This window comes from Pezoporus wallicus, unplaced genomic scaffold (assembly GCF_028554395.1).
Source record: "Pezoporus wallicus isolate ANWC-B61680 ecotype Strahan unplaced genomic scaffold, APGP_CSIRO_Pwel_v1 contig_12129, whole genome shotgun sequence".
In the NCBI taxonomy this organism is placed as follows: domain Eukaryota; kingdom Metazoa; phylum Chordata; class Aves; order Psittaciformes; family Psittacidae; genus Pezoporus; species Pezoporus wallicus.
In genome coordinates, this window is record NW_026642642.1 from 14,971 (window position 1) to 247,899 (window position 232,929).

A 232,929-nucleotide genomic window follows, 5' to 3' on the forward strand; every position below is an offset into this window, starting at 1 on the left:
GGCATGGTGGCAGGCTGAACAGGACAGTTGCAGATTCTCTGATTCAAATGGCAATTAAAATTAAGGCACCTTCAGTAAAATTAATGCCTTCAGTTGGCAGAGCACTGTCACTTCCAGGTGTCACCAGTCTTTAGGAAAAGCCAAGATTGAAACACTGGAAAGAAGATGCCCCAAGTTGCAGCCCCAAATTTGTCTGGTTGTTCAGTGGGAGCTGCTGCCCCTCACTGCCCTCTTCATCTATCCATTCCTGGACCTTTAAAATTTCACAGGGATCATGCTGTTTGAGCATTTTTGAGTGTTAAAATGAACATCCTGGTTCATGTGTAACTGAGGGGATTGGAAGCTGCTTTCCCTGCAAGTTTTGGTGCATGTATACGGTGTTCTTCAGGTAGTGCATCGATTATCTGCTGTGATCTGCACCAGAGGTAGCTGCGTTTCAAGATAATATTGAAATATTTACCACACACCAGACACAATGCAGCATTATGAAAAAGATCCTGTGATCCTCTGTTTTGTAAATGTTACCTTTTATTAGCAAGCACATAGACCAGAAATGCCAGTAAAAGCCATTTCAGTAGTCTGTTATCTTTACAGCCAAATCTGAGAGCTGTTTCCCAATATCAGAATATCAATCAACTTAGTCTACATCCAGCACTCAATTCCTGCCAAATGTCATAGGGTAAATTAAAAGCTTTTTTTTCCTTATCTTTAGAGATTAGCCCCAAAAACAAGGTCTGAGATGTTTTTGTTTTTTTTTTTTGTGAGTTGCATAACAGGAAAATAGTTTAACAGATCTGAACCCTTTGATTTAAAATAAAGCCCACAGGGATTTGCTACATGTCAAGTTTCAGCTTGAGCCATTCTCCAGCTGCAGAAACACAGACCTCAGAAAAGGCACAAGAACAAGAAAAGAAAAAAACACCTTTTACTTAAGACTCCAAATATAGCTAGAGTATTGCTCTTTGAGTAGGGAAACTACAGAGAATAGGCAGGAATAAAACAGCTGGCAAGCTGCAGTGAGTGGAGTATCACCCATTCATTACTTTCCTATCCAACAGCAGGTGAACCAAGACCAGTGGCTGGGGTCTGGGTGCCCAGGGAAAAATTAACTCTTTCTCTGCAGAGAGGGAAAACTGGGTATCCCTCTGGATCTGGCAGCATTTCCCTCTTTCTGAGTTTGCAGAGTTCTCTGTTTAGAAAGCCATATAGTTCCAGTGTATGGAGGTTACTCTAGCGGACTCACTGCATTGTATTTTTGCTCTTTAATTCAGTAGAATTCTCCATTAGAAAAAAAATACACCGCTGACAGAGTATGGTGCCTGTGCTTCCAGAGCATGCTGTCAGCTGCAGAATTTAGATCACGTCTGCTACAACAGGATTTGAGGCTTTGCTAGTAGTTAAGTATTTGTGGACCTGGCATTCCCTTTTGTGGATTTATAGGAACGGATCTGGAAAGATCATTCATATTTAAGAGGTTTAGGACAGCGCAGGAAGTGGTGTTGCGTATGTTTTTTTCTTCTTTCTATTGCAGTGTTTTTAATCATTAAACTATTTTCATATTTATGACAATAGAGGAAGAACTAGAAAAAAATAAGAGAAAAAATAAGAAAGATTATTTTGGGGAATGCCACTTCAGCAGGGAAAAAACGTAAGGAAGTTGATTTCAAGACACAAGCATAATTTAGAAGAGGGTAATTCTACCTTGCAGAAGTTTCTCAGTAGTGGCGTGCTAATTATTCCACGCTATCTGAAATGGAAAGGAGAGGAGGGAGAGACAGACACAGAAGTATCAACTGTATATGGGAGTTAAGAGTTACACAAATAATCTCTTTTGATCTGATAAACACTTGCGTCTAATTAGACCTCATAACTGCAGGGAATTCGTAACATCCATGATAATCCCTACTTTCACAGTTACTGCTGTTAGTAAGATATCTCATGCTAGCTACAAGATACTTGATTGCCATGCTTGCTAATAGCACATTACTATGATCTTAAAACGCATTATGACATCATCTGCCCTTGATGAGATAATTTCTGTATCATGGTAGCATTTTTAAGCTGTGGGCAAGATAGGGACTTGCTGTACCAGGTGTTGTGTGATGCAGTAGGTGAAAATCATGTCCTCAGAAGGCTTTCATTTTTAAATTGGGATGGGCAGAGCTATGAGGCCTGGCAAAGGGAGGGGAGCAGTCACAAAGGGATTGTGTGGCTACAGCAGAGATTAGCTCATGCATAGTTCAGGAGCTTTTTTCTGCAACAAGACTGCAAAGGAAGATGGGAAAGGAAAGGCACCAGAACAGCTCAGGGACCCCTGAGCAGATCTTTTGCTGATGAAAAGCTCTGAGGCTTTGGGGATGTGGTGTTCTACCCTAAGACACATGGGAGATAAATAGTAAAGGACTTTTTAGAGTAAAATACTAATGTCCCCTGAAGTTAACTGAAATCCAGTGTTGTGCCCAGGTAGGGCAAGCTTTGTTGATGTGCAGCCAAAACACAGAGGTTGGTGTGCCAGAGCCCTTAGAGCCCGCCACTGCTACACCTGAACAGAGTATAAAGAAGCAAACCAGAGCTTTTGATGAATTTAGTAGAATTTCAGCAGCACTGAAGCCAGTTCAGGGACAAGAAGAGGAGATTCTTTCCGTGCCTGCCTCAGTGTTGGCACTCGCAGCTCCCTGCACTGACAATTCCCATTCACACTGCTAAGTGGAACTGTTCCCAGTCCTTTGAGACTGGCTCTGTTAACACTTTTAGCACACAGTCTGCCTGTTTGTTTGCAGGAACATCGTGGTTTGTCCTTTCAAGTCGTTCCTTTTGGTATCTCAGAGGAGCTGTATGTATATTTTTGACACATTTCCTTGACTGATACACTTCCGTGAAGCAAACATAAGGGCACTAAAACATGCTGTGGTGGACAGGGCAGAAATCAAATCTCTCCTGTCTGAGTTTTGGCAAGGTTGGTTATGTCTTTGAAACACCTAGCTAGGAGTACTCTGTATGTAGACTTTTGAGTTATTCTAAACATTAATACAGTAATAATCACATTGTATCATAGAACCATGGAATGGTTTGGGTTGGAAGGGACCTTACAGCTCATCCAGTTCCATCTCCTTGCCACAGGCGGGGACACCTTCCACTAGAGCAGGTTGCTCCAAGCCCTGTCCAACCTGGCCTTGAACACTGCCAGGGACGGGGCAACCACAGCTTCTCTGGGCACTGTGTTCCACCCCATATGAATCCCTATCCCCATAAGAAGCTCAGCTGATGCACAGCAACAGTCACCCATATACCCCCATGGTAGCAAAAGCCGTAAGCCTTCAGGGCAGACCTTACCATCACGTTCCAGTATTTAAAGGGTGGCTACAAAGACGCAGACTCCCATTTCACAAGGAGTCAGGTGGAAAGAACAACGGATAATGGGCACACATTACTCCTGGGGAGATTCCAACGGGACACAAGGAAAAGTTTTCACAATGAGAACAATCAACAATTGGAATAACCTCTGCAGGGAAGTGGAGGATTCCCCAGCAGTGGACTCTTAATGTTTGCTGTACAAGGTGCTGGGACATCAAAGCTCATGCTTTGCCTTGAAAGGTTGGACCAGATGATCCTCAAGGTGCCTTCCAACCTGGTATTCCCATGGCAGGGGTTTGTAATTAGATGCTCTTTAAGGTCTCTTCCAACCTGTTCTGTAATTCTATGACAAACCAGAGCCTGTCCCAGGGTGGTGGAGTGTGAATGGTGGGAACGGCTCCTGCAAACACACAGGCAGGTTGTGACTTATGCAATAAGTTCTGTCAGCAAACAAAAGAGAGAAAATCAGGAAAAAAAGAAAAACAGGAAAAGAATAATAATAAGAAAAAGAAGCAAAGTACCGAAACCCCCAACCAAGTACAGCTGCTCCTTTCCTGAGGTACGGACACTGCCGCCCTAGCTCCAGGCAGCGGGAGGGGACCCTGTCTGCCTGCCCGGGGCTTCCCACCGGCACACGATGCCCCCCGGTGCCCGGTCCGGCCCGGTCCGCCGCTGGCGAAGGGGCTCCCGTTCCCGCTCCCCCCGTCGCAGGCCGGGGGTCCCGGCCGGTTGCCGTGGTGACGGCTCTGGCGGCAGCGGCGCCCCCTATGGGCCGCCTCGGGGTGGCAATGGCGGGTGCCCCGCCCCTCCCCTCAGCGGCGCGGACCCGCCCCGCTGTGGGTGCCGCCGCCGCGCCCGGCCCGTGGAGCGGGAGGCATGAGGAGCGGAGCCGGGGGCGGCTGCAGGGGCCGCGGCTGAGGCGCGGCGGGTGCCGCCATGTCGCTGCTCTGCGTGCGAGGTGAGTGCGGGCGGCGGCTGCCGGGCGGAGCGCGGGGGGTGCCCGGTGCCCCGGGAGAGCCTGACACCGGCCCCGTGCCCCGCGGGAGGCGGGCAGCACATGAGGTGCCGTGGTCACGGACGGCGGCTGTGGGAGCGGGGACAGGCTCGGGGTCGGGAGCGATGCCAGGGAGCAGCGGTCCCGCCCGCTGCCGAGCCCCGGGAGGAGCCGTGTTTGACTTTGGAGGTGGTTTGGACGCGAGGTGAGGCGCTGCCGCGGAGTGAAACCGCGCTCGCAGGAGCAGGTTGCTGTCACGGGCTGTAGCAGTTGTCACTGTATACTCACCCATCACATGCCTTACTGTTTCACGTACTCTGCTGGTTAGATTCTCATCCTGCTAGCGAGCTTTGTTCCCTTGCAGAACAGGTTACTGAAAGGCAGCACTTTCTGGATTACAGCGCTAGCGGCTGCTCCCTCCTCTGCGGTTTTCAGTTTCTCGCTCTTTTGTGCCAAAGAAAAGAGTAAAATCCCTGGGGAAAGCCACCTGCCCGGACTGACGGTGCTGGGACGTGCCTCCCGTCAGCGTTCTGTGCTGAACACCGCGGTCACAGGCTGTCCCAGGGAGCCAGCCGTGCCCTGCGGCTTTAAAGTGTAGTGTTAATGTTCTCAACGCCTTTCCCAGGTACGATGAAATAACTGGCACCCGTGTGCTGCTGACAGTTCAGCTCTGCTTTCGCTTGCATCAGGTGGTTTGGTAGCACCTCTTCACTCAGCTGCTTGTCACCTCTTTGAATCAAAACCCCTTATTTTGCTGGTGGTGTTAATGGAGCATCCTTCAGTGTGCATTATTCTGGGGAGAGCGCTTTTAAATTAACTTTCAGCCCTTTTGTTAATCATACATCGTGTCTAAGGAGTTAGAGGTGTGCAAGTGTGAAGTTTATCTTAAAAACGCTTTTGATGCAATTCTGTGTACCCTTCGAAGCACAGTTAGCATGTCTGGTCCAGTTTGTTTTGAAGGCTTTGCCAGAATGTCTTCACTGAAGGTAATTCTGACTGGCTCAGAGATTCTTCTCAGTTACAGGTGTTTCTTCACTTTTTTGGTGGCTCACCCTCAAAGGGTTCTCAGGGTGTCCTTTAAAGAAATGTGGTGTTTAGAATCATAGAACGGTTTGGGTTGGAAGGGACCTTAAAGCTCATCCAGTTCCAACGCCATGCCATGGGCAGGGACACCTCACACTAGACAGGCTGCTTAAGGCCCCATCCAATTTGGCCATGTGAAGCTGACAGTGTTAAAGATGTGTACACCATCTACTAAGAGTAGTGAAAGAATGTGAGCTGGATGATTGAGTTATTGGAACTGTCCTGCCTTTTCAGGATATTAATTCTTGGTCTGTAGAGTCTTTGGGACAAAAGCATTTCAGCAGCCTGGAGCGATGTGCTCTCCTGTTTGGCTTTTTCTTTGGTTATGTGTAAAGAGCTAAAAAAAGAAAGTTGAGGTGGCTGGTGACCATGTGTGATGGAGAATTATTGTGAAAATTGCGTCTTTCATTTCCATCTGCTGTGCTAAGATAGTAGAAAATACCAACAGTAATTTAGATAGATGACACTGAGCAACTTTATTGTAGGGATGCAGAATGCAGTCAGTTTACTGAACTTGAAGAAATGTGTTTTCTGAAATAGTTGTGACTGCAAGAACAAGCTGATGAGATCTCACAAGTGTGAACTATGGAACATGAAATGGAAGTGTGTTGAGGTAGAGCAGTCTGAAGAACAAAGCAGTTACCAGAAGAATTGATACAAGAAGAAGGCTTAATTGTCACTTCTTTGGAAAAAAAATCCCCATCAGACTGAAAGCCATATCTTTTGTATTTTCCCTTCCCACCAAAATGAACTAACCTTTCTGAGAAAGCAGTGCAGCTACTAAAAAAACAGCTGGAAAAGCTGCTTTTTAATATGAATATGTTAAAAGTGGTGCACACTTAAGACTGCATAGTAGCATGGGGTCAGATGCTGTAGACCTGGGATTAAAAAAAGAAAGACAATTAAAAAATCTTGTGAAATAAATGTAGGTGATTGGGGCACTGTTAATAGCCTCTGAATTGCAGTTCAACAGATAAAGGGAAATGTGGAAAAACCCGTAAGTAGCAGTGTAACAAGAAGCCTGGCAGACAGAAAGATAAATTCACTGATTTATTTCCCCCCCTCCCACTTGAATTACGCACATTAATAGTATTTTAATGAATGGCTAATCTAAAACAGCACACACCAAATGTGTCTGTGTGCTGCCTTTGTGCCTGAAAGAGCTGCTAACGTACATGGCTTCTTGATTCATGGTTTGCAGTACATTTCTTTAACATTTTCTTCTTAGAAAACAGGTTGGTTTGGTTTTGTTTTGGGCTTTGGTTGTTTTTTTTTTCAGAATTATTGAGCTGTATTTGCCATAGAAGTACCAGACAGAAAATCTAAGCTCAGAGGAACTGTGAGTTTGGGCTCACCTGCATGTCTTCAGAGGATGTCTAATCCAAACTAGTCATTTAGGATCCTGCAATAGCAATGGAGAGAAATGTGTCACTTGCCGCAACTTCAGAACTTATCTTGGGATAAGAAGGACTTCACTGGAGAGCTGCAGTCTCTCCCCAGTCACTGTAGGGGAAATCTAGATGAACCAGGACCAGATGCCCAAGGTTGTTGTGTATGCTCCATCCACGGCAGTGTTCAAGGCCAGGTCAGAGAGAGTCTTGGGTAACATGGTTTAGTATGTGGTGTCCCTGCCCATGGCAGGGGGGTTGGAACTAGATGATCTTAAGGTCCTTTCCAACCCTAACTATTCTATGATTTTATGATTCCATGTGTGAAGTGAGCCAGTGATAACAGGCTGTTACAGGAGTAAATTAAAGGACTCTTTTGGAGTAGAAAAATAGGGGAGGGTGTAAGTGAAGTGAAGGAGAAAACAAATCCTGAATATTACATGACTGAGGCTTTTAGGGGAGACTTCTCCGTATTTTGATTCTACTGCTAGAGTGCAAAAGAGATTGCATATACTCTTGTGTAGAGCAGCTGTGTCTGGATTATGTCTGGTAATCTTTTCTTGGCATAGCTTGCTTTATTAGTTTGCGTTTAGTGTTGTATTTGTGAAAATAGTACATATTAAATAAAATTGTTCCCGCTGAAGCAGTCTAGTCTTTCATACCAGTCTTGCATTGTTAAATTTCCTTGGCCTTCTCTTGGAAGTCTTGATTTTACCTCAGATTTCAACTTAATGAAATTTATTCTTCTCAGCACAACTTGCAAGGGTTGTAGCAAAGGAGGATCCTGCTGAAGTTGTATCACCCTGTCATGGGTGCTCTGTCATCGGTTCCTTTGCTCTGTTTCTGTTTTCCTGAGATATCAGACCCTTTCAGTTGCCCACTTTTATTACATCTTACTTTGTCCACAGCTCTTGCTCTCTCAAGATAGCGATGGTTCCCTTCTATTTTACCTCCTCTGTGCTTTATAACAGTTTATGCTGTCTCTTCAGTGCTGTTGTATTCCTAACTTCTTGTCTTCCTGACTTCATTTGTTATACAATTCCCTTGTATTCCTAACTTCAAGTCTAACTTGTCTTCCTAACCTTATCCATCTGATAACTGTACTAATAAAAACCATGTTTCTTTGACTGATACCTTGCCTGTCATCTTCACTGTGTCAATGTCTGAAATCCTTTGCTGTTGCAAGGATATTGGCAGTAGGGAGCTTCCCTCATCCCTGTACATGGTACCCGGTTTAATTCCCTGAGGGCATAGTCCTTTTGTTTAATGTGCTTTTGTCTTGGGGGCTGATCCGCAGTATCTGTGTGAGATTTGGCTGCCTGAGGTATGTGGGAGACTGAGTTAGGTGACCTCTTCTGGTCTTGCACTCTAAAACTTTAAATTAATGTCTGCTGTATGAAATTACACTGTCTGGATGTCTCAGATGTTATATTTTTTTACCTACTGTTTATTTTGCTGCTGCTCTGAAGAGTTAGAAAAGCTTGTTTATGCAGTTATCATTTTATCAGAACAGTTGGAGTGTTGGAATACTACCCAGTGAACTTAGCTGTGCGTCCCTGTATTGCCAGCAAAATTCATGTTCTAGTGCCTGCCACCAGATTCAACTCTGTTGACATCCAAATGAAGGGAGTGAACAGGGAAAACGGAAATGGATGTTAATAGTAACAGAAATATGGGGTCGTCTTGTGGGGTACTTAGAAATACCCATTACTTAGAAGCTTGGTAGTCAAAACATCAGGGATTTTTTTTTTTGTGTTTAAAGGTTTTCTTTTCCTCCCCTGATGCAATAATCTCAGGCTTACTCTGGTATTCTCTGTAAGGGTGAATGCAGTGCCTCCAGCTCTTTCTGTCTCAAGGGTGAAAGTCTCTAGCTGGAGCTCCCTACATTGCACAGAACTGGAAAAGAAACCTTGCTTGTCTTTATGTAGATCAAAATGGAAAAGAACAGAATTAGACATTAAAAGCAGTAGCAGAAGCACAGGTTATAAAGGTGGGATATTAATAAAAATATAATGCTTCATGAATAATTTGCATTCATGTAAATGTTATGAACTCCTTTTCTCTAGCTATAATTAGTCAGGAAGCTACTGGTCTATGTAGTGTTGGAACAAAATAAAATGCATTAGAAATCTGGATAGTAACATGAAGATAAAAGTCTTTGCTACTAAAGGACCTTCTTTTCACTGAGACTTAAATTTGGGGTTTGTAAAGTTGTAATCGATGGCTTAATTGAAGAGAAAACCTTTAAACTTTCAAGTTGCTTCTGTTGTTAAGTAGGAATGTTTAAAACCTACAAACCACGTTTGGCTTGTGATGCATTCATTTCCCTGTTTCAGACCATTGCTCCTTCAGTTTTGGATGCTGTTGCTGCAAAAGCTTCAACAAACAGTGTGGAGTCTTCGTTTTAAATATTTGGGAACTAGGAGGTACTTGACCCTCCCTTGTAATTTTCAGTGGGATGAAGGAAAAGTGCAGGAGTTCCTGAACTTTAATAGCATCTGCTTTTTTTAACTCGCTTGGTGACCTCTCAGTTGACTCCTTTGCTTGGGGATCTGCCAGGTCAAACTTTAATTAAAGTCATTAAAATACTGTTTTAATATGCAACAAAGTGCTGGATTTAATCTAAATGCTGAAAGAGCCTGTTTTTGTACTGTAACAGCCTGAGAGGTAGTTGCAATTTACATAATGGCGTATAAAGTCCAAGCAAGCGAGACTGCTTTTTTTAAATCCAGGACCTTATTTCAAATATTTGACTTGGAGGCATGTGAAATACGTATGACTGGTGGCAAACGATCCTTGTGCAAGTTTCCTTTGAAATTTCCTCCTGCCTTTTTTTTTCTTGCCTTTTTTTTTTTAATGCCTTGTAATCAAATGTTACTCAATATTTTGAGAAATACTTGAATCAATTGGTGAAAGCTGTTCTTGATGCGTTTCCAGGAGAGCTTAAACCAGAGTAGTGTGCCTTGTAACTCTTGCTTCCTCTCCGGCTTTTTCAGATAGTTCACTGTGTGGTATTGCGAACAGATTGGGAACTACCATAGGGTTTTCGTCTGCCTTTTTGGCAGGTTAAAGCTTGTACCTGGCATTCCTGGGTGTGAAAGTGTGTGAAAGCAACTTGCTGTTCTTGTCTCTTGTTACATAGGACTCCTGTATTTTGAAAGGTTTCTCTTTAGCACCTGAGTTTGCTCTTCTTTGCAGTCTTTATTTTCTGACCATATTTATAAAGCTTCTATAGAAATGAAAATTGCTTTTAGTATTCTTGTGCTGATCTCATCATCATTAAGCAGAGAACCGAAACCTGCTTTATTCCTATTGCCAGCTCCTGCTTATCTTTACATGCATTAGCCATCTTTGCCAAGGACTTTGCTGAAATAATATTTTGCTTGTCTACTGTGACCTGTAAAATTTGGCAGATGCTTTCTATGGTATGGATTCCTATCGTGTAGGTATATCCTGGGTGTTTGGATCAGTTCTATCTGCATTTAGCAGGATTTCGGGTGTTTTTTCTTTTCTCTTAGGCCCTCTTTATACCTGACTAAGCTAGTGTGCATAATGCTGCTTTTATTATTTGCCTCCTCATTGGCTGCTGTGTCCTGCTTGATTTTTTTATAAAGGGCAAATGCCCATTCTAGGAGCAAAAATGTCAAAAAAAGGAAGGCATTTGCTATGGGATCCCCCAGTAATCATGGCTGGTATCTCAAGTGGCTAACCATTGCCCTGTTTCACTGCCTTTCCACCATATTATGTCATTTACATGTTAATGAGGCTGTCCTGCACTAGCGAGTCATACGTCTCAAAAAATTCTGCATGTTGAATCTGTGCAGTATAGATCAGCCTTTCCAAATGGGTATTGAATAGTAGGCATTGCTTTGTCTGAACTTTAACTCGTTAGACACTTCAGGCACTTGCCTGGTGTTCTCTGTCGTCTGTAGGTACATCTCCTCCTGTTCTTCTTGAAGCCTGTTTTCTATTCTCTCAGGATGCATTGAAAACAAATGTCACTGGGCTACAGACTTTGCCATCTGAGTAGCAATTATCTAGCCCTTCTGATTTTTACTATTTCCATCTTGGATGTACTGTCATTTCACTTACCAATGGGCTTGGAAGTATTTGGTCTCACAGGTACTTGCCTCCCCATGGGCACAGGGCATGGATGCCTGTTGCTTCTTCACCATTAGCAGTAAAGTCAATTAATGGGATGGGAGGGCAATATCCTTATTGGTGTGTTTTTTTTTTTCTTTAACATAAGTTTTTGTTATATTTAATGCTCTTCCTTCTTCCTGCATCTAATTTCCTACACCCAACCTGTGTTGACACTATTTCTTTCTTGTTTATTTTACCATGGGTTACAGCTATTTGGGGTGGAATGGACTAAATCTGTACTTCTTGGTTGAGGAGTAGTTGCTTTTTGCCCCCCTAGAAAACTCTGAATAAATGGTTCCTGCATCTAATATCACAGTTTCAGTTTAAATTTATTCTTCTCAATCAATTTTTGAATAAATACCCTCAGCTTTATGAAATTCACCCCTCTGAAACGTCCCTGTTTTGTTACTGGGGATTGTCTTTGGGCACACCATGTTCTATTTGATTTGATCACAGTGACTGCAGGGAACTTTTACATAATTGTTTTATAGAAGTAAATTGTAGTGTGGATCCAAAATAGTTGTTCTCCTGTTAACAGTTTTTGAGTTGGAATGCTTTTTACAAGTTTTAGAGGAACTGAAGAAGTACTTATAGGCATATGAACTCTGCAGCATTTCTCTGTTTAACTGTGTTTATGTGACTAATGCTGTCTTCTGTGAAGAGTTCACAGATTACAGTTAAATACAGAACTGAAAGGGAGTCGGCTACCTGCATCCAACATGGAAGCAGAGACCTTCAGCTTATGGAACTCCTGTGTTGAGAGAGAATTAAATCAAGGTTTTGCCTCACTCGTGTTGTTTGCAGAATTCACTTTTGCTGGCCAGACTTAAATTTGTCAATGTTTTAACATTGCTGGGCTGGGTGAGTGGGTTAGAAACTATGTTAAAGGGATAAAAACACTGGTTTTGTTTTGTTCCCTTTTTGCATTCCTTTCTCCTCTCAGCTGAACGTCCCATATGAATGGAAAGTGAATTGGACTGGATTGGCATGTTTGATGACAGATAAGAGGAGGTGTCTTTGTTTGAGATAATCTCTAGCCTAAAACTGTTGGAGTGTTTTAAAAGAAGTTTGGCTTCCAGCCTTGACCGTGTCCCTTTAAGGAATACTGGTTTTAACCGTATTACTTAAAGCTCCTGTGACTTAACTCTCTTAATGCTTTACAGCTAAATGCTCTGCTAAACAAGCTCCAGCATTTCCACCACAGAGACATAATTATTAGGTTTAAGGTAACTGCAGATTTACACTTTCGATTATTGACACGCTCAATGTTTATTTTCTTAGCTCAGGACAATGTAGTAATACTCAGTTTAAGAAACATCATTTAAAAAAAAGAATAAAAAAAATAAAATTAGTTACATGACTTCTTGGGTCACCCGTCTCTCCAGATGAAGTCTGCTGCATATACCTAACCTGCTGTTGTCTTTATTGGCCTCTTCCGAGGACAGGAGTTTGGAGCTGAGTATGGTGGCCCATTAAAACTTTCATTCTTGTGAGCTTTTATGGCAGCAGAGCGGTACAGGCCCTGTGGCAGGAATGCAGCTTGTTTGAATAAGGCAGTGTGAATTGATGAAGGGACAGCATCACCTGAAACCTGCTCTGGAGGATGATACAGGGCTGTTGTCCAAGTCCTGGGCTGGGAGATGTTTTTTTTGGCTTGGGAACAGACAAGAGTTGTTGCTTGAACTCCTTCTGTGATAGCAGATCTCTCCCTTCATCAGTTTTTGAGCCACTGGATGCCTGATCGAGGACATACAGCCTTATAAACTTCTAGCATAGGGAGCTGTATGCTTTATTCTGCTCTGTACTGATTGTTGGCATCCTGAGTATCACAAGATTACTTACTGTAAGGCTTTTTTTTTTTAATTTTCAGCAAATCCTTGACCAGATTGTTCAACAACTGCTGTGCAAATTGAGTTCTGTCAGAGTGCTGTGGATTTTTTAAATTGCTCTAAAATATGTTTTAAGGATATTTCAAAACTGTTCCATATAGAATCATAGAATAGTTAGGGTTGTAAAGGACCTTAAGATCATTTAGTTCCAACCCTCCTGCCATGGGCAGGGGCACCTCACACTAAACCATGCCACCCAAGGCTCTGTCCAACCTGGCCTTGAACACTGCCAGGGATGGAGCATTCACAACTTCCTTGGGGAAGTTATATATAAGAATATAGTCAGGAAGTGATGGAAAGGCTAGGCATGATGAAACTCTGGGTCGAATCTCACTCTAGCCATGTTGTAAACTGAAAATACCTGCTTAGCAAACATAGCAGTTTCCAAGGAATCAATCCATTCATATCTATTCGTATATATTCATATATGAATATGTAGTTATTTCAGTTTCTAAAAAGAAACCCTTTAGAGACATTTCCCTTTCCTGGGGGTTGTATAAACCTCAGAACACGTGTTCAGGAAACGTCCAGGGACTTCATACTTCCACTACCTGTGATGATTCATATTTAGTTGTCACAAAGTCTTCTTTTGTGACAACCACAGTCCTTTGAAAATGAAGTCCCTGTGGAGTGTTGTGACTGCCATTATACGCTGGAGATCTACAATCTGTAGATTCTGGAAATCTTCAATAACTGCTTTTTCTTGTGGGGCCAGGAAAACCAGGCACAAATTGAGATAATGCCAGGGTAGCTTATCACCTTGTGGGTGAGGAAGGAATCTGACTGCTGGGTAAACTAATACACACATTTTGTACACCTTGCCAATTTCAGGAGTTATTCTTCATCATGAGAATTCTTCAAAGGCAAGCAGACAGTGTTCTTCCTAAGATTATTCGGCGTCTGTGGAAGGCACGCTTCATGTGGCTCCTCTTTCAGAGTCTGAAGGGCCATAAGCTACTAGAAAGCTGAGACTGGCTTCAGTTTCTGACTTTGGAGCTCTGATGCTGCTGAAATCATAATGCATTTCATGATTAATGAGGTCTTGCTTGAACAAAATAAATACTTGATATTTTATAGATCAAACATCCCTCAACCTTGCACTACTGATCCGAACCTAAACTTGTAGCATGTATCTTGAATTTGGCACACAATGTGCGTATGGATTGGTGGGGAGGGAGAAATGGATGTGAAACAGTAATTTTATTTCAGCCTTTTCCACCTGCTATAACTTGCTGAGTGTGGAAAATTTTACTAGATTTTGATACATCAAATTGAGTAAGTGGAGTCTATGTATGCTCCATTTTAGTAGGAGATTTTTTTTTAGGAGATTAACTGCTTATAAACGCTATAGTTATAAGGGCAGACTGGATTGTTGTAATAATCTAATACGTAGGACATACTAGATGTAGGACATAGTATTTTTTTAGTATAACTAGATAGAGTCTTCTAGAAAAATATCAGATTCCAAATTAAAATCGATGAAGGATTTTCTGTAGTTTTGGCAGCTTTATGTCATCATCATATGGGACAAATTTATGCTTTTTAGACTGAACTGGTGTTCTAGCTTCATCATCGTAACAGCAGAAGTTGGTTTGCGTTTCCTTAGGTTGGAGAATATAGTATGAAATTTGTGCTACTTGCTCTGCAAGTACTTAAGGATTTGGAAGGATGGAGTTTGGTAGTGTCTGTTACTTGAGTAGAGAGGTACGTGGCTGTTGCATTCTGACTAATCCAACTAGAATGACAAGTGTTTACATATTTTCCCAGGGCTGGAAAGAGATCAAGACATGCCATGCCTTATCGGACTGCAGTGTTAAATCAGTGTTTTGTTAATGCCTTGCCTGGGTTGGAGGAGCATGGTTTAACAGAGCTCTACCAACAAACCTTTTACTTCTGTTGTAAACTTGAGTTTGAAGTTACTGGTTTGACGCTTTTGTCAAAGATACAAAAGTGTGTTCAGGCTTTATTGGAGCAGAGCTGCAGGTGGTAGAAGTCTGAATACAGATGAATTAACCCCATGTATATGCATTGTAGTCTTTTAATCATAGAGCATCAGGAAAGAGCTGGTGTGATGAAATAGGGATTACATGGTCCTGAAATGACAAGTGACACAGTTACATAAAATAAACAGGGAAAAGCAATTTAATTAGTAGTGTTGAATCTGTTTCCAGGAGGGTGCAAACACGTTAATGTTATAAAGCAGAGTGGGGAGTTTGTGACTTAAAGTGGTATGAACGGGGCTGTTGAGGTAGGACTAGGAATGAGCCCTCAGGGTTAGCAGGAGCCATGAGGAGTAGGGGTTATGAAGGGAACAGAGACGTTGGAGGGGATGTCCTGTTCTGGAAAGAGAGGAATAAAGGTGGCTGGGAAAATTCCACTCTGTTGGTAATGCAGAATTGTAAAGCAGCATTAGTGTGGATAAAGGAGAACCAGCTGGGCTGAAATTGCATTGGGAAGAGCTGATCAGAGGTTTTTCTGTGGTAGCATGAGAGATCTGCAGCACGTAGTCCCAGATTTAAATGTGGGTAGAAATCTTGTAATATGGTTATAGGGAAGCACCTCTGGGTATTGTCACTGTGAGAGACTAACTTCCCACACCAGAGAATGAATGCTCTTGATAATGGCTGGGTACAGAGGACTGTTTTATCTGGCAGTTACGTCATAAGATAGTGACTGGAGCCATAAAACTGATGGAGTTAACTGTAGACTTAAAAAAAAACCCCTGCAAAACTGTAAAATGCTAAACTGTAGCTTTAAAAATCACAGAAGATGCTTCAGGGAAGCTGGGCTTAGAAGTGAACTTGGTTTCAGTGATCACAACCTAAAGTAATAAGTTAAACAGATAAACATGTAGACCAGCAGCTGTTGAGCCACTAACGAGACTGAAGAGGCTTTCTGGTGAAGTGAGGAACTTGGATACGGGGGAAGGCATGAAATACAGTGAAGCTACAGGGGTAAATATTAGCATCTCAAATAACAGAAGAGACTCCACCTAGGAAATAACCCCAGAGCTGATGATACACCTGATCATTGCGTCAGAATCTGGTGAGCAAACACAGAACCTCTGACAGGTGTGGGCAAAAATCAGTTTGTAAAGGAAGATGTATCTTGAGGACCAGGAAGTTCAGGGCTAAAGCTGTGGATTTCACCTCGGCAGACAAGGTGACATGTTGCAAAGGGTATTAAAACAAATAACAGAAGGTGCTTTGGTCACATGGAAAGGAGAGACAGCCTGTCTCGCCAATGAAGGAACTGGTACTGCTGTGCCAGGGACAGGGAGTTGGGTAAAGATGGTCAGGATGTGATTCCTGAACTGTAGGAAATGTCTCTTAAGAGGATGACACTGAAAATAATGCATAGATATATATGGGATAGGAGCAAAACTTTTAACACCTTGAATTTGAGTCTGGTAATCTGTAGCCCAGAGTGCTAAAACATGCAGCACTTGGAATCTGAACTCTCTTAGCAGAAGTTTAACTCCTGCTATAAGCAAGCAGTGGCATTGCCTAACTGGAGAACAAGAAAGGTAGTGTCTGTGGGTTGGTGGGAAGATAAGGAGATAGGTGATGATAATGGATGAGTATAGATCTTCCAAAGCAGGCAAGATGGTGATACTATGCAAGATTTAAAATTTTAAAGAGGGAATAATAAAAACTTTATAGATTGGTGAAAGCAGTGTGGAAGGCCACAGGATATAAAATACTGCGTGGGTTTGCAAGAGGACGGCTGTACTGGGACGACGGCTGTACTGGGACGACCTCTTGTTTCTAGTTGAAAGTGTACATCTGTTTGGACTTTCATAGGATCTTACAAATCACCATACCAGACATTTCTTTCTGAAGAAAGTAAGAATTGACAAAACCCATGTAAAGTGTACAGAGAACTGGTGGGAGAAGCAGATAGATGCCTTCCACTTACGGCATGGTAAGAAAAGGAGGAACGTGTGTGTCAAAGTTCGTTTTATGACAAGTCATAATGGCACAACCAGTTTGGAAGTAGATAAATATATGAAGGATTCAATGACCCTGCGGACAGCAATAATGAAAATATGTTTATATTATGTGGAACAGCTATTGTCCTTAAATGTAAATGATAAGAATTTCTGAAAAATGCAAAGCTGAGTGAAAGGAGAGGTGTTGGAGATGCCTGATGAATCAGCACCATGGTGCTGATAAACAGAAACTAATGGGATATGTGACTTCTGTCCATTAAGACCATCAGGAAATTAAACATGGGTGAGGACAGTGTTGACGTAAGGTACAGAAGGTAGAAGTGTGCCATTAATTGAAGTGCAAACTGGAAGTCAGGAGTGATTCTGAATGTCCTAAGTGGTACAGGTGATGAGAGAGCCAACATTAGAGGTGGTGACCCCAAAAGGCCCTTCCAGTCCTATGATCCTCACAGCACTAACTTTGTTAGGATGTGAATTACTGCTATGACAACTATTTGCTATAGATAACTGAATGCTAAGGTAAAGTTTTGATGTATCATCTTGCTTAGTTATAAATTTTAATGATAAAAAACTCCAAACTACATGTAAGGGAACTTGCTCATACTCAGTTGTTACCTAAGGCTGTTTATTTTAGTTAATGGTTTTGATTCTAATGGAATAGCTTGGTGGAATTTTTATGGAGACCCAAATGCAAGCATGGGTTTCAGGAGAATAGTCTTGTGAATAATGCCTGTCGTGAGTAAGACCCGGTTGTGGTTCAGTTCTCTCTATACATGTTGTGTTAAAACAAAAGTATTGGCAGTTGAGTGCTGATATGTTTGGGAGACTCAGCTCTTTCACGTGCTGTATAACTGCCATGGGGAGCAGCCATTTGGGTGCTTCTCCCAGGTGGAGTTAAACTCGTGTACTTGCTTGGGTGGTGGTCTCCAGGCTGGATTTTATAAAACACATTCTGTCTTTACAAACTTAACTTAAAAAATCCAAACACACCCAAACCATCATTTTCAGCTTTCTTCTTGGGGGATATAGTAAGTGATTAATGTCCCACAACCATAAGCAAAGAAAACCCAAAACAACATAAACAATGCAAAAATGCTGCTGCCAATCTAACTACGGTTTCCTATTTCTAATCAATCTGTGTGTGTCCTCCCGGGACCAGTGTTGTGTGAGCAGTCTGTGAATGCTGAGTAAACTCAGGCTGCCAAAGAATTATCCTGCAGTGTTCTGTTAGATCTTCTGTTCCTGTCTGGGACTTCCATTCAGTTCCTCTGTAACTTGTATCCTGAACAGTTCTTTTATTCATTCTTAATGCTCATAGTCAGCTTATTTCTATCTTCTAGATATTAATCTTTTCTCTGGTTTGTGAACTCAAGCAATTAAATATTTAAGTAACACAATATTTCCTTAAAACTGGTTTTCAAACTAGACCAATCCTGCTTCTTTATTTGGTACAGGAAAACACAGGTGCTGTTTTTTTTTCTTCTGGAAGCTTATCATTTGCAGTAGTATGGCAGGATGATTTTGCTTTTAAAAAAGAGTTACTGAATCCACCACAAATGTGCTGTTGCTTTGATTGAGTTTCTCTTTTGGTGAATATGCTAGACTTCTGAAGTTGAACAATGATATTTGCTAATATCTGTTTTTACCTCGATGCTTTTCAGGGCAAGCTGCTTGACAAGCAGCCCCTGTTTCAGTTGGCTGATTGCTTGCAATCCTGTAACTTAAATCAAAACTACCAGAAAATATCCCAGGGCTATGATTAGGTGGCAGTCACCTCTGCTGTTATTAGTCAGCATCTCTTGTTCCAAGGTGCATCTTGTTTGAACTAAATTTGAACAGGGAGTGTAGAAACCTGAGTCATTCAGGATTCTGTACAGATGACTTCAGTGTTCTTGTTGACTTGAGAAGAGAAGCACATGCCAGCCAAACGGAAAGCACACAAGTTGTTCTGTCTGCAATTCCTGTTTTTTATTCCTCGTTTGGTGCCAAGGAATAAACGTGTCTTCTAGCAACTGTTACCTCGCCATGACCAGGCTGTGTGATTTGACCTAGTAACTCTGGCAAGATTCAAATAACTTAACTGACGTTTTACCTGTATGTACAATGCAGCTGCATATGCTTTGTATCTTGGAGGAAATTGTTCTGTAAAGACATGGGAGGTGTATCTTGTTTTCAAAATAAAAACCAAAACAGCCTAAACAAACAAATTTTTCTACTGATCTGGTTTCTGAATGAGGTTTAGGTTTTCTTAATTTATTTTTATTTTCTCCTCTTTGGCTTTTGTTTGTTATGTTCAGTTTTAGTTGTTTTTGTTTTGTGGGGTTTTCTTTTTCACACTGAAGCTTCTCCTATAAACTAGCTGAACCATTGGTTTGTCAGGATAGGCCGGTTAGCTACTCAGACTGGCTCCCAGCAGACTTAATACATTATCAGTCTGTCTCTTTTCCTGCCTTCTGGTGCAAGGATGTGGCTTTCATTATGCATATTTCCTTAGTCTTTGAAAGCTGGGGACATATGTAAGTTGAAGTCTGGTTTGTGTAAAATTAAGTAGCGTGGGTTTTGTTCCCTTACTCAATTAAGGCATTTCCACTCACTTAAAATAATGTATTCCTGAACCTTATGGAGCTTGAAAGAAGGATAATTTATGCCACTGAAAATTTGAAGCCTCCTTTATTCTCTGGCCAACATTATTTATATCTAAAATTATTCTATATTATTCTATATCTAAAAATTCTGAAAGATTTGATGGATGTATATTTTTTTTTCCTATTCAGAAGTAAAGCTGCTGTCTCTCCTGATCATAAAACAGAAGTTTAGGAGAAATCTGTAGCCTTCAGGGAACTCCTTAAAGCAAAGTGAGCAAAGCATAGTCTATCAGAATTCGTTTTCTCAGAGAATCACAAACTCAGTAACTCACTCCAGTCCTCACAATACACTCCAATAATTCACTCCAGAAAACACCCGAAGTGCTCTTTTAGTAATAAAATGAAGGCTGCAACAGCGTATTTGAGGGAAGAGGCAGCTTGGATTACTGCTTAATTCACCTCTTGGTGGGGGAACCAGGTCGCCTGACAGTGCTGTCCATGTTGCCAGCGTCAGGATTAACCTCTCATAATCTCTGTGATTTGAGTAAGAGATTTTGTTCCTGTCCTCACTGCTCAGTTCAAAGCACCTGCTGAGCAAGAACTTCAGTGTGTCTTCAGCAGTGTGTCTGTGTTGGTCAGCCAAGGTGTTAGAAGATTTCTCCTGTCAGTGTTTTTTAGGAACTGGTGTTGGTGTTTGAATGGTAAATGTAAGTAGATGGAGCTGTCCTATAGAATCAGGGAAGTTGCCTACATTCTTGGTTTCTTTTTGTTTAAAAGCTGTCCTGTTACACAAATACTATCAGATCAGGTTCTCTGTCACCATACTCTGCTTCCCCATCCCACTTGGAAAGCAAACTTTGGACAAAGGCATCGTCTCTTGGTGTGTAATCACAAAACAATACCTCTGTGTGTGTACTTGTTTTCCCACTTCTCAAGGAAAATGTAACTGATGCAGACCAGTCAGTTGGAGGTGATGCTCACCTGCCTGTGCCTAGGTGACTCTGTTTGCTCTGTCAAACAGGTAGCAAAGCATCTTGCCTCTCCTTATGAGTGACAGTCCCTTTCTTCTCAGTGGAGAATCAGATAAGTTTGCTTGTGTTGTCTTCCTACTTTAAAACAGGTGTCAGCAAACATGTACAGCAAAGAAGCTAAACTGTGAAACCAGCTATCTGAAGTGTGTGCTTCTCCTTGCTGTTGAAGAAATATCAGAGTGGAATGCACCTTAGGTTGGCTGTTGGCAACCTTAAGTTGTGGTTATATTGGGAGTAGAGGGGATTTGATGGTAAAACAGGCTGTGTGAAACTCTGCTTCCAAAAACACCACCTCTGGGTCCTAAGCTTAGAAGCTGGGGGCATATTAATGTAGGGAGTAGATACTGCTGTCTTGCTGTTTCCTAGGAACTGTCTAGGTGTTTGTATGGACAAGATACCAGGCTAAAGGGGGCTTGCACTGCAGCCTTTCCCATCGTGTTAAGACTTCTTTTAGTGCAGACTCCTGCGGAAGGTATGCAAAGGGCCCCTTGGTCAGCAAGGCAGGAGACATCTGGTTTGGGACCCAGGTGTGGAACTGTCACTGATACCGAAGTGGCTTTTGGGGAATTACAGCATCCAGTTTGAGCAGTGGGACTGTCAGCCTTACTTAAATAAATGACATTTGGGAACAGTGGATTACAAATCTGACTGACAAATCTGTCATGCTGCTGGTGAGGGAGGGGCAGTAACTGCAAAGCAAACATCTGTGAGATGGCAGAAATGTCTCTGTGAGGAGTATCATTTGTGAACACTCTTGTGTGACTTGGTTGCAGTTCTTGGTGGAGAAATAGGGCAGCAGAACTGACACTTCCAGGCCCTTCCTTGGTGAAGAAAACCATCTGAAGATAGCCTGAGTGCTCCACAAACTGTGTCTCAGAGCATGGGCCTTCAGTTTTGACTTGCAAAGAGATGTTGAGGTGGCAGGTAGGAGTGAAGTTGTGTTTTGGGTAGGTGTTAACATGTCAGCGGGGAGGTTATGAAGAAGCAAGAGCACAATACGTATCTGAGTATGCTGGTCTTGCCTCACTAGAATTAACTTGTCAGTTTGCACTGAGATCATGATTATTGTCAGGTAAGTTGGAAGGTGAGTTAGGAAGTAAAGGGCTTTTTGGAGAGCAGCACACAGACTTGGTGTATCTTTGAAGCACCTTGTATTCCAGCTCAGGCTGTGGGGCTCTTGAGAACTGGAGCTTTCTGTGCAGCCTTTAAGGATGACAACAAGGTGCATTGCTAGAGGAAATACTTTTGTCTGGGCACTGGAAGGCTGTCATTCCAGGAACTCCAGCAAGAAGATGGCTTATGGTTTTCAACTTGTTCTAGTTACCTGAAAGGTGACTTGAGCTTAATGGATTGATCTGCTTTGTGTTGGCTGGCAAAGTGTCCTGTGACTGACTGCCAGCCAGCTGAACTGTGGGACCATGCAGGCAGGAGAAATGGACAAAGATAGCCCTGTAGCCTGAAAGAGCATCTGCAGTAATGGGAATTCCTGAAAGAGTGTCCTGGTGTTGGAAATTCCAGTGCAACATGTTCTACTTTTCAAACTGCTGTCTCCTCTCTCCTGTGCAGTGTTTAGCCACACGAACTGCCTGGAAGTGGAAGCTTCTGCAGTTATTCCATTCCCAAGTATATTTAATGTGAAAGCTGGAAAATATTTTATGGGCTGTTGGCACTCTGGATTAACTGGGAGTACTAATCGGTTTCAGGAGGTTATAAAGTTCAAGGCTTGTATGTTCCTACTTTCCTTACTGCTTCCCAGCATCTGTTTCTAGCTTTTTTTGGCGGTACAGTTAATGAATATGCCTTCCCCCCCACTTTCTTCCTTTTCCTCTCTCTCCAGACAGAAGAAACAATATTGTCAGGCTTATTTCAGCTGCTGTTTACCTGAAATCAGTTGAATGCTTCCTACTGTAACGCAGAGGAAGCTTTTCCTGGGATCAGCTGTAAGTGAACTTCTTGCAGCTTCCTTACTGCAAAGCAGAAGTTTCACTAAATGCTGATGCTTAATGTAATAATAATTTGAGCTGTGGTTTACAAAATAACTTGTCAATGTTTTAAGCGTTTTATTGGTAGAAAGCTCCTGAGGCTTTTAACATGCTGGAATCCTTTTGCAGTACCTAATGGTCATGGTATATTGATTGTATTTTTCCTGTGTAGATCCTGTTCTGTGCTAGCTTTTTAGTAGGATCACCGTATCCATTACAAGTTCAGAGATGAGGGAAGTTCTGGGTTTTGGAAGAGCAATCTGGTGTCTATCCTAATGTCAGGGAAGGGACCAGCTGCAGACCTCTTTAGTTTTCCTCTTGCATTTTGTTCCCTGTCACAGTTGCTTTCTACAAGTTACATATATATAGTTTCAGTTCCATTTTTCCGGTCCTATATTCTCCTAGTAAGATGCTTTGTTTTCAGTTTGTGTTTCTTTGAGATACAGGTTCACAGCAGCATTTCCCATGGCATATCTTCTGCAGTACTGTTTTTGTACTTTTTAAAAATTGTTATATCATTTTCTTCATCTGTGAATTTCTGTTGCTGAAATAGTTCAACCAGTATTTCAGGTAGGTGAGTTCTTGAGCTAAGCAACAAACAAGAATGCATACAGAACTCCTCAGTTCAGGAGCTTGAAAACCTGTGTAGTGTTAAGTCAGTGTGTCAAATCAAATCTGGTAACAGATTAATGTGTAAGCAAGGCCCAGATGTCTCTCTAACTGTCTGAATCTGATTTGTCATTGAACGTGTTTAGAAGATTACTTACATTAACTGCCTACTACATTAAGCCATTGCAGAAAGTAAATTGAATAGGCACCCTTTCTGTTGCATGAAGTACCTTTCAGAGAATTAGGATATTTGAAGAGAAGGCTTCTCTTGATGATGAGGACTGGGTTTTACTGAAAAAGAGCAACCCCCAAAGTGTTTGCCAAAGTGTCTCCAAAGTTGGTCCCCTGTTCCAGATACAGTGTGAGAATATAGTTTTGACTGCAGTGTTTGCAGCTGTCAGTAGAAGGGTGTCCTACCAAGGTTTTTAATTTCCTCTGTTTATCTAGTACCTCTGGTAAGGGTGGAAAAAGTGGAACATTATGAATCTTTGATGCAAGCTTAGATGTGCTGTGCACACTTACCATGTTTTATGCAAAATCTGACCTGATTTTACCACGTTTTATGCAAAATTGGAGCTGAGGAGGTGTAAAATTACCTAGTTAACCAAGGTGACCAGACTTGATGATTGAGCAAAATAGTCAGATGTACCTTTAATTAGACAATTTAATGAGATACTGGTTCAGCACAGTATATTAACTGTGGATTTGCTCAGTTTTATGCAGACTGGCCATCATGTTGTTGTTCCACCTTCATGTGAAGAAAACAGTGGGGAATACTCCAGATACTCTGCCACTATGCTAGTTGCTCTGATGCCCATGGGCTATGGTAGTAATACAGCTTTATACAAGACGCTGATGTATAAAAGCTAGGCTTTTCTGGGTAGATTTCAGCACTTTGCTCACCAAAGTTTGGCCCATACACGTGGTGGGATGCTGAGCCTGGGGCTGTGAAAATCCTGGCAAGAAACAAAGGCTGGGGTGAAGCTCAGCAAGCAGAACCAGGCGCCAGCTGCAGTGATCCATTGAGACTGGAAATGTCTGTCAGCCACAAGTTATGGGGTGTATGGGCTATGGAGGAAAACGAGGGGAGTACTATCTACCCTGGGGTTGCAACACTTCTGTGCATGCAAGCCCTGAGTCTTAACTGATCTGCGAATTTACAGATAAAGAGTGGAGCTTCTAGTGAGGTTTGGCTGCATGGATGGTTATTGGGATGTCTACATATGTACTGCTTTCCTGTATTTTCTATATGAAGTGGTACTGAAGTTAAATGGCGTTAGTATTAGAGTGTGTTTCCTCTTAGCACAGCAATTTGGAAAACCCTTCCAAGCAGCCACACATGTCTCAGCTGCTATCAGTCACTGTCCAGTGCACAGAAATGCTGGAGTGACTGGTAGAAAGCTGTTTGTTGGAAATAGTATTGTAAATTAAATAAACTTAGTAGCTTTGTATGTCTCTGGACAGGGTAATGAATTTGCAGATCATCTGAGCAGGAAGATGCTAATTCATGTGAATTAGGAGGGATTCTTAATTCATTCTCAAGACATCTGGCAGAATGGAAATCCCTTGGGTAGATCAATTCTCTACCACAGGCAACAGAATAGAATCTCCCTCTTGCCCAACCCCTTTCATCTGAGGCATCCAAGAATGATGGATAGATGCTTTTTAAATGTGGTTGGTTGCTGAAGCTAGCATGCCTCCCCTTTGTTTGATGTGGTTCCCAAGGCTTTCTCAGGTGAGTCAAGTTGTCCTGTGGGCATTTAGAGTGGTCACGTTGAAGAAAGCTCTTTGCTACATCAGTGGGAACTGTAATGTAAAAATGGTGGTTTTTTTTTTCTATTTTTTTGTTGTTTTATTTCTTTTGTCTTTTCATTTTGATGAACTATTAAAAATTAATAAACTCTTATTAAGTCCATTTGATTTATTCTGGGCTACTTATTAAAGCAGATCAATCTCTTGGATCAGCTGAGGTGAATTTAGCGGTGCTAATGGCTTGCTGCTGAAGCTATCTGGATTCCTCCTCAGCTGTCTCAGTCAAACGGGTGATGGATTTTTGAAGGGCTGTTTCAGGTACCAAGTCAGAATAATTATGCCCTTAAAGCCTTAGTTCATCAGGTACTGATGGAAATCCGTGCTATGTTCCTGCTCTCTGGACAAAGTGTTAGCCATTTTGCAGTGGCTCTTTCTTCTGGCAGCAGAGGAGTTCTGTGGTCAGCCCAGCCCTCCCTTCACATCAAGCAACAACAAAACGTTATCCTCTGTTTACTGTGAATGCAATCTCAGCTTTTATGTCTGTAGGTACCCGCTGTGTTTCCATCACGTCATTCACTGGGGCATAAAGTGCTCTTTTCCCTGCTTGGAGTGGAACAGCGTTCATATGTAAATCAGTGGTTTGTTTTCCCTGGCGGAAAAACAAAGTATGAAGTACTAAATGTGACTTCAGTCTCTTGTGTCTCAGTGGCCCCTAGGGCTCAATGAATCTCTGGGCTGCATTAAGGACCCCAGCTCAGCAGTGCTCTGCTACCAAGGAGGAGATGGAGCCGGAGCAGACCCTGCATTGGGCTCTCAGTAGTTCCAGCAGAGGCTGTTGAGGTGCTGCTGAGTGGGGCTGGTGGATCCCTGAGCTTCCTGTGCAATTACCCTTAATTATGCCTTCTCTGAGCTAGTTCAGGGATATCTTTACCTTCTGAATGTATGAGTCTGCAGTGGAGACTTCCTTTTTGTACCTGCCTGAGACTGGGTATACCAAGGTGGCTGTAACATGTCAGCTCTTCATAACAGGCTTGGAAAACCATTAAACTGCTGTTTCATCCAGTTCTTTCTTAGAGTTTTGAAGTCACGAGAAGAGTTTCATGGCACAGTCAGTACTGCTGTTCTGCTATGGCACATGCAATTGCATTTAGTAGTGTACCTCATGCTGGTGGGCTTTTACAGGGATCACGTGAAACAAAACAGTGACCTGAGTTAAAATCAGGGTTCAAGTCACTGCATGGCTTCTGTTTCCTCCAGCCTGGAGATGGTGGGAAAGACAGGGGTTCCTCACCCTCGGGTGGGAGGTGAGGATGTGCGGGGGCTGTGCATATCAAATGTATTGATTTCTCGGGAGGGAGAGGTCCCTGTGTGTCCGGGCTGGATCCCCAGGGACACACCAGTCCTTGTTAGATGTGTCAGTCTTGTGCCACATGCCAGCCTGTCATGGGTTTTATAAACAGGTTTCAGAGGTGGTGACTTTGGCTCTGCAGTGAATACATGCGCTATAGCTGTTGGTGCAAGGTTCAGACAGCAAAATGACTGCCAAGACTCAGCTACAGAATGGACCTGAAGGGCTGGAGCACTGCTTAGCCAGTGCTTCCCTACCAGAAGTGATTCCCCTCTCTTCTGTGTGTGTGCTGCAAGGCACAAAGGCCATGAATTTAGTGTGCTGGCTTAGTCTTGGGCAGTATGAGCCGCTTGCTGTGGTCTCTTGTTTATGTTGCTTAAGCAACCTTTGCACCTAGTGCTGCCTATCACTGTGCACAAAAGTCTGAGCACCTGGGAAAGATGGAAAAAGCACGGAGTGAAATGGAAATACGTACTGATTGTGCTGTTCAGCTGGGGTCAGTTACTGTAGAAGTTGGAAGTGCTCTCGAAAACACATTAACAGAGCATTTATTTCACAGGGAAGAGGAAGCTCTTCAAATTGCTGATTGTGAAAGTGCACCTGAATGCTTTCAGCATTGCATTTCTTTAACAGCACTAATTAAACTGCTTTCTTTCATTCTTCCGATTTCTCCCACAGCCCCTCCATGGCACTTACATGTATAAGGACGTAGTTGTTTTGGTAGTGTCACGAGTGACCAGCTCGTAAGTCATGTGCTGGATTTAGTTAAGATGTAATCTTTTGGCCATCTGCTCAGACATTCCCTGTGTCTGCATCCTTCTGATTTGTAGGCAAATGTTAAAGGTAATCTTGAATCTGCAGATACTGAGAACACCCAGGTTCCCTTAACAATACGAGTGTGCTCCTGCTTAGGAGGTTTGGGCAGTGTGTTGTCTGAACCTCAGTAATCTGGCATGCTTGATTTTAATTTTCTTGCTGGTGTGTGGAGTACCTAATCAGGAAAAGATTTGTCCCTCAGATTGAAAAGTAAGTGGATAGCAAGAAGTTCTCTGTAGAACTGAGTTTAAGAATGCTCTGATACACATTGTGCTGTTGTTTTTCCACACTTCCACAATGATTCTGGACCTTTTTTGCAATCTCTGGCTTATGTTTTCTTTTCCTGGTCTTCAGGAGTCTGTCTGACTCTCCAGCCTTTTGTAACTGACAGCTATAGAGCATCTGGAAATCCTTTTTCTTTCAAGTTGCAGGCAACACTTCAACTTAATTTCTCCTTGGCTCTTTATTTAAAGTAACACCAAAATGATGAGAGATTCACAGAGGAAAAAAATATCTCTGGATGAATTGAATGTTTACGTCACTTTTCATTGCTTTTATATCTGTCTGTCTAATTTGCATCTTGTTATTTCAGCATAACCCATCTGCCTTCTAATAGCTCCTTGAACTGAGGTGTAATAGCTGCGTCTCTGATATGCCTGAGTCTTTTTCAGTGATTGAATGAGTCTTTGTGTGCACAGTGAGAGCAGGTGCATCTCTGTGCATCTGTACTATCTATTGCTCGTACAGGGCGGCGCAAAGCCTAGGTCTCACTTTCCTTTCTAATTTTCCATCATATTCATTCTCACCCTTGTGTCCTTCCCATAGGGTGGTGTAAGAGGTTTATGGTTCAGGGTAGTTCAGTGTTTGCCTCTGAATGGATTGACTTTCTGTGATGCCCAGTTTGGAGAGAGGATCCATTTGAAACTGAATGGAATTTAACACTTCCAGATAGCTTAAAAATGCAGCTTGCCCAGAAGTGCCTATGGGATAAATGGGAGTGAGTCAGGAAATCTCTCATCTAGACCTTTGACTGACTTTTGTCTTCAGGATTTTACTTCGTGGCAATGCAGAGGCAGATGTATCTTGCTTGGTGTTGCTGAGTGTTACAGAACTTCTTCCTTTTGTGATACAGGTTTTATTTTATAAGATGTACTTTTCACATGGCTTGATTTCAGCCTCCCACCCTGGAGTAGCAATGAGTTTTCAGCCTTTGTTGCAGCACTGTAATTAACTGTTAATAGGTCTGGCTTCTTCGCGACTTCATTAGTCCTTTGTGTTCTTTCTTAAGCATTTAGCATAGAGGAGGTCTAAGTAGACGGAAGGAGCAGGTGTGGGTACAAAAGTTTCCCTAGGGAAACTACCCTTACTGTGGTCCTTCAGCAGTGGCATGTTGCATGCCGTGCTGCGTGTTACACCCTACCTGTGAATTCCCTGTGCTGGGAAACAGGGTCTTGGCAGTGTCTGACAGCTCCTTCCAGCTCTGAACTCCTGTTAAGTAGGGAACCCTTGTGATTCGCATGGCCAGTCCTGATCCTGCGATATCATGGGAGCTGCACCTTTGCAGTGATTTTTACACACACCCATAGGAAGTGTTTCCGGTGGGCTAACAAAATTAAAACATGTCCAAGTCTCTTTTCTTGGGAGCGTTTTTGGACACACTGTTTAAACATGCAGATAGAGCAAAGGAGTACCGGTGAGATGAGACTCCCAGGTTTGTGATCCAGCACTTACTTATATGCTTCTGCTGCTAAAGGTGTAACTTACTACATGCAGATTGTCCAGAGGCATGGGGTTCATTCTTCATAGTTACTGGAGATAGAACACGTTGTTACCTGAGTCTGTAGCAGGCTTGTGATCGTCATTCATCCTTGATGCTGTCTCAGATGGCATCCCTGTTTCTGTGTGTCGTGGAATGGCCCTTGCTGAAGCCCCTTGCAGGCACCCTTTTCAGCATGCCAAGGCATTGCCGAGTTTGCTGCCTTTCATCAAATGAACCTCAATACTTAGGGGTCCAGACTACAGACAGCATCTGTCTCTTAGTTTGCATATCATTTGTTGCAGAGACATCATCTCCTCTCTGTGTCTAGGAGCCATTGGCCTACTCTGGCTGGGTTTTTTTTGACAAATAATGCTGAGTTTCCACACTGGGATTGCCTCTGCTTCCCTACTAACTTGATATGAACAGGGAGAGGGACTTGCTGAAGCTTACTGGACATCCACTTCCCTCAAGCACATGCACTGGTTTCTTTGTCTTCTGCCTCTTGCAAAGGAGGGGAGAGGGGAGGATCAGGTATAAGCTGGTGTCTGCCTACTTGAGGACAGTATTTCATGAAATGACTGTTTTTGTATGGAATCCACAGGCACCTAGAAAGTGGGTAAATTGCCTGTTCTCAGTGGCTAAACAGGCTGGTTGATTTGGAGATTAAAAAGGAATCTGCATCTTCAGTCAGCAGGAACACTTGCCCCCACCATTGTCTGTTTTGCTTGCACCATTAGGTTTGGTCTCAGGAATGCTTCAGGCCCTGAACCTGAGAGAAAATGAACCTGTTTATTATGCACCTAAAGGCATGTCGGCCTTAGCAGTGTATATTCTTCTGACTTCTGCTGAGATGCTCCTGCTTCATCCTGTACATGGTACAGTGTTTCCTCCATGGAAACATCCACCAGCACTGAAAATGCTTGCAAAGAAAATGTCTCAAATAGCAAGGGTGTTCAGCAGCATCACACTCCATGGCAGCTCTGTGCATTATTTTATTTTATTTTTTAATGTGTCTTTCCAGGGCATTTGTCTTGGAAGTTAGACCCTGTGAGCCTTTAGTAAATTTTGTGTGCTCTGTTTTCTGGAGGAAACCTCACTACACCAGGTTTTAAATACTTTTGCTCTCTGGTGTATTGTGCTTCCTAGCTTGTTAAATGTTTTCTTCTTAGTGTTGGTTTTCCCCTGGGAAAACTAGCTTTAGCCTAGAGATGCCTTCTCACACTTTGTAAATACCAGTGAGGCTATGGGCTTGCAAAAGAGAAAGGTAAACAAAAGCTCCACTAGACATGGACCTTCTTCATCTGATGAGATAGGAACCAGTGCTGTTTTAGCCATCGTTTTTGATAAATACTGTCCTGGAATTAAATCAACAGAGGAAAAGTGACATTTGAGTTTAGACTGCTACTTGTTTGGCATAATGGGTTAATTTGATTTACAGACAGCCTTCTACAGAGCTGCTATTTAGGCAGTTGTGGTTTGAATTCTGCTCTGCGTTGTTAGGAGAGAATCTTTGTTTATAAAGAAATGTTAATTTCTTCTAGAGTGTAACTTTGTAAGTGAGGTGGCATGAAAGGACGCCTTGCTAAGCATCAGTAACTTCTGTTTGCAAAGGACTGCTTTTGAAATTGCTGTGTGTTTGCAATACGACATTGCTTCCCAAACAGTAATTCTGTGATCATTCCTTAAATGCATTGAGTTAGAGAGGTTACATGGGGTGCAGACGACGTTTTTCTCTGTTAAACTGTTAAAATGAGTGTGGATTTCCAGCTACCAGGACTCAGCTGGGGTGTTGTCCAATTAATGTGATACCCTGTGACACTTTGACTCTGACTGTAGCAGGGCAAATCACTAATAGCCTCTTTTCTTTTTTTCTCTTTACAGTAAAGAAAGCTAAGCTCCAAGGACCACCAGGTAAGCCATGCTCTACTGCTTGTTCACAACTATGGGGATACCTGTTCCCTCTCTCCTACTCATGTTGCTCACTCCAGTTTCATCTACCTCCTCTTGGCTCCTCCATGTTCTTAGGAGGGACAGAATCTACCCTCAGAGTCCAGGCAGCCTGAGTTAATAGAAGGCTTAAGGCTGTGACCTGGTGTCACAGTGCTAAGGACCTACCTGCTCACCTGACCTGTGATGGGTGAGCAAAGATATTCCTTTACTGTCGCCAATTCCCACCCCACCATGTCCTTTTCCTCTCATCCTTCCTCTGTTAAAGGATGTTAAAGAAACCCTGTTAAAACCAGGATATTAGAATGTCTGCCAAGCAGAACTGGTGCATGCCTGTGTGGATTCAGTACTGCCTCGGTCCTGATCGGGATTGCTGAAGGTGTCTCAGAATTGATTCATTCTGTTATGTGCCAGTCCATAATGGCCCTGCTTGGGATTGAAGTCCCATCTGCTAGGTTTTGTGTCTGTGTAATAAAATAAAAACAAACAGCTGGTGACACCCAAAATTTACAGTCTAGGCAGCTATTTCACTGTGGTTCAGTAGCTAGCAAGGAATCCCTTAGGCAGACACGTTTATTGAATGAAATTTGATGTGCAGTTTACAAAAGAATGAGCAGTTTGCCTTTGGAATAACACCTACTCAGATGTTTATATCTGAAGCAATTACACAGCTGTATTCATGACTTATTTGTTCAGCTTTATTATCTTGATCTAGCTGTCCTCAGTTTATAGTGGAAAGTTTTCCAGATCTCTTTGTCTATGCAACATGTCAGGTCAAGATCTGCGTGTGCACCAACCTTGAATTTCCATGCAAGGAAAGCAGAGTGCCAAGACTGGAAGGAAGATAGGTGCACCTTATCCTTTCTGTAATCAAGAAGCCTGCTCATGGCTGTGTCTTGCAGTCTAGGTTCAAATCAATTGAAGCGTGTGATTTCACTGACAAATCCAGTGTCCCGTGAAGATGCAAGTGATGTATCTAGATATGAGGGAATCTACTTTCAATGACTTCCACTTCTTCCTGAGCTTCTGGATGATGTGGTTTCTCATTCCTTGATTTCCATTAGGGTATTTGAAACTATATGCTGGGACATGCACATTTTGACAGTATGGAAATGGACTGTGATCTGTCCTATGCTGGGAACAAATATAGCAGGACAGTGAAGTATTAAAATATGTACAGCGCTTTCCAGCTACGTAGCACATGTCTTGTTCCAGGCTTGATTAAACTGATAAATAGGTCTGGGGTGGTAACACCTCTTAAAAAGGAATTTGTTCATTCTTGGATACTGATATTCAAACTTTGTACATGTCTGTGCTTGGCTGCTTTTGATTTTATTAGCAAAAGATAGCAGCCATTAGGAAAAAATTCTTCCAGGCTTTTTCTTCAGTTTTAAAATAAAAAGCAAAACATCTAAACAAAGCTTGCTGAAATGTGAGTGTAATCTGGTTCTCATCTATATTGCTTAAACCAGCTGACCTATCAGTTTTAGCACATTTGTCATAAATCACTGAATTTTCTTTCTACTGTGGACTGGTCTGTGAAGTTCTTTGTAGGCTCATGGGTGGAAAACCAGTTTGGAATTAGGAGAGCAGCTGGGTCAGAAGGGAAGAGATGGTACATACAATCAGTCCAACTGCTTCTTGCTTGTATGTTTTGCAAGTTTGTTTTTCAGTCTGCATGATGGGCCTTGTTCCTTCAGACTCTTTTCCTGCTGTCTACATTTCAGTTACAGCATCTTTACACACAAAGTGTCTGTGTTCTTCAGGATTTTAGTCTTTGTCCCTGACTTGCTGGAAGTGCTTAACTGAGTGTTTGTTTGTGTGTGAATTTCTAAGAAACTGTGATTGAAAATTTGATGGTAGGTAAAAATCATCCTAACATGAAGTAAAAAACATTCTGGGTCCCCAACTCAGTGTCCATGCATATGGACTTTTCATTTTGGGTTCCCTCAGGTGCAATGTATGGACTGAAAACCTTGCAATGTTGCACTTATGTGAGGAGATAACTTTTTGTTTCCCATTCCCCAGATAAATTCAATACCTATGTGACCCTGAAAGTGCAAAATGTGAAGAGCACGACAGTAGCCGTGCGGGGTGATCAACCCTGCTGGGAACAGGACTTCATGTTGTAAGTATGGTTTCCGCAGTGATGAGGGGTACTTGTGGTTGAGTCTTTCCACAGCACTGATGTTTATATGGAACTGCTGTTGCATTGTATAAGTTGGAGTACTTAAGTAGGTAAAATGCACAGCCTGGTGACAGCCTAAATGCCTTTATATTATACACACTGACCTATGTATCTGATTTGCTTTGGGCCTCATAGTCCTGCCATGTAGCCGGGATTTCCCAGTATCTTTAGAATGGCCTTTGGTTTTCTTTTGAAGGTGGATGAATGACTCATGTATTGCATCTGCTTCTGTTTCTATAACTTTGTAAGACAAAGCGAACTAGATCTAAATCTTGAGCCCCCAGTGATTTTCTCTGAACTTGGCATGGACACTGCTGTTGTGGGGGAATGATGATGTGGTATTCATCTTGTGGACTCTAACATGAGGTGTTTACACGGTATCTGTAGCAAGAGACCCACATGGGATTGTGTGAGTGTGTTTCCAAATTCAGCAGCAGTTGGTGGAAACTTTTGCCCCTGGTTGAGGAGTTCACCTGCATCAGTGCAGTACTGCCATCATAGCTGTACTCCCATTTCCTTTGTTTTCATGGTGCTCTGTTTTTGGAGCAACGCGTGAGGTGTGTGCTCCTGCACAGAGCTTGGAGCCTATCCTTTGTCCGGTGAAATGTGTGCTGCTGAATGGCACCATCTTCTCAGCTCTTCAGTTCCTGGTCAGACAGAGGCTGTGGCTATCACTGATATAAACCATGCAGGACTGGAGTAAGGCTGGGGCAGGGAATTGTATCTCTCTGCCAAATCATATGCCTATGCTCATCCTATGGACAGGAGCAAAAACATGGCCAGCCACAGAGGAGGTTGCTCACCAGGGATTTAAGAATGGCACTTTGTGTTCGATGATGGCTTTCACAGTTGCTCCTCCTCCTTCCCCTCAACCAGGTGCTGGAACTGCTGTCTGATACGAGCTGGGAGCTTAGCATGCTGTAAGGTCACTGTGCTGCTCTGTAATTAGTTGCTAGGGGATATGAAAGCAGAATATTAGCTGAACTACCTTGCCATTATCATCTCTGCTTTAGCCAGGCAACAGCACAGTTCTGATGCATCTTTATAATAAATATGTTGCATGTGGCAGGGAACATGTTTTTCATGATTCTGTGTTTGTTAAGGTGTCCCGGGCAAAATTACACTGATATTCCAATACTACTATTCGCTGCTTTGATCTTTTTCTTTGTGGAGTTGGAAGAGGCTTTTGAGAACAGTGGTTTATCCCTGAGGGAAGAATGCTTTTGCTGTTTGTGTTTGTGTTTATCTCTATGAGGCATATTAGAGATATATTTTCTACAGAGATATATAGAGATATATTTCTATATTTTCTATTTTCTATAGAGATATATAGAGATATATTTTCTACAACCAAGAAAATGCTTTCTGTCTGTGTTTGTTGTTTTTCCTTCCTTGTGAGACATAACACCGCAGAATTTGGGGCTCTTTGGTTGTTTCAGATTTGCGTATTACCAGACCAGTAAAGCACTTTAATGTATTCTTTGGGGACATTTTCTAATTTTGAAGTAGCTTTAAGAAGACTGCACATTTGCAGCAAACAGTTCTTGAAAGTGCAAACTGATGTTTAGAACATGATGGTTAAATCGGTGTTGAAATTCTTAGAAATGTCATTCATTTCAATTCTGTGTGCGTGTGGAAAGGGAGGGACACCAAATTCGTCAGTTCTTTTGTTCTTCGAAGCTATTCTGAGTCTAGCCAGAAGGTGGAGAAAGGGAGACACGAAGGCAATCAAAGCCACTATATTGAAAACCATTTTATTTTTCATTCTTACGTGGTGGCTGTCCTGTGGAGTTTTATACAGAAGCCTGTCGGGTGTCTTAAGAGCAGTATCTTGCTCTGTCAGTTGAAGTAAAAATCATGTTTTTACTGTGTGTCTGAAAATTGAGAATTTCTTCCATCTCCTTCCTTTCTGGCCTCACAGTAGTCCAGCCAGCAGAAAATCAGTCATTTCCGTTGTTACTGCAAGTCAGTGCAATCAGTTACTGTGTCTTCCAAGAGCCAAGTGGTGGGATGGCAGATCAGCGATGGTGCAGGTACATAGTTGTTAGTTTGGCCTTTATGAGTAGCCATATCCAAACAGAGGAAGCTGGAGACTCTATTTCAACATGCTGGCAGTAAACTTATAGTAAGGCTGTGTAATAGCTTTTGAACTATTTAGACTATGAGTCATACAAGTACTGGACACTCCTGACCTCAATTCCAGTGTCTTAAACAAGAACAGAAGCACTCGGGTTTAAAATAGACACTAATGTGCTTTGCTGTAGCTATAGGGTTTGTCTTGAACCTTGTAAATACAATATTCTCTTTTAAAGTTGTAGGAAGTCTCCAGGGCAAAGCTCAAATAGATGCTGGGATTTCCAGCAGTGCTTTTTTTGGCCATGATTGCAGTCTGTAGAAATTAGCCACTAATATGCTTTTAAATTCCCATGATAAACTTAATGTGGGTACATCTGGACAGATAGACTGCAGCCCTGTGTCCAAGATACTACTTTTGGGGATTAGTGGTGCACTGAAGAGAAGTCCTGAGCTCAAGAGGTAGGAACAATAGTCTTTCTTCATGATAAGACAGTTTGTATTAACAGAGAGCTCAGGATTCTTCTCTACTTTGTTGTTTTCACCAGCGTTCAGGCTCTGTGCGTGTGTGTGTTATGTTGTTCTTAAGTGGGCATGGAAGAGGGAGGCACAAATGCTATGAAGCATTGGGAAGAAGTAATTTGAGGTGCATCCTTTCCTTACTGAGAGGAGAGATACTCGTGAAAACCCTCAGATAAGTATTTCCAAGAACTTGGCACTTGGTGGTTGAGTGGCTGCATTGCCACTGGCTTCCAGAGATTCACATGGCTCAAAGCCTTGTGGTGTCCTGTGAAGGAAGAAGCTAGTGCTGGAGCAGAAGCAGTGCAACACAGCCTGGAGCAATAGGCAGTGCTGCTGCTGAAGCTACACTGGGCTTGGGACTGTTACTTTTGGCGTGTGGCAACTCCACCCGCAGGTAAGGATTGGCATGTTTGGACCTACCCGAGCATGGTGGTGTGGCTGTGCTGCCAAGGGAAAAAAGGACACCTGCTTGGTTAGGACTGGGGTGCCTGATGGCAAAGAACAGCTTGCCTCTAAGTTTTGGCGTAAGATACGCTTCCTTCTCCTGTGTACATAGCTACAGATACAATTCATAGTTCAGGGGTTTAGTTTGCAGTCTTTGTGTAGTTAAACTGTGAGAAATCAGTCATTAGAAAATAGTGTTCTGTGTGGGTATGAGCCACCTTGACCACATGCTTCCAGAAGCTCCCTGTAGCTTGACAAAGCTGTGTGGAAATTGTTCCCTGGTATAATCGTGATGCTAATGCAGAACCTACAGGAGAATTTGACTCTATTCTGCTTTTTTCTCACCTGTGCTGCCTTTTCTTTTGTTGCAGTGAGATCAGTCGGTTGGACCTGGGCCTAATCGTTGAAGTATGGAACAAAGGACTGATCTGGGACACCCTGGTTGGGACTGTATGGATTGCTCTGAAGGCCATTCATCAATCTGATGAGGTTAAGCTGACACAGAGCTTTATTTTGACAGCTGCAGTGTTGATAGTAAATGGGTTACAAACCTGGCTGAGACTTTACTCCTCAGCAGAACTTCCACTTGAGAAGTCAGGAAGGCTGAGTGAGGGGAAAGGGCTGTTGGCATCACATTGTGCTTGTTCTTGAAAGAAGTTGCCAATAGTGACACCAAAACTGGGCTTAAGTAGGGGTCTTTGGTTTCACTTCATGCATATGGACTCAGAAAGCAGGGCTTAATCTGTTTAAGGAATACACATGATTGGCAAATGTCTGAAATCTCAAGGACTGTTTAGTTTGATGCTCAAATTTGTATGAGTTCCAGTTAAAGACAGAGGGTGTCCTGATAATACAAGACAGCTTTTTAGGTAGGCCAAGAGCATATGTACAACATCATCTTAAAGATTCTGGTTGTGGTGTTAGAGGGTCTAATGGTGTTAATATGAATTGAAAAAAAGTAGGAGGTGGTATGTGCCAATGTGTGTAACTACCCTAACTTGCAGCTAGGCAGGACATGTTTGTTTTTTCACTTCAAATTTCAGGATATTTACTTGAAAGATTATTGAATTTGAGCAGGGAGAGAGAGCTTATGTGTTCCATAGAAAGAAAAGAGTGGGATGCCCAGCAGTGTGGCTGTAAGGTCTGGTTGATGCTGAGTTCTTCTGGCTGTCCAGGTACTCCTTGATGCCTTGCCTTTGAGGTCTTACTTTTGCAGTGCCACTCGGAAGGCAGTAGTTCTGCTAGGAGGTGTTTGCAGCTTGTTTTGATAAAGGCCTTTTGGGATATGGAAGAGGAGCTGCTGGTGTGTGCTGAATTGATGTCATTTCATGTTAAAATTGATTACCAGGCCTTGAGAATACTGTAAGGCTTTTTCTGGAGTCTTTTAGCAAATGTGTGAGAGTTGCTGCATAGGGACATGGCAGACTTGTAAATTCACCTGTGGCTCCTGATTCACAGGAAGGTCCTGGGGAGTGGTCTACCCTGGAGGCAGAAGTTGTGATGAAACATGATGAAATCTGTGGAACCAAAAACCCGACTCCTCATAAAATTTTGCTGGACACAAGATTTGAATTGCCTTTTGGTGAGTACATTTCAGTAATTTACCGATGGTGCTGGCAGTGGAGAGAAAGTGTTTGAGAGCAACTTGAGTTTTGTAATCCATTTGTCCTCATTCTCACTTCTATCCATCAATTCAGCACAATCAAATTGCTGGTGTTCATTTCTTGACGGGCTTCTTTCTAACAAGATCAGAATAAATAGGAAAGGTTTAAAGGTCTCCAAGTACTGGAATATTTGGACTAGCAGCAATTTAAGAAACTATTAATACTATTTCAGAATTGTGCTGTCACACATTCTGTTCCTGAGCAGGGAACATTAACTTCTTTGTATCTAGACAAATTTGGCTCTAGAAGAGGTCAGGTGTGTTGTTGCAGCTGGTCTGTGGTGGGTGCACTTAAACCCTATTAGAAGCATGCAGTTCAGTTAGTGAAACATTAATGCTTAGTGCTCCTGAATATTATCATTAGCAGAAGATATAAATAACTTGGTGCTACAAAAAGTGCCTTTCTGGCAGTTGCTTGTGGTTGAAAAGTACAGAATGTGGAAAAGCAGCTAATTGGAGCAACCCATCTCAAGTAAAGTTTTGTGTGATTTTCTCTATTTTTTTCCTTTTTCTCTTTTTCCTTTCCTTTCCTTTCCTTTCCTTTCCTTTCCTTTCCTTTCCTTTCCTTTCCTTTCCTTTCCTTTCCTTTCCTTTCCTTTCCTTTCCTTTCCTTTCCTTTCCTTTCCTTTCCTTTCCTTTCCTTTCCTTTCCTTTCCTTTCCTTTCCTTTCCTTTCCTTTCCTTTCCTCTTTCCTTTCCTTTCCTCTTTCCTTTCCTTTCCTCTTTCCTTTCCTTTCCTCTTTCCTTTCCTTTCCTCTTTCCTTTCCTTTCCTCTTTCCTTTCCCTTCCCTTCCCTTCCCTTCCCTTCCCTTCCCTTCCCTTCCCTTCCCTTCCCTTCCCTTCCCTTCCCTTCCCTTCCCTTCCCTTCCCTTCCCTTCCCTTCCCTTATTTTTTTCTTTTTTCTTCTTTTTTCTTTTCTTTCCTTTTCCTTTTCTCTTTTCTTTTTCTCTTTTTCTTTTTCCATTAAAAAAAAATCCATCAAAATCCATCAAACAAATGAACAAACCCCAGAAGTGAGCCATTGGCCAGATTGAATCCAAGGCTTACATAGTTTCTCTTTACAGCTCTTAGGTGACTCCTGGGACCAAGAACAGAGATGGTGTGTTTGGGGATCATGTTATTTTTCTCCTGAACTGAGCGCTGATGTCTTTCAAAGGTGTTTGCAAGGCTCATCTCTCCCCCTCTGCCTGTTGCTTATTCTTTGCTGCCAATCCCCTGGCAGTGTGCACAGTTTCTGTCATGCTCCAAGCATGGGTGCAGCATTTGTGCACCCACTGGCATTTGACCAGCAACTGTCAGGATTGGCCATCTGTTGTGGGAAAAAGTTAGGTCATCTGTTGATCTTATACCCCCATTCTGGATGCCAGGGAGGATGCAGGTTTTGGCTCTGCAGCGCTGCAGTCAATATAAATTGTATCTTGTGCTCCGAGTGCACTAATTGGAGTGTGCAGTCCACTTAATGGTGTAATTCAGGGTGAGTGCATCATTTTATAGATGTAATAGGCACTACTCTTAGCTACAGTCCAGCGCGTGAAGGGGAAAAGGTATCTGACATCTCGGCTGTCTTGACAACTAAGCTGTCTAACGTCGTTCAGGAGCCATCCGTCTTCCTTGTGAAAATGTTCTGGTGATTCACTGCTGCTGTCACCCTGTCAGTGGGACATTTATCACTGAAATTGCTTGTAATGTAAGAGGAGGAGCAACTCGCTTATTTCCTTGTGAGCTGAAACACTGGTTCTTTGGGTGAGTGTTCAGGCTTCCGGGAGAGAGAGAGCACAGCACATGTAGCTAAAAGGCAAAGCTTGTAGCTGCTTCCTTCTCATCTAAGTTTATTCTGACATACTTGCTTGCAAAGTCTCTCTGCTTAAAAGGAAATGGAAGTTCTCATCTCTCCCTGTATTCAGAGAGTATCCAAAAGAAAATTTGCTTTCTTCTCCAGTTCATGTTTTGGAGTGCATTATGTTTGTGATTGGCCTTTTGTTTTTTAAATGCAGGAAAACAAGACTCCTGTAAAACATTGTGTTAGAGCATCTGGGTTTAAAAAATAAAAAAAATATTTAATGTAATAGTCTTTTCTCCATACTACTGTACTCAAAACACAGGACTATTTGTTTGTTTGTTTTGGTGTTTTTTAACTACTGTTGTAAAATGTATGATATTCTGTAGAGCACAGAATGCTGAGAAATAGGCTTTAATGCAGAAAACTGAAAACATTAAGTAAATAACCAGCTTTTTGTGGCTCTTCTGTTTTTAACACAACTGATCGTTTAAAGCACATCTATTACTTTATTCCTTTGCTTATTATGCTGAATACTAAAATAACAAGAACTCCACTCTGCTGTATTGAAGGTCTTTATTTTAGAGTGTGAAAAGTTGTCTGTCCAGTGTCCAATAACATCCAGGAAAAAATGGGTGCATCAGTTATCTCTTTCAAGGCTTCTGCTGTTCTTCATTTGAAGACTGCTGTAATTTTTCTTGGATCTTCTCAATTTTCTATCATGCCATGGCAAGGTCAGAAGCAGGTTAAAAACTGGTAGGCAGTACGAGTGCGGGATATTCCTCCAGAAGATAGCATCTATCCATACCACTTCTTCAGCAGTGCTTCCCTTCACACCATGACTGAATGTCTCCTGCCATCACTTCTAGGGTAGAGAAGGACCCTGCAAGATGGGTTAGGCTCTGCCTCCCTGCCCTTGCAGTACTGCGAGACTTGGAGGGATGCTTGGAGGTAGCTCAGCTCACAGCACTGCCTCTGCAGCTGTCCTGATGGATTTGTAGGTCAGTTTCCCTGTAAGGGGAAAATAGCAGTATGGACTCCTAGTGCCCCACGTGTTAAGACTGTGTGGTCGTATGAGCTGGAACTGCTGGTTTAAACCTACATGGAGAGCTAAATGGATCACTGATCTGCTGTGGAAGTTCTCCAGTCAGCAGCTCTGTTGCTGTAGAGGTTATGTTTTAATAACAGCATGTTTGGAGTGCACTTGGGAACATTGCGTATCACATTTTGTTTCCCGGGTGAAGATCTCCTGGCTATTGTAGATACATGAGAAGCAGAGCAATACGTGTGTACATGTAGAGCTTGTGCTGCTTTTCAAGTCTAGTAAAATACAGCTGTCTGGGATGGCAGCTTTAAACAAAGAACAGTGTTCTTGTGTTTGGCTGTTCCTCTGTGCTTTTCCTATCGCTTCTGGCTGCTCAGTTTCATTTAGGTTAGTTGAAGCACAAGGATGCAGTACTCCAGGTTATTCAGTCTGTGTATTTAAAATATCTCACTGTATTTAGGTGGAGCTTGAGAACTTTTTAAGGGATTGTGAAAGATTATAAATGAATTTGAAAACCAGAAAAGCTGAAGTCCTTGGTGTAAAATATGATCAATATGCAAAGAGGTTTAGAAACAGGTTTGTTGTTTGTACTGTATTTATCCCGGATTAATTTGCTGCTTCTGCTTCCACCAGGATTCTTTCTCCCTGGTACTTTTGAGACTGGCAACAGCTGATGCTGAAATAAGTGCAGAACGTGCTTATGTGGTAGTGGTAGTACATGATGAAGGCAATGCAGATATATTCCCCCCCCGAAGTTGTTTTCAGGTGTTTACCCGGCTTGGAGTTGGGACGCAGTCACTTCCTAACAGAGTCTGGTGAGAGCTGTAGTCTTTGCTCCTGGTGTTATAAAATAACCTGTCCTTAGGTCATCCAGGAGTTAAATCTTGCTAATATCCAGATTTCTACCAGGACAAAGAACATCTGTGGTGGCCTTGATATATGCTCCATGTGTCCTGTTGCATGTTCCAGATGCAGCTCTTGCATTGTGTTCAGTGGTGTTGTTAGCATGACATTAGCTTGTGCTGTACAGGAGAGAGATTTGTGGATCTTCTACAGTGAGCATCTGTGTGAGATGCACTATGTTGCTGGGGACCAGACTGTCATCTAGTGTTCTCTGCCAGCCCTGTGTTCTTAAGTGTTTAATCTTGCAGAAACAGGATGACTGATAAAATCCTCTTCTATAAAAGTGCAGCAAAGCGTGAGCATTTGAAATGTGAAGTGTTAGTGAGAGTTGATATTAACCCCTAGGGTGCAAAGCATTTTTATGCATGGTAGTCTTTTAAAAATGTCAATAAACCAACTGCCTTCTTGATGGGAGGAAGTGGTTGTTAGTGAAGACAGGCTGGAGCAGCTTTCTCCACTGATCATAATCTGTTTCTTTTCAGGAACAAGACAGACATACCAAAGAAAGGAGACAACTATTCTTCTTGGTATTAGACAGTTTGGCAGTAGGAAAAGGACAGTCTTGTTATTATTTTCCTGATGTAGTGAATGTGTGCTGGCACAGACTTTCCAAGATGCTGCTTTTCAACTGTAAAATTGTGCTGTTCAAAAGCAATTTTACTCTGCCCCCCTTTTTCTAGAAGTGCAGTGCCTGTGTGCAAGTTCCTCACAGGATAGAGAACTCAAATATGCTTTTGGCTCCTGAACTACAGCAGTTTGGGTCTGTGCCAGGCTGTTTTTATAGATCATTGGAGTGAAAATGCTTTTAGTGTTCTCGCCACTCCCAGGCTAGGAGCATGCTGATCTGCATCTAGCCATGAGGTGGAGTAAATGTGCTTTGTTGTTTTATTATCCTGGGAGCTGTACGGAAAGGGGAATGCTCAGCACTGTGAAGTTATTTCAGTGAGAACCTCTGAAGATTCCTGTACCTCTGGAAAGGGAGAAATTGGGTCTGGGAAGAGAGGAAAGCAGGTGAAGGCTTGTAAGAAAGTGGGGAGAGAGGGGGTATCACTTTTACTTCCAGCACTTGTTTTCACTCTTGCCAACCTGGAGTATGCCCCAGCCCAGGGCTTGCTGCCTGAGAAAAAACTCAGGTGACACAAGGTGATGTGCAAGGAGTAGAGCATGGACCACCAAGCCTGAGGTGAAGAAAAGATTTAGGGCTGAAACTCCTGGTTACTGCCAAGCTAGAGATCTCTAAGTGGGAATGTTTAGGTACCTAAGGGGTCTAACTGAATGAAGTGGTCTGCACAGATGAGGCAAATTCTTCTCTAATTCCATCCTCAGTCTGCTAAGTCTCTGTACTGCTCTGTCCCCTTTCTCTGGTTCTGTTGTGCATCCAGTTGTCAGGGCCATGGGTGCACTGATGAGTCTTAATTGCTCTGAGCAGTCTTACCTGGGACCACTCCACCCTCTGCTCATGGGCCTAGGAGCCCAGCTTAGCTCTGAGCCTTCAGTCCTGAGTGATGCTATGGGAGTTACTGATCCCCCACCTCAGCCATTGCCAAGTCTGTGCCTGCTTATGGAATTCACAGAGCCAGGCCAAGATGTTGACTGACTTCCTGGCTTGACCTCAGACCTGCCTGCGGATGTGGGCTCCTGGTTGAACCTGGCCATAATCTCTGTGCTCACCTTCCTCAGGTGCTGTAGATGGGACCCTGACTGGCAAGTCCTCTGCCCTGCCAACCGTGGGGTACCCTTTGCCTCTCCTCCTTTAGGGAGAATCCAGACCTTACTGCTCCCTAGCACCAGAGGCCTATAGAAGACACTGGGTTCAGCTTCCAGCTGAAGATGGCAGTAGGGACAAGGATAATAAAGCTTGCAACACTTCCATGTTGGTATCAAATTAAGCTAGTGAACCTATCTGCTCATCTCTGCTCATCTCCTCTCTGTTCCTTTTCAGCAGTGTTTCACTGACGTATGGCCTTGCTCCTCTGTTTACTAAGCATTATGTCGGCAGAGTCCTGAGCTGGCATCAGATGGCCTCTGTTTGGAGTAGTTCAGCTATTTATCTCACAAGCAAAAGTTAATGTAGCAGAGTAACTTGCACTTGTAATCAAAGCTGAGCAGTGACGTAGGAGCTGGCCGCTGGACATGGCATTACAAGCAATCAGTCTGTGATCTCTGCCACAGGGATTTTCATTCTCTGCATTCCAAAGAACTGGCTTCAACAATACAGCTGACTGAGATGACACAAAAATGGATGATGAAACTGAAAAATAGTTATAAACTGTTTCCTCAAAAAATAGAGAATTCTGTCTCATTGGGTGTTTCTTCTGAGCAGGTAACTTGACTCAAGTTCCTAGGCCAGTTGCTGTTTTAAGGTTTTAAACTTTCATGTTTAAGATTTGCTTTGCAATAACTGTACTGGCATTTGTATTGATGAAAAGGGTTTCTCTAAGATCAAGAAGATGTCCTTAAGGCAGCCAGTATCTAGACAGTAGTAGATTTTTATTTTACAGATTTTTATCTCTGACTTGCATAAGAAGCTATTTCAGTGGAATAGCAACAATCCTGCACTGAATATGTGATAACTCCATCTATGAAATGGGTGTCTTGGAGGATGGAGCTGTTGTTCCTATCTTGTATCCAAGGAAGATGGTGCTGCTTGGTGCCTGGGCATGCTAAACTGTGGCCTGTGGGGACAACACCAAAGCCTACCCTGAGACAGCTGCATTTCCTTTAGTGTTCATGGTGATCCATTGCTTCATCCCACCTAGATCTATTTGATTTCAGGCTCCAGAGTTGAGTTGTTTTGACTCTGACCTTTAGTTCTCAGTTCGTGAGGTTTTCTTTCATCTTTTAGAGAAGTGATGTCTTTCAGAGATAAAATTCCATATGCTTTGCTTTAATGTTTGGCTTGCTTCAGGTGCTTGTTGGGAGTTTTTTCTTCTAAATCTCATCAAGTTGTATGCTGATAGTCCTTCAGTTAATTGATGTCTTCTTTCTAGTTAGTTCTGTCCAGATTTCCTTTGAATCCCATCCCTAACTTGTGCAGAGTTTATCTGATAAATATGTCCAGCTGTGATCCATAGCCCTGCTGATCAACAGCATGTATATTTTTCTATAACTCCTGTAATTGTGGAAGACTCTCTTATGTTTCTATTGTTTCTTAATAGCATGTAACAACAAAGCAATATACTGTGCATCGGAAAGAGCACCTAGCTCTGCGATATTATGGCTAAAATAAATTATTTTAGTCTCCCTTCAAGGAAGGAGAAATAGGTTGTCTTTTTTCCTACTTAATGCAGGTTTTCTAGAGCCAGGTTCTAATTTTCCAGCTCCCTAAAACTTTCTCAGGTGTGGCCTGTCTTATCCTCTTTGTCTGGGTGAGACTAGCTGCATAAAAAATATAGTGGTGTTTGTGTTACAGAAGTATAGCCATTAATTCATAATCCAAGGAAATCCCTGCTTTTGAAATCTTGAATTCCACTAAATCTGGCACATTCCTTCTTGTTGTGGAAAGCAGTTTATGTTCTAGCATTCTGGCCACTATTATCTCCAGATATTTTGGGGTCATTGGCTTCATAAGATGATGGTTTATGGGGCTGAGAGAGGACATGTGTAGGACAGGTATACTATTTAAGTATAAGAAGACATCGTAGGTCCCAATGGTCTCGTTCTTACTTCTCTCAGGAGCAAGAATGGATGTAACTTATAGAGCCACCTTTTCATCAGAAGACCATTACAGCCTGCTTCTCCCATTCTTGCCAATGCATAGCTTACCATATGATTACAGTTGTGTTCATGGGATATGGTTCATTGCAGGAAAACAAAGTTGTTAAATGTAAACTTCTTAGCTCCTAATGAGGCACCTATGAGTGTAAAGAGTTAAAAGAGCTGGGAAAACTTGCTAAACTGGTATTATCCTCATTTGTCAGCTTGCAGGGTTGGTGGTGTCTAGCTGGAGCACTCCCTCCACTTCCTTCCTGTTTGTGCTAAGAAGTTCCTGCATTGGTGTATTTTTGTGCCATAAATAGCCAAATTTCAGAAGTCATTACAGTCAGGAGGATGTTGAGTGGCTAAAAAACCAAAAATGCCCAACAAACATAAAAAATCCCAAATTTGTTTTCATCTTTCCAATGATTTTATACCATCCCATTCCTAAATAATTTACCTAATTGTCTTGGATTGAGAGCCTGGCTGATGTGTTTTCTTTCAGTGGGCTATTTCCCTTGATGCTGTGCACCTCTTGCTCTGTTCCTTGAGCAGTTTGTACCTAACTTAACTTGTGTTAAGCTTTCCAAAGCAGTTCATCTGCACTTCCAAGGGTGCACTTTGAGAGATGAAACCTCTTCTTGGCAGAAGTTTGTGCTTTCTTCAAACCATTTAGGACACTCTATTACCTTAAAGTGTGAAACAGAAAATAATTACCAAAATAAAGGTGATAATGTTTTCCACTTGCTGTCAGTCATCAACTTGGCAAATCTTCTGGAAGGTAAAAGGGTGGTTGTGAGTTCATTTCACAATGAATTGCAGTGTGGTGTAAAAATGGGAATGTGCTTTCATGTGAATATGACTGCCTGTAATACTGATCATTGCCTCAAAAGATTTGACTTATTGCCTGCAAAGGAATACAAGAGACCATTTCTTTTTTGGTATTTAATCTGTGTTACAGCAAGTATGTGTGCACCATGTGCTGTTCAGAAGGAGCCGTGTTCTATTGAGGTTATAAAAACCTCCAGAAGAGGCTCTTGATGTTGCTATGTGTTATCAAGCAGATAGCAAGCGTATCAATGTGTGAAATAGCTTTTAATAAACTAATAGATGAATTGAGTATGAGTCAGTCTGACTTACTCCTTCCTACCTTTGTGCAGTGTGCACCTTTAAATAAGAAAGCAGTGTAAGTTCTTGAGCTGTTACTGTCTACAATGGTGGGTTGCTTTTTTTTCATCTGTGTGCTAACACAAGACAGTCCTATAACTTCAAACAGTGTGTGGGATTTTTTTGGGGTGTGATCTTGGAATACCCTCTCTGTTTTAATGCAACTGGTGCTAAATGTAAATTTACCTGGTTAATAATATGTGTGACTTACTTTTTTGGTATAGATATCCCTGAAGAAGAGGCCAGATACTGGACCAGAAAATTAGAACAAATAAATTCACTGGGAGAGGATGAGGTAACTATCTAAATTGAAGATGAATGTAGCCCTGAATGCCTTATAACTTGCTTTTATTCTTTGTATTGGATCCCTGTGATTAAGGTAACTACTAAATGTTCATTATTTACAAGTCTTCCGTGAACTTTTTGTAGTTCTGTTTTCTCAAGTGTACTGTTAGTATTAGGAGAGGAACACTTTTTTTGCATGCTGGAAGTGCTTGAGTATTGAGAACAGTTTTTTAGAATGTGTGTACACTCAAAGGAAAGGTAATACTGTATTTTCCTCTCAGAATAGGGTGAAGCTGTTTTTGACAAGCTGTGGTAGGTTCTCATCATTTGTGAAATCAAGTCAAAAAGGACATTTTTGCAGTTGGCCTTTTCTAGGAAGAAAACAAAGCAAGTTACTGAATCTTTCTTGGAACAAAGGACTGTTGAAGCTGTTAGCTTGTGTCCTAATCCAGTTGTTAATGGCTCAGTTTATATGTAACTTGTAGTATGATTCCTGCTGGCTATGGCTTTGCTTTCTTTCCTAGTGTGTACTTGGCTAAACAGCTATAAACTAGAGGTTGATATTTTTTTTAAGTCAGTCTGTTACATGATTTAAAGATTTCTTTACAGTTCCTACTGTTTTCAAAATAATATTTGATATACCACCCCCTGCCACAGGCAGGGACACCTTCCACTAGAGCAGGTTGCTTCAAGCCCCGTCCAACCTGGCCTTGAGCACTGCCAGGTATGGGGCAGCCACAGCTTCTCTGAGCAGCCTGTGCTAGGGCGTCACCACTCTCACAGGGAAGAACTCGTCCTAGTATCTAATGTCAATCTCCCCTCTGTCACTTTGAAGCCATTCCCCTTTGTCCTGTCCCTACATGCCTTTCTAAAAAGCCTCTCTCAATCAGGATTTCTCATAGGCACCCTTTAGCTACTGGAAGCTGCTCTAAGGTCTCCCTAGAGCCTCCTCTTCTCCAAGCTAACAGTGACTTAGGAGGTTTTTGTTCTGGGATCCTTCATCTATTTGTTCCTGCTCCTCAAGTGAGTCATTCAGTTTACTGTGCAGATGAAGAAAAATAGGGTGGGTTTTCTTTTTGACTGAGGACACACCAGTATTTGGATGGATAAATACGTACCTGCTTGAGGGCAACCTCTCCTGCCTTCCTTAGAAATTTGAGTGCCACTTCGTGTTGATGCAGAGCTCAGTCTGTGATGTGTCCTGTTGGTGATGCTGCTGTGGTGCCTCTCTGCTACTGCGAACTGAAGCAGCAGCCTGTGCCAGGTACTTCAGTGAAGCACAGGTGCCCTCTAGTGCATCCCTGAACTGGTACTGCTGGAAAACACCTGAGTTTTGTCAGACGCCCCTTTCCCTGGAATGCCATCCATCTGCATGCTAAGTGTGTGCTTTTATTAAATCCTAGTAATAAAACTTGACCCTGTATTCGTGACCCAGTGATACCACATTTATTATGGACCTCCCCTGTCACCAGTGAGAAATGAAAGAATGTCAGAGCACCCATGCAGGGCCTGACCTAAGATTCATCTTGTCCCATGTCTGACAGCGACCCAGAATGGGGATGTCAGCTTCATTGCATATTCCCCTGATTTGCAACGATTTATAACTCAGGAACTTCCATAACAAGAGGGAGTATCTGTAGCAACACTCAGTAGATTTTTCTTCTGTGGATGTCAGCTGCCTTTTGAATGCATGCAGGTCAGTTGTGTTGTAGCAAACACCACAGGAATTCAGCACCTTAATTGTGCACTGCCTGAAGAAATATCTTAATTTGCTCTGACCAAACAAGCCCAATGTTGTGAGACCAGCTGCAGGCAGGTTTATTTGGAGAAATTGAATGATTGATCCTCATTCATTTACTCTGTGCCACTCGGCCTTAGAGACCTTGCCTTCTTGCATGGCTTTTGGGCTGCAGAGTCTTAGTCTGCATGATGGTATTTAGTACAGGACAACTTTGTGCCGTTATCTTACTTTCTTTTAAAAGTTCAGCTATCTTGGTTTGAATCAGTGGACAAACAGAAGCAGGTTCTTTTGGAGCTGATAGGTAGTATAAAAAAGCTTTCCAAGCTCTGTTGCTCAGTCAGAGATCAGTGTGATCAGACTAAAGCCGTTTATTACAAAGCATCTATCCTTTTTATACTGTTGTCTGCATCTGCTTACAATAGCTTGCTGTATTATAATTGGATACATATTCTTGTAACACACAGCAACTACAGCTACATCTACAGTAGCTTGCTGCGTTATATTTGGATACATATACAATAGCTTGCTGTAGTATAATTAGATACATATACAATAGCTTAGTGTATTATGCTTTGATACATATTCTTGCAACACACAGCAACTAGTATACAATTAATCAAATAAGCGAATGGGAACTTAACCTTTAAACTTCTTAGCAGTTCACTGTTTTGTATCTTAGCACATTCCAGTTTCTTCTTATCGTGCTTGCACCCTTACTCTTGCTTCCTTACCCATGTTCTCCTTCATCCTCGGTTCATGTCGAGCTCCACGTAGCCATTTGCTGACTTGGGAATGTGGCCATTCTTTGCTAAAAATCCAGCCACAGTTTGAGTCAATGGACAAACAGAAGCAGGTTTTTTTGGAGCTGATAGGTATTATAAAAAAGCTTTCCAAGCTCTATGCCTACAAACACTTTAATATTAATTCTTCTTTTTGGGACTGCTGATGGCCATTGGGCTGATGCCTGAAAAAGAGTGAACTACTGCTCCATTTGGATCTCTTGAGTATAATAATTTGGAACCTGTTGCTGTACTGCTGAAATTGCTCATCAACAGACTTCTTCTCACCACTTTGACAAACAGTCAGTGCTGTGAGATCCAGCAGTTCTTGTTTTCGTAGTCCTGATTAACTCGGTGAGTTGGCAGTTTGTTGATGATAAGATTAACCACCTTTCAGGATCGCTTGTGCATTTTAAATATCACAGATTGGAAGATAGCCATGACTGAAGTCTGCAGATTGTCACCTTCCATGTAATGAACTGGTCATTAATCTTTACCAAGTCCAGGCAGGGGCTGTCTGGTGGCTCTCTTTGGACAGATTGCAGCACTTTTGACACTTCCTTTGTTATCAGACCTTTTTTTCATAGTGAAGACTGTTCTCATTATTTTGATCAGTTGTTCCGAATTTCTTACATCTCTATGTAATATGAGACAGAGGAGAAAAACAAAACAAACCCACTGGCATTCCTCTAGGGAACGCTTTGATGCTGTAACAAACAGCTTTGTAAAAAGTCAAAGCTAGTTAATTGAAATATGTCTGTATTCTCTAATTAGTATTAAGTGAGATGAAAAACTCTTCACTTTGGATGTACAGTGCATCACAGGAGAGTTTGTAAGTGTTGGCTGGGCAAACATTGTGTTACTGCCCTGCTGGGCATGCTAATTACCTAAACACTTCAATCTCCTACTGCAGCCTTGCTGTGAGGCAAGGTGAGTTTTGAACTGTTGAAGCCGTGCTCAAGTGTCTAAACATAAACAGGCTTACAAAGTGCTGAGCTTCCCATCGCAGTGACGGTGTAGTGTGGAGAACTGTATCTTTTAGCTGTCTGATTTGAGGTTTTAACAATTGAGAATAGGACCTGTGCTTGTAGTAGAACAGATCTTACTTTTACCAGATGTGCACATTTAACAGCTGGTTTTGGCATTAAGAAAAAAAAAAGGGATGCTTCTGGAAGTATGTTTCAATATGGATATTAAGGAGAATGTTTAATGCTTTACTGCCAGGGATGTTTCCTCTGATGTGTGGCATGCTGTACTCTGAAAGCTGTTTCTTGAAGTTATCATTTACGAGTTATTTGTTTTCTTACCTCTCTGTGTTCCCCTTTTTTTATCTTTTTTCTCCTTTAGTATTCCTTTCAGGAGGAAGTCAAGAAGAAACCGTTGCCCAGTGCTGCCTCCCAGTGTTGTAAGTTAGACTGCATTTCTTCTGAACAGTGTTTTCTCTTTCAGTGTATTTTATTTCCTTCTCTGGTTAGTTATCAAGCGATGGTATCAAAACAGCTGAACAATATTTTCTTGTTAAAAACACGCAGATCTATGTGAAGCCAGTAACTTTTGTCAGCCATGAAAAACTGTGCCACTCAAAATGTTGGTTAAAAGTTTCTGATGCTAGAAAGTGAAATCTGGCCTTGAGTCTTCAATCTGTGTCAAAATGTGTTTAAAATCACCTAGATTGTTGGAATTTTGAAATACTGGTACAAGTAAGAAAACACCAATTTTTATTTTTTTTAAGTCTAATTTAAGTTAGGCTGTGTTCTCTTTGTACATCATGTGTTGAATATTATTTTCATGACATTTTAAGAGGAGGAAAATAGATGGTGGCATACTGCCTGTAGCCCTTTAAAATGCACCAGAGGCTTGTGTACTTGATGGCGGATTTCTTTGATATTACTTCTCAATGCTGTGATGATGGATGAAAAATATTTTTACTAATTTCTGCTTATCTCATCTTGCATTTTTTTTTTATGCTTCTGAAAACATGGATGGAAAAATAACCTAGGATATACTGTATCTGATGGTCTGCAAAATTAGATTCCTGAAACACTGCTTTTAGCGTACAGTAGATGAAAGCTCAGTGATGTCTGTTGTGAATGTCTTATCTTCTTTTAGCATAACATTAATAAAATTCAAGTCTCATAATTTAAACAAATCCTTTATCCTCTACTTCAGATCCTATGAGATGTGCATACTCCACTTTGCAGGCTGTTTATCCATTAGACTGATTATAGGATCTCCACAAAACAATTAACATTAGGAAATGTTAATTACTGCTTACCTTTTTTTGAGTAGAATTTATTTTTCTGTATACTGTTATTATGTTATCCAGAAACACTTCAACAAAACATGGACATGAACCAGTTGCCTAGAATCAGCAATGTGTTGTGTAGCTGGACAGTTATGTGCAAAGTTATGTGAAAGTACTCTGACAGTGGTACCCTAGCTAATACCAAATGTGTCCTCCCTTTTTTAAAAAGGTGTATACATAAAGAACAAAGCACTTTTTTGTTTGCTTGTGCTTAAGTAGTCAGAGGGGTACAATGGGTTTGTAAAGCCTTGTTAGAGAAACTAGTATTTTGCTAAATTGTACTAGTGTAGTATGGAGAGCATCTACTGGCAAAAGCAGAATGGTCTGATATGAAGTGTCTGAGAAATAAATGTATAATTTGCTGAAATGAGTGCATGCCTTGGGCTTTGCTTTGGTTCAGGAGAGGCTGGTTTGATTGACTGTTCAAGATACTGAGATGTATGAGTAAAATAGGAGGAATGTTTCTGTGTCAGGAAGGTATCTGCATCTGTGTCCACAGCTTTCCATGCTCAAGCTCTTGTAGCTGGTTTCTTCTTTGGAGCACAAGATCAGCTCTTTCCCATAGACATAGTGAAGAGTGGAACTGCAGCTGCCCTTTTTTTGTTGCCTGTTAACAGCCTATATCTTGCTAGAAGGTGACCTTTTAAAATAATTAATTGAAGGCCCCTGGTTTGAACAATTAGTATCATGTAAGAATTAATTTAATCATCATGGGATTAAAAAACTCATTAGAATTGATGTTTAACATTCCATAGCAGTATGTGGTCAATGTATTTAAGAATTTTCCAGTAATTCAATAAAGTTTGTGGCACTGCATGTACTTTTGCTTGTCTACTGCCTGCAAGTATCCAACATCTATAAACATCTAATTATTTACATAGGCAAATATAAAATAGACATTTAATGCAGAAGTATTTCTGAAAAATGAACTCTGCCTATATCAATCTGTGCAGAAGATTGCCTGAATGTAGCATAGTCCTTTGGAATTCAAGAACTCTACCCAGAAGATGCACTGATTGCATCTCTGTTGAAAGCTGATCTGACCTTTGCATATGATACAGGAGCTCAAACCCCTTTTGAATAGGGGTAGGGGTGGGTGTGCTTCCCTAACCTAAAATACAATAAGTAAGTGTTCATGCTTACCATGTGGGCAAATGATACATATATTTTCAGATATAATAAATATATTCTTGATGGTATTTGTAACACTCATCCAGTTTTCCATTATGATGAGATGTGATCACTGGGAGCACAGGACACTATCAGCTGGATAACAGATTAAGTATCTAGAAGGAGTAAAAGACCTCATCAGTGTCAGTAGTTTTTGCCCTACGAGAATATCTTCCCTAATCCTGAAAAAGACAAAATTACCTTAAAACCTGATGTGTTATAGAGCAGAAGTGCAGCAAAATGTTTCATACAGTGTACATGCCACTGCTGTCCTGCTTAGCCCTCTTGCATCCCTTAGAAGACTCTTCTGCCTTCTTCACTCTACTAGAAGAAATCCTACTCCAGCAGGCAAAGTCAGGTTCATTAAATAGGGCAATACATGTCCCTTATATGTTAAAATTAGATTATACTTCTGCCCTGTTCTGTTTCTCTATTTTCCACACATCTGTTCCCTTTCCCAAACCCCCTTTTTCGCATGGTTGTTTCCCCATTTCCTGCATAGATGCAATTTGTGCTGTTATCTCTGCCGAGTAGAGAGAGGAAGAAGGACAGAGCGGGATGTGATAGAAGAGAGCTGGGCCATGTCTGAAAGCCAGCATCTGATCTGTGAGGGTGGGTTTTCATCTCTGGTCTTGTGTAGGCTGCTGCCTTGGCATTGTGCCACAGGAAATCTCAGCCCAGATGAGGTGTTCTAATTTTTCATGGAGATTATGGAGCTTTCAACCCACTTTCACAGTCTCAGATGCTGCTTTGTTCATAGATGAGTCTGACCCATGATTTCTGAGGTAATGCAGGATTTGGGCTTCCTACCTACTCTTAAATGAAGCAGGTGGCTCTGTTTTTATACATGAAGTCTCTTCTAAGCCCTACTCATTTTAGCATTTCCTGTCTCTTCCTTCATCATATTTAGCCATTTCATTTTTACCTCCCCAGCATGTGTACTTCTCCTGCCCCAAAAAGATCACATGCTTCCAATTTCGGTGATCCCAAGCAACAAGCCAAGCACAATAGTGCCCATGAATCCAGTTTTGTTTTTATTTCTAGTAAATGTAATTCTTAATTTCCTGATACCTCATTGTTGGGTAACTGCAGCATCCTTATATGGCCTTTTAGTCACAAAATGAAATTGAATGTAAATAAAAAAAAAGAAAGCAAGCTCAATACCCTGGAACTCAGGAGAGGAGACTTTCTCCCCTCCAGGGATTGGCATGGTAAAGTACCATGGGACAAAGCCCTGCAGGGAAGAGGAGACTGAGAAAGCTGGTTAATATTAAAGGATCATCTCCTCCAAGCTCAGGAGCGATTGTCCCAACATCAGGGAAGTCAGGCAAAAACTCCTGGAGGCCTGTGTGGGTGAACAAGGGGCTCCTGAACAAACTCCAACACCAAAAGGAAGCCTACAGAGAGTGGAAGCAAGGACAGGTATCCTGGCAGGAGCACAGAGAAATTGTCGGAGCTGCCAAGGATGAGGTTAGGAAAGCTGAAGCCCCAACAGGTTTAAATCTGGCCATGGAGATCAAGGACAGCAAGAAAAGCGTCTATGGGTATGTCGGTGATAAAAGGAAGACTGGGGAAAATGTGGGCCCTCTCCCAGTGGAAAGGGGAGACCTGATTATCCAGGACATGGAGAAGGCCGAGGTACTCAGTGACCTGTTTGCCTCAGTCTGCACTGGCAAGAGCTCCAGCCAGACTGCCCCAGTCACAGAAAGCAAAGGCAGGGACAAGGAGAATGAGGAACCCCCTGCTGTAGGAAAAGATCAAGTTTGAGACCTTCTAAAGGAGCTGGAGATTCACAAGTCCATGGGACTTGATGAGATGCACCCATGGGCCTGAGGGAACTGGTGGGTGAAGTGGCCAGGCTGCTCTCCATCATGTCTGAGAAGTGTGGCAGCCCAGTGAGGTTTCACTGGCTGGAAAGGGGGAAGGAAACAAGACCTGGGGAACTAGAGGTTAGTTGGTCTCACCTCAGTTCCCAAAAAGGTCATGGAGCAGATCCTCCTGGAATCTGTGCAAAGGCACATGGACAATAAGGGGGTGATTGGTGATGGCCACCATTCCTTCACTAAGGGCAAATTGTGGCTGACAAGTTTGGTGGCCTTCTGTGATGGGGTGGCAGTGTTGGTGGATAAGGCAAGAGTGACTGGCGTCATCTGTCTGGACTTGTGCAAAGTATCTGACACTGTCCTGTACAACATCCTTCTCTCTAAACTCAGAAGACATGGATTTGATGCATGTACCACTCGGTGTAAAGGAATTGGCTGGATGGTCAAAGTTGCAGTCAACAGCTTGATGTCCAGGTAGGGACCAGTGACAAGTGGCGTTCCTCAGAGGTCAGTGTTGTGAATGGAACTGTTCAACATCTTTGTTGTCGACATGGACAGTGGGATTGATGCACCCTCAGCAGGTCTGCTGATTTGCTGATGACACCAAGCTGTGTGGCGTAGTTGGCACACTGGGGGAAAGGGGTACCATCCAGAGGGACCTTGACACACTTGAGAGGTGGGCCATTGCCAACCTCATGAAGTTCAAGAAGGCCAAGTGCAAGGTCCTGCACCTGGGTCATGCAATCCCAAAAACAAATGCAGGCTGGGCAGAGAATGGATTGGGAGCAGCCCTTAGAAGGACTTTGGAGTGTTGGTTGATAAAAATCTGTACGTGAGCCAGCAGTGTGCTTTCGCAGCCAAGAAAGCCAGCTGCATCCTAGACCGCACCAAAAGGAGCGTGACCGGCAAGTCAAAGGAGGGTATTCTGTCCCTCAGCTCCGGGTTCCCCAACACAGGAGGGCCGTGGAGCTGTTGGAGCAAGTCTAGAGGAGGGTCACAAAGATTTTCCAAGGGCTGGAGCACCTCTCCTATGGAGATAGTCTGAGGGAGCTGGGCTTGTTCAGCCTGGAGAAGAGAAGGCTCCAGGGAGGCCTTAAAGCAGCTTCCAGTGCCTAAAGGGGCTACAAGAAATGTGGAGAGAGACTTTCTACAAGGACATGTAGAGACAGGGCAAGGGGGAATGGCTTTAACCTGATAGAGGGGAGATTTAGATTAGATATTAGGGGGCAGTTCTTCTCTGTGAGGGTGCTGAGGCGCTGGCACAGGGTACCCAGAGAAGCTGTGTCTGCCCCATCCCTGGCAGTGTTCAAGGCCAGGTTGGACGGGGCTTGGAGCAACCTGCTCTAGTGGAAGGTGTCCCTGCCCTTGGCAGGGGTTGGAACTGGGTGAGCTTTAAGGTCTGTTCTGACCCAACCATTCTTTGATTCTGTGACACAATTTTGTTGTCTGGAAATTCACTTTAAATTAAGCAGATAAAAAACCCCCAAAACAAAAAAAACGTGATTACTTTGGCATTTACTGAGTCAGTAAGTTCAAAGACATTTATTGTGGTAGATAGAGACTTATTTTCCTTGTATGCTGAAGATCATTTCTAGCATAAAAGAACATAAAAGTCCATTGTAATCCATAAGTGAGTCACACTGTCAGTATTTAAGATGCATCTCTGACTTGGAGGAGATAGCATGCAAAGTCGATTACTACTGTAAATAGTACCCTGTACCTTTCGTCATGCAGTTTAAAGTCTGGAAGATAACAGGTTTGCTCAGTATGATTATCAGGAAAGATAACCTGAGTGCTACTGAATCAGTCAGTTGTGTTTATTCTCTTTGACTGATAATCTTTCTGAGAATGCTTTGCCCTCTCTTCTCTGCATAGGTTTTTATTTGCACTTTGTTGAGTCTTTGGTGTTGCTCTTTTCACAGTAAGAGCCTGATGGACCACAGTTCTGTCTTTCATGTCCTTCGCTCTGTAAAATTCCTGTCTATTACTGCTGTCAGGGATGTTTTATTATTCTTTTTATTGTGGGTTTTGTTGGGTTTCTTTTCTTCCAGAAGAAAAATTTGTTGATTGGCTCTGGCTTGTGAGTTCATGCAACAAAGAAAGAACTTTAATGGTACAGTGCTATACCAGCAGAAAGAACCAAAGCTAGCCTGTGCTTGGTCTGCTAGCAGATCAGAGAGGAAGAAGCAAGACATTTCCTCTAGGCGAACATGAAGGAACCCTAAGTGCTATCTGGAACGCGTGTGTGTGCACATGCATGCAGGAGAAAGATGCTACAGCTTTGCTGTAGATACATAAGCAGTCTTTTAACTACTTAAAAACTGGCAGAATGTTTAATACGTGTTACAGGAATGGGTGTAACTCGGTACCAGATCAGTCTGTGGCTTTGACCCTTCTTTCTCACTAGTATTTGAACAGCTCTCTTTCTACAAAAATATGTAAGGCAAAATTCAGTTAATATCTACGTGTGCATTGCTGTTTCAAAAGCGCCAAAGGCTGGCTTTGAGAGGTTTCATTCCTGATGACCATTAGTTCTCTTTAGGAGATAGGAGATCAAATGCAACTGATGCATCAGAGTGCTTGTGTGTTGCTCTTCATAGGCTGACTCTAATGCTGAGATTACAGTGTTTTCCATGGCACTGATGAGGAACTTTGTTAAAAAGCCAGATGACTCCCTCCACTGCCCCCAGCTCCCCATCAAGCACTGAAAACATCCACAGTGATTTTGTGCTTAGGATGCTGCACTGTGTGTGTGGGCATAGCATCTTTATGCTGCTGTTAGTGTGTGCTTGGGTTGGGGCTATCAAACCCTGCTGCTCAGATTCCCTCATCACAGATGATATGGCTGTGGGATAGGGCAGCAGCACTGAGATCTGGATAGGTTGTGGGTCCAAGACAGCTGGGTAGAGGTCTTGCTTATAGAGCTTGGTTGTCAGGATATGCCTTGCAACATGAATGAAGTCATAGCCAACCAGGGTTACACGTGCACTCCTTTGAGCGTGCCATCTTGTGCTGTTGTTTATTTCTGTGAATTATTCTAGACAAAAATAATGTTGCCTGCCACCCACCAGTGTTGAACTGAACAAACTGACCCATGGCAGCAAGTGTGCTGAAATTAACGTCCTATTAAGAGATTTACTTTTCCCTCTCTGGTAACAATATATACAAAAATGATCTGCTATACTAGATCAATGCTAGGTAGCATCAAAATGCTTTTAAGCAAGCCACAACTTGACCTTCTTAATTGTTCATAGAGATGTATGATGTTTAATGGTGCAGTGGTGGGCAGCCTATCGGCTGTGATTGCTGGGCGGTGATAATTGCTCTCTTTGTTCTGAGGTGTATTGTATACTTCTAGCTGTTCTGTTTTGATGGTTACCAGCCTGCTTCTGCACTTAGAAACAAGAGAAGTAGCAGCTACCTACAGCATCTCTAGACCAGGCCATCGAGGAAGAGATCAGTGATTGTTTTACCCTTCTCAAGGGCAGGTGACACCAAGAATCCTGCTGCAGTTATTGGAAAGCTGTGATCCCATAAAACTACTCGCCACAATGCAAACAGTAACCTTACAACAGTCCTCAAAAAACCCCACAGTGTAATTCAAAACAGGACACATGAATGACCTCTTTTTAAAAAATTAGGAAACTAAGCTGGGCAGAAGGGAAGCTACTCTTGTCTGTACAAGTGAAAGCATTGTATAAGCTGTTCCGTGGTAGTTTGCTGATGGGCTGGGAAAGCAAGCTCCTTGGCCTTTCTGCTTCTGGTTAACTGGCAGCTCCTGTTCTTCTTTGTTTTGGATAAATTCCATCTGAGAGACTTGCTTTCTTGTGACTTTGCAGCACTGACTGCCTGGGCTGGCTGAAGACGCGATAGGTTTGCTCAGAGGAACACAGTGTCAGGGTCTTCCTTTAAAATGTCTGCCTGCGTTTCTAGGCTAAAGCTGCTACTGCAGGACTGGGTGTCTGAGGGAAAGTACTCAGCAAATAGAAGTTAAAAATAAAAGTATTAGAAGATTAAACAGTAACAAGGTTTGACTTGCTTCTGAACTCTACAGACTCTACAGAAAGCAATCTGTGGTTTTGCTGCTGATCCTCTAAATGTCCTTTGTTAATTGTTTCTGGGAGTATGTGCTGTATTCTGAAAGGTGTTGACAAGGAAATAAAGCTTTGGCTTTTAAATAAGCCCCAGACCTAAAGCTCTTTTTTACTGAAATGCTGAACACTGCTAATAGTGACCTGTGTCTCTATAAGCGGTGATCAAAAAAACTAAATGGCTCAGTTAATCACTCTAGCTTTCATAATTTGTTTAGTCCTCTTTGTGAATGCTTGTTTTCTTTTTTCCTGGTTAGGATTTTTTTTAAGGACCCTGAACCTTTATTATTCATCCTTTAATGTCATAGCAGTAACAGAAAATTAATTTTAATTTTTTGCCACAATGGAATATAACCTTTAAAAAAGTTAAAGATTTTAAACCAATAGAAAAAGTGTTGCTCAGCTTTGTGCACAAGACATAAATATGTGTTCTTGAGCAATGAGGCTTACACTTAAAGTCCAAGATTGAAAATCAGAATGGAAAAAGGCACCAAAACTTTCAGCTGCTGTAGAACACTATATTCCTCTTTGCTATTGCACTTACATGTAATGTGAGGTGATCCACAGTAGTGCAAAATTGTGTCTCATGAGGAGTGTATAAACCTTCAGTTGGTTCTTGTGTTTACATCTGTTAGCCAAATAGTCTATGTGACTCTAGCCCAGAAATTTGTAAGATGAGACAGCTGTGTTAGGTACTAGTGCAGTGATAGAAATGTTCCCATTTTCTCATTGTAGATAAAATCAAGTGGCACTTTGCCTGATCCTTTTTAATTAATGACTTGCACGAGCTTGTGATAACTTAGTGGATACTCCTGATGGTTTGATAGTGATCCAAGCCCTGCTTAAATTCTCAGCTCTCAATCTGAATTTGTTCAGCCATAGTAAAGGTGGCCAGAAGGGTCATTTCATTTAGTGAAATAAAAGTACTCTGGTATTGTACTCTAGTGCCTGTTCTTATTTCTGTCAGGTCCTTTTAGCTCATTTCCCTCTTGTGCTTTCTTGCCTACTGAAGAGGTCTTAGCCCTCTTCTGTGGTGTTCCAAGACTCAACTGGAAATGGTGTTTCTTGTTATGAAACACTCTTGGTATACTGCTTACTAAAATCTTGGCTTCATTCTAAAAAGCTATTCTACATTTGTTTTGTATTTTAGAAGCTTATTCCACTGAAATACCACATGTTTAATTTTGGGAAATATACTTCCAGTATACTGGAAGAATGTACATTTTTATGGAATCTGAGATCTGTGAGCTCTGTGTTGAGGGTCTTAGTGAGAAGAAAAGGAGGTTTATTAAACCTAGAAGAAAGAACTGACCAGGATCTTCCCAGCTCTGTTTGTATTCTATAAACAGTAATTTATCAGCACCAAATGCAGTCTGATTTCCTGATCTCAGTTTACTTTTATAAACTTGTTTAGATGCCCTTGTCTTTCCTCAGCATGGGATATAACAGGAGGATTAAATAATTTACCAGCATGACTTTAAGCAGCGGACAGCAGTAAATGATAATGTTCTGATGGGGAAGTATCTTATCAGTAGATCCAGCCACTCTCAGAGACATGTAAACAGAACAAAATGGCACGCAGGCAGTCTAATTTGGCTGCATTAAAAACTTGGAATATTCTGCTTTTCTACAGTGTCCCTGCTGATCAAGGCTTGACAGTGTGAAGTGGGGAGGAGGAGTTCCTCCTTGAATAGTTGCATAATTGAGACACAGAGCGAGCATATGTTATGTTCAGCTAACTGTGGGAACTTAGATGTGCTTTATAAAATGTGTTAACGACAAGAATGTTGTAGCTTCCAAGGCACCAGGCTGCTGGCATCGCTTAGTCCTTAATTGGAGGTTTATATGAAACCTCATTTTTTGAGTACTGAAACTTACGAATACAAGATAATGTGATAACCAAGACACACGCTGTTGGGTATTTAAGAGCACACGGAGTAACTAGTCTGACTTGTCTGTATCATCTATTCCGGTGTTAGTGTATGTTGTGGTTTTGTGTTTTTAGAATTACCACTTTCCATGTTCGATCTGTCTGGACTTCTTGGTGTTCTCAAGTTCTTACAGGTTTAAATTTGTTCCTAAAGGTGATCCGGAAAGGATGTTTTCTTAACAAATTGGGGTCATGCACGTTATTTTTATGGAACAGAAAAGCAACTTGAAAAGGCTAAAAAAAAGTTCTGTTTTCATTAACCTTCAAAATATCAAGACTGGCAGCCCAGGTCTTCTGTGATGATGCTGAAGGACCGAGAGATATTCTGTTAGCTCCTAAATCTTAAATGAAGCAGCATATGTGTTGACTCTTTAATAAATCCATCTTTTATCCAAAATGTTAGATGCTGAAGTGAAGTGGGTGTTAGTAAAAACAAACAAAAGCAGAGTTTTGAGATTCTGGCTGAAAATCCCTTTGTGTAACTGCATGTCTTTCTGTTTGCTTCTGCAGCATTACCTTCCTAGTTACTCTCTAGTTGTAGCCAAGACCCAGCTTCTCAATGTAAGGAAACTTGCAGGGTAAGGAGCTGGTGTCTAAAGGCAGCTGTTCTTGTCTCCACCCATAGACTGTCATTTGTTTTTGTCACTTTGACGACTCTTGTCTATTGGAGGTGGTAATGTTTCTACCAGAAGGAAGGACCTTGTATCTGCGAGGCTTGATTTAACTTTTGGTGGCATTCTCCTTGTTGCAGTTTGAAACTGTGAGTAATGTTGTGCCAACCGTTGGACCATTTTCTGTCAAGGAAACAAGGGCAAAGAGAGTTTGAGGTGGTTTCAGGGGTCAGGCTCCCTGTTTTCCCTTAAAGAAACACTCATTCCCTCTGTGTGGATTAGAGTGGTTTGTGCAGAGGCTGTCAGTCTTGGGAGTTCTGTCTTTGGGAAAAGGTACAGGACAGGTACGCTCCATTTCCTCCATAGTTTTTCTGGTCTGCATATTGATTTTGGAAATTTACAGAATCTTCTGATATTTCTTATTCAGTTGCTTTGGGATGTTACATGTGCATTCATTTGTGACTAATTACAAGGGTTTAACTACCAGGTAATCTGAGTGCAACAGCGTTGTGCCACTGCAGAATTACTCTGGGTCATTAATAGTAATCCGGACTGCAAATGCCTGAATGGTGGATTACTTTGCTTCTCATTGTTTACCTTAGGTAGGAACCTTTTGATGGAAGGAGGTGCTGAGGTTGCTATCCCCTTTGGTGCTTGCTTGAGGTTTTCAAGAATGACATACACATAAGCTGTTGTTTGACTTACACATTAATAGGAAATGGTCTTCTTTTTAACATGCCCTATTTAATAGGGCAAATTAAAGCTCATTGCAGAGTTCTGTCAACTACATCCTCTTTTTCCTCAGGCCTTTCTCCATGTCTCTCTCTGATGCTCTTGCTCTTCCTGCCTTTTGTTTCAATACCCTTTCTCACTTTCTTCTGCTGTCTTCCCTTCTCATCTCTCTTTGCCACATGTGTTTTGCCTTGTTTGCTTTGCCAGGTTGGTGGTGTGTTCCTCTTTCTCATCTCCTTTTCCCCTGAAGAACACTCAGGCCTCTGTCAAAGCTGACCACTAGGTAATCCATGGATTCTTATTGTAAAAACCAAGCCTGAGATGAGAGCCTGGAGTACAGGGACACTGAAGTACTGACCTATATTGGGGACCTGCATTGCTCTTTGTGAACCTTTTATGTCTGAGAAGAAAGGAGCAACCTGGTTGTGGCTGTGATGTGCCATTATTTCCCACATAGGGAGAGCAGGTTAAAACCTGATTTCCTTTTTTTTTTTTATGATTTTGTTTTTCCTTGGAGTAGTCCACATCTGTGCCTATTTCTATTTTTCCTGCCCACCTTTTCATCCTCAATAGAGTTGAAACAGCAGGAGAGCCTTTCTGCAGTACATGTACATAGGGACTAAACCCTTGGGAAGCCAAGTTACTCACCAGGACCACTTATTGCTTATTTAAGTACTACTCTGGTGGTGATTTTTTACGACAAAGATTTTTTTTCTTTTTTTTTTTTTTCCCCAAAACTCTTTTTTGCAATTTTAGCTAAAAGCAAGAAGTCCATTCTAACTTTGTGACTTTTGTTAACAAGGGCAGGGAAAGCGATTTGTTGAATCTTCTGAGCTCCTTGCCTGTAGCTAGAGATGATAGCCAGGACAGAAAGCTCTTCCCTGTTCTCTGCCAGCATGTGAAGGATTTGTTTATTGCTTGCTTTGCGTACGCATCAACACTCCTGGATGTAAACTTCACTTTTTGAAGTGTTTTTACAGACCATTTTCTAGATATGCTGGTTCTGAAGATTTTCTTGGAGTCGCAAGTTGTGTGCATGCCTCCGAAGTGCTTTGAGTTTTGTATGTAGTAGTTTGTTGCCTTCATCATACTGAGAACATGGTTGTTGATAAATAATAACTTGGCTATCTTATCAACTTGTAGTTTAGCTAAATTTGTTGTTACCTTTAATTCTAACAGTGAGGTTTGCTTACAGGTAGTTTTTCATGCTGCATTACTGGTGTGGTGCTTTTGGGTTAACTTTGTTCTGGAAAGGAGGCAGAAATGGAAACGTGAAGCAACTTTGGACATGACTTGCAAAGTTTAGCCTAGAATTGGATACTGCTCTGAAGTTAACTGATCTAGGAAATAACAGTGCTTTAACTGCTCTTGCTTAGTGTGTTGATAAGTGTTTTGTCTACCTGTGTGAATACATACATGATTGCTTTAGAATTCCTAGAGTTTATAGTGATTTAAATATTCAGAATATCTTATAAACAAACTGGACAGTTACGAGTAAGCTCCAAATAAATTTAATGTTGTATTTATAAAGCAAAAAACATCATATGTTTTCAAACTTGCAACCTGTAAGGCATTTTAAATACATGGAAATTATGCTTGTGGTTTGTTTTTTCTAAGCTTTTTTTCCCCATTCCTATTCTTTGCTGCCATTTGTGTTACATGCAGGCAACTGGAGTTATTTCGGATGGGGAGAGCAGCTGAGTACGTAACAGTTTGATTTCTTGCAAGTTTTCTGATCCTATAGTGATGCAGCATGCTCTGGTGTAAGGAAAGTGCAAATATTCATGCATATAGAAAATCTGTTCCATTATATTTTCTTTCGCTGAATCTTCGTATTTGTGTATGGATAGTTGTTCATTTTTTCACTGTTCAGCTTTGTTTTGGCCATGTTTTAAATGAGTTGTTTGTGCCTTCTACTGGAATTTGAGGATAAGATGGCAGAATTGGACTTTTTTTCCTTTAATCAACAAAGTTGATTCTAACTTTATGCTTATATATATCTTCTGTGTTGGCCTTCATATTCATGTAAGCCCCAATCAGTGTCTGGAGTAACCGAAAACTGTAAGTGAATCAGTAGTAATTGTTTTACCAAGATGCAAGGATATGGAGGAAGTGATCACAGGAATTCCAAATACTACAACTGAGAGTAAATCTGAAAGCAGAATTTTGGTTTCAGAATCTGAAAGTAGAATCTGAAAGCCTGTTCTAGATCAGTGACACAGTACCATGGCAAAACTGATAGGGGTTTGCTTTAGCTGGTTCTTACCAGCTTTGGAAAAGTACAACTCAGATACCACAGCAGTCGGTGATCTGCAGAGCTAATGCCTGCTTCTAAAGACTGGTGTGACAATTTTTGCAGGGACCACAAAATTTTTGTTAATTTTCTCAGAAGAAGGTGCACAAAACATCTTCACTTTGTTGGAAGTCCTACAGGTTCCAACAGGCAAGGCTTCTGCTCAAGATACAGTGCATGGGTTCTACTGTCTATGGACCCGCAAAGATTGACCAGTCAATCTTAAAAACAAAGGTATCTGTTTCCTGTGTCAAAACCAAGAGTGAGGTTTCACACAGGGTTTGACATGGGGAATATGCTGAGGGGAGCATGGAAAGAGTGATCACTGTAACTACTGCCAGCAGGTAGGAGATTCTGCTTGGTGCTTTTCTATTTTTGACACAATGGAATTTGGAAAGGACACAATGGGATTTGGAGAGGACACTCTTACTGCGGTCAGGTAACTTAAGTTTAATGTTCAGGTGATGCTACAGTGCATTTCATACATGGACCTGCTCTGCATTCTTGAAGTCTTCCAACAGTGACTTCCCAATTTCTCCTCCCACAACGTGTTTTGTTCTCCTTGTTCCCCTGTCTTTGGTCAAACTACTTGTTCTTTGGGCATCGACGCTGTTGACCCATCTTCTCATGCTGTCATTGTTGGTTGTCTCAATTGTTTGGGTGTGATAACTGAGAACTCACTGAAGTTTTGTGTAGTACTAAAACAAAGATCAGTGTCATAAATAGCTTTCTTCTATTCTCTAATTTTATGTGTTTGAGGGGGAATTTGGGTGCTTAGGTGTTGGTCAGTAGGGATTTAGGAAGGTTGTGCAGAAGTTATTTCTCCTGTATACCTGTGGTGTTGGTGTATGGTGTTTTTGTTTTAAATGGTACTTGTATTCATGGAGATCCCTCCCTTCCTCCCTGCCTCTACTTCATCTGTCTTGTGCTGTCCTCTTTGAAATCATGTTAGTATACTGATAAGGAGGCCTGTGCCTGTGCTGATGATGTTTACTAGTGAACTCCATTAGCTTGACAGTGTAATAAAAAACATACTTCTAATGGTAAACTTAAAACAGTGACTGAGAAGGAAGCAGCAGAAACAGCATGTTGGTAGATGGAAGATTTTAGTGCTTCTTGCAAGAGGAGTGCTGAGCCTTACTAGTTGGGAAGAGGGGGAATTAAAAGAAGGACAGCTTTCCTTTAGTTGTCCTCCTGATGAATGAAAACCTCGTGGTTTAATTTAAGGAAAGGCTTAAAGAAGTAGGGTATATGTTTATACTTCAGGCCATCAGTCCAGCTGTTGACTTTCAGCAGCAGAAAGTATTTTCAAGTGGAGAAAAAGGGTTATGAAAGCTCTTAAACTGAAGACTGGATATTGCTAACTTGCTGTCTAAAAATTATGCAAATTTCTAATGTATTTTTAACTGATGAGGGCAATAGGATGGACTAATGAAGTGTAAAGGTGCATTTAAATAATTCCTGTGAATTTTTATGGTAGATACAGAAGATCTTTAATATAAATTTTGATTACAAGATTTCAGAAAGTGCACATGATTGTCGGAAGTGACCAGTGGTTGGGTAGACAATGGAGTTTTTGGGTGTGAGACTTAAGGAGAAAAGTCATTGGCAACTATTGTGAAAAGCAGTTTAAATGGATGCGGAGTGGGGAAGGTGTGTTGCAAAGGCTCTGGTGTGGAGCTGCCAGGGATCTCTTCTGGACTTACAGTGGAAATCATCGCTTCAGTTAGTACACTTTCTTCTACTATTACACAAATAGACAAGAGCTGTGAAAAGCTCGGTGGCTTATTTTAGAGAAGTAGCGGGGATTTTGAGATACAGAACCTTACGTGAACCTCCTTCTTCCTGAGTGTGCTGCACTTAGTGCTTTTGTCCAAGGTTTTGCTTGCTTTTGTGGAGGATAAAGCTTAGGGACTGGACCTCAGCTCCCATGGCTGATGAGGCATCACGTCTAGAAAAGCAGGAGGCAATTTTAGCAGATTGCAGCCTTGAGAAGAGCTCCTGCTGTGCATTGGGACCTTAAAACAACAAAACCACTTCTGAAAGTGTATTCATCCAGCCATCTGTGATAATTTGCTTTCCTTCCTGTCCTGAAACTTGATATAAAGGAAGTTGCCAGAGGTTAAATATGACCAGTAGAGCTAGTGTGACAGGACTGTGCAAAGTCGTTTTGAGGTTAGTATATTAAAAGCTCCATGTGTTCTGGCCTGCAGCAGTGGTGTAATCAATTCTGGAGGCAGGACTGGGGAGGAATAACATGGTTTCCAGGAGGCAGTTTGCTTCAGAGAAGCTATGTCCTGTCTTGATTTTCCCCACTCGTTGTAAAATCCTACTGTGTGATGTGACTGTCCAGTGGGTTTTCTTCTTCGCATCCTATATGCATGAATATTCAATTATTAAATACAAACAGCATGCTTCTTTCCTGCCCCTTCAGCCTTACCCCCCACTCTCTACACAGTGCATCCAGTGACAAAGAAACCGTTTTCATCCCTTGAGAGCTCTTTGGTATATATGAAATTTCTCAGACTGGGATAAACCAGTTATTGACTTTTTATGTTTATTGTTATGTATGTTCTTATTAATTAACTGATATTCAGGGGCTGAGGATAAGCTGCAATTTTCCTTATGGAAGACTTGGTGTGTCATCTGTTTGAAGAAGATATTGCTTGAATTTGTCACACTACAATGTGTGTTGTGAGGGTTATTTTGCTGAAACATGGTCTGTAATAATGCCTGACCCCTCCTTTTGAAGGGATGCTGCATCCCAAAGCTGCTTCTGCAAGTTCTTGTCAGTCTCTAGCTTAAATAAAGTATAAGTGTCAAGTATGTTAATGAATGGGATCATCGCCATGTGCAGGAATTTCACAGTATACTTTCTTGCAAAGGTAATGTGTGCTGTAAGCCACATATGGGCCAGGTTTTGGTGCCTTTAATCAGGCTGAGCTATGTCTTGATTTGTGAATGCTTCTGTTGAAGTGAGATTGCTCATAAAGTAGGTGAAATTCAGTACGAATCAGAGTTTCTAGAGTTGGGCTTTGTTTATGAGTCAGTTGAGGATTTCTGCCTGGTGTTAACGTCTATGGATGTTGTAGGTGCATATATCAGAGAAACAGTGTGCTCCTGCCTCATCGATATTTGTGGTAACTGGAGCCTTGCATCCTTCAAACATGTCATCAGGGGTACGTTTTGTGTTGGGACCTCTAAGAGACTTCCTCATGCTAAAAACCAATAAGGGCTGGAGAAATTCTTTATAAAGAATGCCACCTGCTATAAACATACATTCTGTAAATGTTTGATTAACATTTAAGCTAATCTGCTACATAAGGTCCTTTCCAACCCTAACCATTCTGTGATTCTATGATTCTATTTTTACATGTTGCTTAGAGATTCTGTGCTTCACATGGGAAATCTTCATTTGATAGTGCAGAGGCTAACAAATCCAGATAGTGCTTCTGAAACAGTCTAATTAGGGAATTTGAAGTCTATTGAGCCTATCAACTGGGCATAGTTGCTGACCCAGAGGAGCTGTTTCCTGCTTCCTCATAATCATAATTGTATAAGTCTTTGCACACCCTGACAGTGAGTTTAGCCCAGTGTTAGTGAGTTAGTGCATTCACTGGTTTTCTGACCCAGATAACTGTACTACAGATTTTTACTTGTTATTGCAGTGTTGTGGTGAGATAAATAGTTTCTCTCTAAATCTGTTATGGTGTCTTCTGCCAGATCTAGAACCTAATTTAGGGCTAATTTAAGCTCCTGCAAGTTCTTATAATGACTGTGCAGCCGCAGCTGGAGTACTTTAAATCATACCAGAGTTATTTAGGCTTTACCTTAAATGCGAGTTGCATCTGATGAGAAGAAGAAATCAGACAAGCTCCAAAATGAGGCATTAGAAGGCACTTTGAAACAGTATTTCTGTCCAAATAAAAGCAATTATTGTGGCTTGGACAGTAATCACTGAAGTGTTCAGCAGTGACATTGCTCAGGTGAGTAATAGCTCATTGTCCTTCTGAAGACGGCTTGTGCCTTGTGATCTACAAATAGATCGGTCCTGGGTCCACAGGCTGGAAATTTCGTGGTCCTTTGGCACCTCAAATCATTTTTGTGTAGCACATCTTGAGTGTTTCTTCTATGTGCTGAACTGTATTTAAATTGAGGGACATTGTACTTTTAATACAGCTGAATAAAGCAGTATATGATTGCTATTCATTTATATTCAATTGACTAGAGACTGACAAGAACTCCGCAGCATTTAAACTACTAAAAAGCAGGAGGCTTAACTCCATTTTCAGTATGGACAATTAAATTGAATTGATTGTGATTAAGGGGGTAGAGCCAGGCTTTTTCAAGTGGTTTGTGTTTCGCAGACGTTTTCTGCTGGAGTTGTTTTCTACTCTCCATCTGCTTCAGAGCACTGATAGAATCTTAGTTGGGAAGGAACTGAGGATATTGCTAAGAACAAATTCTACCTTGGATTAAAAAAATCAAAATTAAATTGGAGGTTTGGGAAGTGCCAGTAGAAGAGAGGTGTTTCCTGGTGCTGCATTCCATCTGCTTGGAATTTCTGCAGTTAAATTCAGGTTTCTTTAAGGATCTGGCATGGAACCAGCACTTTCCCTTCATTGTGCAGCCTGTGGTGGATTGCTGTGTAGGACACACACCATTGAGTAACTTACCAGAGGGGGCTTTAATTTGATTGTCCTTTTTACACAGGCTTTTGGTGGCAGAGAGAGTGAATAATGGCTGATCCTTATTTCCCTTTGTTTCAAGCATGTTAATGGTGCACTCCGCTGCCTTACGGTGTGTGTATTTCACTTTAAGCTTGCACAGATAACCTTGCATCCTGCACAGCCAAACACCAATGTTGCATTTTTGATACCTTTCCTCACTGTAACTCTGCATTCTCTTTCCCTGAAGGGTTAGCAAGCAGAAGTGTTTCTGCAGGGAGAGGGACTCACTGGAAAGGAGCTTTTTTCCTTTGTGAAGGTTGTCATTAGTCTTTCACTACTAACTTAAGCTAATGTACCTCTGCGTGTGTTAAATGTAGCAATTTTCCTATGTAAGAAGTAGCATAATCAGTTACAAGCAGAGCTACTTTCCCAGCTCTGATTTTCCTACTGAGTGCTTTTCATTAGTTTCTCTTAACTTAAACTAATAGTTAAAGAAAAACCCAAAAACTTGAAAAAAGGAGGCACTAAACAAAAAATAAATCCAGAAGCCCAAAGTACTGGATAAGGATGTTAAGAAGAGCTACTATTACAGATTAAAGTTTGAAAAGTTCTAGGAAAATGCTCCTTTCTGTAAAGGAATATTGTGGGTTGATTTTTTTTTTCTACCCAACATATAAATGTTGATTTTGGCAGCAGCAAAGAACCTAACATTTTGGGTGTTGGGGAACGACTAAAGAGAGATAACCTCCTATAATAGGAAGTGTGAAGAAAGTGTATGGAGGTGATCACTGGAATTCCTTGGCACATACTTGAGAGAACTGGGGGTTATAACCAGCTACCAGATGGAGACATATCCATAGCAGAAACAGGGGGTTTTGTCATTCTTTAAACTAAAAAAAGCCCACTAAAAACTATGTGGGCTTCAGTGTCCCAAGCACATTAACTTGAGGGAGCCATGCCCTTAACTGCTTTTGTTTCTTAGCCTTTGAAGATGCTGACAGTGCTGTGGATGATCGAGATAGTGACTACCGCAGTGAGACAAGTAACAGCATTCCTCCTCCGTACCACACGACTGTGCAGCCCAATGCCTCTGTGCACCAGTTCACTGTGCCATCACGCCTGCAGCAGCAAGGGGTCTTGCGGGAAACCTGTGCTGACTCCTTACAGAACTACGATCTGGATTATCAGGAGCACGTGGCCATCAGGTAGGCGCTGTCTTCTGGGTGGCTCTTCTTTTCCCATTGATTTTTGCCATAGCAGAGCCTGAAGGTGCGAGGCTAGCAGAGGAGGGCGGCTCAAGGGCTCTGAAAGGAAGGTGTTGCGTGTTTTGTTAACACTGTGAACTAGGAAAAACCCTTTATGCAATGTGTTACTCCAGAACTGACAGTTTAAACAAGTCAGTTTTAAAGATGTGCTCAGATGAGCTCATTTAGTCTTGGTCATACCTCCAACTCACTTGTGGAAGGCCGGAGCACTGGGTAGTCGGTTGCTCTGGTACCGCAGCATGGGTGTGCCTCCCAAGCCACTTAAACGCAGTATAGCAGTTATCCTATTAGGAGTTTCTAAACATGGGGCAGATTTATCTTCTGTTCTAGATTAGCTCCTATTCTTCCGTTAGCGCTGACAAAGCAGCATATTCAAGAAGAAAGTCTGTAACCAATTATTTTATTATTTTTTTATTTCCTTACCTAGTTACCATCTAGAACTGTTGAATAGTAGGGGTTTTTTTCTCTTTTGGTTTCCTTTGAGCTGTATGAAAGATAGTTTACTTGCTTTAAATTAGCTTTTTGACCATACATCAGCAGTTTTGCAACTGCTTACATCATCTTTAAGTATTAAGCGTTACAGCACTAACTTCCCAAGATCAGTGGCTGTGAGCTAGAGCTGGTTGTGCTGGGAACTGTGGAAACTTTACAAAACCATTGTTCCAAATAGTTAGGTAAGTGTAAGGGGAAAGCAGAAGACCTTAAAAGGTCCTGGTTGGCTTGGTAATAATGGGTGTGTAGAACCTGCCATGCTGCTGCTTCTGCCTTTGATGTGGGAGGAAGGGGCAGTTGCTTGAACACTGTGACAGTTAGAGATACATGACTAATTTGTTTTACCATATCCCCCTTGGTAAGAATGATCTAGTTTCCTGAAGCTTGAATCTGCATTCAGTTGTCCTCATGGGTGTATGACTGAGGTTAAGTTTTATTCTTTTTTGCCTTATGGTCTTTAATGGTAAAAGCTGAAGTTCAGTGGTAACACTTAATGTTGTTACCGTTATTGAGATTTCAAGAAGCAGAGCAAATGTGCCAGCAAAATGCGTTTACTGCAGTGTAACATGTCATTCTTAGTGCTCTTTTCCTAGTCCACTAAATATCTTATGTGGGCACATTATTCCCTTTCCCATGCTATTCTGTTCTGCTGGTGTGCAGTGGTAAAGTTGCTGAAGATCTTACTGAGAGCGTGGGAAGTTGAACTGAAGCTTTTTGTTCATGGAAGAGCCAAGCCTAACAGCGGTATTGGGGAAGCTAATGAAGGCTGGGTGTTTTGACAGTTATGTGTCTTCTTGGTGTTGACAATACAAATAGTCTTTCATGACTCACCTTGCTTAGAGGCAGGGGGTGAACCTTTAAGTAATGGATAAATGTGTTTGTAGGACCTTCCAAAGAGGCACGTATGGTTTGAATTGTTAGAGAATACTAAGATGCAACGTTTGGATTTGTTGTTGGTTTTTTTTTTCTGATTTTTCTGATTTCCTGGAAGTATTGCTGTGAAAGGATCTAGCCTGATAAAATTTACTTAAAAACTATGAGCTCTGTAGTCTGCTCTGGTCTAAAATTACTTTCATTCCAGGAAGGCAAGTCCTAGATAGTGATTCTCTGAGCATTCCTGTTCCCATGTGCTTTTTCCACATGCCCAGCAAGATTTTCTGCCACATATTTAATCTTAAAACTTAGAAAATGCAAATAAGCCTTCCAGAGAAGCTACGTGGGATTCTCTTTCTTATCAGAAATGTATTTCTAATGAGAGCTGGCTGAAAAGAAGCATGTGGGAGGATCTTAAATATTTTCAAAACACTTAAGTACTGCACAACCAAATTGTGTTTGCCTTTCTCTCCTAGCAGCTCTAAGTGCTGTGGACCAGGCAGGACCTCACGAAATCAGTGTTCCTGGCAGGCTGCAGTTGGTAATTGCTGAGGAAATGACAGCTCGTAGGAGGCTGTCCTGGGCAAGCCCAGAGGCAACAGACAAGGTTCTGCTAGAACTGGACAAAAAGTTGACTTATGCCGAAATGCTTCAATTGAAATTGGATGTACTAAACATGGGTGTTTTTTTTTTTTTGTTAAAACATTTGAGTTTGGCTGGAAAAGTTCTGATTGTTATTAGCTGCTACATGTGATTGTGTTCTTTTGGTAGAAATACGTATATTTTATTCCCCCCTCTCCTAAGGATAACAACCATTATTCATTAACAACCCTGGGAGTATGTTTTGCTGCCAACAGCCAGTTTGGCTTCAGAATAGCTGACATTTTCCCCTTGGATTTTTTGTTTTAAAGCACTAACTTTTCTTTGCAATGTTCATTTTGTGTAACCATGTGTCCTCCATGTCTCCCTGCTCTTGCTCTATTTACTTCCAAGGCGATATGATAGCATAGATTCCACTGTGAGTGGCCGAACTGACCTAGAGTCCACATCTGAGTCTAGTCAAATGACAAGCCGCCAGTGCTCGATAGGAAGCAGGCGCTCTCTAGATCGGTCTGATAGGTGGGTTAACCTCTTTGCAGCCTGTGTGCCTGTCTCCTTGCTGTTGCTGCTGTGAAGTGGTCTTGTGATACATTTCAGCTGATACTCAACTTGCTGTTTGCCTTGGCTCTGTTTCAGATCTGTGGTAGTTTAATGCCAGGCTGATGTTGTCATCTTTTTCTCCTCTCTGGTGTTGGACTTCTTGTCATCACTTCATTTCTAGTAAATAGCAGGGGAAACACGGTGGGGGAGGTGCTCAATTAGGGAGAAAAGTAATTTCTTTTATGCCTAAATTAGTCAATTGTTGATTCAGCATTTACAGTTAATGGCTCTTCAGGCATTCATGTAGCTCCCATTGCTTGCAGCAGAGATTTGGAAGGGCTCAATTCAGTAACTATAGCGGCCCTGGGAGTCTTTTAAATTTCATTAGCTTTTCAAGAAAATTATTTCAATTACCAGCCTAAAGTTGCAAGCAAGAAGTGTAGTAAGCATTCTAAACTGTGTACAACAGGGCTCGTTTAAAGTAATGAGTATCTTTCCAGTTAGTGTAAATTGTCTAATAGTGGTGGAAATGAAGTACTAAAGCAGCAGTACTGAAAATGCAGTGAGCTATTTCTCTTTCAGGGCTATCCCATCAGTATCTTGAATTGGGGTGCCCCAGGTACCTTTCAAGGTGAAGACAATTGTATTAGCAGCATCCATACAATGCCCACATGCCGTTTGCCCTTTCCCTTTTCTTGCCCCACTCATGGGGTCAGGTGTGTCCTCATGCTCCTTAGTTCTCAGCAATGAATGATGTGAGACAAAGCTGCAGTGCATCTTTCAGATGAGCACTTGGATTTTTTTTACATTCACTTCCTACCTGTTTATTTTTATGTAGCTGGCAGGAGCTCTTCTCATGAAATGTGTCTAGAGAGGAAGCTTTCTGGCTATTAGCCTTCATGTGGTTGAACAATTGGGATAATCCTTTTGATCAGCATCTGGGAACTAATCCCAGAATCCCCAGGGTCATTTACTTTGGTTTCTATGAAGCTTCAGATCATTTGATAGCAAAACATTAGCTGCTTTAATTAAGTCTCCCACAATGGACAAGTGTAGATTGCTGAATGTGCTTAGATACGTTCTATGTGGGAAGTATAGATCCTGAAAAGCATCTGAGGCTTATAATGGGCTAATATCCATAGCCAATGTTTTGTTCTGCTTTCTGATCAGTAGCAGCTCTGAGGATCTTCATTTTGTGTTGGTAGGAGCCCCCTGAGGGCATTAGCTACAGCAAGAGCCCTCCCAGCAGAGAATCATAGAATCAGTGAGGTTGGAAAAGACCTTTAAGATCATCAAGCCCAGCCTTTATCTCAGGCCTTCCAAGTCCACCACTAAACCATGTCACTAAGGGCCTCATGCACATGTTTTTTTAACACTTGAAGTGCGGAGTAGCTGGAACTCCTCATGTTGCTGCTGTGCACAGTTTGCATTTTGTCCCCCATCCCCACTTCCCTGGAGTCCAATGGCTCCTGAATCTCTGCTCCTTAGCCACCCTTAGGAGAAACAAAGTGCCTGTGTGCTTTATGAATACTGATAAAGCAAATTCTGCAGCCTAGAGTGACCAAAATGCATGCATAGCATAGTGGAGCGTTGTGCGTGGGCTCTAGATCTCAAAGTAGTCCTGTTACTGTAATAAGTGACTTTTTTCAGCATGCCTAAAAAAGCAACAGCAGAGTACTGATACAGCCAAGGCTGTGTGCCCTCACTTGATCACAAAAAGCTCTTCTGCTTCAAACAGGCATTTCTAAATTTTGTGCAGCTGTAACTGGTGGATACTAAGAGCATAACCTATGCTGCTTTTTTTTTGACTGTTTGATTGAAATGTAATGGTGGTAGATAGGCAGGTTTTCAGTTTTGTTATCTCTGGATGTTTCCGATTTTAGTTTTTCTTTATTTAATGCATGGTTTCTCATTACTATTTTTTTTTCTGTCCTTTCTAGATAGTTTTTTTTAAAATGTTACTTTCCCTTTCCTTTTTTTTTTCTTTTCTTCCCTTTTCTGCCTCTCTTCCTTTCCCTCCTACCCTCTTTATTTCTCATCTTAGACAAGAATCCCTAGCTAGAAAAGAAAGAGTCAGGATCATTCCATTTGACTGCGAAGATGGAGAAGAAGAACAGGAGAGTAACTATGAAGAACTAGGAAAACTGCTAATAGAGGAATTCTTAGAAAAGAGTCATAAAAATAGAAGTTGGCAGGAAACAAAAATAAAAAAGATGCCAACTCTCTCAAAACGAGAAAATTTCAACCACTGTGAAAGATCAAGGTGCTGCCAAAATGTGTGTGTGGAGTCAGGATCTGTAGATGTCCCTAGGTATCCTCAGGAATATGACACAATAGATAGGAGAAGGAAAAAGAAGCTGCGATACCATTCTGAAGAAAGTGAACAAATAAACCTGCGAAGTAATGAAGGTCTGCAGTTTCCTGGGGAGAAAACAGTTTATTTCAATGGTGTGGCAACTAGTTCTGAACCTAGTGATGATTTCCCAGTATATGATAGAACTGGGAAATATACCAGTAGCTCTGACAGTAAGGAGCAGTTGCCTGCTTATCCCACCCTGCGTCCATACAAAAATGGCTTAATGGTTAAAAGTGGCAGGCTGCTGAACAAGCAGGGAGTGAACCGTGAGGGCTCACTTCACCTCAGTAACAGTGATGACGTGCAAGTCATAGGCATGCCAGATAACACTTTTGTGCCTGTGGATGTCCTTGAGGAATTTGACAGCAGTGCTTCTGATGAGTTCCCGTACTCGCCTGTTTCAGATGATGAAATGGAAGAACTGGCTTCGCTTTCACAAACATGGTCTGATTCTGATATCAGCCATTTGAGAAACTTCACTGTTAATTACACTGCAGATCTGGGCTCCCAGTTGAAAGCTAGCTGTGATAAAAAACACAAGGCTAAAGGAAGCAAGCATGGTCATCCTATGCAAGACTTAACACTCTCTCCTGTTGAAGAGCCCAATGAGGAGTACATAGACACTATGGATGAACTACAGTGTCTGGTAGAATCAGTTTCAGAATACTTGGCTGAAAAGGAGGAAGAAATCAACAAATTTGGTACGTTGACAGAGACCAGGAAAAATGTTGAGAACATGTCGGTGAAGCAGGATAATGCCGATAATTCAGTAGAGGGTAGGAAGTCTGAGCAGACCAAGCATCCTTCTGCAGGGGAGAGTACCAAGGTCAAATCTGAATCTCTCCCAGACCTGTCAGGTGTGAAAAATACAGTGAATTCCCTATTCAGCTCTTTCACTGAAAAGGTGGGGTCAAGCACAAAGCAGCTTACAGCCTCTGTTGAAAAGCTTGTTTCTGCCACTCCAGAGAAAACAGAAACCAGAAACTCATCAGAAAGTGGAATCTCAAATGTTTTTCCTGGTAAGTGCAAAAGCGAGAGTTCGTCTTCTGGAGTGACAGCAGATAATAAAGCTGACACCAAGTTCTCCATTCACTCTTTGCTACCATCCCAGGTGAGTGGTGATAAAAAACCCCAGAATATAAACCCCAACAAGTCAGAAACCACTGAGGTGGACAGTAAGGCTTCCACGCCACGTGATCTCCAGCAACCACAAGGAACAACCACTGGCAGCCAGCAGAACAAACATTCGGTTGTGAATTCTGTTCTAGGTATGTTCAATCCTTTAAAGATCTTCTCTGAGAAGGAAGTGCCAAAACAAGAAGTCATAAAAGAGGAGCACACCAAAGAGGACAGCCATGCTGTGAAAGTTGATGAGGCAAACAGAACTGAGAAACCATCTGAAGAGATGGCAGCCAAGACCAGCAGCATCATTCCAGAGACACGGACAAATGAGACTAGAAGCGAGGCAGAGGTGAACACAAATAGCACTTCTGTATCTTCTATCTTTGGCAGGCTCACAAACTCAGTCAGTTCCTTCAGTCTGAAAGCCAATTTTGATGGTCTTTTGGCTCCCAAGCAGCAGGATATGACACAGAAGCAGTCAGATTTGCATTACGTTACAAACCAGCCAGATGCCACTGTAAAAGAGGGTGCACCCACTGCCAGGGAGCAGCCACCTGAAAATTGCTTAGGGGATCAGCATGCTACAGGTCATGGACCAGGAAACAAGCAAAACAGAGATAATGTGGAACCTCATTCACAGCCTCAAGATCAGAGTGCAGCAGCTGAAAGCTTTTTCAGTCCGCTCAAAAAGTCTTTCAGTCAGTTGTTGCTTCCTTCTGCTGAACAAGGGCAGAAACAAAGTACATCTGGGCATTTTAAAGGCCATAAGTCTGAGGAGGATGTAAGACAAAATAGTTCATCGAATGAACGCTCATTTCCTTTCTCTGGGAAACTTTCTTTTCTCAGTGGGTTGGGTTTTTCGGAAAAGCAGGAACATAGGAATGATAAAGGAGGCTTTATTCCTTCAGTATTTAAATTTTCTTCTGCAGAAAATCTAGCACCTTCACAGGACCAAAGAACTAATCAGAATCCTAGCAGCATTGCTTTGCATGAAGACAGAAACAGTAATTCAGAAAATGCCATTTCATTAAAATCTAGCTCTGTTCCAGATTTATCAGACCATAAGGAGAAACTTGTACAAACAAAAAACGTGACTAAAGGAAACCTATCTAATGCCCAAATAAATATTAAAAACCACCAGGAGAGTGCCTCTGCTACCTTCAAGGCTTCAGGAGAGCAGCAAACAACTAGAAATACTCAGGAAGAACATAGAAATATAAAAGGAGGATTGATGAGGGACGAACTAAATGAACCAGACTTAAATGACAGCTCAGTTGAACCCACCTTTCCAGCCAGAGGACCAAAAGCTGCAAGTGCAGATGACACGCAGAAGAAGCGCACGCCAGGTTTTCTTTCTGGGTTTCTTCACATTCCTTCCAGTGAAAACACAGACAGTAATCGAGACTTGGCTGCTAACAGTGAGAGTGATGGCCAGAAAAGCACTTCTCCTGGATTATTTTCTGGTTTATTTAAATTTTCTTCAAATGAAAACTTGTCTGAATGTAAGCAAGAGAAGGTAAAAACAAACCCTCTAGGCTTCATGAAGCTTTTTGATAGAGGTGAAGATCCTAGCTCAGAGACAAAACACAGCAACTCAGGAATGACTTCTGACACTCACTGCAGCACTGGAGAAAAGCAGGAATCTTCCAGCTTCTTGAAAAATCTCCTGCCCAAACCAAAGGAGAAACTGGATAATGTGAAAACGATGGAATCTTCCAAAATGACTGACCACCAGTCCAGTGCAAGAGTGGATAAAACACCTGAGCCCCACGTTCCCCACTGCAGGCATCCTCTGCTCCCTGATGCTCTAAATCTTCAAGACAAGGCACAGGACTTATCTGGAAAGCCTGTAAATGGTAGGCATATCCCTTGTCAGGATGAAATATCTAGAGTTTTCCCAACTCTTTTAAACAAAGGATCAAACGAATTTCTCAATTTGACTAACAAAAGCTATAACTGTACGGAGCAGTACTCAGCTTATCAAGAAACAAGAAGCCATTCTAGCTTTGAATGGGAATATGAAGTGGGGGAGCTGGCTGGCACTCATGAAATAGCAGTACCAGTTTACTATGTGTTAAACCAGAACTCTGTTCTGCCCCCTCAGTTCTTGGACTGGCCTGAAAATGATGCGGTAGTGAATCTCTGTAAGAAGGATGGGAATGCAAATGTGATGGATTGGCAGACTAATGCCAATTTTGATGGACAAAGTTTAGATTTAAGTGTGATGTCCTATGAGTCATTTGACCAGTTAATGTTTCGAGATGTTTGTTCAGGAGAAAATGATACATGGACTGCTGATTCTGTCAATGATAGTTACCATAACTTTTCACCATTTGAAAGAGATGGCAGTTACTCATTAGAAGAGTTGCCCATGGATTTAAGCTACTCCTCTGGCTGTGATGGAACTATGTGGACTCTAATTGACCAAGAGACTTTAAGTATGGATGAGAGCTTTACGTACTCATCCTATAGCCAGGAGTATCAGGAGTGGCTGATGATGCTTGAGCAGGGTGTATGGTGGCCATCAGAAGATGGTGACTGTGGATATTACATGTACAGCGATAACCAGTATGTGTATTCACTACTCACTGATCCCACTGGACAATATGTCTATGTATGTGCTCCCGAAGCATATTCCTATCCGGACTACTGGGGTTATAATTTTCAGATGGATTCCATTCCAAGTGCTGTGCTAGAAGACAACACGATTGCTGTTTGTGGTTTTAAAGTCCCTCTTGGCAGTGAAGATGAGCTGTTTTGGTTTGCTGAAGAGGAGTCTTTTGGTGATTATACAACAAATAAGCCCCTGGACCTGTCAGTAGCTTTGCAGAGGAGTGATCAGCTAATGAACATGAATTTGGAGACCTTTTCACAAATGTTTGAAGAGTCCATTTGTTATCAGAGAGAGCAGCCCTTAGATTTCTCAGGTTATAAACTTCAAAAACTCAAAGTAGATTTTAGACCTGAAAAGGAAACCCTGAATTATTCAGAGGAATCTCCGCTAACCCTTGATCTCCGAACACATTCCAGAGCAGCTTTAAATAAATCACTGAGTAAGGAAGTTCACACTAAGGAAGCAGATAAGGCTGTCCCTTTGACAGCTACAGGGAGTGGGTCATCAGGATTCTTTGGTTTCCATCTGTTTCAGTCTACTCCTAAAACTGAAGAAACTGTGGCATCTAATGAAAGTGTAATAGAAGCAAAAAAGACTGAGGAAGATAAGAAAACACCAGTGAACAAAGTTAGCTCTTTATTTTCTGCTTTGGGTGGACTAATTGGAAAGTCTTCAGGTCCTGACCCTGAGACATCAGGAGATTCTGCCTTGAAAACAAAAGACACACAGTCAGTATCATCTGAAAATAAAACTGATGCTTTATCACTTGCACCAAATAGGAAATTAGAGGAGGCACAAGCAGGGCTAAAGTTTCCTGTTATGCCAGAACCGAGAAGAAATACTTCATCAGAACTTAATTTGGAGGCTGCTAGAAATGAAAAGCCAGACTTAAATCAGAATGAAAACCTCCGTGTTAAAAAAAAGGGATTAACTAAATCTCCTTCTCTGCTGAGCCAAACTGTTCCAGATGGCAGGCCCATACGAGAAGAGAGGCCTGTTAAAGCAACACCATCTTCCAGGCATCTTGAAGGGCATGCAAGTATTAATGAATCGAGTCGGTCGCAGCAAAATCAGAGCCAGCCAGCCACTGAGCCTGAGGAGACGTTATTTAAGAGCGCTCTGAAGTTGTTCAGCCTTGGAGAAGATTCTCCTGCAGGCTCCACTGCCAACAAACCGCAAGCTTCTGGATTTTTTGACTTCTTTAAAACACAAGTAAGCAAAGCCCCACAGCCGTCACCAGATCTGGGAAGAAGTCAAAGTGATAAACCGGAAAAGATGGTACAGCCAGAACAGAAGGAAACCTCCAGCTTCTCATCGTTATTTGGATCCCTTGGAGATCTCTTCAAAGCGGAGCCTGTGCCTGCTCAACCAACCTCAAGTACTCTTCCAAAAACCGGTAGCAGAACTGAGTCGAGACAGCAGAAGGAGAAGTCTGGGGGTCTTCAGAGTGCCAGCATGCCATGTCTGTCCTCCGCCCAGAAGGAAGGGGTGGGAACAGAGGGCACGGATGGGCAGGTTTCTCCTAGCCCTGGGGTGCAAATGGAACAACGAAGCAGGAAAGCTGAGGAGGAGTCTCCTGAGAGTAAAAAAGTGCTTCCTGGGAACATTTCACAGAAGGCAGTGGGTGTACACCCCAAAATTGGCCAGCTGAGTCAGTCAGCTGTGCAGCAAAGCAGCGTACCCACGGTGACACCAAAGCAGCAAGGAGGAGATCGTTCAGGAGGCCCAGTTACTCAGCCAAAACCAAAGCCAGATGAAGCACGTAAAGAGTCAGGCTTCAGTTTGCCATTCAGCTTTTCTGATATCACTGCTTCGAAATCACAGCCAGCACAGCCAGCCAGTAGGAGCATATTCTCCTTCTTCACGGGATCAGATGAGGCAAAGCCTTCACCACCTGCTCCTGCTAGTGGGAAGCAGCAGGAAACAGAGGGGCTGTTTCATCTGCCCTCCTTCTTCTCCAGCGGTCCAACTGCTGAGAGGAGCATACCTCAAAGAAGTACTAGCTTTAGCTTCTTCAATTTGACATCCTTTTTGGATGAGAAACCACAAGCTGCTCCAAGACAGGAGAATAATAGAAAAACAGCTAAGCCAGTGAACTCCAAGCCGTATGTGAAGCAAAATATTGCCACCGACTCTAGTGTCAAAATTAGCAGTTCTGCCAGGCAACAGGAAGCAAACAATAAAGAAGAAGTTGGTATTATTGCAGCAGTGACTGGCAAACAAACGCTCCCAGAAACGATCCAAGAAAATAAGCCAGAAATGCTGGCAGTGGAAACAGTAGAAAGTGTTGCTGAGGTAGCTGAAGGGAGTGACTTAGAGAAGCTTCCACAGACTGATGACACTGCAGTAGGCAATGTAGCTGCCTCTGGTCCTTGCCTTCAGACTCCCAGTGTGCAGGAGGGCTCTCCGGGCCAACAGGCTATTTCTTTAGAAGAAAATACTGCGGGCAGCACAGGGAAAATGGAGAGTGTTGCATTTCCTGTTGATAAAGAAGAGCCTTATTCTTCAAAAGAAGAAACTTCTGAAAAGGAGGATTATAGCACGGCCTCAGGGAACAAAATAGATTCCCAGAGTCTAAATGACTTAAATAGCATGGGTGACATTAAAAATGAAGTGATCTCTAAAGAAGTATGCGCACAGAATGAGTTGTCAGAACGTAAATTACCTGATCAAACTCTTGGTGAAGGGTTACAACAAGCACGAGAGCCACCGTCTCCTTCTAAAATGGCAGAGGCTTCTAATTTGCAAAACAAACCTAAGGAATCTGAGAGTGATAAATCAGTCCTGGATTCTTCAGTTGAAATGTTTTCAAGTTTTATGACAAAAATGAAACCACCCAAAACATTATCTGGTTTCTTTTCCCAGCCTCAAGCTACCGCACCTCCCACTGCACAGAAGAAAAGCTCCTCTTTCTTTGGTTTCTCATCCCTCCCAAGTGGCCCAGCACCAGCTTTCACAAATGATCTCTTTGGCATCTTCAAAGGTCCAAAAGAATCTCCAAAAGAGATGCCTCCAAAATCCACCCCTAAGCCTCAGAGCAGTAGTGTGAAAGATGTCACTGCGTCTGTTCTAGCAAAAGACTCTAGAGAAACAGAAAACACAGCTGCAGCCAGAGAGTCTAAAAGAGGTGTCACGAGCTCTCTGAAGGAGGATGTATTACCTGTTCCAACAGAAGAGAGCTCCACAAAAGAGTCTCCTGTGAAAACAGAAACTGAGGAAAACAGGAACTCTGAAACCTGTAAAGAGGAACCTTTGATGATCACTCCAGAAACAGCAGTGTCTACTGAAAATCAGTCCCTTGAGGTTATGGAGTTGGACAATGATGCACAGCCTTCTGAGGTGGTAGATACTAAGCCATGCCAGTCTGATTTCAGTAATGCCATCGATACAGTGCAGGCTGAGGCCACCGACCAAAGTGATGGAGATACATGGCAGCTTGATGTGGGATCTTCACATATAACCAAGGAACAGGCTGCTCCTACAAACAGCGTAGCTACTGACGTCCTTCAGGCTGGCTCTACTGAGGAGCTTGCAGTGGAAATGGAAGCCCCAGCTAATAGGGAAGACACAAACCTTTCCCAATTGGATGAGAGTGCTACACTTGAGTCTGAACCTGTTATTACAGGGGATCAGGCCAATGCGGGCATTGATCAGCAGGACATGATCAGTAGTAATAGTAGAGAACTCCCAGCTCCAGCTGATGAGCCCAGTGTTCATGTGCTCCAGCTGAATGAAGAGAAGACAAGTGAGGTAGAACAGCAAGCTGCTGAACATTCAGCAGCTGACGAGGTGCCTGCAAAAGGCACTGCTTCCAAATGTGACTTGAAAAAACCTAATAGTGTTCCTCCAGATGCGAACAGTAGTAAACCAGTGTTTGAAATACCAAGCATGCCCAGTTTGCCAAAATTCAGTTTTATGTCATCTGCTGATAGTGGAAAGCCATTTGGGTCATTCTTCTCTCAGCAGCCACCTTCAGTTAATAAAGCAGGGGCAGATCAGGGCCTCATGTCCAGCTTTAAGAAACTTTCTTCTACTCTCTTTGAAGGAGGTAGTGAAGAAAAGGTGGGTAAACCAGAGAGTGCCCAAGGAGCAGTATTTGGGAAAAAGCTAGATTTCTCCTTTCCCTGGCAAAAAGACAACAGGGAGACCTCTGCCAAAAGGGAACCACATACACCACCGCAGGCTTTGTCAAAACCAGATGACAAGGTGTTAGGAACAGTCAGTTCAGATGAAAACTCAGAATCTGCAGTCTCAGATCAACTGACTGATGCAAATACAGAAATAAACTTGTCTTCAAATCAGCCTGATGCTGTAGACAATGAACTTTCTGAAGAACCATCTGGTGCAAGCGCTGTTGATGATACATCCAACAAAGAGCTGAGGGAGAAGATTGATAAAGAGTCAGAAGACCATCAGAATGTGATTTCAGGTGAACTGCAGAAAGAAGATCAGGCAGAAGAGCATGCTCCAGCTGGGCCTGAACTGAAAGAAACTGAGCTTGATTCTGCTCCTGAGGGAGCAGTGCTTCATCCTAGCACACAGGCTGCAGATCTGAATAGTGTGGAACAACTGAATCAGAAAAGGCTAGTTACAAATGAAGCATAATAAATGGTTGCAAGTTTTTGACCATTTATAATGCAATACTGCTGCAGTAGATACCTTGGTGCCTGATGTTTGTAGCCAGTTCCTTCTGCTATTTGTTGTCGTTTGTAGCATTATTGATATTTGTCACTGAGGATGTGGCAAACTGCAGTCAGTAGTTACATATAGGCCTTTAGACCATTTTCTCACCTCTTTCCACTCTTTTTTTTCTGTAAATGTAATTGAATTTCCCATGTTCTCACACTGTGTGTGAGAATGCTTTTCTCATGCTGAATGAGATGCTTCTAGTGCTAATTTCATTGGCCTTTCAGAAGTTACATTCCATGCGTGTTAATTCTGCTCAATACAATCACTTTGCTTTCTTGTTTAGTGATAATTATATTGTATTTGCTAAGAAATAAGTAACAGTATGTAGAGTGTATTGGACGGAATAAGGGTTGTTTTTTTTTTTTTTTTTCAAAATGCAAGGTAAAGGCTTTTAATTTTAGAGAGAAATTTGGTTTACTGGTGATATATTACACAGCTAATTAGGTTCATTTCACATTATTGAAGATCTTAAAACATTTCCAGAGATATCAGTGAAGGTATTCTAATGCTTTCTCTTCCTAAAATCTGTGCAAAGGTTTTTTTCATGCAGCTAGGAAAGTCACTAAAGGAAATTACTAGTGTTCCATCAGTCTGTATTTGGTCTTTTGCATGCGTTAAGTTACAATTGCCCTCAAAAATCAAAGCAGTGACTTGCTAAACATATCTTTGCATGGTACAGGAAGTGAAGCATATGCCTGTGGTCATACAACTGCAACACTGCACTTCCAAAACTTCCTATCTAGCTTGAAATTCTCCTGAGCGTGCAAGTGAGAGAAACATTAGTGCTACTTAATTCTTTGCTGTAATTTTCCTGACTGCATGAGAAATTTTGATCCACTGTATTTTGTCTGAGGATTCTGGGAATTCAGTCCTGGAAGTGGTGTCCTGAAATACAGAGATCATGCCCCCGTGGTGAATTCTTCAAAAAGCTTTATTGGAGCCACACTTGTAGCTTCCTACATTGCTCTACTTTTGTAAAAGGTTTTAAGTTGATAGTCTTGACAACCTTGATTTTGACTGCAATCTATTTTATCATAAACATATATATATATATGAAGTTAACTTTAAGTTAACTGTACTTCTCATTAATAGTCTGCTTAAAATGGTTAGGGTAAAGAATTTAGCTGCAGTGAATCTCCAGAAGACAGAAACACTTCCACTCTGAATTGCTATGTTTCCATTCTTATTCCTGTCTGGTTATTAGAATATCTTCACTGGCAGTTTCTAGCTGATGAAGGGTAAAGTAGTAGTTAGTTAGTGAAAACAAGACCACAGGCATATGTGGTCTATATACTGGTAGGCTGTGTATGAAGTATTTCTACTGCCTGTCAGATTTGTGAGGTTCAGAAGTCTAGATCTACTTCAGGGAGCATAATAGATAAATCTGACTTTATAACACATCTTTTCAGTAATGTTTAGTGTTCCACTCCATTTTTTAGATGTGCAGGTTGCTTTGTGTTTCCCCAAGCCACTGTTTTTTTTTCTGATGGACTTTATTATTCTCTCATAGTCCTGCTGGCAGTAGTAGATATGGCTCCTCTTGTAACGTCAGCCAGGGAAGCTCTCACCTCAGTGAGCTGGACCATTCCCATGAAAGTGCCCATGCCTCTGAGCAAGAAGATGATCACCAGGAAAGAGTCTCGAATCATTCCTACCACAGTTCAGGCAGCTACCAGAAGGATGGTCAGGCGTGGCGCAGGGAGCAAGAGGAACCCCATGGCAAAGGAGAGGAGGAGAAGACCTATGAGACAGAGGAGAAACGTGCAGACCGTTCTGTAGCTCTGGAACTTGAGAAGCCCAATGATGCAGGAACCCATGTGAGGTAAGTGAAACTATGTTAATAAGTTCTTTTCAACTAATTCAAAGAGGATGCCTCTCTCTGCTGTTTCCTGGGGAAGTTACTTTTTAGCCTTCTCCAAAAGCTAACTTGATGTTGCCGATCTGTGAAGCATCTTTATGTGCAGTTATTTATGACACATTGGGTAAGCTTAAACCACGTTTGCTCTGTATGTAAAGAGGAAAGCCTTCTAGTGCCTTGAAGCTCATGTGCTGTATTTTCCATTTCTGGTTTCATGAACGTAGTCTGCCCAAATACCTGCTTCCATTGCTCATTTGTGATCAAGCTTATGTGTGAGCAACCAAGAACTGCTTGTAGTCATGGTTAGAGCTGCACTAATTCCTTTCTTATGTAATAGGCTACCACAATTAGTGTTTATGTAGGCGCAGGTTGTAGAATTACATTACGAATAGACACGTTCCTTTGACTCAGTGTGGCAGCTTGCCTTGTCCTTGCGCTTGGGCTTTCCAGGTTGTCAACAATATTGAAAACAGGCTTCAAAAGTTGTAATGAGTAAAAAGAAGTTGTAACGTGAGTTGTAATTCAAAAAGTTCAAAAGTTGTGCGTTATAATGAGCTGTTTTTTTACAGGAATTTTGAATTTTGCTACTTAACTTTGGGAGTGACGTTTTTTTCCTTGAGGTAATCAAGTCATTGCAGCCCCTAGAGTAAAGATGGGTATACTTATATAGGTATGATATTTTTATCTGTTTCAGTGAGATCCACAGAAAGATGTCTTTCTGTCTCTACCCTTTGGAGGGTACATCTGATGTCACTGTACTTATATGAGAGAATTAACTGCAACAGTTCATGTGTAGGCATCCCTTACACTTAAAATGAAAAAAGGGAAACAAAACTAGCAAAAGTGTTGAACTGTTTCAACTCTATCTCACTTTCCTCTTCTCCTTACAGAGCAGCAGGAGTCTGGTCCCAGAACTGTTGGCCTATATTTGTTCACAAGGAGGGTTATTCACATAGTCTGTTTCAGGCTAATTTAGGCATCTAACTTGGGTACTCCTGCATTATTGGCTCCCTTTCTCTCCACTTTCTGGCAATGCTTTACTGCCTCCATGGAGTATGCATGGAACTGAGCTCTGAATGTTGAACCTTAGAGTTGCATCTGAGCTAGTTGTGCAGCATGGATGCATGATGCCCTCAGCTATGTTTTGTTTTTATACTGTTAGGAGGGCTGGGTGCTTTGCAGACAGAAAGATCTTTGTTTCAGTGATTTACATCTCAGTAACATATAAAAGGAGCGCAACCAAAAGCCCAATGTGTGATGAGGTTATGGAGTATAAAATGTGCTGTGGGGCAGTGAGATGGAGCGCTGTTGCCAAATACACATGCCCCCTTGAAACGCTATAGGAAAGGGGTGGAGAGAGAAAGGGCCAGTGAATGAGGATAACCACAGCTGAGCCCTATGGCCAGTGTTTCCACTGAGAAGGGCTTGTAAATTTGTAGCAGTAGGGATGATCAGCAAGAGGCAGTGGTTAGAAGGGATCTGCGACAGGCATAGGGATGTAAAGTCTTCCCTCTGCCTCTTTGGTGTGTGCAGTTATGATACCAGTGTGTTGAGCTAGCTTGATCAGGTATCTTGGACTGCTTTCCTGATGTTCTGACCAAAGTCATCTTACTTCTGGAGCTGGATTGTAGCCTATTTTATATCTTTCAGCTCATCAGTTTCCACAATGGTTCCTGTGTATAAGGAAACCTCTGCTTTAGATTCTTAATTCCCAGAACACGTGCAGGCCTGTGTTGCCTGGAGGCTGTTGGTTACTTCATGTTCCAGAGCTGAAACTGTGACTGCACTGTGTAACATTAAATCTTCGCTACAGATGAGTGTATTTCATACAGTGATTTTCTGTTTCTTGCCTTTAAGCTACCACGGTGACAATGAGCCACCACCATTTCCTCCAGCAAGAGCCCATTGGATTAGAGCTATTAGCAAAGTTCGACTGCGGCTTCAAGAGGTAGGATGGAGTATTGCTTTGTTCCTTCTCTGTGCTACCTGAGTTTTAGATCTGTGGCTAAAGGTTTCATTTCTTCTTCCTTGTAAGACACGTCTCACAGTTTTGATGTTTTGCAGAGAAAAATTTAATCAAGTGTATTGTATAGGACTGCAGCCTGTTGTGATGGTCTTAGAGTTGTCTAATTCTACCAAACAATTTGATGAACATCATTGTGTGGAACTGGAGATGAGTATCAGGAAAAATGTAGTAGCAGAGGAATTAGCTCTGAATTTGTAAATAGTAATAATAATGTCTGGGACTAAATGGTTTGTGTTAAATCGTTAAAAATTAAGACTTTCTCTCAAGGCAACTTGAGGATAGCTTGTTAGCTTACTTGGAGTTATCTGTATTATTTTTCATGTGAAAATGTTCCTTGGGAAACTTTACATCAAATATTTTTATATATACTAATTGAAAGTGGGTGTATAATAAGTCTTGGTATTTCCATCTCATGAAAGTATGATTTAAAAATAAAAAATCCTGATTTGGGAAGTCAAAAGGAAAAGGTTGTGACATTTTCTTCAGCAGTATAAACACTCTTGTTTTAGAAAACAGCGATTAAGACCTAAAAAGTTGTTGTTTTTCTTAAAAGAATCTTCTGCTTTCATCCATCTGTATGCCCACAGAAAGATAACATATGGTGTTCATATTCTATAGATGATAAACTATTGCCTACAACCCAAAATGCAGTTAATGTATTTTATTTAGAAATACTACCTTCAGCTATAGCTCCCCTGTTTTGTTTTCTATAAGGAATTACTTGACAGCATCTTGCTACCAATAGCTGGACTTCTCTTTTACGGATTTGTTGCAAGGTGTTAGGAAAACAAGTTTTATTCTTTTTTCCTTGCATCTGGGGAGGTATCTGAAGTGCCACAGCAGAAATGGTTTATCTGGTTTGTAAATTCTTTCCCGTCTAAGAATTACTGTGTTACTTCACTTCTAAGCAGAAGGCATTTGGTTCAAAACTGTCATACTGACATGGAAAGTGAAATTTAAGTACACCCTTAGTATCTAAGAACTTCTGTTGTGGTTTTGTAGCGCATACAAGCAAAACAGTTTAGTTCTGTGCCTTATGGGAAACAAGGCAAAGCATAATAAGAGGAACAAAAGATTCAATGATGCGTCTCCCTGTGCATATCTGTCCTTTTCTTCTTGAGAGACTACGACGTCCATGAGGTGGTTCAGCATCATTCTTTGTGTTTCTTCAGAATTGGAAGGAACACATGCTTTGAGATGTCTGTTACAGAGACACTGGTTTACTTTTGATATCATAATATCATGACTTGCTTTGCCTTGACCATGCCTGTTACCTTAAAACAAAATCCGTGCGATACAGAGCTTTCCAGCAGCCTACTCCAGGGTTTAGCTGTCTTTACTGTCCAAAGGCTTCCTAACCTCTTCTCTAGATCTTTCTTTTGCCGTATAAACCCATTTCTCATGCTTAGGCCAAGTATTAAAGGAGCAGAATGGATTCCCTCCCTCTGTAAAATAGTGAAGGGCTATTGCAAGGAGAGGATGAAGCCCCACTTACTCTTCTCAAGTTCACTAAATGGCACTTTTTCTTTTAATCAGCCTGTCTTCTTGCTGCCCGCCCTCACCTTTCCTTTCTTCGTGTCCAAAGTTGACTGTAGAAGTTCAGCATGCTCTCAGCTGAGAGCTTGCTCATGTGTACTACAGAACAATGAAAACTTTGTTCTCCAGGATGTGATCCTGATAACCCAAGATACCAGTATCCCGCTGTGATGGTGTGTTTTTATTGCAGACTAGCACTGATGCATAGTTTGCCTCTTATCCTTTCCAGGACTGAGCTTCCTTCTGAAGAAGGGCTTTGTCGGTTTTTCCCTAGCCTATATTTGGATTGGATTACAGCTGAATATGGCTTTGCACTTTTCCTTATAGAATTGTGTGGTTTTTCACTCCTTAAGCACATTGCTGTCTGTCTCTTCCTAATCTGTTATGCCTACAAATCCTTCACGTTGTGTGTGAAAAGTTGCTTGGTACCCAAGCTGCCAGGCTGTGTGCTACCAGAGCTGCCTGAGGGACCCCTGCTTTATATATGCTTTGAATTTGGCTACCCCAAGTATGACTTTTTCCCAGCGTGTTTGGATCTGTTTTACCAGGTTACCTAGACCTCAGGATATAAAACTTTTGCTGTTCTTCTCCTACACCTAAGGCTAATTTACCTTGTCACAGAAGGAAGTTAAATGGATTTGACACAGTTCTCCTCTTGAAGAAGAGAACATGCTCGCTGTTATTTCTCTCCTTTTTATGTTCTTGAAGATAATAATAATTTATTATTTGTTCCAGTCTGGAATTCCCAGGGGTGTGTGGGAAGAAGTCACGTTAGTGCTTTCATAGTTGTCCAAGTCTTCTTTTTCCTATTTTTAACCGTAAAAGCTTGTTTTGCCCTTTTCAAATCTTCAAGTGCATTGCCTGTTTTTCAAGTTTTTAGTGCTTTGTGATTGCTAGTGTGCAGCCTAGTACCTGAGGATGAAGTTTCTCACGGCCAGCTGAATTAGAAATAACTACCGTATTGGTTTGCTTTCAGATTTGGTTTTTGGTTATTTTTTTTTAGTGCTTCCTGTTTTTTATAACTTGCTGAACTTTCATATTTCTTTCTTTTCTTCTTTTTTTACAAAGAGCAGTAATAATTCTACCAGCTGCCTGAATGCAGTTGTCCCTGCTAGTGAAGACCTGAAGCAATTAAGGCATCAGATGTTACAGCCTCTTTAATGCCACCTGATGATAGCTTTGTCTTTATGAGAAGCAGCCATGAGGGGTTTTTGTCATACTGTGTGTTCATGGCTAGGTGGGGATTTTTTTGTGCATTGGCCTTTTGATTTCTTCCCTGTGCAGTTATGCTTGTCTTTAAAGCTTCCACAAGGAGAGACTTCACACCCTCTGAAGAAAGGGACAGGTCCTTTCCATCCTCTTAGCTGGGTCAGCTTGTGATTTTTTTGTCTCTTAATGCTATTTCATTAACTTAACAGCTTACTGAACTCCCTGTTCCTTCAAGCCTGTTTCTCATGAGTTCTAGCTATGGATTTCTGAGTTTTTATCAGTTCGTGTTTTTCTAGTTTGTCTTAATTCCTTTCCTCGTATGGTATCAGGAAGACTGTTTTCTCAGATGCATTTGCATCCCTTTTTCTCTTCACTTTAGCTCAAATCCAGAAGAACATCTCTGCTTGTTGCTTTCTCACCTTGTGCATCATCATTTGGTTCCCAGGTCTTGTTTGAATGTCAGTGGTATGGATAGAGACTATCTAGATAAATATCAGGATATTAAAGGTCTCTGTGATAGTAGTCGAAACGTCCAATTCTGTCGGCAGTTAGAAAAGGTCGTGTCTCATTTCTGTGATCACCCTATTAACATCTTCCCATCTTCTATCATTACTTAAAAGCTTTCAAGAGGACTATCCTTCTCGTTTGTTCCAGTGCTTAGAGCAGCTGCTTATGTCCTTGTTCTTCAAAGCGCTGCTCTCAGCTTTTTTCCATGTTCCCCTTCCTCAATGTGCAATATAATTTCATTAATACGTGTGGAGCTCCAGCTCATGGATCCGAACTACTGGATTCCTGTCACGTAGACTACTAAAATGGTTCTTATGACTCTTAATTGTTAATGATCTGTCTGAAATTTGAAAGAAAGAAAAGGAGGAAAAAAAAATACACCCAAGAAATTTCCATATCTGATGGGATTATAAATCCCCTTGGCAATACAGCCTCCTACCTGGGAAGAGATTAATATTCACGTGAATAATATACATGCATCCTACAGCACCATGAGTCAGAGAAATGTCGTATTTTAATTAAGACTTGACGGTTATAAAAAGGCACAGAAATTTGTAACTATGCATGTTAAAAGAAAAGAAAAAAAAAAGCTTTTTGGTGGCATGCACTCCCCCCCCCTTCAGTTCTGCTGTTTTGTTTTTTTTCTCTTGTGTTTGTGAAGAAGAAACTTAATTATGCCAGAATCAAACTAGGGTTCTCAGCCCTGGAGGAATGACTCAATAATTCTCACCTTCACACTTAGAACTTTGACTACAAAGGGGGATTAATTGATAGCTCATCTGCTGCAGTCCTTCTGTGAGAGCTTCTTTTCCAGAAGAACAAACACACATCTATTGCATCTGCAACTTCTTTAACCAAAATAGCCTTCAGCTGGGGACTTGGCTCTGTGATTTTTAAAGTTACACGAATCTGAACGTAAGTTTTGTAAAACAGAAGGATTGGCAGAGCGGAGAAGAGCAAAAATTCAATCAAATTATCCAGTTGTCTCTCCTACCAATTATTTTCAATATATTTAAGTATTACGAGAGGGTGTGGGGTCTTGGATTATATCCATTTACATTGAATTTGTTTACAGGAGAAGAAACCTTATGCATAGTTTTCCTCTTTTGTGTCAGGAATTTAAATACATCAATTTACTCATTTTCTTTTCAAAACCAAAGTCAGTGGGCAGTGTTTCCTACTTGTTTTTTCTTCTTCTAGATGCGATTTTATAGTAATTATTTTAATTTTTGTCTTTGCCTGTTAAATAATAGCCTGTTCTTTTTGGCTGCTATGTAACTAGATCATATACTGATGCAGTTCATGACATTGTTTTTCTGGAATATGATAAGCACCAGCAGTGGAAGGACTAAGTGTCTGTTCTCCTTTAGCCTTACAGGTACCTAGTCATACCCTTAGTTTTATTTTCCTGTGCCCCATAGCTTCACAGTCAACACTTCTGATCAAGCACCTGCAAACACCTAAAAACCACCAGGGCCTCACTTTTAAAAGCCCTGGTCCAGGGAGGTTGTGTACTGGTATTTTGGAGTCTGAAGCCCAGTTTTATTTATTTTGGGAAAGCAAGCTGTTGGTGTAAACCACCGCTATTTCCATCTTACACAGCTGTAGGATGCTCTCAAGAGCCCTTTGGACTTCCACAGTTAGTGGGGAGACCAGCAAGACACCAGCTGGTTCCAGTTTTGATTGTTAGTTTGGTTTTAACTCACCTGCCTCACCCTACTCCTAACATGTGAATCCAGGTCCTCTGATTTTAAACCTATGTACTGTACATGAGCCCAGATGGCTAGTGGAGGACACGCCTGCTTTAAGCCAGTCACAAAAGGATTGGAAACTACCCTTTTCCATCTCTCATGAACTGTACAGTCCATGCAATAGTTTACTTTTGGCATTTTATTTCTCTTAAGCTTTGTTGCCTAGGTGTCTTTTTATCAGTCCCGTGAAGATGAGTAAGCTCTGCGTTTTCAAAGCCTCCCACGCAGTGGCAATGAAACAAACTGAAGCACTGTGACTCTAACAGAGAGTTGCTAGAAATTTCTCTTCATACAGGAAAACTGCATCTCCAGTCAAATATCTTATTTCTTTTTCACCTATTTTCTTTATGAAGGTTATCTTAAACCTCCACCAAAATACCATCATTGCTAATCGAATTTCGCAGGGATCGGGGTTGTTGGGGACTTGCAGAGCACCCTTGTGGACATGAAATCACTGTTCCTGCATGTGAGATCTGTGTAGGTAAGGCATGACCCAAAGGTCACTGCTAGCTGTAGGTAGAGACTGTTGTCAGGTGGCTGTGCTCACAAGGGCACTCAAAAATGCTTTCTGCACACCTTATCTATAAAACGCGTAAGTGACTTTCAGATCCCTTCTGGACTGCATAATGGTAATTATTTAGAAAGCATTTGTATTTAAAAATGCAAAAGTACTGGAGCTGTTCTACTACCTCTGCATGCTGTAAAGTCTTATTTCACTGTGTTGCATCTGAGTTTGCAGGCTGGCAAGACTTGTGGGACTCCCCAAAACCCATTTTGTCTTTCCCCAGGCAGTTGTTAGTGCATGACTCCCTGATGCTTGAGCAACTTGTGTCTGTTGCCCCCTCTGGTTCCCTCTCTGCAAGGAAAAGTTCAGCCTACATGCTTTACTCAGAGGAGGAGAAGCTTCTTTTATCCTCAGGTCTCTTAAATACAATACCTATTCGCATCTATTTGGAATAAAATGCATGTTTATTACTCCTTACTGGGATTCTTTGATACCTACTATCATTTTTTAACCTGCTTTACAGCGAAAGTTCACAATTATGTTACAGCAGAGACATGTTTGTATGCACAGAGGAAAATAATAATGTGCCTTCATTAGCTGCTGTTGTTATCAGAAAGCTACTTAAAAATCACGTTATCTCCAAAATTCAGTAGGCTTGACCTTTTTAGAGTAGTTACGCTAAAATTAAGAGAAATACTCTCTTGTAGGGTAATGTGCTGGTCAGAAACACTTTCCATAATTGACCCCAGCAGCTATGAGCCTGTTAAATCATTAACAGGATTTTCTGCAAGCTTCTCTGAACATAGCACTCAACTGGTAGTTCTGACACTCAACTTCCATTCACCTCTGCTAAAAAGCAGTTTTGGTGTTGATGGTCTGTATTCCACGGACGCAGGACGTCTGTCACCTCCTGCGACAACAGGTTCCTCCATATCTTCCTGTTGTTCATTGGAAAAATAAAACCAAACAAAATTGAGGAGTTTTCTAGCATTAACAGGAGTCTGCAGGGTGGATACCTAACTTTCCTATAAATGCTGTTTTTACTTTTTCACTGCAAACTTCCTGTGGGCTTGCAAGACCAGGGGTAGCCTCCATAAGAAGGCAAAGAATCCTGACACGTTTTTTCTTTCCCTGTAGTTTTATTTAGGGCTATACCTTTGCTTCTCTAGTTTTGTACTGTAAACTCTAGACACCTGTAAGTCAAAATTCATACGAAGCCTTTGAATGGGAATCCACGTGCAATTTACTCTTCTTCCAAGGTTTATTCCATTGATTTGCTTATAAAGAGAGGAAACGTTTATGCAACATCTGAAACACAGTTTACAAACACAAGGTGATCCACTATTGGGTGGATCTTGTACTTTGTGCCAGCACTGCACATTAAGTTCAAGTAGATCTGTTTGGCTGAACTGTGCTTTTCTTCTCTGACTTGTAAAGGTCAAAATGATACTACTGGAAGGCGTGTGGGTAGTCTGCCATTATATGTATTTTTTTTTACTTGAAACGTTTTGTGTGTGAGTGTTTGACTTCTGGAGTGAAGCTGGATGGAAAGTGCCTGCTGGTTTTGCAAAGTGTGGAGGTTTTTTGGGGTGGGTGGGGGGTTAGACTTTGGGATTTTGACTTTTTGAGAGTGACTGGGATATGACAGATGGGAGAGCCCACTGTGGAAGAGCCGGTATTTTAAGCTATACTACGTCTAGAATGAGGGGGGAATAGGACTCTGGTTCCGCATCTAAACTGGGCAATACTGAGATTTTAACCTAGGTTTCCCACAGCTTGTGAATTTCTTCTAGGAAATCACTTTTCCCTGTGCTCCCTCACCTGTTCGGACATCTTAGACAAGAGAAATACTCCTGTTCAAATTCATCATTGTCCTATAAATCAGATTTTTAATTCTTGACAAATTGGTGTTTTCTAAAGGAAAATGTGACTCGGTCACCTTCCTTCCTCCCCATGGAAGGTGGCACCTCTGCTCGTCAGAGAGCAAGATGTGGGTAGCAGCATTGGGCTGGCAGTGGGGATAGATGACCTATGTCTTACACGACTGCCAGGTTCCCAATCAGACTGCATACCCAGAATTGCTGCCTTTTTGTCTCTGGCATCATTTGTCTTAGGCAGTCTGGTTGCAGCAATGTCTGTTGTTGTTATCTCCAGAATTGAATTACATGTTGCAGGCTGAAGGAATTATCTGTGTGCCCAGAGCACCTCTGAACCAGGGTGAACTGCAGTAAGCCCTTTTCCGCTGCCTGGTGCTGCCCAGCTTGCATTCACATGTGTACCAAGACTCATCCAAATACTTCGTTGCACAAGTGCTTTTCTTTTCCGAAGCCCTGCTGCTGCAGTTGCCTAAAGCTTTCAGGAAAAATGGAAACCAGACCTGTTTGGAGAGTGGACCAAGTCCTCTATATGGTATATTTCAAAGACTGTATGGTAATACTAAAAATGTTGGAGATGAAGTGATCATTGCTGCCTTAGCATAACTCCCCTCTTTGTTTTGGGGGTGTAATGGCAGAAAGAATTACAGAAGTGTGCTCTACTGATAGAGACTTTTATCTGCTGTGGAGTGGGGCACAGAAACCTGTGGTGTCCTGACCATGGCATGCATGATGCTCATCAATAGAAATGGAGAGAGATTCATCTGGCATTGGAGTAAGTCAGTTCTTCCTGCTCTGAATAGGGGTGCAATGGGAAAGGTGGGTGGGGGGACTCCTACCTGCCACATACGCAGCCATTAAAAATAGCATTGGCTGTTGGGAGAGCCAGACTTCACACTCTTATTTTTAAGGCTCTGTGTGGGAGGAGGGGATATTTCCCAGTGTTGTGTATTACTGAAGCAATCTGTGCAAGAAATGCTGCACCGGAGAGATAGCAGTGGGCTTTGGCTTACAAAGCACAAGTCTTGGGGGAGAGATGAACTAACTAGCACAGGCTGAGAGCATCATAAATGAAATGTTAACCCTTCATGAAGTGTTAGAAAACCCTTTGAATAGCATCATAACTTCATAGAAGAAGGCAGTGGGTCAGAAAAAGGGGTTTAGTGCATGACAGTTTTGTCTTTTAGTGTTGTTTTTCCTTGTTTCTTGTTTGTCAGGCAGCATAGTTACACAACTTGTTTAGATGCATGCTTCTGAGCTAATTTCTGGAGTTGTGTAAGGTTTGTTTAACTGGAGTCTTCTCGTATCATGCATCTGTCTTTAAAAGGATTGCTTTTCCTCCCCCATTGTAAAGGTGGCATTTGGAAGTCAGAGTCCTGTTATTAATGCTTAATGTAATGCCTGAAGCTAGCAGGACTCCAGTTCTGGCTGGTGCTACATAGGTTATAGAATAGAGAAGCACTTGAATTATATTTTCAATCATTTTAATGTATTTAATTTATAGAATTAAAGCCAATTGAAGGTCTTCTGGTACAGCAAGTGAATGCTGCTCATGAGAATGTAATTCTTGGCAGGTGATACAAGAACTTTCTTTGCATCCAAACTCCTTTCTTGGCATTTGGAACAGGACTTTTAAGCCATGTCATGGCCACCAACAAGCTGTCTGCTTGTATTCACAGTCTGAACAATTTTGTGACATTGTGGAGGACTGACCTGGGCCAAGCTGTGTGTTCATTTCCATTGCTTTGATGGTTAATCACTGGAACTTTCAGGAGGGCTTTTTGGTGGTCTGGTCTCATTAGAAACCAGTGTGTGGTAAAAGTGGGACAGGTTCTTCCCCTTCTTGGCTTTTGAATCTGTAAAATGCCTGCAGCCTTTCCTGGTGACCTCTGAGCGGGGTTTGTAACATACATCCTCTGCTGAAAGGCTCTTGAGAACATCAAGGTACGGCATACCTGTTCTGCAGGGAGAATTTCCTGAACATATTGGCACCTTCATCCTTTCTGTGATATAAAACTAAAGATAATTTAGGCATAAAGCTGGAATGAAATCCCAAATGTAGCTTGGGATTGTCACCTGTTCTCAAGCATGCAGGTACCAGATGCTAGAATGGCTGTCGTAAGTCTGAGTGCTAATTTACTGGGGTGCTGTAGGCAGCAAGTCTCTTGCCATACAGGGTGGCTTGTGCCTTCCGGCTTGCAGGATGATGTGGTACCAGGTGATCAGTGGTGCTACTCTCTGGCCTATGGGACTGTCCTGCTAAAAACAAGAGGATCCTGTTTAAGCCACTCGTATGCGCTGGATGAGGAAGAGAGAAGGAAGGGCTGTACGGGCTGCCTTTAGGCTCATTTAGTCTGCCCTCACTAGCATGGGTGTAGAAACAATTGGGAAAGAAAGTTGCTGCCTGGAAAACGGGGTATTAGTGCAGACAGTAATTGCATGCTGCTTTATATTCAGTGCTACGCTGTGACATACCAGGTGGGCAGTAGGTCTCGTCTGCCTGTATTTCCATCATATGTCTAATATGCCATGTAGGAAGCCAGCAAATTTTTTGAAGAAGATGGGGACTATTGCAAAAATTACAGATTAAGTTAGAGAAGTGGGAGAGGGGACACTGGAGAAGCCCTGGCAAGGGAGATGCTGAAGGTGTGAGATGAGACCAAGTAAGTATGGCTCAGCTTAGCAGACGGGAAGCTGAGAGTGGATGTTGCTGCCATGTACTAATAGAGCATGGGAGTAAACATTGGCAAGCTTACAGCTATTTAAGATAAAGGTTAATGTTAGCACAAGAACAGAAGGTTATAAGCTGGTTATGAACAAACCCAGGCTAAAAATCAGAAAGTGATTTTCTAATTGTTAGTGAACAGCTTCCAAATGGGTTTCTTTGCCCTTTCTGTTTCTAATTAATCTAAACTCTTGTCTGTTTATGAAAGCTATTGTATGACAGTCACCTGTGGGAGCAAAGAATGGGACTTCATCATCCAGAAAGTCTCTAAGTAGGCTGTGAGAAATGCCCATGGACCCACAGCCTCCATAACTATTTTACACAGCATGGCCACCCTGTGCTTACGCTGTCCACCTCCCTGCCGCTTTGCAGGACCCTGTGGGTTTCAGAGCACAACCAGAGGTGCGTAGGAGAGGTTATTTGCTACTTAGATGCTGTCAGTGATATAGAATTGTGAAAATCACATTGCAGTCCTTCTTGGATGGCTTTTCCATGCAGTTGCACAATAGATATTAGCGATGCTAGACAGGGAGAGGGTTCAAGTATTGTACTTGAAGAACAGTACTTATTAGTGACTCATGCCTGGTAATGAACCTGTCATAGATATAATTTTATTTTCTGACAAATGTTCAAGTGGTAATAGTTTTTAGAAAATATAGTGTAGTTTGTAAACAGGCTTATTCTTAAATGAGATTTCTAAAATTCCTCGTGGAATTTCAGTTGCTTATTTAGACAGTAAATTGCAATTGAACCTTTGGTCATTAAAAGTTTTTAAAAGCTAATGCTGGAAAATTATTTTGTAGGAGAGCTTGAAAAGCAAGGGAGTATCAAGGCAGAATTGGCTTTGCGCCCTAAAAAGGAGATACTAGAGCTAGTTGGGTATTCAGATTTAGCTGTGAACTGATAAATCTATTTAGCCTCATTTTGGTTACTTTAAGAAGTTACATATAGAAATAAATGAAAATTGAGATTGCTTTATGTAAAAGACCAGTTTATTTTAACCGTATTTCCATCTGTTTTTTATTTTTGTTAATGAGTCAATATTCACCTTGTATTTTAAAATAACACACATGTTTTGGAGAAACTGTTATTGAGAAACAGAGAGTGCTAAATTCTATTGCAATTTATTTAAATTTTTCTATTTTTATTCAGTGTATCTTGTTAGTGAAGCAGATTGAAATGCATGCAAGTGTTTTTGTGATATCTCATATAACGGGTACTTGAAGGATCCAGTTTTGTCTACACAAAACTGTATAGATTGGCTGGTGTATTCACTCTGAATTTTGTTATGCCTAATTTAAGGAATTTAATTTAAAGCAAGTACAAGTCTCCTTCATATTTAGTGACACGGATACATGTTACTCATCCTAATTAAATCACACTAATTTTAGCTCACAGTAGTAATAGCTAGTTAATACACAACAGTGTGCAGCTGCTAGAATCATCCCTTTTTAACCCTGTCTTTGCATCCACCTCTCCTCATTTGGGTGTGTTCTGGTCAGTCTACTTGCCTATCCTGTCACAGTCTTGTTGAAGGGGCTAATTGGCCTCCCAGACGCTGGGCTTAGGTCAGCTATGCAATCAAAGCCTGCCTTGTAGTACAAATTTCATCCCCTTGCAGATGCTTTCTCAATCCAGTTATTCTCAGTTTTTGTTTGCATTAAATTTCCTTCCCTGTCCCTTCCAGTCAGGGGAGCAGACTGACTGGATTTCTAGACACAGTTAATCCAGGACCATTCTGCAGAGCCTGACAAGCGTTTTTACTGGGGGTGTGAAAGCTGTGTCTGGGCTTATTAATACGAGTGTGATTGCTGGAGATCAGCTTTGTCAGAGGTACAGTGGGGCAATGCCCCTTTTTTCTTGTTCAGTGCCTATATTAACAGTGTCCTCAGAGACTGACAGAGGCTTATATGTGGACCATAACAATTATTTATGGGGTATTTTGGCTTGTTAATCAACTGCTGCCTTCTGCAGGGAATATAAATACAGAAGTTATTCCTGCCTAAGAGAAAAGCGTATTATTTAAGGCAGAAGTCATAAAAAGGAAGGTAGGGGAGTAAAATGTATTTTTAACTTGCTGCTTGAATGTTGGTGCATCTGTGGCAAATGAGGAAGAAGGTGCTGGTATAGGGGACAATCTGTCAGCAAAGGTAGCTGGGCAGTGCTCCATCAGGTCATTAGTTGTAACTCCTCTGGCATGCTATTACATGATGCTGGACAAGCCATGTTGGCTTTTGAAAAGGGTTTTTCCGTTCTCTCTCCTTCTGATCCAGGAACTGATTTCTGGTTATTTGATCTAAGATTCTGGAAATGAGCCATCAGAGCAGTAAGAGAAGTCGCTGGAAGCCAGACTTCACAGTGTTTGATATACTCCAAACTTGATTACTCTGAAAAATGGGGGTTTTGTTGTCTTGGGATGGCTGTCCAAACAGAGAAGGTCTTAACCTGACTCTGTCCTCATTCTTCAGTTGTAATAGAGACTTTCTCACTTCACAGGTATGCTATGAAAACACCAATTAGTGCTTGAATTACTTGAGCAATATGGTGATGAGTGCATAGAACACTCCTTAGCCCCCCTGCATTGAACAGTGGTGTAACTGCATGTAATTTTAGGGCCTGGCTGTGATACAGTAAATACTGCGTGCAGTCATGCTTTGAATAACACGAAGAAAACAATATTAAACAGTTTCTTGCTCAGTGAGCAGTAGAATACCCACTCTTCTTCCTGAGAAAGAGGCTTACCTGCACTGGAAAAAGAATCCACTTTTAAGTTCATACTGGGTGCTACCCTGTAGGATCAAGGCATTGAATTCCTGTAGCCACATCCTTGGATGCTGGACCTGTGTTTCTGCAGAATGCATGAATAGTTGTCAGAGACCATTTCCCTGTTCTCACTGTCAAGCCCAGGTAGGAAAACATGCTCAAAAGCATTTGAACTAAGCTGTTATGTTGTGGACAGCTGGGTTGTCATGCAGACCATCTGTGGGGAGCATGTACGTGTTAGCAGGTACATGTGTTACCTTGTGGTTCCCTACCTGAGACAAGCTCTGGAATGACAGAGGTAAGGAGCAATAAAGCCAAGACCCAGGCAGTATGTGAAGAGATTAACTAGACCATCCATCTTCCTCATAAGCATCTCTGAAAAATGCATTTACTCTTTCTTGTTAAAACCTTCTGGGATGGAGATTTTGTAGCTTCCACACTCATTTAGACTTATGATTAAAAACTTTTCTAGATGTCTAACCTAGCTTTCCACTGCTGCAAGTTAAACCTGTTGTTTATCTGTATTTACAATAGAAATGCTTAATAGTTTACTTCCCTTGTGCTTGTCACAACTAGTTTGTGTTTGAAGGCTGTTACATCTACCTGAGATCTATATTTCACAGCATCTGCAACTTCTCTTTCCCAGGTTTCTTGATCAAAAGCAATTACTGCTCTAACCAAGAGTATAATTGAGTATAATTTCAGGTTTTTCCACCCCCAACACATGCCTATGCTCAGATGCCTCTGCATTTTAGTGATGCTGATTATTTAATTAGATGTGCAATTAAGACATTGATTGTAATTTTCTAATTTCACGAAATACCAAGTCCTTATGTTCTGGATACCATTAGGAGGAAGAGAGATGTAATTTGAAGGAGGAAGCAGCAGAGGGAGAGTTTTCTCTGCTGTAGATGCTTTCTCACTGCCTGTTGACCTAAGGTATTCAAGCTGACTCTAGCTTTAAAAGCCAGATTTACAGCTGTTTCTGAAATGTGGGCATCCAGAAAGTAAAATTTTTGAGTCAGCTGAGTTGCAGGGCAGGAGCTCAGATTTGCTACAAGTTCATCTGCCTGTTCTTCTGGATTAAAAATGGTGAATGGATGCTTCAGTTAGGAAAGGGCTTCCATGCTTTTGGATAGGCAGCCAGAACACAGGGCAAGAGCTCTAGGGGCATTCACTCTATGATTTTATGATCCTATAATTCAGTTGGTTTGGGGAGCATGTTTAAGGAAGGTGTTGTGTCTGTAATTGCTGGGGCACAGGGAGACAATATGCTGCTCCGGAGCCCGTCACCTGAGAGAGCTCTGCTTTTAGTGTCTCAGTCTTGAGTTTGAAGGCTGGTGTGGGCTGTGATGAGCTGGTTTGTCATTGTCTCGGCAGCAGCTTCTGGAGGGAGCGTGGTTCCTGGGAGGTAAGGCTTGTTTGTGCCCTGAAGTGTCTGGCAATTACCAGATGAGGAACAAAATACCCTTTTCTATGAAGTGCTAGGTGACAGAGCCGATAGTATTTGATTTTGTATCCCAAAAGTTCAGAGTGTGAACACATACATGGAGACAAGAAAGGGGCAAGCAGGTTTAGCTTGTGCATTTGAAGAGCTGTCTCACATCACTCAGAAAAGGTTTTGTTGTGAGTGACACTGATGACTGTAAACAAATAGAATGGAGGAGGATTTTAATCTGAGCTTTTCTAATTTTATGACCAACACTCCCTTAAGGGTTTCGCACCTTAAGATTTCCCATTTCAGACTAGATCTGTTCTAGCCCATGGAGGAGTTTTTTGACTGGAGTGTCAGCAGCAGCAGCTGCTGAGGGAAGGGTATGAGAGGTCTCACTGTAGGCAACTCTAATTTAAAGTCTCTGACCAATCCCTACCTGATAAAGATAAGGCTAAACTGTGAGGTGTAAGAGGTTTGTGTCTCTACAAAAACGTCAGTGCTGTGCTAACTCATAACCTTATAAAAATCCCACTCCTTAAGTCTTACTACATCCTTGGCCTTGGAAATACCCGTTATTCTGATGTGAAAGGCTTTCCTTCTGTTAATTCAGGAATGTTCATGTCTTGGGGTCCGGTGGACATCCTTACAGTCAAGTAATGTTAACACGAGTGTAAACATCTTTCCTATGAAGACCAGTCAGCCAGTGGTTTGGTCTCACCTAGGCACAACAAATGGACTTATCTTGACTGTCTTTGGAAGGTAAGCAGTCCAAATATCTCTGATCTATAGCAGGTTTTTCAGCGTGCCGGTGCTATTCTTGTTATCTTTCTGTAAACCAAATAATTCAACTTTTACAAAAAAAAACACCTTCTGTAAGGAGGGAGAACTTTTGAGCCTTGGGGGAAGATTATCTCCTTCCTTTTTTTTCCTCGAGTGTTTCAGGGCTAATGCCTGGCCAGTTTCCCAGGTGCTCGCAGGGTGCTGTAGGAGGTACCTGTGCCTTTGTTCCCCTCTGAGCATACAGGTTGCTCTTGCACTTTGCCTTACCCTTTCCTAAAGGGAAAAGAGAGAATCAGTGCTTTGAATGACACGTTCTTAAAGAAATATGTTCTTTCATCTGAAAGTGACATCTTAAGCATATGTTTCGTAAGTGTGTTCTGGAGCTATTGTAACAACAGAAATGGCATTGACAGGCTAGTTTTAAATGTCTTGGAATATGCAGTCTCTTCTCTTCCAGGCTTCTGTCTCAGCAGCACCGCTTAGGTTGTGGTGATGCACAGCTCCTCAAAGTGTGGTATTTATTGGAGACAGCTGTCAAACAGCAGGAGGTCACTGCTTTTTCATTAACACTTCATCTTTAGACTGCTGATTGACTGGATCTTCTCGAGGCTTTGAAGAAGATAATAAATAGCATGTTTTCACTGCTGAGTCAGTTGACAGGCTTTATGCTGTGTATTTGAACTTCCGAGGTCTAATGCAGCGCTGAACTCAAAATACCTTACTGAGAACTCTGTAGGGAGGGAGGTAGAGTGGGCAGTCGCATTTGGGACAGATGATTCTTATTTTTGTTCCAGTGTTTCAAATGATTGGGTTGCCATTTGTGAGATGAACTAAACCTGGGTGAGAGTTGGACGCAGCTGCTGTTCCAGAGATGCTCTCTCCATTGACTCTTCTCTCTTGTCTCTTCACATTTTTTCCTCTTGTCTTTTTGTTTCAGCTCTCTATATAACATTCTTACTCTCTAGTTTACTTAGCCACCCAATTTTTTACTTCCCCAGGAGCCAGGATGCTAAAATTGTTCCTGCTCGTCTTCCTGCGGGAAGAAGCACTGTGAGTGTGGGAGAGAGAGGAGCAGGACCTGTGCTCGAAGCGTGCTCATTTTCCTTCGGTTAATCCACTCGTGCTCGCGAAGGAATTGCTTACTTTCTACAATTTTATCAGTAATTTAGTACTTTACAGGAAGTTGGAATGAAACAGATAATGAGGATTAAAAAAGAAGAAAGGGTAATGTATACCTCGCAGACATCAAAGCATTTGGCCTATATAGCTGAGCTGGGCTTTATCAGTTTTAATAATTCCCTGCTGGCTCAACCTAAAATTAAAATCTGTTGGTGAATTAAAAGATTTCAATAAGTATTTAAATTTTTAAGTGGGTATTTCTGTAGTAGAAGGCAAATAACTCGGTGCTTTGAGCCTTAAGGTAAAGCACACTCTTTCTAATAGGTTTATTTCAAATGCATGTCGTGTCTATTTTTCCTGATTCTAATCTACATTATTTCCATAAACAAAACATCCCTGAAAAATAGAGCCTGTCTCAATCTTCTGTGTTTAGATGAGGTTTTTTTTGAACGTTTGAAATGTGCAATCTCCCTTGCTTCTGAGGGCACCCATATTTTTGTACCCGCATTTTCCTTTCCAGCTCCTTGTGAATCGTGGTGAGGGGTGTGACACCTTCCAGCCCCTCACTGCCTATCTGTCTAGGAGACTTGCTTGTTTTTAACATGTTTTCTTCAATTCCTGTTCTTATAAGGCAGCATGGGAGTATTGGCATTCTATGTAGCAGTGCTTGGAAATCTGCACAGCCTTTTTGGGACTCGGGAGCTGCAGCTGGAGGATTCTGGGGTTTGCCCCAGTGCATCTTTGACTTGGATGTGCTAATGTGTGGTGTTAATGGCTGCAAGGACGGGCAAAGACGAAGGAGGAAAGAGGGAAAGCAGCAATTGCAAGATGAAACTGGCTCCTCTTGTAGTTCGAACTTTTGAAAAAGTAACACGTATAAAAGCTTGAGAGGCTGTTTAATGGATATTTCAGGTGCTCTAGAGCACTAATGTGAATAAGAAAGTGCTGTCTGACAGATGCTTAATTTTTTTTTTTAACTAATGCTGTGAAAAAGACCCCTGGCAAGATCTTTTTTGCCTTATTCATATGCAGAGCTTTGAAGAAACTAAGTGCCGCACAAATCCGGGATTGCATTTTTATTTTCTCAATTGGGCAGTCTTCATCCTTATGTGGATGAATTTGATACGGAGCTTTAGCTCTGAGCTCAAGTGCTACAATTGGTGTGTTTAGTAGCCATCATTTCTATTGCAGTGGAAGCTAGTGCCCTTAGTTGGGTTGGAGCTCTCTTCTCCTGGTGGGGTGCAACCATGTAATGAGAAACTTGGGGTCAGGCTCCTTAAAATCATTTAAAGCTAAAGCACTTCTGAAGATCTGACCTATGGTCCATTCTGCTGCAGCAAGAGACAGTGCAAAAAGAGGGAGGGCTTCCTGGGGGATTGAAGGATATGAGTGACCACAGAGGAACGCTGACCTTGGGGAGGGTCTGAAAGGAGGCTGGTGGTGTGATTTCTGTGCTGGGCTACAAGGGACAGTGCTGTGGCTACACATGGAGAGAGCAGGGGTAAGTGGTGCTGAGACAAAAGTATTGTGAACCGTGGCATCAGTCTACTTGTATGAAAACCTTGTGCTTACATCCATCAGAGAAAAGAGCTGATGGGGACACAGCCTGGCTGCTGCCAGCTGAAGCTTCGGGGATGGAGCTGTGGGACCAGAAAGCAGAAGGTGCTGGGAGAATATCCCATGCAGCGAGGACAGGGCTGGAAGCACAGTGATGCTTGTGGGGGAAGTGGTAAATAAAAGATGATATTGGTGTAGGTAAGAGATTGGAGGGGAAGTATCATTCACAGCAAAGCTGGCTCACAAAGAGGTAGGAGGTATTTGAGCAGATGGGAGGATAGCGGCATTTCCACATCTAAGTCATATAGGCCTCTTCAAAATGCCACCCCACCACATTTGTGGGGCAAATAAACGGTGCCTTTGATTCAGGCGCTTCTTGCAGGATGGATGCCTGCCGCTCCTCACTCCTGGGAGAGAAGTGTTGGGAGAACGTGAGTGGATGTGATTCTGTGCACAGCAGTCCTGCAGTCATTCTTTTATGTAACAATGTGACTTTTATTTTGGGGAAACGTGAGATCAATGGGTGTTCAATCCCCCACACTTGTAGCAGAACTCGTACCAGTGTTCCTTGGAAACTGGATGCGATTTTCTTCAGCGAGGGCGTCGCTGAATCTTGTAGGTTAGTCTGGGGGTGAACGGGAGTTACAAAAATAAACATCTATGTCAGAGTTGGGTGAAGAATCTCCTTGGAGCTGGTTGATTGTGTTGAGTCCTGGGCTTTTATCCCTAGCCTGCCTGCTCGGCAATCCTGCAGGATGCCAGGAATCGGGCAGAGTGCTTTTCCAGCGCAGATCGGCTCGCTGCGCTGTACTGCCTGCTCCCGTAATGCCAGAGGAGTGCGTTTTGTCTTTAGTCAGATTGGCTCCATCAGTTCGTGTTTCCTTCTGAATGGATAATAAAGTGGAGAATCATTCCGAGGCGAGGAGTGAAGCGGGGAGGCTGCGTGTGTGAGGAGCTAGGCAGCAAGCAGCTGACGAGGAGGAGTAAAGTAGCAATAGCTGCACAGCTTTCTCTCTGCCTCTGAAGTACAATATTTTCTGTTGAGTCACAACTGAAGAGAAGGATGAAGTTTTAACTGTACTTGGTACTGCCTGAGAAAGGGAAAAGATGCACTGTGGTGCTGAACTAATGAATCTCTGCTGAGGGATACCCCTGGAAGCCGACAGGATTTCTGCATTTTTGGCTTTTACATTCATTGGCTTCTGCTGTTTTTTGCTTTTTGGATTTTTAGTAGCTCTTTGCATTTTTTTTCTTCGCCCTTCAAAATATGCCTTCAACTTTACGTGATTTCTCATCCTACTGCTGCTGTGGAACAGGATACTCTCGGTGCCTTTAACATTGTTTTCTCTCTAACCTGAGATGGGACACCAACAATATGTTTATAATCTCCATGGGGAAAGTTCACTCTCTGGTGAACCTTTAATAAGATTAGGAATCCTTCAGGACTTGTTTTTTCTATGAGAACAAGCTATTGTATTCTGTAGTTTTCTATTAATTCTATACATTTCCTTTACATTTTAGCCTTGTATTTTATTTTGAACCAGCAAGGTAAGTGAATGATTGGATTGAATGGAATGATTGGAATACTTGCCTACTGCAAGCAGGCAGCAACCAAGAACTGTTCTTTATTTTCATAGTGCACTCTGTGTGTGTGTGTGTGTGTGTTTACTTTAGTGACAGCTAAACAGCTCCATAGGAAGCTGACTGGGTTTAAACACGTGCTTTGTAGAAACAATTTACTCTTAGTACATTTATTTGTATGCTGTATTTCTCAGTTTTTGTGTTCACCCATTAGTCACTAATTGTAGATGTCTTATTGCTGCTCTAATCAAAGTAGTGTCTGTTTACTTCTCATACTTCTCTGTTGGGAGGGTTTGTTTCTCAGCTGGAATTTGACATCAAAATCACTATGTGAAGAAGAGTTAAAGGGAGAGGGATTTGGGGATAAGTTAGATTTGGTCACTTGAAAAGCAAATAGACTTGAGAGTTTTTGGCTTGATTCTTCATTAAATGTCACTTAAAACAGGCTTGCTTTTAACCCACGGTGTTTGTCACTGGCCTGATTTCCTGTGCCGAGAAGCCTGTGAGTTGATGAGATAAAATGACTGGCATGCAGGAGCGATGAGGGTGCTGTACAAGCTCATGAATCAGAGCAGATGGTGTGACTGTTTCAGATATCTTTTCAGTTTTCATTCCTTTTATATGGGCAGCTTTCCTTTGCCAGTGGGGTGAGCCTTTGGGGGATGAACATCAAGACTTAATACAGTATGCTAAGGTCTTCTGTCCTCAAGATGAAAAGGGGAAAGCTTATAGAAGTAAAGCTGCAGTTTTAGCCCAGGAGGATTTTAGTTGCAGAGCGCTGCAGTTAAGCAGCAGGAGCTGGAAAACCCTAATTATTCCATCAGCTGCCTACGTTACCTTCACCCAGCCTGGATGAACGCTGCTGAGTGTCTGCTCTAAAGGAGTCACATCAGAAGCAGTGAGCAAAATCATATAGCACCAGTCCATACCACAGCTGTGCTCGCACTGCCCTGACAACAGAAGTTGGGTCTCCTAATTTCTCACCGTGTGTTAGTACATGTTGCCTGCCCTTCCCCACCCTGAGTGTCCCTGTGAGCTGAGGTGCTGTTAACTCAAAAAACAGCTCCAGGGAGTAATCAGAGTTTTGAGAATATTCCTAAGGATGAGTGTTTCCTGGAGGTCCTTATCAAAAATGTAGCACACCATTGCTTCAGCGCTGGATTGTAAATTGGATTACAAGTAGAGGAAAGGCACAGCATGTTCTGTCTGTCTAGGCAGAGCTCTTAGCATTTTCATAACGGTGCTCTCAAAACATATTTAAACAGAAGTACTGGGTTTGTACTGGCAGTGCTTTCTCTCTGCTCTCTGAATAGGGGTTGCTGAACAATCAGAAACCTTTCCCCAAAGGCTTAGCGTGCATTTCTACAGTTTTGATCCCCAGGCAAACCAACATGTCAGCATCCTCCAGTACTTGTGTTTCAGTTCTTGGTGCTGTTCCCTTTAAACAAAAAGTTAGTTCTTGCTCCTGGCTCATCTGTTCAATATAATGATTAGTCCTTAGGATCCTGATTTGGGAAAGATCTGTTTTAAGGAACAACTACCCCATTAGGGTGTCATAGGAAAAATATTAATTGATTGATTCAGCTGTGTACAAATCCCCTGTGCTCTGGAAGTTAAGGGGGCTGCTGAACTTAATTGCTTCTCAGTCTGCTCCTAATCTGCTGATAGCTGCTGCTCAGATGTGGAGTGGAATGACTACATATGAATGATAGAAGGGGTTATGATTTCTTTCTTCTTTTTTAGAAGTCAATTACTCTTTTTGCCTTTTTCTCAGCACAGGATGGTCTCAGAGCTAGGTAGGTGGCTTAGACTTAGCTTGCTACTGGTTAGGCATGAGCCTTCCATGGTGAGCAGCTTCCAGCCTGTGCCTCCCTCAGGGGCAACACCTCCTTCTGTTTCTGGATGCCACCTTTTCTTGGCCACCAGGTAATGACAGACCTCATTTGTTACTGCAACTGGTGCATTGCTGTGCCAGCCACTGCTGTTTTTGTCTTGACAGAAGGATGTGGCTTGCAGAGGGAATAAGCATGTCTCAAAGAATGGCAGGGCTGCCTGGTGCCGAGGCACTGTCTGGGCGCTCCCAAGACAGCTGGAGTTAAAAGACCGAAATATCTCAATCCCTCTCCATCTGTGCTTAGAGAACTGATGTTGGGTGGATGATAGTCTCATTTTGCAGAAAGCTGAGACACGCTTACCAACTTTCATGGTGTCCCATACATTTGAATGGGATACTGGTGAGTTAAGGCAGGGTGTGCTATCTCCTTGCTCTACTAAATAGTGATACTCTTTAATTACATTAATTTAATTTCATGCTCTTTTGCAACAGAATTTTTTACTCTGGTGAATGCACTTGCAACACTTCAGTGGGTGTTTTACCCTCATAATTAGTAATTTTCACTGTTTCTTCACTTTGTAGCTACACCAATAACTTGCTGGTGCAGCGAAATGTTATTCAGAGGCAGTTTTTGCCCCTGTTTAATGCCCTTGTGTAAAAGGTGAGAACTGCGGTCTCGGAGGTGTAGGACTTTTTAATTCATTCAGCCAATATGCAGTGTTCCCTGCATCAGTTTTCCACCATGCGGATAACTGGCTGGCCAAACCTGTCCTTTTGACACATCTATCAGACTGCTCTGGAAAGACTTTGAGTGTTTGTTTGTCTAAAATGTGACCAGTGTGAAGGCTGGCTCCCATGGATGTCTGCACTGAAGTGTGGTAACGCAGTTTTTGCCCACCTTTATTGAAACAAACCTGTAGGTACAGTTGAAACCTGCAGACGTTGTTGGAAGTACTTAAAATTTCAGAAAGTTCTGCAGGCAGGGCTGGGATGTGGTTTTGCTGTAATTCCTGAACAAGAACCTAGGCTGAGGTTCGGATGCAATAGGACTGTGAAAGGGTTACCGAGCGACTGTGTAGTAATAGTTTCTTTGCTCACATTGTTAAATAATTCTCATCCTTTTGTAACTACTGCATTTTCAATAGTATAGATGTATTTCCTCTTTAATCCACTGTGAAGTGCCATGTATCTCTCTGTACCTTGCTTTTAGTCAAAATGTCCTGAGGTGAATACATTTTTCAAGAGTCCATTTTGTTCTCTGATCCTGTTGCTCTGCCCAAGATCACTCTGCTCATCACCTTCTTGTTCCCATCACTCATGCCAGGACTTAAAAGTTAAAGTTCTTGTTAATTATCAGGAGAAGGTTTGAAAACAGACACATTCTCAAAAGCAAGTGATGATGTCATGTTTAGGTATGTTCCAACACAAAATTAAATCTCATCATGTTAATTAAAAAATTGCATCCTCATGTCCAGAAGTCAGAAATAGGTGAAGCTGGTGGTAACCCTTCACATGTCTGTTAAGCCTTGTTGTTAAGATTCTTTGAGCAATTAATGTGTTTAAAAATGCTATAATACTCCCAGGAAGAGTGGATGTTTCAGCATGCGGAATGCTGGGGCGATGTTGCTATGGCAGCCTTAGCCATGATTTCTGTTTCTTGTTAATGCCAAAACCTTTTTTTTTTCCTCCAGAATGTCCTGCATTTTACTTATTGATATACTTGATGTTTAAATGGTTCTTTACAAAGCAGCAAGACCATTTATCAGTAATTTTACTGCTTTTTACTAACTGCTAGTGCAGGTAATGCAATACCACTTTGTGTGGCACATACTATAAATACAGTCTAATCTAAAAGACTTCACTCAGTGCCATGGTGGCATGAGTCGATAGCCAGAGAGGCTGCTGTGAAATGTTTTTTTTTTAGTCAGAGTTGATAGGTTTTGTACCTCTTTGCAGGTGACTCTGAACATCATGTCTACCCTGGGGTACCAGCGCCTTCTTAACATGGTGCGGGGTACAGATGTCTCAGTATTTCTGTTCATGGTATGAAAACCAGATAGCCAGTAAAAAGGGTTGTTAAGCACTGCAACAGGTTGCCCAGGGAAGTAGTGGAGTCACCATCCCTGGAGGTATTTAGAAGACAGGGAGATGTGGGACTTCGGAATATGGATAGTGGTGGACTTGGCAGTGTTAGGTTAGTGGTTGGACTTAGTGATCTTAAAGGTCTTTTCCAACCTGTATCATTCTGTGATTCTGTAAGATAAACCTACCTCATCTCTGCAGAGGTTTAAAGGATGTAGTGGTGCTGCTCTCACCACCTGTTCTTCCACTTGACTGCAGCTATATCACTGCTGTGCAAGGCAGTGCTGAAGGCATTGCAGTGCTGCCTTGGTTTTGAACCGTCCTTGCCCAGTGGCTCACAGAAGTGAAGATGCTGCTCAGGGGTGATGGGAGCCATCTCTCTGGTGAGAGCCTGATCTTCCCCAGGATGCTATTAAGTGTAAAGTGTGACTGATCCCCAGCTAAGCAGAGATCTCATAATCGCATTTTATTCCTTCATGGGATTTTTCATGTTCTTTTTTGTCACTCATTGGTGCTGGTATGCCATGGTTTTGCTCCTATTATTAGAGCAAATCATATGTAAGGAGGAGAAATAACTGTTACTCCTATATTTCAAGGATATTTTGGAAGTGTGCATGGTGACAAGGTAATAAGCTGTGCATTATTGGTCATAGTTCACCTCTTTCCCCTGTTTAAAATCTTAATTTGTCATCCTGGCAATAGCAAAACAACCTAAATATCCTCAAGTAAAGCCAGCAATGTCTTCCTCCTGCTTAGCTTGAGCCTGGCTTCCTTTTGGGGAGTTGGGGGATATAGAAGTGGTGCATGCCACCCTTCAGTCTGCCAACCCAGAGACAACTGGGCTGAACTGAGCATGGAGTTCTCCTGGAGAGAAAAGCCTGCTAAAAAGGCAGTCAGAATGAAGATCATGTAGTCAGTGAGGGCCTGCAGTATCTGGCAGGATACCAGGATGCAAATACTTTTTCTTTAAAGACTTGATTTCTTGTTATGTGCAGACTCCAGGATTGATTCTGGAAGAGAAAAAGACTTCAGCAAGGATTCTGCTCTGTCCAGTGCCTAAAGGGGGCTACAAGAAGTCTGGAGAGGGGATTTTGACAAGGGCCTGTAGGGACAGGAAAAAGGGGAATGGGTTTAAACTGTCAGAGGGAGATTTAGATTAGATATGAAGGACAAGTTCTTCCCTGTAAGGGTGCCGAGGCGCTGGCACAGGGTGCCCAGAGAAGCTGTGACATTGTTCAAGGCCAGGTTGGACGGGGCTTGGAGCAACCTGCTCTAGTGGAAGGTGTCCCTGCCTATGACAGGGGTTGGAACTGGATGAGCTTTAAGGTCCCTTCCAACCCTCCAACACAAACCAGTCTGTGATTCTGTGATTTGCATCCAAATAAGATTTTTATGTTTTTTTTTCCTGGCTGAACCTGCATTAATTTCCATTGTCACTTTGCCTATCTGTGCTACAAAGGAGTATGACCCTAACACAGGTAACATCAGAGGAGTAAGGGATCTTCACAGGGAGACAAGTGACTGCAAAGCACTTAGGCTAGAGTGCTGGAAGGGGACAGGAGCACATACACAACCCTGGGTGGAAGGAGGACTGGAGGACCCTGGCAGGAGGTACAAAGGCACTGTGGAGCCAGCCCAAAGGATGAGGAGGGGGAATACCCAGGTCTGAGTGTGTTTCTGGGGTGGTAGAATATGGGGATTGGAGGGAGGAATCCTGTGGGAGAGGTGCTTCTTGCTTCTTGTCATTCTTGTCAGTGGGCAGTGATTTGCTCTTTAATGGAAATGGATATTTCCGTTCACTGCCACCCACTGCATGGGGAGGTAGAAGGCTTCCCTCTGAGCCGGAGCTGCCATCCTCATGTTCTGCTCTGGCCTTGTTTCCTGGAGGAAGCTCTTGCTGGAAAGATATTGCTGGTATTGGGAATCAAAGATAGTTTTTCAAAAACCTCCAATAAAGTAAGTATTTCTATGTATCTATATATACCTATGCATACATATGTATATACCACAAACACTACATATATAACTAAAAATGACAGCATTGTAGTGTTTGCACTGAGCTGCCTGCTTTGAAATGGCTGCAAGTTAAGTGTTCAGCAGGAATAAGTGTTCTCCTTAACAAACTGCTGCTGGAGAGCTGCAGCAGACAAAGGAAATGAGGGTGAACTCCTGCTAGAACAGATTTCTTTTTTGTTAACACTAAATTGATCATTAAGCCCCTCTGGTGCCTTGAAACCTGCATGCAAAAAGAAGTGTGGAATGTTGAGCTTTCTGAAGGAATCCATGCACAAGCAGGTATAGGCTTTTCTCCTACTGTTTGGGGTACAATATCTTGGTAAATACTTGAAATTAGCATCTCTGTGCTCCCCTCAAGCAACATGTGTAGGGAGCCATAGCTGTAGAGCTCTTCTTCTTGGCTGCTGTTGAATTCAGGTGCTTGCTCCCTGAGGGTTTGCTTCTTGATACTGATACAAAAGTGTGTTTCTGGTGTTAAACACCAGTTAGCCACTCAGTTGGAAGGTAAACTGTGTAAGTGGGAGAAGAGGAGAGCTTGAGCAAGTATTTCTCAGGTCAACACTGTCCCATGAGGAAGTAAGATGAGAAAGACCTCAAAAAGAAGACCTGGTCTTTATGGACCAATGGCCTGAAAATTTATAGAATCATAGAATGGTTTGGATTGAAAAGGACCTTAAGATTATCCAGTTCCAACCCACTGCCACTGGCAGGGACAGCTCACACTGGATCATGTTGTCCAAGGCATGATCCAACTTGGCTTTGAACACTGCCAGGGATGGACCATCCACCACTTCCTTGGGCAACCTGTTCTATATTTTATATAGAAACTAAAATATGTTTTCTTTAAGAAGCTGACAATCAAACAGGGAATTTGTTTAGCCTACATAAGGGCAGGTATTATCTTTGTCATAGAAGTTCAGCTTAAATGCTGGATGATGGAGCTTAAACCTGAAGCACAGATGCAGCCTGTGTTATAGCATATTAATTAGCTCTGATTATAGAGAGTGGTATTTGTGAATGTTGCTTCCTCCAGATCAAAACCCACTCTCTTGTTCCCTGCCCCCAAAATGAAACAGCAAAAATGAAAACAAGATGTTCACCAGGATGAAAACGCTCACTGACAGAGAAATGCTGGTGGTAGTGTGAATGGCTGTCATCTGGAGCTGGAGGATGTGTTAGGGAGGGTTTCTGCACTGCAGCAGTTTGGGATTGGTGCAGGTATAGAAACTTTGAGTTAGTGCTTTGAGATTGTGTGATATTTGAAAGAAGCACTAGGTGAAAGCTCCTGTGAGCTCTGGAGCTGGCCCTTGGGCAGTAAGAATGCTTGGAATTGGGAGGCCCAATGGATTGGGCCTCAATCAAGTGCAGACAGAGCTATGGTAGTGTTTTGTCCTCTGCTTACCATGAGAGCATGAAACATTTGGGCTCAGCACCTGGTTCAGCGATCCCCGGTGGGTGCTATTGGGACTACATGTGTCCCGCCCCCCAGAAGGCTTCAGGGTTGCAAAGACCACCTTGGGAGAGCCAAAGAAGGTGCAAATGGAACAGCCACACATTAGTCTTAAACCCGCTAAAGCTAAAACAAGTTTAAACCCCCTGTTTCTGATCCTTTCTACATGGCAAAAAACATGGCGAAGCAGGATGTGCTTGGCAATATTTAAGTTAGGCTGAAAGTTTTTAGAACTAAGGTAATCATAAAAGTGAAAGACAATTACTATAGGTCTTAAACAAGAATGCGAGTCAGAATATCTGTTTCAGCAGGAGGTCTCCAAACTGAATCAGACATTGTCATCCAGTGACCTTGGCTCCAGGAGGACCTCTGTATGGGTGTCTGTCCACCTTACCCTCTGGCTGATTGTTGCTTAGTGAGTGCGGCAGTGAAGAGCCATAAAAGTTTTAAGTAGTTAACATAGGCTTTTTTTGTTGTTGTTGCTCTTTACAGTGGTGATTTAAATTGGGAAAATGATCCACTGCAGAATCTTGGGGGTTGGAGTAGAAGTGACGTGCAGAATCTTCATGCTGTCAGCTCAGCCTGTTCGTACATATGCTGAGTGTGGCATATTTAACTACAGGTTAACTTAGGAGCTTGTAAGCTTTAAGGTTTTGTTGGTTTTTTTTAGTGTTTTTTTTTAGTGTTTCATAGCAAAATATTAAGATAAAAATATTAAAATAGCAAGTTTTTACACTTAAAATCTGTCATTCAGTTTTCCTGCCACTTCACATCACTTTGTGCAATTCTTGTGGGATAGCTGGTACTGTGCCAAGTTAAACTTGATTTCTGCTTTGGTTTGAAGCAAGGAAGGATGAAGACTATGGACTTGAAAGGAAAGGAAATATGCAGGGATAGAAGAATCACTATACTTGTCAGAATTCTCTGTTCAGAGGGGTAATTAAATCACAGTGCTCAATTGCCAGGAGCTCAGCTTAGTAATTTGCAAACCTGGTAAAAAAAAGGGAATGGTCACATAATTGCTCTTTGATTGTTCCTTTTTTTTTTTTTACTCTTTTTAATTTTATCTTACTTTATTGGGTATAAGAAGGAGTGAGGAATGCTTATTTTGACAAAAAAGGACCTGATCTGGGGAGGTGGCCAAAACCAAGATGATGTCTGTACTCTTTAAATAGCACATCCTCTTTCTGTCTGCTTTTATGTGTATGCTGTTTTGTTGGTTTTTTTTCCATTCTGTTGCTTAAGTGACTTTGGCTATTTCTGTCTGAACCAAAATGTAATGTTTTCTCCCCTCTTTTGTTAGCTGCTTCGTGACAGAGTAAAAACTGGATGCGAGTTGTGCATTAGGAAGTGATTGATGTGTGCTTGTGCAGCTTGTGGCACTATGAGAAGCACTGGTGCTGATGTTTGCTAGAAGTAGATTGAAAAGGCAAGAAAATGAAATTGTGCTTCTGCTCAGAAAACCTGTTGTAAAACTGTGGGGCAGGAAGCAATTCCGCAAACAAAAACTCCACTTGTTTCTGCGGGACAAAATGAAGAGGTTTCTTCAAGGCCAGGTAGATGAGAATCCAAACCATGCTCATCACTGCCAGCTCTCCCCAGTGGAGATTGAAACGGACATGTTTGTTTGTGGAATGAAGAGGAGCTCAGCGAGCACTGAATTTTCTGCTGCTGGAGGGGACTTTCATCAGGATGGAGGACGTGATTCCAAAGGAGTGAGCGAAGTGTGTGTTGGCGAGGTGGAACTCAACTGGGATGGTTACGTGAAAATACCATGCTCAGTCCAACAGAACAAGAAGGACTTACAGGGAACTTCTTCTGATAGTACAGTGCAGACCTCTTCTGAAAGAAAGGGCAGAGTGTCTGAGGGACAGGACCGTTCTTCCCTGAGCGTTACCATGAGCTGGAGCGAGGTAGCTGAAAGGCAGGATTACTTTCTCCAGGAAACCCCCACCACATACAAGAGTCGTAGACGGCAATCGAAAGATCGCTCAGCTGACGTGGTTGATTATATTGTTAAAGAGCTCCAGGGAATAAGTCGCATCCAGACAGAGATTGCAGAGCTCCGGGAGCATCTCACGTTGATAAAAGGCTCTGTGGATGAAGTCTCCAGCTGTGTGGACACGGTCTTGAGTGAGATAGAAGGCCTGCAAAGTGGTTCCGCAAGCAAAACCCAGGGTACACATGCTCGGGAGTCAAGTAAGGAGGCACACAAGGAAGAGCCAGTGTTGTATTTTTATGGCATCCCAGAAGAAGATGGTGAGAACACACTAGAGCTTATCTGTAACTTCTTGTCTGAATATCACTGTTTCAATGGTATCCAGTACAGTAAGTATATAAAAGATGCTTATAGATCAGATATTGGAAAAGGCAAGCCACTAACGCCAAGACCAGCAGTTGTGAAACTTGTCAGTTGTGAACAGAGAGACTTTATTTTACAGAAGTCTGCCCTTCTGCAAAGCTCAGGGGTCCGGGTTGCTACCAGTGAAGAGCAGAAGCATAAGAGTGGCCAAAGGGGCCACAAAACAGATTCAGTCTCTTCACAGGCTGGCTTCAAGAAGAACCATCGCAGCTCAGTGGATCCTGATGGAGGTGGGCGCCTTCGAACGGACTCAGGACAGGTTAAGAATAAAAGCACGAGCAAGAAAACACAGTGTGTAGGGGAGAGACTTGATTCTGTGCAAAAATCAACCTTGACTAAGAAAAGCAACTTGGTGCCTGAAAGTGGGAAGGAAGCACAGTCAATAAGCTGCAGTGAGCATCCTTCAGATGACAGTCATCACCAGGCCCTTCATGAATCTCTGCAAAATCCTCAGGTGAGCAGTTTGACCAAATCAAGTGATGGAAATTACTGCTGCTCATCTGACTCTTCAGGCCATGCAAGCCAGATATCTGCTTCAAGCAATAGCAGCGAGCACAAGCTTGACACTGAAAGTATCACTGAGAATTGTTCTTCCATTCTAGATAAAGATGAAGGGATAACCACAGAAGAGATTGACATAGATGGTGATACCCCATGCAAACTCACCGGTGTGGAGAAAGCTGATATTCAAAGAGAAGATGTTTCTAGTGGGGTGACAACTATTAGCTATGATCATACAACAGATGAAATGGCTGACAGTAGTGACAGTTTGAAGGATATGATCCAAATGGACCTGAATGATCAAGATCCAACTGATCAGGTCTTTAGGGATGTCCTGGAAAATTCCCAGTATTTCCTTGACCATTCCCGGGACAACATTGATCTTGTAGACATGAAGTTTTACACTAATAAGCTTGGGAAAGCTATTCATCACTTCAGGTCTGCTCTGCAGGTGGTGTTTCACAAACTGGAGACAAGCGATTCTGAAGCCCTTCTGGAAGATGATAGTGGCTTACAGATGGATGATGACAATACACTGATGCTGACCAGTTCAGGTATGTGTGGCAGCTCTGACAACTTTGCCGAAACCCCTCCTAGTCAGTCCTCTGAGAGCCAGGCAAACACAACTGCCAACAGTGAAGCATCTGGTCAGATGCAGCTTGTTCCTTCCAGCCTTTCCTCTGTTCCACATGAGCCTCCCGTTTCCAGTGCGATGCCATCTTCCGAGTGTGAAATCCCGGCTGGGCAACGCTTACCTCCTGAGGAGCTGGGGGGAGATGTGAACTCTCTACCTGAGCCAGCGAAGGACTGCAGACCGATGAGCCTCGACAAGGTTTGCGCAGAGACCATCTACCTGAACAAATGCATCAACAATTTCAAAAATGTGCTGAGGGAAAAGAGACAGATGCGTAGGAGACTCTTAAAAGAATTAGCACAGGAAGGAAACTGGATTTCTGCTGAGGAGACAAATTCAGGTAAACCAAAACAATGCTTTTAAGGAGTTGTCAAGGTGTGATATTTGTGCAGCCAGTAGTCAAAACCTCACTCTGTGGGTGGACAGTTTATTAGAAGTTATGAGGACATAGTTATGAACACAAGACATGGTGCTGTGCAATGGTACGGACCAACCTTCTCTTCACTCCCCCCCCCCCCCCCCCCCCCCCGAAAATTTATTGTTTAACACACTGAAATGCAAGTTACCAAACTTCACCTCTTTTCTTTCTTTTACTTTGAGGGAAAGAGAGTGATTTGTAGTGCATTTTCAAAATAGCAGGTGTTAAGTTTTTTCGTCATAATTCGTGACTTAGTTTCTTGTTAAATATAATAGTTAAGACATGTGATAACAAAGTGTGCCTCTGAGCTATAAGTAGCCAGACTTGCAGTTTTGAGAGCTGAGTGGATCCAGACTTCAACTGGCTCCATCACGAAGTGGGAGTTCTCAATGTTTCATCACTGCTAGATGTCAACCTAATAGAGACCTTTAAGAACAAAAATAAAGAAGTTGACACCTGTGTTTTTGTATTGTTTCTATAACTTGTCCATGAGATGAGAAATCTTCCATTTCAGTGGAGCTATATCCCTTGCTGCCAGCATAGGTACTGAAGTGTTTGACCGCAGCAGATGTGGGCTTATCCAGCCATAAAAGAGTGCTGGTTAATCCATTCATGAGGATGTGGGAGGTAGAAGTGACTGACATGTTTTGATGAACCATGTTTGATAGGCCTTGATTTGGTAAAATGAAACCTAACCTTGAAGTGTAGGTCCATCTGCCCTCTCCCTCTCCAAACTTCCTTGGTGTCATATCCAAATTGCTGCACAGTAAAGGGAAAAGGCTTTGTTTTAAGAGTGGAAAATATTGGAACTACAGCTTGAAATCTTTACATCGTTATTGTGAACCTCCTTGTATTAAATACTTGCACTTTTCTCCCTGCAATCATGAAAGCTAGTCAGAATAATCAGAGTGCTCTTTTTCTCTCTGAAAGAGTTGTCTCATTCCAAGTGTCTTTTCCAGCAACTGTGCTTTTGATGTGAAGAAACAATCTGTCAATCTATATTTGACTTCTGTACCAGTGACCTTCTCAGTTATGCAGATCATAAAGCTTGTAATCAGCTCTTTGCTTTCTTAACTTTGTATGAGGTCCTTAGAACGGAAGTTGATTCAAACAATAGGTTGTTAATGAGGGAAACACGAGGATTTGTTAGCAGGCTTGGCACAGACACATATGTATTTTTGAGTTTGAAGGGAATGTTTAGATTACTAAAACATGGCTAGTATATGCCTTAAAAAAAACGAAAAAGAAAATTGGAAAGCTATTTTTACTTTCTGTTAATTCTTTCCCTGGTTTTAGGCAGTGTTTGCATAGTGCTCAAGTCCTGGACATAAGTCCTAATTTTAGGACCTGAGGAAATGCACAGTGGGTTAGCATTTGCCACAGTGCAGCAGAAACACTGAAATAACCTATTTCTGAATGTGAGAGGAGGCTGCTCATCTCAGCAGAGTTTGAGCAATACAGGCATGTTCACAAGGCGAGAAGTAGCCAGAACAGTTGAAAAGGAGGAGGAGGAGGATCACTGCTGGATCTGGTACCCTAGAGCTGGCTGCAGGGTGGATTGGCATTGCTGAGTCTCCCTGGTTCAGTCCTCCTGAATATCCTGCAGTGATGTGACAAAGAGTTGATTGATGCTTGTGTGACACCAATGTGAAGTTGTATCTGTATGTTAAATATGACAACTGAAGTTCCAACAGTAAGTACGGGATGAAATCACAATGTAAGAAATGTGCTCTGAGAGACAGCAGAAGTCTAAGGGAGTCAAGGGCAGTGGAAAACACTGGTTAAGGGATAAGAAATGAGAGAACCTGGGGAAAAAAAAAGCCTGGAGGAGCTGTCAGGAAGCAAAGCAGCTCAGACCACCAAAGCAAGGCAGGGGAGCTGGGAAGAGCATGCCTGTCCCGAGCAGAGGTTAAGGGATACAATCAACACAGCAGTGCTCATGAAGGATGAGTGAGTGGAAAAGGATCCAGCAGGCGAATAACCACTAAGCTGTAGCGAGAGCAAGAGAAGGGGAAGACAGTATTGCAAAGGGCTGTAGAGCAGGGCAAAATTAATCGGGTACTCATTCAAATTGAAATAGGCTTGTTTTGGCATGCATTTCTGAGAAAGGGAAGCAACAGTTTTATGTGCTTCTTCACTGTATTCAAAGTAAGTTTGAGCCAAGCTTTTATATTCTTCCTTTGGGAAAAAGATCATGCTCCATGCAAGGGAAGGTTGTTGGTTTTGCTTTTTTTTTCTCAGCTGCAGATGAGTATATATATAACCTTCTTTAAAATATGTATTTGTTCTTAATAGGATGTTAAGCTTCTGGGTCAGGTCCATTGAAAACTCAGTTCTGCCTACTGGCTTTTTGCTTCTGAGCCTGAATGATCACTGTTGTTACTCACACCCACTTGAAAGTTCAGTTCAAGGTATTTTATTAAGTGTGTTTGGCAGCAGTCTGCAGCGAAAGAATGGATGATAACTTTGAAGGTGTTGGTAAATCTGTGTATTTTGGTGAATCAGAGATAGGATGCGCTATCATAAAAGTTTAATTTATTTATAGCTGTACACAGATGCAAATTATCAGAACAATTAAGAACTTGGCAGATGCTTATAAGTAATTGTGTTTAATTTGAAGTCCAAAGGGAAAAACTAAAATATCTGCTGAAAATCTAAGCAAGTTTTTAAAGTTTTAATCCAAGAAAAAGGGGAAATAAAGTCCCCAGCATAAGTGAAGTTGAAGACAGTTGGATTTTGTGTACGTTTAAAAGAAGCCCTGAAATGACAGAGATTTTTGCAGATGTTATTTGACTACTCAAAAGTGGAATGGTGAAATAATTCTGCAGTCGGCCTGTATAACTGAATTAGTCACCACTGATGGTTCTGTGAGCACACCTGCTGTAATGAAAGATAATCTGAAGATTTTACATCTGTGTCTGCAGTTGCTCAGAGCTTTACCAAACCTTGTATTTGGCCTGAAACTGTCCCTAACAGCTTTAAAATGAAGGGGCTCAGAAATAAAAGACATGCATGGAATTTATGCCAAAATAATCCTCTTTTTTTTTATTTTCTTTGAAAAAAAATGAGTGTAATGCAAGATTTACTGCTTTCTGTTTCTATGAAAATAAGTTTGACCTATATTTCGGAAACTCTAGTGCCCTCAGGCCTTAAAATTTGGCAGTGGTAGTCTGTGTCAAGGATTTTTTTCTGTGGAAAATCAACCCCAAATGAGCCAAGTGAATAAGCTTTTGAAAAATGTGTAGTTTGCATATGCTCACTGGTAGCTTGCTACAGTTGAGCTGTTGTGCTGCCAGAGACTCCATCTGTCCTCAGTGTTTTCCAGCCGGGGGCTAAAGCAGGGTTTTCCCTGCTCGGCATGACTGAGAGCCATGGCAGACCTGAGAGGGGACACAAGTCCAGGTCTTCTGCATCTCCTGCTCTGTGAGACTTCACAGGAGACATCAGGAAGGAATCTGGTTCAAATACAAACACAGGAATGACGGAAGTCTGTATCTGCCTGGGACAAGCTGAAACAACCCCAGGGACCACCTCAGGAGAGATGGGGTTTGAAGGATTTGGGGTGAGAAGGACAAAACCAGTGGAAATAGGTCTGCCCGGGTGAGGTTTTGCCGAACAGAATGGGATGGGCGGGGGGATTGTAAGGAAGGTGACTTCAGAGGGGAACAGACAGACATGACAGCGCCCAAAAAAGCATGTTCCCATCAGAGTCTGGGATGGACCCCAGATTTGCTCAGCTTCTCCAGGTTGGCAGGTCTGTGCGGAGCTGACTGTCAAATCACGGCACTCCTGCAGCACCGGCTGTTGCGCAGAGCATGGCAACATCCTTCCGCTTGCGTTTTCTCCCCCATTAGCTCATGAAGGAGAGGCCCACAGGGCAGTCCGGAGGCTTTCCTCCCTGATGAGCATCCACGCAGGCATGTCTTAAGTTGGAAAGTAGGGGTTTTATTTTAGCTACAATCCAGCACTTCATTTGCTGCAGTGATTTGACTTCTCCTCAGTGATTGAGTCAAAATAGCTGCTCTATTTTCCTGTCTTAGTGATTGCATGTGTGTAATTACACCCATACAGACAGTAACTTCAAAAACTATTTTTGCTTTTAAACCAATTTGAGTGGCCCTTGTTGCCATGAAGATATTCCTTCCCCTCCATCTTTCATATGCAAATGAGTAGTATGATTCTCCTATGCAGATATAGAATTATCTGATTGGAAGACTTACTTAAAAAATATCGCGCCTGTACCGGAAGTTTTGAGTATGACTCTCATATAACTTTACTAGCCATGAAATTGCCTATCCATAAACATGAGATTTAGTGTAGGAGGCTTCTGGATTTTTATTTCTTTTTTTTTTTTCCTTTTTCTCAGAGGAGGATTGCCTAGATTTATAAACCCAGAAAGTATTTCTCTGCATTATGGTATCTGCAAAAGCAAAATGTGTTCTGTGGGAGCTACCAGTTTCCTCATAATGGGTAAAATGTACAGGGGGCGAAGAGGGAAGGAGGGGGGATGCTTAAGGTGCAGGCAGTGGATGCAGTCAGGGAGGCAAGAAGGGAAAAGATCTGTTCCTCTCTGTAATAAAGACAGGTTCTCTTTACAGTATGGTAAATAGCAGCTCTAATTCTGTATGAAGATTACTTGAGTTTATAGAACAGGAACTGTGACTCTAAAAAGCATCTCTCAAAAGTATATATTCTAAATGCATGTGCAGTTATGGATAAAATTTGATTAGTTTAACTTGAGATTAGTTGCTAGAGATTAACTAACTGGTGTACCTCCCAGGAAGCACATGGGAAAACTCTCCGCTGCACAAGTGTTGTATCAACTTGAGGCGTATGTTTACCCTACTTTCTGAAATCATTTTACAGAGCTCATGGCAGAAATCTGGTCTATTAACTTTTTTTCCTCTCCTTCTCTTTTTTCTTCACAGAAGGAGGTAGAGGAGAGCTCCAGGTTGTACGTGTTGTCCCTTGTAACCAGCCTCTCTTCCTGAAATGCCTGTGTGTGCATGCCTTGTCTTCATGCAGCTAGTTGTTCCCACTGAGGCGCTGAGATTCAGTTTAGCATGTTATGGTTGTTGAGGAATCGCTAACACTGTGTATGCATTAAGAGTCTGTTCAGTGCTTAATACCTTGTACAAAGAGGAAAACAAGAATGCTTGAAGTGATCTCCGTTCGGTGCTCTGTGGGGTGTGCGTAATGTGCCCAGGCACCGTGTTAGCAGAGTACAAGCTGTTTATCTTTCTAGTCGTCCTCTTTATGAATAGTGTTTAAACCAAGTATTTCCTCATTTTCCGTCAGCTGTATTACTTCATTCCATCTCTGTCTGTCTGGTTTGCACATTTACAGCAATTACGGTAAAAAGTACCACTCTGAGATTAAGCAGGACTGTGGATGCTGGGAGCTGTCTGCTGCAGATCCTTTGCCTTTTTAGCTAGCTACAGGCTGCTCCTTGCTTTGAGCAGGGCTGTGTGCCCCACAGAAAGGGCAGGACTTTTCCTTTAGTACCTACAGCTATTACCTCTCCACTCAGGGGGTGGCTGACTCTCTGCTTATCACTCTGTGGACAACAGGTAACTCTCCTAAGAGGATACACAGAATTGTTTTGTTGACTGTTGTGTAACATCCTGTTTTGTGTTTGCAACTGTACCTCATATAGAGAAGTTTCTGGCTCTTAGGTTGTCAGCTGTTGTATTTTTTTGAATCTATGCTATGTGGGTTCAGTGCCTGCAGTGCTTCTGCCTCTCCCTTAGTTGTATGAATCAGCCCAGATCAGCTTCCTGGAGTATGCTGAACGTTGCATGGCTTCTGGCCTCCATGCAGATCTCATCCTTTGAGTTCGATGAATTTGCATTTCTAAGCTTTATTGGCTCATGTATCAGCAGTTTTGTTTCATTCTTACCGGTAAATGTCTGTCCCTTAGTGCTTTTTCAGGCATGCAGAGATACCTGGTGTCAAATATTGGCGTCAAGTTCTGTCCTCTTCTGGCTTCAGTGCAAAAACACCACAGCCTCCTTTCAGCTGCTCATCTGGCAGCTGGAAAATTGGTACTGGAAGATGTATCAGGTGGAAGGAGCTTCCTGTGGGGCTCTTCAGTAATTATCTAAATTGACTTTCTTGCAGAATATGGAATGTAGAATGAATTTCAAATAATCCCTTGGCTTGTTGCAGCCCTGGATTCCATGTAAAACATAGTGTAGTTGGTCAATGAAGACATTGAGCTACAAGACTGACTAGTGTAATTGGGATGATTTAGTTCAGACTAATTCTGCTAATAACCCTGAAGAAATGTTCTAATTAGGCATGACCAGAAGTTTAATTTAGACAGTGAAACAGATGCTCCTTGTTTTAGCCTGATTCAGATTAATCTATAGCTAAATTGAGGCCTTGAGGTTTAATAATGAAGCATGGTATCTGAAAACAAGCTGGGATGATTTTCAAAACAAATAAAAAATCATTATTAGTATTTTGTTATCTGTTTAAGCAAATCATCTTTCCATGGTTTACATCTGTATTTTATCTAAGAGGGTAATGTGCTCGACACAGTACTTAAATGTGATGGAAAGTTACATTGTGAGAAAGCCTTTTATGCGGAGGGATGGATTTATATGGAGAGGGCTAAGAGAGCTGAGGATGTTCTTCCTTATTCTTGTGCTGCTCCAGACTTGGTGATTTATTTATTCATTTATTTATTTTATGCCTCTGTCCATTTTATGGAATTCCTCCTCTACAGAAGTATGTGATTGTTCTGTCCATTAAGGCATCATGTGTATGAGATGAACTGTGACATTTGTAAATTGCAGCTTGGTTAAATAATTTTTGAAGTTACTTTTAAGCCTAGCTGCTGCTTTTCCCAACTAAGTGAAAACTCCTGTTTGTTTCATTTTCAGGCTTCATCAAACATTGCCTTCTCTATCATTGTATAATGTGCCTTAAATGATCATGTCTGTTGATGTGTTTAATCCAGGGTATTAATCTTTGCTATTTTGTCGCAAGTGTTATTTTGCTAACTGTTTCTTGCCTGATAAGAAACTTTAATTACATGGAAAAGGCCTTTCAGCCACTCACTGCAGCATGCTTTACTGTGAGTGAATATACTGCATTACTACGGTAACAGGCACTTTGCCAGCTGAAGATACTTGTTGGACAGTAGGTGTAAAACTGTCGTCCATCAGCATCAGAAATAAAACAAAATTGAATAGAGATGTGGTGGGCTATTTTGTTTACATGTTTGCTTCTCCATCTTATCAGTGCTGCTTTATGTGCTTACTTACTAAAAATTAAGATGAAAATTAAGTGATCAAGTGACAGATCTGTTCAGAGAAGTAAAGCATAAGCCAGCAAAATGCTTTCTGTGACAGGCAGCATGGGGATGTCCAAGTGTTCAATGTGTCTACTTTCACAGTTGTTCCAGTGGTGTTCTCATCTGCCTGTTGTTCGCTTGCCCAGGCCCTGAGCAAGCCATGCTCTCATCAGGGGCTGAACTTAAACAGATCCATGGCTGATGACAAGATCCAGAGCACCTACGGGAGCCCTCCTGGGTCCTGCTTTCAGAAAGTGGGGAGCTCCTGAGCTGCAGAAAATCCACTGAACAGCATTGCCATTTGCCTTTTTTAAAGGAGTAGGGATACATGGAGTGTTCCTACCCACAACAGTGGTGTAAACTATGGATTGTTTTGTTTAACTGGCACTCCCAGAGGTGTCTGAACCCTGTTAACACTCATGCCAACACTCATAGGTAATTCAGCCTCTGGTTCTTTGACTACATGAGTTGGTGCAACAAGGACCTGCATAGGACTTCTTGGTGACTGCCACCCCTCTGCCACTACGTCATATATAAACTGCCCAACTTCCTTCATTAAAACCGGTTAGGTGTGGTGTCTCCTTCTCCTTTTGAAAGGCTGTCTGGACTATCATGGTGAGACACCTTCAAATTTTCATCCTCTGTTTATGTTTAGCTGCAGTTCGTCCATACAATATGTCTATTGAATAAGCACAGGAAAAGGTGCCTTTTGTTGGCGTAAGCTGTCCTGGTCTCCTCCTATAATATTGTGTTTAAATCGTCATACTGCTTTGCCATTTTCCTTTGTAAATTCTTTTTACCTTGATATAGAATAAAAAGATTGTATATACCTTTCTGAAGGAGCCTTCCCAGCACAGTACAGAGGCATTTATGGGTTTACTTTTACAGAGACATTCCACTGGACATGCTCTATGGATTATGTTTTCTCCTTAAATGGCTCACAGATTGTCTTAGTGGCTCGTTGCCAGTGTGATGACTAGAAGTAAAGTCTGTTGTCATGTGCTTCTCCACTGAGGAACACCTCCTGTGTGGTCAAATTCACGGCAGGCTTTAGGGCTTTGACCTTGCCATTTCTACCATGTTTAATCCTCTGTTGTTGCAGTCTTTGCTGCCATCAGTTCTTTCCACTCACCATCTGAGTTCTGTATCAATAATTCTCCTGTGTTTGTCATCAGCAGATTTTATCAGCAGATCCTGCTTACTCCCACTAGCATTCTCATAGCGTTGTCCGTGGCTGGCTCAGTTACAGTTACTTGTTTATCCACCCTAAAGCTCCCCACTCCTTCTCGGCTTATCCGGCCTTATTAACGTCACATGGCATTGCATCAAAAGTTTTTTGTTGAAATGAGAATTCAGTTGATAATTCATTTTACAGTGTAAAGAAAAATAGTTTCTTTGTTGAACAAAACCCCCATGTTTTCAAAAGTGGTGTGCCATGTGTTGCATTTTTTTCCTGTTTTCCAATTGCCTCCATGTTAATTCTTTCCTTCGTGTTTGTTCTGAAGACTTTCAAGCTGCTGAAGTCAATAATGAGCCTACACTAGTCTAGATCACATTTCCCTCCTTCCCCCACACCTTAACTGTGGGTGCTGCATTGGCTTTTCTATAGTCTCAAAGCATCAGCCCTCTTTTGATGGAAGTCAGGTGCTGCTTCTCTTGGCATTTTCTCAGGGAGGATGCTGCCTGGAGCAAATTACCTCTTTACTTTCAGCAGGTGATAACTCCTGTTTACACACAACCATCACCTCCTTGCCCCTGCATCAATACTGTCACTTACTGAAAGCTCGCTCTTTTGGTTTGTGCGGTTGCACCCTAGAGAAGCTCTTTCTCTTCTCTTGTTTTTATTTGTAGGTATAAAAGGCTTGGCAAAAGTAATTAAAAGTAAATGAGAACAAGTACACTTTACCTGGACTGTCAACAATTTGTACTTGGCATGTCTCAAAATCTGGGAGATGATGGAGGTTTGTTTCCTGATAATGTTTTCTGCTCTTCCTTTCATCCACACTCCCAGCTGTTCTCCATTGACTCATGGTTGCCTGTAGGAAATGGTTATTGCTTAATTAAGTAAACAACTCTCCCTGGATCTTCTTCCCTTGAACAGGTCTTCTGATGCTCTTGTGGTCTCCAGGCTTCAGTGTTGCCCATGATATTTGTAGTACTTTTATGTCTCAAATATTGGTCACTTGTACTTTGAGTTTCTCAGATAAACTGATTGAAAACCCTGTCACACTAATTGCTTCTGCCAGCAAATGTTGCCACGTTTGTATTTGTCATTCTCTGTCATTCAGTACAGTTGAACTGACTGGATTTAACCTCAGTCCAGTATAAAACGTTGTTCCATTTAGGTTTGCTTTCTAGCCACAGCTCTTCCAAGTGTTCGAAGGTGAAAGTCCTTCCTTGTGTGCTCTGAAGGATCTGGTTGCATTTCACAAAGTCTTTTGACTCGCAGTTGATTCAGATTCCTCTGGGATAAATGCAGGCTTCAGGCTAAGGGGTTTTGGAAGCACAGCTTGGAATGGAGATGGGTAGAGCCTAGCCCTGGTGTGCTGCTCTGGCTGTGTTGGACCATGGGTCTAGGCTCCTCCTGCATGATCATGTAGAAAAGCTGGGGTGTCCATGCAATTATGGATAATGTCAAGTTGTTCAAACCTGTTTAGAGTAATAAAAACTATGTAGTCTTCAGATCTGCCCAGGCCTGGAGTTTTGGAACTAACAAATTAAAAGTTTGGACTTTTGCTTCTGTACAAATTGAGGCATCAAATAGATGCTTTTTTTTCGTTCTTTTATCTGGCATAAAGCTGGAGCCTATTTCCTGACCCATACCCCTTTCTTTTGTTACAATTCTGAAGTTATAAAGTACTTTGTTTTCCACTGTATACAACTTGCAGTCTTTTCATACTGTTGGCAGGCATGATTATCTGAGGTCGGGGTATTAGCTATTAGCAGTGTGTCTTGCTTAGTCCTGTTTGAAAACAGCTTTTATTTCAGGGAGAGCAGGAGAATTTGTGAATTGTAAGCTGGAGCAAAGAGGTTTCTGGTTATAGGTAAACCTATAAACCTATCTTTCCCTTACTCAAAATCTTTTGTTTCCTTAAGGCATTTTGCAGTTGTTTAGGCACTTCTCAGCCCTGAAGATTCTCAAAGAAACAGAACATCATTCTGTAAACAAACGAACATAATAATGTTACAAATACAAAAGTAAGAACATGGCTTAAATTCATAAATATTCATCCTCAGAATTGCAGACTGTGGTGTTTTCTGTTATAGTGTGAGATCCCAGTTCACCTGCAATCGTCTTGCAAGTGGCGGCCCTTACACCTCTTGGAAAATTAAATACTTGCATATGGATGTGTGGAGCTGCAGTGGGACCTTCCTGCTTAGGGGCTGACGAGTCTTTGCATTTGAGCATGAGCAAAGCTCACCAGTGTCTGTACAAAGTTTCATGTTGATCAGTCATTTGTGCATTTCATAAAGTTGCTTTTAATTCATAACAGCTTCATTATGACCATGTTCACCTCGGTGGTGACCATGTTCGCATGAGTGGAGGAGCTCTCCAATAGCTCATGGTTTTGTTTAGTTGGAAATAAAAAGCCAACAGTTGGTCTTTTGAAAGAAGAAGTGCACTGAACAGGCTCTTCAGGTTCCAGTTTAGGTGTTCAGTCAAATTGCATAGCCTGTCTGTGTCTGTATGACTTACCCTGGTATGTTGGTCATCAGAGGTGCTTAAATAGGTTTCTGTATGCATTTGCCTGCATGCAGCGTGGTCTGTTATCCTCTCCTCGGAATATGATCTGCATACATTTCTTGGCGTTTTTAGAAACTAATTTCATATTGTTCTTTTCCCCCATTTAAGGGTCAAGATGAGGCTGATCCGTCAAAACCACCGTGGCTCAAAGGAGGGTAAGTGGTATTTTGGGACCTTGTTTCCCTGTGTTTATAAGTACAGTGTAATTTGAGGTCTCCAGTTCAATCTAAATAAAAAAATCTGATGTTTTTAATGGCTGTTTTAAGGATTAATCAAGTGGCCACGCCTCACTTAGGGTCAGGCTGCTGCTGTATTTCAGTCTCCTCTTAAACAGCTGGAGGTGGGCTGCGCAGCTCTTGAAGAGATCTGTTTAAGAACATGTTATGTATAATATGAAACCTGATGGTGGCAAGTGCTTATGCACAGTATTAAACATTCTTATTGAGCACCCCAGGGTGGTCTGGATAAAATCCCTTTTCCTGAGTCAGTCACTGTTGGCACCAGGGAAGGGAGAGAGTAGCTCAGAAAGATTGCTGTGCCTTTCTAGAAGAAAAAAGTAGCTTTGGGGAAGTCTTCTGTCTTTGCAGTGATTTATGTGGTCATTGTAGTATTCAAAACATTGGTAAGTCTGGAAATCATTGCAGTGATCATCATGCCTCTTTTGCACAGGTGACAGTGAGAGGCCGCGTGTTCTCTCTGCAACATGCTACTCTCAGCAGATGAAGCAGACAAATTCTGATTGTAATTTCACCATGACACTCTGCATAATAGGTGCCAGCGTGGGAGCTGCCTTCCCTAGAATCCCCTCTGGAAAAAAAAAGACCGTGACACACTGTACAGGCTGCTAGGTTATGTGCATTATACGTGATGAGGGTGATACGCTTTGGTGGTGGTGCACTCATTAGGAGCTGATGTAGCAGCAGATTTGCCCTGAAATCACAGCAAGAGGTTGGCTTGCTACATGCGTAAGTTAATTCTCAAACTATTGAAGGTAGCTTCCTTAATAAAATGCAAAGTTAAATCTGAGGCTTCATTATACGGCTGTCTGGTTTTGGAGTCATTGTTCTATGAGATGTTGGTATTCCCACTAAGCATCCTCCACACCTGCGGATGCTTGGAGCTGCCTAGCAACCCCATGCTTTCCTAAGGAGCCTGGGACTTCAGTGAGCAGGTTCCTGGAGAACTGGCAATTAGCAGGGGCAGAAGAAAGTGATTTATTCTAACTATCAGCAGCACCTTCTCCTGCTTTAACGAGGAGACAATGTACTGAGTTTATTGGTTCACGCACACAGAATGATCTCCCAGCCTGAAAGATGAATACATGTGCAGTCCTGAAATACTTAAAGATGTGTTTTGTCAGTTCAAGGCGAGTTTGCTCTAGTCTGGTAATTTTCTCTTTCAATATGAGATAAAACAGTCTGGCTAATGTAGTTTTGACAAAAGCTCAGCTTATTTGCTGTATCAGCGCATGCAGGGGGTTTACAGAGGAGGTGGTTGTGGGTGGCGAACCTTTAATTGCACCATTAGCTACGTTGTGGTTTATTAGCCACAAAGTACATTAAAGCATTTACGTTTGGTGTTCTCTTTCATATGCAGATTAGGGTATCCTTTGAACGAAGCAATCATCTTCTGTCATTGCAAACCACCTTTGCTTCCTTGAATTTTAAAAATTTAATGGAAGCATCTATATGATATAACTTGTATTAAAAGACGAATACATGCTTCAAGCTGTTTTCACTTCTGGCATAATGCAACAGTAGTTCCCTGTCTATAGGTGCTGGCTTTGGAGAGGTAGCCTCAAAACCAAGTACTGTTGGTATTATTGATCAGTATCTGGATGTAGTATCTCATATCTGTATATTTTATTTACTAGGGCAGATCATCTTTTCTTACAGAAATGCTATTCACTCTTCAATACAGCACTCCATAATAATGCTATAAATATTACATGCATTGCAGAGGAGAGTTACCCTATTAACGTATAAAGCTCCAGTGTGTATATTTGAGGCACTGTCAGTACTTCTGTCTATGCAAACACTCCCAGTTTTGTTAAGTGAAGTAGAATTTGTGTTTGAATAAAGAGACTGAGGTAGCTGAAAGCATAGGCTGAATAATTTTGAATATTATATATAGTGTATAATATTATTTTGAATAAATTTGAATATTAAGAACTGTTGCTTAGAATTCTTTTTGATTTTGATATTAAGAAGCTAAAAGCAGGTCATCTTAGTGTATAACTACATGGGTACTAGGATACAGTAGGTGAAAAAACAAGCACCTTTCAAATATGTTCGTTCTCTAACAGTCTGGCTTACAACTGGTTTTATCATAAAACTCAGTCTATCTGAAGTATTTTGCAACAAGCCAGACATCTAACTAGACATGTTTCTCAAGCACAATAACTTGTTCAGGCTCATCTTTAATTTGTAGACTGTGCAATTTATATGTTTTCCTTTCCTTAGAAATGTCAGAGTATCACAGGCTCCTTTCAACTGAATTAGGATAAACCAAAAAAAGTCATTGGAAACAAAATGTAAATTCCCAGGTGTGCCATTGACTTCTGTCGGGAGCCATATTTTTGCTTGTGACCATCTTGTTGCATCTTTTCAGCGTACAGACTCTCCCTTTGTATCTTGCTTATGCTTTCTATAATAAATCAGAAGGGGTTATTGCAGTTCTTTATTGGAAATGAGAGTGGCCTTTATTAAAAATACCATGTGGCCTTGCTGTGAGGATTTCCAGTGTTGGAAAACTGCTCTCATTCTTGCCCAAAGATTCCAATAGTTGTAATTAACTGCTGTAAATCTCCACCTTTCTTAAGTCCGAGTTTGCCTTCCATCCCCAGCTGTGTCAGCTGCCTGAGGGAGGTTTGTGTTCCCCATGTAGGAGCATGGAGAGGCGAGCACAGTGCAGATGTGACTCATGGTGCACGCAGAGCTGACACTGTTCATGCGGTTAGGTATGACTGCTCACCTTCCCACCAGGCTTCAGCCAGCAGCAGCTCTCAGCTCAGCTAAGGCTCTGACATGTCACCCTCCTACAAGAAAGTCTCTTTACCATTCTAGCTCTCCTCCTTCCTGTAGTTGTGGTGTCCTAAAGCATGTAGTTGAGTGTGGTGTACCAAATCAGCAGAATATGCTGGTTAAAAGAGCCAGTTTACCACACAGATGCAAAAAGGCGTAAGCCAGCATGGTATGGGGTGAAAACGAGTGGGTAAGGATAAGAGAGGCATGAAGGTTCCTTTACAGTCTCTGTAGCCAAGAAAAAGGCCTTGGGAACCATATTCTTAGTGGTAGGAATGCATGAAAGGAATGTGGAGATGGGAAGTTAATCCTGGGGAGATTACAACTGGACACAAGAGGAAAAGTTTTCCCAATGAGAACTATCAACCACTGGAACAGTTTCCCTAGGGAAGTGGTGGATTCCCCAACGTTGAAGACTTTTAAGGTGTGGTTGGACAGAGTGCTGGGACATCTAGTCTAGGTCATGCTTTGCCTGGAAACATTGGACAAGATGATCCCTGAGGTCCCTTCCAAGCTAGTGTTTTGTGGTTTACTGGGGGTCTTCAAGCATAGGCTTACATCCGTGTGGTGTTAGCAGTGAACAGCAGGATCCAGATACAGTTATCCAGCTTGGTCACATCGGAAGGTTATAGTGTTTTATTTTAGCAGGTTCTGAGTGTTGCTGGGGGTTGGAACTAGATGATCTTAAGGTCCTTTCCAACTCTAACTATTCTGTGAATCTATGATTTTATGATAATGGCCCTTTTGCTCCACCACAACTACCACCAGCAAATGGCAGCTTTTCTGTGAAGAGGTCTGCATGGCTTGAGCACCACAAATGGTCCCTTTTATAGAAATAATCTATTTTCTCCTCAAATGTGAGGCTTTTCCTAATAATTATGTGGGCCTCAAAGGCCAGGACTAAGCCTAGAATTAGACGATGGGTAGCAGCATCCTGCCACTCTGGCCTTATCACTTTAACATGCTTCCTTCCCAACCACCACCACCAGGCAGGAGCATCTGGACTGTGGTGTGTGAAGAAGATAAACAATTATTTTATTCTTAACTTTACACTTTCTTAAGTGTTATCTTCTGGTTTGTTTTAGTTACTCCAGTAGAGCATCTTGTTCCTCACCCCAGAACCCTAAATTGATTGAATGGAAAGAAAAGGGATGGAGAAAGACTTGGAGACAGGATGTTTTCAAATTAACCAAAGTCTTTTCCTGCCATGGCACTCAATGGCAGGAGTAAACCATAAACTGAGCTCTCATTAAGGAACAAAACATTCTTTTGAAAGCAGAGGTGTGCAGCTTAGTTACCACAGACTAAGCTGCATGTGAATTACTGCCAGGGAGCTCTGGTTCTGCCCTTGGGTGAGTATTTTTGCCAGATCTGTAGCTCTGAAGCACTGGTGCTCTGCAAGCACATCCTCAGTCTACTCTGACCTAGCTCAGGCCTCAGAACTGAAAATAGGAAACTTTTTCAAGTGTGTTAACAGCCTTGGTTTATTTTCAGATTGCATTTGCAGTTAACTGATTCTTCCTGTGCTCATCGACTGTGATACTATCAAGGAGGCTTTTTTGTCGTCTCTTTACTGTCTCTCACTGCTGGTGAGAATTTTAATCTTTTTTTTCTTCTCCTGAATTTCCAGGCCTGCAGGTGGTCTCTATGGCATTGATAGCATGCCCGATCTGCGCAAAAAAAAGCCAATTCCACTTGTCAGTGATCTGGTAAGAGATTTGTTTTTGTTTAGCCACACAACCGATTTTGACATATGGTAACATTCATTGTCACTTAAGAAGCTGAACGCTTCCTGTTTTGTTAAATTAATTCTTACATTAAAGACTTAGAAGTTGGTCTTGGAAAAAACTCAGAACAAGCTATGGTTTTGTAGGCAGTTTCATTCATTTGGCAGAAATAAGATATTTTTTTCATGTTCTTTTTATTTTACACATAATATTTGATTATTTTTAGGGCTGCACTATTTTAAAATGTTTTCCTAAAAATCACATACTTGAGGGAAATTTCTGATGTCCGTGTGAGGTTTGTCAACCTTCCAGAAGGTTGGAATTTCAGAGGATAGATAAACGAGCATATGTGCTTGAATTTTTAAAGCTATTTGCAGTATTGCCAGTAGGCTTCTGCACTGATGAAGCAAAAGAACCAAGCGAGTAATGAGGACAAGTTTCATCTGCTTATGTGATGCGGTGAAATAAGGCTTCTGAGGGACAAATGGTTTTCTGTTGGCTGTGTGCAGTACAAGTAGCAATTTCATATACGGGAGAAATGCTGTAACAGCTCAAAGACCATTGTTGCTGTATCCTGTAGTTCGTGTGGAAAGGTGCATGCAAATCTTTCTGCCAGCTTACGCATGGGAAAATTAATACATGTCTTACCAACTGGTTGTGTCTTAAATCTTTGCAATAATGGCATTAACTTGTGTTACTTCCTTTGTATGCTTTCATTCTCTCTCTCCACAGGCCATGGTAAGTGGAGCTAAAAACTGTCCACCAAGTCTTCACCAAAACAAAAGTCGTTCTACCTTATTTTCCCTGCATTTCTTTGCTTTTTATTTTATACCTGCAGTTTTGCAGTGCATGTATATCTTAGTACTCCGTTCTGCCCATCACTGATCAAATGAACTTTTGCTGTCTGTCTTCAAAAAGCATAAAGCAGAGCATAAACAGAGGTTTCTGATAGGGTTAGATGATTTCAAAGCAGATGTTGCTAGCTTGAATTTCCTTCTCTGCTTTCATCAAACTGGAGTGGCTTGCTGAAGAAATCCTCTGTACGCCAGTGTGAGGTGTTGCAAAGGCATTGCCCTGGGCTGTCCAGGGCTGCAGAACTTCGTGTTGGCATGATGTGAAGGAGGCAGTTTTGAGGGGAAAATGCTGTTCATTGTGTTCAGTGATGGCCAATGAATGTGATACACCAGCACATTCAGCCTATGCTCCCAGCCCACTCTGTTCTGTTATTACCCTGTATATTTGTAAAACTTTCAGCATCATGGTTGGGGGTGTTGTGCATGTTGTAAAACTGATGAAATAATCTCCTTTTGGATGTGAGCAAAGTTAGATATAGAAGAGTGAGCCCCATGCAGTGACCTTAGGCAATAACAGAGCTACCATTGCTACCAGAACACAGAAGTGGACATGTGAACCCAGGTTTCATTAACAGTTCTTACCAGAGAAAAAGTCCTGCCTGAGTGTGAATGGTTGTGGGCAGATGGGAGCAAGTTGGAGACCTTTCAGAGTATGCATTTGACTCTTCTGGGATGTGAGATGTCATTTAAGAAACCAGCTTAAATGTAATAGACTGATGGTTTGGTGTCTGGTGTGACAGAGTCCCTTTGGTCACATTTCTGGGCAGGTTTTGCCAGTGCACTTCTGAATACTCATAGTGAATAATAAACTTTCTTCCTTCTTAGTCACTGGTTCAGTCCCGGAAAGCCGGAATTACCTCAGCAATGGCCACTAGAACATCTCTCAAAGATGAAGAGCTGGTAAGTGGAAGAGTGGCTTGGCTCCTGTTAACTTTTAGTAGTCAAATTGAGAGAATGTGGCTCTCTGGGACGCAGAGTCAGCTTCACAGATGTCTAAAATATAGATGCAAAAATTCTTGTGTCATTTGTTTAAAGAAACCAGACATTGTGTGGTACAGAAAAGTAACATTTACTGTCTCAATATGATCCTGAAAAATGTAAACTTACTGTTTCATTATGCAGTATCTACTATGGGGGACAGCGTGTGAAACTTACTTTATGCAAAATATTCCTTATCCACAAACATTAACTTTTTTCTTCTATTTCCCACACTTTTTTATATGCCTGGACAAACATCTTTGTGTCCTCTGCTCCTCCTTGTAGAAGTTTGATAAATTTGATTACCTCAAATGTGTAGATTTGTTGCACTGCTCATGCCTTTCCCCTTATAGCTCCTGTATTAACCAGCAAAAATAGGTTCAGTAACCTTCCTGGGTGTTGTTTAATGTGTGCCCTTGCCTTTCAGAAATCTCATGTCTATAAGAAGACCTTGCAAGCCTTAATTTACCCCATCTCATGTACAACCCCGCATAACTTTGAAGTGTGGACAGCCACAACCCCTACCTACTGCTACGAATGTGAGGGGCTGCTGTGGGGTATTGCACGGCAGGGAATGCGCTGCGGAGAATGTGGAGTCAAGTGCCATGAGAAGTGCCAAGACTTGCTCAACGCTGACTGCTTACAGAGTGAGTAGTGTCCAGTGGAGTGCAGCTGTTCCAAAAGTGTGACCAGAGCTTTTCTAAGTGTATAAGTGATTCCTCAGTGATAAGAGAAGATGCATTTGTTTAAATGACTGTATTTTCTGTGGAGGTGTCATTGGGCTAAACCTACCCCCACTGCCCTGTGGACATAGGCAGCTGCACTGACACAGAAGAACTTCTTTACAGCATTGTGCTTGGTGTGCTTTAAAAGAAGGCTTAATTCTTGACTTTTCACTCTTTGTTATAACCCATGTAACTTCTAATTTCTCTTGTATCAGTTCAAATGGTATGTTTGCTGACATAGCCTGCTTGGAAGGGAGGCAGTGTGTAAACAAGGTACTAGGCTGGATACTCTGACTTTCTTCTGTCTCTTCTGTGCTGGTGTCCTTGTCAGGTTGCTTGTTTCAACCATTAGTCTGTTTCACTAAGCTCTGAAGAGCAGCACTGGGTTCCTGTTTAGACGATAGAGTCCATGGACTTAGCTTGGATTCTCTGTGCCAAATGCAGGTTGGGAAGGCATTTTGTCTCTTTAACAGTAAGGTCTCATGGCTGAATCACTTTGTAGACCTGGGTCTGAGTCAGCAGAGGTGTTGTTGTTCGAGCATATGGACAGCATTTTATTTTTCTACTAGAATTTCTATTTTGTTGTTTCTTTCTTTTTCCTGCAGTGTTCAGCACCTGAGCCATTTCTTTAAGAGAAGAGCTCTTCAAAGAGCTGGAACTTTGCAGAATAAATGAGACCTTATGCAAACAATGGAGAATTTTAAAAGGAATTTGATTAAAGAAATTAAAAAAATAAAGAGGGAAAAATTATTAATTTAGGCATCTGGCTGGACCCAGTTATTTGCTTAAAAGAAGTTTCTTAATTTGGTCTCAAATTCATGTTCTTGCTTGAGAGCAAAATATCTCAGTCTAAATGGAATATAAATTTCTGCCATATGTGCTAAATCTTGAGTAGGAATGTGGGGCTGTTTCTGTTCTCTCTGGATTTTCTTAGCATTATAGCTTGATGGACTATGTCTAAGAAATCAGAAAAGTTTGTGAAATACAAACAGATTTATTGCAAATCCATGTCAGCAATTATAGGAATATAAACAGTCAGATCTTGTATCTGCCTGAGGCTCTCGCTGCTCAGGAAAACCAGGCTGGATGATCCAGCAACGGATACCCATGGTTTTTTTATTATGGCTTATCTTAAAACCCCAAATGGATATTTTTATGCTTGTGTTTTTGATATGAGCACAGTTTTAAATCAGTTGTAGTTAGGGGCTATTTGCAATGGCTTACTTGTCAGACACAGCTGATACTGGTGAAAAATCTCTGTTCCTCGGTTGCTCAGTGTTTCTGGATTTGTCTTTGAGGGTTGCAAGGTGATCTTTACAGTTTACAGCACTCAGGCAACTGCATCATTGCCACTCTGGCTCTGTTGCGACCTTTTTATGACTAAGCGAAGAGCGGCTGTGTTGCATGTGGTTCTCATTTTTTTGACACAACTCGATGAAGAGGGTTGGTTAGACTGAGGATAACTGTATTTGTTTCTACATTTTACCAGAACCCTCTGCTAACTGGTGATTTTCAGTATTTGAGATGAACAGCTGCTGACGTTTACATCTAGGCATGCATGTCCGTAATGTTACAGTATTGAAATGGAGTTGTGGTATCTCAGTATGGGGAAAATGCTATACAAAGCAGAGGAAAATCAGATTTGCACCAGGAGCAGCAGTGAGGAAACAGGCACAAAGCCGTTGTGCAGAGCAGAGGTCATGAAGTTGAAAACAATAGAAGAAAATTTTAGATTTTAGAAATAGCTAATGACTAGGAGAAACTATATTCCTGCAGAGGACAACTGTGGTGGTCCATGCTCAAGAAGGGAGACTCCAGACAGGGATGGGTACTGGAGAAAGTTCAGTGGTAATGGGGAAAATATGAGAATGTTTTGATAGAGGATGGTAGGAGTTTGTTAATCTTTCAAAAGAGGCTTGGCAGCATGGAATAGGAGAGGGATGGGAACGATGCTGCCTAAAAAAAGTAAAACTAGAGAATAGTCCTGTCATGTCTGTCTCAGTAGAATATTTCTAAAGGGATGTTGTGGAGCCCAAGGCCGAGGTGTAAGACGTGCATGTGGATCTCACATGGCTCTGGCTTACGCTTGCTTACAGCTATCCATGGCCTAAAGCCTTTCTGAACAGTAGTTCTTATGTTTAACAGCTGGCAGTGATGGCTCTGTGAATTGGTTTAATCCTTGTTTGAGCCCGTTTGTGCCTGAACCATGTTGGGGAAGAGGGAGATAAACAGCAGGGAGGGAGATGGTCTGTTTGAGCTTACTGTTTACAGAAGAAAAAAATAAACTTGCTGTAAGAAAATAAAAGATGGAAGTAAAAGACAACTTCACTGATGGGAACAGAGAGTTTCTGGAACAGCCTATGAAGAATAACCATGGGGGCAGGTTTTCTAAACTCTGGTTGGAATTACATAAACTTATGAAATGGGATGTGGGATGTGATGATGGCAGAAGTCGGCGGTTTTGTATGGGATAAAAGTAACAACTGGAAATTACTCTCTTTCTCAGGATAGTAAAGCATTAGATAAGAACTCGGGTTTTGATTCAGGGGATTGCAGATGTTTGCTTAGCACATTGCCCTTCAAAATGAAAACACAAGGTACTTCAGTGTCCAGAGTTAGAGAAACTTAAAGGAAACAGCTCAGAGTACACTGGGATCAAAACTTGTGAAGCCTGCAAAAACCAAACAAAAATGTTACTTACAGGGTTATTTTAGAGCTGCCCACCATCAGAACAGGGAAGATACAAAGACTGTGAGCCAGGGGTCAGTGGGGTATCGAGAGTGTGTGTGGTGGGTATCAATATCTGGGGTAGAGATGTCAAGGAAACTGAGGGTGGTAGCTGGGTAATTAAGACAGAGAGGGCCAAGGGAAGATAGTGCTAGGGAATTAAGATGATGATGGGGCCAATATGTGGATATATTTCTGGGCTGGAAAAACGTGTTATTGGTACTAGAAATCTATTAAAAGGCTTTTACAAGCAGCTGTGTTCTTTGCGTTGGCATGCTCATGCTAAAATCCTTCTAACCAGGCCAGAAGAAAATAGAAAAACTTATTTAATTTTTATATGTTTTAAGGACACAGGCTCTGCTTGAGGAATGAGAAACGCAGGGTTTCTGGGGAGCGAGCAACAGTTTAGAGATCCAGTAAATTCAAGACTGAACTTTCTGAACTTTCAGTGTACTGAACTTAGCAGGGATTTTTTCCTAACAGAAGCTTTATTGCTGCTGTCAGTAAAAAAACCCACACAAACAACATTCTCAGGACATCTTCATTAGGTCCATTTGAGGTTTCCACAAAACATTACATTGAAATAAAAGGGATTTTCAGGCTGGTAACAAATACAAATCTATTGATTAAACCTCGATGCCTCAGGATATATCTTCACTTCAGTCTGTGTTAGTCTTCCAGAATATGTTGCATTGGAGTAAAATGAATTTTCAGGCTGGTCACAAATACAGTACCATTGTCTTAATGCTTTAAAATTTTGGGCAGGCACCTGGGGTTTTATTCCTTATAATAAGAATATGCTGTTTATCCATCTTCTATCCTTCAGTGCCTTTCCAAGGGAGATAAAAGGATCTCTTTTCCAAATTCTGTTAGAATTGAGTCTGGTTATTTCTTATGAGGGTGTTTTTCTTAACCCCTGCATTTTGAAGAAACTTGAGTATCTGATACAGTCAACAAATCTATGGGACTGCAGTGATGAAACATTCAAATTCAGCAATGCCTTATTGCAATTTGAATCAAAATCCATTTGCAGGCTGATTCAGCAATTCCATGAATTGGCAGTGCCTGCAGTGCAGTAAACTGGAATCTGCTATGGCGTGTGTACTGCAGCCATCTGGTTTATGGCTCTGTGGGCACAAGGTTGTTTCTCTGAGGATGTTTCTCTAATGTAGGTACTTAGAAGATATTAATCTAATGATGGGATGCTCTCCTTTTTAGCCTTCTGCTATTCTTGGAAGTACTCAAAGCCTCTGCTGCATAGGTGCCCTTCCTTTCTTGCTTGGTTGAAACTGGATGGTGGGATGGTCTTTAAAGTCCAGAACACAAAGCTGTTGAAAACAGAGAGCTTTTATCCCTTGCCCTGCACACTGGTGTAGTACTAACTAAGATTCAATGGGTTGGGCAGTGTTGATCTCAACGGATGCATGTTTTGGATACCAAGGAACAGATGTAGAAAAATAAATGTAATTATGAAGAGGGTGGAAGGGAAGGACATTATGTTAGCACAATCCTAGTAAAAGGGGCCTGTGCAGTTCAGGGCTAGTATTTGAAAAGCCACAGTTAAACCTGAGGAAAGAAACTGCCCTGGGATATCAGAATCCTGTCCTCCGGATATCTTGACAATGGGGAAATAAGATCTCAAGCTTTAAACCACTATTGAACTGGGAATCTGTGTTGTGAGTGTGATTAGCCACATGTCTTTATTAGTGCTTCTTTATGCTGTGCTGGAGCAACAAACCTTGGAGAACTTCACACGAGCTGTTAGGGCTGCATTACTGAATGTCCTGCTTTCAGTACTGTCTTGGCACCTAGTGTCTTGGTTCACCTCTGGAGTTGTTCAGTGCTTTTTGACTCAAGACTGGAAGTCAGGTATGTTTACTGCTTTTTGGATAAGAAACTTGTGTGTGTGGTACTCTGAATTCAGAGACTGCAATTCAGAGACCAGCTTAGTGAGTGGACTGTTAGTGAGACCAAATAAGCAACTCTGGTGATAATCATCTTGGCTTCTGTGTTGAGTGATGATTAGGCACCATGGTGATGAGCACTTGTTTGCTCCCAGAATCCTATGCAGGAAAATATTTGCACAGAAGGAGGAAGGATACCTTTATTTGAAACTTGAATATCTATTTTAAGTTTCAAGAATATATAATTTCTAAGCATTATCCGCCTACTGAACAGCTGTCTTCTATCCTGCCAGTGTTGCTTTCTTGACTTTTTCCTGTTAAAGCACAGGATAGCGGCACTGGTAGTTTACTAATAGCTGTATCGATACAATTCTCAATATAGACATGTTTGCTTTCTGTTTCCAGTCATAAATTGACTTTTAATTCAGGCCTAGAGAGGAGAGAAGGAAAGCACAGTACCATTCGCATGATGCTGTACACAGTACTTCTATATTCCCATGCCTTTCTGTTGCCATTTACAGGACTACAGGAAAAGCTGATCTGCTGTCCAAACCTCTCTTTTTGTAGCGGGATAAATAGGATCCAAGTCCAGCAGCAGGAAAAGCACCCTCTGCCATCCAGTATAGTGACATGATTTGGGTTTATATCACATACATCATAGGTAATTAGTCCCCCAGTGGATGTTTTGGAATCTCTGGGGGTTTTGTACCAGCAAGCAGGTGTTAAAATTAAGAGTGTACTATTGAGACAGAGAGTTTCTCTGTTCTTTATTAGTCTGTGTTGATAATCAAAGTGTCTGCCTGATTCTGGCTCTTCCACTGTAGTTCAGGTGCAAACTCCGCAGGAAGAGAGACCTTCCCCAGGGAAAGAATAATTGAGCCTTCTTATCTGTGCAAGTTGTCGGGTCAAAGTGAGGAAGAAGCATGGATGGAGGTGGGGGCTTTCCTCTGAAAGTCAGGAGGCAGAGCCAAGCCTTAGAGCTGAATAAAGAGAGGAATCTCTTGGGGTCTGTGTGACATGGCTCGCACATCCTACAACCGCACATGCCAGGAACTGCTGCTAGCCTCAGAGAGGGATACATGCACAATGCAAGTCTCTGGAGGTGGTGGGGATGTTAATGATGATTTTAACTAGAATTCCTCCATTTTCCCAAGTTTGTGTTCTAAAGCATCATTTGATGCTCCTGGAGTGCTTGCATTAAGGCCGTAATGCAGCCCATGTTATCCCAGAACTGTGGTAAGTCTTGTTCCATCTCAGTGATGAACAATGAAACATTTATATTTGCAAGCTGCTTGTGTAGTAAGTTATTTAGAAAATGGTTCTGAAGTAGAGCACTCTGCTCATGCACGAACATAAGCTCTTAATGTTTGAATTTCTACATGTTCTTAATTCCCTTAGAGTCACAAAGGTCAGGGCAGAGTTGGTGTATTTGGATCATGACAGATCGCAGAATTCCAGCTAGGAAAGGCAAATTATTTAGCTTGGCCGTTCCTGATTTCCCAGCAATTTTCTGTAGTTCTGTGTGTAATTCAGAGTCCACCTCCGTCCCTAGAAGACCCAGTTCTGTTAAAGCTGAATAGCACTTCTTATCTGAAGTTCAAAGTGTAGCCCCTGGTATCATTTCAGTTTCCCATTCCTTTAATAAACGTTGGGTCTACGGCTGGATGACTGCCTGATACAAGACATCACTTTGGGTGGTGCTAGTTCTTTATCACCGGTAAGTAGAGAGAGCAGGGACTGTGTAATTAATTCCAGTATTTTTATTTCATCTTAAGCCAACAATAGGCAACTCTGGGGCCGATACATTTTATTGTACTAAATGAAATACTGAACATCAAGCCTTTAGCAAGTAAAATGAAAAGAATAATCAGGTAATGTGAAGTTATGGCTTATTTTATACCCAGGTCCTTAATAGCATGCATGGGTATGCCAGTGTCCTTAATGAACTTCTGAAATTTCAACAGTCATAGCCTGTTCCAAACTGTGGGTTTTTTTTTAATCTTTTTGGTTTGGATGGTGGAAGTTATAATTGAGTTTTGTTTCTTTATTGAAGTGAATTTAGTAACGATGAAAGGTGTTATATTGAAGGCCCTAGAAATAGACGTTTTCAGGCACTGTTAGTCACTGAGCACCCTTTTGAGCCTGATAAAAGGTTGCCTGTTATGTTGTACTGCTGGGGGTCCTTTATCTGTGTTCATAGACCTTTATTCATATTTGGTCATTACATGCTGAAACTATTTCATATGCAAAAATTATATTAAAGGTGCTGCAGATAATCATATTTGCCCATTTCTTCCAAAAGAAAACAGCTTTATGTATCTTTGTGATTGATGTCTCTCTTTGTACACACTTGCACGTGCTTCAATACGGATTTTTAAGGTGATGTAATATTTGGTGAACACCTGGATGGAGATAATTTTTCTAGGAAAAAGCTTACTTTAATTAAACTATCCCAGAGAAGGAAAACAAGCAAAACCATATGAAACTAAACAGAAATATTATGATCAAATGTGTTCACAGAACATTTATACTGGTTTCACTTAATCTGATTTAAGATCATAGCTTGAAATTGTTGCAGATTGCATGTAGAGACACTGTGTGCAATCTTGGGTTCCTGCTTTTCATTTCATACCCAAGTTTGTCTGCCCTGTTAGCTCATGTCAGTGCTTTCATTAGCTCTCAGTGGCTGAATTCTGACATCAAACATGACTGTATGAATTGAGTAGGGAGTAGCTGGTTGGGGGAGCATTCTTACCTCCTGCTTATATGAACTCTAAATTTTGTGAGAGGTATGCAAGTGACCAGAGGCCTCTCTCTTTCCAGATACATTTGGCTAGCTACATAGTACAGACCCTATGCTTGGCTCTTGTGTTTCCAGCTGGATTCTGTACTAGTGCTTATGATGGGCAAAGTTTGTAACTATTGAATTTGCTACCTTATATTCATTTGTTATTATGTCTCTGGCTTGGTGTCTGATCCAAACAAGGTGGTTCCAGGCAGAATGGGACATGGGTTGTGCAGTAACTCTCTGCTGAATGGGGAGTCATGTAGCACCTATCAGTAAGAAATGCTGACCATGTTGGCCCATCTGAATTTGTGCTCTCCCAAGGTGCTAAGGTGCAGTATTGAGACAAGTTCATAGCTACTATTTGTACTGTCATCTTCTTAGCACTTGCCAAGCAGGAATTTATTCAAGGCAAGGTGTTAAGATAAGGAGGCATCCTGATGTTTGCTGTTAAAGAACCGTATTTCTGGGTCTTCCTCAGCTGCAAGGGTATTAAACTCAGGCCTGTTGTCAGTAGAGGAACCTGGTCCCGGGTTATAGAAGAATCTGGGCCTTCTTCTGTTCTATTATCCCTTCTATCTTTTCCCTTGTATTGTCCCCTCCCAGCACTGAGTGGTCCAGATTCTCTTGTATGTATGTTGAAATAGGGGGAACTCCAACTGTAAGAGTTAACAGCAAGAGTCATCATGAGGAGGGTAGCTCATGGCTTTGATCTTCCATTCATATTCAGTGAAACATGAGTTGGTGTTTGGCTCTTTCCGGTGAGTATTGTGTATTTTCTGGTGCACAGGAGCAGCAGAGAAGAGCTCGAAGCATGGAGCTGAAGACCGAACGCAGAATTTCATCATGGCAATGAAGGATCGCATGAAAATCCGGGAGCGGAACAAGCCGGAGATCTTTGACTTGATTAGAGATGTGTTCTGTGAGAGCAAATTGACACATGCTCAGCAGATGAAGACAGTGAAGCAGAGTGTGCTTGATGGCACCTCCAAATGGTCAGCAAAGATCACTATCACAGGTGAGTGATGGATGCATGGGTTCTCTCTGCCTCACTTGTGAGCTGAAGGTAAGAGAGAGTTGGTATGAAACTAGGGAAAACAGAGAGAAGAGGCTTCTCTGACCGGTGTCTCTTTCTGCTTCGTGTAAATTAGCAGGTGGAGATACTCCCAACGCAGGCACTAGTGCACCATGAGCTTCAGATAATCAGAAAAGTCTCATAAGTGATACTGCTATTCCCCTGGCCCTTCTGAGCTGCTGTGTCATGTGTGGACACATTGTCTTGTTGCATGGTGGTGGTAACCCTTGTCTTTTCCTTCCAGTGGTGTGTGCTCAGGGTCTTCAGGCTAAAGACAAGACTGGGTCCAGCGATCCGTATGTAACTGTTCAAGTGGGTAAAACGAAGAAGAGGACAAAAACGATTTTTGGGAATCTGAACCCTGTATGGGAAGAGAAGTTTTACTTGTAAGTACTCTTACAATGACTCTCAGCCCCATATTGTGTGTCTTCTCTGTCAGTGCGTGTTCCTACATTATCTGTAGTGTATGATGGTTTTTATTTCACTGTGTGTGTGCAACTGGACGGTTGATGTCTTTAACAACGTACGTAGTGCACACCTGTCCATCTCATCTGTCTTCTGTATTTATAAATCATTTGCTCTGTGAATAGTTTTATATTGATGTTTCTAGAGAAAGCTAAAGAGAAAGGAAAATCTTTAACTCAATGATTTTGTGTCTGCTAAATAGACATACTTTCAAAATACTTTGAAATATAAAGGAGTAAAGTTTGTAAAAAAGACTAAGCAACTTCCTGTGACTTAACTGCTGTGATCTGCTATTGGTGTTTGAGGTTAAAGATAGTTGTCTGATTACTTGGCTGTGGCACTACCAGTCTCCCCTTTCAGCTCTGGAAAATCAATGCAGCAGTAAATCAAGGGATTATCTGCTTTCAAGATGAGCAATGCATCCCTGTCTGAATTGAAAGCAAAGGCCGTAGGCACAATTCTGTATGTATCAACTACTCTCGGAACACTGAAGAATGTATTATTTTATCCTGCTTTTATTGAATAAGTAAACAATGCCCTCAGTTTATCATTGAACATGTTATAAAGCAAAGTGGAGACATGAAATCCAGCAAGCATTTTCTAAAGATTCTGGGTGATCTCATTTAACCTCAAAGATCTTTATTTCCTTTAACATGTAAGCTCTTCCCTTGTATCTTCTCTCTTTTTCCTTTTTTTTAGTTCCTAAACTGCTTGGGGGGAGCTGTCTGTGCAAACTGAAATTTGCTTGTGTTGTAAAATGGGGCTTATATCATCCCAGCTTTGTATTTACAATGTGCAGTAAAAACAAAATTATTTTTCAAGTAGTTTTGGACTATTCATTAACATAAGAAATTGGTGCTATTTTGAGGGAGTAAGCCCTCGACTTTATTCTTAGTTTAATCCAAGGTAACATTACTGCTTGGTAAGTAGTAAGTATGCTTAGGTGCCATTTGGATAACTCCAGTCACAGTAGCAGTAAGTCTAAGTGGGAGCCTTAAGGACCTTGATTTGCCATGCCAAGTAGTTACCATGGTATTTGCCGTGTGTTCCCTTCTAATTTTAGGAGCTTCAACAAATACTGTGTTTAAAGATAGATAGCACAACGTGATAAATGTCACAGTTTTAACGGTGCCACTGTTTAGATCTTATTGCCATGTCTGTGATTCAGCAGATAATAATGCTGTTGGGCATTAAGAGTTGATGCGAGTTGATGCTGCTTTCTTGCCTGTGTCTAGGTTGTTGTTCTAATTGCCTTGGAATAGCAGGAGGTGATGAAGGAGATGAGCACGGTGTCCAGATTGATGGCAGGATTGATTCCATTCAGTACTGGAGTCAATGTGTTGTTTTGTTACTTGATGTCAAAGCTCACCTTATGCTGGATGAGGAGAGTCATTTAGACGTGTATGCAGCACTGATCTTTTACACGCCCATCTTCCTTTTTTACATTTATGGCTCTTTTTTCAGCCTACAACTCCTAAAATTTCTGAATTTTTCTACCCCATAATTAGATGGAAATCGCATATGCAGGCCCCAAAATACTCATTACATACTAAGCTTTTTTTAGAGGTTGTCAGGACAATCAAGAGATTGTAAAATTTAAAGGGGTGTGTGTGTGTTTGATTCTTAGAATGTAGTTAATTTGTTATAGTGAGAGAAATGTGTGCTGGTAGTTATTGAAAGCCTGCCTTGTGGTAGACATGTGAAAAGCCTGGTGTTCAAAATGCTTAAGTATTCCAATGAGTGGAAGAGATATGTGGGTAGATAGAGGTCAGGTCAGTAACTAATGTGTGTGTTAGCAATTGCTGTTCTTTTCTGTTTGGCTTGGTGGAGAGACTTGTTTGTAGCTGGTGCTCATTAGATGCCCAGTGTCTCTTACACAATCACGATTTCAGTGTCTTTTAAAAGGTTGGATATAGAGCCAGAAATCTGTGTGCATCAGTCATTATAATTATAGCATTATTGTTGTAATCCATGGCATGAATTGAGGCAGACTGTGCACAGCTGAGTGGTAAATTCCTTCTACAGACTCAGTAAAGTTTATTAAAAACAGCTTGAATAAGGTTTAAAATTTTTCAGGCTGCAGTAGCCTATTTCAAATAGTTTCTCTTTATTTACAGTGATGGATGGAAAAGTGTATTAACTTAAATACTTTTCCTTAAATATGACTTTGTTCCTTTTCTACGTATTTTCAGAAAAAAAAATCTTGGTAGGCTTGACCCAATTCGAAAGTCCACATTTAGATCCATATTTTAAAAAAGGCAAGGTTGAAAACACTTTGGGTTTCCATTATAAATGCTATTTAGGTCATTACTAGCCTGTGTAACTGTAGGCATCTGCTGATTAATGACTGGTTCTTGGAGCATATTCACGTTGCCTGGGCAAGTGGTTTGCATGTGAAAATGACCTCTTTGTGTACTTAGATTTTCAGCTTTTGGAAATACATCATTAGAAATGTTTGTATCTTTCACTGGAGTTTGAAGACTTAGGAAAATATAAAGGCGTGGTCTTTCTGCTGAGTTCTCATCTTTCAGGTCAAAGTTTTGCAGGCTTGCTGCAGAGACTGCACCAAGTGGGATGCTTGGTAGGATGAGGATTAATGGGGGGCTCCAGGCACTGGTGGAAGAGGTGTTCTATCAGTATGCACTAAGGAAGCCCTGCTTCCCTTGGCTTTACATGCCGATCCTTTTCCTTCATCGTTTCTGTTGTTATGATGAGCAGGCTTATGGGTGGCCTCCTTTACTTGCCATGTGCATGTCTCCTCTGTGCCCTCAACTCTCTTCTCTTGCCTGTAACTCTGGTGGACCAGAAGACAGCACGTGTCCTGCCTGCAGTTGGTTCTGAGTTGTCTACATCGGTTGGTATGTAAGAATCAGGCGGCTGCAGGCTTTCCAGGGATGGCAGCTGGTATGGGATTCTCTTTGCACAAAGCTTGTCAGAACATTGAAGCTTTCATAACAAATCTGCAGAACTCCTTTTCCTTAGGAAACAGCCCAGTAATACTAGAGGGGAGGTATTTTTTTCACTGTTCAGTGTGATTAGAATGGGACATTCCCCATTTAGACATGTTTTAGACTGTCGGAAATTACAGGCTTCCTAGAATCCTTTGTGAAGGCTGAAGCTGAGCATCCATTGGGTTGCAAAAGGAGACGGTATTTAGGGAGAAAAACTTGACCACAGGACAGAGTTTCCATTTTAAAGGAAGAGTTCTTTTAAGAGCTTGTTTGGAGGCTGTTAGTCTGTACCTTTTATTCAGGAAGTGACCCAGTCTTTAATGACTGTGAACAGTGGAAGGTACTGGATTCAGACAGGCCATTGCTGTTTTTCTTGGCCTGTGTGCAGAATGACTCGTTTGTTTTACAGTAATATCTTTTTGAAGTTGTATGGTCTGAGTACAGCTGTGCCTGAAGCTTTGAATGGTGGGTGTGAAATCACTGCCTGGAACAGATTACATCGTCACTGAACAGTTTGCAACAAGCATGTTTATTCTCTCTGACTAACTAAGAAGAGTAACTGAGTTAAAATACATGTGGTGCCTCCTGCTAGCAGATAATCAATTTCACTAGGACATGCAGAGCCCCACATGATACACATTCCTGTTAATCCTTTGGGAATGGTGCTACTGCATAGCTAACCAGTGGGTTGTCACTCACAAGCTTCTGTTCAGTTCCTCGGTTTTTCTTTCAGCTGTTGTCACGCTTGGCATCTTTCGGTTTTCTCTGTGGTTATATATGTCTGTTCTAGAGCTGTATTTTATACTACCCCTTCTGGGACCACTGTGTTTATAAATGTCACTGTAACTATGTCTCCTCTGCTTCCCTTCACTGCATGGCAGGAGCCATTCAGTTTGTCTTGCTTGCTTTCTTCTCCAGGTACTGCGGATTTTGAAACTGGCACTGATAAAATCCCACTTGTTTCTCTGCTCAGCTACCAATGTGAAACTTAAATTTGCACGCAGAGTTGATGCCTTGTGGCAAGCACCTGTTAGGAAGCTGAGTTAATGTAGCTAAGGATGTAACGCTCAGAATCACTTTATCTGCTCTTTGTAGTTAGGAGAGATGCACCATTAATTTGTCAGCTGGTGTTGTAGCATTGGGTTACAGCAAAATGATTGTACTTGTTCCCCTAAGAAAAGAGCTTCATGCTACTTAGAACAGAAAACTCGTTTCTTTGTTCTTAAGACAGCAACACCTGGATCTCAGGGCATATGTCTAAGCTACTAAGGATTTTAGCTTTGTTCTCTTACCGCTTTGATTTTGCCTTTGGTGTTCTCCCTGCTGTCCTTTTTTCTCACTAATAGAAGAGTCTTGGTATTGTTTAAAAATTAACCTGTCCTGAGGAGTTTCCTGCCTTCTGCTCCCATTGAAGTTGGCCACCACAGAGCTGCCAGTTGGACCCTTCATCTGAACCACATCCAAATCTTCCTGCTTTTTCAGCCAGGCCGTTTCCTGTAGGCAACCTTTTTTCTGCTCCTTCTGTGTGTGTTGTTATAACTCTTTACTAAGCTTCCTCATAGTGATTCCTACAACTGTATCTCTTTCTCATTTTTCAGAAAATAACTTTTTTTTTTTTTCCCCCAAGCTTTTTTTGCTCAGAAGCAAAGGTTTCCTCCTAAAATGATCCCAGGCCCTGAAGCCTTGCTCATCTATTCTCTCGTGTGCCTTTTCCCACCTCCTGCACTCTCACCCATTATTTCTGCAAGCAGCCCTGTGCTTTCTTTCTCTACCATTGCATGAAATGTCCCTTGCACAGGACTGTGAACTTTACAGGCCCTTCTGGAGAGCTGCATCTGCTGTGGTGCGGAAGGGAAACTTCTTACAGAATATGGCCATGTAGATACTCAGTAGACCTTTTGAACCATAAACACTTGTCGTATCAAAACACAGCAAAACTACTTAATTTTGGGCTTGACTGACATACTTTCAAATCTGCAAAATATTGTTGCTTCCTCTGGTCCCTAACTTCTATTGTTTGTTCTTGTTACATCTACTTATTGCTTTTTGTCCTTATTAGCCTGTCTGCTGTAAAAGGCAGGGGCTGTCTTCCACTTTGGGAGCTGCCAAACACAGTGGACTCCTGGCTGCATAAGGGGCCTCTGGTCTCTGCTGCTCTTCAGGCAGAAAATAGAAGAAAACAACATAATATAAGGAAACATCTTTATATAAAATGGCCACGTAGAGTGATAGGGATTAGGTATTAGGAAGAAGTTCTTCCCTGTGAGGGTGCTGAGGCACTGGCACAGATTGCCCAGAGAAGCTGTGGTTGCCCCATCCCTGGCAGTGTTCAAGGCCAGGTTGGACAGGGCTTGGAGCAACCTGCTCTAGTGGAAGGTGTCCCTGCCCATGGCAGGGGTTGGAACTGGATGAGCTTTAAGGCCCCTTCCAACCTGACCGTTCTATGACTGCGTAGGCATTCCACCTCTCTAGTCTGAACAGTGCATTTTAGAAATGCACAGTCTAGTCTCTGCACAGCATTAATGGAATGAAGCTGAGGGCCTGGGGAGTCCTGCAGGGTCAACGTGTTAATAACACCTGTGTTGAGATGAGAAATCGATTGCGAAGAGATGTCCATGTGGATGGCATACAAATGGACTTTAAACCTTCCAATTATTTACCAGACTGTCTTCATGAGTGTAGGTTCACAAATGTGAACTAATGGAGACAGAAGATTACAGGTTTTCAATTTGGCACTCTCCATGCTTTAAACTTGTGATCTTTACTGCACGTAAAGATCATTTTGTGAACTGATGGGCACATGGTTTTATAGTATACCTTTATAAAAGTTCTGCTGTTAGAGATACTAACTTCGCCACAGTTTAACAAGGCTTGTGACTTTGGTTGTAGTGTTCCTGTGAAGGTTAAGTGACAATGCTGCAAATGTTGTTAGCACAAGCAGCAAATTATTAGCAGATTCAGCACAAATGTCTTTTTATTTACAGATGGGGAGAGGTCTCGGAAGTAAGAATTGCTTTCTACAGTTCTTTTGGTGGAAGTTGGAGCTAGATTAGAAGGGTAAACTTGCTAACTTCATTGTGGGAGGCACTATAGTGTAAATTCAGCAGTTGCTTGTTCTGTTTAGCCACCAATATACCAATTAGCATGTGTGTGGGTATGCTGCTGTGTGAGCAGACCAGAATTAACTACAGCTTCGTGTGCTCGCGTGCTTCCCCTCAGCCCAGCTGATAACTGGGCATGGGAGGAGGCCAGAGTATTGTCAGTGCAGGGGATGTGTGTGGGGAACTGGTGGTTTGGGGTTGGGTGAGGCCATAGGGGAATGTGGCAGAAGAGGTGAGGGTAGAGAGTAGCATAGAGAGAAAGTCAGCAGAACCAGGCTTGGGTGCTTCCGCTGCTCAGGGAACCACTGGCTTCAGGCAGAAAAACTTCATGAAAAAGAAAAGACAACTCCACAATTTATTTGATTTTAAGTTTTCTTGAATATTTGATATGCTTTTTCTTGAAGTTGTCATTCTGTTTGGTAGCTTGACGTGTAGAAGTAAGTTCCTTATAAAAATGGCACCAATACAGACATCAGGACAATATGGACATAAAAGAGACAATTTCTGAGCCGTGTACAAAGGGAACCTGGTTTCCAGTCTCTTGCACTCTGAAATAGGCCTGAAAGCATTTGGTATTTTCTTCTTTACAATGGGGTCACAGAGTGATTCTTCTCTCTGCATCCTCTTGGGAAAGCTGTGGGAGCTCGGCCGTGGGAGACGGGACAGACATATGTGTGCACACAGTGACATCAAGCTTCACAGGATTGTAGAAAGAAGTGGGGCAAGCATCTTTAGAAATGTTCCAGCTCCTGTATTAATGAAGAGGAAAGTTTCTAGCAGCAGGGCTTGTTAGCCAGTATTGTGATGCTGCTACAGATTGGAAGCTATTTTCCCATTAGTTAACCTGTAATCAGTCATTAAGCCCAAGTCCTCTAGTATTGATGGTTCTGTTTTGGGGTGCTCTCTGGAAAGAGGAGTGGTGTTGACACAACTGTTTGCTTCACCAAAAGGTCCATGTTTCCTACGGATGTAGCTGGTGATATTTTATGGGTAAGCAATCAGCACAAGGCTTTCAGCTGCTGTGAGGCAGTGATAAGACTCACTGTCTGGCATGGGAGCAGCATAAGAAATATGAATTGAGCGGTGTCTTAAACATAAGGAAAGGTGTGGTAAAATATAAGCTTCTATTGCTCAGTAAATGCTACTGGAAAGTTTCCTATAGCACTCAACAGTGAGTTATGCTATTGTAGCCAAATGAAGGGTGATAGCCAGCACTCCACAAGCCTGATATCATGCATGTGGCACTGGCTAAGGTAGATTTAGGTCTAAACAGTGAATGTTTTCCTAAAAGAAAGAGACATTTTCAATCCACGGTGGCAAAGAAACAAGATCAGAGCAGTCATTACAAAGAACATGTGTGCCAGAGGTGAGGTCTGAAGAAATGGGGTGATTTTTAAATGGCACATGTGCCAATCTGCGTTCTTAGGCACCCATGCACTTCTGAACACTGAGCCTCTGAGGTACTGACATGACGTACGCTAGTGCGCCATGTCAGGAACAGAGGTTTTCTTTTACATGCTTATGCTGTGTTGCTGGTAGATGTGGCATTGGGCTCAGATAAATTAGAGAACTGCAAAGAGCAGCAGTCCAAGTATTCACTGCTTGTAAACACTTTCTGCATGGTTTTGTAAAGGAAGATACCCTTGCAGTAGAAGAGGAGGAAGGGGAGAATAAAGGCAGGGGAGAACTATTGAACCTTCATTCTTCTGATCTCTAAATAGAGCTTTGATTGTACAGCAAAGGCAGGGAGCAGCGGTGCTTTCTGCCTGTGATTGGAGTTGCATGGAATTGCCTCTAACTTTCTTTGATTAATTCGCAGCTATTCTTCTCTGCTGGAAAAATCAATAGTAGCTGCATGGATGTCTGTTAAGCAGCCCTGAGTTACAATAATGGCAGTAGGAGCCCAAATAATTTCTAGGTAGAGATCATGCAAATACCAGTCGCTGCCACATCTTACTGACCAGACTTAGCAAATCTCTTCTGACCCATTTCTTCCTTCTCCCTGTTGCTTAGCAACAGATGCAGCATGTTAATGTTAAAAAGGCTGGAAAACAGGCCTTCAGCGCAAGTTGCCTCTTTTCATAGGTTTTATTTCCTTGAGGATAGACATTTGTAGAGGCTGTGAGCATTCAGATTGCTTTATTTTATTCATGTTCTGTAAGTGGGCAGAATTCTTACAATAAGGTTCTTCTACCCACTTCTGACATGTGGGAGCCTGTTTGGATCTACATAAGGTATCTAACACCTAAAAAGAGGGGAGAAAGCTACAGGTTCTGCCTGTGCTTTAAGCTGATTCAGCAAGCAGTAAACTGCTTTTCTTGAAATGGAAGTGTCCTTACTGATCTGCCCAGAGAGCAGATCAGTCTGAGCTGTGAATAGTAGGCAGAATCAATTCTAGTAATTAAATACCAACTTTGTAACTACTGTATCCCACCCTTTCCTCCCAGGCACAGCCAATGTTTATATAATTTGATCATAATGTATTGTACATTGATACACTACTGCTTGTGACTATCTTAAGAGAGCTAGCTCCACCTGAGCTATTCATCTTTTATTAGAAAACAGCATGAAGGGTGTTTGTCATAGGCCTTGGCCGTACTATCGTAGATACTGCGCATCCATAAACACAAGTAGCTTTTAAAGCCTACAGCTGAACAGAAGATCATTGATGGGGAGAGCTACCAGAAACCAGTGAGATGCTCATCATCATTTTTGGGGTGTGTATGCTGAGTTTACCATCCTAGCTATCACTAGGCTTTTGTGGGCTTCACAGCAAAAGTAACAACAATGAAGAGAATTCCCAAGTTCAGGGAACTGCTGCTGAGAGTGAGAACAAGCAAGAGAATTACATATGCTTGGCAAGTCTGAAGCTGGTGGTTGTAGTCAGGGCAGGGTGCTTCTTCAGCCTGCATCTGAAGTACAGTGTCTGTGTCACTGGAGCATTTACAGCACACCTAAATGTTGTTGTGTAGTTCCTATCAGGCGTTCCAGGCATGGTTTTCATTTTGTTTATGCATCCCTTTACTGTTGGGCAAGTGGGTCAAGTGGAATGTGATGCACGTAGCATAAAAACATTAGCTGCATTATGTGCTCTTCAGTGTGATGTTTGTTTTGTTTGCAGTGAGTGCCATAATTCTTCTGACCGAATCAAGGTGCGTGTCTGGGATGAAGATGATGACATCAAGTCTCGTGTCAAGCAGAGACTGAAGCGCGAGTCGGATGATTTCCTGGGGCAGACAATCATTGAAGTCCGTACTCTTAGCGGAGAAATGGATGTGTGGTACAACCTTGGTGAGCAGGGCTTTCGGGATAAAAACCCGTCATGTGTTAGTCTGGGAATGCTTGAGAGAGCTTGGCTGCATATGGACAGTTTGCAAGAAAGGAAGAAAAGCTCAGATGATATCAAGGGCATATGATGGTGTTGCAGAGCGGCTGCAAGGCTTTAGTCCCAGTTGAAGTGAGGAGTGTAACATGTCAGAAGGGGGATGGTTTTTCCCTGTCAGGCATTGAAGAGTACAGTGGGTAAAATGCTTAGAGCAGGGCTGTATTCCATTTGTGTTGGAGATACATTTCCTGTCCTGTGCCTTTTTTTTTGTGCCAACACAAGCATTTTAACAGTCTGTAACACCTGAAGGTGGATTGCACTGGGCTGGGAAGTTGTTGAGACCTTTCCCAGTGATCAGAATAGAACATTGTAGAAAGTACTGGCAAGTGACCAGACCGTGCTGAATTGACAGGTATAGTAATAATCTTAGGAGGTCCAAAACCTTCAGAGGCACATCCAGCAGTTCCCAGGGCTAAAGACTATGGTATAAATCAGGAATAAATTCCACATCAGTCAGCCTCGTTCTTGGGAAAGGGAACTGTCCTTGGTGGTTCTAGTTCAGCCGAATGAATCCAAGACCGTATTGCACATCTGCTGGCAGAAAGGCTCTCTTACATCTAGAAATGTACATGGTTCTAGCTAGATGTGTCATATTGAGGGTGTAACACTGCATTTGTTTTGCTGATGTCTATTTAATAGCCAGTGTTAGAAAAAGTCAAAGTTTTCTCCATGGTGACTCTGATCACAAGCTCAGCCTGAGCTTCCAGCAGTTTTTTTTCCAGTGTTGTCACCCCAAGATGGTTCTGCTCTGATCAGGAGCAATGCATGTAATTGCTGATGATTTTTTCTTCTAGAAAAGCGAACAGATAAGTCTGCAGTGTCTGGGGCTATTCGCCTACAAATCAGTGTGGAGATCAAAGGCGAGGAGAAGGTGGCTCCATATCATATTCAGTACACTTGCCTTCATGAGGTAAGAAGTGAGTTCAGCTCAGTCATCACCATGTTCCTTCTGTCTCTTGAAGAAGCAATGTTCTGACCTTTCCTTCCCTGAAATGTTTCTCCTTACACTAGATGTGCTTTGCTTTTCCCTGCTATGCAGGCCTACTACACTGATTCATCAGACCTGCATTTGTCAGGGAGGCAGAGATGTTTTTAGGCTGTTTCCTCCGCACCAGGGGCTGGCTGGCTCACTCTGCTCCACTGTCACAGCTGTGCCATATCCAGAGATAGGGCATTGGTCCACAAGTTTAATGTGGAGAAACGTCTGAATTTTCTTGAGTGATGTTTTCAGCATGTACTGTACCTATCTGTGACTTTATGAGTAAATTCTGGTCTGGGGAGGGCTTTGGCACTTGCTGTTGAGTTATGTGGGTGTTGGTGCTTCTGTGCTGCTGCACTGGTGTGTGTTGGGGAACAGAAAATAAGCTATGGTTACTGACTAGTGACCTGTCTCAGGTGGACTGAGCTGGGCAGGCAGTGCTGCACAAGGTGGGTAAACTCCAAAGATGACTTGTGAGAAGGACTAAAGGGAAAACCCTGTCTCAGGTTGATACATGACATGATAAAGTCTCTCTGTCAAAGAGAAGGCAAGTAGCAGGGTCAGTCTCTAAGAGCCTGAACAAGGTAGAGTAGTCAGAGCCCCTTTCACCTGACATAAAAGAGTATCATGAGATCCAGTGAGGTTTAAGGAAGTTCATATTAGAAAAGAAGGACAAATGTGTCGTAGAGAGGAATGTTCAGCTGCAGAGCAATATATTTATCCAGATGTTGGGCTAGATGAGCCTTGTGGTGTCCTCTGGCCTTACCAGGGAACAGACAGATAGGAAGCTTAGAAAAACATCAGTAGGCTTCCTTTAGTTGGCTGTGTTGTGTCCTTCAATAAATATTTATTGTTTTTCAATTCAGTGGTGGCTTCTGCTTGGTAAGCCATTTCATTTTTTTCTTTCTGAACATACATGATCACTTGCTGCCCTTTTTTGCAAATAGGTCTCCTTTTAAGTATCACCTTCTTTCATTTGTGTATCATAATATGAAGATGATTTACAGCTAGAATAATTCAATCAGGAAAAATAGTAGAGTAAAGCAGAGTCCTCTAGCTCCTAATAAAATTGTTGGACTTTTGTATTCCTTACTACAGGGAGCCAGCTGTCTGAGAGGCTGATGAATCTCTAAGTGACGTGCATACTCTGCACAGCAGTGATAGCTGAAAGCCTTTGCAGTGTTAGATAAAATAAAGGGTTATGTTGAATAATAATGCAAGTGTCTAGTCGGTAGGGGTGATCTTAAGGATGTCCTTTTAAAAACAAAATAAGGTTTGTTTGGACTGTTTTGCTGTGTAATAATAGTTACAAAGCCTATATAGAACTGTTACTTCAGCTAGTTTCAATAGCTCATCCATGTTAAGGCATTTCATTCTGAGGACAGAAGTGTGTAGGTTTCAGGAAACTAGTCTGTGGTTTCACTGCATTGAAGCACCTCCTCTGCATCGTTCGCATGCATCGTTCATGCATTTTCACATGCACCTCCTCTGCATCGTTCACAATGTCTGCTGGGTAAAACCGTAGGTACACATGCAAAAATTTCAGCTAGGAGAACTCAGGAAGAAAAGAAATACATAATGTGTAGGGGAAGAAAGAGGTGGGAGAGCAAAGAGATTTGTGTGAGTGACTTCTTCCGAGCAGTTCCAAACTCTTCATGAAACTTGAAGGCTTCATCAGCCTCACATATACTTTCAATCTTGTTTTGTGTTTCAGAACCTCTTTCACCATCTCACAGATGTGCAAGGGAATGGGGTGGTGAAGATCCCTGATGCCAAAGGAGATGATGCCTGGAAGGTGTATTTTGATGAGACAGCTCAAGAGATAGTGGATGAATTTGCAATGCGTTACGGCATTGAATCTATATACCAGGCCATGACGTAAGATGCATTTCATGTGTCGTTGGGGCGGGTAATTGGTGTAACTGTTTAATGTGACTGTTAATATTTAGAAGATGAAATGTGTAGGTAATGGAAGGCTTGTCAGTGACAGCTGCTTTTTATAGGGCTTACTGTGCAAGGGGAAAGACTGCCCGTTTCTGAATCACTGGTTTCCTCAAAGCGTAGAAATTAATGTCTGACGAAGTGCTGGAATTAAGCATCTATCTGAACAGTTTGTATGCACATATTTAAAACTAATCTTAAGGAATTGCACCAATTTTGGTTGTGAGCCATTTATGGTTTAAGACTCAAATCTCCATTTGAGCACTCTCTGTTAAAAAGATACTGCCCAGGGATCCCACTGAAGATTTCTAATGATGTGAGAAGGGATGAGGTTTTGTGAGAGTCTTTGTCCAACTGTTGTGGCAATTGATAAAGTCCTTTGAAGTTACTAATTTCCCAGGTGCTGTTGAAGGCGTTTATAGGAAGTTTGTATAATGGAGCTACTGATTTGTCCTCTTTGGAGCTAGGCTAATGCAGTTCCTGATCTTCAAAGAGCATTTTCCTTCTCACTATATTTTTACTTGGATTTGGGATTAGCCATTTTTCCTCTTAAAAACTAGCAGTGCTATGCTTTGCTTTTTTATTATTTCAAAGGTGATATTAAATACAGCAGACAAACATGAAATTTTTCATGTTAGATGCTGAAGCTCTTGGGGTCTGAGTCCTTGGGCGAAGTGTTATCTATAATTATGTCACTTGCAAACACCTTTTCTGCCTATTGATTTAAGCCAAAGTGGAAAAGAAATGGAAGGTGGGTCCAGAGGTCTGGTCCTTGCTTATAGCAGGGCTAAATTGGAAGTTGCACCAGACTGTTCAGGGCCTCTTTTAGTGTGTTGAAAATTTCCAAGGGTGGATGTTCACCACCTCTTTGGGCTCCAGACGTCAGGCTGTATTACTCTGGGGAAGAAATCCGTGGTTGAAATCCAAATTGGAAAACCCTGTTTTGAATTTCCTGTGCTGTAACTGCTTCATGTTGCTGCTTATCTTTTAGTCTTCCCTCTAAAAGGATTTTGTCCTGGCTCAATATTCTCACTAACCCTCTCCTCTCTGCTAAGTAGTCAAGACATTGAGTAGAGTCCCACTCCTCACCCCTTCTCCAAGCTAAATAAAGCCATTGTATATGTCTTATCTTTACTTATCAAGTGTCTAAATGACCAATTGGTACACGGTTACCATGTAGCAAGCACGTTAAGATTCAGGCGTCAGTATCATATTTGTCTGAAATACTGATTTGTGAATGCCAGAGAAATTCTCTCACTGTAGCTTTTTTGGTTATAATCATTTGTATGTTAACTAGAACAGAAGGTAATGTTTGTGATGAGTCCAGTGGATGGAACCCCTCAGAGGTCTGAAGCACCTCTCCTATCAGGAAAGGCTGAGAGAGCTGGGAGAAAAGAAGGCTCTGGGAAGACCTTAGGGCAGTCTTTCAGCGCTTAAATGGGGCTTAGAAGAAATATGGGGACAACTTTTGAACATCTGCAGTGATAGATGAAGGGGTAATAGTTTTAAACTAAACTACTCAGTGATTCTATGAGCCCTATAGGGAGAAAGCTACATTTAGAAAGTAGTTCCTAAATTTACTTTGGGAGCTCAGTGAGGATTCCTGCTTAAAAAGGACTGCTTAAAAATGCCAACACTTCTATCTGTTGGGATGAACTTCACTTGCCATGTCCCATAATATCAGACCTCTTAAACTCTGATTTCCCCCCCCCCCCCCCTCCCCCGCTTATGTTGAGCAGATTTTCTTTGATTGTTTAATCATTTCACAAGCCCAGCCGCTTCTGGCATAATTTTGGTATTTCCTGCAGGAAGGTTCCATGCATTTTAATGAGAACAGTTAAATGGGAAAATGCAAATGAGTGTGCATGTTTCCTGTGGGCAAAGGGGTTAGCCCTAAGGAATCACATATCAGTGCAGCACAGAAATACTGGTGGGTGATCTCGCTGTGCTTTAATGCTTTCCAGTTACTGCTGCCTCATGTTACCTCAGAACCTGTGGCTGCCTCAAGTGGTGTCAAGCTTAAGTCTAGGAACTGGATTAGGAACACAGGGTATCACCTAAGTCACAAGCTGTTGGCAAGAAATACTTGAGAAGCTATTTTATGATCTGGAAGGGGATGTAGTGAAGGGATTTCCTCTTGTTTCAAGCATATCTGTTGTCTAGATGGCATCTTTCTGAAATAGCTCTGGGATGCTGCAGATTTACAGGAAGGGAGGAAATGACTATCATCTGTTCATGATGCCAGCCAGAGTAAGTGGAATATTAAAGGGATAGAATCAAGTTGTGCTACATGAAAGAGACCAGAATGACTTACAGAGCTGTCCTTTTGCAGGCATTTTGCATGTCTCTCCTCTAAATACATGTGCCCAGGCGTGCCAGCTGTGATGAGCACCTTACTTGCCAATATCAATGCTTATTATGCGCACACCACTGCCTCCACGAATGTGTCTGCTTCGGACCGCTTTGCAGCCTCCAATTTTGGGGTATGTTAGCGTGTTTGGTGATGTTACATTTCAACTTCTGTAACTTGCCTGTGGTCCTGCCTTTCAATACGTAACTAGTTCTGTGTAAAGAATATTAATTCTGTGAGGAGTTGGAATCTGTGGAGCTCTTCTAGACAAGGCAAAGAGCATGGTTTTATTGTCATCACCATGCATTTTAGGTATTAATCAATGTAATGTATTATGATGTTTATTCTTTGTGTTCAAATTATACTGGAGCACAGATGGTATGGAATAAGCAAATAGTCTTAAACTCTGCGGGAGATGCTGTTGATAAAACACATTGTGTGATCTGATCGTTTCAGAACTTTGTTTTAAAAACAGAAACTGGTTTATAAAAATACAAACCAAAAATATGTGTGTCCCCCTAATGGTTAAAATGTTTTTCATATAACGTGGTGGAGTTGAGCGTGCTGGAAAAGTATTTGGAAAAGCTCGTGCTTCTCTTCAGACTGAGAATTTATAGATTGAATGAGGAGGTGTTCACGATGCTAGATCAGAATCCAGTGGAGAGACCTGACCTTGAGAATATAGTCACGAGAAGCCTATAATACTTGTCACTGAACTAACAGATAAGATCTTGGAGCTGTGTCATTGCTCTGAATTAGACCCTTTTCTGCCTGTTCCTTTATTCATCTCTGAATAAATATTTTCTCTTAAATATAAGTTTGGTGCAAATTGCAGGCTAGAAATCAGAGAGGGATTTGTTCTGCTTCTACTTGAGAGTGATAATGGAATATTTTTCTGATGTTACACATGAACAATTCTAATGTTACACAGACTTCAGAAATAATTACACTATGAGAGTAAATCCAAGAATCAAAAGAAAATACTGTTTGCACAATACCATGCATCCATATTGCTTCCTCCCACTCTCCTGAGATTTGACACTAATTCCCTGATACCCCGCTGCTTACACTGAACATCGATTAGACAGTGATGATATGTAACGTTTATTGGTGTTTTCTGCTCAACAGAAAGAACGATTTGTGAAGCTTCTGGATCAGCTTCATAATTCACTTCGGATTGATCTCTCAATGTACAGGGTGAGTGGGAATAAACAAAATCCTTTCAGGCATTCTGGTGGGCAGACAGGAAACACGCTATTTGGATTTCTCTTATGCGTCTAAGTTTTTGGGTAGTTTCTGTGTTACGGAATTGTCATGTCAAGCTTGTTGCATGAATGCACCGTTTTGTTTTCTTCATGTATAGAACACAAACCATGTTTTTTTCTTCCATTATAACTTCCTCAAGACTTCTGAAATAATTTAAGGATTGTGAACTGTGCAGGCTGGATTTGAATTAGTCCTATCAGCTGCTTCAGGTGTCATCTACAAACAGAAAACAGACTTGCTCTCCCCTAGTATACAGAAATCTTTTAGAGGAACTGCCCTTGTGTTGTCACTTACTTTAGGTTTGGTGAACTTGAATCACTGACCCTGACTCTGGATCTACAAGATGTCCTTTCAGGTTGAGATCCCCCTGGCCCCCTTGGGAAGAGATGAGTTTCAGATGTTGATATCAGTCCCTCAGTCTCCTTAAAACCACTATTTTCTTTCTTTGCTATTCTAGTCACCATGTGACGTGGCTTTTCTTTCATTTTTTTAATTCCTTGCTATTTGATTTCAATTAGTGACTAATTCATTGAAAAATTTAACAATGGTGGCAAAATATGAGCTTTGATTTCATTTATTTAAAAGTTGAACCTCTTCCGATTAGTGCATTTATATGAAGTACAGTGAAGCATATAGTGTAGAGAAGCATGAGCAGACTAAGAGGAGAAGTGCATTAGGAAGACAAAAATGACAAGGGGCAAGTTGCAAAAGAAGATAAAAGGAGTGTTGTATAAATAGCTATTTAAATCTACATCACTAGAAAGAGAAGGTCTGAAGAGAGCACTGATCTACTGAGTAGAAGAGGGAAAATTATCAAGAAGTGGCAATAGGAATCTCTGGTGGTGATGTCTTTTTTGTTTGCTCGGTCTTCACTAAAAGCTGCTTTCCGGTGGCTCATGCAACTAAACCATGGACAAACAAGTAAGCTCTTGCATAAAGGATCAGGAGAGATTTGTATAGTTTAAATAATTTAGATGTTATCTAATTGGCAGTACATTTACAGAAGTGGCTGAATCAATTTGGGAGCTCTTAATAATTATCTTAAGACCTCTGAAGGGCATGTTAAATTCTGGAAGAAAAAGGTATTGGTTTCCAGCTTTCAAGACAGGAGATGGGAATTCACAATTTAAATTACGCAGATTAATCCTCCTGTTTCCCCTAATTTAATCAAGCTATTTGTAAGCACTTTAAACAACGAATAACCAGCAGTGTGGATTTGTGGAAAAGAAAGTGACAAACAAATGTGTGTTCCTTCCATTGGCCGGTCAGGATGGGAGAGCTGGAGCTCCCTTGAGTAGCTTCAAGTCACCCTCTGAATAATTAGTTTGAAAACTGTTTTGCGAGCTGCTTGGTCACTGAGTGGTTACCATGACTTCTTACAGGGAGCAAGGACTCATTTTCCCTTCTCAGGCCTGTTTATTTCTCTTGAGAGGTTGCTAATATACCACACCTCTCATTGCCTCAGAAGAGAAACCAAAATAGAAGCAGTGAATGCAGAAAGGAAAGGGTCCACACAAGCAACATCAAGCAAGAGGCCAAGAGCTGCTGGTGACGTGGCTGTTGCTCCTTGCTGGCTCCTCCTGCAGCCAAGGAGAGATCTCCTTCTGCTGAGGGCTATCAGTCTCCTGATATCCACAGATTTTACATTCATACAAGAAGCTATTTAATTAAGCAAACAGATAAGCTCCTGCAGCAAAAAGGCCTTATTTATTGAGCATTGTTTTGACTGGTAAAAGCTTCTCAAGCAGGAAATGTTTCCAAGACACTTTCCTTATTTAGCACATGCTTAAAGTCTTGCATGGATCTGACTGTGCTTTCCAACAGGATTTTCCTTTTTTGTTAACAGAACAACTTTCCAGCCAGCAGCCGGGAGCGGCTGCAGGACCTGAAGTCTACAGTGGATTTGCTGACCAGCATCACTTTTTTCAGGATGAAGGTAGTGTTATGGGTGGGGATGGGAGCACAGCCTCTGCAGTTTTTGCCCCAGGAGTTGGTTTCTTGTTTTCAAATCACTGTTCCATGTTGTTGCTTTAGACATGGAAAATGGAGAGCATCTGCTGACCATGTAATAAACATCCACATTTTGCCTTGTCTTCACTGTATTTTGCATCATGAAGATGAAAGTTGTTGTTTCCCCTGGGGTTTTTCAGTCATAAATAAGGCACAAATAATCAAAAAGAAAAAAAAAGGAGAAAAAAGAAAATTCTTGGTTTGGGAAGATAATTTACTTTTGTTAATTGTGTTAGGAAGGTTTTCCTGTGTACAACATTTATCAGTCACTACCGTCTCTTCAGCATCTTTTATCTCGTAAATACGTTTAAATTTATTTCTTGGGGGGTGAGATACTGAAATGGGATCATATCTCTCAGCAGAGATCCGAGAGGGTTGTTATGAATACTGATGTGCTGTTTGTGTAGTTAAGTGTATGGTTCTAGCAGTGTGTAATGAGATTATTCCTGCTTTTTTTTTTCCTTTTTTGTTTTTAATATTGTAGGTTAACACATGTCACTTAGTAATCTTTATCTTATCAAAACCAAAATCTTTAATTTGAGGTATTTCAGGATGCGCTTATAATTTTATTCTTAAGCCGTAGGGTAAATGACATTTTAGAACTTTATTTTGAAAGTGCCTGTTCAGACAATATGTCTGTATTGAAAGTCTGCCTTATAGAAATACTCTGAAAAGTGTAGAGGTAGTGTCAATATCAAAATCATCTCAGGTTCTAGTTTCATTCATAGGGTGATGGCTGTGTATCTGTTTAGTTTAACCCTGCAGTGTTTTTCTAAAGCAATGACATAATGAAAAGAGCTGCTGTTGGAAGAGGAAAAGGAGTATCAGATGGTATGTCCCTAAGGAGTCTGGTGTACTTTAAAATTCAATAAAGCTTGTGATGAAAGATGTCCTTAAAGGAAGTTTTTTGTATTTAAAGGCATGCAAGTATTCGGTTTTCAGCAAGGCTTTCCAGACTGGATGTAATATGCTCCTCTAATGTATTGCACATTCTTCTAGTGTTGGGAAAGATTGCTTGCTGGTTTCTTAGCAAAATCCTATGAATTTAGCAGAAATTATGTGTGATTGGCTCAGATTATACACACGTCAATACACATGATTTATTTATTCTGAAGATCATCCTTGGTGCTTCAAAATCCCTTTTATGTTCCAAATGATCCTGTGGGGACTAAGTGTTGTCACTGACTTTTTTATGCCTGGAGAGAGCAATCCATTCATGGTTTCAGATCACTGATAGCAGAGGTTGCTGAAAGCAGATCCACCAAGTCCTTTGTAGCTCCTAGACCACTGACTTGTTCTTTCCATGTTTGATTTATGAACAGTGCTTTATTTGACAATCTCTGTTGCCTCCTTGTCAGGTCCAAGAGCTGCAGAGTCCACCCCGAGCCAGCCAGGTTGTGAAGGACTGTGTGAAAGCTTGCCTCAACTCCACCTATGAGTACATTTTCAACAACTGTCACGAGCTGTACAGTCGAGAGTACCAGACAGATCCTGTGAGTAGCTGATAAGCGGGCAGAAATTCAAGTTTCTGATTTTCTTTAAATAATAACGAGAATACTAATTCGTGTAGAAAGCCAACACAGACAAAATTATATGACTTGTTATCTTCTGAATGCAAAAACTTGTAATCAGCTAATGAACACTAATTAGTAAGTGGAGGATGATAATTATTTTACACTAATTATGATTCGTTTTGCTAGCTCAGCTATTTTATTTCAATTTGTGAAGGGAAGGTTTGATGGAGCTCTGAGTGAAAAAAGCCAATTAGAAAAGAATGTAGACTGTTCAAGAAGCTGTCTTTAGCATAGATAAACCTCATGTAGTGAAATTTTATCTCGGTTACTAGAACCCAGTGCCCTGCACTGGGTTTAGGAGGTACCTCTAGACACAAACTGTTTTCACATCCATGAGAGCTCTACTGGCCGCTCTGCAGTAATGCACGCACGATGTGTCAGCGTGGATGTAGTTGTTAACCTAGGTCCCTAAAAGGCAAGTATTTCAAACCAGCTTATAGCAAATGATGTCTGAGCAGATCTCCTGGAGCCTGTCCTGCTCTTGGCATGGTAAATAACAAAACAGGAATTACTTGGCTTTAAGGCTACCAGTAAGCAATATGGTTTGGCTTGTTACTGTGTTTTGCATTAGGTCATGCAAGTTGACAGCAAGCATTAATAATTTTAAGCTCTTCAGAAAAAAGGGTCCATAGGGAATTAGTGTTTGAAGTTTCTATGGTGATCTACATTTGCCAGCTTTTTCTTTCCCCTTTAAATTTACACTGGTTCATCAATGGTTTCCTTCCCAGAACAAAAATCAGGACCTTCCTCCTGAGGAGCAGGGCCCCAGCATCAGGAACCTGGATTTCTGGCCCAAGCTCATCACTTTGATAGTCTCCATCATAGAAGAGGACAAGAATTCTTATACCCCAGTCCTGAATCAGTAAGAATCTTCCTTGTTTTGTGTGTCTAATGCTAGTCTCTGTCTGCTCTGCTTTATTTGTTAAACTGCTTTCTGTCTCTTCTGTCACTTGTGTATTTATGGAAAGTACTTATCTTGTCTGTCTGTCTTTCTGTCTTATCTGTCTCTGTCTATATAAATAACTTTTTGATTGGGATGGAAGAGTTTCAAAAGGTTCAGTTACGATGGCGTTCAAGCTCAAACACCCTGATTATTACAATCCTGAACTCAGGGAGGCACCTGAAAATGGGGTGAGAGTTCTTTTGGTTTTTTCTCATGTTGAGCAGTCTGGGACACGCATTAATGCACACACATGGTGCTGTGCTAACACCGCCTTACGCTGTGATTTACTAATGTGCTGTCCATGCAGTGCTGGGAGCTTGCAGTGGGTGGGATTGGCACATTGGAAAGGAACTTGAAACTAGTCTGTTTAACTGGTGGATACTCCTCCAACAGTCCCACAGGGCAGGAGCTATCTAACAAAGTATTATACACAAAATGCTGGATTATGGCCTAACATGCTTTAACATGGCAATGACACCTGTATTCACAGGTCAGCGTAGTAACCTTAGAAAAAAGACATATGGACAAGAAAGAGAAAAAAGCTGCAAGGGCACTGAGATCATGTTTCCAGAATTATTGTATGCTTCTCTTCTAGGAGAGACATCCAGGGCTTGGCTTTTTTTAATTGGAACGAGTCTCAATAGCAGTGTTGTTTTCAGGTTATTTAATGTGTGCCACAGAGTCCAGTTCATAATCTCCAAGGTCATTTATCTAGGGTGAAGGAAACGTTTGTAATGTTGAGCTTTTCAGCTTGTAGTTTAACTCAGAGCTGAATAAAGAAGAGAGAGCCTTTTGATCTGATACATGCCAAAGCCTTTCCCTAATGTCCACTTAGGTTTCCTCAGGAGCTTGCTGTTGGGAAGATCAGTGCAGAGGTGATGTGGAGTCTTTTTGCCCAGGATATGAAATATGCCATGGAAGGTAAGAGAATTCCTCCCTGCTTCCAGCTGACTTGTTGCTGATCTTTATTCTTAATTCATTTGGTGTAAATGAGGCTTAATGATGCACATTAGTAGCACCACTGTTCAGAGCAGGGATTTCTAGTGGTTTATTTGTGGACAGCTGCATAATGTGTGAAGGTTGAGGCTGAGATCTGCATGATCTCTAGACCTGTATGTCAGACTTTGTTGCAAGCTGGTTTTTGCCATCCTAGCTGATTTGAAATCAGTTCACTTTGGCAGCTTATTTGTGCAATGTACAATGATAGAAAGGGCTGGAGAAGTAGTGGGTTGTGCCATGGCTGTAGTTCCCTGGATAGTACAGCACAGACAGTCTAAGCCATTGGAAGAATCATACTGTTAGAACAAATCCTCCTTCTGGTATCTTCATTTTTATTTAATCTTGCATAATCCCACCCAACTCCTAGAAAAGGAGACATTTTCCTGTTTCTGAAAATGAGTTAGGCATACAGAGCCCAGCAAAGCCCTGGAAAGGAATTCTGCTGCCTGCAGTACGCTTCTGATGGTTGATTACAGTTTCTGAATTTATTTTTAGTTCTATAAATTCATTTGCACAATGTAATCATCTTACAAAGTTCAGAGAGCATCCAGCTCCCACCAGCTGTGCAGCTGTAGTAGCAATTGTTTTCCCAGTATTTTGCAGGGTCAGGCTTCATGATCATCTGTAAGCTGATACTGTGATAAACCAGATAAGTGCTGACAAATAAGTGCAGATAAACCAGCCAGTGCTGCCTATGGCATGCTAGCTGCGTTCATATTCCAAAACCAAGTGGAGCTTTTGCTTTTGGTCAGTCACAAAACTATGCTTGATCCATTTGTCCCCAGTTTGATCTCAGGTCACTCCTAGAAGTGACAGCCTATTAGATGCTCATGTCAGACCGCTAGGAAAAACTGCTGTCAGTAAGAGAGTTTCCTGCAGCTTGTTCTTTGGGAACAGCCTGTGGGGTTGCTCTGTAAGCTAAGAAGTTTGACTCCATCTACTTCTTAGTCTTCGACAGTGCAACAGGAGTAGAGATTGTGCTGTGTGGGTACACCGTTTTCTAGCTCTAGGCTTGAATTCAGCAGGCTGCAGGTCTGGGTGAAGTGTTCTCATTTCTGTGTTAGGCACTTCTTATATATACTTGTACCCCACAGTTCCTTTATGTTGTGAGGTCGTGTTGATGTAAGAACAGACACTGGAAAGAAGGACCTACTATGTTGAAGAGTCTGTTTTATAGTGACTATCACCACTTGCTTGTGTGTTAGAGACAAGGCAACTGTGATAATTTCATGTTCACTTTTCCTAGAACTGTTTGCTCCTGCAAACCATTTTGGCTCCCCTTTCTGTTTTGTCCTTATTTACCCCTGTGTGCTCACTCTCAGGAATTTATAACGCAGTTTGCTCTTCTATATGTTGAAAGTGTTGTATCTTCCTCTTTTATGAGCAGCCACGAGAACTGGATCTTTCCAGATCTAGTTGCTGACTTTCCTAAGATTACTCTTCTCTGTTGCATCCAAAATACAGCATACTGTTGTGTGAATTTGACTGTCAAAGGGGACAATTTTGTTCCTCTTTTAAATGGCTCTGTTTGATTGCCAAGGCCTTGGTTAGCTCTGCCTTCCAGGTTTTCTCTGCTCACATTTCATACCATGTCCCCTTTGGCTCTGGTGAACTTGGGTTCATTTTAGCTTTTCCTGGCATCCTTCTGGTCACTTGTTAGCTTCTTAAGACAAGACTTAAGACTGAATCCATGAGTTCACTAGCCCACAGCAAATACTTGCTGAGAGAGCAGCCTCGTTTAAAGTATTTTGTGGTGAGAAAAGCTGACACAGAGGCAGCTGATGGGCAGGGAAGGGTTTGCCTTTTGAATGAAAGATGAAAAACTGTGTAGTATATGTATTTGTACTCTAGCTGTGCAAGTCCTGCAGGAGGATTGAACAATAGTAGAGGTTGTGTTGATGTGTGTCTCTTCCAAATATATATTAAAGAATTCTCAGAGTGCAGAATTCTGTTTGATGTGAGCATGATTCCTCACTGCTTTGCTCTCAGAAATTTAGGAATATAACCTTTAGAACAAGCTATACAATAATTCGTTTACAGGCCTTAGTACATGTGTTTTAAATGCAGATGATTAGATTAGCTCTCTGCATTTATTTATTTATTTATTTATTTATTTATAATGAGGGGATAAAAGGGATTAAAGGAGGCAAATTAAGTCATGTGAAGGATGATGATTAGATCTGCTGTCCTCAGCTCTTGGCTCTGTCATTTCTTAGTTTGTGTAATAATCCTGGGTATGCTTCTGTTGTGCTCAAAAATCTGTATGCATCAGGAGCTCTCTGCAACAAAAGCTAATTGTTTTGTTGATATATGTGCATATGAACTCAGGGTATAACTCCTGCTTCTAACTTTCTTCATGGTGTTTTCCCTTATGTTTTGTTCCTAAGTTCTAGATAACATGAGCTCATTCACCTCACCAAGTGGTAAGTTTGTGCACCTTGGTAGAGTTTATAGTTGCAAGTAGGCAAAGGCTTTCGTCTGATACCCATAGTTCTAGTACTGTGTATATAGTTGCTAATATTAGCGTTAGTCCCTTAGTTTTATGCCACTGGTGAGCAGATCTGCAAAGGTGACTCGGACGACCACACTGCTGCTGCAGAAATGGAGAGTCAAACACCTATTTTCTGTTTCAGCAGCTGGTAGCAGGAGTCACAGCAGCAGTGAGTTTGACTGCTGGAAGACGAGTGCATGGCAGACCTATCTTATGCCTTCATCACCCCTAAGGAGACTCAGCTTCTGAGACACAGCAAAAACTCCAGGATTTACCCTGCTTGTTTTTTTCTCTTTCTCCCGAAGCAGTAACAACTCAGGACACTGTGAACAGCAGACTGGCCCTTCCCTCCTTACTGTCGAGGCAGTATGCAATGAGGCATTGAGAAGTGTCCCTTGTTCCCCATCAACCTAAGAGAAAAACAGATAGGATACTCTTGTTGTGTGGCTCAGACTTGGCTGGCAAGATCATTCTACCCTGGAGTCACACTAGTGTAGAGGATGTTTTTTCCAAGTCATACAGTTATCTCCACCTCTGGAACACTGACCAGTGCTGGATAGCCTCCTTCTGAGCCCACTGGTAACTGGGATTACTAGTTTCCTTGCTGTCATCTGTGAAATTCTGCAACCAGAAAACACAAATACCCTGAGCAAAGAGGGCTTCTGTTCTTTCTTTAGTAGAAGATAGTAATAGAAAATCAACATCATCCTTTACAGCAACGTTTAGTCTTAATTTGGACATATCAGCATTAGGAGAGTTGCAAATTGGAAGCATCTCTGGTAGGAAGAGAGACTGAGTAGAGCTGGCGAGCTGGATTGAAATAAATCATTCTGCCACATTCTCATTTCTAGTAAGGGGAGGGGAATCAGATGTACACACAGATGTCAGCTGTCTGAAGTGTTAATGCTTTGGCAGCCTCAGTACCTATTAGAGTTTATTTGCAGAAATTTGGTATTATTAGCTAGAAATTAACCCATGGAAAGTAGGCTAACAATCGAGAAAAAAAAAATCCCATGGATTAAGGATGTGGTGGATTAAGGAAGTCCTGTTCTCTGCCTGAAAAACAGAACTAGACGTAACACTGGAAAGTGTGCTGCTAGGGAGTGGTTCCCTATTAATGCCTTAATAATATGGCCTCCGTGACCCTAGAAGCTCTTCTCTGGAGGAGGCTGTTTGCAGATGAAATCTGCTGAGGAAATGTGAGGGACTTAGAGAACTCTGTGGTCTTTGCAGGATAAAAACAGCAGCTGCTGCAAAATATCTGTGCCCTCTTCCACTGTTGCTGCCACTGAGCTCTTTAAAAGCCAGCAGGTGATAAAGCAGAACAGAAATGTGCTAAGACTGATGGCTTCTGTGCTCTACATTTTACTTTTATCCAAAATGGGTTTTCAGAGTACACCTCTGGCTGCTGTGTTTCCATGTCACCTTCAAATGCTCTTAAAGATACCCCTTCACAAAGAATGTGGGTGGTCAAACTGTGCAGGGACTATTGAAGGGGAAAGGCAGATGGAATGAGATGTTTGGGGTAAAGGGGCCTAGGGGCTTTGTTGGCTTTATTTGTCCTCCAGCATGTTTGAGCTCTTACAGTTCACTTTTGTCTTCTCTCTGTCACAAGCCCCACCTTTCTTCCGCATACGTAAAGTTCTCTTTTACGGTGGTAAGACTTCTCCTTCTTTCTTCTGCATTCCTGTAGTTTTATCCCCTTGGTGCCAAGCCTCTCCTTATCTGCTTTAGATGGCTAGGTAGTCCCAGTAGCAGTCCTTGGGCTTACGCTTCTGTGGCTGCTTTGCATCTTCCTTTTCTGTAACTTAATAGCCTTTTGAATGTCATAAGCCCCAGGAAAAGCTTTGCATTACTTGCTCTTAGTGCACTGCTTAATTTTGATGAAATCTGAGTTCTTTTTGCCTCCAAGCCAGACCTTCTGCAGGAGCAGTACTTTCCCCATGTGGAAACAGCACCTGGGTGTCAGCGTATGTCAAAGTTAACGAAGTTATAATTGTCCATTGATTTCCTTGCTGTCACAGGGAGCTAAGCCGGCATGGTTATTGCTGTGTTTGTTTCCAGTTTTGGATCTGCAGAGAGCTCTGCATTTTCTTCCTCAGTTATTGTGGAGGAAGATCAGCAGTTCAGAGAACTGGGTATTTCCATATACTTCCTTAGCACTCAAGAAAGATACTAGGTTTATTAATATATAACAGGAATGGACTTTCCTTGGCTCCAGTACAAGCAAATCCGCTGTGAAGAGCGGTGGATCACAGTACATGTGAAATAGTAGCACATGTAAAGTAATTTGTCCATCAAACCATCACCTCTGAGGACTGTGCCTCTTGGATAATGGGCATTTTAATTTCTTGAAAACAAAAGTTGGGTTTCTTTTTGAGATTGTATCTGTGTGGATCTACATGTTGAAGAAGGAAATCTGTATTACACTGTTAGAGGCTCGCAAACAACTCACTGAAGCGTTCCACTGAATGTTGGCAAGGGTTGCAGAATCGTTATCCATGTAAAGTTCATTGCTTCTTGTGTTGGATAATTCATAATTTATTTGGCCTTTCTTCTTGTACATGTTGTTGAAGCTGAGAGAGATGTGGAAGTTTTTTGATGGCTTGAAATTGTTGTGAGAATTCGTATTTACATGAAAATAGATTATGATATTGTAAGATAAGCTTGTTTGTCAGGTAGAAAGCTGGGGCCATTTGCGTCATTAGGATGTATCCTCTGCTGATGAATATCTGTAGCGTGTATCGCTCTTGTGTGCATATATCTACCCAGTTACTGGATACTTGTACTGAAGTCCTAGATTAAACTCATTCAAAAATGAGAAAAAGATTTCCATCTTTTAACATGTTTGGATCCTGTCTACACACCAGTAGTGCTGCGGCTGGAAAACTCCATCAGTAATGAAGTAACCCTATAAAAGGCAGAAAGATTAGTCTAATGTCAATTTTTTTTTTTTTTTTTTTGGGGGGGGGGGAAGTCTAACCCAAAATAATGTGTATTTAGTCTCATATCTCACACTGTAGCCATGGACTAGGAGCTTGCTGCAGTACTAGATTGAACATAGCAGCCTTCCAGTATCTGAAGGAGGCCAATAGGGATTCTGGAGAGGGACTCTTCATTAGGGACTGTAGTGATAGGACAAGGGGTAACGGGTTAAAACTTAAACAGGGGAAGTTTAGATTGGATATAAGGAAGAAGTTCTTTACTGTGAGGGTGGTGAGGCACGGGAATGGGTTGCCCAGGGAGGTTGTGAATGCTCCATCCTTGGCAGTGTTTAGGGCCAGGTTGGACGAAGCCTTGGGTGAGATGGTTTAGTGTGAGGTGTCCCTGCCCATGGCAGGGGGGCTGGAACTGGATGATCTTAAGGTCCTTTCCAACCCCAACTATTCTATGATTCTATGAACAAATAAACCTGGCACAAAGTTTATTCATTTTTGTTGAAGTTTGGCAGAAGAAACAGATGGATATGGACAGGCAGCACTAGGGAGTGGCAGAATTGGACACCTGATAATTCAAGATCACAGTGCAGGCAAAAGTAAGCTGCTGAGTCCTCTTAGCATCATGGAAAAAGGGATTCTTTTTTCTTTTCAATGAGGATTTTGAAGGAAGGCAGTGCACTGGAAGGAGCTGCCTGTGTAAGCAAATGAGGGGTGCCTTGGAAGAAAGCGTAGAGAGTGTTCGGAATAACTTGAGTAGCTTAAAACCAGGGATTGTGGCCTCTTCAGAGGTGGGAATCAATTGCTGAATGATGGTAGTGTGGACGTAGGCTGTGAAAGGTCTTGGAAGCAAAGACATGGAGTATACATTTCTTGTGAAGAGAGAAAGGGGAGCAGTGGCCTAGAAGCATGAGTTCTGCAGAAACATGGGTCTGAATATGGCGAGTGCTTTAGCAGCAGACAAGTATGGGAAGGGTCATGTTGTGGATGTATGTGTGTTACACAGGGAGGAACAGCGTTGTCCCAGCATTGCCTGGGTACAAAACCATAATGAAACCTGGCCGGAGAAGAGGCTCAGCAGCAGGTAGGTATCCATGGGTCACTTCAGTGGAGCATGCTCAGGAAGGCAACACAAGTAAGAAAACTTTTGCCTTCTGGAAGAGAAGTCCCATGAATTTCTTCAAACTGGGGATCGGGGAAGGCTCCGGTTCCTGTGTAGTGTGTTTGAACTTGCTTGTGACTCGCACTGGCAAACTCTAAAGAGCTGGATGCTTTTTACTCTTGTCTTTTAGGGATGTAGTGTAACATGTTGATAATGACTTCTTTTATATCCAAGAATGAACAGATTTGCTCTCCTCGATTTATTTCCTGCAAAGGTGAAATCTGAACTGTCATATGTTAAATGCAAAGGCTGTCAGAATTTTCTATTTTTATTCCTTTGAAAACCAAAATCTTCAACAAATGGAAGTATTAATTAGAGGTACAGAAATAGACTCCAGAGCCTAAATGGTCAACCACCAAGAACCCCTGCCTGCTGCCACAATCCTGTCTTGTGAAGAATTTGTGTCTCTGTAGGTGCTTCACCTACAAAACCATTGCGTACTACAGACATCCTTTGTAAGACACTCCTGTAACTGATGCAGTGATAGGGGTAAATTCAGACCTAACTCTTTTTTTCTTTCCTTACAGAGCATGAGAAACACAGACTGTGTAAAAGTGCAGACTATATGAATCTACACTTCAAAGTGAAGTGGCTGTACAATGAATATGTTCGTGATCTGCCTGCCTTCAAGGGAAAAGTGCCTGAATATCCAGCGTGAGTGTGTTATGTCTTCTGTAGTAGATCCCCAAGATCTGTCTCCTTCTGTTACTTTGAGAGTAGCCATTTGGTTTTCTCCTACGGCTGCCTTCATGATACACCATTTCTTTACTCCTGTGTTTGTGTGCATGTTTGTCCCCTCTGGTGTTTGTGCCACTGTCCCTGTCACAGTTCAGTCCCTTACTGTACACTATCTCCCAAGATCTCAAAAGCTTTAGCAATGTCATGGACAGTCTTTAAACTACTTTGTGTCTACTCGGTGGGCTTTGGTCAATTCTTGAACAGCAGAACTTCCGGATGTAAGCTTACATTCTTTTGTTAATAGATACAGCTTTATCTGTATGTTCTGTATGTATGTCTCTGTGTGTGTATGAATGTCATATGTATACACACACAGTGGGATTTGTAAGTAAAGATAATGCTGAGGATTTTTTGTTTTTCTTTTTTATTTTAATTAAGACCAGGAAGGTTAATTGTAAAAATCAGGTAAGCTGTTGCTCTTAAGCTCTAAGCAATTGTTTGCGACTTTCATTTAACTTTAAGAGAGCAGCAGTAGATTTCAGACCTGAAAAAGGTTTATGAGCCCAATGTTGTCTGAGCAACCTGGAGGGAATATTGTAGCTAGAATCCCACGCTTTGCTTAAGGCAAGAGCTGGTGTGTTGTTTCTGACCAGTGTTTAATTGGTTTTCAGAGGCTTTCAGTGATGGTTGCTCCACATCTCCTTGAATCATTCTTTCCCCCTGTGCTTCACTGTTAACCTTCCCTTGGGTTTTGGAGGTTTAACACAATCCCCTTCTTCCCCCTCCAAATCTTTCCTGCTTTAGTTTGAGGTTGTTATCCTGTCCTGCCAGTGTGGGCATGAAGAACAACTTGTTTCTCTTTTACAAGAGTAAAATTCTTTTCTCATGTCCCTTCCCAGTCTTCTGCTGGTTCCCATTTGCTACCAGCTTTCCTTGTAAGTGAAATTTGCTTGCCTGTTTGCATCCTGTCTGTGTCTGGATATAAACCACCCAACTTAAGTAGTGATGTTTTGCCTAGACTTTGCCTTGAAGGCAGCGCTGCTGTTCTCACACTTTGGATTGGTAGCAGCCCTTTTTATTTTTCTTCAGGGGTATTGCTGGCTAGGGCTGCTTCCAGTGGGCCACAGACCATCCCCTAGGCACCCTCAACAGTCCTACCTATCTGTTCTTCCTGTCTGGTATATGGCTGTTCACTGAGGTCTAAATGCAGTACTTTGCACATGCCCCTCTTGAAAAAACAATCGTGTTGCTTGGACTGTGTTTCTGTATTGGCATTTTGAATTCTCTCTCCATCCTGTGGTGCATGCAGTCCCTCAAGTCTGGTGCTAGCTGCATACTAACAAGACTTGAGGCAGTTGGTGCAATTGGGCTATGGGCCTTGCTTAACAAATCAGGTCAGCAAGAGGCATTAGCTCAGCGAATAGGGTGCTGGAGTGACAGTCTCAGAAGCCCTGTTCTCTTTGCTGTGCCTCTGAGTCAGTGCCGTCTCAGGCAAGCTATCAGATACTCTTAATCTCTCTTTTCCTCCTGTGTAATCAGGATAATGATGCTTGGTTTCATTCTGCAGCCTTTTGCAGACTGTTCTGCTCTGCTGGCCTTTTTGGTAGAGCTTCAGTGCTCATGCACATGTGTAGCTGCTGGCTTTGTTACTTCACTCCTGTGTTTTAGTACAACAGCCACATTGTCAGACATGGGTGATGTTTATTTCAACCATAACCTTCACCTGTCAAGAAATAGCCCCCTCGTATCAATTACAGCAGTGTGCTTTTGTCCTTTGATTTGCTTCCTCACAAGCACTTTTAGTCTTGAAGCTTCTTTAAACAAAGGAGCCCATGCATAGAATCATAGAATGGTTAGGGTTGGAAAGGACCTTAAGATCATCAAGTTCCAACCCCCCTGCCATGGGCAGGGACACCTCACACTAAACCAGGTCACCCAAGGCTTTGTCCAACCTGGCTTTGAACACTGCCAAGGATGGAGCATTCACAACCTCCCTGGGCAACCCATTCCAGTGCCTTACCATCCTAACAGGAAATAATTTCCTCCTTATATCCAATCTAAACTTCCCCTGTTTAAGTTTTAACCCATTACCCCTTGTCCTGTCACTACAGTCACTAATGAAGTGTCCTTCCCCAGCATCCTTATAGGCCCCCTTCAGATACTGGAAGGCTGCTATGAGGTCTCCATGCAGCCTTCTCTTCTCCAGGCTGAACAGCCCCAACTCCCTCAGCCTATCTTCATACGGGAGGTGCTCCAGTCCCCTGATCATCCTCGTGGCCTCCTCTGGACTTTTTCCAACAGTTCCATGTCCTTTTTATGTTGAGGACACCAGAACTGCACACAATACTCCAGGTGAGGTCTCACGAGAGCAGAGTAGAGGGGCAGGATCACCTCCTTCGACCTGCTGGTCCCACTCCTTTTGATGCACATCAGTAAACTCTTTAGATGAAACTAAACTGTTGCTGTGCAGAGAAAAACTGAGGTGTCTGTCAGCTCCACAGACAAGAGGCTATCCACAAACGTGCTTTTTGTGTTGAAACTTTGAGAACCCATGTTTCTGATAGCTTTGAGATATGGTTGAGTAAAGTGAAGGCTCCAAAGTGTTGAAGTTGAAAGCTTTGTACTCCCCTTATTTTGTGAAATCCAGCAGCAGTTTGTGAAACTGAAGTAGCAGCAAAGCTGGGAGTGGCTCTTAAAAACTTCGTCTCTTCACTTTTAGCTGCCAGTTAAAAGCTGAGAAGTATGAGTTTCCAAAATACTGTAGCTTTTTAGATGCGTAAGTAAATGTTTTGTGTTTTGTTTTAATACTGATGTTAGCATGCAGCTGGTGTTGTTGCTGTACTGGAGACTACCTCCTCTCTGATGGGGGAAGGCATCCCCTCCTTTGAAATCCTGTCTTCTTCTTCTGGCTCACTTCATCAAAACCAGGTTTTATTCTTTTACTCTTTGAACCCCTGCTGGCCTTCTTGCTTCTGCATTTACCAAGGCCCACAGGATGTTCATTGGGTACCCACATGCATCCACACTGCAGATGAACAAGATTAATTCACCTGTAGACTGACGCCGCAGGAGCCAGGGTGGTGGCCAAGATGAGGTTGAAGCTGTTTATATTACATTACTGTTGTGCAGCCAAGAGAGGTAAACTTCCATTTAGTCGCAAAGCACCGCTCCCTTTCCTGGCAGGCAGGACTGAGGCATATTCCGTGCAAACCTCGTTTGGAGAGGTTGGCAGTACTGACCCCTGCAAGCACACAGTGTCTCTGAAGCAGCACCGTAAGCCTCTGCTTTGTGTGCTGGTGCATGAGTCATTATAGTTTGTGCTTCTAGATCAATAATTGAAGCAGATTAGGAAGAAGATACTTGCTATATAACAACATTTTGAAGCTATTTCTGCATGAAATCAGATTGGTTTTATTAGTTTCAGTGCTAGATAATTTTTAATATAATTTTGGATTTGTTACCTTCACAGTCCTCAGAGAGCCCCCTCATTTGCTCCGCAGCCTGAGACCTGATAGTAAAACACTGCAGGGAGTATTTGGCTAAAGATAACTCTAGCTTGTGTTACAGCTTCAAACACATTTTGGTCTTGAATGTGCCCAGGGATAGAAATATTTATACATTATTTCTACCTATCTCTTCTGTTTTCCTGCCAGCCAAAAATGGACAAAGTTGAGGCTGTTGTTGCAAATGCAGATACAGAATTTCCTGACCTGACATAAGCTATTCACTTTGCACTTAAACATTCATATTAAACGTCTTTCCGCAGGTAATGCTTTTTTAATAGGAAGGAGAGCAAACACACCACCACCAACAGCCACTCAGCAGTGCCTTTTTCCTTGTCACCTTTGTTTAGGCAATTTGATGAGACAGTAAAATACCTACGTATTCGATTTTGTGTACATACGGTAGCCATAAAAATGGGCAGTGGCTGTTCTCAGCAGTGAATGGCCCTTTCTTATGAATGATAATCAGGAAGTTTCTCTGCTTCTCAGAATGAAAACTGGGCCTTCTGGCACAAACAAGTAAACCCTTCTGTGCATGGACCTATGACACTGAAGCAGTCAGCAACTTCCAGCCAGGGAATTATGAAACAGCTGGATAATGTGTAGCTACTTCCTTGTAAACTGCTTGAGTTCTCTCAGGATTGAGCTGTTGTTTTAAAATATGCTATTGTAGTTCAAAGCAAAATGCTGTAAGCTCAAGAAGCTTGTAGCAGAGTTCAAAATATGCTGACTTTTAGGAGCCTGAAGTGCCATTCAAAGAAATTTTTCCATAATACAGGAAGTCCATGTGTGACAATATTCCACTGTTGCTGTCTGTATTAAATAGGGTTGCATAGATAGGTTGCTGTTGGCATTTAACACTGTGTCAGTTACAATTTCCATTATTAGCATTGATGTTCTTTATGTTTCGAAGTGTAGAGAGTATTTAAGGCTACCTAGTATTCTCTGTGAACTTGCTCTTGATCTTCTCTCATGTCTGGCTTTCATGTTCTTTGCAAACTCAGCCCATAATTAGCACAATCTTTATATGAACACAGCTGCCTGTTTAGAGGGGGCTGTACTCTGAATCTCATGTTATAATCTTTTGTATGGACTGAAATTACACATGGGCACACCTCCCCCTTATTTCTGAATGGTGTTTAGTAACATTTGAAATTAAGCTTTGTTTCAGCTGTGGTTATGTTGGAACTTGTGTACAACAAATGCCAAACAAGACATTTAAATATAGCTGTAGGTGCTATGTTGTTGGTTAAACACAGACAACTCCTCCCTTCTTTTGTCCTATGGGAATATATCCCAAAGGGGGATGATTGGCTGTAAGACCCCTGGAGATCGCTGAAGCCCCTTTTCACCTTGCCTGTTTGGCCAAAGTGGTGTTGCATAGATGCCTTTTGTTCAGTGTAGGAGGTAGCTTCAAACACCGCTTCATGTAAGGCATCTTCCTGAGTTATAGCAGTGGCTGTTTCAGCAGTTTCTTGGATTCTGCTCTACAATTTAGGTTATCCTCCTAAGTGAGGAGGAGGAATAGAGACATTCTTTGCTGTCCTGCTTGTAGGACCTGCCTGTTCTTGGGACTTGACTGTGCTTCCAGGCTGTTGGTTCATCACTTAATATGAACTAACTTTGTGCTCCTTCAAGAGAAAACAATGAAGAGATGCTTACAGGACTGGCCATCTTCCTGGAAGCCCCAGCAGATGTGCTGTGCTGTGACCCCAAGACAATCTTAATCAAGCATCGCCTCAGTCAGAACTAGCAGCCCATGGAGATGAGAGGATGTTCTATAGAAAGCTTGGGGAAAAGAAGAGCAGGATTAAAGTGGAGAAATCTTCTAGCCTTGATTCTTCCCCCTGGCACTCCAGAAATATGTCTGTATCTGCAGATAAAGTAGCTGAAGGGCCCTCGAAAACAGGCAGTGCTTTTCCTCCCTTTATGCTCATTTGCAACTCTCACATGAAAGGTAGTACACCAAATGGGCATCAGGACAGCTATCTCTCTTGGCATGCAAAGAGTGGGTTTGGAAGTCTCCCTTGTCCTGTCTGGACAAAAGGACAAAACCAGCTCAGGACCAACAGTCTGCAGAAGCTGGGCTAGGCTGTGTTCTGCTGGTCCAGCCCAGTGATGGTATAGGCCCTGCTCATCGGTAGCTTGTATATGAGTAGGAGTATTTTCAGGAACTTTGGCTGTACACACAGATCACAGCATTCAGATCACTTCTAACAGTGGCAAGCTTTCACAAGTCTGGCTGAAACAGCAACTCTGTCTGAGTGTGGTTGGATTGCCTGTTACTTGCTGTAATGTGGTGTCTTTCCTGTCCCTCCTGCAGGTGGTTTGAGCAGTTTGTGATGCAGTGGCTGGATGAAAATGAAGATGTTTCCTTAGAATTCCTGCATGGTGCTCTGGAGAGAGATAAAAAAGATGGGGTACGTAAGTCACTCTGAGTGGAGGACACTGACATCTTTCAGTGCCCAGAACCAAACACCAGCACTGTAAATTCAGCTGTCATGCAAATGGAGGGTGCAGCTCTTTCTGCTTACTTAACAACTGGGAAACTCATTTCTTTTAGGACTTTTCTGTGCAGGTCAAAAAGAGCTGTTTAATGGCAAGGTGAATATAATTCCTTTATGTCTGTTCTGTTCTACTGCTGTTAATCTGTCAAGCAGATTAACAGGGAGGTGTTCTCTCATCTCTCCTCTGTTTATGAGAGGTAATTGAAATATAAGGCACTTTGCACATACTTAGTCATGCAGTGAGAAAGTGACCTTAATCCACTGACAGACTGATCTTACTCTTAATTAGCTGAGTATTCCCAGTGGAGAGCAAGAGCTTTCCCATGTGCTCAGTGACTGTTGGTGCTGTAGCCTGTGAAGCTAATGTAGGCATTCACTCTAAATTTTAAGAAGATCTAAAAAAAGCTCTTCACTCTGTCCATCTTTCGTCATCAACTGACAGGCAAGCTGTGCACATTAAAGGTCTCAGCATCATGCTGCATTTCCTTGGTACTTGTCATGTCATAGTTAGTGAAGGACAGTGAACTTGTAATCAGATAGAATTGGCTGTTTAGCTCCTCTGGGCCTTTTTGAGAGTTTTTGACTAAATCTGAGGAAAATGTAGGGTTTGGTAAAGTTGTCCTGCCTCCAACACAGCAGATAATGGAGACATCCATGAAATGGGTGTATTTCAGATCTTTCCTTTTGAGAATGACTCCTTGTACTTCTGTTTTAGTTCCAGCAAACATCCGAGCATGCTCTGTTCTCCTGCTCAGTGGTGGATGTCTTCACCCAGCTCAATCAGAGCTTTGAGATCATTAAGAAGCTGGAGTGCCCAGACCCTGTCATTGTTGCTCATTATAATAGGAGGTTTGCTAAGGTAATACCTTCAATATCCATCTGTTTATTTTCCCTTAGTGGGATGCAAAACAGTATGATGGTTTTTTTTTCATTTTATTTTCTGGAGTTCTCCTGCAGTGATAGAGAACAAGTAACAGTGATCACACCTTATCTTCACAGACTATTGGGAAAGTGCTGATGCAGTATGCTGACATTCTCTCCAAGACCTTCCAGTCCTACTGTTCCAAGGAGAAACTGGTGAGTTGTGCTGAACTTCTTTTCTGCCCTGAGGAATCACATAATTATCCTGATGAAACCAAGTTTCTCACATTGCATCTGACCATGTTGATGGTGTGAATATTTTCATACTGTTTTTATCATCATTCATGTACTTTGCAGATTGAATTGTGTCTTGGCCATAAAATAATACTAGGTCTTGAAGATGATCTGCAGGGCTTGGAAGTTGTCAGGTCCCCTGGAAATCAGCTTCCACTATGCCTGTCTGGGTTGTGTGACAGAAAGATGATTGAAAAAAAAAGGCTCTGTTGATCTGGTAGTCAGCAGCACCCTTGGTTTACTGTTGTCTCCATCTAATTGCTCTTTAGTCCTGAATTCAGTAAAATTCAGTGTATTAAATAAAACAGAGCCTTACATTTTTGAACCTTGGGTTTGTCCTGTGCTGGTTTTGCTGTCTCCCACACCTGTACTGGGGATGTAGCTGCAGAGGGAAGTCTATTGCTTAGGCTGCTCTTGACTATGGCTCTCAGGCTTGGCCTGGGAGGACCCATATGTGTCTCTGAAGCAGCTTTGGCTGGCAGCTCCCCTTCTGATACTGGGTGTAAACCACTCACGATAGCGTATGGCAGAATTAAGAGGCTGAATGTGACACAGCTTGGACTCTGGCAAAGCATGGCAGGAGCTGCAGAGACTAAAACTTCATCCTGACACCCTTTTATAAAGCTGAGGATGAAGAAGCAACAGCAGAGATTTCCTCATCTGGGGTTTCTGGAACTGGCTGTCCCATTTCAAGCTGGATTAAAAAATGACTTGTGCTGAAATCTGTGCATACCCTACCTGCTTTTTGACTCTCAGATCTGGTGGTACTTGGGGAAGGGTGGTGAGGCACAGACTGTACCACTGGTGAAAATATGTCAGCATCCTAGGCAGTAACAGGCACTTGCTTTTGTCCCTTCAGCCCTGCATCCTGATGAATAACGTCCAACAACTGAGGGTGCAGCTAGAGAAGATGTTTGAAGCCATGGGTGGTAAAGAGGTAAGAGCGCTAAGAGGCTGAGAATTACTCATTCCCAATGCGCTGTTACTAGGTTACTTGCATCATACTGGTTTTTGAAGACTGTACTCATAAGGAGGGCCCTGTCACATCTGGCACTATAATAAATGTGAGGGGACAGCCATGCCTGAACACTTTTCAACTAAATTTGTCATAAGATGGAGGAGCAAATGTTTTGAAGCACAGAACAGCAGGGAGTAGGAAAGAGAAGGCTACATACTGTGATTACATGAACTGGATGTGGGCATGGTGGTTTCACAAGATTCTACAGACAGGTCAGAGAACTGTTGACATGGAATCATTTTACATGGCATATAAATATGGAACCTTTGGCACTAAATGTCCAATATCTAGTATATTGCAGACATGCAAATAATAATTCTGTACTCATGTATCTATTTATCCTGAGATGGCCATTTTTACAGAAATATGGGTTTTTTCCCCCAGGTCACTGTTTCTGATATAATCAGTGCGTATTCATTTATTTATTTATTTATTTTCTCTCTTCTTTTTTCTTTGCTTTTCAAGATTCAGGAAGATGAAGAAAAAGCTGCTGATGCTGATGTTAGGAAAAAATAATTTTCAAAGCCTAAGTGCATTTCCTTTATTTGTCTTGTGGTAGAGCCTGTGCTATGACCTGTATGCCAAGAGAAAAGTCAGCTTTGCTGATGGGCAGCACAGTTTTTGCCTGTATTGCTGTTTTGCATCATTCTTGTGCTCAGTGGCAGAATTCTATGAGGTGGCGAAAATCTCAACAAATAGATTTACCCTGTGAGGCAAAGAAAAACCGCTGTCATTCTTTCACATGTGATTCATTTTCTGAGTGAAATTGCTTCCTAATTTCTCAACAATCCCAATTTCAGAGCCCTGCATCAAGAACTAGCATTATAGGCACCCAGCTGTAATAGCAGAGGTAGCTAAATGCTCATTTTTTCTCAGGGAAAAATAAGCTTGTGATGAAATGGTCTTTGAAGTGGTTTATAAAGTTATAATCCATATACACTTGATTTCCCCTGAGGAATCAATTTGCTACTATTTTCCCTACTGGTGGCCATTAAGTAGGGTTTTCCTGTATTTTAAATTGAAAATACCACCTGGTACAGTGTTATGTAGGATAAGAAAAAAAGCATTTATCAAGGCTGATGACTGCTTTTCCTAGCCTAGACCTCTTGTCTGCATTCTGCCCTTCAAAACCTTTTTCAAGAGGTGTAAGTAAGGTAGAGCAGATGTAATGAGTCCAGTATTTCTCCTGTACTGTGGAATCAAAAGAAAAGGGGGAGAGAAACCCAGGCTGCAAATAGTAAAACCCACAGAAACAAATCTGGCAAACATGCTAGGAAGCTGGGTTTTGGAAGTGATTTTTCTTCTTTTCTTTCCAAATGCTGATTGTCTACTTCATTAGGCTGCCGCTGATCACTAGAAATAAATTGTGCTGTGTTAGGCACCTATGTTATTTGCTATCCCCAGGGGTTTCCCTCTCAGTGACTATGTAGTACTTTGCTTCTTGACTTGAAACCTGCCAGGTTCTGTGTTTTGCTAGAGTAAATGAGGTCTTGTCCTAGTTTGAGTAGCCCTTTTTCTGATGCAGATTGAAACTGAGTAACAATTGGTGAAACGACTTTGAAAATAGAACATGTAGGCAAACATGCTGCTGGAAATATATCTGTGGGTTTTACCACACGGTACCTTGCACAAGCGATATCCTGACTGCTCTGCTCAAAAAGGAACTGCTTCCTTGGGGAAGTAAGAAAATAGCACAGTGGTATGTCCTGCTTGTCTTGAGCTGTTCACCTTTTTGTGTTCCCAAAGATGTTGTTGAGAACTAGATACCAAATATTCCGTTGTTCCTGTGGCAGAACGTTAGATGTACCATGTGTGAAGCCAGACCTTGGGGATTGGTTTGAGTTAATGTGTGTTTGTGGCTTCATCTGCTTCTGATTCACAGATCCATCTCCATCTAAAGCTGTAGCTATAGCACTGCACAGCTCTGGAAAGCTTTGAAACACTTCTGCTACCTAGTGCTCTTGGACAGTGGGTCCAAAACACACTCCTACAGAAATCCATTATCACTTATTCCCTTTTGCATCAAGGAAAATGAAAAGACAGGGCTTACCCATAGTCATCCTGCAGTGTAATAGCATAACGTGGAACAGAAGTGCTTGACAAGTACTGTTTCTCGAGATTGGGCTCCTGGGTATAGTGCCTTCCTTTACTTTTTCCTTCCTCCCCAGGTGAGGAATGGTACCTTTGCCCTCACTGAGTTTCCCAACTGTAGTACTTAGAAGGCACAGACAGTGCAAAAATTACCCAGCACGTCTGTGTTTAATGTGTTGACATCATATGCCTGTGAACATTACTAGTCAGAAATGACAGCAGCAGAGCTTTAGAGAGCTCTCTGGTGGGATTCTCTTGGGTCTGTGCTTGAGATCTCAAGGCGTATATATATATCGCACGTGCACGCACAGAAAGAGGTATCTTAAATGATTTTTAAGATTTATACTTGTTTCCCTTCTGAGCTGTGTTGATCTCACGGGATCAAAACAGCTTTACTGTACTTCAGTAGCATTCTCAGACATTCCTGAAACATGTTTTGAAAAGCCAGTGGTTATGAAGTGGCAGGTAGCGTTAAAAGCATAATGAGCAGTGGAATTGCAGTATGAGTCCTTGATACCTTTTGAAATCTTTTCTTCTTCTGAATAATCTCCAATGCACCCACAGAATGGAGACTGTAATTTAGCTCTGTGCTGATGGGGGCTATGTAGATTTCATTGCTAGTGTTTGCCTGAACTTGGCCCCATTTATTTAATTATTCATACATTATCTAATAAAACCTAATGTGACCTGCATTTTCTACCTACCTCTGCAGTTCTCCTGCAGACTTCACTGTGCTTTGCACACTGTCCCTGACACCAGCATAAGCATTTTCTCATTTTGCTTGAGAGAAATGGCTTTCTGCAATCCATTATTTTGTTTTGCTTTTCCTAAATGATGAACTCATGACACTGAAGTTAAAAGGTGCTGTACTGCATTGCCCACTGCTGGAGTTTGAATGTGTTACGGGAGCCTAGTTTAATACATTTCTGCACTTCCTTTTTTTTCCCAAAGCATGAGAGGTGAGTATCAGAGACAAGCACTGCCTAAGGAACCCAAGGAATTAGCAGCAGATTGTCATCATACAATTTTCATGCCTTTGGTTTCAAGCTAATCTGTACAATTAATGCTTCAGGAGACTGTCCTCTTAATGCTCAGCCGGGTTAGCCCATGTTCTAAATCCTAAGTTAGCCACCTGAATAACAAATTTCAGGACTGCTTAGGAACTGCCAAGACTTGACAGGAATGTTCTCAAAGGATTTGCTGTATCTATTTGATGACTCCTCTTTAGCATCCCGCATACCATGGCTAAGGCCACCATAGTATTTGAGAAGCTGTCAGCTGTTGTTTGGATTCAGTATTTCATATTACTCTTGAATCCTATAGGAAAGTGGGGATGAAAATTCAGTGCAAGTGAGTCCCTAAAGGGAGACTGGATCAGTTGAAGTCCTGCCTCACAGTTGCAGAGAGGAGCTCCCAGGGGCTAGTGGAAGGGGGCAGGACAAGAATCAGCAACTTCAGGCCTGAGGCACATGAACTCTGTAACTTGCATAAAGCTAAAATAGGAGAGCAGGGCAAAATTCTCTAACTGCTGATGTGTCACATCAGACCTGATGATTTCACGGGTTCTCTGGCTTTAAGATTAACATCTTCAACCTTCTAGAAGGCAAAAGCTGTTTCTACAGCTACAGATGAGCATTCCAGTTCTGGTTACACACCAGTGTATGTAGAAACCAAAGAACTAATGACATCTCTTGGGAAGCTTGGAAGCCCATCACAGCAAATTCTAAGACTCATGGGTTCCATTTCATCCATGACTGTAGTGGAAGATCAACCTAAATTGAAGTTCATAGTGCTGTGCACCATCAGATTAGCAAGGAGCTTGAGGTTCCAGCCCTGAATGTGCTTATATGAGACTTGAAGGTTCAGATTCTCTGCAGTGCCAAGTCCCAGCTCTTTTCAGAAAATTAAGAGGGCCTTGCTTTCTTTCCTGAGATGTAAATACAGGGTTACCTCTTCCCTCTTTACCTGCACCTCCATTTTCTGTATCACACAGTTAGTCTCAACCACAGAGCTGCAGCTGCACCAGCCATTGTTTCCCCTGGAATTTAAGCACTTGCTCAGAGATCAAAAGCCACCTTGCTGTGGGTACTGTCCCATGTTTTGCACAGAGAACTTTTCATTAGCTTTCTTCCTCTGAATCATCTCTGATACACCCACAAAATGGAGATCATAAGCCTGCTTGAGCTCCAGCTTCTGATAGAAATGGTTTGGACATGACATATGGCAGTGACCCAATTGCCTAACACTGCTTCCTGCTTTACCAACCAGATTCATTGTGCATTCCAAGTAGCATGTTCTGCTATCAGCAGTAGCTGATATGCATAGAATCCATTGGCTGAGCAGCAACAGCAAAACATACGCTGTGTCATTTGAGCAGTGTTATCAGTGCTTCACTGTATTGGCAAAAAATTGTTTGCAGTTACATCACATGCTGCAGGGAACTCTGTAACTGGCATGTAATTGATATATGTGAAACAGTAGTACACACTTACCAGCACCTTCCTAATGGACTTAAATCACACTCAGGTAATTCCCTGAAATTTACTTTGCTAATGCCAAAGCTTTAATGATCAGTAATGTATTATGTGGACTCCTCCTTTCATTGTAGCAGTTGCTCAGAAGACAACAGCCTTTCTAGGATGACAGATGATTTGGTGGATACTTAATCAGAATTCCTGCCACCAGGGTTTGGCTTCCTGAGGGTGAGGCTGGGCACCTCAAAGTTAAATCTGGGTTGCCAGTCTTGCCACTTGCACCCAGAGAGCTGTAAGTAAGTGTTCTGGAGCAGAGGGTTCCTCACCCCACAGATAACGGAGCTCATCCCCTTAGCAAAGCATTGCTCCAGTTTCTTCGTAAATGAGGGCTATAAATAAGCCCTCGTTTTGCTCCCTAGGCAGTTTGCAGTCAACAAGTACAATAGGAAGGAGAAGCTTAGAGGTAGTTGGTGAGCTCTCCATGTCGCCTCAGAGTAAAGCTAGTCATTAATTGCATGGTTCACGAGCAATGGCAAGTTGTTGATCCTGACCTTAAATATCCTCTAGACCATGCATCTGATAGCTTATAAAGATGTAGAAGTAAATAGTGAGGATTAGGTGTCATACGCCAAATTCTCCTGGCTTTTTTTTTTTCCCCAGCTGGAAAAGAAGTTACTCAAAACATTTTGATGAATCATGAGCTGGTGCTGCCTCAAATCACCCAAAAAGGGCCAAAATCAGAGGACTGTTCAGTGCCATTAATTTTAGATAGCAAACCAGACAGCTTGTGACTCGTTCTCCCTTTACACAGTAGAAGGGAAGGATTAATGTAGGGGCAAGACAAGCCACCACCAACAGATGGTGTTTTTGTTTTGTTACCTAAAAGCTTGGCTAGAATGACTGGTGATTGGCACGTTTAGCCTCCTTCTGCCTTCTTACAGCAAGGGAGTTAGAAAAGTAACAGGAATGCAGATTCACTTTAATAAAGCAAAAATAATCAGAGCTAGCAATGCCGAAAGTTATGAGGCTGAAATAAATCATTTGCTTGGAGATTTTTTTAATTATTTTTAAAATTCTGGTCCAGGAATTTCATTAGCACAGGTTCAAATGCCTAATGGAGTCAGTTTTCCATGCCAGCTTACAACAGGAAAATGAACAGATCAGATTCCAAATCCCTTAAGGGTTGGCTTTCTCTGACAGATGCTGACGAATACGAAGAGGGCTTCTGAATATACTGAATATAGAATACTGAATATAGAATTGGGAACTCCTGTCATGTTCACATCCTGTATATGTGGATATACCATAAAAATCTAAACTGATTTTTAACCACTGTACTGGCATCTGGCTCATTACGTTTGTAAATAGATGCTCTGCCTTAGAGGTAAGGGCTGAAGCTCTGAATGCCAAATGCAAACATTTCTGGAAGGTCTTTGTTTTACAAGCAGCTTGCCTGCTTGCATACAAAGGCAAATCTGTTTTACAAGTTACTTTTCCAGAGCAAATGTTCCTAAAGCATTAAATATGTAGTTTATGTAAACATACAGGTAAGTTACCCAAAAGTGGCTCTTCCGAGGCTGGAGGAATCAGTACAGCTGGAATACAGGGCACCGCTGGATGTAAAAGCAGGTGGCTTTGGGCAAGCACATTCTTACACAATGTGCCAAGGTGTCAGCAGCACCCATGTAGTACTTGGGCACTCTTTTTTGTTTCTTTTGTGAAGTCTCCCCTGAACAACTGCATACAAAAAGCTGCCTTGCTCCATGTGAGAGTAGAGCTGCTTGTGCTCAATACCCATGGCTGAGATTATGCTTTCCAAAAGTGATCAGTGCACAATTCCTGCTGTTATGCTGTGGCCACGTTTTCAAAATAGCTGGGCTCCAGTCTTCTGAGAGCAGTGGCTGGGTCAGTCTTCAGTTTGAACACTTGACAGGAGGGTGGAAGGTGAAATAGCGCCTTTCAAGGCTGTGAATGGACAAATGCACAAGTAAATAACATAACAGTCTGAAAATCCCTCTCTCCTATACTTACAGGAGTGAAGTGACCCATGAGCCCAAGATAATGCACAGTGCTTAGTTCCTCAGCCTGCTTTCTCTGTTCATGTTCACTTTCTTTCTCAACTTTACAAATACCAGTAAAGGTATCAAAGGGTATTGGAGACTGGCTGTTGCTGATTTCATAGCTTCTGTAACAGCAGCAGGCAGTGGAGGAGAGCATCCTAGCTAGCAGAGTCCAGTGGTGGTAGTTCACCTGCATATTGAAGTGCCCTGCACAGTGAAGAGCACTGTGAAGGGCAGCAGACTGTCCTCTGAGTTCAATCTAAGTTCTCCTCTTTATCCACAGTTGGATGCAGAAGCAAGTGACCATCTCAAAGAGCTCCAGGTGAAGCTGAACAATGTTTTGGATGAGCTGAGTGCTGTGTTTGGTAACAGGTGAGTATAATGAGGTCCCTGTCCTTGAAGCATTCCTTTCTTTTGCCTAATCTCATTCAGTCTGATTAAGAAGAGAAAAGACACTCCTGTCAACTGCATTATATTTTTCTTTTTGTCATAAATTCATGGTCTTTCAAATACTAAGACCATCTAAAGAAGTGAGAAATGTTTTATAGAGTCTCTCCTTTCTGTAGTGCTTTCCCCAGAAATGTGACATGGAGATCTCTCAACTGTGAAATGTATTTGAATTACATAGAGTGGATTTTTTTCTGTAAGTAGTGCTTGTCAGTAACAGAAGTGCCTGCTTCTTTATTGCTCAGAAAGCAGTTTCCAGCTCAGCATTTATGGAGCAACATTCCTGTTTAAACGTTGTGCTCTAAGTGTATGAAACAGTTGACTGATTTCTGAGGTCCTTTCCAACCCTAACTGTTCTATGATTCTATGATTGTTAAATGAATATTGGAATAGAAATGAAACAGGTTTAGAATTTGAAATTGACCTGTTCTGTGTGAATGGTGTTTTGTGATGTTTCAAAGGGAGGAGCTTTTTAAAGTATTGCTAGAGTAATTAATGGCAATTAAGTTTTATTGCAAATCATGTTACTGTTTACCTGGGGATAAAAATATACTTGACTTCATAATAATTTTGTAGTGAACCATGAAAGACATCAATTAAGCAAGATCTAGTAATACAGGACTCCCAAATGATCTTCAAAGGCAACCACTTTTCAAGATAAACCCCATTCATTTCAAGTGGTGGTTTATAACGAGATTAATGCAGGCATGAACCGTAGTGTAGCTGAAATGTGGGCAAGAGGAATAAAGCAAATTGTACCAACTTGGCCTCCTGCAGCCTACAGATTTGCAGTACTTATGACCAAAAACCGCACTGTGGGATTTGTCAGCGACTATTTGTATTTTAGCACACAGGGCTAAGTAGGGAGATAAGAGAGAAGTTCCCATTACCATGGATGCTATAGCAAGAAATTGAGAGATTCAAACTGTAGCTGAATTGAATTGATAAGGTTCATAATTAGATGGAGGACGAGAGAGAAATCGTAATTAAGGGGTGGTTTTTGTTATCTGAAACCTGTCTCCATGGTGCACTGTTAAAAGACAATTAGGGTACAATCTTGACATTTGCAAATATGATTTAAAGAGATTATTCAGTATCAGCATACATACCAGCGAGTGTTTAAGAGAGATGTGCTGGCAAGAGATTTAGCCAGTCAGACGGCTCAGATGCTTTGCTTATTCCTTTGTAGTAATAGGGAATGAAAAGCAGAGCTGTGGTTTACTGTATAAGTGGGATCTTCTGAAGGATGTAAATGTGGGGAGGTAAGACACATATCCACAATATTCTGTGCAGAGTCTGTAAGCAGTTGTTCTGCCACACTGTGTGCACCTGAAGCTGCAGATCTTAACTTTTCTTCATCTGTGTGAGATAATTGCACCTGCTGGAAAAGCAGCATGTATCTCCAGAGCCTCACCACCCTTGTGCTGAGAGAGGGTTATGTCTGGACACAGGAGCTTTTCCTGCTTTGAAGAATATCATGGAGAAAAGTAGCCTCAAGGTGGTTTATACTACATGCAGTAGCTGCTGTTTTGTTCTTGGCGGCTGTAGGAGGGAAGGAGGGAATTCCTGTGGGAACAGGCAGCAGAAGGCTCTGTCTTGACAGCACAGGTGAGGTTGTCTTTTAACTTGCTGCTGCCAAGGGCTCCTGTTGAACTCTACATCTGCACGAGTTTCACTTTCAAGTGAACCTGTCGCCACAGTAATGGGTTTAGCATTTTTCACTATTTTGCCTCATGTTAACTTTTATCTTTTACGGAATTCTGTTACTTTCCTTCCCCTGACTGGGGGTTTACAGCATCTTGAAGGAGGCCCCTACAACTAATGCAATATGTGGGAGAACTGTGGGGTGATATTAACCTATAACAGAACAGGCACTGTCAGCAGTACAGGAAATACTGTTGGCATCTGGTACTGTTTTATTTTATGTGACTTACACCTCTGGTTAAGCTGTCATTGTAGCCACAACTGGCTGCTGCAAGCCACTCTCCTCTAGAAGTGCAGAAAGTGGAAGCAGTGTGTGGAGACAACTCTGGAATTGCTGTCTGGAATTGCTCTTGTGAAAGGCAGTCTAGAAATGAGCAAGAGGGACCATGAGGGTGGAGGTGGCAGTACAGGAGGGGAGAGAAGTGACTGACTGAGTGGAGAAGGGAGGTGAGAGCTTCAGGACAGAGGGGTTTATGCTAGTACCCAGCCCAAGGATGTCCAAGGTGGCTCACACAGCCACTTATTCCAGTCTAAAGCTGACTTCCAAACCTGTGTACCTGCCCTTAAATCTTTACCCTAGCTGCTAACACTGACTTCTTTTCCTGATTTCAAGCCCCTGTGCTGTTAGTGGATAGCTAAATGTCACTTACAATCCCTGTTGTTAGTAACTGTTCTTCTAAATGTCAAAGCATTTTCCTTTATTCACTGAGCTGATATGTTGACAGCTGTGCTGATCTAGTCATCATTATTAACCATATATTATTTCATTTTGAATATCCTTTTAGCAGTACAAGATAGGAAAATAACTGTGCTTTGATGCCTTGCATGTCACTTCATTACAGTGACGCTGCTCATTGCACAGCTGAGCTCCATATCCCATTTTGACACTTTGATAGAGCATAGATTGTATGGCAGTGGACTGGTTTCTGTTGGTGCCTGTCTTCAGGCTGTCTCTATTATTTTAAAGACTTATCTTACGATGGGTCATACCAGATCGCTGCCGATGGATTCCTGGGTGCTCAGAGTCGTGCATGCCTTGTGCCCTTGTTCCATATGGTAACCCAGTCTTTGTGGTAACAAGCTATGTAGAAAGCAAAGATACAGCACAGTGCTTTGAGCAAAGAAAAGCAGTGTTTCTAGAAAACAGGAAAGGAACATTTCTTTTTGCAGGTGAATGAATAAACTCCTCTCAAATGTGAGTGTGTCTCATGTTAGAGGTGGTAGGCTGTTTGTGGATGATGGGCATAGGAACTGGAGACCGTGCCCCTTGGTAACAAATATAGTAAGGAAATGAGCAGCAAATCTCAGGAAGGAAGAGTGTGTAAATGAGTGCGTGGTTTATGGACTTGCAGTATTTTACCTTATGTACTAGAGCTGAGATCTGTTCCACTGATAATCTTGTTTTTGCATCTCTCCTATCTATTCAGCTTTCAGACTCGTATTGATGAGTGTGTCAAGCAAATGTCTGATATCCTCTGTCAAGTGAAAGGGACAGGAAATGTTGCTGCTAATGCCAGAAACACAGTTGCACAAGATGCAGATAATGTCCTGAGGCCCTTGATGGATTTCCTGGATGGAAAGTAAGGGAGTGTTCAAATACATGTTACACATACAGTGCATCAGATTGGGAACAGGAAGGGGGGAAGGAAAAATAGTTTCACATTCTTGAATTGTTCTTGAGATGTCCAGCCTCCAAATTTTCGGTAAGAATTAATGACTTTTCTTCCCATATCTGCCTCTCTTTTATGCCATGTATTACCTCTTCAGCCTTCATTGTCAGAGCACACTCTGTTCTCCTTTCTCCCTCTGGCAATTATAGCAATCAGCAAAACACACGGCTGATCAGGTAGTGGGAAAGACTGAAATTCTGAATTTACTAGCTATATATTGTTTTCCTATACAAATTGCACAGTATCCTATTAGCAAACTTATTGCAAACCATACTTACACATGAGATAGTTACACTACTCGGTATCCCAGTCATGTAAGTGTGTTTGTTCTAGTCATACCTGATGCTATTCTGACTAGAAAATGAGCTTCTGAACTATGTGATGTATATAAGCTTGATCCATTGCTTTAATTAACTGTTGCTATTAGCACCACGCAGTGTGATTCAGCTGTACAGGGGCTTTTTTTGGCTAACTGCACATAATTCTCATCAGCTAAGCCTTGAACTACAAAGAAAAATAGTTTTTAATCGCTGTAGAAGTTAAACTTCTTGCTGATGCACAGCAATTCTTTATTTTGAAAATGGTGGCCAGCAATTTTCATAATAAATGGTGCTATAGATGCGAAGCTTCATGAGTTTAAAATAAGGTTTTTTCATTGCTCTTTGTATTGATTGTCCTGTCTTTCTTTTGGGTCATTATATTGTAAGTGTCTGCAGGAATCATTACATCTAGGAGCTTTTCATTTGGGTGTTTTCCATGCATGCCTTCACAAATCCTCAGAAACCTCCTTCCTTTGTATCACTGGGAACTCGATATGCTACAGACCTTTCATCCAGATGTGGAGGAAGTAATATTGATTATGATGATCTGAGCTTGGATTATTTTCTTTTCTCCTATGCAGGAGAGGCTTTTTAGATGTTTTCTGCATCCTACCCACATCAGTCTTGTCTCTGTTCAGCTTTGTTAATTTGCTGTCTAACCAGATATGGGAAGAAGGGAAGCCTGGGAGAAGATGTTACACAATGCAGAAGAGTCTACTATTGCCTGTGCACTGCTGCTGACTGCAGAGTTCCTATATCGTAGCATTCCCAGTGTGATTCCCAGTAAATGCCAAAATCTAACAATAATTTCAAAGAAGACTCTAGCATTTCTTGGCCTTTTTGATAGTCTGTACAATAACAAAGGAGGAATAACTAAAGAGATAAAGCAGAACTTCTTTATGTAAAAAGGCATGGATAAACATATGGCAGGCGATTGGTGGTGGATATAATTGGCACAAAATACAGAGAAGTCCAAGAAATACTTCAAGGTGGTTATAGATGTGGGAGATTTAGAGATTTCAGCAGCTGTCAGAAGCTGTGCAAGAACTTTGTCTTAGCAGTCTGGGAAATATTAATTTAAGTATTCAACAAATACTTATTAACAACTAATAAGTATTCAACAAAAATCCTAATAAGCCCTTCAATTTAAACCTTATTATGCTATATTTGTTTGTAATTTTTCCCTATATATGCTGTAAACCCAATACATCAGCAAGTATCTTGTTAAAGGGAACTAGTTCAATGGTACGTGCTCTCATGTGGCATATTCCCAACCACCGTAACTTCGTGATGCCTTCTGCAATCCCAGGCCAATAAATAGAAATGGTTGAGATCATAAATGCCATTAATTCCTATTAGCCAGACATCTTCAGTGTTAGAACCCAAATGGTGAAAACAGGCTGCACTTTATGAAAAGGGAAGATTTTTACCCTTAAAGCAGTCATTATGATGAACTGCTTTGGATGGGACACTGATTCTCCTATACACATCTCCTGTTCCCTGTAAATTGCATTCCTTGAACTTACTCGGTTCTTTCTCTCTCCCTGCAGCCTGACACTGTTTGCAACTGTGTGTGAAAAGACAGTGTTGAAGAGGGTGCTGAAAGAGCTCTGGAGGGTAGTAATGAATACCATGGAGAAGCTGATTGTGCTGCCTCCTCTGACAGATCATACGGTAAAGCATTTTCTCCTTCCTGACTCATAGCAGAAAGTGTCGCCATTGCCTGTGTAACTCATCTCCTTGTCCTAATGAGTCATCTGTCCAGGTAGATTTGCTTGCATGTAGCCCACTCAAGGATGGAAAAATATGTCTGTAACCTGGTGAAGGAAGAGAGCAGCTCTATTTATAGTAGGCTTGCAAAATACAGAGCATACTAAAAAAAAAACCCAACAATTAAAAATCCATGATCCAAAAGGAGTTGCCATCAAGTATATCAAACCACACTGATTAGGGATTTGCAGTCCTTTAAACAGAGCTGAGGATGTGGGATTATTGGGCAGTTAGTGTTGTCCTCATGGCGTTAGATCAGCACCTGTAAACTTTTTCCTCATTATGTCATCTGTTCAAGTGTCTCTCTGGAAAGATGTGGTTGATTTAGGCTTGCTTTTTAACAACACAACCTCCCATTTTGCCCCCCAGAAGGCTTCCTCATCGGTATGGGCTGGCACGATTTCTGTGTCTCTTATGGTGGGGAATTGGAAGCATGTCCAGATAGCTGGCCTTCAAAAGCAGTCTTTTATATAATTGTTCAGCTGTGTGGATGTGCTGAATGAATGTGTGTTATGAATGTAGTGATGCTTTTAACAATGGAAGATTAACTCTTCCCCAGTTTTGAGAAACCATAGAAACTGTTTAAATGTTACTCATGCATGCCCAGCTGCTCTGCGGAATGACACAGTTGGAGGCAGTGTGAAGTCTGGGTTATAGCCTCATTATTTGGAGGTGATCCAGAACTTCTCTTCGTCAATGTGTTGGAGTAAACTTTTGGTCTGTGGCTTATTTATACTGATGTATTTTTTTTTCCCCAGGACTGGTTAGAACATCAGTGTTTTCACTGTTCAATAGTTGCCTGTATATTTTGAGTGGACTTCTTGGGTTGCAGTGTCTGGAGAATTGATGCAAACCTGCATCTTGCAGTAGGTGTTTCTTGTTCTGAGAGGGAAAGCCTTTGTCTCTGGCCTTGATGCTGACAGCTTTAAACAAAACTGCTGAGATGCAGTGTGCTGTCATACCTGCTAGGCATAAAATTAGCATGAGGTGTAATTTGCTAAAGACTGCTTGCTCTGAGCTCGGATTTGGAGTAATCATTTCTGCTTGCCTTTTTGATTTATAAAGGAGAAAAAAAAATCTAAATTTAAGAGGATGAAATTTCTTTTTCTCAGTTGAATTGTTGCAAAATGGAGTCTTTTAGGACAGGTGATAAAATCATCATGTAAGAGCAGCATTAACATGTCGCCTTCACAATTGAGGCACTGAGATCAAGGGCCTTGGAGTGAACCAGGGAGGAGCTGCCTGAGCTTTATATATGCTAGTTTTGAATTTTAAAGGCAGAGTGGGAGATTGATTCAGTGCTTGCATCATGAAGAAGGCAGTAACTGTGAGCAGCCAATTCTCCCAATCTGCAGGACGTTGCTATAAGCCACTTCGATTTTTATGGGTTTTTTTCTTTAACAAAGTGTCTTTGTTCCCATCACTTCAGTTTCAAAATGAGAAGCAATTTTTGTGTAATGAAGTGCATCCTCAGCTGTCTGAAATAATGAAGAATACTCATAGCTGGATTTTCAGCTGTCTAATCAATTGTATCTTAGTGAGGAGGTTGAACAAGTCCAGACTGGAGAAGAGTTGCTATTTCAGAAAGGTGTTTGTGAGCAGCGCAATGATTAAACTGGCCTTGTCTGCAGTCCTTGAGCAGGCTACCTGTGGCGAGGCGCTTGATGGGCTGCAAGAGCAGAGAGCTACTTCTGCTGTCCCCTGAGATGTAGTGATTTATCCTGTCGCCTCCAGATTTTCATCATCCTTAGCAGTGAAGAGTGTCAGGGCAAGACAATGCACATCAGACTCGGAAAGAGCCCCAGGCACTTTAACTCACTTACCCTCAGCCCTCAGCAATAGAAACCCTAGTGTTGCCTCTCCATGCTTGAAGGACACTGAATGGCAATTTTCCTCCTAAAACTCCTCTGCAGGCCTTAAGTAGTGGGGGATATTCATAGTAGGAGACATTCCCTTTTATAGAATATTTGCTCTACTTTCTGTAGAACTGATAGAGGTGCAAAAGCATTTTTGATGGTGGTTGTGGAAAGCATACTTGGGTAGAGGGTTCCTGACACTCTGCAGTGTGTCTCACTTGTTGCTTGCATTGCTGTCACTGCACAATGCTTTAATTCCTTTTACTCTCCAGACCGATCTATTCCAACTAAATTTTCCTCCCTGTATCACACAGGGAAGAAAATCTGAGCTCCACTCTTCTGTTCTCTGCTGCTTCTGGAAGATTTTGTGTAGGGTGGGAGAGCAGTCAGGTACTGCCCAATCCCAATGGGGATGGGGCAATTTGACAGCCTCCCACCCTGACTACCTGAGCTGCAGGTCCCCTTAATGACTTTCAGATGAGGCTTCTCCTCTCTGAGCATTGACTGCTGTGGGTTGTGAGATTAGGAGCAACATGATCTCCAGTAACTCACAGTTCACAGCTAGTTTTAAGTAAAGACCGACATTTAATTCAAGGTCTCTGTCATGGGTGAGTGGATATGCAAACACAGCCCTCTGGGAATCTTTATTTTGGGGTTCTGTGCACAACACTCTGGGATATTAATTAACTAATTAACACTCTGGATTAGTTATGCATTTCTTTCTCCTTTGCTGCTTCGGACAAAAGTATAGTTTTGCCATCAGTGACTAGTCTGGTCAGTAAAGGGTTGCTAAATTTACACTGGAGCCTCTCCTTTATATATCTCACATAGTACACTGCAGCCATTCACGTGAGGCTCCATTTGTGCTTGCTCCTGCTGTGCTTTTTTTCTGCTTGTCAGACTTCACTAAATGAGAACGTGGTCCAAGATAAGAAAATTTTCTTAAAGCTGTGGACAGATTTCACACATGAATTCCAAATTGGCTGTTCTTCAAGCTCATCTGCAAGCAGCACCACTCCAGACCTATTCTGTGCTGGTGGAGAGGGTGGCTTTAAGAGGTTTTCTGAAACCTTTCTTAACTTGCATTAGTTTAAATGAAGCCTCCCCCTTGCGCTAGCTAGGAACAGGAAAGTCTAAGACTGTCTTTGTGATGAGGAGGAAAAGCTTTCTTATCATTAAATGAAATGATGGTCTGTGAACTGCACATGTGCCCAGGTCTCTGTACTGACAGGTAATTATTTTCCCTTTTTCATCCCCCCTTTTAAGCCTGTTTCCTCAGAGTTTAATACAGAGTTCCCAACAGCTAAAAAATAGTCTTAATTCTTAATAGGTTGCAGTGAACATTGCCTGATGATAAAGTTTTTTAAATGAACTTAAATGCTGCTAATGAACAAACACATCTCGTTGTTGAATATAGGAATTAAATCTGGGAAAGGAATGTACCAGATGAAACTAGGTTGGATTGGTATGTCTCAGTGTGTACTCAGCCTGAGTAATAGTATGCTTTCCAAAAAGGATTGGATTTCAAAAGACTTGCAAGCAGGCTTCTGTTTCCTAAGTTTGTCTGTTAGCAATAGGACAGTTAGGCTGTGAGAGTCTGAGCCTCTTGTAATATAAACCAGTGTAGTTCTGCTGGGGTTTAGCAATTAGTCAGTTGATAATCCTCCTCTAAATGCTTTCCCTGAGGGGGGCAAAAGCAGACTATTAACAAGGAATTTGTTATCTTTGTATTATGGAGTACGGTTGTTTTTCATGTTTCCAACAAGATTAGGAAGGTAAAAGTAATTTTACAGGAAGAACCAGGAAAAGCAGCACTGATGTCTGTCCCCTTTTGAGATATGTTTGCCACAGAGCGAGGCAGAAGCAATTTATAAGGACTTCTTTTTTCCTTATATTCTACCCTTGAAATTTGAATCAATTCTGTTGCAGGCAACTTTTCTCAAAACTAACTGGTATTTAAGTTTAGTTGTTTTTCATTCCCTAGGGGTGCACCAGGAATAAATGTTGTCTGTAGAGCTTTATGATATGTTTTGCATGAATAAACCATTTTTTTTGAGGAGGTATAGAATCTTGTTTACAAAAATGCCATTTGTCAGAGGAAGAAGCTGTCCAGATTTTTGTTAGATGTTACTAGCACTGATGACAAACTCAGTATAAGAGTAAAAGAATTTCTCCTTGCAAACACATTGACAGAGATTGACACTGATTGATGAGGATTTTCTTAGTGGGCAAGGAGTGATTAGTAGTTATGAGCAGCTTTGTTCCTTGAAGTGTATCAAGTCACTGGGTATTGCTCAGTGTTACCCACCTGCCCTCCTTACGTGCCTAGGCTAGTTAATGTTGTTCAAATGTATATTAAAAAAAGGTGTCCAATGAACCATGAAAATTCTGTATAAGGTAAGTTAATTGTTAGTGTGTTTTGAGACTACTCACTTTTTCAAAATTCAGGTTATAAAAACTGTTTGGTTTTGTTTTGTTTGGGTTTTTTTTTGTTGTCTCCTGCTTGGTCAACAGGCATGAAAACCTGCATTTTTAAGACCCATAAGTCAAACTTTGTGACCAGTCATACAGAACAGCAGGCACTGTATTTGGTGTGGCCCACAGTGAAATCTCTGTGTTCATCCTGCTAAGCAGTCATCTTAAACCTCTCTTGCTGGAAATACAGAGAATTTTGTACTCCTTCAGTTTAGAGTGTTGTACTCTTTAGTGCTACCTATTGGGTACTGGCAGCAAGTGAAGCTGCCAGTTTTATTTCAGAAGCTTTCCTTATGGGTGCATTGTCCTTGCTTGCACTTTTCTAGCATCCATGTCATCCCCCCCAAATTGTGAATTTAATCAAGAGTTTCTATTTAGGTACAAAGTCAATAATGTTTGTTCTGTATTGATTTGCATTCAACAAACATAAAAGGCTGAGGAACAGTGAGGGTTAGATGATGGTTACAGATTGAGCAGATCAAGAGATTGTCTGTGATTTCAGGTCACAGAGTCTTTTAATTTGAAGAAATTTCTGAAGCTGAAAAAACTAAAGAAAAAGTATCTCATCTAAAAATTCACTTCTGGATTGCTGTTGTAATGGGCAGAGGGTGTCCAGTGTCCCTAGAGTGGGTCTCAGTCTTTGCAGTGTTACATCTGTAAACTGTTTGCCTGCTTTCCATCTGTAAAAAGGTGCCTGCTACCTCTAGGAGCAGGTATGGTTTTTGCTGAGGGGAACCCATCAATATGGCTGATGTTAACTTTAATCATAGGGGAATAAAAAGAATCATTTCAGCAATGATCTTCGCACTTGAACCCAATTCCCTCTCCTCTACAAATGTGTGTATGGGTAGTTCCTGCTTCACAGAGTACTGACTTAAAAGGCAGCAAGTAAACAAACACTGAGGAAGACAGCAAAGAAAAACCCCAAGCTGAGTGACATAGGCAGGGGCAAAGAACAATATATTAATTCTGGGTTTACATCCTTCTTCATTACAGTTTGAGGAATTTTGGTGTTGGGAGTAGTTATGGCAGTTGTGGTTAAGTGGGATGGTGAAAAGCTGTTGAGATGAGAAGGGATGTTAAAGAAGAGGGAAGAAGGGCTGTGGAAAGGAAAGCTGTTCTTGCTGGAAGCCTGTGGGGAAAAGTGGTCCTCAGTCCTCATGGAGCCAGCAGTACCCAAATAAGATGAGCTTCATCTTCTCACAAGTGTTTTCTTGAGCAAAAAGACCCTAATGGAAAAGTGCTACCAGCAGTGTCTATCTCTGGAAGGTTATTTCAGGTATTTACCTGAGACATCCCCCAGGCACTTCTCAATTGACACTTGTGGTGACATTGACATGTACTTTAATGCTAGCCCCTAAAGACCAATTACAGTGGGGAGAGCCAAAGATCATCTTTGAGAGCTCAGCACTCCTGACATACTGAAGGGTTTCCTGAGAAAGATAGGGAAAGAGGGGAGATCTAATTGGGGAAGGGGTCACCAGTAGCTTTGTCTTGGTCCTAAAACCAAGCCCAGATTTTGTTCCCAGATTCATTCCCTAGAGGTGCACCTGGAATAAGAGCTGTCTGCAGAGCTCTGTGATATATTTTCCAGGAATAAGCAACTTTTTCTGGGTAGGTGTAGCATCTGACCAGCCTGAGAAGGATGAACTGGAGAGCAAAGTTTCATGATACGATAGATTCAGAATTTATAGCCACAATTACAGTAGGTTGGTGTTTTATACCAAATACAGTAATAGGCAGTAGTGTAAAAATCTGTTGTGCTAGAGTATGAGTGACTTGAAGCAAGATGTCTCATCATTGGGGTTTATCTCTCCTTTTTGTTTCTTCACTGGTCATACAGCATCAGTAAGCCACAGTGGGGGAAGAGAGTCATTGGCCAAGCTTTTGACATGCTGTAGTATTCTTCACTGGACTTTGTTTGCCACCCAGTTTTATTTCTGATCTCGTGTGCTTACTCCCACTCCAGTGGTTGGGCTCTACTTCTATAGAGATATTGTCATCAGTTGTGTGATTTTTTTGCTTTGGCCAGTCTAAGCTGTTGTAATGCTTGTGTAGACTTGAAATCCAAAGAAGCACTTGGAGACGAAGCCAGCACACTGACTTCACCCGTAGCCTGCGCCTTCCATTTGAAGGCATGTCCTCCTTAAACGGGTGGCTGCTGTAAGCAAGAGTGAACCAGTTAGCCTGATATTGTGCACCAAAATAGTGCTTGATGTGGTATCCACAGAAATTCCAGGTTTTATATTAGGTAATAAACTGGCAAGGAGTTGAATTGTGACTGGCCTTGGGGTGGTTATGTAAAGTTCTAGCTATGAACCGACTTGATTTGCTCAAAGGAAAAATATGCAAAGCTTGTTTATGATCTTTTTTTCACCCTCCTTTCTTTTCTAACTTCTCGCAATCATAGGGCACACAGTTGATTTTCAGTGCTGCTAAGGAGCTGGGACACTTGTCAAAGCTGAAGGTATTGTTCTGCATGGCTTGTGTTAACGTCCGTGTGTGTAAGTGTGGAAGTTTAGTAGCATGTAGCATGTCCTGTGCTTCCAGTGGTTTGTTGCTGAATGCAGTCATAGAGAAATGCCTTTAAATGCATTACATGTGCATTTAAATGCATTCTGCTAACATTAGTATTGTGTTAAACTGTTAAATTTTATTGTGAGTTTAATTACCCAAGTATTTTCTTCTGTAGCTACAGTATTCGGCATATATCGATTTAAAATTAAAAAGGCAGAGTTCATAGAATCACCGGATGGTTTCTGTTGGAAGGGACCTTAAAGCTCATTCAGTTCCAAACCCCTGCCACAGGCAGGGACACCTTCCACTAGAGCAGGTTGCTCCAGACGCCATCCAGCTTGGCCTTGAACACTTAATATCAAAGTTATCTGGCCAGTTCTTCTGTATCATCTCCATGTAGGAGATAAAAGGGAGTCCCTTATGTGATCCCAGTAATGAGAAACTGGTCAGAAAGATGATTGTGCTAGCTATTAATGAATTATATGAACTGTTACAAAAATAGCTGTTGCTTATGGAAGCGAGCCCGTGTCTGTAAATTCCTTCTGCGTGGGCTGTCTTTGCAGGCAAGCTGGCAATTAGCATGAAGGCTATGTTGATGTGTTCTGACAATGCATGACGTGACAGTGCATGACATGAGCATTACTAAGTGCACGCCACCTCATCTAACCTAATCAAGCATTAATTCATTGGTCACAAAGGGAATGGTATGAAAACAGTGACACCTTACAGCATTCAGATTGCACCGCGTTGTGGTTTGACTTGTGCTACACAGCAGATATTGTGCAAGGGGAGCACTAAATCTGAAGTGTCACAGGGCACAAACTGTGCAAAGTGCTGCAAGGAATACTGAGCTGAATGTGAACTCTGTCTCAGAGTGTGATCAGGGAAATCTTCCCACAGCAAAGGGCATTCTCCAAAGCGATTAGTGCAATTTCAAAATGCATTCATCTTCTCCCATAATTATTTTTTTTTGTCTTGTGCACTTATTACAGCTGTCTGTATAGGACTTCCTATTTCCCTTGCCCAGCAGCCATACATCACATGCATGTTTATGAGCCAGGACAGCGCATAACTCATTTTAGTGCTTATTAGCAATCCTAGTAAGTGATCTGGGCATGCAGGTGTGTCATTAGATGCACACAATCATTTTCTCCAGCTGCATTTTGAGGCTGTTATGTAGCAGCTAACACTGACATGAGGCAAACCTTCCAGTATGGTTCCCCAGGGGAATAGCTGTCACTTGTGCTGGGGGCAGCCCCATGCACTCCCACTGCCAGGCTGTCCTAACTGGTGACTCCCAAGGATTTCACTACCTCCACCATTTCCTGTGCTTGCAATGTTCTGTGTCGTTTGCATGGAAGGAATGGGGAGCAAGGAGCTGTGCAGCCAGCCTGGGAGAGTGGGAGCTGGACCACAGCCTCCAAACATGACTCCCTTTTCCTGTAAGTACCTGCATCCCCTTTAAAAAAAATCAGCAAGAATCCAGCATTTGGGGAAGGAGAAGCCATCCATACCTTCTGTGTGCACACCTCATGTCAAAGGGAGAGAGCTCTGAATTTGCTCCGTTTCCTCTGGGTTACAAGCACAAGTTTGTGCACAGATTACAAGTTCCTGTGGCTTGCTTGCATTCTTGGGCATAGCCAATGACATTCACCGTTATCTTTTACTTCTAATGTATTTTCTCATTACTGGAATTTCTTAACATGTAAAAGGTTCCTTTTGCCAGGAATGAGTTGGAAGCTTTGTGGGTTTGCATTTGCATTGGTCATGAAGGCCATCCCTCAGCAGCACCTTGTCTTCAGTTACTATAAAGCTCAGCTTCAATAACTCTGCACTGCATTATTAGAAATGCACATAATCATGCAAATCAGGCAAGCCCTGGTGTGTGTTCAATCCTTTCTTTGCATATCCGCATATAGGACTGCAGCAGCACAGGTACACAGGATTTTATATGTGGCAAGAGAGCCACATAGAGTGTGAAAACACTCTACCACCTGAATTTTGTAGACGTTTAGCTCAGACAGATGGTGTCAACTAATACTGAGTCCAAAAGTTTCCAGAAGAGTAAAGGTGTTCCAGGAGTGTAAATTGTTTGGGTCTGTGTAAGCATTGTAGATATATGTATATATATTTACTCTTTTGTTTTTGTAGGCACATACAAGCTAACAGGGAAGGCATGAGTAAATGGCTCTGCAGAGCCCCCCCTCTGTGCATTTTGCAGTTCCACTGAAAGCCAGGGAAAATTATGGGGTGGATTTTAAGCTTTATTTGTCTTTAGAACAGGGGGAACAGAGCTGTTGTGAATCAGATAACTCAGATGAAAAACTGAGACTGACAGACACAACAAGGACAGGCTCTTGTCCTGATGATGAATCAATTTCACAGTGTATTTTAAAGCCCTCAGAAAGCCCACCATAAACCTGGCACCTTGGTGCCACATACCTGCCTCCTGTTTATTATCAAACTCTTTCTGCTTGGTTTGGTTAATAGCCAGCTGCTGGAGCAGGGAGCAGCAGCCTCCTCTCCCTTGCACTGCCTCAGGGTAAGCTCTGACCACAGAGGTTCTTCTGAGAGTACCTGTGGAGAACACAAGGATGAGTCTGAGACACCAGGAAAAGATGTTTTAAATTTTGTGGGGTTTTTTACTACTTCTGCTTGAAGTTGCATAATTATTTGACATAAATATTTGTGACTTGCTCCTGGCTGGCAATCCAGGAAGTACAGGGTCTGTGCAGTCCTTTCTAGGAACAGTCTGGGATTTGCAGAGGGCAGATACAAGGGGAATGACAGTTGTGAGCTCCTCTGTAGGTGCAGGCATTACCAGTCCAGTCACTGAGTTATTTTTACATAATGTATTGAACTATATGGCACTCAGAAGCTCTCTTAGAAAGCAGTGACATGTTGCTGTGCATTGAGAGCGTGGGCACTGGGTGGTGTGACCACTCAAAAGTGGGGCTGAATGAGTTCTGTAGGTGTTTAAAGAGAGAAATGCTGACCACCTGGTTTCTATCACATTGTGGGTAATCTGGCAGGCAGACCTAGAAAGTAATTTCAGCAGACATGAAAGTCACTCTGCCTTGGGGACACAGCTACCCTGTCTAAATTATCCTCTCCCATGAACATGGCCTTGGACTTTGTCTCATTGTGAGCTTAATCTGGCTGTCAGACAGTGAAAAGAACGTTTTACCCTCTGTGTACTCAAGTGTGAAGCCACATCATCTTCAATTGAATTACTCCCAGATCAGAAAGAAGAGGGAGGTGAGCTATTGCTCTGCTAAGGACAGCTTGCTGCAATAGAAGAATCTTTGCAGCTTACAGAGTATTCTGCCTTTGCACATAGGGCCCTAGACCAGGAAAATCCTGTGTGGGGGAAGGAGGCAAGTTGAGGCATGGCTGTACTATTCAAAAAAGCATGGTGCAAACTTGTCTGAGTTACTGCTGACTTGAGAGACATCTTCTGTACACTTTAAAGCAGCACTGTGAAGAGGTGCTAGCTAGATGTCTGTCAGAAGGATGGCAAATGCCTAGCACTGAACCTAGACTGCAGTGAGACCTGTCTCTGTCAGGCAGGAGATGGATCAAGGTGGATAATGAATGGGAACAGCACCAGGCAATGTGTAGAATCACCGGGCAGCCAAATAGCTAGCAGATTTATCATCATGGAGCGCGCACATAATGCCACATGCAGGCATGCTATACTGAAAACAAGTTAGTAGCCGTGTTTCCTGGAAAGTGTCTCATATCAGAGGCCATGATGTGTTTAAAATAGGGATAAGTAGCCTTTGCCTGATTTGTCTGGATCTTTTTCAGGAATACTTCAGCACCCAGGCTGCAGTCAGCTGGCCTGACCCTACAGCAGCTCACATAGAATTTGGGCTTGTGCAAAGCTTTTGACTTACTGAGATGTGCCAGTTTTCCCTGAGATCTAGACTGAGCATCAGAGAGAAAGAGCTTAGTGTAAAACCAAAGGATGGCATGTCCTTGTGATCAGGCAGGAGTCTGCTAGGGAAATACACTCACTGCGAGATAAGGAATTCTTTGCCAAGGGATTCCTTGCTCTTTACTATTAGAGATGGTGGGTCTTAATGGGAAAACGTTTTAGCAAAGGGGTTTTCTAGAACATGCTGCTTGTTTGTTTTTCTTTCTCTACACCAATGATATATTACTTACCTTTGCAGGTGAAAGAATTTAGAAAATCCACAAACAATATGTAACCGCTTTGCCCAATATCTGGTTCTGAGAATCTGTTGATTTAAGTGGTATTTTAAGAGCTTGTTGCAGCTGCTCTAGAATGACAGGGTACAGGCAAATTCCTGTTTGGGTTTTCTAAGAGACAAAGTGATTTTAAATTGCCGCTTACCTCTGTCTGGTTCCTTCCCTTATTTCACTGTTCTGTACCTGCAAGAAACAGAGAAAGTGGGTTTATTTTCAAGGCAAGGTATAATGAATGATTCTGAGAGACTTAATTAAGTGTTCCTTAAACAGCTGATTTAATGCCACAGCATGAATCCAGAGAAGGTGATGATAACTGAGGGCTTCTTTTGCTTTAGTCTCTGTCAGCATGCTCACGTCAAATATAATGGTTGTTCACAGGATCATATGGTGAGAGAAGAAACTAGGAGTCTCACTCCAAAGCAGTGTGCTGTTTTGGATCTGGCACTGGATACGATCAAAGTAAGTTATTCCATTTCTGTCTCGATCATTCCCTTGCTCCATCCCCAAATACTATTTGGGAGAATAGTGCCTGTGCCAGTTCAAGAGATGTCTGGAATCTGTTGCTGCAGTTACAGAGATAAAGACTCTAAGTGAGTGATACTGCCGTGTTTGTGTACACCTGAGTAGACTCAGGTGATTGGTGTACTTGGAGCCAGCATATTTATATAGTGCTTTGGAAGAAGAAAGCCATGAGTCACAGGTATCAGTTGGTCTAAGAGATGGGTTTCCAGTACAGAAGCTGTTTTGTGAATTTCTTCCAGCTCTTTTCCATCCACACACGCAAGTAGCATGTAAATGTTGGTTACTGGTTGCAGTTTGTCCTCATTTTCTGCCTGTTCTTTTTACTCTTAGCAATATTTCCATGCTGGTGGAAACGGACTGAAGAAAACCTTCTTGGAGAAGAGTCCAGACCTGCAGTCACTTAGATATGCACTCTCTCTCTACACTCAGACCACAGACACTCTCATCAAAACCTTTGTCCAGACTCAGACAGCTCAGGGTAAGGCTCTTTTGTGTTGTTGGCAAAGCTGAATGGAGCTGTCTGCTCTGTTTGTAATTACTCTGTCTTGTACTGCCAGTTTGTAGAGTGCTTTTGGCAGTAACATTTCTGGAAGCGTGACAGTTCAGAGCTTTTGAAACTGGGAAGAAGTGGAGGAGAAGGGGGTTATTTCCCACTCAACTACATTTTGAGAGAGCAGAAATTTATGAAGCATAGGACCTGGAGTGTTTTTGGTCCTTTTTTCTGCAATCCTCACTTAACAGTCACGTTTCATGAATTAATGTGGGTGGGTGACTGAAGTGGAATTTGAAGTTACTGTACTGAGGCTTACACAGTGGTGTGAGAAACCATTTCAGCAAGACACCACCACAGAAACTAGTTGGTGCTTGTGTCACAGGCCTTCTGCCAGCAGCCCATGTAGTCCTGATTGACAGGGAAGTGATGAGTCACAGAGCTACATGCTGCCTGTAAATGGAAAAGTCTCGTAGGAGAGCAACCAAAGCACTGTTTTTCTGCAGCCAGTACAGGATGTGTGTGAGCTGGATGATTACAAATCACCAGAGCATACTAATAAGCTGCTGGGTTGGGTCACTGGAGTTCTTTGTTAGCTCTCTGGGAAGCCATGAGAATGGTGCTATTTCATTGACCTGCAAGGGGGAAACAGTTAATTGTCTCTATGTTTCATTGCTTTCATGTCAACATCTTGAGATAGTTGTACAGAATGATTTGGTCCCATCAGTAAGGGACTGTTAGTGGCTGCCTGACTGAATCTCACTGATTTCAAGAAGAGAGGACAGAATGCATCAAAGTTTAGATCAAAACTGAAACTGGTATTTCGGGTTTTCAGGGTGTTTAAATACAGGTTTTGGCATTGGACTACTACATCCCAGCAGCAAAATCATTCAGCTCCGTGGGAGTGTCTTTTTACCATCTTTTTGCTTGGGGTACTTTTTCCTTCAGTCCTTCCAAGCATATGAGACCTGTTGACCCCACAAACTGTACTAACTATGTCAGCATACTGTCACACTGATCCCTACATCAAGGGGAAAGCACTTCCAAGACAACACAGTTTTCCCTCATGTGCAAATGACTCTTTGATACTGGCATTCCTCAACCAGTGGAGAAATCACTGAGAGTTCTTGAGCAAAACAAGGTTTGTTTCTAAAGTTAAAAATTTGAGTTCAGTTATGAGGGACTGAATCATCCCTGCCTTTAGCAGCACAATGTATTCTTGCTTAGGCTGATACATACTGCATTAAAACATTGAACTTAAGAGTCAGTACCAGCATTTAAGAGAGTGGTCCTCTAGCTGTGTCCCAGCAGAGCAACGATGACATCCAGTGGCCAGACATGTCAAAGACTGCCACATCCATGGGAGACTCCAGGAACTTGGCTGTTGCTGTTAGAGCTGCACTTTTTAACAGGGAACTTGTGTGAGCATGTATTTTCAATCTCTGCTGCTCTGCGGTGAATGTTTCCCATTATATATCCAGACCATGAATTAAAGCTAGGTTTGTATGTGGATCCTATTGTGTTGTTGTGATGAGCCAAGATATAAGGACATGTGCAGCACTGCTGTTCTACACTCCATCCTACAGTCAGGAGTGTTTAAAATTAGAGGAAGAAGTTGCTCCATTGAAGCTGAAAAGTGGCAAATTCAAAGCTGGTATAAGACAGCAGCTTTATGCAATGTATTATTTGACTGTAAAACTCGACTGAGGGTGAGTTTATCAGATACACAAAGATAACTGAACATGAGCTAAGAGCAACAGGAATATGCAGGGTTGCCACAGAACTGTGTAGGGTTGTAAGGTTGGTTTTGTTTATTTGCTTTGTTTTGTTTTGTTTTAAACTTAGAAAGGGTGAAGCTCTAGCTTTAGGACACAAGATGCACTCATTGCAAGGTCATCCACTGTATCTCACAGCTGACTGATGACATTTTTTTGTGGCTGATCTGAGCCACTTTAGAAGACAGATAATGGGTCTGAGCCAGTCCAGATCATCATCTTCTACATTAGTAGCTTGGGAGTTTTGGACCCTGTTTAGGGAACAGAAGACTTCAGACCTTATTTCTATAGGGTCAATGATGGAATGTGTCTGAGAAAGGCATGACTTGCTCCTGGGATTGGGGCTGCACACACTTCCTTAGTAACCCCAGTTAGCAGATTGGTTTGGAGATCTGCACGTGGGTTTGAGGAACAGTATTTACACTGACATGTGCTTACCAGAGCTCTCTGACAGATGAGACTTGAATAAGTCAAGCTTTTCACAACCCTATGGGGGGCTGCATGTGGAAATATTTAAATGCTGACTGTTTGCCTCTCTTACTTCACTGATCAGTGGTGCATCTTCCAGTTTGTGAGGTAGCTATTGCCCTGCCTTCCTTACTGAGCAGGATTCTATGCTGTTAAATGTTTGCTTTGCAAAGTTGGGTCAGGGCTTGTGGTTCAGTTATGCCAGCACACATTCTATTCTTGATTTAAGCCAGACAATCCCTTACTTGCAGACAACCTTGCTCTCCAAAGCCTGTGTTGGTGTTGAAGATCTAAAAGGATATTTTGTCTATTAAGAGCAAGAATATTTGTCTTTTATTTGTTTAAGTGACAACACTAATTGGATTGTAATTCATACTCTTCTCTCTCTGTCCTGCACACTTCTTGCCTTTTGAATTCATGAATCAGTGCATGATGGGAAAGGTATTAGATTTACCGCTAATGAGGACGTTCTTCCAGATAAGGGTATGTTCAAGACTAATGTTGTTACCCTAACAACATTACCCAACTGCCTTGCTTTTGAAGTCATCCTGCCCATGCTCAGAAACCTTTTCCAAAGAGACCCATTCCCCATAGCTCCCTGTAGAAGTGAACCTTCACCAAATGCTTGCATCCCACAGAGTCACAGATTGCGCTATCTAGAAGTCTGTACCTTGCCTGAGAGCCTGTTCCCAAGCTTGAGATTTATTAATGGGATATGAAAGCTGCCTTGAAAATGGACTGTTTTCTGAGAGATGCTGTGGATTTGTACCCCTACCCTTTACCATGGGCTGTGTAATGCTGTTTCAAATCTTGGACTTGCATGCATATAGTCTGCTGAGACAGGCTACTGTAACACATGGTCATGTCTGATATGCACTCAAGGTTGTGGCCAAGCTTAAACCATCTGGCTTGAAGAGGGGGGTAACTAAAAGTCTGGGCGCTCAGGAGAGCCCTAAAACATTAAGTCGTCTTGTGTTTCATCTCTCAATTTATTTTTTGCTGTCCAAAGTCTTTCTGTTATCATAGATGAAATAACATCTATAACCCATTGCACGAGCTCAGTTCTGCTGTTTCACCTTCCAGTATTGCAATACCTATGAGACTTCCATGCCAAGATTTAAATCAGTTTGTCACTGAATGTGCAAGCATGTGTATGCATGCAGTTGTACAAGCTCAGAATGTTTTTCACTGGCCATCTACAAGGAGTTTTTTTGTCTCTGAGCATTTCAGTTAATAGAACAAGATTTTTGTATGAAAAGACAAGAATGAAGGTAGAAAAAATACCTATATTTTTACTCCCTCAGAGGTAATGCAGTGATTCCACTGTCAGTGCTCTGAAGCATCGGTGTCTCCCTTATAACCTCTTAATTGCATCTTTAGTGTAATTAAGACTTGAGTGTTTGACAGCTTATATTTCTGCAGATGTAGCCTGATAAAGTCGTTATATACTGTTGATAACCTTGTCTGTTCACATGGAAAATGCCAAGCAGTGTGACAGACCCGCACTATCAGGTGGGTCAGGTCACTAATTAAGTTTTCCAATTTCAAAGCTCTGTGCTTATATGCAGAAAAGAAGGAGCACTGCCCTTCTAAGCAGGGAGAAAACAGTGCAGATGTTAGTCTAGAGGCTGTTGTGCTCAGGTCAAGAATGAGAATCTACCCTAAGATAATAATTTGAGGTTCTGTTTTGGTTGCTCAGATCTTTGTATATTAATGTGACTTTCACTGCCTACAGTTCCATGCCATGTAATTCTCTTCAGAGAATTACACAGATTAGCTCTCAACTTTTTTGTTTTTTAAATGACTGGTTTTGCTGCCTGCAGGATGTTCTTGTGAAAGGTGACTTGTTAGATCTATCTAATCTAAATGTTTATTTAATTTTATCCTTCAAGCTCCTTCAGTTTCAAACGCACCAATTCTTTCACTTAATAATATATCTCAGCCTCAAAATTGACACGGTAACATTGCTGTTAGTAGGTACTCAGTTACCCTGTAGGTATCCCAGTTACAACATCATTGCTAACCTGAGCTCAGATGCTTATCAAAGAGAAAGCAAAATCAATCACACTATCTTATTAGCAAAGCTTAATTTTCATTTTGCAAAGCCATCTTCTGTAATTTATGTGACACCTTGACTTTCCTGCACAGAAAAAAATGTCATTTCCACATTTTGCTTGATAATTATGATGAAAAGTTAAAAGGTTGAAAACATTGTGATGCACAAATTGTAAGGTTCATGAAGTCTTCTCCCTCTGTTACAACATGCTATCATTTCCTCTGTGAAGCTACATCTTGTTTTCTCCCTGGCTTATTGATGAAGGGAAATAAATATGCAGGTTGTGAATGCTTCCCTCTCATCTCTTTTGACGCACAACAGGGAAGGGGTTCTTATTAACCTCCAAGGGGAAGTTGACGGGCAGTCAGGGCAACAACTTGTAGCTGATGTACAACATGGAAGAAGGTTCCTGGAAGGTGAAACTGCACAATGGCTCCATATAAATCTCTAACATCTTTGTCTTTTTTTCCTAAACTTCCTCTCTGGTGTATTTTTTTTTTGTTTTGTTGTTTTTTTTCATCCTCCCTTCTCCTCTGAGTGGACAGGAATGCCAATGCCCACCACTGGAATGCCTGCATGTACACGCAATAGCTTGGTGGTTACCTCTGAAAAATCCTTGCTGTCTATGCGGGTCCTTTGTTGAGCTTTAGGTCTTTTAAATTCTGTTAAAATTCTTACTAGTATTCTCAACAGGATGTGATCTTCACGGGAGAGTGCAAAAAATGCTAGTGTTTATGCGTGTTGGGCATGCAAGCCTGATGTTATCTTGCATTAATGTTACCTTATCAGTGTAGACTGAAAAGCTGACTATGGAGGGTGTGCTGTGAAAACACTTGCTGAGGCCATAAACCAGAGACGGGTGCCCATAAACATTAATCCATGTGTGCACAGGAGGTATCAATTTTCTTCTAACAGGCTCTGGTGTGGATGATCCTGTGGGGGAAGTGTCTATACAGATCGACCTGTATACCCACCCTGGAACTGGTGAACACAAGGTCACAGTGAAAGGTATGGCAAGGCGTGTGTTGCTGCTCAGGCTCTGTGATTGTACTGGGGAAAATCTCCAGTTGGCAGTCGTTGTGTTTCTGTGTTAGCTCGTGGGATGTGAATCCAGGATTGTTTTCTCTGTTTTATATCAGGAACATGGAGAGAAACAGCAAATGAACTTGTCCAGCCAGTGACAGCCCAATGTACTGTCCTGTTGTTTATTGGCAGTGATGTATGAAGTAAACGAAAATCAGATGACGCCTGTCACCAGGCGCCACAGTTTAGCCTGTGCTGCAGAGAGCAGGGCAGAAGGACAGGGTGATGTTGCGAAACTGCTCAGTGTAAACCAGGAGATCACAGAGACAGTAAGAGTTCAGAAACTCTTCCTCCCCATCCTGAAGGCCATGTTGGTCCCTGAAGAGCTGCTCTGAAAATAACCCAAGCAGTGATTCATCCCAGGCTTCCTCTTCCTCCTTCATCTCCTTTGCTTGGATACAGCATATTTAACTACTTTAGTTTCCTTTAAAGATTTATATAAATAGCTCTTCAGGCCTCTATTCTAGTTAAATCTACCCTGCAGTGTAAAACCTGATTTTCAGAGCCATTTCCCATGCTTCAGTCTGTTCCCTGCAGTGACCTGAGTGAATGAGAGTTAAAGAGCTAATAATTCTGGGCTCTGGGACCACTCACAGCTTATGGGCTTTTTCTTACCTTCAGTCACGTTTTCCTTTTCAACACAGACTTTGCTATCCTCTGCCAAAATGCCCTCCATCCCCCTTTTTATCTCATTCCATATGTAATGTAGACCTAAGCACTGAACTGGCAGGGCAGCCTGCCCAGAGCTGTGGGAATACCTGTTTTTTTGGACTAGTTTCTTGACTATGCATATGGCACAAGCTAAGTGCTGTCCCAAGCATTTAATGCCCATCACAGAACTTAAATTAGAGCAAAAAAGTATATCTTTATATTACAAAAAAAGTCCTGCCCACGCGTGTCGGGGGCACAGTTGTGCCTGGAGTTGGGCTTTGTCCTCTGAAACAAGAAATTAGAATCAGACTGGAAGGGTGTCCAGAGCAATGAGAAAAAATTAGTATTTACTGTAAACCAGGTTGTGACTCTCTTTTCCAGTTGTGGCAGCCAATGACCTGAAGTGGCAGACATCTGGCATGTTCCGTCCGTTTGTGGAAATCACTATGATTGGGCCCCAACAGAGTGACAAGAAGAGGAAGTTCACAACCAAGTCAAAGAGCAACAACTGGGCTCCCAAATACAATGAAACCTTTCACTTGTAAGTGTGAAAAATAGCTTGGGGATCTGACACAGCAAGCGCAGGTGCAGGAGGCAGAGAAGGTTTTCCAGAGTCTACAGACAGCCTGCTTGGGGCCCAGAAAAGTACATGAACCAGTAGCTTGGCCAGTCTTCAACGTCTTGGCAGGAAATGTGGGTAGGATGCTGAGGTCTGTTTTGTATCAGCAGCATCTTCTGTCTGCCTTCTGAAGCGCACTGTATGATCTATGAACCTACTTTACTGTGCTCCATCATTTTAATGAACTTTTATTGGTAAGAGTTGAGGCTAAAAGTTCATTTTATCTTTTTAGTTCTTTTAATATTAATGTGTGGTTTTATCCCAACTTGACCTGTGGGACATGCTTTCTGAACTTGTTTCCAGGGAACAAGTGCTTCAGCCCTTGGAACTGGTAGTGAGTTGCACTGCTAAAATTGCAGTACCTCTCAACACGGAGTATTGAACTCTGCTTATTTGACTTTCATTATTACAAAGGCATCTTCGTTCTTGGAAGGCTCAACAAAGGGAGCTACAGAGTAATGCTCACCCAGCTGTACATTAAAAATGAGAGGAAAAGAGATGAACAGCAGAAGACTGTAAACATCTCAGGGGAGAGGGACCATACATATAATTATTATTTGACAGGCTTCATCTAAGAGAAGGGATTTTTGTTGCCCTTTTAAAATTATTCTTTTAATTTTAGAAACCCCAGAGGGGCTTGGGGATGTATTTTTATTAGTTTTTGCTTTAATGGAAGGCTCTCAATTTTTAACAAAGACTTCATCTAATTAAAATATTAATTATTGAAATGAAGCAACCCTTAAGAGAAGCAAAAATGCTTAAAGTCATCTGAGTTGAAAATCTATTAGCATGGCTTTAATGTTCTCTGCTCCTCTTATTTCACAGTTTAACACACACACATACAAAGGCGACTTGATAGGGGTTGTTCATTTCTTCATTTTAACTAGACAGGTTGTCTGTATCAGCTGTAAACCAACAAAAATGCCCATATGCATTCTGGTTTTTACTTCGCCGTCTCCGACCAGGGTTTTCTGTAGAAGGGAGTCTTCTGTGGCTCATCAAAGCACTCTAGCCAGCTGCTGACACCTTCATTTTGCAGAGTAATTTATACATTATGAGAAACTGTAAGTAAACTTATGTGTGTTTTTCAGCATATTGGGAAATGAAGACGGTCCTGATGCTTATGAGCTCCAAGTCTGTGTGAAAGACTACTGCTTTGCTCGGGAGGACCGGGTACTAGGGATAGCAGTGATGCAGCTGAGAGACATAGCAGACAAAGGAAGCTGTGCTTGCTGGTGCCCCCTGGGGCGCAGGATTCACATGGATGAGACTGGACTTACAATCCTGAGGATTCTCTCTCAAAGAACCAATGATGAAGTTGCCAGAGAATTTGTAAAGTTGAAATCTGAGTCCCGCTCCACAGAGGAAGGCACCTGAGCTGAGCTGTGTAGTATTCCCTTTTCTCTTCTGCCTTGTGCCAATATGTGCAAGTGTTCAACAATTCTCTTTTATTAATCACAAAAGTTTCTTTCTTGTTGTCTTTGTCAGCTCTGATAGCGCACGTGTGCTGTACAGGAAACAAACCCATCAGTCTGATGTGAGTTATTTATTTTTTAGTAGCTGGGTTAAGGCACCATAGAGAATGAGACAGTCTCTTGTTATTTAAGATGTGAATTCTGCTTTGTATATATAAATTATTTTATATTGGAGGCTGGGTATGCTGGGTTTTGTTGATATGCAGCACTGTGATTTTATCCTCTGAAGTTGGCAGATGTTGAAAAGGTTCTACATAATCACACTACGATACAAACACACAGGTGGGTGGAAATTGGGAGAAGAAGAAGGATTTGGGACTTTGGCAAATCACAGTTATCTCTCATTGAATTTGTGTACTGTGGAGCTGCCAGTGGGTGTTCTGGCACAGATTATACCAATGTCCCGATATGATACGCAGACACCTCAACGTCTGCTTACAAAATAAGTTGCAAATTGCTCTGAAGATGCACACCAGATGCATATGACCATGGATGTGCTGCTGTGAGCATGGGTGAGATCAGTTGGACAAGGGCAGAGGGGCCTAAGATCTCACAGCCAAAAGCTGCAAAGACAATACATCAGGAGCAGACTGCAGCTGCCCTGCTATTGTAATTAGACTGTGTGTCTCGGAGAATATAAATCCCCATGTGCTGCTGGGAAATCTGCATCACCACGGGGTTGCTGTAAGCTGCTAACTCCGCAAGTCACACTTTGGCTACCATGACCGACACGGTAAGGAAGGGAACAACATTAGAGCCATGACAAAGAGCATGGCTGCTATATACTTTTTCCACTTAGATACTCTTTCATTAGTTATTTGACATAGGATTGGATAATTTAATACTTGCAGGCTTTCTGTAGCATTTTGTTATCCTGTAGTAGCTGAGACCATTCCTCACTATGAACCCAGAAATGATGGTTTGCTTGGGAGAGATCAACACGTCTCCTCTCTGCAAGCACTCAGTCTGGAGTGCTGGTCAAAGAGCAGCAGGTCCATTTGGTTTATCTTGAAGTCTCTGTTGGCCGTGCTGCAGCTGATCTGTGCTGTTTGTCATTAATCTGTGTTTTAACTATACCATTGAAAATATTTTTGCACTGTCTTAAAGAAGCATCCTTGTTTTGTTTTCTTGCAAAACAAAACACTGTCCTGAGCAAAGTGATAGCAGGGAGGTCAGAATTTCTGACTGAAAATTCAGAAGCAGGAAGGTCTGGAGAAGCGATTACACCTGAGGTATGTTTGTTAGAGGGTTCCTATTTTGGGGATACTTTGGGGATATATTTTTGCTATTTCCAGCTGCCCTTGTGCTCTGGAAAGGGCAGCTGGAACAAGCCAGTCCTTGCCCATGAAGTACTGTAATACTGTCAATAAATATAAGGACTGTGTATTGAATGACCTTTTTTTCTTTTTTTTTTTCTATTTTCTCTGACACTTGTACAGCTGTGTAACTCCTATTTCATGGGCCTGCTCAAAGAGCTCTGAGATGGCACATCTGCTTTGTTGTTGTCCATGGTGTGTTATAATAGTGCTCTTCAAAACTCCATGCTATTTGTCATGATTTTGAATCATTGTACGTGCCATTGTTATGAGAACTGTTAGTAGTCTTTAATAAAGTCTTTTAGCAGCATTTGGAGTCATCTGTTGAAATGAAATCGTAATTGGGTTTGCTAAATCACATAGGGTGGTATTGCTACTACATCTTTGCAAATTACTCTTGTTTAGTACATAGGTATTTCTGTGGTGCTGTAGATGCCCAGCAAAAGGTCTGAGTCAGAAAATTCCACCTCCTCCATGGTCACTTCACCTTTGACAGCTTTCCCTGAAGTTCTTGGCTTTTGGTAACATGCTGAGACACTGCAGAAAATCATAAAGAATAACTTACTTTCTTTTCTTCTCCTATCTGGCCTTAAGTCAAGTTCCCTCTGCACTCAAGTAGCCTCCTGAAGGTGTTGAGTGGAAAGACTCAGGCAGGCAGTAGGATATCTGTAAAGTAGGATACTTTACAGATAGCATGTGAAGAAAAATAATTATGTGTCAAACTTGATTTGTGGCTTGCCATCTGATACGAGCATTAATACTCTGTAAATGGTATTGACAAGAGATGAGAGAATAAACCTTCTTGATGTCAAGTAAACTACTCCCCTTCCTCATTTTTTGGGGCTGCTGCCAATTTCCAGCAGTCAGTCTCAAATAACTCAGAGGCTCGTATTCCATGATAGTGCAGGTCTCTGAACTTCTGTGACCTGAGACAGCTTTTTTTCCTTAGGTAACATGCTCAGCAACACAGTTCCTCGGGAGGCAGTCCTGGTGGGCAAAGGAGGCCAGGGAGGCTGAACACTCTTCAAGAAGGAAATCTCCATCCATATCGGATGTGGGGGTAAACAGTGACAAAGGATGAGGAAAAGCCTGAGGTACCTGATGCCTTCTTTGCCTCTAACAATAAGACCAGGGTACCCAGCACCCTGAGCTGAAAGACAGGGATGGGGAGCAGAATGAAGCCCCCAAAATCCAAAGGGAAATGTTCAGCGACCTGCTACACCACGTAGATACATACAAGCTATGGGGCTGGATGAGGTCCACCTCTAGGGTATTGAGGGAGCTGGTGGAAGTGCTCCATCATGTATCAGCAGCCCTGGCTAACTGGGGAGGTCCCAGTTGAGTGGAGGTTAGCAGATGACACCAAGCTGGGTGGCAGTGTTGATCTGCTGAAGGATAGGAAGGCTCTGCAGAGGGGTCTGGACAGGCTGGATCCATGGGCTGGGGCCAGTGGGTTGAGGTTCAACAAGACAAAGTGCTGGGTCTTGTACTTGGGGCACAACAACCCCATGCAACGCTCCAGGCTTGGGGAAGAGTGGCTGGAAAGGTGCTCATGGAAAAGGACCTGGGGGTGCTGATTGATGGAGCTGAACATGAGCAGCTTGTGCCCAGGCAGCCAAGAAGCCAACAGCATCCTGGCCTGTACCAGCAATAGTGTGGCAGCAGGGCCAGGGCAGTGATCATCCCCCTGCACTGAGTACTGGTGAGGCTGCACCTCGAATCCTGTGTTCAGTTCTGGGCCCCTCACTACAAGACAGACGTTGAGGTGCTGGAGTGGGGCCGGAGAAGGGCAAAGGAGCTGGTGAAGGGTCTGGAGCACAAGTGATGAAACGGCTGAGGGACCTGGGGGTGTTTAGTCTGGGGGAAAAGAGAAGGCTCAAGGGGGACCTTATCTCTCTCTACAACTGCCTGAAAAGAGGTTGTAGTGAGGTGGGGTTGGTCTCTTATCGCAGGTAACAAGTGATGGGACAAGAGAAAACGTCCTCAAGCTGTGCTGGAGGGTGGTTAGGTTGGATATTAGGAAGAATTTCTTCACAGAGAGGGTGCTCAGGCATTGGAACAGGCTGCCCAGGGCAGTGTTGGAATCACCATCCCTGGAAGTATTTCAAGACATGTAGATGTGGCACTTAGGGACATGGTTTAGTGGTGGCTTTGGCACTGGTTGGACTCCATGATCCTAAAGACCTTTCCAACCTAAATTATTCTAATGCAAGTAACTCAGCTAACTCCCAGTCCAGCTCGTAGTTGCATTTCTGTTTCTGGGCTCCTCACAGGGAAGTTACTGAGTTTGGTGGCATATCCCATGTGATGTGTTGCTTAAAGCACAGCTCTAAAGCCCCACTTCGGTACCAAGCTATATGATACACAGGTTTCTAATTCATCGGTATGCGTGCTTGTCATCACTTCAGTGAACACTGGAGTAGAGAGAAACCAGTGAAAAGCTGTTCACAGTGCAAGCACCGTCTGTAACCGTGGGCAAGAGGCCTGGGCAGGGCAGGAGGTCTGGCTGTTATTAGCAAAGCCAGGAACCCAAGGCTCCTGAGTATGCTGCTTATCCCCCAGTTTAGTGCTTCTTCTGCAAATGAAGTTTGTGAACTTCTTAATCACGGGATCAATTTCCGTAAGCATTGCTTAGTAACATGTTTGTTTACCAGCGTCTGCCCATCTTGCTTCATTTTTTGGGTTTTACACTCATTGTGATGCCTTCAGACTTTGTTTTTGGCCTGAAAAATCTTTCCGTCTCAAGCTACAAATGCTCAGGCTGTTTCTTGTACCTGTGACAACACTGTGTTGTGCGTATGACTATCTTCACCCTATCTGAACACTCCTCAAAAGGACAGCTGGATATAGGATGTACACTGGGTGTATCACATGTACATATACATATATAATAATAAATATATTAAGTAAAAAATAGAATACTCAGTTTATACATACATATATATATGTTGATGTACCTGCGGTGGGAATGGCTATCCTGAATTGGAAAAGGTTGTTCTAAGAACATGGTGTTAAAGATGGCAAGCAAGGAATGGTGTAAGTGACCTGCTGTGCCATCCAGGAGTCATCTGCATCCAGGAGAGAGGTGAGAGATGAGCTGGATGCTGGAGGCAGGTGGGTGAATTCTGCTGATGGTCTGTCCTTGCCCGGGGGTTTCTGCAGGGTTGGTGGAAACAGCAAAGCGGTTTCAGACCGTCTCGTGCAAATCTTGCCTCCAAGAGTCATTACACGAAGCTGTCCAGAGAAGAGTAAGAACAAGGTAAACTAAGGATGCTTCCTGCTGATGCACTTTGTGGTGCTGGTAATTTTAGCTTGGAGAATGTTCCTGAATCCATGGTTTTCTCTTCAGTAAGTCCGAAGTTATCCTTCTCCTATCCCACCTTGAGTGCCTTTTCAGGGTGGATTCATAAGATTTTGCATGAAGACCTGTCTTCTTTTGTCTTGAACCTGGTTGCAACTAATTTAATTTGTTGCCCTCCATTCTTCTTTTCTTTCTTGGGCAATAGGGATTCTGTAGAACTCTATAATATTCCACCTTAGGCACTGCTTTTTGAGGCTGCAGTGTCCAAATTTATTCAGTTGTGCCAGACCTTTGATAATCTTTGCCCTCCTTTGAGCCTTTTCCATTTATATGGATGATTTCTGAGCTCTGAGGACCAGAACAGCATCCAGCATTCAAAATGAGGACCAGCTTCAAGGAGGAAGCCTTTTGAAGGTAGCAGTTTGCTCCTTCAAGAGTAATGCTCAGCAGTTCAGTAGAAGTTTTCAGGCTGCTAGCGGAAGACACTGGGAGGATGCTGGAGGAGCAGCCATAATGCCAGACCTCTCAGCTAACAGGGAGACCTTTTGTAGGAACCCTAAAAGGGAAGTTCAAGAGGTTACTGCAACTTGGAAAGTCGGGGTTCTCAGAGAAAACCCAAGAAAGAACAAAAAGCCACCTGCTGAGATTGGATGGATGGTAGAAAGCTGCTAACAATTCTTTTATTTCTGGCCTTTATTTGAAAACATGAGGTAATTTTCTAAAAATGGAGAGAAAGAAAGCAAGCCTGGCTTCGAACTGAACAGACCTTTTAATCTTTGGGGAATCCCATTCTAAAGCTGTGACCAACTCAAGGATGTGGCACCATCAGAAAAATGCATTGGAGAAGTGAGATAGCAGGACTCAAAAGGGTTGACGTGTGCTTGTAAGCACGTTATGGAGAGACAAGGGCCTTATGGTAAAGGATGGGTGTGTGATGGGAGAGAGCAGAGACCCAAGGGCAGAGGTGGGGAGGGTGGTTTATCTGTCTTCCTGGAAGAAATTAGCAAACTGATGCATGGAGACAGTAAGGTGAGAAGGGGAATGGGAGGGTTTGGGGAGTGGCTGGGACAGGCTGAGAAGGCAGCTGGGCATGGGATTCAGTTTCCCTGCTTCTGAGCAGCATCAGAGAGGGAGGAGGCAGTGGAGAAGGACAGGTTCCTCATGTCATTTCCTCCAGACACGTCATCTTCCTCCTTTTCTGCTCTTATGCTCTCGCTTCCTGCCCTCTAGGGAAAACTCTGGACACAGGCCTGTGAATGTGTGCAATATGGCTAAGGAAGCTGGCAGTATTCTCTAGTGGCTGGTGGAATATACACCATGGGTTTTAGCCCTCCATAGGGGTTGTGCTATAGGTCCACAAATTCCTCTTTTATACCAGGAGTGTGGACACTGGAGGATTTTTTTCAGGACCTCAGTTGTCTGAGACTTAAAACTTCCCTTCTCGGTTATTGCCTATGATTTATGGTCAATACAGAAATCCTTGTCCTTGCAGCACGTTGTTGTTTATCCTAATGAAGGCTCTTCAGTAGCTCCTGATGCTTGGATAACACTGTCGTCTCCACTAATTTTTGTTCTGCTAAACCAGACGAGAGCTAGGTGTCTGCTCATAAGCAGTGCTTTCCCATTTCCAGTCATATGTGCATAATATCGTTATTTATGCTCTAATATGCAGCCTTTCTAGCATCACTTTTCACTAGCTTTAAGAAGAACTCATTACCAGTCCCTGCCTTTCTGGGTGCCTCATCTTTCTCAGCCCATTTCCATTATGTCACCTCATAGTCCTTTCACTAACCCCCGTCTCCTCCCACTTCAACAAGGGTCTCCATCTGATGTTATATGCAATGGGGTTTTTTGAGTCCACCTCAATCTGAGCTGCCAGATTTGTCCCTAGATTTAGGTTTGGCCACCAGCAACCTGTGACAAGCTTCAGCTGATTCCAAAATGAAACTGAATGCCTCTTACTTCCATGCATTTAGTCCTGCCAGCAGCCACTGCTCCCAGGTCATCTCAGAAGCAATGAATCCAGCTTCCAGAAAAGTACACCTTTGACAGGATAGAGCTGGGGCATCATTTATGAGCTAGGGTCAAGTTGGACCTGCACATTCTAGCCTTGCCAAACCCATGGTGACTTTTGTCTCACTTTCCATCCTTCCTTTTATTATTCTTTCCTTTGAGACTTCTCCTAAAGCCTTACCTGCCATTCACACAGCTTAACAGTTGGAAGTCACTTGGATATGTAATACATTTTGCACATTGTTCTGCAGCCACATAACCGTCACCTCCATAGATGAATTGACCCTTGCAGCCAAGTCTTCAGTTCCACATTTTGGAGCTATCAGAAATGTAGCATGGAAGTGGTCCTTGGGGTCAGAGGAGTTTGAGCCCTCTGAACTTTCTGTGACCATACCGCAGTACTTTCTGTTCCCATGTTTTCTGTTTCAGGCTGTTTTTTTTTTTCTCTGTGGGCAGTCTCTTTGAGGTCAAGTTCTTTTGTGGGATATTTTTTACCTGCCTGTCCTTGCCCACCTTCTTCCTGAAAAAGAACATATGACAGAAGGGACCCTAGGGTCCCTATGAAGCCTGTCCCTAAGTCACCCATGACCACAAAACAGGCTTTCAACTCATCAGAGTCCCTGGGAACACCTGCTCTGCTTCTCCTCAGGGCAGAACACCAGAGGAATCCTCTAGCATCATACCCAACACACTCAAAATCTCTGGAAACCATGAGAGCAAACCAGAACCACAGCACTGCAACCGCCTTAGCACATTCTTCACTCCCAAATGTGTCCATAAAACACAGGCAGAAGAACAGGAGGTGAACTGTGCCTCTCTAATCCCAGACCAGGGTGACATCTGTCAGTCCGACCCTAGAGCCTCCATACCCACAACCCTGCTTAATGCTGAGCAAAAGCCAGAGCATGAGGTGCTTGAGGTGATTTCTTAGCACTTGTTGTGCATTATAAAATACCTGAAAATCAGCACAGTGATGCAAGGGGAAAGGAGTGATAGTTTCTGGCAGCCTACAGGTGATGCGCAGGAAGTGTGGCATTGTCTGTTTCAGTAGGATAAAATACTGATAAATAATGCAAACATACTGAAAGTTCAAGGAATATCAGATAAGATTCAGAACACTTGGAGGCTAAGCTTTTATTTGGAGATACTCATCTCACCCTCAGGCACTCAGCATGATGTCAGGCCTGGAGTGCTCATCACAAACGGTGTCAAAGACTTCTTCCAGCCCAATAATGTTTTCACTTTGAGACCAAAGTATTAGCCTCAAGTTCTGCCACGACGAAGTATATAGTGTTCTGTGCTCTCAATCTGTGTGCCTAAAAGAACTTTTATATTTTCTCTCCTCCCTTGTCATGGTTAACTTTGATGAACTTTAACACGTTCTTATTTATTCTTACTTGACTTCTCATATGTGTGTTGTTTTATGGGTTTTTTTTTTATGTTTCGGAAATCATCTTTGCATTTAAACTGCAAATAACTATTCACTGGACAGCAGCATTTTTTTATGAGTTGCTCTTTTCAGTATTTTTATTGCTTATTGGAAGCAAACCCAGAATAACGCCTGCTTTTATCATCTTTGTAACTATGTGCTGACAAAATCTGTCAGTTGTCACATCTAGTAGTGCCTTTATTAGTGAAAGCTATTTGCCAATTGCTGAGATGCTAGATTCCTCTACTGACAACTGTCAACCAGAAAGATTTGCATTTATTGGCTGTGATTCCAATAATGTGAGAATACCAACCCTGTGAACTGACCTATGGGGAGGTACATTTGAGTTATGTGGAGTTTGCAAAGAACCACTCACAGGCGTATTTTTTCCTTCTTTCTCCTCTCCTCCCCTTCCTAGGATGCTTTTTCCCAAGACTCCTTCATGTAACCCACTCGTGTTTGGCAAACTAAGGAACATCAGCCTTGACTGTCAGCATCTTCAGAAGTAGAAAACATGATTTACTGTGATTACCTCCTTCCTAATCACAGCTTGACGTGCAGAGAGGTGTATCCCTTTGGCAGCTGTGAGCGGTGATGGAGACAAAAAGCCTTTAATTCAAGTTGCCGCTGAACGTGGTCAGTTTATCCTTCTCTGGAGCACAGCAGCTTGTCAGGCTGCAGAACTTTATTTGGAATTATTTTGACGCTCCTGGAGTCAAGCCTAGGTCAGGTCATCTGCTTCATCAAAGGAGGAAGTTTCTGACAATGACCATCGCGGATGCGATAGACCTGTACAATAGCAACCCAGGTTTTCTCTCACAGCTTGGCAGCAGCAATAGGTTATTCCCTTGGGAGGACGGGGGGAATTCTGAAGACACAAATACCTCCTATGATTCAGGGACAGTTTTGAACCATTTTTCAACAAAACTACCCACCCTCTCACAGGTACCTTTGACCCCCACATGCTGCAGATGAGAAGTCTTTGAGGCATTTTCCTACTTGTCTCTCTTCTCCCCATTGGAAGCAGCAAAGCATCAACCAGCAGAAGCTGGAGACCACATTCAGCGATGGCTGTGCAGCTGTTGTAATACAGCTGATTTCTCCAAATCACCCTTCCTTTGATCTGATAGCACCACATGAGCAATCCTTGCACATTTTTCTGCGGGGGCAGCCTGCATTCCAATCTAGACACTGGCACCAGAAAAAACAGCTGGAGAACATCTGTTTCTTTCAGCTGGAATCCAGATTAACTAAACTCCTGCCGTTACTCCCCAGATGAAGGAGTTGCAAAGGCTTCAGTCACCTGGCAAGTGCTGCGTACTGTCAAATCCATTCTCCAAAAGTGACAATTTATGAAGGAAATGAAAGCAAAACTTCTGCCAGAAGAAGCTCTGTTTCACAGATTTATAGGCCAGTGACATATTTTCTCTTTGGGATCACTCTTGCAAAAGGAGAAACAGGAGGGTGACACCCCCGGCGTGACAAGCCAAACCCCCTTCCACTGGTCAACTCACTAGCCCACACATTAAACCTGGTTCCTACATTTCTGTGCCAGCAGAAGCAATGATTTCCATGGTTGTAAGCCGTGCTTCCCAGCAATTACCAGATGATTTGCATGATGGCATTTCAGTCATCTCCCCCTCAGTTTTCTTTGGGCCCTTTCGCAATAAAAGATGTCTCTAAGTAATAAATGACCCTTAAGCTTCATAGATACAGTGATGCCAGGAAATGCTTTTCTCCACTAAAAATAACAGCAAGCGATATGGAAGGTGATACCATTTGCCTGGGAAGTCTTTTTCTTCTTTGTCCTTGACGAGCCATTCACTGGCTTTCTCTTGTATTTCACGCATCATTTATTGTCCAGACAGACAAGGTGAGTTGTGCCTTTGTCTGTGTTCAACGTTTTCTTTCTTCTGTGTTCAATCCTTTGCTGTGACATTGAGAAAATCTATAGGATTCACCTGTGTCACACGGAGTAACTGTGGCAATCAGGCATTTTGCTGAAATCTGAAGATTTTCAGCTCATGTGTACGAGGTTTGAACCAAAGGGAAATAGAGGACGAGGACAAGAAGGGAACATGGCCTGAGGATACCCCACTGATCATTTTCTCTGCACAGTGTGGGATGATGAGACGGGAGATAAAGAAACATGTTTTGTTCCTCAGCATTGATACTGCTCAGCCTCCAGTGTCTGCCTGGTGCCATCCTCAAACCAGTAATAGCTCAGACTTGGTAATAACTCATGTCTGTTCTGCAGAGCGCCATTCTTACAATATAATGAGCATCAGTAAAACAAGTGCTAATGCTGTAGCCAATTTTGTCCATGCTGTGGGTTCCATCTGAGTCATGCAATGTGGCTTTAAAAGATTGACAGAAAAGCGTGACTTGGCAGAAAGCGTGGCTGGCATGAGTTTTAAAAGCAAACATTTAAAAGCCGTCAATTTCTGTGACAGAAGAGCCCACAAGTTCTCTCATAGTTTACCACCCCACCATCTGCCCAATTCACTATAAACTATTGTGGCCTTTTCTTATATGCCACCAAAGCGGTGATGACTGCAGTGTATGTTAAGTCCATAGGATTAGAGCCAAGGAAAGACCACTAGATCATTTTACCTAATCTACTTCATTGCCCAGACCACAGGGGGTCACCCAGTTCACTCTGCATTGAGCTCAGTGGCTTTGGATGTACCTGTTACCTCCCCCAGAAAGATACTTTTCATCTTTCTGCTAAACCACTCAGAAATGGAGATCAGGTCTTGCTCTGTTGGTTAATGCGTTTGAAGTGTTTATATCCCTAATGCTCACTGGTTTGAGGTTTCCAGGCACTTGTTCTTACTTTATTACACACTTGTGATAGGAGGCCAGGTGTTCAGAGCAAGAGAAGAAAACAGTTTTGACTGATGCTGTCTAGCTGCAGGTTTACCAGAAAAGCATTAGTTGTTGAAATGAACACACATGGACCAAATCAGCTCAGAATTAGGCCCAGAACAAAGAAGGAAGAAATGTCACATAACAAACCATTGGTAGATCACACACTTCAGTACTTCATAAGAGCCCTGGAAGGACCAGGCAGTAACCCCCCATCTCCATCCCGCTGAACAGCTGGTTCGAAATAAGCAAAAACCAAGTATATGTTACTTTCTCCCACCTTTCCTGTGAAGCACCAGAGGTTGAACTTGTCCCTCCTCCACAGATTATGGGTGGCACAAAGCTTCCTTTTTCCTAAATGTCTGGTTGGTTCATCTTGCTCTAATGCTCGAGGTCATACTGGTTATTGGATTTGGGATCAAGCAGAAGTATTCTTTCAGGTCATGTTGACTTGTGCTGCAGAGAGCTTCCAAGCAGCTCTTCTTCACAGCTTCAAATAACTTTCATAGAATCATAGAATAGTTTGGGTTGGAAGGGGCCTTGAAGATCATCCAGTTCCAACACCCCTGCCACAGGACCAGGTTGCTCAAAGCAACTCCCAGTAGACCAGGTTGCTCAAAGAGACTTTCCAAGCTCCTTCAGCATCTTTGTCCCAAGGAAAACTTTCTCAGTGAAAGGACCTTTCCTGCTGGAGGCCTTTCAGTTAATCCTGTTACCTGCTTGTGGTAAATAGCAGCTCAGCCATCTGAGGGCTGAGGTATTTTTGCCAGTCAGTGGTCTGGGCTCTTATCGCTTTCTCTTCTGTACACAGCCAGTTCCTTAGAGCATCTAATCTGACTGCATAGTTCTGTAGAATAGAAATTATCAGTGGAAGCAGGTTTTCTTCCCGTATTAAAAAGAAAAAAAAAGACCCCTCTGAATCTTCAGGGATTTCTTTCTATGTGACTAATATTGCAAATAATGAAGGAAATACAATATGTAGTTCTAGCACAACCAAGAAAAGAACATGATTAATTTATCTTTGTAACAGGAACAATGCTGGAGGACTTGAGTTGCTTTTGGTTAGATTTCTTAGCCAGACTGCACAGGTCTCTGGAGGCCCTTATGGCTCTGTAGCTCCTCATGTTTGTCATTTGCATGGAGCGGGTGTTTTGCAACTGCATAACGGACCATTCTTCAGAACTATAAACAGTGTAGAACACTGATGTAGGGTATTTGGTATGAGGATAAAATTATTTTGTTGTCAAATGGTGTGAAAGTTAACCTCCTTTTCTATACAGCATATGGCAGCACAAGCAGATTTCCCACATGCCCACTACATCAGCGTGCTTGAGCCGTGGTCTGCATGTTGAGCTTCAGCCAGGACTAACATCTCCTTCACCTCTCGCTAAGGTCCTGCTTCTGTTAGGGTCCTACCTTGGATTGGTGATACTGCACAATGCGGTGCTGGGCAGAAATAAAGGGATGAGGTCCTGCAAGTGTTGTGGTATTGCTGACCTGGTGTCACTCCAACCAACCACAGCGTTCTCCCTGCCAGGTTAATCGTACTGTGGGGATTTTGGAGCTAGGGCTAGCAGGAATACTGCTCCAGTATACCACAATGAGTCCATTAATAGGATACTTGGAACAAAAGGTTTATGAGACATGACAGAAATCATAAGGAATCAGGATTGTCTGGGAAAAATAGTTGAAGTGGGATTGTAGAGCGTTACAGTAGCTATAAGGTCATTATTAAAATACCATTAAGGTTGAATAATGGCTCTTTGTTTCGGTTATTTTTCATGCTGTGGGCAACCTGACTTTTCCTCTTTATGAGTGCATACAATGGTGGCATGAGCTGTGCAATGACAGCATGTATCCTTGTGTTGACTGCTCAACAATAAATCAATCACCTAAGCTGAAGACATACATGGAACAGCAGCTCTCTCAACAGAGTCCCAGCTGCACCCCGGGTACATGCAATGGTGTGTGTGAAGGACCCCATCTTCCTCCTGTTGTCCAGATCAATAACTTGTCCCGAGTGTGCCATGCAACCATCTGGAGTGTCCCCAAGGAGAAACACTATTCACTCAAGTTTCCTCCCAGTAGAAAGAAGGGCATGACACCTGGTTGTGAGAGATTACATGTAAGGACAAGGCCCAGCAACATAGGAACTGGTGCGCAGCCACAGTTGAGGCTTGGAGCCTTGGAAGGGGTTCCAGGTCACCCATTTAGGGATCGTCTTTGTGAGCTGATCACTGCAGCTAAATTAGGTAAGGGGAATCCAAGCCCTCAAAATACTGTCCATGTTTCACCAAGGCCTAAGCACCATGTCCATGGTGTTGCAGGAGAGCACTGGCTTAGTCATGGGCTTGCCTACTGCTTCAGGTAGCTGTTTCAAAGTGAAATGTGCACACATGTGTCTATGTGTCTCAAGCGAAAGCCAATAGATCTGATGGGTTGTATTTCACACTGTAACAAGCTCTCACAAGTGTATTTCTTCTTGGATATGGTTTATGGAAGTTCACCATACAGCCTATCCTGAGAAACATCATATCTTCTAGGGCTGACAGCATCGAGAAGCAGCGGAGAGGGAAGTGGAGCAGTAAACAAAAAATGGCTTTCCTCTCCGCTTTGAAGTCTCACAGATGCAGTGCTGAAGCCAGTTCCCTTGGAAAGCACAGCAGCTCACTGGGCTGCAAATGCACATACACTGGGGCTCCTTCAGAAATCATTTCCAACTGCTGCAAGCAGAGAGCTGTGGGAGATCAAAGCCTTAGGTAAGTAGGGCACCTATTATACTGAGCCTTCGTCTCTTCTTGAGAGGAGACAGGGAGAGCAGGAAGTTTGATGATTTTGCAAAGATAAATCAAAAGTTTATTTCAGTAGCTGGAGGATATCACAGGCGTCTTCACTGCAGTTCTCAACATCTGATGTCCCCAGCGTGCAAGGAACATACTCAGGCCTTCCAAAAACGTGTAGGGAGAAAAGGAAACGATGCTAACAAGGTAACATCCTTGTTTAGCTTATTCTCCTGTGAATTTAAACTGTACTCGGGTGTGCCATTGTTGGAATTATTTCTCTTGTTCTGATTTGTCAGATGCCCATTTTCAAAAGCCTAGATATTATTGCTGAGGAAAACACAAGTTTTTAGGCATGTTTGTGATATTGGCTTAACTCATACTGTCCCTGGGGCAGAGGGGGAACTATTCATCTGCTCAGAAGAACATGGGAATGTGTGAAAAGTCCTACAAAAATGGAATTCCTGCCAAGTTTTTCCTTTATAAACCTGTTCCAGAGTCTCAGAAGTCTCAGGCACCCCTGAGATGCATCAAATAACCCAGAGCCAAGACCTGGGTAATATTTACAGTAACGCAAATCTGGGAAACATCTCACCATTGTGGGGTGAAAAGGTGGATTTGAGTGGCAAGGAGAGCCAGGTGTGGCCTGAGTGCTTAGGCTGCTGTTTCCTTGCTAAAGAACAAGACAATCGATTAATGACTCCCTTATAAATTGTCTCTCAGTGAGAGTTATGCTGTAAGAAGGGTATGTCAAGGGAGCAGCTTCTGAGGATGGAAACTGAACCATCCGAAGCTGCTGAGGTGAACACCAGATGGGCATTTGAATAGTGGGATGTATTCTGCAGATCAGTTTTGCTGATGGTCCTTGGCAATTACTGCCTAATGCTGCAGGTTGGAGACATCCACCTGGCCTGGAAAATTACAAACCTCAGGCCAGTCCTTGACCAGCACATGGTATTTTAGCTTCATTTCTGACATGCTGGGCCAGAAAATGGACCTTAATATCTTGTTCCACAGGGGTAAATGGGGTCTCACGTACTCCGCTTTGCATGTTGTGCTCAGGGTTTCATCTGCTAGAATGGGTACTGGCTCATCTGAGTCTCCTTTTGTGGGGGATTTGGAGTTCTGTATGGCTATATTGTTCTTAAAGAACCCTATTGCAATTGTACATGTGATATGCTCAAGAAAAGCATTTTGTATTGTTCTAGAGCTGGCTGACTAATTCAGGTATGTCCATGATCACTTACAATAATGTTTTAAATATTTTCGGTTGTAGGAGTTTGTGTGTGTTAAACAGCGACAAGTTTAATACATGTTCTGTGATCTCTTCCTTGTTTACACAGCTAGGTGCATGGGGTCACATTCCGGTTTATGATCCTTTTGTAAGTTCAAAGTCCTGTAACGTTAATGATGTTAACTATGGATCACATTAATAATGCCAGCTTTAGTCACAGAAAAAGTGAGCTGAACCTAAGCAGAAATCTTGTACAAGCTTTGACAAGCCTCTAACAAAATGAGCTCTGAACACGCTGTTCACCTCTCCGAGGATGACTTTCACCTTATTAAAGACCAGATTTTATGCTGTTACCATTTTTATAAAGGCATCTCTCCTGCCTTTTAAGTTCTTCTAATGTTTTCTACATGTAAGTGCTAATAAGATAGTTTAGAGAGCTGAAAGGTTTCTCTTTGTGTATTCAGCCATGACTGAAACTTCTCTTTCTCCAGAAGCCTCAGAAATTGTCACTTTGAAGGTTATGTCACTGGTATTCTAGCAGACTGCTGGGAAACTGAGACTTTTCACAGCAGCCAAAGGGAAGTAGGCGCATCAATCTTCCTGAAATTCACTGGAAGGTGACAACTACACTACTGCAAAAGTTAGAATGGAAACTTTGGGCAGGAGTTCTTGTGATGGCAGTGGGCTGTAGTTGATTACGTGACCATGTGCTGCTTTTAGACTAGGGCTGTGACACCCTTTCTATACTTGCACCTCTTATTTCCTTGTTTTTCATCATGGTGGAAGCATCAGGGAGTCTGTGTGACAAACATCTGACATGTCTTAGAACAAATCAAACCAGCACTAGCAACACCACGGCGGGCTGTCTGAATCCTAATCAGGAACAGCAACCCCATTTCTACAGAGCTGTCCCTCCCTGGGGTCTTGTGCTATTCCTTCATATGTTTTGGAGTGAAATGCTGTTTATAGCCTCATTATAGTGTGTTTAGCATTAAATGTCAGGAAGCATCTGCTGGCACATTTCTCAGTAGGAGACTTCTAAATTCTGCAAGTGAGTTTGGGTAGCTGTCGTGAATATACATGGGAGTTCCCTCCAGAGATTTGAATCATGTCTTTGAAGACAAGTTAGTGCTGGCTTGTTGCAAATACACTCCCTAGAAAAGGGTTCTCAGTAAATGGTCAAGCTGAATATTCAATGGTAGGCATTCTCATCTTCCCTCATCTCAGTAACATCCACTCCCTGGCCCAGATTGTAGGCCCCACTGGGAGACCTCTTTTGCTGCTATTATGGCCATGCTTCTATGAGACACTGGTTTCCTCCATAACACTAGCTTAAGAAGTTAACCTCTGCCAGACCTTAGCATCACAGTTCATTGTTGTGACAACATAAGTTCTTTGTGAGACCCTGTTTTGAACTCAGTTGCTGGAAAGATGTATTAAAACAAAAACAAGAAGAATATAAAATCTCCTGTGAATCTGGTTTGTGTAGCAATGACTTCAAGTGGACATAACCAGACCCTGACCAGCTTGTTGTCATTGTATTGTGCAGACATTGCTTTTATACCAGTGAATCAGGTAAGGGAACCGATTCAATAAAAATGCAAACAAACACATGTATTTATGCCAAATCAGCTCCCAGCCTGGGATAAGGGCAAATACGAGCTTCTGGGGGTCATTTTTGTGTTGAAGCCAATGTCCCATGAAAATGCACTGATGGTTTGTAGCATAATCACTCTATTTGCAGGAAGATTTGTACCAAACCAATCTGAGCTGCTGTGTCCTTAAAGTGCTCATTTCTCTTCACACTCAACCAGTACAGCTCTTAGACATTGTGTTATATATGGTTCATAACCTGTATGGTTTTTGTGGCCTGCATGGGGAGTCCTAGAGAATGAAGGAGTGTGGAGTAAAATCATGTGGCTGAGGGATGCATATGTGGTTTAGGGTCTGTCTTCAGTTTAACTGGTTTTGTCCTTTTGTTTGGATATGCAGGAGGGCCAAACCCCAATATCTTATGGTTCATCCATCAGTGTCATGCAGAACTTCCTTATTCCAGGGTGGTTGGTGTCCTTATTGCTGGCGGGATGAGTGTCCTCAGGAAATCATGAGAGATCCGTTCATTGCCATGCCTCTTTCCTAGCACATTACAGCTATAGGAGGAAACCACAACATACCAGGATATTTCTAAAGGAGAAACTGAGGATGAAGAAACACAATTGCTCTGTACAAACAGACTGGGAATTCACAGAGGCAAGAAAATTAAGTTATTGGTCCCCCTCATAGTCTAGAAGGTGGGAGAGAAGGGAAACAGCCTACAATATGTTGCCTTTTGTATGGAGGACAACAAATTTTGACAGAGCTGAGGTTCATTAAGGGAAGAACAGATCACGTAAGCAGCTCTTGCAAAACGACTTTCCATTAGGCAGCAGCATGTCCTTCTTTTCCCCTTAAAAACTGTGTCATTCTTAAGCAGTAGCTTTTTAACTCTAAGCAAAGGGAGTTCTCATGCTATGAAAGCTTTAATCTCAAGCTGTACTCTTAGTTCCATATTGTTAACCACTGTTAATTTGAAGTTATTTTTACTTTAGTCACCAACACAGCAAAGGCAGGAAAGAACTGGAATTTTGTGTATCCTCTGAGACCAGTTCCAAATGCTGTGTAAATGTCTTCCTACCAGCCTACTGACCCGTAGCTCTAGTGCTTGGAGGCAACATGCTAGCAGGAGAGGCTGTCGTATTACTGCTTGATATTACGCCTTTAATCTGCACTGTGTTGCACTTATTTTTTTTAAGAAGACATTCTTCTGTTTCCATAATAATATCACAAACTAATAAAAGAACTGGAAAGTGAGCAGAAAAAAGCTTATCCGTTTGTATCCCAGAAAGGTGAACATTACCTTTTAAAAAAACCCTGGTTTTACCAGAACTTTGGGTTAGCCTGTGCCTTTGTTACACGAGAAAGACTTAGCAATTCTCACATACCAAGATGTCAGTGGTGTTTCTAAGCACCTTGTAGTCACTGATGCCTCCTACTTGGTCTCTTGAGGAACTGATGAATTATTGTTCCCTTTTATGAATAAGAAAATAGAAGTGCAGCAGCAATAACTGACTCGCCTGGAATCTGTCACAGATGTGACAAGGGATCTGAGTCTCATTTCAGTGTTGCTCAGCCTGTTATCCTTCCTTCTATAGGTGTCTGCATGACTGTGTTAGTCATAACCATGGCCCATTGTCTAATGAGAGGACTTTAAATAAAATGGTAAGGTTTTGTTGCCATGTCTGCAATCCTATCTGCTGCACCAAAACCCAAAAATCCCAGATCTTACTTGAAAAAGGCTGCAGAGAACAGTAGCACTGGCAAATCTCTTTTCATCGGCTGAG

General features: G+C 42.1%; 1 protein-coding gene across 8 annotated transcripts; it reads left to right on the forward strand.

Annotated features, from left to right (window-relative positions):
* Window positions 1-4,180: 4,180 nt before the first annotated feature.
* On the forward strand, window positions 4,181-216,745 carry UNC13B (unc-13 homolog B). 8 transcript variants are annotated; one of them, XM_057431178.1, is made up of 40 exons: window positions 4,181-4,312; window positions 30,567-30,596; window positions 32,661-32,760; window positions 36,231-36,348; window positions 37,318-37,441; window positions 46,334-46,404; window positions 50,262-50,319; window positions 69,522-69,744; window positions 72,163-72,288; window positions 84,601-84,912; window positions 86,806-86,896; window positions 128,767-128,813; window positions 133,312-133,390; window positions 135,088-135,162; window positions 135,668-135,887; window positions 144,172-144,399; window positions 144,701-144,842; window positions 154,095-154,264; window positions 155,153-155,268; window positions 157,052-157,215; window positions 159,611-159,761; window positions 160,757-160,825; window positions 162,741-162,830; window positions 164,263-164,397; window positions 165,207-165,340; window positions 166,257-166,342; window positions 173,537-173,663; window positions 179,514-179,610; window positions 180,413-180,556; window positions 180,697-180,774; window positions 181,712-181,789; window positions 188,779-188,867; window positions 192,074-192,226; window positions 194,187-194,310; window positions 201,148-201,204; window positions 205,848-205,928; window positions 206,322-206,469; window positions 211,696-211,788; window positions 212,896-213,055; window positions 214,225-216,745. In XM_057431178.1, exons 1-40 carry the CDS (start codon window positions 4,291-4,293, stop codon window positions 214,508-214,510), a joined length of 4,896 nt encoding a protein of 1,631 aa, XP_057287161.1. In that variant the 5' UTR covers window positions 4,181-4,290; the 3' UTR covers window positions 214,511-216,745. The 8 variants fall into 8 exon arrangements, with proteins under 8 accessions (XP_057287161.1, XP_057287154.1, XP_057287153.1 ...); XM_057431171.1 differs by lacking the exons at window positions 4,181-4,312; window positions 30,567-30,596; window positions 32,661-32,760; ... (6 more) ...; window positions 84,601-84,912; window positions 86,806-86,896 and adding exons at window positions 105,649-106,283; window positions 115,002-117,535; window positions 122,542-122,564; window positions 182,336-182,371; window positions 209,151-209,207; XM_057431176.1 differs by lacking the exons at window positions 4,181-4,312; window positions 30,567-30,596; window positions 32,661-32,760; ... (6 more) ...; window positions 84,601-84,912; window positions 86,806-86,896 and adding exons at window positions 117,022-117,115; window positions 117,234-117,535; window positions 122,542-122,564; window positions 182,336-182,371; window positions 209,151-209,207.
* The last annotated feature ends 16,184 nt before the right edge of the window (window positions 216,746-232,929 follow it).

What these genes read in the sequence shown, in the direction of transcription:
- UNC13B (XM_057431171.1), top strand. Translation starts at nt 115,102, where the DNA reads ATGTTTGCTAGAAGTAGATTGAAAAGGCAAGAAAATGAAATTGTGCTT. An exon ending in AGCAAAGATCACTATCACAG is followed by an intron (nt 144,400 to 144,700) that starts GTGAGTGATGGA and finishes TTTTCCTTCCAG; the next exon opens with TGGTGTGTGCTCAGGGTCTT. An exon ending in AAAAAGCTGCTGATGCTGAT is followed by an intron (nt 182,372 to 188,778) that starts GTTAGGAAAAAA and finishes CTTTATCCACAG; the next exon opens with TTGGATGCAGAAGCAAGTGA.